This window comes from Echeneis naucrates, chromosome 21, assembly GCF_900963305.1.
Source record: "Echeneis naucrates chromosome 21, fEcheNa1.1, whole genome shotgun sequence".
NCBI classification, from domain to species: Eukaryota; Metazoa; Chordata; class Actinopteri; order Carangiformes; family Echeneidae; genus Echeneis; species Echeneis naucrates.
Genome location: NC_042531.1, coordinates 9,723,958 through 10,012,315, shown reverse-complemented (window position 1 = coordinate 10,012,315; position 288,358 = coordinate 9,723,958). Strand labels below are relative to the sequence as shown.

Genomic DNA, 288,358 nt, shown 5'->3' with positions numbered 1-288,358 from the left:
GTGGTTGACTGGATGTCTGCAGCTCTGGGCTAACGTTGAGGTAGTTGGGGTAGGGCTCAAGGAGGCGCCCCTACAGTGTGATTAATGTGGTTAATGTGTAACGGGCATGATGCCGATTGTACATTAAACCTCAGTAATGCAGTTTCAAGGGTTGGCTTTTGTTACGGCAGTCGCTGAATCGTGATAAAAAATGTCATAGCTGTTTAAGTGGCAATGGAAAAAATACATCCTTAACTTCTCATGCAGCAGCATGAGCCCCAATACATTCCACTATATGCTTTGTTTAATGTACATTAATGTATTTGTTGTGTATTATAAGCCAGTATATGAGAAGTCTCTAAATGATAACAAAATTAAATGCAAACAAATTTTGTGATATTACGCACTTTGACTGTGTTAAAGTGTGCAATATCTAAATGATGTCTCATGTACAGTTGCTATAATTTGATAGCAGATCTCCTGAAAAGCTCATCATCGTGGAAATAATATAGAATATTATGATGAATACTTTACATGCAGACCTTAAATATTTTTTTTCTTTTATTTATACATAAATAGGCTTTAATATCTTAAAGATATCTCCATCTGTGTAGACAACATAGCCTGCACATGTTAACTTTGTATCATGTGTCGCGCTTACATGCAGTTCTGTACATGCAAAGCTGGAAAATCAGCGTCTTCTTGTTTTTTGTTTTTTTTTTTTTTCCTGCTTGACCGAAACTCGTTGAGCCACTTGCTGGTATTGAACGCCTCAGGGGATGCCATGTCAATGCGTATTGCCGTTGGGACCAACCTTGGAGGCGTAACTCCTGAGAGGAGGCTTTGAGCAAGTGCAGAGGAGGAGGCAGGCTCATATTCATCTCAGGAGTCGGAGGGAATCGAGAGCACAAGTTTCCCGCGGAGGGGTCCAAGTTATCCATCAGTGAAACTGAGCCAAATCTCGTCTGGTCTTTGTAGACGAAGCGGACGAATCAGAAGCAGGTAATCCCACCGAATTCGCTCCTGTGGGCATGAAGAAAGTATTTTCTCGGATTTCTTGTTTCACTTTGAACAGAGATGCTTGATTCATGCGAATCCATTTCAACTCTTTGCGGTTTCCAGTTTGTGGACACATTTCAGCTTGAGGTGCAGCAGTGAACAGCTTTAGTACAACTTCTTTTTGCAGCTTCCAAACTGGGATGACGTCTGCAACTCCAGGAGTTGTTATCGACGTGACACAAACAGAAACTGGGAGTATTTCCCAAAACATTACTGTGGTCTCCAGCTTCTCAACGCGCCCCTGCTTTATTTATTTACTTCCCCATTCAAACGCGGCCACTGTATACCAAACTGACATTTGATAAGAGAGGTTTGTTCTCAGCCCGATATGAATCTACAACGACAACAATGACGCTCTATGCGATCGCAGTCGCGGACCTTTCCCTGGATTTGGGACTTCGAGCGTCATGACGCACACGGCGACACCGCTGCTGTTAGTCTGCGCGGAAACATGACGTCCTGTCCTAAAGGGCACGGATTTCATCCAAAACCCTGACAAACACCTGCAGCAGCACTGTCTGCGGCATTAGCACATGAAAATGAGCCCATCCGTTGCTTTTATTTATTTTTTGTGTATTCAGAGACAAAAGACGTTTTCAGCTAATTTGTAACTGGATACCGGCGAGTTGAAAAGGGCAGGAACAGAGGCACGCTGAGAGGGAGAGAGAGTAAGGGAAAGAGTGGGAGAGAGAGAGAGAGAGAGAGGCTTCATGTGCTCTTTCGGTTATCTGATGGTTTGGGTGTTAAAAGGTTAATTAGCTTGAAGCCTGTGGAGCTACCTGGCACCTCCAGGTATTTTCCATATAATATAAGGGAATTAGACAGACACCATTGTGAGGGATTATCACAGCAAAGAAGCCCCCCTTAGATTGGATGGCACTCCACAGCGGGCCAAAATAATGAGAAGTTAAATTAAATGTGAATCATGTGTGTCACACATCTCTTTTAAGAGAGGGTTAGGGTTTAATAGATACAGTCCAGATGAAAAAATACACCGCAGCAGGTTCAGGGGTTTAAATCAAGAAAAAGCGCATAAATATTCAGTCAAATTTACAGTAAAAAGAAAAGTTAAGATACTAATTTTGCCTCTGCGAGAAAAATAATCCTCTATTACAGTATTTTGGGTTTTATACTGTAATGAACAGGCGACCTAGGATGGCTGCTTTTGTTGACTGAGGTGTATTATAGAGCAGGAAAAATTCAAGTACTTCATCACATTTAGACTATTTACATAAAGCAGCCTTCCCTTTATTATAAATATGAACTGTTTGGTAAAATCTTTGGCAAGACCCAAATATATGTCATCACTAAGTATATTCTTGTCCAATTCTGCCCCCTGTTGATTTCATGGACTGTACTATTATATATTATATTGCAATTATATGTCTTTTTCTCACAATGTAATTATATGTGCATTTAAAATCTCAACTTGCCAAGTAACTCCTAAAAGCAGCTGTTTAATAAAACACAATATTTCCTCCCAAAAATGTGTTGGAGCAGAAGTATAAAGGGTTAAGAAATGTGAATAGTCCAGAGAATTGAGTGCAGGTAAGACACCAATGGCAGATATAAGGCACAGGAGAGAACTCCACATCTTAATGTGGTCCAGGTGTCCTTGTATATATTTATTATTACTCTGCCTATTTCTTTCATCATCCGCCGCGACTTTGTGCCAATTATGTTTTTAGCACAAACCGCCCACACAGACAGATGTCTACTGTGGTCACATTTCACTGCTTTCTGGCATGCTGTGTCACCCAGTGGTCAGTGACCCTCGTTTTAATCGTGGTCGGACCAGTTTGCAGGCGTCAAGCCTCCTGCTGATCTCTGCACACAAGTCCGTCTGTAGGCGTACAAACCCGTCAGGGGCAAAGAGCTGGGCTAAGATACTTGTGCTCTGGTTTTGATCTATCACCTTTCACCTTTGAGCTTTCACACTGGCAGGCTGCCATTTAGGGGAGCTGAGAGAGTCATCATGGATTTTTTTTTTTTTTTTTTAACGTCTGACAGACAAGACAGATAACCCAATGCAGGGCTGAACTTACCTGTGGCCCTGGGCTGAAAAGGTGACTGGTATGTTGAACAGCTCTACTCTACTAACCATGTACACTGCATTTCAAATCATGTGCAAGTCTTATTAGTTTCAGATGTTGTAAAATGACGTATTCAAGGTTATGAGCAGCATTTTCTTTGATCATCTGGGCGGTGACAGCTCAACTCTCACCCTCTTGTTTTCTTGCCTAAAGAGAAAAAGGGGAACACATTTTTTTTTTACCATAACAAGCATGTTAAGGGAAAACATTCTTTAAAGTGGCATCAGGTTTCCCACCCTGACCGGCGCTTTATCTGGGAATGCTTGGAACGCTCCGGAAATACACCCTGTTTGGACTTCTCGATCCCACTTCCTTATGTCTAATCTGCAGTACGTCCTGGTGGAGCTAATGTAAACATTTATTGTACTGCTCCCTGACTGCACATCAGTCACTGCCAACTCCTGCATTTAATGCGCTATATTGGACAACCTTTATTAACTTGTAGAAGCAGTTTTTTAACAGTTAACCACATTAAGTTTTTTCAGGTTCTGGTTGCAGACCACAAGTAGTTTTATGTGCTATTAGCTTGAGCAGCCCGAGTCCACACGGGTAAAATAAGCAATGCTTTATGGATGTAATATCAGAAGGTTAAGTGAATAAAAGAGAAAAACATATGGTAGCATTTAGCAGTTTGGCCATTTTTAATGTATATTACATGAAATGATGAGTTATTGTCTTGTTTTTGTAGGGTATATTCCAGTCCAGAGTTGGTGTCCAGTCCAGCGTTCTGCGGTCTCCTCCCTGCATAGAAAAATGAGTCTTAGCACTAGCGAGCTGGAAGACCTGTGGGAGTCCTGGGGGGACCTCAACATCTCCGAAACCTTTAGTAACATAACGAGTGTGGATGCAACGGTGTGTGTCTCTGCATTCAACCGCAGAGCTCTTCTCTACTCCATGTGTGTCCTCTACACGTTCATCTTCATTGTCGGCCTGGCTGCTAATGCCCTCGTGCTTTGGGTTAACATCCGTGCTCAAAGAGACTCCACCCCTCGCCACGAGACACACATGTACATCGCCCACCTGGCAGTTGCAGATCTGTGCGTGTGTGCCACTCTTCCCGTGTGGGTGAGCTCGCTGGCTCAGCACGGCCACTGGCCCTTCGGCGAGGTGGCGTGCAAACTCACACACCTGCTGTTCTCAGTCAACCTCTTCAGCAGCATCTTCTTCCTGGCCTGCATGAGCGTGGACCGCTACCTGAGCGTGACGCAGCACAGAGACAACGAAGGAGGCGTGCAGAGGAAGGTGATCCGCCGTGGAGTGTGTGTAGGGGTGTGGCTTCTGGCTCTGGTGGCCTCCTTGCCAGACACCTACTTCCTGCGTACCGTGAAGTCAACTCATGGAGACTCTATGCTGTGCAGGCCTATGTACCCAGGAGAAAATCCCAGAGAGTGGATGGTTGGAGTGCAGCTAAGCTTCATCCTGCTGGGCTTTGTTCTCCCCTTTCCTGTCATTGCCGTGTTTTACGCCCTGCTAGCCAGCGCTTTCACTCGCTCTTCTCCTTCTTCATCATCCTCCACTGTAGAGCAGGAGCGTCACGTGAGCCGCAGGATGATCTTGGCCTACATTGTTGTGTTCCTGGGCTGCTGGGGACCGTACCACGCTGTCCTCCTGGCTGATGCCCTGGCCCAGCTGGGCCTGGTGCCTCTGACCTGCGGTGTTGAAAATGTGATGTATGTGGCATTACAGATCACCCAGTGCCTGTCCCTGCTCCACTGCTGCTTCAACCCCATTCTTTACAACTTCATCAACCGAAACTACCGCTATGACCTCATGAAAGCCTTCATCTTTAAATACTCCACGAGGACGGGCTTAGCGCGCCTCATTGAGGCTCCCAACATGTCTGAGACTGAGTACTCTCCTGTAGCTGTAGAAAACCCACCGCAGATCTGAAATCTACAGCAGACAATGAACATTTTTTGAACTGACAATAATGCAATATAAAGTATTGTTAGAATGTAGACTATGTATCAGAATCTGAAAACTATTAGGCTTGATATTAGATGACAGTGAGAAAAGAAATAGCCAAATGAGCATTTTTTTTTTTTTTACTCAGAGATTTGCTTGATTTCCTGCAGAGAAGCTCAAAAATGGCTAATATCAACTTTGATGGACTGATTAAGAGCACTTAGAAACAAAGTCAATCATAACAGCAAAAGTGAAATCGTGAATATCGTCACTTTTTGTAAAACAGTGACTGTAAATATGTACAATCATTGCCTTTACTCTGTATATAGGATTATATTGTGTGTGTGTTTGTATGAGTGTTGTGCATAATCTTTTGAGCATTGAATATCGATTGTATCAGCAGGTAATATTGCTAATCTTTTTGTATCAAGTTGTATTTATATATTTCCATTTTGGATCTCTCACATTGGAATGCAAAGTTTCACACTGATGTCTGCTCAGTGCTTCATCTAATACAAAGCTGCCTCATCATTTTAGTTGAGCCACTGAATGGCTCAGTGTGGCAGTCCTGCTGTCTTAATATTAACTGTAACCTCATGTCACACCAGCTCAATCCTTCTGACAAATACATAAATTGATTTTGACTTGATTCATGGTTTTGCCTGATTTCCTGCAGAAAAAATATTTCTGAAATGCAAAAAATAATGCTAGTGGTTTAGTAGGTAATTTGCTGTGTGTTAGCAATGTGCCAAAGCTTTGGGCTGCTAAATTAGCTGGAGTTACAAGGTGTCTGTTTTAAAAGTATTTTTTTTGTAGCTTAAAAAAAAAGTTTGTGGGCTTTAAAGGTGCTTGGTGGTGTCAGAATAGCTGTTTGACCCTCTGGGTCTTTGTGCTAAATTAAGCTTTTTGACTGCTGACTTAAGCTTCAGCATCAGTGGACAGCAATGAGACCGGTTTCAAACCCTCTCATCCAACTTCACTCAAGAAAGCAAACAGCAAGAGGTTTCACTAACACATTTTTAAGAACATCTACGCTTCAGTTCATTGACTTTTTAGTTTTCTTTTGGTCGTAAATATTTCCAAACACTGTCTGAAGGATTCAGGCGGGACTACTGAGCTTAAAGAGCAGATACGTGTAGCTCCCATCTTTTCTGTAATGTACAGTTTTATGGATTATACTGTGTGGTCTGTTTGTTTGACAGTGCTAATAGCACAAAAGATACACATACTGCATGTAATCCTGCTGTGTCAGCACACAGCTGACAATACTTTCGGGACCAAATGACATGAGTGAATGGGGACCAAATAACAAGAAACATCTCTGCAATAATGCGTGTGTGTGTGTGTGTGTGGGTGGATACCCCATTTTGACATCAAGAGACAGTGTTTAGTTGCGTAATAAAAATAAAGTTTATTCATTGCATGTAGGAGAGAACATAATCTTTTAAATATGTTGACATGTGAGCTCATTGTGTCATGTGATCAGTTACACATGGGGACTTTTACACTGAATATATTTCATGTGATTAGAAACAACGAGAGACATGAACATGTGCTCACAAGAACAGAGGCATTCCTTTGGTATTGTAATGTGCAACATGTGTAGTGCTGTCTGTTGAATAAAGACGAGATATTTTGCCTCCGATTTGAACTGAATTCATACACAACAACCAAACACGTCAGTGTTCTGCTTCTTTAACACAGAGCTTGATCTGCTCTCCCATGGGATGGACTACACCCTGCCACTGTTTTCTTCAGGATACGGGACAACCCTCCACCCTGCCTCCTTGCAATCAACTGCCAGATGTGAGTGCATCAGTGTCTTCCACAGCCTATTCCCCCTTTCCCATTAGGTGACGAATTAAAGGGGGAACACCGTTTTAGTGGCTTTGTATGGGTGGAGGAATGCGGTTATCTTCCCTGAAAGTGTCCCTGCCAAGGCCACCCCCCCCCCACCATACTTGAAGGAGGGAGGAATATTGATGACAATGCAGCTTTTCTCAGTGTCCCTTGGAGTACACTCAGGAGCTCAATAACATTTTTCCCTTTCTATTTGTAATTTTCTAATTTCTAATTTGAAATTTTGGACATGGACCGAAAGACTTAGTTATTTTTCTCCCTTTGCATTTCAAATAACACCGTCTGACAGAATGTGTTGGAGGAGGTCATAGGTTATCCTTGTGAGGAAGCAGTGCAGGGCTTTCCAAAGGTCAAATCAAGCGTCAGATCCGTGACATCTGTTAATTACTTCCTCCAAGATCCCTTCTTCACAATGGCACTACCTTGATCTTGCACTGCTCCTGCCAGCGTGTTGCAGTCACCTCTGTCACAACCAGGACATCCTTCTTCTTCCTTGTGAGTGATTTTCACACCCAGTCATTTGACCTGTGCCCTGTCATTATGTTCCTGATGTTATGGCTTTCTGTTGGCTCTCTACAGGCCAGTGAACCTCTATTAACTCACCAACTAAGATGGAGTTGTTTAAATTAGATGGCTATAAGAGAATTAAAATTAAATGTATTCATTTCCCTGTTTTTGACATGGTGACAGCTAAACATTGTACTATGGACGCTGCGTGTCCCTGCGTGCTAACCTCAATATAAGTTAAGAGGAAAAAAGAAGAAGTAAGAATGTGCACCTTGTAAGCAGATTACCATTTCAGGGCTTAAGATAAGGTATAAAGACAGGTATTATATTAATCAATAAAACAAATCACCACAACCTAATTGCCAAAGAGTGTATCTGGGGCACTCACCAATCTCGTGAGGCCGTTTTTTGCTTATAGAAGAACATTTTAATTAGAACTCCAGATGAGGTGCCATAATGTATTTCAGACCAAATCCCACAGCAATATTCCAAAGTGTTCCACTCATACTGTAGAGGTTCAGGTGCTGTGCTCATGTCTGAATACAATCAGTGTGTGAAAATACTTCTGCTGCCTGCTTGGTTGCCGGTGTTTTACTTGGCAGTCATATGCTGTGAAGTGTTTTAGTTCCTTTCACAGTTTGCCAGTTATGTTTTTCTTCCGATACTCTTCTGTTCCTATTATACGTTTCTTATACAGGACATGTCAAACACACTCCCGAGTTGGTCACAAACCCAAACACTCAGCAGTGAGTAAAATATAAAAGCAGTTTAACAGGAGCTCTGTCACTCAAAATACTCCACTTCTAAGAAAGAGTCTCAGCTGCTTGCAGTTTGCTGCTGTCACTCGCTGGAAAGTAGACACTTGGTCTACTATAAATCTGTTTGCTCCAAACCAAAGGAGAAATTTACAACTGAATTTGTGAGACTTAAAGGCAAAACTGGGAAATGAAATCATCTGATGTCAGCTAAGTCTTGCTTATTCTTACAGCTGGTTCCTCTGTGAATTACAATACATTCCTGATGGCTCCATTCATTATATTTTGTATAGTTTGCATAGTTTGATTTGTTTAGGTAATGTACCAGAGAATGACCACATAAAGGGAGTGTTGCATTCCAGCACAAAGTGAATCTATACCTTACGCTGAGGAGAGATAACATTAAAGAATGATGAAACCTGGGAGGAAGTGCAGAGATAAGCAACAATGTAGATAAACTTGATTATTTTCTTAATGTTTTCTACAGGGCGAGAAAACTTTGTTAAACTCCAGAGCCTAGTTACTTTTTAAAGTAGGATATATTCACCCAGGCACTGCAAGGCTTTGTAGCTGCAAAAGTGAGTTAGATTATTTCTGGCCTATTTCCAAGTATTTAGAATAAGTTCAATTCCTAATCAAGTCTGTGCTTGCTTCGCTCGGTCTGTTAGGAATTCCACATGAGGACTTACGGTGGATGAAGGCTCTTAAATTATTAATGAAGTCAAATGGGAACGCAGCAGCTGCTTTTGCTCACAAAAAAGTTTTTGCTGTAAATATATAGAAAAGTTAGAGATTGTTCAGCACCGTGCGACTCCCCTCCTATCAGGAGAGGAGAACAAGTGTGATGCCCAGATGTTGGACAGATGTTCGGTCAAAGGGCAGGAAAAACGCAAAATAGCTGAAAGGCCGTCCAACTTGAATTTCAATCAAACAATCCCAATGGCACACTTCAAGTGAGAAAGTCACAGCTTATTAACCTCCAAGTGTGACGCTGATAACATCAAGTTAAGGGCAGATTCTTTTTGTGCACTGGGATACATCAACAAACGCTGGTGTCCGAGCTGGAATTCTTGCTATGCTATTCTGGATGATGATACTGAACAGGTTTTTGGGAGCAGATGGCCCATGCACCTGAGTTTTTTTTTTTTGTTTGTTTGTTTGTTTCAGATGTAGGGAACCAGAGCCAAAAGTCCCAAAGTTTTGACATCTGAAAGTAAGACTGGTGCAAAACCTTAATTTTTCAGCGAAATTACAAAATGTATATTGTTTCACTTTTGATTTGAGTTGAGTTGTGAGATATTTATTCAGAAATCTGTGCCTCCACTGCAGTTTTAAGCAAGCGCATCAAATTTCTGCATTCTGTGGATAATAATGGATAATGGGGTCAACTGGGCCAACGTCTTTGGGAATCTTTCTCAGTAATTTTTTGCGCAGATGGGGAAAAATTGTTTGAAATCCTGGATGAATAGCACAATACCAAAACTACTCATGTGGGCAAATACCTCTAATGTAAATGGAAAAGAACAAATTCCTGTGTGTTCTGTGCATAACTCTCCATGAGTTTACAGAATTATTTGGTTAATCGTGTTTGTTTTTTCTCTTGGGAGGGTATTTGTGACATTTCCTTGCTCCTGAATGTGGTTTCTTAGCTAAATGTTTCATAATTCCGCTGTGTGTGTGTGCTGGTGTTTGGCCACTGTTGCATGTACAAGACAAGCTGCTGTAATATTCTGCCTGACTTACATCTTCAGGGCAGACTGGAGGCTACGGTGAATCATAGTTAATAAGTTGTAAGATGACATGAGCCTGACTAGTTAGCATGCTGACTGTAGTGGAAAGATGTGATGGAGACAGTTGCCATTGTTGTTTCCTTTCACTGGAAACAGTGACTCACTTAACTGCTAAGTAAACAGCTGTTAATGCTAATGTCGACTATGTGGTAACAGTGAAACTTACAAATAGCTCAGTTAAACTTGTGATTGCAGTTTTTTTTTTGCAAGCTATAATAAACACAACATGATTACATTGTCACTTTTTAAAGTTGATATAACAAACTTGCTGACAGCTTCTAATTTACTCAATTGCCAGTAATTAAGCAACATTAACGTTAATGTGGAGTCGTGCTTCTGTCTTGGGGCAAATGAAAATAGGTTGATAAGAGCAGTGAGAACCAATGAAAGCAGCAAAGTTTTGAGAGAGTCTTATAGGCCAAAGAAGTCAAATTGTTTGGCAGAAATATATCCAAATTGGTCGCCTGTGGACTGGACCTTTTACTCTTTTTCATAGTCCAAACATAAACTAGAAACAGACTGTTCCAAAAATAATGTGGCCTGAATAATAGGTTGTGATGTTTCATGCTGTTGTCTGCCACACAATTTCACATGACGGCCCACTCCTCATAAGCCGTCTCACAAATGTAACTCTATATGCTGGACAAACACGGCTGTGAAGGCTGGATATTTTTGGAAATGTGTAGGGGCGCCTGATTTACGCCACGCTTTGTGCCCAAGCTACAGTTCCACTGTTTAGATGTTACCATTTCATCCAATATCCTGTCAGCTTTAAGAGCTCGAGCCTGACGTGCAGCTTGAAAGCTCATCCGCCATCACTCGATTAGCTCAGCAGCAGACTCTTGTCAGAGCTGAAGATGAAACTTCAAAGCAGAGTGGAGAAGGCAGCTGCTTCACAGCTTACACACACAGCCATACAAACCCTTTTGCTTTGTTATTAGAAACAAATTTGTCATACAAGCACACACCGATATGTTTTGAGTTTGGAGTTGGGTGGAAAATGGATCATAGCTTCAAGAAAAAGTGTCATATTATTAGCCATTATTCTTATTTTTCCTGTTTTACAACATGGCATCATCAGACAAAGAGCAAGGCTACACCCTAAACCCTGCTGCACGAGCTGCTCAGAAATTTGGCTTTACTACACAGTTTGGTTGTGTTTATTACAGTGCTTCACTTCATCAAATCACCCTTTAACTCAGTAGAGAATGAATGACAAACAGCACTTTGAGGCCGACTGTTGGTAATGACAGCTTATTTTGACTCCAAAGATAGGATGACAAAATGAAGATGTTGAAAGATTTTTATATCAGCTGACAGGATGTGTTACGGTGACGGCTAAAATCATAAGTAGGAATTATGCATGCAGAGCTCCGAGGTGACAAAAAAAAAAAAAAAAAAATATTGGCTGCTGGTGATGTTTTGTCTGTGAAGATGTTTGAGCAGACAAATGTGCTCCTTTGGTTCCTGTCTCGGGTCAGGCTCTGGCATTCCACTGGAAAAACAAGCCTGTTTATTCAGACAAAAGCTGGGCGTCTCAGTAAAGTCAACATGACATCCCTGCACAAGAACCTACTTTAACAAGCTTCATAAACTGCAAGTTGCCTCCCTCATTTTGTCTGCTTTGTAAAAAATAAATAAATAAATAAATAAATAAATAAATAAATAAAAGATAAATTCACAAGCTTTTTATCTGGAGAAATAGGCTTTGTGAACACACTCCTCTATACTCTTTACTGCAACAGAGAAGCAGGTATTCCAAAAGTTATGCAAAAACATGGAAATCCCTGAAACTAGACTTTTTTTTTTTGTTCCTTTTGCTTTGACAAATTAATCCAGCTCGCACAATAGCAATTCTTCAATTGTGGATTCTCATTACACCCACTGAACATTTCCAAACAGAAATGTCACGAATATCCGAGCGCCACAGAATACATAACTACATAGACTGCATTGTGTCTTGCCAAGAACGTGCTTCATCCTCTTTGAGTTTTGCATGGGACTTATTAAGTGTCATTAGAAGGCCTGAATTCCTGAATATGCTCCTTGTAAAGCAATATTTCCCAGTGAGTCTTCACATACATCATGGGCAGACAAACAGAGAAAGGAATTAATTGCAACTTGACTGTTCATTTCCTACACCTGCACTTTCCATTACGGACAAAAACGGCTGAGCATGTGTGATTCGTATATAGTGCCTTGTGGGAGCCAGTGAGGTTTTTCATCTCAAGGAAAAAACAAAACAAAACAAAACAACTACTACTCATTTTATATAATTTTGATTTCCTAAGTTAAGGATACGTTCTGTCTGGATCATGTTTTTATGGCATTCATAGGTGTGTTAGTCACAAAAACACAATGCTAATTCAAAGTTTGTGTATGGTCCTTTAAGACACACTTGCAATATTTAGCAAGATCATTTTTTCCCCACATAAAAGAGTGCCAAAAACAAAGCCGTAAAAATGGTGAATCATCATAGTTGTACTTGTTGCAATTACTTTTCACGTGGAAAGACTAAATGTTATTGGAAAAGGAATGAAATGTGTTATTTTTTTTACTGATTAACTCAGGATAACTCTGGGAATTCAAAAAAAGTTTATTATGTTTTAAGTGGTCATCTCATCTTTTCCCGTCAGCTATACACATTATTCATCACACTGTTTACGCAGATGATAATGAGTCAGTGTTTTTGTCTGTTTGTTGCCAAAAAGAAAAGCCCTGCTTCCTTCCCTGTTCTTCTTTTTCTGGATAGCAGTGCAGAAAGGGCAGATGGTATCAGTTTACAGGGAGTTTCACTCTTCATCAATGACACACACACACACACATAATTCACACCCTGCGGTGAAAATCAATGTCTGTGTGTCATTCACCAACCACCTCGGACTGTCTTGGCTCTCATCCTCCTCCTCTGTATCACCCCAGTTATGAGCCTTCATCTGCCTCCCTGGAACTCACTCAAGTTCCCTCCACTATTTTGCTTTGGTTGTATGTCCGCTGTAGCTCAAGCAACCTGCGATGCATGCCATGCATACTACTATGATAAAATGGATTTAAACAATGAGCATGCGTATTGCACAGTCCCTCACAAACAGCACCAAATATATCTGACTGTTTCCAATATCAGGCAATTTTTATTCTGAAACTGAAACGTCTGCATCTTATTGCGGCTTACGATGGCTGCAGTTGGCTTTGATACAACGTGTCATTGTAATCCTCAAATCTCTAAGCTTTCCTAGACTTGCTTTCACAGAGCTCAGTAAACTCTTTTGTGGCTTGACAAATGAGTTTGTAAAACAGCTCTTGAAAAATAAAACAAAATCACAGCGAGATGAATGGGGGAGGAAGTTGGAGTTTCCGGGTGGGGTTGAGGGTGGTTTAGGGTGGGGAAACTGACAGTTGACACACCTAATGTCTGTGCATGTGTGACACCAAATCTCAGCATTCACTTGCACAATTGACCAAATGAAAACATGCGATGGATTGTATTCCCCCTCTAGCCTTTAGTTATGAATAGAAGATTTTTACGAGCTGTATTCAGGGTTTGTCCTCTCCTGTCCCCTTTTCACCTCTGCAGCGGTTTTGAGTCACTCTCTTGTATCCATTACTAGTTTTATTTGCTTCAGGACATCATTGTTGTCACAGCTGCAGCTATTTCATTGTTCCAAAACAAAGATTTTGAAACATGGAGCTGTAAGAGAAACACTAAAATGACTAATGTTGCAATCAACATTACCTAGTATCATTTGGCTATTTATCTTGGATCTGTGATAAATCACTCGTGCTTGAATGGTAAAGAGAAATTATCTTTCATTATGAAAGTTTGTCAGAGCGGTGAATCAAATGACACCAGTTAAAAATCACTGTCATTAGCACAAGAGAGAGATTTATTCAATATGAGGACGTGCAGAAAATACCCTGCTGCTTGAGTTTCTTTTATGGCATGTCAACTCATTGGATCAAAATATACGGTCTGCAGAACTTGCAGCATTGTCCAATCAAATTACCATGGCAACGTGAAACATCAAAGTCCCCTAATTTGGAGCTTAGAGCTCAAAAATTGCCATAGAGATGACAGAAAAGATGGAGGGAATGAGGACCAGAGGGAATTAAGGTCTTTTGTGTTTGATTTTCTCATTTTGGTGGAAACTCCCTTAATGAAAACAAGAAGCCCTTTGATAAAAGGAAGAGAAAAACATGAGAGGACAAGCACCGGGAACGTGATGGCCATTCTGACCGCTTTGAGGTCTTTTGATTTACTGTGACCTGTCATTCTTACACTAGACATTATGTGAAAAGCAAACATCCAAATACAGATTTGATTTCAAACTAAACCTCACACCAAAACCTAATTACAGATGAGGTCGTACAAGTAAGGTTATACCTTACCAATGACTAATTTGTTCGAGCATACAGAAATCTTTCAGCAAAGTCCCCAAAGGATGAATTTTAATGACTTTGGTGATCTCCTGACTTTTCCTATATTGTGGTTGACATCTATAATTTTGAGAGGGATGCCTTAACAAATACTGGATGGGATTTTTATAATTGGACTGAAATTCATGATTCAAGTATAACAAATTATTTAGGATGAAAAATGGACTTTAATGACCAAATAACTTCAAAGCCAATGTCGTTACCATAAACCTGAGCTTTCTCTAGCGGTTGGTGCTTTTCCTGTACGTTTCACCTGTGAAATGTGGTTTAGCTGGCGTGCACATAGTTTTGTTGTACTCTCCTCACTGCACAGTGACAGTAAAGCTTATCCTCTGTATCCTCCATAAACTGAATCATTGTTTATTTATTGCAGACGTGTTCCCAAAAGAGATACAGGGTTTGTCAAGAATCAAATTTCAACAACAATAAAGCTCTCCGGGTTTTTTCATTTCAACTGTAAACTCATACCTGTCTGTGTTGAAGATGGATGATGATTTTCATCGAGGTCGATATGTCACAAGTAAAAGCTGCAACCCAAACTGGGCTTTCCATCTTGCCCTTACACTTGGTATATGGTTTGTAATTCTATAGCAGTAGTGGGGGGCTTGAACAAACATAACTTAAAGGGAGGAGGTGTATGTAGGCGTGTTTCACCACTTTCTCAGTATTAAATTGCTTTCCTTCACATGCCTGTCACCTGGTAATCAATAATGCTTGAATAACACCTCAAACACAACAGCCATCAGCAAGCTCTCATTTCTTCACACTCAAACTTACTCATGCATGCACACACACACACACACACACGCACGAGCGCGCGCGCACACACGCACGCACGCACACAGGCACACATGCTCAAAACCCTCTATTATCCATAACTGTCTCATAGCTGCTCAGACAGCACTCACACACAGCAGATCTGGAACTTCCAAGCATCATCCATCACCTCAGGCCCACCAGAGAGGGTCTCTGGCTGGGACACACACAGGCAGCAAACCTGATCTACACCACACACCACAGACTGGACACACACAGACCACCTCTAAGCCTGGACAAACACAAACATATAAAAATACAGTTCACCTACGGGGACACACAGGTGCCCTTTCCTTTGCTCTAAGCTTTTAAACTATCTCACCTCCCCCTCTGCCATTATGTTGTGTAATTATTTTCAGTCACTAATCCACATTCTTAATTAAATCCTGGTACACGCTCCCATTACTTTCCACCCATTCTCACCAGACTAAACCGCAATGCGGATTATGTTTGAAGTACAGTGTATAAATAGTGGCCTTGTAATGGAAACACAGATATACAGATATCAAAGGCTAAAGCCTTTTCTTTCAGACTTCTCTAACATTAATCATGGGGTGCGCCTCGCAGATCTGCCAGAGCACATGTGCTGTGTTTTCTACATGGGGACCATGTGCAGCCTTGAAGACCCGTCTGAAAACATGCATGCATGTGAGCATGTGGTGGGATAGTTTACACATTTGTGTAAAAAGCCTCAGGTGAGTTTGAAGATGTTTAAAGTAACAGCTCAGTCAACTCATGGACTTCTGCTTCTATACAACAGCATCCGCCTGTTTCATTCACAAGCTGATTCGGACTGTAACTTGGTACAGTCTACAGAAATATTATCAACTTTACTCTTCCATTAGTACAAAATTTTTGTTTTTTTTGCTCTTCTTTAGAGTTTATGTAGATCCCTCTTGCCTGATCTTATTCCCGTGACCTGGTTCTTCTCAAATGGCAGAACAGTACATGGTCTTAGCTTTTTTAGACTCCACAGTGTTATCTTAGAGAGAAGGGTTTGGTGTTAAGGGTTATGTGTGGAACTAGAATGTGGACAAGGTGCTCTCAGAGAGGGGAAGAAGAATAACAGGCCCTGTGATGTGTCCCCGTTCTGCCAATGAATGCCCAATCCACCTTTTTTGTTGCAGCAAATTGGAAATCTACAGATATATAGCTACAGTACTGAAAACTAAACAATACTGACGAAATAAGACGAAATAATCAGAGCACTCACAAAATCAGCACGAAACTACTGTCAGTGGCAAGTAGCTCTCTCTTTCTTTTTCGTTGGTTGACTGTGCTGCCACTGCCATGTTTCCATCTGTCTGTGGATTGCTGTGAGGAAGAGACATTGAATTAATCTGCTCGAAAAACCAGCAGGCCAAAAAATAAGCTCAGTGATGTGTCTGTCTGTGTGTCCATTGATCTCCTAAAAATGCCTCACCTACATGCTAACAGTGCTCCACATGCCCCAGGCATCACTGTCTGACCTGAAAAACAGACATTTCATTCACTCTTTGTTTTTTATATATCCCATATTGATGAACTATTGAGCAGTAACAGTGAGTGATAAGAAATAACAGATCAGATAACCACAATAACGAAATACAAAATGTGTATTCAGATTTAACCTTTGGATGCAGTTTTAAAGCATACTGGGTGTTCAAACCCTTCAGACCAAAACCAGGGCCCATGCTATCAGTCAAGATGTGACATTCAGCACTCACCTCTCCAGAGTCTTGTCTCCGAACACACTGCCAGAGTTGGTGGACGGCTCAGACTCTTTGTTAAAAATGATTGATGGGGGTTACGACCTTGTAGCTGGGTGTGCGCCTGTTATCAGGATGAAGGTGACAATATCGAGCCTGACAGTTTGGGCTCAGGAGTAAAGTACCGCTGTGGAAATAATGGTCTTCTGCATTACCTCATTTCTTTTACTGTCAGAGAGTCAGACTTTACAAAGTCCTTACAGTCCTTCCGAAGCTGCCATGTGCTGCCTGAAATAAAAGCCAGTCCTCCAAGAAGAGAGAGTATCAGAAGCACCGAGAGTCACAAATCTTCAAATGATAAGTAACCACGCATATGGTGGTACGTAAACTTTTGCCCAGTTACATCATATTTTCTCATTTTCTTCATCATTCAATCAAAGTCAATCCACGGAGAAACAGGACCTTTGAATTTCTTAACTAGGATGTTGTGGTATGGTGTTGAAAGTGGTGTCATAGAGTGATGGTGGGCTCTTGCTTTGCTTGGACAAAAATTTTGACCTGTAAAAGAAAGGGGCGAAGTGTGCACACAAATCGGTCTCTCGTGAAAGATTAAGTTAATGTTTTGGAAGTAAAAAGATACTACCAGGGTCCAAGGAGAGTCATTACCTTGCTCACACACACAATCATGCAGACCTCACAGAGGATTTGACACATGAAATGTATATTTGTTGAGTTTTGCCATCAGACAGTACCTGGACAGCTGCCACGGTATCGCAGCAGTTTCTTATTTACAGATACAATATCAGAGATATTTTTGGTTCTTATTAGTAAATGGATCAAATGACAAATTCAGGTTCCGTATTGATTAATTAATCCGCTTTAACTGCCTTTAACTGTCTCCACCAAGTCATTATAAAAATATCTGGCTTTTCATTAACTAAATCATCCACTATATTGTACCGGAAGGGACCCCCTCCCACAAACATTAGTGACCGCTTCACTACACACATTTGATCCACTGTTAGAAAACTGATTATTATAGCTGCTTTAAAGAGTCAAGGGTTTGTAATGTCCTAAAATGATTTGATAAATCTTCCTGAGCACTGTGATAGCTGGAACGCTGCAGCAAACACAGGGAAGCCATTCCATTGTCCACATTGTCCAACCTGCAAAACATCTGGACAAGATATGTACTTTTGCTTCTCAGGAATGACACAGAAGGAAAGCCAAGAGTTCCACCCTTTCAAGCCATGTCTCCATTTCCCTGCTCTTTGCCATTACTGAAAGAACCAAGCGCTTATGGGAGATTTCACACAACCATATGCAATCGAGGTGATATGGATTGTGGCCTATGAGTAACAATAAATCATTCAGAGAGCACAGCTTTGAGACAGCTTTAAAAATGATGAAAGTTAACCCCTGGTGGCAAGAAAGGGTTAGATAATAAAAAAAAAATGAGTCTTTAACGGGGAAAAGTTGCCATGACAATGACATGAATCCCTCCTTGTTTTGAAGATGCGATTCATGCCCCTTTTCTGTGAGTAAAATTATACCCCCAGTGGGTACGAGCATTATCATCATGACTGATTTTTGGTTTCTTTATATAGCCATGGTTCCGTTTAACCCCATATTGCGTTTTGATTACACAAAGGATTCAAACGCATTTCTGTAAAACTATTTTGCAGGCACATATTTCTGCTTTTCCAGCACTGAACTGCTGGACTATGCCAACACAAGTTTGGACCAGTATATATATATAAAAAAAAAAAAAAACACAAAAATCTTATTTCATTATATAACCACAACACTGCTTCTCTAATTTTCTTTTAAAAATTGTCCAGATGGCATTCGCAGCACTGGTTGATGTCTGCCTATTAAAAGAAGGATTGGCTTTGACCAAAAATGGGCAGGTTTGTGCTGCAGCTTCTCTCTGAGCATCTTACTTTGCTTTTCCATTTTGAAACTTTGTTGAGTCCTGTGAGGATCAAAAAATAAAAAGAAAAATAAAAAAGAAAACACCACATGCTCACGACTTCCATGCAGTTAGGAAGCATATCAAGTCTCGTATTGAGAGTACTGCAAACCTAACCCTAACACTGAGCCGCTTGGCGAGACACCTCCAAGATGTATTTGTCAAAACGAATGGGTCTGCTGGGTGTGAGGATCTATTGCAAAACCACACTGATAAATGTAGTCATATTTACTTGAGATTACATTGTTGGAGTCTTCAACTCTTCTTACATTTGGACATTGGACTTAAAACTTTAGTGAGTCTCACAATGTGTTAACCATTGACCTAAAATTATATCAATTCTCACTAGCCGAGAGAATTTTGGCTGTGTTTTTTTTTTTTTTTTTATTTGTCCATTAAAATCAAACAACATAGTTTTGTGACGTACATAATGAATTTAGGATTTAATTTCTCAATTTTTCAAAACCAAAATTTGAGCCATTTGATCAGACTCAGGAGTCTTCATTTTGGGTGTTGGGTGAAAAAATTAATCACGCCTCATAAAGATTTCATTTCAGAAACTCTGAGAATCCTGTAACATTCTCAAATACTTAGTTAAAGAACATTTTACTTTTTTTCTTTTGACTCTTTTCTTTGGGTAGGCTACAGTCCAAAGAAAATATTGGGTCCACCTTCGGCAGATCAAGGTGGTCGGTGGAAATAATTTCTTGTACTTGCACCCAAAGGAAGAAATCAAAAGTTATGATAAACAAAATAAGCCCTAGTGGTTGAGATGGTCCGGGGGGGTATATACATTTCTCAACAGCTTTGGGGTTCTGGAGTGGATTTTTGTACGGAATCTTGAGGTCCAAAGGAAGAAATCAAAATCTTGAAAACAGAGCGCTGGAGTAATTGTTCAAATAGCTGAAGAAGGAAGAGGACTTCTCACAGCACGGATCAGTTCTCTGACCACATGATTCATCGCTTTTGAGGGATGCCTGGAAGGTTAGAAGTTATAAATTCATTCCTTGTAGGTTCCAGTAAATCGTGAATCTAAGTATATAAGGTTATGGCTGAAAGTGCTGTGGATGGGGCATTGCGGCTTGCTGGGTTTGTTCATGAGTATAAGATACCAAGGATGTAGGGGCCTGGTTCGATTTACTGCCAGTAAAACTACTCTCACTGCAATTGATTGCAAATGAGAAGACTCTTGCCCCCTCCTGACCTCCAGAGTAAGAGTAGCAGCGGGTTATGTGGTGCAAAACCACGATCGCATAAAATCACAGGTGAAGAAGTCTTAGCGAAAGAGTGTGTGAATTCATAGTATTAGTTGAATATAATATCACTTCACCACGGCTGCCCATGCCGGCTTGGGCTTTCTTTCTGTGCAATGGCAGAGAGGTCTGCTGTTAGTAGCTATAGAACACAAATACAGCATACACATGGACTCTTTGACATGATGCATTCCTTATCACCTTACTCTAATGCCTCAACCTCATCATAACCAATGTTTTAACTTTAGCACTGCCATTTTAACATCAGGGGACAGAATTTTGGTCCCCACAAAGCTATTGGTCATTTTTGGATGCACACTGAGGCATCCAAAAATGACAAATAAATGTCACTTTCATTATAATGCACTGCATCTACAGTAATGGTGTCCACTTTACACCCGAACAAAAGTGTGCACCGTTTATATGTATGCAAAATAAAGATGCTCTTTCAGATTCCAGAATCGTTGTGGTTGAACTTTCCATCACCTCCGGAGGCACGGCAGGGACACAGCAGCAAAAACAACGAGTGAGCCAGGGGAAATTCCTGCCACGAATGTCTTCATACCACAGGAATGCACAAGTCAAATTTACATGATTGTCATGGCAACTCCAGATATGGAGCAAAATGATCCATAGTTGTCCCTGACACCATGCGATCGTCGCTGTTCGTTCTTGTTCATTGGTAAGAAGTAGCGGACATGTCAGCACACGGGGCTTGTTCTCAACTTGTTACATGAGGACTCAACACTGTAAAAAAAAAAAGTTGTTTGTTTATAAGATTCACATCTTTTGGGAATCTCTGCAGAATGTGTGTGGTCTCATAACATGTCCTGCATTATGTTAATATACACGGAGACATCAAAACAAAATGAAATTGATCTCAATGTTCACATCTAATTTCCTTGTAATGCGGCAAACAAAACAAAGGGGTGTTTGTTTAGATCATAAAATTCAATCAATTGCACTCACAACCTTGGCACATACTGCGGATGCTTCTATCCTCTTTGAAACGAAAGGAATAGTTAGACATTTGAGAAAATATACTTAGTTGTTTTCTTCCTGATCTAACCAGCTGCAGCAGCAGGTTAGTTAAACTTGACATGAAGATTGGGAACATCAGGAAACGGCTTGCCTGGGTGCATCCAAAGGTAGAAAATTTACGCAGCTGATTAAGACGTAGGACAGAAAAACAATTACACAGACAGAAGGTCGTAACAAAATTATACTTTCATCTTAAACCTTCCCAGTTACTCCTGTAATTAACCGTGTTAGCCAGAGGACTGGTTATTTTACTCAAGAGAAATCCACCCTAAAAAACCACTAACAGATCTCACACCCCAAGGCTTGAACTTATATAACACCACGAGGGAAACACCCTGTCAGAGCCTGAAAAACAACAAACTGTTGCGTTGCTCAAATGCATTTCCGGGTGGATCTTCTCCAAAACTACCAGCATTCCTATTAGTCTGTTGGCTAGTTTCTGCATTGGAGAATAAAGATTTGTCAAGGGCTCGCGTGGATTTGTGTTACTCCCTATCTTGCCATCATCCATGTTGATGGAGTAGCTCATGAAATCTGTTGGAAGAGGGCCCACTGATCCTTGCTCTTTAGTTGTGATCCATATTTTTTCAACTTTCCTATTCTTTCTCAGCATCATGGGATGTTTTCTGGCAAAGAAGATAAAGCACAAATACCTTCCTCTATGGGGTTGTTCTTCGCTCAGGCTTGAAGAAACCAGTGGGGACCATGTTATATCCTCTATTACTCTTTGAAACCAGTTGAACTCCTCAAGGGGAGCACTACCCGAAAATCATTTAAAGACAGTTTTGTGTACAAGCACTTACATGAAATAAAGTGGCCATTTTCCAGTTGCACTTCTATCACCCTGTGCAGCCCAGTATAGCATAGTCCATTATAATCAGCTGTACTGTAGACGCTGGATATGTGCCAGGCTCCTCTGGTAAGCCTCTCAAAGAGGCCGGGGCCGGCCATAGCCTGAAGCGTTCCCATGCCAAACAAAAACAGACTAGTAAAGTCAATATTAGCTTTTAAGCTGACAAGCAGCAGTACAACAAATGAATAAAAGAAGAGTAAATACCTAAAAAGACATCTAGAGTCTAAATAAAAGCCCCTGGCTAGTATAAGCGTTGTTGAAGTGCTCTCAAAGACCTGCGTCTCATGGGGGCTCTAACCCATCACGCTCCTGTTCTCACTTCTGTCCATTCTCTGGAGGAGGTTAATTGGATAGTGGGACAACACTTTGTAAGGATATGAAGTCTTTAAAATAATTTGCATTTTTCTTACTTTAATGGAATGACCTGATGATGGTATCTGCGTGTTTTACTGTCAGGGATAAAGGCTTAGAGGGAGAGTAGAGTTAATAGTGTAGCAGAAATGTTTCCTACGGACACATTGAAAACACATTGAAGCCAGAGGAGCTGACATTTAGTGTGGATAGCTGACGTGCATCAAAATTAACCTGTGACAGTGTATCAGAGTCATCTGCTCGTCTCAAGAAAAAAAAAACAAAAAACAAACAGGATCAGAAAGGGTATGCTTCATTATCCTCAAGAGCAATTCTTCTAGGACCTAATAAACCTTTTCTGCTGATTTCCCCACTATCAGTTGAACTGCCAATACATCTGTTCTCACTCACTCACTCACTCACTCACTCACTCACTCACTCACTCTGGCAAATGGATGAGGTCTCTTTTCTGACAATCCTGCTGAGGTTTCATTGTTTGTGTGAGAGGTTAGGGAGAGTCACTTCAGCTGTCAGGTCCTGAGGAAGTGTTTTTTCCTCAGCTAGTTAAACATATCAGGTTTGAATTGATCACCTCTCAAAGTGTAGATGTTGGACTTGTATATAGTTAGGAATTCGGATGCATGCAACTTCATCGGAGTGCATCCCTGTTACTTTTCCTTTCAGCGTGCTGTAGTAAAAATGTCAAATGTGTCCTCACTGAGGACAAGGATTTGGGAGAACATGTTGACTCTTTAGCACTCTCCACGGTGGGTCCAACAGCTGTTGGAAACACCAGATGGGGTACGGATTCATGCTTGGGCTTGGTCTCACTTTTTTTTCCCACAACAAATGTATTTTCTCAAAAAGATATGGACCCTCAGTGCCAAACAGTGCCTGACATTCTTCCACAGCTGAGTAACACTCAGTGGATTTCATGTTATATTCTTAGCATGACAAGCATTTAATACTCTTCCCTGTAGAGGAGAAAATCGTCATGACTCAGTTCAGCCTGCATATGAAAACACATGTTGCCAGGTTTATTTTAGCTTTAAATGACTAAATATAAAGCTGCTTGTGGAGTGTGCTTGTTATCAATGATAAGGATAAGGTTAAACGGGGAAATTATTTTAACATTATGTGGAACTTCACTGATAGTTATACATAGACAGATAGCAAAAGGTGAATTCTCCCTGTGTATTAAAAAAAACTAAGACATCGCTTTGTCTGACCTCAAGCTTTATTAGAAATGGATTACCTGTTCTCATATACCAAATCCCAGCACTCTATCAGAACATGTTGGTGTGTTCTTTTTTTGGCAGTCTTTTGCATCTACAGTCTTCACATATTAAAGATTAAATCAGGTGGATTAGATGTTTTTTTATGAGGTCAGGAGGTAACTTCTACTCCAATAAACCTGCACAGTGGGCTACAGGTCTTAAATCACACAAAAAATTATTCAGAACAATCTGCTTTTTATTCTTTTATAACCCCATACTGTCATTTTAAAATGTCACTAGTACCCCTGTGGCCCAAATTCTGGCCTTTTGAAGTGACACTTGCTGACCATAAAGCACTAAATTATGACTGGTGGAAGGGTCCATTTCTTTCTTGGCGTTGTTTTCACAGGCAATTGCCTTTAAATGCTGGCCACCACCGTCTGTGGTGTGCCCTGGTCAAGGTAAATAAGTCATGTTAAAAAATATGCACCATCACATAAAGTGATTTAGTGCTCTATGAATAACTGACAAAAACTTGGACATGTAGCCACACAAACATATTAATATCAAAGGACTCCTCCACTGATCTGGCTTTTGGTTCAAATGGCGCGACAAAATATCCTAAAAAATATCCTATGTCTCCAACCAACCACAGTTCAAGCAGCACAAACAAAAACCACAACTTAAGTCTGCATTTTATGTGGTGAATAATCACAGAGCTGGTGGTCACAATACACCTACAAAATTCTGTGAACATTAACATCAGCGAGCTGGAACACTTTCAAAATAGACCTTGAAAAGTAAGAATGTTTTATATTCATTAAACTGCAGCTCTGTATCATTTTCTTTTTGCCTGTGCCCTTTAAATTCTTGCATGATTGGATCACTATTTTGTCAGCCTATAAAATTAGTTTACGTGCTTTTTCCTAATCTTCCTTGACAATCTCGGCGGATATCCAGCCATCAAATACTAAACAAAAGAAAGCTTCTCTGTTGAGCATCCATAGTGAAGGCACGCACACAAACACGCTCCATGTAAGACACCCCCTCCCCAGTTCTTTCCTCTCCAGTTAAGGACCCCGACCATGGCAACATAAAGCCCAGGAAGGGAGAGGCTGCAAGGACACATGCTCCAAACTCTCTTTCCGAACCATCACCAACCCTGGTTTATTGCTATCTGTTTGCTCAGGAGGCTGAAGTCAACTGGAAGCAGGAAGCAGGAGGAAGGTCTCAGTCACGATAATACATCAAAAGTTTGGACTTGTACCAAATTGCTAATCAACAACAGAGACTAACAGAAAAAAGAAGAAACCCAGCAGTACTGTCTCCGCTCCCGTTCCTACCTTCCCCTGCAGAGGTTAAAGGTCGCCCGAAGCCAACTTATCCAAGGTTACAGCTGAATTTCAAATGTATACAGCTTCACGAGCACTTAAAGCACACACAGGAAATATTTCTTATATGAAATCAAAACACCATTTCCCTGCAAACACCAACTGTACTATGGGAGGTTGTTTTTCAGGATGTCTTTCATTTCTCTTTTGGAACTGAGCAAGCTGCTGATTTATGAGATAATTAATTCCTACTTGGCAGAAGATGCATTTGAAAACATTATTAAACAAGTTAAACATGTTTAGTAGATGCTGCTGTGCCGCTCTTAATTAGCCACAGGTATATTAAAAAGTCTTTTGAGACAAAATTCAATGCGCTTATGAAGTCATAAACCAACTTAGTAAAAGAGTGCTAAAACCTTGTGGAAAGATGTCAGGGTCATTTTATTTTTTATATATCTATTAAAAGGAATACTCTCACAACAAAATATACAAAACAGATTAATTTAGCAGCCCAACAACTTGAAACTCTGGAAAATAACAACCAATATATATGAAAATTAACACATGCCATTTCTTCAACTAGGAGTGGAATTGATTAAGCTTCAACTTGTATCAGCATCAGCTCTCTATTTGTCCCAAAGTGTGGTTGAAAAGACAATTTTAATTGTCTTCACAGATGACTGAGATGCAGGAATGCATGTAACAAGAAATCCTTTATCCACACGCTCGTTAGGCTCATGAAACATATTTTTCACAAGGCATGAAGAAGCAGAAAACGTGCAATATGTTCATACACTTTTGGATCTTGATCATCCAAATAAATAATGAAAGAAGAATGATGGAAAACATGACATTGGGGGCTATTGTAAGTGTTTTAACACTATATTATGATTGTTATATGACTATAATATATAATTAGAAAATCCTTTATATTCTTTTTACATATTAATGTCATCAGGAAACTATGTGGCAGTAAAGTGGTGGTAAAGTACCAAAGATAGTTAAACTGGGACTCAGTAATTAACAACAGTGTATAGTTTGATAAAACTATAAATAATTCCTCTGCCTTTCCTCCCCCACTAATGCAAAAAAAAATAAATAAAATAATGAATAATAATAATAATAATAATAATATAACTGTCACTGAATGAGGGGCAGTGCATTTTCCTTGGTCCCCTCTCCTGTCAGTCTGCTGTCAGCAGTCAGATACTTTCTATGAGAAGATGTACCATAAAGGAATTTACTAATGACAGAACTAAAATGTACTCTCCTGCCGCGAAGGCATTGGTCCTTGAAATGACCATGAAACCATGGAGCTTTTTTACTACCTTGAGGCCCCAGTCCCCTTTTGTGGCACCACCTTACTCTGCCTCAACCTTGACGAAGAATTGTATCTTCCTGTGCTGCTGGAGTATGCAACAGCATTGGTGTTTTTGTCAGTAATGTTAGATGTGAGCAAAACTCATAAATGTCGGGTTCTGTTTATTCAATCTAGGCATATGAGTGAGGCTCTTTGTGGGCTGAGCCTCAGCAGAGCGCTGCAGAGAGGCTTTTTAAAAGCTCAGCCCTCTGCTCCTTATAAATCACAACAACTTAGACACACATATAAAAAACTCTCAACCCATTTCAGTGGACTGTGGCAGCAATGATGTTAATAAACAAATCAAATAAAGAAGAATAGCTCTGGATGTACAGATATTTCAAGTGTTGTCAATGAACAGCAATAATGACACCAAACTGTAGGTGATAAAATATCATAACGTAAATTATGCAGATGTTATGAGACATCAGGGACTAATTCAAACTCACATATTTCACTGACTAGTAGTTATCCACACAATCAATAATTACACTGTAGTCAAATATTATTAAATGTCATTGAATTATGGGCTAATTTGTGTAGGTGGGTTTTTTTTTTTTTTTTTTTTTTTTTTAATTTTCAAAAAATTTGGCTGTTTCTTTTAAACTGATTTTCTTGTTCAGTCTCTTTTATCATTTCTAAGTTGATGCAAATAACATGCAGGACATGAAAAGCTTTTATAATGTTAAGTATACTACTTGCTTTTTCTCCTATCTCTTTTCTGTAGGAGGTTTACTGTCTTTTGAGGAATAAACTCAAACATCAAGTCTTTGGCAGATGACCCTGTACTCTAACCTGTCCTCCACCCAGCTCTAGCAAGCTACTTGAATCAATAAACCCTGTTTTTCTAAAGCCTGTATAACTTTATATCTTTGAAGTCTGCATCCTCACACACCATCTGTGGAAAAGCCTTTCTTCTGAAGCCATTACATTATCTATCTAATGCATATTTTAAGCAACAATGCCACAGAATGGCAGATGGAAAGAGGTGTCTGTGAAAGTCTGTGAAATTTCATTCAGCCATTAACAGCATAAAAATCAATGGCTAAAACACAAAAGGAAGAACAAAGCGGAGGGCATTCTGGCTTTGGATCGCGAAACAAGTCAAAAGATTTGGCAATTTCATGCCTTTTACACTCCCCTCAACGGCATCCCACATTATTTCTCAATGTTGACCAAAAAAAAAAAACAAAAAACTGTGCCCCTTATCACCCAACAAAGTGGCTGATCACTCATAATTATTGTTCAGAAAATGTCTGTCAATACTGTTTTCAGATTAGAGAAGCTGGACACAAAGATGACTCCCATTATTAAAAGTATTCAGACAGATTTGGCAGTTTGGCCATTCAAAAGAAATTCACCATATCGATCTGACACACACCGTCTGTTTTTGAATACTTATTCGTTACGTACGTATGAAGTATGAACTACGCGCCATCTAGTGTCACAAAGAAACGCCTTCCTGTTTTGAAGATGGAAGTGCGGCCGCAGGACATGGTCAAAATAAGTGTCAAGCTACCCACTGAAAGCGAGAGTAACGCCGGAAGTGTTGTCCCCGATTTCCTTCAAAGCTAATAAATAAAGTAAAATAAAATAGAGGCAAGTGGCGAAACAGTTTTAGATTTTTGAAAGCTCGTGCAGGAATATAATCTATCATGCTCCTCCTCATCTACGTCATCATCCTCATCAACTGTAATGCTTTTTTAATCGCCTTGATTTTTCCAGTGCACTCATCTACACGACGGCATAATTTCTAAAAAAAAAAAAACAACAAAAAAAAAAACAAAAAACAAAACACAAGGTGGCCTTTTCAGTCGCTGGCCTCTTTTCACTTACTTTGAAAGTTATTAGCGGATGTCGTAGTTTAGCTCGCGGCTGACTTGACCCGCAGCTAGCCGATCGGCTCCATGCAGACGAGCCCAGCGGTGACAGCATGGCTTACAGCGCGAAGATCGGCCCCTCCATCCTCAGCAGCGACCTGTCCTGTCTGGGCAGCGAGTGTGTCCGCATGATGGAGTGCGGGGCGGATTATCTGCACCTCGACGTCATGGACGGGTCAGTTTATGGCCGCTTCTTTGGACGAGTTAGCATGCTAACTGCTAGCACTGCCGGCTGGGAAGTTCAGAGCGAGGGGAGCTAAAGTTGGCTAACATCAACAAGCTAAGTTAGCCTGGCAGAAGTTCAGATGGTTCGAGCCGCTGTGTTTACGTAACTGGGGATTTTTCTGGCTTCAGTGTGTCAGTGAGGGGGGCTTCCCAAACATTAGAGTCTGCTCCAAATCTTGAGTCATAGTCCCTCTTCTTGCTCTTATTGACGGATTTTATCTCTTACCCTCTTCCACACTTATGCAAGACGTTACTTTGCAACTGTTTGTGCAAGTTGAGGCGTTTTCACAGCAACTGTTGGTTCATGTTTGGTTTTGTTTCCTTTTAAAGGCATTTTGTCCCCAATATTACTTTTGGCCATCCCATGGTGGAGTGCTTGAGGAAGGCAATAGGCCAAGACCCTTTTTTTGGTGAGAGATAAATCCACTCACATGTTACACACTGTCCAAACACGAGCTTCATTGTTCCATTGAATTGATCAGGGTTGTGAATGCCTCTTCTGTGTGTTGGACTTCAGTGATAAGACAGTGTTGATGTTGCAGACATGCACATGATGGTGTCTCGGCCGGAGCAGTGGGTGAAGCCCATGGCAGCAGCGGGAGCCAACCAGTACACCTTCCACCTGGAGGCCACCACCAACCCTGGAAACCTCATCAAGGAGATTAAAGAGAGCAGCATGAAGGTGAATTCCAGCTCCAGAGCATGTCAAATATCAGTTATTATCAAAGTGTGTAATGTGTTTAAGGGACAAAACATCGAGCAGGCAGGTCTGAGTAGATCATGCCTATTTGACGGTATATGGCAGCAGCTACAAACACGATTGGAGAGGTGAATGGCTTTTGGGAGGACTCATATCAACACTGTGTGAATGTTGTAGGTGGGTTTGGCCATTAAACCTGGTACAACAGTTGAAGAGCTGGCACCGTGGGCAAACCACATCGACATGGCTCTTGTCATGACTGTTGAACCTGGCTTTGGAGGACAGAAGTTCATGGAAGACATGATGCCCAAGGTAATGAGAAACTACAGGTAGAGGAGATCTGTCAGTTTCAGCTTTCACACTCATTTACAGTAGTATCACAAGACATCCTCCAAGAAATGCTGGACCTACAGGGCAGCCTGGGTCCTACAAGTGACTCTACTGGAAATTGACAACATGGGACTACTGTGCTGGATCTAACTTATCAGCATGCTAATTTAAGTAGAAAGAAGGAAGTAATCCAAATAGAAAGCAAAGCAATAGTCAACATTAGCATTGGTTCCCACCTTTGGAGTCATCCCTTGGCAATTGAAGAAAGTAATTTTGTTGCTGAACTTGCAACATTTCTTCCGGCCAGGTGTTTCAACATTCATTATTGCTACCGCTGCCTACGTGGCGGTAATAACACTCAGAAACAGCTCCTTTACAAAAATGTTATCAAGTTAGCAAACATTGGATGTAACAAGCTGCTCAACTGTATTATTGAAATCACCAACGTGGAAAATCCTTTTCTCCATGCATACCTTTCCCTGAAAGATATCGACAAAAAAATATACCGAGTCTGCAGCACATTGGCACAAATATACAGTTTGCACAATTTGTCACACCCTAATTGGAAAGAGAAGAAGTGTGCTATCACACATTGGCAAGAATTACAGACTAAAATATAAATTATCTCTTTCTCAACAATGTGAGACCAATCATACCATGAGAACATATAAAATTGCATTACACAGACACAAAAAAAAAACCCACCCTCTTTTTCCTCTTGCTTTTACTGTGGAGACGTCTGTTAGATGTTGTGTTCATGTCGATAGCATCTCACAGCCCTGATAGAAGCATCAGTTTTGTTTGACTAGTGTTCCAATCTGGCAGAGGACATCTGTTCTTTAATCTGTAGCACTCTGTCTCTCTGCAGTCATGCTAATATCTGAAATGTGTCTAGTAAAAATAGATTATGATCTCTCTGTGTCTCTCTCCCTTTGTGCCCAGGTGAGTTGGCTGAGGAGTCAGTTCCCTTCATTAGACATTGAAGTAGATGGAGGTGTCGGCCCTGATACTATTCACAAGTGTGCAGAGGTAAGCAATACAAAGACTACAGCCTACTAAACGAGTCTGAAAGATTTTGTCACATTATGTGTGTTTTCATCTTTGCCCCAGGCAGGAGCCAACATGATAGTGTCCGGCAGCGCTGTCGTAGGCAGTGATGACCCTCGTTCCGTCATATCTCTTCTGCGCACTGTGGTGGCTGAAGCAATTCAGAAACGCTCGCTGGACCGTTGAGAAGTCCTCTTTTTTTTTTTGGACATCCCCACAGTGACACTTCAACCAGCTCGTCCAAGCAACACACCATAGCAGCAAGTGGAACAGACTCAATATGGACATTTCTGGGGTGGAGTTCAGGGTTCACAGTCAGAGCAGGGGGCTTCTGTGAAGGCTTTGGCTGATGGCAAACTCTTTAATGGGAGGCAGGCTGTGCCATGCCTTTACAGAACAGCTTGCCACACTCTCCTCTCTAAACAGTTAAATCAAAGTGAGTATGGTCATTTCAAGACTGGAATCTGAGGTTATGCTGATTTCTCATCTGTAAACATTCCTGAATATTATTTTTGCCTTGCACTGTGAGTTGTAAGTATGAATTAATTCTGGCAATAACGTGTCTAAAGAATCACTGTGGCTATTTTTTTTTTTTTTAAACACTCGCCTTTCTTTAATTTTCCTGTAATACTGAAAAAAATACTGTAAAAAAGTAATGAATCCAATGAAAGTTTGTTTTGCAGATTAAAAAAAAGCATAAGGGAAATAATATCTGGATTAATTACAGTTCAACCTTGAAATGCTAGACTGATGTTGTGTAAACATGCCTTTGAAAAGACCGTGTATGGTATTTAATTAGAATGACAAACCTTCCTAATTTTAGACATTCTCCAAGTTTACTCAAACTGTAAAATCACAAACTGGATCACAACTACAAGCAGGGATGAATTGGGAAAATGATAAACACAAGTAATGTTGTTTGCATGTACACTTGCACTTTATTAGCAACTCCCTGCTTATACTACAGCCTCCCTTTGCTCTAAAAACATTCTGAGTTGGTTAATTTCACAAGACCATCCTATGAGACTCTTCTATGTGTTGACATTGCTGCATCACATAATTTCCAAAGATTTTCCAGTTGCAGATCCTGTTGCACCACCTCCCAGAGGTCTTCAGCTGGGTTCAGATCTGGTCACTGGGGAAGCTACATTCATAGCTGTTGATTGTGAATCTAGTTTGGTTAAATTCTATTTTATCATGCTTTATCATACTGGAAATGACCATTGGAGATGGCAAATTTTGGCTCTTGGGAAGGGGGGGTGGCATGTAGCAGCAATAATTGTATTGGCTGTTGGCAGCTTGGTTAGTATTAAATGTGTGCCAAGAAAACATAACCCACACTTACACCAGCATTGACATGGATTTATGCTGTTGAATTTAAATTCTGATCGTGGCTTTAAAAAAAAACCCCAAAACAAACACGGATTATCGGAGCAGGCTTTGGTGAGTTTGTCACCTCTGCAGCCTTATATTTCTCTTCTTGGTTGACAGCTTTGAATCCTCAGGTACTGCATCCCCTTGGCTCAACTTAACTCAAAAGGACGAGGTAAATATTGCAAGTTATATTTGATTGTAACGAATATTGTGTATTAGTAATTGAAATTGTGACAATATAGTCAATTGATATTTTGCTTCTCTTAAAATATGATCTACAGCTATTGATTAAACTACTCAGCAGTAGGTTGTGTGCATTCTGAAGCTGGGGTTGCAGACCTTTAATCCTATTTCTCTTTTCATACACTAGATGGCGAATTTGGACAAAAACATAATGGCATTCCTAGTTGTAAGGAATCATGATGAAATGGTGAACATACATTATTAATTTGTGAGCATAAACAAATATTCTACACAGCTCTGGATTTAAGAAACAGTGCTGTAAATTATAATGCATCAGTGTCCCAAAGAGAGCAGCGGAGAATTGACTACACAATGAGGGAAAAGTTTATTATGCTGAACTGTTCTTTCCAGCAACACACATACTTTCGCATGCAGTTTAATAATTTTTATCTTTTTTTTTTTTTTTTTTAAACAAACTATTGCCACCCAATTGAGCAATATTAAAACACTGATTTGATTGTAACGCGAGTGAATCATAGCGTAGTAGTGTTAATGAGCATTCAGTTGGCTCAGGAAGAAATTGTAAGTTTGTGAGTGGGCTGCGTTTTGAGGTTTCAGTTTATAATATTGCATGTACTGAACCAAAGTGAAATGTGGAAGCCTCTTCCTTGGGACACCCAGGAAGACCAAAGACATGTCTACAATAGCACTCATCTCTTTGTCTGCTGAAGGAAACCTTTGTGTCAATGAGAATCACCCATGACATGCATCAAACTGCAAGCAGCTCGTTCTCAATAATGCAACACATGTCTTGGAGGCAGCTCACAGACTGTTAAAATATTGATGCCTTAAATCTGTATTTTCATTTCAATGTGACATTTAATGGCAGTTAAGGTTGGAATGTTTTGCTTATTGCATGATATCACATGTGGGTTCTTATAAGGTCAGCACACATGGCAAATGAGTTTGTCTATGATACATGCATTTAATATCAGAAGGGAAATATCTTGTGACCGATTTCTTTTCTAATAGATGATGACAGGTGTTTTGTCTGTCTGTGTCACTGCTGCCTCACGCAGACAGCGACACAATTCGGTGTGCAGGAGTAGTCAGCTCCTACACATGCCCCACACTCCTTCAGCCATGCTGTAGTCTCATTATCAGTTAATTGACAGTTGCTCCACTTTCTAGATTATGTTGCACTGTTTACACACCATTTGATTAAAAAAAACAAAACACAAAGATGCGAGCAACATTGGACAACGTGAGAATTTGTGTATGATGTACACACTCTCACACAGATACATCGCATGCCTAGCCCTAACTTACACACAAAAGTCCCCCATGAAAGACTTCCGATTCCATGTTTGTCGCTGCTGTCATTTGTGATGAAATGTGCTAATAAGTGGGGCCTGGCAGAAATAGAGGAGAATGGTCAGAGATCCAGCAGCACTCCACCTTTCCTCATTCGTATTTAAGTGATCATGAGCTTTGACATTCTTCCACTAGGTGTACATCTGAGAAAATACAAATACATACATATAAACATCAAAAGTTAGAAAGAGAGCGATACTGAAGGTCCACAAAAGATTTTACACCAAAAAGTGAGCCAGACAGCCATCAAATACGGCTTTAGATCTTCAGAGCGCTGCCCTGAGGGAATGTCTTAGTCCCTGGTAGAGGTGCATGCAGACTTCAACAGAGCACTACGATGTGCTGTGTACAACCACGCAGTAAAAAGCAGTCAGATCACCAAACAGCAGGCCCCTCCTGAGGCCGTCTTGTTAGTCCACGGGGTCTGCTTCTCACCCCGAGCAACACACACAGCTACAAGGAGCAGCTACGCTCAGTTTGACTAGCATAAAACCCACATCTACAAATTTTACACCAAGGTAAGCACTGCAATACCAGTACCCTTAACCATGGCCATGATCAGAGATAAATCACTGGATAAGCAGCCCTTATATCACATTGTCAAATATTCAGCGGGCTCAAAGAGAGACCCTGGGTGGAGCCACTCTCCCAGAGGAACCTGACTTTTACATTTCCTTTATTTTTTCTTCTCTTGCACATTCTGCCGCCACTTATTTTATTCTACCTATTACTTGCTGCATTGTCTTTATCCACCACGATCCCCCCCCCCCCCCCCCCCCCCCCCACCACCTCAAATGATAATATATTAGAATTCTATCTTTCAGTTCCCTTCTTCATCCTCAGCACTAAAAGCACATTAGTGAACTTCGTTTGCCCGCTCGTGCTCATTCATAATTCCTCAGTATCCCACAGGAGAACAACATGCACATTGCTGATTAGCTGATGATTTTACCACCTTTACTTATGCATAGAGGCCGCATCTGATTAAGCGTGTACAGTCCTATTAACAATTAAAAACAGCTTGCTTTAGAATAACATTACAAGAGATCTCTTTGCTGTTGCCTACAGCACTGTGGTTGACTGGACCTTGGAGGCCGTAGATTTCCACATCTTCAATATATATTTTCCAATGAATGAATCCTTAAGACTCAAGTGTACTCCCACTGCAAGGTTCACATTTGTGGCTTTAAGGGGCATTGGCTTGAACTAGCACATTTCATTGCTTATGTATATGTGTGTGTGTGTGTGTGTGTGTTAATCCTACACATCGCTCCTGTAGAATCATTACGAGCATTTGAGTTTGCGATTAATAGCATCATGGCCGGCATCTTCTCTCTGTCAGCTATTGCTCACAGTAGTTACCGCTAATCTATTAGGTGGTTTGGGGCCCAATGTGTTTTGATCAATCTCATGATTACTTCTGGTAGAACAGGTTAAGACCGAAGGGACTCGGCTACATCAATCCACCCATTGGGTATTAAATCTTCATTTAAATTCTCAATAAATCAAATAGAACAACAAATACAAGGAACGGTTAATAAGCTGCTCGTGTGAATCTCCTGGCTTTTGTGGGGCCTCAGAGACGAGAGTGACTAAATGCAGAGGTCCTTGGGGATGGCTGCGGTGGTGCGAACCTTAGCATCAGTTTACTCCATCTTAGATAGAATCATTTGAAGTGCACACACATTTTTTGGGCATATCAATTATGGATGAGATGAGAATAGTCCAGTGAGCGTGTTTGTAAATTTCTGCATGTGTTTAATCCATAATGAATGATGTGGGACCACAGTATTTTTGTTGTTTGGATGTCAGCACATGGTTTGTGTGTTTTTGTGCCGCGTATGAGTCATGTGGTTTGCCTTGAGTTACCACGATAATCATCAACAAGCTCCTGACAATTTTCCCCAACAAATGGCTTTAACTGATAAGCCTTTAATACAACGATTAATTCTCTTTTTTTTCTTTCCCTAGCAGAACTTTGCACAGTTCACGCTGTCCAAGAGATTACAAACTGCTGCTTACACATCAATATATGAGCTCATGGTGCCGTTTTCTTACAGTGCAGCTGGTATACTGAGTCACCTCCTGCTTTTACATACAAGCTTAACTCCGTCATTAAAGCATAGAGGAAAAAAAACCAGTGTACTACTTCAAAATACAAGTGTTATGTGTATAAAGGTGGTTCTTCCTGACTCAGACCTACATCATTGAGTGAGCCATACAGCCCTGATGTGAGCGCAACAACCTATTGCAGCTAACATAGTATTTGCTGAACATTGTGTTCATTCAAAATGGTTTTCTACACAAGCACATTTTTTATTTTGTTATTCACACTTGTATGTTGTTGATCTTTACTGACCTTCATGAACCTCTCTCTCTCTCTCTCTCCCTCTCTCTCAGTTTCTGTTTCTATGCCTCTGAACTCGCCACAATTAAAGCTGCATCTTCCGTCTTTGCATTCTCCTCAGTGCGACCTCTCTCACTGGTAATAAATCATAATCCATTTGCCTGACTGCTGCCCTGCTGCTCTGGATCGTTAAGTACTGTCTGCCCATGTGTGCCCTCTGGTGCCTGCCTTCTCAGTGAGTACTATAGATTTTTGCGAGTGTTGCTTACTCTTATGCAAAACAGATCTTTCCTCATAGGGTGTGCATTTGACAAAATGGAGACAGAACAACAGTCGGGGAGAAAGTGGGACAGGGAGTGCTCAAAGGGGGAAGATTTGGTGTTTTTGCATCCTGTGAAGTTGTGACGGTGCTGGCTGACAATAACATCAGTGCTGTAAGCTCGTCTATCTGCACTCATGGCATCAAGAGATCTTTGATTGTGGGGGTTCTTTTGGTCAGGAAAGATTTTTCTGTCGAGGGCTGACTAAAAGCTGTTGCAAGGGACTCTGCATGCATCACACAAGTCAGAAAATCTTCCAGTAACTCTGAAGCAAGCAAACACAGGACAACGATTGTCTTTACTTTTTCCTTAATGTCATAGTTATTTATGAAATGGGGGACAGCATTTGTCCTTGGCTGTATTCTAAATGACCTTAAACCAATCCATGCCATTCATGAACCTCGATCTGACTCCCCCTCCCACGAATTCATATAAGACTGATTTTAAGTGCTTAAAAGGTAATTGTTTATGTGGGAGGAAGAGGGGGAGGTAGAGTGAGTGTATCTTCTTTGGTTATGAGTGATGAATGCTCAGATGTGATTTGCTGGCTGGCAGTACAGTGCCTGGTTAACTTGGAGGCCCTCTAAGAACCATTTACCCTCTGGCTTGCTGACCCCATCCCTTTCTCTCCGGCATTGAAAAAGGCACACATAAACACAGGGACACAGCTGAACATGCAGCGTAAATAAACCATCACCATGTTAACAGGCTCAGAGGTTAAAATCTCATACAGACTCAACAAGACCCTGCTGCCTACAGGGCATTAACCTTTGTGCTTACAGTTAAAGATGAACTAAGTGTTTTGGAAAGGCTGCTGGTAGCATTTCAGTGCTTCACGGTTGGATCAAAATGTTTTAGTTTTTTTTTTTTTTTTTTAAACAGCTCATTTCCAAATTCTACAAATGGCAAATGTTTGGCAAGAAAACATGAAGATACACTGGATGTATTTTATTGCAATAAACTGACAATGGCAACTATTAGAATAACAAAAGAAAGAAAGAAACCATGGTCATATAAAAATACATCACTAAAAATAAAGCATCACTGGCTGAACTGAAAACATCACCACAAACTATTTTACACCTAACTTGGGAGCCAGCATACAGCCAAAACATGCAGCCCTCAAAACACAGCTACAACTCTGTCAAAACGTTTGGAGGAATCCTAAGAGGCAGCATTGAATGGTATTCATGTTGTTATTACAAAAAATATTAAATTAAGAACGCTTTTTTTTTTTTTTTTTTTTTTTTTTTTTTAAATAAACCATTCAGAGTTTGTGTGCACCTCATGATGGCAACACTGTGACTTCACACACCATGACCACGCCCTGCGCTTCCTGGCTCAAGTCTAGAAGGATGACATTTGTTGAATTTTGGACTAACTAAGTCTCAGATTATGTGATTTTACTCAGTGAAGCCCAAACAGCTGTTTTATCGGCACCTTTGGAATGTTGAAGATTTATTTTCTTCAAAATTAATCAATTTATTTTCAACCAACAAACAAGCTCCTTTCACTTTCTGAAAAACTGAAATCAGTTCTGTGTTTGTATTTACTGCCAAAGCAAATGCACGTCAATACGATATGCAACCATTACTGTCAAATCACATAAGGGCTTCTCAACAGCTTCATCAATATTCCTGGTGATTTTGCAGCCTGTAAAAGCACAGAATGGCTTTCCTATACACACACATCTCTGGCTTGCACTTGCATTGCATCAAACAGCAACATGAGGCTGTTTATGATGTAAAAAGAGAGGTAGTTCACATGCAGAATATTGCAACTCAATGAGGCAACATTTTGACCACCAAGGTCTTTGTTTGGCGCCATATGAGAGGGAAAAACTAGATATATTATAATGTACACAGAATATTAATATTGGTAAATGTATCTTTGCCCGGCACTATCACAATATTGTACATATTTCTATAATGGTGCATTTTTCAGAAATGTGTATTATACAGTATATATGCGCACATGCACACAAACACACGCACACACACATACACACCTTGGATGGTGTACGAGCCAGTTTTATGAATACAGTGGATAATGTTTTTGCAATAGGGCTTTGCATCATGTGTTCTCCTAATTGTACTTGCCATCTTTTCTTCCTCTCATTTGGGCGCAAGTAAGCCTTTAAAGTTGAAATATTGCCTCATAAACTACTTGAGTGCTTGTAATATTCAGCTTATGGACTACTAATCTTTTTCTATTCTCTGCCACTTTTGCCTGGCACCATGGCCTTAACCGAGGTGGAATGTGCACACAAACCAAATTCTTTGCTAAAGGTTAATAATACACATCAATTTTGCTTCTATTGAAATATATTTAAACATGTGGTTAATAATGATTTCACAGGTAGCTAAATGATGGACCTTTTTCTTGAAAGACATTCAACAATTTAGCTGTAGCTGAATTTGCTGCATGTGCATCACATATCTGACTCCCCTGATTAAAAAGCACCAGCTCTTCTCCATCTGTGATAGCGTGGTCTTCTTGAAATGGCGGGATTAACAAGAAACAAGAGTGAAGGAAGTTGAGATCTCAGAAGTTGGTGGCTTGTGTCAGTATCAGCTATGTACTTTTTGGCTTTTTAGGACATAAATTGGCTTAATGAAGTGCTGCTTAAAAGCAAAGCCTTAAAAGGACAAATATGAGCTACTAATATCAAACACAATCTCCACAACACCCATTCTTGAAACAGATTACTTCACAGGTTCAAAGGGCATCATGGGTAGTCAAATACCGTAAATGACGAGGGACTGGGCTTTGCGTTGACTCTTGGCTCAGGAAGTTGGGTAGGGAGAAGGTTTGGGAACTGCTCTGTCACACAAACACAATGCTCAAAGATTTCAAAGTTTACAAAACATCAAAACTTCGCCTTCAGTATTGTCATGCAATATACATGTTGACACGATTGAGACAACAATGTCAAGTTTTTCAAGAGTTATTATTTCCAGTCTGGCAGTGAAAGGGTTAGGCCTAGTTCGGGTGGAGGATTTCTCACCTCTCTTGCTGCCTTTCCAGGGAAGGCGACACAGATTTTCAACCCTTCTGCCTCACGCCAGGGGAGCTGAGGAGATGAGCTTTCAGCTAGAATCCACAATTGGAAGATGTTTTAACAGTTCGGTTTCAGTCGTCTTTGATCAAACATCCTACCTAGGTGTAACATCACATTTCACTAAATAAACGCGACTCAAGCAAAAAAAGCATTAAGTGGATCCATTTTTGTGACTTGTCTGTTCAACTACTGTACATGTAAAGCCACAGCAAATTCTATTATAGATATAGATATACAGTGTATTGACACTGACCAAACTTGACAATCTGGTATGAAATGCCACAGACTGCAATGCGCAGGACAAATCTAGCATTTCTACATCTACCACATTGCCAACACACAGGCTATTGACATAATCTGCTTGGTGCAGTTGCCTGGCAACACAAGCAGCACAGTTTTGAAATAATTTCAAAGCAAAAAAAAGAAAATTTTACAAAGCTATGCAAAGTAGTATAAAACAATAAATAGAAAAATCTTTAAAATAAACACAAAAGTCAAACATTTGCCCCCACCTACCAATTTGTCTTCTAATAATGTGCAGATTACATTTTAGAGGGCTTGACTACACATCTACACATTAGCAATCTTGTGTGTGGAACATAACAATTGAAATATCTTTTCTTTTTTATAATTAATGCATCTTTTGAGCCTCTAGTATCTTTTAAAGACCGGATGAGAGATTGGTCATACTGGGCATCGTAAAGAAATGTGCAAGAATTTAATTTCAGTCAGTGACCCCTACTGTGCAGTTTAAGAAGGACATTTGGGCTGATTTAACATGAGTGTAAAAATGTGACCTTTTGCCCACTAGGCCTATAAAGCCCCAGCAGGGGGTAAGCAGACATACTTATATTCTGCCTCAGAACCAATTAGCTTTCCCCCTGCTCTCTCAGAAACTTCAAATATTGGCTGCAGTCAACAGCATGGATATAAGGAGGTCTTGGCACTGAGAAAAGAAAAATCCCATCTTAAAGGACATATATCCTTAGCAGGAGGGAGAGCTGTTCATTTATTTTCCCGTAATTTCCGACCTCCCTCCCCTCTTTGTCCCGCGCTGTCTCTTTTTTGGGGAAGAGGAGGATCGAAGAAAAGAGCGGAGCAGTCTCTCACTAAGGCCAGAGTGTCTGGCAGTGTTTAAGCGGCACACCAGGACCTGTTTCTGTCTGCCAAGGCAAATTCATTGTGGAGGCAGGTGGGCCAACACACATACACACATCCTCACTTAGGACACAGGCTTGTGTGTCCTTGCCTTTGTCTCTATGCAGGCTGGAAACCAAGTCATCAGCTACAGAGTCAGTGGGCGCAGAGCATCACTATGGCAACCAACATAGTGGGCCAGGCTGTGGCTGCTCTTGGATCAGTGCGGAGACTTTTTTTTTTTTTTTTTTGGCATCCAATCAGTGCCGGAGTTGATTTTAGAGTCCCTTCTCTTAAATGTTTTTCACGGATTGGCCAATGATCTCATGTGAGCTGTTCTTTTTTTTGTTTGTTTGTTTTGCTTTGAAAAATAGACAAGTATTCTGCATAATAAAAATTAAAAAAAAGCAGCTATGAGATTAATTTTCGCAGGAAACACAAAAGAAATAAATGACAGAGGCTCAATGATACTCTCTTGCCCTTCAAATTGCACTCAACACAAATAATTGTGCTAACATGGCACGCTCTTTCTGGTTGACACACACACAGACACACACACACTCCCAGACACACAGTTGTTAAAATAAACCAGTTAGCCACCAGGGTAGGAATTTTTAAACTGATCAACTGATTGACTAATTCAACACAGCAGTGAACGACAGTAAGGTCTGAAGGAGTAGTCCAGATCTGCTCCCTGGCATCTCGTTGGCTAGATCCGCAATGTGTGCGAGATATGAGGGGGGGCGTAAAGCCCACACTTAGTCAACAGAGCCGGGGTGCAGGCTGAGCGCAGGCGGGTCCAAACAGGTGGGAGAATAACTGAGGTGAGGTTCTTTAATCCACAGGAGGGGGGCGCCGTTCTTTCCCTCCTGGCTCTTGCTGTTGTTGCGGCTCTTGTAGCGCACCAGCAGCAGGGCGATGAGGAGGATGCCAAAGATTGGGAAGGGGTAAAAGAAGACAAAGTAGAAGAGGGAGTCGTTGGAGCACACCACTGACTGGAGGGTGGACACTGTTGAGTGAGAGAGCAAACAAGTCAAATGCTTTTCAGAATCACTTTTGAAAAAAGCCATCTTTGGTTTGGTTACTGAAAAATGTATTTTGACTGAATGAAATTAGCCTTTTTGATTGAATGGTACAACCAGGAACATGTACAAGGTTCGTTCATCATCTTCATTTAGTTGTTGACACTTGTGAATGAATCCATTTGAATTCTTTAGAACCCAGTGCTGCTTTTGAAACCATTAATCACTCTGCTTTAATGCTACACAGTGGGTGGCCATGGTTGGCTCTGCTTTTATCTGGGGTTGTTCCAATCTTCAAAATAAATGCTGTGACTGCTGGGGGAGCGGATCATTCAAGGCAGGAATGACTTTCAAAGTATCTGAGAGCTCCTTAATTGGACTATTAATGTGATCTTGTTAGATATTGTGTAACAAAGAGGACATATTAGGATTGGGCAATACGACAGAATATAGCAGAAGAGAAAACATTAAAAGAGGAGCAGGAAAACTGTATTCTATCCTGCTATCTGAAGAGAGCCATTGATCCTAGCATTGCTTTGTGACAGTCTTCATTTTCATCTACATTCAGGGACGCTCAAGGGATTTAGTTAATTAAAGACTAACCTTGCTGCAGCACATTGACGATAGTGAACCCAGAGTTGTTGGTGGCCAGGCGATACCATGCGTTGCGAGGATTGAGCAGCCACTCCTCTACATGACAGTAGTATCGACCGGCGTCTGTTGGCCGGGCTCCTTGGATGGTCAGGCTGTACTGGTCGGAGGCCATCCTCTTGAACTGCAGGCGGGAGTTAGGCCCTTCCTCTTCTCTGGGGCTGCAGTTTCCATTTCCAAATACAGCATCGTGGCCGATGGAGAACACACACTCTCGCTCCGTTTCTTCCTCACCTGGCTGGTCATCACTGCTCTCATCTTCATCGTGCTCCACATACCAGGACACGGAGAAGCGGGAATCTCGGGACGACTGGGAGGGGATGGTACAGCCCAGACGGATTGAACCAGACTCCTCCACTGTCACATTTGACTCCATCTCCTCCACCTGCAGTCGGACCTCTAACAAGGTCCAACAATAAGAGAAGAATTGAAGTGGAAAGTATTGAAACAGTCAATATTTCATTCGGACTCTTGACAGAGTGAAAATAAAACGAACAGCTGATAAATACAAATTTAATCATTTGATAACCAATAAATAACTCACAAGAAAAGAATCAAATGAATTAAAAAAAATCCAAAATATGTGGTTTTCTTTGTCCACTGATCTTCCCATTCACTTGGAACAAGAAAAGCATTTATGGGGTTCACTATCCAATTTACATATCATTCTACTGTTCTAAATTAAAACAAAATTTTTTTTTTCTTTTCCAACAATTCAAATAACTGTGTTGCACCACAAAAACAGCATTTGATTATGCATAAAGAGACACAAAACTTTGTGACTGTGAATAAAAAAACTCCCAAAAAAACATAAAAATAAATGAATCCCACCGTGCTGCAGATAGCTATCAGTAGTCTTTGAGCTTTTCAGCAAAGTTTGATCCTACCCCAAGGCTATTGTGTCTTTCTGTACAAGTATGTGACAGGCCTTCAGGGGGTGGTACCATGACCCAGTTCCACTGCAGTTAAAAAAAAAAAAAAAAAAAGTGGCAATAAAGACCTGGCTAGCCTCTCGCACACACAGTTTGGAACAGTCTTCTTGTTAAAGTAAAATGAGAAGCAGAGAGGACGGCAGGAGACCAGAAAAAACTGCCAGTGCTGGCACATATCTCCTCTCATCTTCCATCCTGACAGACAGTTATCTGGATGACTTCCAAGGAAAATGCATTTTTTAGCTCCTGATGAATATCTATGATGTTTATACTGCATATGCATGTTACACATCGTACACATAGCATACGCACTTTTCCGTATGTTTGAAAATTCAAACGGACATATTATAAGGAATGCACATTACCCACTGTAAGACACACGTACTTATGTTGCAGATATCTGCATTTGTACGTGTTCAGTAGCTTCATTAACTGGAGGGGTAGTGTAAACTTCACTATCTACATAAAACACAGGCAGTTTTCACTGGTTTACTGGCTTATGACCAAACATTTGGATCTTCACACTCCAGTTGGACAGATGCCACATCATGAATTTCACTCTGCATTATAAACAGGACACCTGGCAGAAGAACCTAGCTCTTACAGAGGTCTGATAAAAGTCACCTTCAGCTTCAATTTGTGCAGAATTTTAAAAAGTGGATTATAATATCATGGGTTATTATTTAAGTGCATTTGACTGTCAGAAATTTCATAGTATGTCAATGGAGGGCAATAGAGGTTAGAAAAAGATGAATCAAGCAGAGAAAAAGATTTGAGGCAGCGAGTGCTTGAGATAGCTGTCATAAGGTGGGATGTCAGGGTCTGGCGGTAGGTTCATCATAGCTTAAAGCACTCAGAGTGCTGGACATGAGGATTTGGTGCTCTGACTGAGCTGGGCTTTGCCCACTAGCGTGTCATATGACAGCTGGCATGATTTCAATGCATTTTTTGCCACTTGAGCTCTGCCCAAGGCAGGTGTAAGGTCATCAGAGCAAGACAGCCTCGAAGCCTTAAGTCGAGCATAGTGCGAGAGAGAAGGTGAGGGGGGAGCAATTCGGCAGAGGGATTAGCCGAATTGTTTTCGATGTGATCTAAAATGGGACAAGTGATCTAAAAACTGGACAATATATGAGGATTAAGTTTCTCTGCAGTGGGGATAAACAAACATTCTGTTAATGAGAACAACACTTTTGTCCCCTTCCTCACCTGGCTGTCTGACAAGAACCTCTGTGAACCCCGAGGATTCTCGGGAGAGTCGATACCAGGCTCCATCTGGGTCGTTCAGCCACTCTTCCACCAGGCAGTAGTACGTCCCAGAATCGCTACTCTCTGCTCTGTTCAGTGTCAGCACGTAGGAGCGGGGTGACAGCCTTTCAGCCTGTACACGACGTCGCAGTCTCTCTTCATCTGCATAGGCGCCGTACTCAAAGGCCCCGGAGCGTTCGATTCTCAGGAGCAGCTCATCAGCTTCTGACCCCGTAGCACGCCTGACATACCACAGCACAGCATGCTGGGAGTCCTGGCTGGTCTGAGAGGTGATGGAGCAATTGATCCTGACACGGCTGTCCTCGGGGTACACCTGAGACTGGTTGGTCTTTTGCACTCGCAACTTACTCTCTGCAAAGAATTAAGGGAGAGAGTGGTTCAGGAGGGGAAGAGACAGAAAAGACGATCATTTCTTTGGGTACAGGAAAATGTGAGCACTGGTGACAGGTACACAATGCAGTTTCTGTTTTATGACAGACGACCTGTTGCTGGATTTATTTCTGGCAGCAGCAGGGCAGGAAAAGATAGTGGCACGTAGGTGGGTACAGCAGGTGAAAGAGAAAGGAAGCAACACAAGGGAAAGGAGGTGGAAATGTCAGGCAAATCAAAGCTTGGGGGAATAGGGGGAGGGGAAGGTTGTTACCATCAAGGTAGAAAGATACAGAACAACAGAAGAGACAGGGGTGAAGGTGATGGAATATGTTATTAGGTAAAATACAAGACAAAAGCAGGGCAGGTGGTCTGTCAGTCAGCCAGATAGAAAGGGAGGGGGGCGATGGTTGAAAGAGCACATTTATAAAGTCAAGTAAGGACAAGAAGGGAGCAGAAAGGAAAGGGAGGAGACGATAGAGAGGTGCAACTGAGATGTCAGGTTGGAGCTGAGGCTGCCCTGAGTGCTGTGACAGGGTTGGTTACAGTGACATCAGTTGTGGGATAGGATTAGCTGCAGGTACATCAGGTGTGACCGCAACCAGAGCCCGCTGTCAAATGCTTGGGGGAAGGATTATTACAACACAGAGCATGGAGAAAACACACATACACACACACACACACACTTAAAACAAAGTTTAAAAAGAGAAAAAAGGGAAACTTAACCTTACAATTATCAAGAAAAAAAACTAGACAGGCATAATATCATCTTGTCATGTCAAGATATGGCAGTCCTTTTAAACATTGTGAATCGGGACATCTACTTCTATACTACATGTGCAAAATATGCATATGCAGGGATAAAAAGGCCCTGTAGCTCGAGTAAACAGAAAGTAGTTGTTGAGCATACAGTTTATATTTATAAAAGGAATTTTACAGCGCTTTTATTGCACTCAAAGGAGACCATCTATAACCTAATTAATGACTATCTGAATGGTAGCACTCTCTAGTGCTGGCGCACAGACAGAAATCCAAGAGTCATTTGTTGGCTGAGCATAATTTGGACTAAAAAAAATCCCTTAATGGATCTAAGCAGCAGACATACACGATATGTCATTTTTCCACCTATTCCCTCCAGAATGAGCGAGGAATACCTATTTTTGGATGAGGGGGACTGATGCCTGCCAGAATTTTCTAACTAAAACACATTTATCAGGGGATTTGTTAATACACAAATGACAACCGGTAAATAGACGTCAGACATTTTTTTATGTTAATATGCCCCGAGAAATATTTGAGTTGAACTGTCACATATTCAAATCAATTATTAAGTCAGGTATTATTCATTTTCCCGAAGGAATGTGAATGGGTTTTGAATTTCCATACTTTCTGGTTGAGTGAAATGCATCTGCATCACAGAGTTGAAAAACTGTCTGTTATAGGCAGTATTTTCCTCACTGTGAGAAATAATTTCTATCATAAAATGACAAAATATCTAATGTATCTACATAACACGAGCAAGGTAACTGCACAAATAATAACAACCAAATTAAATTAGGAAAATGCACTATGCAACAAAAAAAAAAAAAAAGGGAACAAAAAATGTTTCGTTGAAGTTTTCGATAATGTAATTTCTTTCTGTTGAGTGACACAAATCTGAGCCTATGTGAAACGTTAACTCAGAATTCTTCTTAAACAGCCCACTGCACCTCCAATGTCACCCTCCTAGATCCGGCTGAGCTGTGCTATGACTGACTGACTGACTGATTGGTTGCCTGGGGTCACAGCCATCTGTCCAGCATGCTCAAATGGTCGTGTTTTGTGATGCTGTGCATTCTCATTTTACATAGATTATATGCACATTTGGGGGCATTCAAAAAGATGCATAGCTACAAGGCATCACCAGACCACCCTGTCTTGCAATGGCATTTCAAGCTAGCATCTCAAATTAGTCATCACCACTGCCTCAGTACCCAACAGAGACTTGGTAGGAAGCCTGACAAACTCCCCTTCTGGAATTACTGCCGAGCCCTCCACAATCCTGGCAATACATTTTTTTTTCTCCAGGAGAATTACCTCCCAACCTCATGAAGTGGAACCTTGCAGGATTGGATTGGCACAGGACAAAGCATTTCACTCCCCTTCCCATTTGTAGTTTGAATCTGCAGCCAGGAGAAAAACTGGAGGCTGAAAGCCTGTTGCAGTACATCAGTGTTTACAGGGATGCTTTTGCAAAGCTAAGTTAGACTAATTATTCAAGCCCTATTAGGTGGCATCAGGAGCTATTACAAGATATTATAACTAAGCACTCACTCATGCAAAGAAATAAAATGGAGATGCAATGAGCAGAGAGGCAGGAGAGAAAGAAGAAAATGATAAATGTTTTTCTTTTACCCCACCCCCCCCAAAAAAAAAAAAAAAAAAAAAAAAAATTAAAGTGTCCACTTCCTCCAGAATTCTTTAGCAGAGAAATGTCTCAGCGAGAGAACAGTGACTTCACAGACCAGCCTGTCACATCCTTAGACATGTGTCCCTTCCCACAGAGAGTGACGTTTCTTCCTTCAGCTGCAGCCATCCAACAGTTGCATGAACGCGTCTGCTGAGGCAAGCATTAGTAAACAGGATAAAAATCCTATATGATGCATTCAAAGTGCACAGCGTGTTTCTCCAGGACAGATTAATAATGCTGTAAGAGGAGACCTAACATAAGGACCCAGATTAATCATACATTGACAACAAGGCCGCTCATCATGTATGTGCCGTCTCTTAGCAGCAAAAGCAGCACTGTGTTCTTGAGCGTCAGCATGACTGTCAATACCTATTTTTAGTTTTCTACTGTGCTTCTTTAATGAGCCTCAAGGGTGCATCTACAGAGTAAGACAAATCCGTAATTGGAAACGCATGTTCTCATTCCTCTGCATCAGTTCATGTCAGTTTGTTGCCTTTACAGGAAAAGGGGGCAAAACACTTTACGTTCAGGTAGAAGACGAAATCAATTTGAAGTTAACTTTGAGTCTCTATATTGACACCCCCTACTTCTTTACCTGCCTCCGTTTCCAAGGTTCCACGGCAACTCTGTCTGCATCACCCAACGGGGGCATGGTGAGGACAACTTCAACAAACTCACCGATCTCATCTTCTAGTAACAGGGAACCGCCTTTTGTGTACACCAGGCAGAATTAAATAACATCTAATGAAAAAGCTGGATTCTTATAATGGGAACACAACTGTCTCAGCTGCATTGAAATTACCTGAGTTTCAGCACTTTGCCGGGCACGTACTGTCATTACAGCAGACACAAATAGCAAATTGGACAGCAGAGTCACTAATTGGCTAATTGAACCCTTGTTTCACCTCTTTCCCGTGTGTGCCCGATATGTCACTTTAATAGCTACAGAAAACTGCAGAGTTGAGACAAAGCTGTCCTCAAACAGCTCACTTTTGATATGGAAGCAAGATAGCAAAGTGCACCCCAAACCCCAAAAGCTGCACTACACTGCTGTTGTTGATGGAGTAAAAGCGGATGAAGTTTGAGTCCACGGAGATGGGAGAGCGTTCAGTTAAGGATCTGCCACTGTGGCACGTCAGCATAGACTAACCACAGCGTGTCACAGAATCTTAGGATAACTTCAAAGGAGCTCAGAAACAGCCTGCATATGAAAGAGAGCAATCCTTTATTCTTTGGGTACAGAGGAAATTCAATCCATTTCTCATCACTGTTTAATACTGCTGCTCCAGGTGTAGTCTTTTATTTGAAGAGAGCATCAAATCTTTAGAGTTAAAATGTCTGCTTTGCCGCTCTTACTTCCCTTCCATCAGAGCCACTGTTTAGGCCACTCATCACCTCTTTCCTCCCTCCTGTATTGCTATGATCTATGTCTCTCCTGATCACATTCTGTCTAATAACCTGACACTAACTATGAATATTCAGCAGCCTCACCTGTATTGATCAATTATTAATGAGGCATAAATGAAGAGCGAACACCGGAGGTGCCAGTGAGGTCTCTGCTTAACATTTTTGCTGTTTTTTAAGATATAGTCTGATATGCATTTAATGACCATTGAGCTGACAACCAATCCCCTGGGTCACATATGTAATGCTCAATTTAAGTAAAGGAATTGTTGAAAGTTGGGGAGAAAGAGATATACAGTGAAAAGGGGATGGTTAAGCCAGTAAGACAAGCAGAGAAGATAGGGATGAGATTTTTTTTAAGAGGACAGGGTGAGAGAAAAAAAAAAAAAGGGAGAGTTAAGGGAGATTTCACCAAAGTGAAAAGATATTCACAAGCATCTGTCAAAAGAGCACAGAGAAGTGAGAGTTGGTGAGCAGAGGGAGGCAGAGAGCCTGGAAGAGATGAGAGAGATGTAAAAGACAGAAAGTGAGAACATGCTCCCGGGGGGATTTGGAAAAACAGCAGGCAGTCTCTCCAGCTGCACACCAGAGGACTTAGCCTTAATGGCTGCCTTCTCTGCCTTTAGCATTAACATTAGCACAGCCCTGAGCTAATCCAGGACCAGGACCCCAAACATGTCAGAACCGAGGGGCTTAGACAGCCCCAGATCCCCCTGTAGAAGAGCTCGCTTGGCCTTGCTGCACGCTCCTGTGCATCTGAACCTCTGCCCTGGGGGTGCCTGGCTGTCTGAATTCATGAGGGATGGGGTTTTCCTGACTGAAAAATGGCCCCTCTGCCAAACTGGAAGCCTAATTTCTATGCTAATGACTACGATGGATCTATGATCCCCATTGTGTCAGAGGGGTATTACCACTCCCGCTCCCTCCCCTTCCCAACTCCCTCTACAATATCATTAAGACCGGACTAATTATGGGGATCTGTGCACATCAACACACCCAGACAGAGCCCCATGCACATGCGGGCAACCCCCATCCACCTCATTTTCCAATCCACACCAAGAGTATGAGCACACTGATACACTCGCTGCACTTTCCCCTCTTCCTTCCTGCCTGTCAAGGAGAGTGATGGCTGGACACAGGCTGGGCTGATGGATAAACAGATCCACAAGAGGGGCTAAGACGAGGTCAGGGAAAGAGAACTCCAGGAGAGGAATAGCCCAAAAAGAAGCTGGTACGGATGTTCAGAGCATAAAAACATATCACATTGACCCGTGTGCCTGTCTGGATGGCTGTGTGTTTGGGGCCTGCCAATAAGAATAAAAACACATTATGTTCATTAGACCGCAGAGAACAGTGGTTATTCAGTTAGTGGAGGATAGAGAATAGCTGCGGTGTACGTGTATGCATTCAGAAGGCAGAACTGCAGAGCCTCTCCAATATTAGCTACTGATTTACATTGGGCGCAGCAGCGCTGTAGCTAGCTTTGAGTTACGACTTCAATTTCATTAGCAGTGAGACACATGAGCATTTGTGCACATATGAACGTCACATGCGCGCACGCATGCACACACATACACACATCGACAAAAAGTGCTTAAGAGAGATGAGGAGACACAACACAGAATCTTATTGTGTTTGCAGATTGGGCTGAACAAGCAAATGAGGCCTAGATTAGATTGGATTTGACAGAAAAATTTCCCTGTATCGGTGCATGAGAGTTTGCTCTTGTGAGGAAGAAGATGAGGAGCCTGACCTTGACTGTTTGAAGCAGATGTGATTAATCAAAAACCTTTTATGAAATTATTTTCTGTTTCAGTACACCCCTCAAAGGCTCTTCATTTATCACCCATTATGACCCAGTGCGTTCATTTGTGTGTGCTTGTGTGTGTACGCGCAACAGGAAGAGAGACTGTCAGTGCACTTGGATTATTTGTGCATGCACTATCCAAACTGCACTGCAGGAGAAGCAGGTGGTGTGTTTCTGACATACAGGCAACTCCATATACAGACTTCTGCCTCAGGTGAGCTTACGGGCAAAATCACACTATATCCACTGTAAATGAAAGGCCACACAATAGATCTACAACCTTGTCACCAACAATAACACTTTGATAAAGCTACTATTGCGCACAAACAAGCACAGTTGCCATATCCTTATTATTCATGAAATACTGACAATGGTGGAAAAGCTATTTGAAGAAAAATGTAAACATAACAGAGAGAATTAGGAGGAGGAGGAGGAGGGAAGCAGGGAATTATAAAATATTGAAAAATCACAAGAGTGAGAAAGAAGCTGGGGGCGCGTGTGGTGGGAAACATGCAGCTAAGTGAGAGTGAAGGGGAAAGAAGACATTAAAAGAGACTTATGGGGAACATCGCAAAGGAAATGTGGGAGGGCAGAGATGAAACAGCAGGGCGATGGCCCGGGCTTTAATGAGGATAGACAGTTCCCATCCATGCCCTGATAAGCAGGAACCTCCAATCACTGCAGTGACACCAGCACTGTCAATAACAGCTGGGTGGCGAGGGCTTCAGAGGCATGAAACGAGAGTGCACGCGGCATCTGCTGGTGCCAGCCCATATTAAAGGTGGAAGATACCCTCAAGTGCAATCTCAGGGACAGCAAGAGCAGATGAAGGAGGACAAGATAAAGTACGAGAAAGTAGGAGGCAGATATCCTCTAACTCAAAGTGCAACCACAAGAGAGCAAAACAAAAAGGATAAGAATCACCAAAACAAAACAAAACAAAAAATTGCATCCTTTCCTCTGTCATGATGATTGATCATGTGAGTGCACGGTAGCCAGGAAAGCGTAGGTGTGTGAGGAGAGATGAGAAGAAACTCTAAGTGGGACATCCCTCCGCTACCCCCCTACCTCCCATCATCACCATCATCATTTTCTAGCTCAGCCAATAACCCAACGGTCTTAATATCCCGCTCCTCATGCCAGACGCACATGCACAAATGTGCACATGCACACACTGAAATTATGAGAAAAATGTATTGAACTCCCAAAACCATCATTAATCTCAACTCTGGTTCCATTAGAGAAGATTCAGCATAATTAGTTTTGGGCATTTTCTGTGTGTGTGTGCATGCATATGTGGGTGCGCATGCATATGTGTGTGTGTGTGTGTGAGTGTGCTGGGGAAATGAAGTGTGTGATTTTGTGTGCGTGCGGTTGGAATTATGAGTCGATGATATTAGATTGTGTCGTAGAGACTGAGGCTTCCCTGGCGATCTGCCATGCTGAACATGTGTTTGCCATTATTGCGTTTCAGAAAGTGAGAAATCCCAAACTCAATAAGGTGAAACATAATAATATTTCCACTGTATGTGCAACTGTATGCTGCGTGTTTATGTTATTTCAGTGTGCATTTGTGGAGATCATCTGCTGTGAGGAACAATACTGAATGGTGTTCTGCCATTAGATAATTACACTTTTACTCCAGTAGGGATCCCCCGTCCCGCAGTGTGTATCCATGTACTGCATGTTTGCTTGTAGACACCGACATGATGTTGTCTGTGCTCCTGTGTGTGCAGTGGGGCCTCTACATGAAGCCTAGGGGAGACATTTCAAGGCCTACTATTGTGCAGGGTTGCCCTTACAGTGACCATAAAAACACTTTATGTCTGAATGTGTGTGTGTGTGAGTGAGAGAGACCAGATATAGCAGTGAACTCCTCTCATAGGACACAGGGGACTTGGACACAGGCTGTGTGCAGCTAATGTAATCTGGAATAGGAACTAGGTCTGGGTTGGGCTACAGGCACCTCACACAGCTGATGAAACATTACGCTGACCGGCTGACTGCTTCTGTGCCATCCGGCTTTTATCTACGTCCAACTTTTCTCTGTTTCTGATCTAAGATTGCTAATGGAAATTGGATGGAGGACGCCATTTCTGACGATGATGATTCTCTGCTTGTGAAGTTCTACAGTAATTTCATGAACAGTATTTGAATGCAAGATGGTGGTGGAACAGGCTCTCTAGAAGAGGAAACTATTTTTGCGTCCCCCGGGGTCAGGGGTGAGGTGCGCTTGTGTGTTTTATGCATCGTAAGCATAATAAAGCTCTCAGATCTGCCTCACAAGAAACACAGCTGCAAGGTCATTCATGCAAAAACCTACAAATGCCCACACATATGTATACGTGTACGCACAAAGCTAGTGAAGCAGCCACTTACATAATGAGCAGGTACCTCTGGAAGCACGATTTAAAGTCTCTCAATTATGTATCTGGTCAGATGCTGTGTTTACTCGTGCCTCATTACACGCACTCCCCTTCATCCCACTTCTCTCTGAGAAGAACTGAAAATGCCAGCCACTCATTTAGCCAGGAGTGGTTAACATTTATGAAAATAGAGAGGCGAAAGCAGATGGGGAGGAGAGGCGTGAGGCAGAGAGAGGCGTCCTACATTCTGAGAAATGAATCATCATTGGTCTAAATGAAGTTCTTACAAAGACAAAATTAAAATTAAAAAAATGGATGTGAGAAAGATGAAAACAGCACAGGCCGGGCTGAACTGGGCCTTGGCAGTCAAGGAGATAAAGGAATAACTCACTCGGCCTCCCTTGTGAGTAAGTGCCCTTACGAACACACTGATTGCGGCGTTACGGTTGGTGATTGACTTTCAGTCGGCAACTGATCCCAGCGTCATGATTACTGATGGCATTACCAAGGTAACAGATCACTTTGTCACAGAGATGCCGCGACGCAAGAGAGCAGGAGGATGGACCCAGTACGTATGCCCTTGTGTGTCTGAATGAGGAAGATTTGTGAGTGTATCTGTTTTTCTTTTTCCAGGTAAGTGGTGGGAATGAGCATTGAAGGTGATAACTAGATTTCCAAATACCTTTTGAAGGACCCGGGGACACTGTATGCTCCGTGTGAATGGTTAAGGTCAGCGTGCGATGAGTTAAAGTCTAAAAAAGCACCGTCTCTGCACTTTGGTGCTTCGGTATGCGTGTGTGTCTGTTTACACTGGTTCACATTTCTGTGTCGTAGTCAATGTATATAATAAAAAACTGGAGTAAACGCTGTGTTAACTGTACATGGAACTACATTCCACTGGTACACTTTAAAGGCATCATTGAGCACCACAGTCTGTCCTTCACCTTATGTTATATATAACAGATCTAAAAAGAATGTCAGCACACACGCACCCAAAAAAAAGAGTCATCTTCCCCAAAAATATATCATTAGATACATTTCCTTTTCAGAGGATGCTATATGATTGCTGATATTACAAGTTTAAAACCTACTTCTCATCGCTGCTACGTACATTGTTCATATTCCTCCTGCAAGATCCGACAAATCTGGAACCCACTAGCACCACAATGCTTTGCTGGACAACTGTGAAAGCCAGACTCCAACAGAGTTTTATTCCCCTTCTATCAGCAGGATGAGTATTTGCCTCAGGCGCATTCACCAGAGTAAGTATCGTTCTGTTGAGGCACGCCATGAAGGGAGAAAATTTGGCCAATGTGCGTTTGCATGGCTGTTTGTTGTTTGCATTCAGAAACTAATTGGGCTGTGTTGGAATGAGGTTTTTCTGTGCGTGTGTGGTACACAGACGGCCAATAAGGGCAGCGCAGGACAGTCTAATGCCTCCGCTGAGGAAAAGGGTTCAAGGACAGATCGCTCACTCTCTTCATCACACTTTCTCATCTGACTTCCACTTTCACTCAGTTTTCGCTTCCTCTGGGATATTTAGCAATCCTTTTACTGCTCTCCATTAAGAGACGCCACCCTGCCCTTCACACACACCCACGCACCCGCGCACACGCGCACACACACACACACACACACACACACACACACACACACACACTCCAATTAGTGGCTAAACCAGAGACTAAGAGCAATTAGAGCAGGCAGAAATCCTATAAGCTCCTCTGAATTCACTCTGGGTGTCTGTGTGAGTGTCTGTGAGGGAATCTGCATTCATCCCTGTTTGCGTGCAGGTCTGAGACTGCTCTAATTACATGTGTGTGTCTGTCTGACATACAGCTGTGCAGCTTTACCTGGCTGTACAACACTGATGCCGAGCAGGTTGGAAGTGCGGTTTGCTACTCTGCTCCAGCTGTTGTCGTAGTTTCTCCTCCAAAGGATGGCAGTGCACTGGTATTTGCCCGCCTCGCGACGCCCTGCCCGGGTCACTGACAGCCGAAAGTTGGTGTTGGAGTGGGAGCGGTCCACCGTGGTGCGGGTGCCCAGGCCCAGCAACTGCTCCCCCCACTGCAGTGTGCCCTCGCGGGTGAACGTTACCAGGTCTTTGAACTCTCCCTCATCCCCTTCGTCACTTTCTGTGCCGGCTGGCATGAAGCGCCAGGTGACGGAGGTTGGGACACGAGGGTTGTGGCGGGGCTTGACCAGGCACAAGAGGTCAAAGGAGTCACCAAAGGTTACAGATGGGGTCCGTGATGAGGCCGACACCATGAAGGAGGACTCTGGATGACAATAGAGGAGAAATGATGTTAGGATGATGCCCACAGCACAGCAGATTGCATTATAATAGCACGCTACAGCTTCAATTTGTGATTGAGGTTGTTCCCTAAAAGCTTGAAATTCAGCAAATTATGTGGGGATTCATTATCGTTAACGGGAAGGAGTTTCCCTTTTAAGCACAGCCACCAAGAGGAACAAAGCCCCCTGCTGGAACAAATACTGATAGTGTTTGCTTAAAGTGCACTGTCTTATTTATCGTTAAAGCAGCGCTCAAACTTCGCAGGCATTTCCTTCCATCAAGGCCATTATGGCCTAAGAGCCTAAAGACAGCCATTTAGCTTATACTATGTGCGTGTGTATGTATGTCGTACCCTCTGCTTGTGTGCAAGTCTGAGGTTATACGCTTGGCTGTGAGAGTGTGCCTCAAAATTAATGGTGATGCAACAAAGAAAACCCAGGGGAGAGATTTCCTCTAAGCACTGATTTTTGGTCTACGCCCAGCTCTTTGCCAAGTCTAAACTATCCTCATTAGGCTAAAAACATTCACCCAACTCCATATGTTATTGCCAAGATACACCTACACTGGAAAGCAAAGGAGACAGGCAATAGAAGAGAGAAATCCTTTTTATCCATGGCCTTTTAATAACCTGGCCCTGCTGCGCCTATTTTGGGGCATTTCAATGAACATGAATGATTGAGTTGAAATATGAGAAAGACAGCCATACACAGATAAAAAAGGAAAGTGCGAGGTGGAATGGAGAGCTGTTGGTGGAGTCTGATATTTTCAAGAGCCGATAATTCATTTTCGTGAGACTTTGCAGATTTCTCCATTATGTTCTTGTCAACAGCCCCGTCACTTTCCCCATGTCCCTCACCCTCTGTCTCTCTCTGACAGCCATCATCCCTGGTGTCCTTCAGGGTATGTAATCAATGGCTTTCTGTCCAGACTTGGCTACTGCAGGGACAGCCGCCTGGGGCCATAATTCTCTAACAGACAATAACTCTTTCTCACTCTATCTCTCATCTCCTTGCGCCCCTCTTATATCCATCCGTTCATTTTCCTCCCCATATGCCTGCCTCTGTGACAGAACAAGCCGATCCATCTCCCAGATACAACTTTGGCTTTTTGCTTGCGGGAATAAACACTAATGTATTTGTTTCTCTCACTGTACAAAGTGTGTGTTGGGGGGAGAGTGAAAGTGTTTGAGTACTTTCTGAATGTGTGTCTTTGTGTGTATGCATGCTTTGTCACCTTACACATCCTGAGAGCTCTTAAAGAATACCCTAATCTAAAGAGGAAAAAAAAAAACAAAAAACAACCACACTAGATTCCCAGAGGACATTCCTCTCTCACACCCTCCATGTCTTGTCAGCAAGTAGAGGGAATCGATAAAAGGAGCCAGGAATGGACCACATTAGGAAACAGTGATCCTGTTTAATATTTTGAGCCTACTGTAGTACAGTGGGCAGTTTCACTAATCTCTTGGATGGTGGTTCAATGCCCTGCATCTCAAGGTGCTCCCAATTCACCGGGCCAGTGTATGGCAGCCCTGTCCCATCTGTAGGGATGTAGGAAGTTATCAATATTGGCCTATGTCTGCTTAAAAATGAATTACTTTTAAAGCATTTAAATAAATGGCTGCAACACCCAACTACGATGATGTGTTCCCGGCATGCAGACTACTTGCACAGCACAACGTAATGACGTGTGTGTTTCCTGCAGCAGGAAAGAGGAGCCAAAAAAGCCAAAAGCCCATGCTCTTCAAATTATTTTAAGTGAAAACAGTAATAGTAAAAATATGCTTCATATTTATTGACAAAGAGCACAATTTGTTTTCATTTTTGTTGAATTGGTGTTGTAGAGTACTATTCACACATTTTAAGTAGGATAGCATATATATATATTGCTTTATTAGTCGTAAAGTATGGGATATCAGCAACAAATTCAATATCATGCCTCCCTCACCATCTGTATTTATTTATGTGGGTGAACAGGTGAATGAAGAGACAAAGGTAGGTGAGCACCTTGGCTTTACTTCACTATGGTAGAAAAGGTTCTGTGTAAGTGCATTTATCTTTAGCTCCACTTATTGTCTGGGTCACGCGGGGAACAGATCAGCTATATCTGAGCTCAGAAGGAAACAGAAGACCAGACCTTTTTTATTTATTAGGTGCAAGGATGAAAGCAGCAAAGAAATGCTTGTAGCTGAGAGGAAATCGCTGCCTGCATGCCAGGTTTAGGTCCAATGGCACTATATTTGGAAGCTTGTGTGAGTGCTAAGTGAGAAAAATGAGAACCTAAATCAAGTTTGAGTTTTACAAAGTAAAACACACACTGACCGTCACACAACAGCGCACATTATGAAAATCCTTTGATCAACAAACATGGAGGAGAGGAGGCGGAGATGTTGAGGAGCCTATCACAAGAGAGACAGGCAGCAGCTTTGGACTTCTTTTCCCCGATTTGCATAATATGTCCCTTGTTCTTCAAACTACTGTTTTTGTTGTTGCTGGAATTTAACAAATGGCCACTTAAAAACTGACGTCTCTTCTCTGAAGCACCGCTGTGTTGCTGCAGGGAGCTAATCCGTTGGTTTTAAGTGTGTATGTGCGTGCGCATTGAGGCCAGTGCTCCCGACCTGCCAGCTCCAAACTGTCCCGCTCCAGTAGTTTCCTCAGCCTGTACCAAGGATGTTAAGCTAAACTCGGCCCTGACAGAGGAGCTCCACCGACTGTGAAACGAATTGCTGCTCCATTTCCATTCTAATAATTCTGGTTAATCCATATGGGCGATTGCGAGTTTGTGTGTCTACCATGGGTGTCATGGATGTACTGTTCTTGACATGTGGCAGGTGGTGTGAGAAAGACTTTGAGTGTGTCTGGGTGTTGAGTGACAATAGCTTGTTCCCCTGGGCGGTGCATGAATAAACCACGGTATATTCTCTGACCTGCATTTTCTGCCTGAGCCATTTATCAGTCTTAAGTCACAAGTCACATGCCTCTCTCTCATATAGTGTGTCTGCAGTGTGTGCAGGTTTACTGTTTTGTCTTGAGTGTTTCATTTTTTGCTGCCTCTGTGGTATCAGATTGTGTGCAGTTTTTGGGTTAAATCCAGCTGTAGTAACTTACCAACAGTCTTGACCGTGACTGTCTTGGTAGCTGACCTCTCTCCTATCTTCTCCCAGTTTAGCTCTGGTTCAGTACCGGTCTGGAGCCACTCGGTGGCTGTGCAGCGGTACTGGCCCTCATCCCCCGGTAAGGCATTGTAGAGGGACAGGGAGAAAGTGTCTGCTCGCACCTTTTCCACTCGTACCTCGCCATAACTCGAGCGCTCTCTGTAGGAGGGGCTTTGCCAAACTGTGCCATCCCGGTCCACAGAGGCCACCTCCTGGGCCAGTCCAGTTGCCTGTTTGTCGGTCCACTGCCAGACAACAGACAGCGGGCCTGTGGTGGACTGGACTGAGCAACTCAACTGAATCACGTTGCCCTCTAAAACCTCAGAGGAGTTACTGGACAATGACACTGTGATGTTGCTCTCTGAGAGAGAAGAGAGAGAGAGAAAAAAAAAAGAGAAACAGTGAGGTGAGTATAAAGACATATAAAGAAAGAAGAAAAGGTGAGGTACTCAATATATCACAGACAACAAAAATAGCATTCTCTGGATCAAAACATTCAGGAGGCCAAGGGCAATAAAACAAATTGTCAAGCATGCTACTGGGACTGTAACACCATCCTCTGCGAGTGCTGCACAAGTGTGCTTGCAAGACCCTGTGTGGGGAGGACGACAATGAAGCTTGTAACTGGCCTCAGGCTCATCAAGATGACTGTGAGAGAAGAGGACCTGGTCGATGTGTGTGTGTGTGTGTGTGTGTGTGTGTGTGTGTGTGTGTGTGTGTGTGTGCGTGCGTGCGTGCGCGTGCATGCAGTTTTCTGACCAAGTCCACAGAATAAGAAGACAGAGATCACAGGGCTCAGTGACACTCCAGAAGAGGATAAAAGTCTTTATGGGCTCTTCAGCTCTGTTTTTCTGCTTTATCTCCACTCTCATCACTCCATCAAATCTTATAGGGCTGTGGTTGGCCCGAACGGTCTCCTAACACTGCTGCCTCTTGGGGAGGTGGCTCAAGGATTCTTTCTCCCCAACCTTTCCCCTCAGGCCAAGCTCTGCTTCTTCCAGCTTCCCTCCTTATAAGCACAAGCTCTCTGTGAATACAGAATGAGCTCACTTCTCACTTCCATCCCAATGAAATCAACAGAAGGGAAAAGCCTTTGTCCTTTTTTGTCTTATATTATAACTACTTCATATTTTTTGTCACACAAAAAGATTGCTAGACAGATATTAATGCAAATGCTTACATTGGTAATCCCCTAAAATCATCTCACTCTTTCTCTTACTTCTTTTTTCCTTCCCTTTCAACTTGCATTGCAGTAAGTCTCCTCTGTCTCCTGCCTTGGTCGTGGCATTACTATCTGTATGACAGGATTTAGTATGGCATGTAGGTTGTCTCTCCCTTTCTCGCTGTGGCGGTAAACTCATCCATCAACATTGATTTGTCAGAAGTGTTTACCTCTGTTTTTCCTTTCCTGTCACCTTTGCCTCTGTCTGAAAGATCAACTTTAACCCCTGTCGCACTCCATTACCAACTCCCACCCAATTCACCACAATTAGAATGATGAGGCACAACTTGAGGCTGTGTGTGTACGTGTGCCCGTGTGGGTAGGTGAGAGAGAACAGACATGGGAGGGCAATTTGTGTATGAAATAAATGCTGCTTGGCCGCCGCTGCTGCGCTTCGTGGAAGTTCTCCTCCAATAACCATGGCTATTATCCTGTATAAACACTATAAACATCTTTTATAGGGCATTACGGCCTTTTGTTGGAAAAACAAAACCCCTCATACAGAGAGGTTCCCAGGAGGCTGATGCAGGTTTGGGGCTATTGTTTTGGGCTGATTTAGTGGGGGGTGCATGGTGGTCAGGATAAGGTAGCATCGTCTGCTTGAGAGGAGATACTACTCTGTGGTTATCACACTCATTATACCGGTACATTATGCTGGTAGCAGCTGGCTCATACTTATTCAAATCCTAAGAGACATGGAGGTGCAAAAGAGAAGAGATGGAGCATATGACCCAGACAGGGACAAAAAAAAAAAAAAACCTCAGTGGTAGATTAGAGTATTGTCAGCCAGGTTTGACTGTAAATTTGGAGCACTCGGTTTCCAAGCCTGACACAGGCAGCAAGGCCCTACTTAACACAGCCAAAGAGAACTGCCTCAGCAGAGCACATTAATTTAGCCGAGGGGAACCACTTAGAGGGCCCTGGAGATCTAGGCCCCTTTCTCTCCTCTTTTTCTTTTTCCATGGTTTCATTTCATGGCTGTTAGCTCAGCCTCCTTCAGTCTGGACTCCTCTGCTCTCCATTTTCCTACTATAGTGTTACCCTCCCCGTCCATCCGCCCCCTCCCAACTCCTAGCTAAGCCAAGGAAATGGGAAGGACCATAATGCTGCATTACCAATCCTTACCAATCCACTCAAACAGAAAATACATCAGGAATAAGAGCGCCATTATCCTTTCCTTGCTTACTCACAGCTAACAATAGTGGCTGTGCAGCTATCTGTTATAGGCCACCTTGTAGAGAGAGTGAGAGGGAGGGAGGGGGAGAGAGAGAAAGGAGAGAGTGGCTGGAGCAAAACACAGGATGACATTCTTCACTGCCTATTTGAAGATAAAACTATTACAAATTGGTCATCATTCTTGGTGTAATGGACAACTAAGTACAAGACAAGTAAACCAGAGGCCTTGTAAAACAGATTCTAACTCACTGAGTGGCTGGACTGTGATTTGGACATTGCGAGATCGCTTGCTGCGGTCGATGAAGTCTCCTGTGGGTGTCTTCTCCCGCTCGGTCACGCGGCAGATGTACTTCCCAGCGTCTTCGGGGCGCAGGTGCTGCAGCTTCAGCAAGTGCACATTGGTGGCCTCCTTGCGCACAGTCATGTGGCCAGCTGCCTCTCGGGCGACGTAATCGGGGCCCAGGACAGGCACGGCACTGGGGCCCACCACGGCCACCGGTGAGCTGCTGAAGACCCACGACACCGAGAAGAATCGCTCGGGGACATTCTGGGCCTCAATGGTGCAGCGAAGCTCCAGCGGCTCACCGGCCGTGAAGGACCGTCGCTCCGTGCTCACCTGGATGCTGAAGTCCCGATCTGAGCAGAAGAGATGATGGAAAACAAAGCAGACATCAAGGTTAAAGGGTTCTTAAGCAGAAAGAAAATGGTTGTTGAGAAGAATCTGAACTGAAAATGCTCAAAATGAAAATCCCTTCTTGACTTTTGCACAAAATTTTGTCTTAGTAAGATATTTATGCAGAAAACCCTTGAACATGGTCTAGAATTTAAATAACACAGCAGAATGGAAGGAGTGTAGGTGTTTTATTCGCAAACATTTGTCTCTGATTCCTAAAATTGCACTGATGTCTAAATGGGGCCGACAAATGAAATGCAGTGTTTTCTTAATTTGCACAAACTGGGATGCTTGAACCAGCATGCTAAGAGCGAACGTGTGAGTGGGTGGGTGGTAAAGGTAGGGGTTAAGTTGGCCAGTGATGCGTTGGGGGGCAATAAAATAGCATCACTTCATGCAGATGAGAGGACGGAAGAGAAGCTAGAGAGGGTTGAGGTCACGTGTTGCATCGCTGTACTAAAACGTTGATCTTTCTGGTTGCTCTCTCTCTCTCTCTCTCTCTCTCTCCATCTCCCTCCCCCTTGGTTTCACCTCTGCAATGAAAAACACATCTAATTAAAATTCTCTTCAGCAGTCTGAAATGGAGTCAGGCGCTGCCTCTTCCTCCTCCTGCATGGTCTAAGAGAGAAGCGAGTAAACAGGGCTGTTGCTTCCACTGTTAAAGCCCTGCCACTTGGCCAAATTACATTCGGTGTCTGCGCATGTGCTGCCATGTTTGAGTGTGCCCATTTGTGTGCGCGTTCGTCAGCGTACATGGCTGTGTGTTCAGCCTTATTTGCAGTATTAATTTCCACATGATGAGCACGGGACGTATCAGAGACGGCTGCTTTGCCTCTCAGTGAGGTGGTAGCCGTGAGGAGTAATTACAAAGACTTTAAACAGACTTCCTGAGAAACACAGTCATGGAAAAGTTCAAAGCCTGCCGTTGGTATTGGGATCATTATGTGGAGGAGATGGAGGGAAGGACGGATGGATCGAGGCGTGTGTGTGTGTGTGTGTGTGTGGTGGGGGTCAAGTGGGGTGATACTGACATACACAAGCACATGAATGCTCACATATACTAAATATTGACATACAAGTGTGTTTACTTGTATCCTCATCTACTAATGTTGATAGTTTCAATAACTAAATCTTAGTTTCAAATTAATTGTTATAAAAAAAAAATAATAATGCAGCTGTGAGCTCTTCAAATCTGAGGATTTACTGCTTTTTCTTTTTTATCTTTAGTTTGAGGCCTGCATGTTTTATTGTTACTGCATTTTTTTCTGCAGTTTATAGATATAAAATTCAAAATTGAAATCCACCGAAAAACTTTATATGGGAATGGATGGTGAAATAACGCTTGCCTACTTGCAGCCTGAGTACAGAGAGCACAGCTCACAGATGCCAGAACAAAGCAGAGCTTTGCTGAAGTAAGGCAACAGGACAGCAACCCACTGTACTATGACATTTGAATTAACTGAAGGAAGCTGAAAATAGCCGCGACCTGCTTTGACAGGCTGGTCTCCACTCAGCATGGAGCTCTATTAGGGCCGTGTTTTACACGACGAGATCAACTGAGATGATGCAGAGACACTGGACAGAAAACAATACGTAGTGTGCATTGTGCAGTGGAGGAAAGAGTGAGATTTTGTGATGAGACACCACTGCAATGGAGAGAAAAAGAGAGAGGGTAAAATCAGAGAGTGAAAGGTACATTAGGATTCTGTCCGTAGCACGACTCTCTGATGCTGGCTGTGGGTGATTAGCTAGTGATAGGGCTGTCTTGAGATCCCCTCCATCTTTTATAATAGGAGTCTAATGGAGGAGCTGCTCCCTTTCTCTATATTCTATTCTATTTCTCTGTCAAATATACACCCAGACAGGTGCAGACATCAAATACAAGTTCAGCCTAAAGCTATGCAAGCTGTGCCTTCATAATGTAATAAGCAAGTACACAAGAAGAAATCAAAATGCATCTGCACACACAAACACACAAGTTTGAGCACTGAAACCCACCGCCGCACACAATTATGTTGTATTCTCTTTGCCACGCAACAACACCTCCATCCATTATAGATTACAGAGAAGACAAAGAATGACGAAGTGTGCCGTGGGGGGAGCTCTTTGTGCGTTTGTCTCCTCCCTCAAGTAGCAGGAACTCATCTGACAAACCTGCTTTGACTCTGAGTCACCATTCTCCCTCTCATCCACCCAGTGATATCTGGGCCACTATCAAGTTGTATTGGTCCGGAGCGGATCTCATGCTTAATGGAGAAAGACAAAACGATTCCACTTTGAAGTGATTTACTGGCATAAGACACTTGCCACTGTGTACTGCCTTCCTAATTGAGCTAATGTCAAAGCAGTTTATCATACCAATCTCTGTGTAACTTTCTTGGAAGTGCACAAAGCAATAGTTGTGCAGTACAGCATAGTGTGTGTAACGGGGGCAAAAAGGGCGAGAGTTTATGTGGACATGCAAGAGTGAGGTCTTTTGTCTCTGGATGGCTGGATGACAGCTTTTTAGATTATTATCATGTGATGAATATTCTGCCATCAGCCACATAAACCAATTCCTTGTTTCTTCCATCATGCTCCCTTTGTCTCCCTCCCATGCCTGCCCTCCCCCTTATGTGCAAGTCCCTTCATTTACAAAATCTCTTCCTTCGAAGCGTGTCCTAACCAGCACATTTTCTCCCACTAATACACTCAAAGACAATATAGACAGGCGTGATTGTTGGCGAAGAGTAATTGAAAAACCTATTTCTGGCTTCTGATCTCTGGGCCACTCGTAGCCTGGAGGGATTGTATAAGGGAAGGCCAGGGGTCTCCCATGTCAAACACCCACGCTGTTTTGAGCTGGTTAAATTACTCTTGGATACGCTTGTAATGTTGCCCATCAAGCAGACACGAATACAAAAGTAGGGAGTCTGTGGAGGTTTCGTTAAGCCCTTTTTTGTACGCTAATGAGCTTAGTGAGAGATACTGATCAGCAATCAGAGAAAGCCAGCCCCCATGCGTGCGTGTGTGCTTGTCAATAGGACAGAGACCCAAGAGCAGAGCAGCCTTTACCCTCCTTCCTTCCTCCTCCACACAATCTATTCCCCCTACTCACCAGTGGGCTGAATACGGAGCTGAGTTTTGTCACTCTGCTTGCGGGTCATGGCGAACCAGCTGCCATCTGGGTCCTGGATCCACTCAGCAGCCTGGCAGTAGAGCAGACCCTGGTCCACCGGCTGCAGCTTGTGGATGGTCAACCTGTAGGCCGTAGCGCTCGTTTTATCCAGCCTTAGGTCCCCCGCTGCCATCCTCTGCCGGTACGGTCCCCCAGAGCGGAGAACAAAGTCCCTTGACAAGGTGACCAGCTCCTGAGGTGGCGCGGCAGCATCCTCTGGAGATCGGAGGTACCAACCAACCGACAAGTGAGTGTGCTGCATTGTCATCCGGGACACCTCGCAGGTTAGCTGCAGCGTGTCGCCTTCCACCTTGGACAGAGTCTGGGCTGGAGCTGTTACTGTCAACGAGTCAGCAATGACTGCAAAAAATCAAGAAGAGTGGAAGTTAGTGCTTAGAGTTGGAAAAGGAGGTTGTTCAGCACAAGAAGTCTTATCAGAACACTCCTACCTCAAGACAAAAATGCTCAAATAAAATGTATTTTTGTTGCTAACAGAGGGGAACTAACCATAACAACAGATTATTTTGGTTAACACTATTATCAGTAGTTAAAGTGGAATTTGGCAGGCGGAGGAACTCTCAAATTTTCTGAATAATGACTCACCATGTTTGGATACGATAGTGTCACGGTCGTTCCAAGCATCACACAACTTATTTTCTTGACATTTAATGGCTTTATTTTGGTCCATGTTGGGATGTCTGACCTTATGCTATTTACATACTTTTGTATAGTTGATAATCATGTGTGTTTTAACCTAATGAATTACATATTGTTTTAATATCTAATTTTAGATCTTTTACGTGTTTTTATATGAAATATCCATATACAGTATATTATAAACGTGAGCTTTTTATTACTAAATAAAAGGAGATGTATTGGGGTTCTGGACTTTGTGGTTTGTGTCTGTTCTCCTTCCTCATCCACAGAAAACAGGGACCATCAACAGCCACTGAGGGCTGATCGCGGGAATGGAGCCAGATAAGACGAAGAGGAAGTGTGCAACCCGGAGAAGACAACACCCACACACCTCATTTCCTTTGTATAATCCTAACATAAACTGAACCAGGGAAAGATAGAGCATCAGACTTCGTGAACCGATGCTGGGGTTGTCTGCTTGTCAGGGAAACATAGTCTGGTCCAGAGCTCTGTGAATGATCTCTTTTTTTTATAATATATTTTACTGTTAGTGTTCAAATAAAATATATGAAATTGATTTGGACGTCTCCTGCATCAAACGAACGCGTGAGTTCACTTTCGGAACTCAACATCCATCTGCACCGATATGGCAATAAGCAAACATTGCTGAACACCACAAGATGGAACACAACCTTGCTTGTCACAATTTCAATTCAAAAATAAAAGTGGAAAACCCAATAATGACTCATATTTTAAAGCACACCATTTTCTAAAAATAAAAATAAATAAAAATCACAACCTCTGTATCATAGAACATAACAATAACAATAACCAGACAATAATGTGGTGATGTCCATACAGTGGCATACAGTACAGTCAAAATAGCTCTCACTTGATTGTCCCAATTTTTTACATATTTCTGTGGATTCCACTATTAACTGGAGGCCCAACCAAAGAAATAAACATTAATGCTGACACCTTTGGAATTTCTAGTTGGGCTTTATCCGCATGCGTGAAGCACCGGCACCCACTCAGACAGGAGATGTGTACCAGCACTGAAAACGTAACGTCAGGAAGTGACTGGTTGAAAATATGCAAATAGCCGCGTAATTGTGAAGGGGGGGCCAGGAGATAATATTAGGCTACGTTTTGATTTGAAGAACAACGCAATGAAGAGAGAGGAGAAGTGCCGAGTTGAAATTTGACTGTGAAAATAAACAAGCATTTCAAGCATATCAGTTGCTGATTAACTCCCCGTTGTATACAAAAAGCGTTAATGCAAACAGGCTTTTGTTTTGAGGTGACTGCACTCCATTTCCTTTTTTTTTTTTTTTTTAAATGTGATTTTCACCTGTTACCATGTGTTGATGGCATTTCCTCTATCTCTCTCACACAGAGGAGCCTCCATAGACCTTCTGGCACTTCCTTCAGACTGATTATATCCCATGAGGTTAGCAAACATAGCTCTACATTGGCATCTTGCCGCCACATTCACTTGAAAAACTTTTCAAACATTTCATATTTTCGATCACACGTACTAAATAAATGAATATCAAGTTAAAGTTGCTGCTATAAATTTCGCTGTTACAACAGAGACAGACCTCAAGCCAGATGGTTTCAAACAGGGGAGATGAGAGAAGGGGGACAGCCAAGTACAAGGGAAGCAAAAGAGACATCAAGATGTGATCATTTCAGAAGGTGGGATGGAAACTGTCCAGACATAGACAGAAATAAACACATGCAGCTTTTTTCCTTTCTTTTTTTTTTTTTTTAAAGGAGTCTGTATGGGCTGAAGAAGTATTTTTGAATCCATACCAATGTGTTTGTGGAAGGGAGGGAGACAGTGACTGATAGATAGCCCTGGACCTAAGATCCCAAAATGTCATGCAGTAATGACAGCCAAAAAGAAAAGAGGGCTTAAGGTCACAAAAAAATGCGAGGCCAGTATGCCGAGGGAGCTCACACAACTGTGTTTGTCCTCAAAAGACCGATATCCTGGTTGTCTCCCTGCTATTTATACAATGCATGTTTTGAAGCTGCACATGGAAGAACACACACACACACACACACACACACACACTTACTCCCATGTACATAATGCCTGAGATGAAAAGAAAATACTGTGTCGAGATGTCAGCGAACAGCAATTGACCATTTAAGCGAGGCTGAGATAAAAATGAATTGAGCGAATAATGCCGAGAGATGCTTTGGTGCATGGCCATTTGGAGACTGGGAGAACTTCTTGGAAGCCAGGAAATGGAATTGCTTTGTGCGAGCATATGCAAGCGGAGTGCCTTTGTTGAGATGTTTGGCTCGTCGGGCTTGTAAAAGGGAGCGTCATTATGAAGACAACAAATCAGAACGATTCAGGTCTGTGCTTCTTCTCATGTCACCTGCTACACAGGAAACGGCTGATATTCCTGCATGATTCCACTTAAAATACATGCTTGTCGCACTCAGAGTAAATATGCAACTGTGTGTATGCTCATGTGTCTCGAGTGTAAAATAGAAAGATAGGAACTGCAAGAGGAGAGAGACAGACACTACTGATGAAACAAACAGGAAAGGAGCAAGGGTCGGCGGGGGCCAACCCAGAGAGATCAGATAAAGAAAAAGAAGAAAAGATGGCGGGGTGGAGTGAAGCGAGTAATCAGCCGGGTCAGAAACAGCGGCAGGCTAATAAGATCCTACCTTCAGGAGATATATATACAGTACACCAAGAAAAGAACAAACTGTTTCCTGGAATATTTTTGAAGCAACTGTGAAAAATCTGACGAGGTCTGACTGAGAAATCCACTTCTAAATTACCGTCAGTACTTGATAAACAGCAGGGAGCAAGGGAGGCTAATGGGAGTCATGGGCAGCAATAAAATCATTCTGTTGATAGATTTGTTTGTTGGTTGCGGGGCAAAATAACAAACATGGGAATCTTACTGGGCCCGTATCAGTGTTTATTCAGATGCTTTACTTATAATAGGCTAAGGTGGAGCAATCTGTCTCTCATAATGGCTGAAACTGCTCTGACTGCTGAAGTACAAATAGGTGTTGGGGAAAAGAGCTACAGCAGATTGATGAGTGAATCAAAGTATATGAAGAATGTTTGGGTCCTGTGTACACACACACACACACGCTGTTTTCATGCTGTAAACAAAAAAAAAAAACAAAACAAAACTGCAACACCTCTCCAACATTGCTCTCAAGTTACTCTTAACCTAATGAATACATTAAATAAGATGATCCAATTACATCCATATTGCTCTTGAAGGACCTGATGCTGCCAAGTCCTCTGACACGGACTCTCCAGTCAACACTGAGTGAAAGGAAGCCTCACACAGACATGCTGTTACCACAACAACACACCTACACTACAACCTCCCATTGCCATAGCAACCCACCCACATGATGATGTGGGCCTTCTGAGATCATCCAAGAATTACAAACAACTGTACTCCGCCCCTCCGACACTAACCCAATCTTGAACCTGACTGTCATCCTCTTTGTGGACACCACCTGGGGAGCAACGTGTGGAAATAGAAAACCAATTCTTCATCCTCTGGGCCAATCAGATCTTTGCGTGCAGATATATCTGGGTGACAGAGTCAATCAGATAGCATCAGCCAATCTGAGCATTTCCAAGGGGCAAGTTAAGGTTGTAAACACACCAAGATGCTGCAGTCAGCCCAATGACCTCAGTCTGGGAAGGATTATGAACAGCATGAGACAGCGTTCTTGGGCAAGCACACAAAAGTGTGTGTGCCTACATACTAATTTGTTATGACATTGTATTTACTTATTTCACCTAAATCCTGGAACTGGTGGATGCCTAATTACAATCTGGGAACATATAGTCAAAATTTTTGAATGTTTTGCTTGCTGCTCTCTAATTCTAAAATAAGAAAAACAAACAATTTATCCAGCTAATAAGTATAGCCAAAGCCTTTGCAGCATGCTCAGGTGTGTACAGCCCGCTGTTATTATCCTTAAACTATTACCATGCCATTGCATATGTCTTCATGACAATGAGCATTGCCAGAGTAGTCTAGGTGAAAATCCCATTCCTATGCAACATTAAATACTCTTCAAACCAAAATGTATACAAATACCCAATCAGCCAAAGGACATGTGCTGAGAGTGATGGAAAGGGGGATGAAAATGAACATTTTCAAATCAGTCATTTCAACGCTGCAAAATAACTGTGCATGTGTTTCACTGTGAGTCAATGAAGCAATCTTTATTACCATAAAATAAACAGCTCAGGGAATTTAGGTTGAGAGCCAGTTTTCCTTATTTGTAGCACAATCTTAGACATACCAGTGATTAAAACATCTTTTACACATGAATCAGGTAATCCTTCCCTATTTGAGATGTAGGTTCTTATGTGAGAATATGAAGTAAATCATTTCTGTGTTATTTTTTTTTTTTCCCCCTCCACTGATACAAAAGCTGTCAGTCCTTTATAAATCTTTAAAGCTACTCTCTTCCGTCTCTACCTCATCTGCAATTTTTGCTTTCATCTCGCTCTCCATTCCTGATCTTCCCCTGCTCTCTCAGCCCTCTGAAGTGAGTGACGGTTGTCATCCCTCAAGCTGCCCTTTTAAGTCCAGACACACAGGGATATAGAATTGTGGGGGACACAAGGACACAAAAAATGGAGGGAAAGGAATTTTGCAAAGGCGACACAAGTAGAGAAAATGATGATCATTTATGAAGCCAGATCTGTATACCTGCAAGTGCCCAAACTTCTCTGCAACGCGCCACATGCCGATTAAACTTGTGGAAAAATATTCTTTGGAGATCAAAGAAGAAGAAACGGCAAATCAAATAGCCGTGTTTGTTTGTTTTCACATATGACTATTGCTGGGAACATTTGTTTTTATTATTTATTTTTTAAAGGTAGGAAAAAAAAAATAAAAATATAGAACACACAGTAAAGATCCAACCACCCAGCACTTTGTGCTCGCTCTTGTGGTCTTGTTGTTGGGGAAGCTGATGACATGAGGAAATCACAGAGAATCACAGTGCTGTCTGAATGTTTTCTTGCACACAAAAACACGTGCTCTCCATTTTCGGCAACACATGTATGCACTCACACACATGCAATTTCACTGCATTTCTTGCATTTATAATGTACACCATGGAGCAGTGGTTACAGCTGTTGCCTCACAGCAAGGAGCTTCTGGGTTTGATTCTCTGGCCTGGGGGCTTTCTGCGTGCGGTTTGTTCTGCCTGCACAGGGAGAACATCGGCCATGGACCTGAGCATCTCTATATGTCAGCCCTGCGATGGACTGGTGACATGTCCAGGGTGAACCCTGCCTTCTCCCATGGCCTTCTGAGACTGGTTCAAACCCCGCCCCTCTCGCCGCAGTGACCCCCCCCCCAGGGACCCCCTGATAAGTGACAGACAAATAAGTCTTATCAGCCAAATGAAGGGATGATTATGTTTTTGAATATGAATGCAGCAAGGTTCTAGGTTTAGCTTTAATCCCAAAAATAGCCCAAATCTAAAAGCACACAGGAGTATCTGGACCAGGGCAGTCCAGCAATGCCCTGTAGTGCAGGACATTCACAACACGACTGCCGAGCACCACAGATGTTCAACCGCAGCTGAAGTGGCGACCGCTTTTTGGTGTATAATGGCCTTAAGTGTCTGCTGATATGTGTGCGTGCGCTGCAAAGCAAATGACCATTTGGCAAAGCCAGTAGGGTAATTATTGTTAATTACTCTGAAACTGAGAGTACTGCTGAGAGGACAACAGGGTGAGCAGGCAATCCTTAGCTCCACTTCATGTGAATCCAACCCCATCACCAAACAGACGTCAATTACTGACCCAGGATGCCTGCAATATACGCAGGCACGTCGGGTCAAGACGTGGTACAGGGGGATGAACAGAGACTGTGCCTACATCTGTCTTTTATCCATTATCCTGTCCATTCACATCCTCCACACCTTTGTTCTTCGCTGTGTGAGCTGTTGATGAGTCAGAATGAGGGATGAAGAGGTTCACTTCAGAAACGGATTGGAGGGTAAAGTAGGAGGAAGCGAGAAGCAAGTGAGGATGAAGACAAAGGAAAGAGAAAGAAATAAATAAGTAACACAGAATGAGTCCTCTTGTGTTTGCTACATCCCACAACCTAATACACATATACACACCAGCTCTTTGTGATTCCTGCGGAGGAAGTGGAAAATATACTTCAGATAGACTATTATTATCCCACTGTTATATATATATATATATATATATATACATACATACACACACACCTCACTACCCTAAACTTGTGCACCCACTGACATTAACAGACAGAAATCCAGCAAGTAACACACCAGGCAATCTCTTTTTCAGAAGACTGGGATATCAGGCAGGTCTTCAAACAAAACACTGTGAGCAACTAGTAAAGCATACTCTGACGATCTGAGGTCTACACACCATTCTCAGGGGCTTTGTCCTGATATTAAGGACAGGATATGGAATAAAACAAGAAAAAAAAGCAGGGCAGATTGAGGATCATGCCTTGGAGCAATAAAGGACATGTGGGAGCCCTTTTCAACATAGAACAAAGGGGTGAAAGGAAAAAAAAAAAATAACAAAAAAAAATAAAATACACAGAAGATGGGAGGATTTAGTTAAACAGCGGGGTATATATACATACAAATATACATAATACATCATGTACGCATAATTAGATGAGTGTGCAACTAATTGAGTCTAAAATACAGAATGAAAGACCTTTATTTCTACATTTATGTTTTCACATTTGTGTCTCATTAGAAACAGGCATAAAAAGATGTGTATTGTACAGACCCAAGGAATCAAATAGCCTATGAATTTATCCTGTAAATTTCATTTATGTGAAATTGTGGGATTTTCTTTCTTCTTTTTTCTTTTTTTTTTTAATTAAATTATGACAAAATATTTTCACAGTGATCCCGTTAATCAACTTACATTTTGTTCTCACACGGTGGAATATTTAGCAATCAGAAGTCTTAATGATTTGAGGGCAAAATAAGATTACATTTTTTTTTTAATTAATGTATTTTATGAATAGACACGCGGCCACTCTGGCTCTTCTCAGAGCCCACATGCACACTGCTTCAGCATGTGGAGAAAGGTCTGACATGCATCACTAAGCTTGGATTGGAATACTAATATTTGAAGAAGGCTTTTAAGGTTCTTCTTTCCACAACCTTTCTACAAGGTAGCACTCTGTTCCTCGCTCTCAAACAAATGCTTTGCTGTTTTTTCAGTTGGGCACTTCAAATCAGGCTGCCCTGGTTCCACCTGATGTGGACCTTGTTGAACCACTTGGTCACCATGTGCGCTGTGTGTCACATAGACCAGCTGTGTGTATTGGAAGGCTGAGAAAAAGAATAATTTTGTGTTGCATGTCAACCCTTAGATGTGTTTCCTTTGGATTTTAAGGGAAGATAAACAGGAGTTTTCCTGGAATTTACTTGCGAAAGCTGATATCTTCAGGACACATGCATACATTTTATCCAGGCCAAGCCTGCACACAAAATTACTACACAAAAACATTCACCACTTGTTTTCGAGATTTTATGAAAAAAAAAAAAAAGGACAAATGAGTTACTATGAAGTGAACGTCTCACATTATCCTGTCTGCTCAAAGAGGCTTCTACACAGTCCTATCATAGCACACCAACTCCAGTCTTTTAAAAATGTGAAGGGGGATGAAAAAGAAATAAAGAGGGGGTACAAAAAATGGGTTAAGAGGATATGAGAGATCTTACAGATGCTGTTATGAGATTTTCATCTTGAAGCTGTGAGGTCCCCTGCTAATGGAAAATCACTCTCAGTGGGTGTGTGAGTCTATGTGTGTGTCCTATGGTGTACTGCAGAGGTCACAATAAGTGACAGGAAGAGGCCTGTTCATTTAATAAAGGGGTCTGTGAAGCAATCTTTCCTGTCTCCTTACATTCTCATTTCTCTTTGGGCTCGGTCCCATTTCTCTCCTCGCCGCCACCATCCACATCGCCCCTTTCCACCACATTATGTGGCGAGTTTCCTTTTCAACTTGACAAGTTGGGTGTCAGCGCCCAATTATCACTTATTCTGTTTTTCTCAGCCTCCTTCGTCTTCACAAGCGTCTTCAAACACAGACAGATATTTTATCGAGCCGATGATCAGACAATGGCCATATTGAAAGCTGCAAGCTTAAACTTTTTATCCTTGGGGGGGTCATGAAACTAGTAAAGTGAGTAACATCTGCCGTTTGTGTTTGTTAGTGTGTGTGACATGGAGACAGACAGAGCTGGGCCCTTGTGGCTAACACAGTTCATTATACCTCAAGGTAGAGCGAGGGAGAGGAACACATAACAATAGGGTTCAGTTTCTCCCTCTTATGCACTCACCCAAACACAAATGCACAGTGGATCCGGAGGGGACAGCTGCTCTCTGACACACACAGTAGTACAACTGACTGTGGTTCTCCCCTCTGCTTACTCAAACCTTTCCTCCAGTGAGCCAGCATGCCTGAGTCACTGAATTATAAATAGTCCTCAGGGGTGTGATGCTTATTATCATTATTTTTTAGGAGAGCATACTTTAAGTGAATAACAGAATGTACTGGCCACTGTATTTTGTTTTTTACACGAGTAAATGCTTAGTTGTGAAATTTTTCCATGTAGAGGGCCATTAATTCTATTTTTCAGTGGACGGATGGTAGAACATTAAAATTTAGGGCCGATCTAGATCCTGTACTATAAAGTGAAATTTGTTTTCTCTCAAGTTTTACTGATACTAATGGTGATGGAGGTCATCTGTGCTCTCTGGGTTGCCTTCTGGTTACTGTGTGTGTTTCGGAAAATAACAAATTTCAGCATTACAGGCTGAACTTCCACTGAGGGCTGAGTAAAATTTAGAGGGAGATCATAGCGCGATCTCTAGCTCACATGCAATTTCAAAAAAGGATTACAATAACTGTCATCTGATGACCAGTTGACTTGTATAACAGAGGGAGAAATTTGATTGACAGAGGTAGAAACACAAATTAAAAAAAAAAAAAAAAAAAAAAAAAAAAAAAAAGGACATTTGACAATTTTGGAATGAAAGTTTTGGCAGAAAAAAAAAAATCACAACTGTATTGCAATTTTGAAGATCAGGGAAATTAGCAGCTTAATTTGCTAAGTAGAAATTATCTATTGCTGAGGAGGAGGATAAAATGCCAACCAAAGAAATAAACAGATAGTTATGTTATCTAAAGCCACAATTTCTCACATTTATCAATAATCATACTTCTTCTGGATAGCTAATTTGAATGAACCCAGCACATATTCATCTTTGTCCAAACAAAAAGTTAGAATCTGTCCCTGAGACTGAAGCACTCCTCCTCCTACCTTGAATGTTTTTTTTTTTTTGCTCTCTGATTCTCACTATTAACAAGAGGCCCGGTATAACCTTGGCCACTGCTGAATGAAGTGGAACAGCTGCACACTCGCTAGTCAACAGTCAAAGAATGGACTATAGTTATTTGTGACCAACCTTGTGTTTAGACATTTTATGAATGACTGACTGAAAAATAAATAAATGCAAAGGCTCTTCACAGCATGAACAGGACGACGAGGTAACATGTTAAGCTTTCTTTGATAAGTAATGTTAAACCAACAATAGATGGAGTTGCTGTAGATTATCTGAAAAGTTGCATTTAATCAACATGTCAGCGCTTTCCAAGGCCTTTTTTTTTTTTTTCTTTTTTTTTTTTAAAGCCTCTTTCAGTCCAGTAGCTACTTGCTTTGTTTCATACTCAAGCTTAAAGCTCTGATAAACCTATGATACTCTACCTGTCCAGACTCAAACAGCAGACAAATTTATCAACAAGCTGGTAAACAGACCTATGCACCTAAATAATAGACTAGAAGGTAGACTCAAAATATCTGATCGATGTGAAACTAGGCAACTGCTAACACTTGGCTCACAGTTTGGAAAGTGTTATTTCAATGTTGTGTTTACAACTCTGTGTGCCCAGGTGGACCAAAATAGATGAAAAAATAATAATAATAATAATAATTTTGGTTTAAAAAAAACTCTAATGAAAGTTAACATTCTGTACAATCTCTACCAACTGAAATCTTTCCCTTGTCCTAAAAAGGAAACCAAATAAGAATTGAGCTAATACTTTCCAGTCACAGTTCAAGTTTGACCAGTTTGTTCCTTTGAAATGATGTACATTTGTCCATGTTTTCTTACTGGACAGCACAAGCAGAGAGGGAGAGGAATAAGAAAAGGGAAGAAAGATGGGTGAAAGAGTGGGCTTTGTTACTGTAGCAGGAGAATGGTGACGTGGAGATAAAAGGCTGAATGCTGCGATAAGAGAGGGATCCATGGTGAGTAGAAGCTTTCAGATATGAGACGCCGTTTACACAAAAGCAGAAGAGGAGGATTCAACACTAACTAAGATACACACAAACAAGAATTTACACAACATGGCACTACCTCTCAATGAGGCCCAGCCAGGAAATGAGCCTGAGTGTGTTTTGAAGATGGGGAGTAAGCGGCAGATTAAAAGGCAAGGCGTGAGAGGAGGGGTAGTCTGAAGAGAGGTGGGAGTATGAAAGACAAATCTTCCTAAGAGCGTTTGGGAAGAGCTGTGTGCAGAGCTATCGTTGACTGAAATCCTATGGCGCATCAAAGATTTACTCATCATGGCTAAACACATGAAATACCACCCCCATTCAGAATTACATTCCTATATTTCTCTTCTCATCTTCACTAGCTTCAGCCTCATTCTGTCCATAGTTTTATCCATTTAGTTTTATCTGCTATACGCTTCCTTTCGTATTTTCAGTCTTATGCCTGCTTGCATATCTAAATAATAAGAAATTACAGCAAATACCGTAGGAGAGTAATGCATACACACACACACGCACACAGATACCCAGCATGTGTTTGTGTGTGTGTGCGTGTTTGTCTTCTCTTTCGCTGCTATCCTGGAGGTTGTTAGCACATGTGCTGGGTTTCGCTCCGTCTGCCAACATCAGCACAAATACACACCCCAGAGTCATAACTGCTTCCACACACACACACACACACACACACACACACACACACACACACACACAGCTATGCAATAACCCGTCTACCTGCGGGCGCACATGAATGCACACAGGCTCACCGACACAGCGTGTGCAATCACTCGCATTCGTGTACCTTCCCACTTGTGCACTCGAAACAGCATTTATCAAGTATATTATGATTCCAATATTACCTTAGGTGCAAGTATTAAAACTAATAAGCTCTGTCCCTGTGCTGCACTTACTATCTCTCAACTTCTTTTTTTCCCCTCCAAACCCCTCACAGGAGCTCCCACCATCTCTCTTCATCCCTCCATCCGTCGCTCAGGCCCCAGATGGTAAAGCACTGTGACCAATTAAAGACTTCCCTGAGGATAGAACCAGTTATAGCCCCAGCCATCTGACCATTCCTCTCAGTGTGTATCATGCGAATGTGTTTGTGCACATCCACCTAACAAAGCCTACTCTGTTTTATGAGTCTACAAAGCTTTGCTAGTTGGCTACTTCAAAATGCCTTCTATGCTACTAAAAAAGTTTATTGGCATAAAATTCAAAAAATACCATTGCATTTAAAGTCTCATCACACAATGACAGGATGTATGTGAAACAGTGTCATTGAGGGACAGAGGGAGAGCAGCAAATGGGTGGGGTGTGTGTGTGTGTGTGGGGGGGGGGGGCTGGGTTGGGCAGCGTGCAGTCACAGGGCACCCATCCAGGAGGGCAGCAAATGAGGGAGCAACTGTCTGTCCGAGCTGCCAGCACTGTGGGGAATCGGGCATATGCCAACCCCGCCCCAGCCCTCTCATACACACATGCACACACAAACCATTCTCTCTACCCACATCCCAGGGCGGCAGCCCTGGCACGGAGGGGGGCACAGGTGGCAGCATATGTCTGCTGTCTACCCCTCATTCAACTGAGAGGAATGCTGTTGTCCATTTGTTACTTTTAATCCAAAGTCTAAAGTCCTGGCTAAAGCTTTTAGGTACTTGTGTGTGCGTAAACATGATTAGATTGTATCCAACAGATTTTAGATAGTGGTGTGTCCCTGAGACGGAACTTGAGGGTCATCAACTTGCTTGCTTTAGTGCTGCTTCACCAAAAATGAGTTAAGCCTCTGAGGCTTCTCCTACTTTTACTTTTCACTTCTACTACAGCCTGCAGCTGGCTCCACAGCCCACATTCAAATCCATTACATAAGACATTTTATCTAATCCTCCATTTCCCATTGCAAATAATAAGGCTATGATTAGAATGCTAATGAGGTGGGAGCAATATTAATCTTTAAACTGGTACCACCAGTCCCTCTGACAGGACCAAGCCAAGAAAAGGTCAAGAAGCTGACTCCAAACTGGGAACCAAACAGGAAATGTATTCCTGCACTGGATAACTAACCTCTGTGAGATAAATGGATGGATACATTGAACCTGACCACACCCATGTAGCACAGCTGGGGGGAGGGGGAAATGTTTGAGACATTTCAAATGTGCAGCAGATAAAATACCACAAATACAACACGAACCAACATTGTCCAGCATGCTGCAGTAAACTCAAAGTGATCATATTTGTGTTCACAGCTAGTTTCTTCTCTTCTGTTAGTTAGCAGTGGAGCGATTTTTCTCATCACACATGCTGATCTGAACATTTGTCTCCTGCTCCCCATTTAGTAGTTTCCTGATCCTTGCTGCTTTTCAACAGATAGCATGTTGGGATAGCCAAAGTGTGCACAGCGTATGTGCTTCTGAAGATTGCCAGCTGTGTTGAACAAACAGCTAAATCGCTGCCACTCACTATTGGTACTGCTGGAAAGATAATTAAGGTGTGACTCTTTAATAACAGTAGCAATCTTGCTTTCTACACACAGAAAACATCACTCATTAATCTCTGTGTCAGCATTTTAATTGTCTATTGGCGACTTAATAATGGCATGAGCCCCAATAGCTGCACATGTTGTTGTACATATGAATACGAGCAAATGAACACTGACGTCTGAGTGTGCCTTTGTGTCTGTGTCAAAGGGAGTTATCACATGTATCGTTAAACCAGGACAAACCTACTGCCCCCTTTGAGCTCAGATAAGGCTTCAAAGCAGCTGCCAACATCAAACAATGCAGCAGCCGCCTTAGTGTCCTGGGCCGCACTGAGAACTGCATGAGTCCTGGAGGCTATGTTGCTGCACGTTAAACTCTTTAACAACACACACTTTAATGAGACGAACACAAACACACATTAGCACATTTATTCGCATCCATATTCATGCAGTATTCATATTCAAACTGTGGCTCTGCTGTTAATCTTCATGGGAAGAGGTAGCGGGCCCTTGAGGGTCTGCGCTTAGCTAAGCTAATCAAATCAACCTGAGGAACACTTGTGCATCTTTAGCCCATTATATAAACATTAATAAATGTATACACTCAACAAACGTGCATTTGTGACCATAGCCATAGTCTAACACAGTGGCGTGGGCCACAAGCTAAATGGGGAGCGTCTCTGCCATCTTTTATGTATTCATAAGAGTACCAGCCAAAAACTTGCGGAACAGTGTGTGTTTGAAAGTGTGTCTGTAGGGTAGGGGAGCATTTAGCATTTCAAGTTTAAGCAAGTTTAAAGGCAACAGCCTTTTAATTGGCCCACCATGCTCCACGGCTGCAAACTTTACAGCAAGAGGCAGAGCTGAAACACTGCATGTGGCCTCATCTGGAGGTCTTTATGGTTCCCCTGAGGTCCTAATATCCAAGACCTGATCTGGGACTCTAGTTAGGCTGGGTACAAATCATATTGAGTCTAACTGAGTGGGCCAGGGTCCCTTTGTGTTAGCATGTGTCTCGAGTGTGTATGTCTAATACCCGAGTAATTGCTACCTAATCCCAACTCTTCTCAAAATGACTTCTTTTTCTTCTTCCTTTTTTGCTGAGCGTGTGACCTATGAAATAAAAGGAAATGAAACCTGTTGCTATTTTTCTTGACCAAAGATGTTCATTAATTAGTGGCGTGTCATGCTGCTGTCAGCATTGGCATCCTCTACTTTTCCTGTTTGTTTGTTTCACTGTTGGCAGAAAAACATTTGGATCAGGTCTAATTTCACAGAATTTTACAGTGTCTCTGTGACTGTGCTTGGATGTCGTTATAAAAAAAAAAAAAAATTCCATGGTTATCAGATTTTCAATGGCTGATTTCAGACTGGTTTTCAAATTTGGACTTGCTGCCTCAATTCCATGGGCTTCTTTGACTCCAGTACAAAACTAATTTGTCAAAAATCTAAAATACCTTCTGCCTGAATGTGTGCTCAGCTGGATTTGAGTTCAACCCTTTTGTGACAAGCTTTCACAACCAGAACAAATTTAAAATGTAGCTGTTCTTCCAAAACTATTTTGATTATATTGCTCTCCCTATTCAATTCACTGCCCAAACTTTGACGGCTTGAGGTTTTAAGTTCATTTTAAAAATGTCAAACTTTTCAGTGGTTATCATCAAGTTACATCCAGTAAACAGGAAATACCTTTGTACAATTAGTGTACTCAGGTGTGACCACCATGTGCCTTTCAGACAGTATTGTGTCTCTGTGGCAGTACTGTGTTGTTGCATAAGAATCTAAAAATTCAAGTTGCCTAGAAACTTAAGCACAGCACTGTTCATGCAGCATAGCACAGCCCTACTGCACAGTGCCAAGGTAACTGGTTCATCCAATTCAGAAAAACTATTTTATTCACAGTGCAACAATGTTGTGTTCAGCAGCGTCTACCGCAGCGATCCACTGGGTCGTTAAAGCCCTCTTCAGTGACGTTCACTCGGAAGCACGGGTACCGATGGGAGCACTACAGCACCGTCCCCTCTCAGACTCAATTATGGGTGCGACATCTGTGCTGACTGACAGCTCGATACACTGTGTGACTGTGACTGTTTGCATCTGGGTGGCTATACTGTATGCATGTGTCTGCACATGGCGGGTCCTAGTGGCAGTAATGTTATCGAGCAGAATGCCCGGTCCTCTAGAGTAGATGAGATGTACAAGAATATGACAAGCAAGACATGGTGATAAAATCTCTTTGCACCAGCTGCCTGGTCTGCAGCTTACAGCCAGGATGTGCATACACAGAAATACACACAGCAAAGGCAGAAAAGGGGGATATAATTTTAAATGAAATTGAGAGGTGCTCTTGAAGCTGTGTGTGTGTGTGTGTGTTTGGGGGGGGGTCAGAAAAAGTTGGAAGTGTCACTGCGAGGAGCGACAAGGGAAATGAAATGATCCAGTCACACTTGGCTTCCAATCAATACCACAAGATACAGAAGTAGAACTTTCCGTGTCTATTTATCTACACTTCCTCTCCTTTTCCCACTGGTACATCTTACGATGTCTCTTTATCCACGTGTTCGACCATTCGTTTTACCTGATAAAGATTCCACTCTTCATCTCTGTTCTTCCTACTCTTCTGTTCTGTCTTTACTCAATCCCTACTTCCCTCCACAGTCTCTTTCTGTGTGGTTCAATCACTCTCCTGTCTGTCTTCTGTGATGAAGTTCAACCAACAGCTGTATTGACAAACCCATATACCTTCATGACCAGCACCAGCTTGAGGCCAAGGCAAAGGCTGGGCTAAATCGAATCTGGAGCTCTGAATTGATGGGGAGGAAGTGCAGAGAAGAGTGGAAATTGAAAGGATGGGTGGGGGTTGGGGGGGGGTTGAAAGAAAAAAGAGAAAGAAAGAAATAAAAAAAATGTCATGATATGGCATCTCCCCATTCAGTCTCTCTCATTAAGTGAAGCTGAGGAGTGCAACTTGACAGTCCTGACACGCTTGTGAGGAGAAAGTCAGAGGAGACACAACTCAAGACACACACAGCCACAATACTGAGCTCAGCAGAAACATCATTTAAGCACAGTTACTTTGTATGTATGTTTCAAAGTACACAGCCCAAGTCAAGCTGGAAAAAGTCCACATCTCTGCTCTTTGCCCTCATCACAAACAATCATTCTTGAAGGTTGCACATGCCCGGAAAGAAAACGCATAAAAGATAAAACTGCATTTTGACCTTGGATAGGCATTGTTTCAGATTACCTGATACTGTGGGACTAAAGTATAGGAGGTTTTTTTTTAACACCACTGAAGATTAAAGAAAAATAAAATGAAAATGAAAAGTGCAACAAGAGAAATGTTCTTAAAATCATTCGCTCAACAGTTTTCTTCTGCTAATTGAAATTCCTCTTTCTCATCTCGGGCCTTTTCTTTCTTATTCTCTCTCTGCTTCCTGAATTCATACCGGCTAATTGCCTTTAGAACTCGGATGGCAGTTGGCAACTGTATTAACCTTAGGAGCCACATCAGGCAGGCACTATTTAAAGTGCACCCCTATGGCGCCAGTTGTATTGTGGGTAATGCCTTGGGAAGTGTAACCAATCAGATGGGAGTCAAGAGGAAGAGCTCATCATTTATTGGTCACACACTCCATTCAGCATCAACCGCACTCCCCATTCCCCAATACAGCCGCTTCTGTCCCCATTCCCCTCTTTTTCAAATTTCCTCATCTCAGCCTCAGCCATTCGTCTTTTCCCCCATGCTACCAAACTTAATTTTTTTCTGGTGACAAATCTGAAGATGGACTTTTTCCTCCTGTGTCTTTTTTCAGTGGCAGTGAATAACATAAAGGAGCAGGAGTGCTTCTTTCTGAAAATGAATCAAAGCGTTGGGTCTCCAGCTCCATTACTACATTACTAGAGGACTCCGAGTTGGTGATGGCTGCCAAATGCGGAGGTTGGAGTCTGTATATCTGCCAGCACAGTGACTCCTACGGTGCTTTCTATGACAGCGAGGCTATATGGCAGCTTCATAAGTAAGAGCAGTGTGATACTTGTCTCAGTGAGGGCTTGTTGTTCTGCTAGCTGTTGGACTCACTTGCACGCAGGCTGGTGCGTAGGATAAGGACAACCGGGATGGCCATGTCAGGCTGTTGGCCTTTTCTTCTGCAATCTGATGTGTAGGAGGAAATCCAAATACACACCCACAAAGATGCACAAACAAGCACACACAAGTAAACATCATTCAAATCCTCAATCAAAGGGGCTGAGCGCCGTACATAGTGATAACAAACGACCTTTGATGCCTAAGAGCTAGACAGCACCCAGGTTTAATGTTTATCTTCAGCCAAAGAAATAATAATTAGGAAAAAGAAAAAAAAAAAAACATCAAAAAAACAAACAAACCAAAGGGAAAAAGAACACACACACACACACACACAAAAAATCCTCATTTAAAACAGAATTTTTTTCAAATTCTACTTTAATTGACTTTTTGGCCATGGTTGCAAAACAAGCAATCAAACACTGAGTCTGTGTCTGTGACTGTGTCTGTGTGCGTCTGTGTGACAGTATAAAATAATTGCCAGTCAAAATATTTCAGTAAAAATTGAATATCTCTAATCAGTACCATCCTGTTCAAAATCTGAGGAAGAAATGGCCAAAGAAATGTCAAATCTAGCCTTTGTCATTATTACCAGAAAAACGATTCCTCTGCATATCTCTGTCACTTATAATTTGGTGGACATAGTCCACAATATTTGTGCCATAAAAGCCAATTATTTGTTACATGTGTAGTTAAACCACACTGCCTGAGGCTATATTGGCACTTAGGGGACTCAGCAGAGCTCTAGTTTAATATCAATCTAAGCTTAGTATCAGACAGAAAAACTAGGGGAAAAAAATAAATGCTTTCTGAACGTTGAATCCCTTCAAAAACTAAAGTGTCTATGACATACAAATAATTTTTTCAGACCGTCAAGCACGCACACACAGCTGAGGTGTCCAATTCAACGTGACACTCAATGCAAGAAGGGAAAACACTGCATCACAGTATCGTATAGAGAAGAACGCACATCCAAGTACACTGCGCAAACAGTTTCCCTCTTTAGGCAGTAGGTATTAAATTCCATATTGAAACTGTCACCTGCTCCCTCTACACAAAGTTGACAGCGGGTGAAATACATCCCTGTGAGTAAGATTTAATGCAGCACTCAGGGCACAGATTACTGTGTATCCTTCTATCCTCTCAATTAAGCAAATCACACCCCTCCCCCCTCTCCTTCTGTCTTCCCTTCTATCTCATATCCTTCCTCCCAATATTTCCTTCAAAAACCCCCACAGCTTGTTGTTGTCTTGTCACATGAAAACACATATCCTTAAGGGCAGCATCTGCAAAGGTTCCTTTTAGATAAATAAAGACAGACTGAATTCAAGAGAAAGGATAGGCCTAATGAATAGGACTGACAGATGACAGAGTGAAACCAAGGAGGAGGAGACTGGGAAGGGGGTCGGTTGGGAGGACGAGGTATTGCTTGTATGATCTGGGGAGGGATGCAGCCGTTGGGGCAACAGAGGGACTGAAAAAGGAACAGCACAGAAGAAGACAGGAGAGGCCCTGCTGCCTACTCTTGACCTCTGAAACTGGGTTAAGAGGTCAGATACTGTATGGGGGTCAGATAACAGTCCCTCCACACTTCTGCTTGCAAAGTCTCCAACTCCTGTGGTACAGAGATCTATAAATACTGCGTGCTATCAGCAGTACGGTTTTACTGTGCTCTGTCCCTCGGCCCTGCCCCACATGCAGATCATACCACGACTCCTAGAAAACGCAACTGCTGAGGCCCATAAGATGTACTCAGTGGGAAAAAAAAAAACCAAAAAACAACCCTATTGATCTGTGAGCCACACAACAGTTTTTGTGTTTCTGGCACGATGCTGAACAGCATGAGCACTGATTGCTCTCAGCTGACAATGTCACACACTTAATAACGTGGATACAGTCACAAACAAATGCAACTTAAAGTCGCCAAGTATTAGGTTTTGTCCCTGGCAGGAAGGTCAGCCACATTGGGGATAAAAGCATTGAGATATGAAAGAAGTGGAATTCAACTGCAGATAAAAGTAGCAGAGGGAAACTTGTGCTTCTGTTTGAAACACCATTTATTAACCAAACACAGGTCTAAGGAGGTATGTCAGTGTGTGTGGGTGTAGAAATGAGACAATGAGCGAGTGGTGAAGAAAAAGAGGGAAAGGGGGTTTGGCTTTTCTGGTGAGAACAGGTGGGGCTCTGTGTGACAACATGTCCCCTCCCACTCTTTCCTAAGGGGACACAGATGATGGCTGCTTTGGGAAGTAATTCATCTGTATATCCAAAAAAAAAAAAAAAAAAAAAAAAAAAAAGCTTTTATGTAACATAATTGACACATGAAGCCTCCCTGTACACACAGGAGGATTTATTGCGCAGTGATAGTGTATTTGTTCGTGGGTGCTTGGAGACTCACCAGTGAGGTTTGTTCGTGCACTGTAGGACCCAAGGTATTGGCCGTCTGTGTTGGGTGTGTAACACTCAAACAGGCCCTGGTCGTTGGCCTGCACTTTGGTGATGTGGAGCACAGCAGAGTCACGGCTCAACCTCTCCACAAAGATTTCTTTGCTGTTCACCCTCTGGGAATACACGGCGTAGGCATAGTTTGGCTGGGCCGTGCTGACAATGCGGATCTCTCGGTCCGGTGCCAATGCCAGGTACATTGACCACTCAAAGTCCTGCTCCAACCCCTCTTTGTAGCCCGTCACGTTGCACCAGATGGTCACGTGGGAGCCCTCGGTCCGTACCAGCGGTCCACTCTGCACCGTTACCACTCTCTGAGCCACGGCAACACCGGCTACAGATGGAGAAAGCAAAAGAGACAAGACAGAAACAGAGACAAGTAAGAGCCAACCACTGCTTTTTAAATATGAGGCATGAGCTGAATTTATGTATCCAGCACGGGTACCATTGCATTGCACACAAATGCAGTTAAGCACCCTGTAGAGAGGTTACTGAAGGTGAGGTGAGCATTTACAAACATTTACACTCAGTGCGCACACTGTTCTTGAACGCCAATCACATTAAACATTCACAGTTGCTCTTTAACAGCCATCATCCAATCACGCTCACTGTTGTAACACACATCATGGTAACCCGTCAGCACAAGGACAGCACTGCAGCTGTACTACACTGAGGTGAAAGGCAGCCATCTGGGATTTAAGTGAGAGGTCAGTGTGCGCTGGTAAAACACAAGTCAGCTGTGCATTTGAGTGTGTAAAGCTGTTTTTGAGATGGATAATAAAAGACTGTTTTGCCTGACAAATCAGCTGGGCAGATTTATATTAGCACTTTGTGCCGTCATGCTAGTGTTAGCAAATATGGCTTCAATGTAATAGGACTTTTTTTTTTTTTTTTTTTTTTTATAAACCAAAGCATTCGTTGAATGGTATGCAACAATGTTAAAAATGCTAAGTGATGTATCAAACACCACCGTGTCCCAGGCCAGACATACAAATGCGTATGTTTGTACCAAAGCTGCCTAAAAGAATCCAATGAGACTGCAGAACACTTTTTTTTTGCAAAATGTGTGCCTGAGAGGAATAAATAAACTTATCCCATCCCGTGTTCTCATTTAAACAAAAAGTGGAGTCAGCTGACTGAGAAATGAACTATGTGCTGGGCATTGTGACAAACAGAGCTGATTGCAGTGATAATCCCATTGAGAAGACTGATTACTGTTCTATATAGTGCTTTGTAGCCTATATTTAGGGTAACCAACATATGTGAAATATGCCTGAAGCCACTGCATGCAGACAGACAGACAGACACACACAATAAACAGACACAGAGCATTCACCATTGAGGGAACAACTACAAACATCCCTCTCACTGGGGCCGGAGACAACAGAGCACTTACACATGCCTCCCCTCCCCAAATCCAGACAGAGTGACAAGTACACTGTTTCCTGTCTGCACAAGCAACTGGGGATTGCAGCTGGGTTTGTGTGTGTGTGCGCATGTGTGCATGTGTGTGCGCAAGAAAGTCTGTAAGAGGCTGTGTCTGTAGGCACAATGCTTGGCATTAATAATTCACCAGAACAGCTTTTTAACTTCAACATCCTTTTTCCTTTCATAGTAACTTTCTCTCACACTTCCACTACACCCCCGCATTTCATTCACCGTTATAATTTGAGCCCATTTACGCCTGTGTATGTGTGTCCATGCGCAAACACGCATGAGTCTGCATGTGTGTATTACAATAAAAGGTTATCTCGCAGAAAAATGAAGTCACCTTGCAGATTGTGCTCAGTGAAATGGCAAAATGGAGCTAAATGGGAGGAAGGTTCCACACTTATTTTGCTGCTTGTACATACATTAATGAATGTGGCTGCACGCATGTGTGCAAACATGCATATGTGTCTGTATTGATCGTGCATCTTTTTCCCCCTCCTGAGATTAGCGTGTCGGGTCTTTGTCTATTGCTTGGTTTTCCAAAAACATGTTCATTTGATGAGCTGATAAAATCTCAGCAAATCTCTGATGTACAATCCCACGCTTCAACTGTACAACAAAGAGAAAACAGATTAAAATAATCATTCCTTATGCCTTGATGTCTCCTAAATGACCCCCATTCGCCTAATCAAGACTTAAATGCTTAAACTTTACAAACAAAAGTTTCCTTTGGAAAAAGACTTTAGTTCACTAATTCTGTTTGTGAAGAATTGAAAAAAAAAATAAAAAAAATTATGTAGCGCTCACTGTAATGGCACTTAATCCTGCTAGATTAAGAATGTTTTGAGACCTGAGATAATTATCTGATCAAATTACTGAACTAAATCTAAATATAACTATATAACACACGTCTTCCCAGCTGCATATCCTGCCACAGTGCTGCATAACTCGAGGCCATCATCCGTGAAAACATTTGACATTTAAAAAGTTAACATAGGATATCACTTCCGCAGAAAGACTTTGGTAAAGGGTGCTGACTAAATCTGCGCTGGGTAAGAGAGGCAACCATCTATTCTGACTCAGACCCTGTTCCTTGCTAATCTGGCGGCAGCCAGTCTACCCACATCCAGCTCTGATCAGCTCAAAGCCGTAGCGCTGCATCACTGCTTCTCATGTTCCAGCAACTCATCCTGAACTGCTAGAAACATATTACTCAGACGCTCCACCCCCCCCAAAAAAAAAAGCCTGACTACTCATATGATGGTGCACTAAGAGCTTTCCTCCACTCGCCTGTCTCCTGTCCTGTCATCCTCCTGAAACGAGCTGCCTCCTTTTTTCTGATTACTCTCATTCCCTTCCACCACGTTTCACCCATCATCAGTTCTTCCCTTCGTCCTGCCCCTCCAGTCTGTCTCTCTCCCTTTCCCTCTGCATATTCCTGTCTGTTCTATGTGCCTCGCGGTTCTCTGCATCTTTTCAGGCAGGATTTAAGCAGCTCTGCGAAACTTCAAAGTGCCCATCGCTCTGCAGGCTGTTTAGAAAGGCTGACAATGACATACCAAACCCTCCAGACCTTTAACTGATCACTGTATTCCACAACCCCTTCCACATTAATCCTGCACCCGAAACCTCCCCTACTTCCTCACCTTTGGTGGTGCTGCATAGATCACCGGGTGCCGGTATTTTGCGCCAAAAGGCCTCAGATTTTCTATCATTAAGACTCATCTCCATCTCTGCAGAGTGTGCATGACTTCCCACTCCTTTCTTTGTTCCCACCCCGACTCTCCTCTGGCTTATCTCTCAACTTCGCTACTTCGGTTAGCTTTTCACACGGCAAGTTGACTGGATGCAGGAAACATGTGTCCCATGTCGGATGACGTCAAATGATCATGGACAAGCTGTCCAACTGACCTTGCTGGTCCATATGAAGCAATGCAAGCACTGACACAAGCGCACACACACGCACACACAAAGAGAGAGAGAGAGAGAGAGAGAGAGAGAAAGCTGCAAAGAGGATTATGCTAAGTGGAGGGGGGTTAAACACTAATCCAATCATTTGCGGCCTGTGTCTTATTCTCAGTGGAAACAGCAGCTAGGCCAATAGCATTCACACTTATACTCTCATCATCACTCTTCTATGACAAATGGTAATTGTATACCTAGAAAGGTGTATGATCAAAGACAGTGCAGTGGGTAACTAATGCAGAGGTTATTCATACGAGGTGAACATGTCCGATCAAGACGAACAGCTCAGTACCTCAAGTATCACTACCAAAACCTTATTGTGTGCATGAATACTGGCATCAGCAGGAGAAATGCAAAAAGAAAAATGGCTGTCTCTCTCCCCCTCTCTCTCTCCGTGTCTCGCTATGTCGTACAACATAAAAGCTGTCTCTGAAAATAATGCTTCTTGTCATCTTCAACATGAGTGACATTATATGATGAACACACTTCTTTGTACAGCCATACTCTTCCTTTGTGCCGCTGTTCTGTGCATGTACAGAGTGATCGTGCCTTTTAGGTCAAATAGGAAAAAAAGAAATATACAGATACAAAACACACTCGCAGGCACACACGCCCTCAAACGCACAGACTAAAATGGAAGCAAAACAATGTCTAGAGTTTGTTGCCATGGGTGTGATGCAAAGTCACTGAAGGAAAATGATAAAAGAAGTGTGGAAGGTTTGGCATTATTTACTTACTAACTTTAAAATTATTCCATTTGAATAATGTCACTTTTAAAGGCTCCCCTATCTTGCTGTGGGCGACACGGTCCCAAACATTGGGGAAAACATTTTCATAAAATTTTTTCACAAGAAATTACGGTTTCTCTGGGCTTTTCTCGTTGGTTTCAAGTGGATATGGCTCAGCTGCGGCAAAAAAAAAAAAAAAAAAAACAAAAAAACAGCTGATGTCAGAAAAGGTGGTTGTCAACACCTCACTCCCTGTAACGACTGGAAAAGCGGCGCCTAGCTCCACTGCGTTACTGGCTGTTCGGGAAAGGTCTCTGCCAGTCACTGTGGGAAGAACCATCAGTGCTTGCTTCCTCTACATAAAACAAGCTCATGAAGCATGATGCACTATCAAGGCCCACCCTAGCTCAAGGCACCTTTCAATCCAGCTGGAGCTACCAGAGTAACTATCTCCTCTGACAAGCTTCTTGGAATAGTCCACGAGCAACAATATGAATGAAAGATTGAACTTTAAAACTAATAAATCTACCTGGACCAATCAGTGCCTAGGGACAGAACAATTTGGGGGGGTTGTTTGCTTATGTTGTAAAGTCAAACTACTAATCCTAATAGTTTCTTAAAATGTATAACTTGTTATTTTATAATTAAAAATAGAGAGAAATATGTTAAAGATCGAGGTTTTCTGGATTTTCGAAAAAGGATTTCTTCTAGATAAATGTAGTTTGAGCCTTTTATTTTGTATTGTTTAGGACTAATGGTGTGAAAGAATAGCAGCAGTAAAACTTAACTACAAACTCTGAGGGAAGGTTGAGGAGTCATGGAACTCAAGTAACCACAACCAGTGAAAGCTGAATTAATTATGAAGACAGTTGGGCCCAGTCAATGTCCCACCTACCCAAGGGAGGTTGAGACTCATCCGACAGATCTGAAATCTTGTGAAGACTGTCAGACTTTGATGGAGCGACGAGGACTGCATGGTAAGAGAAAAGAGGAAAAGGGACGGAGCCAAAGAGAAAATGAAAACTGGCTGCAGGGTGCTAGCACCCAAAAAAAAAAAAAAAACATGCTGACTTATGAGCTGCTGATATACTGTATGTATCACACAGAGAATTAAACTCTGGAGAGAGACGACAAACATGAGTTTCTTTTCCCTGTCACACTCTTCAAGCAATGGTTAACAGTTTTCCAGAATCATTCTGCATCTTTCTCCCTCAAGGCCAAAAAGAAAAAAAAAGTATTTGATCCCGTTAAGATCATCACCAGAGAAAGCAAAAGTGCGAGAGAGGCACAAAGATTTAGAGTTATAGGACGAGCAGAAGGAAAAAGATGAGAGTACTAGAAAGTGGAGACATTTTCTTGTAATGGAAATATTAACATTTAGAGAGGATATGTTCATGGTACAATTTAAATTGGGGCAATTCCAGAAATTGTACAACAAAATAAACCTTTTACACTGATGTGAAGGTGAAGAAGTGAATTTGTGCTTTGGTGGACAGAGGGATGGAATACAACTGTGTTGTGAGAAAAAGAGTAAATTCACATACGCAAAACTTCTTCATCCTACTAAAAACCATCTAATGGACCAAGGAGAATCTACGCTCCTCCTTCCACATCGCACAATCTTGGCTCTTTGATTGATGGGCTCCAGGCAGCACAAAACATTACAATTTCGGCCTTTTTCCTCCTCTCATTCTTTTCCCACTCCCCACTGAGATAATTGTGCCCCTTGTCAGAATGTGAAAATTGGTGTAGCATGGTTGTCATTAATAACCTCTGACCTTTTTGTTAAAGCCTCAAACACATCCCTTATCCACTGCCCCGTTTATTAAGAAGAATATTCCAAAGACGGATTAGTTATATTACATATTTCTGTGGAAGCTAAAGGATCCTCACTGCTGCAAGCAATTCAATCAGACGGTAAATAGGTGTGACATTGTGTGCATGCGCGCGTGTGTGTGTCAGGAAAATTCAGCAAGAATGGCCGAGACTGAGTGTTCTAACTTCCATTAGCGGGCCAGTCAGACATACCAGCAGGCCGTTCTAACAGCTGACAAACACTTACAACAACTACCCATTACACCCACTCAGCTTCAATCTGACGAGAAACAGGAGAGTACGGATGTGATCATACAGTGGGAGGATGAAGTGGATATATTGTATGTCATTGGACGGCTCAAGTAAAGAGAGGCCAGTAATGCTAGTGTTACAGATGCATGGTTTATACAGTATGATGTGTGCTGTTGCAAGGAGGGGCCAATTCTCTAAGTGTGTGTTGTGGAGGAGACTCCCTATCAAACGTTTCAGCTGAAGGGTAGGAAACCAAACATACTATACATGTATAGGGTATGAACACAATTCATATTCATGCTCCCTCCAAGACTCATTCTATCTCCACCTGGAGTTCTTTTTTTACCCCCACAACTGGGACATTTTTAAAGAACTAGTTACACAATTAGGGAAATGTATCTTATTCAATTTCTTGCCAAAATTAGATTGATACACTTTCATGAGAATTTGATACGCATAAGGCTTGAGCCAGCAGTTGATTAAGTTAGTAGGTGAGTTTAGAATAGCTGGAAATGGGGAGAGACAGAGCTTAGCGTGGTTCTGCAAAAGTCCACTTACAAGGTAAATCTATTGAAATAGCACGGTATCTTATAAACTATACATTTCACGAAGAGATACGCGTGTTGTGAACTTCTCCCTGTCATTACTTACAGGGAAAATAAACGTTATAGAACTACCCTGTAATTCCTGTCTCGGTGAGAAACTAAACCGTTTCCATTTTTGTGACTCAGATCCAAACAAGGCTCGAGACACCTTGTTACACCTGGGTCATGTTGTCCTCTGTATTCACTGTTAACTAGTCCTAATTTATGCCCCCCTTGAGCTATAATAGTCAGCAGCCCACCTGCACTGCTGCTCATAACAGCTGGTCAGCCAAGGATTATAACAATAGGGGTTTCAACACTAGTTTAATTCTTCTGTGTCAATTCGATACTCTACACAGTAGGAGGCTGTAGCCACAAGGCTATAAATGTAAAGTAAGTGTGGAGGCTATACATGCTGAGCAGAAATGAGATTGGTCCGCGCAGGCTGATTCATAATTTCTGCTTCCCACTTCCAGAGGCTGTAGTATTTGTCGATTGTGTCAACAACACAGAGCAGATCATAATCTATCCACCCCTGCTGAACGGCTGCCTCTTCATCCTTCCTCCTACACCCTCAGCCACTTTGACTTCCTGCGGTTGGACTGAGATGTAATAGCTTTTGAATGTTACCGTTTCACGACGAACGATCATTTCTAAACACATAATCAGCAGCAAATCCCGCTCATCCTTTTAAACAACATTTTCACCAAACATTTTCAATCAAAATTCTCATTAGCGATGTCAAGCAAATCGTTTTACTCCTCCTCTTCATCTTGCAAAGCTGCTGTTTCAATGCTGTGCTGCTTTATCGAACTGTCCCTCAGCACAGAGGTAAACGTGATTACTTTAAAGGTTTGTAAGAGAAAGATTATGTGGCCCTGCTGCACGTGTCAACAAAGAGAGCTCGTGCAGAGATATAACTCTGTTACAACACCATTTTCACAGCTTCAGCACATGAAGTCTTATAAATATGCTTAAAACCTAATTATTGCAGCTGGGTAATGATATCTCTCTCTCTGGTGCTCTAAAATGCCGCACTAAACAATGTAGGGTGTGGGCTCAAATTATGGGACCAAATGGCCATCATAGGCCAACTAGTGCCTGGCTTAAGCTTTTCATTTACAGACATAAACATCACATTTCACTTTTATGAATATAAAAGGATAGGACATTTTGGGTCAGTATATTGTGGAAGAAAACATTACTTTCACTCAACCCAGTAGTTACAATGCAAGCCCTCAATCAATACTTTGACTTTGATCTTGGGAAAAAGAAACCCAAGTATTGTACGAAGGAAGTAATTAAACCCTCCATCATTTTCCTAAGATGCTAATGCCAACTTGCTTTGAAATCCAACTTCATAAATGAATGGAGGCAATTTTCGAAGCTGCATTGCGCAACTATTTTGCTTCTACTATACTGAGACATGACTTGTCTAAGTATGTCTAATTAATTATATGAGTGCGCAAATAATGTTGCAAAACGCTGCAAATTTCGCCTCGCATAATGAAAAAACGTTAGCGTGTGTGTGACGAGCAGCACTTGGAAGACCGTCTGTAGCCCACAGGAGTCAACCTTTCATTGGAAATATGGCCGTAATCAGCTCTACTGTTCATGGCAGTGGGGGAGACAGAAACCAGGCACAGGGAGAGTCAGACCAGTTGTTGGACACACACGCACGCACACACCATTAAGCGCCTCCATTTACTCCGTTTGCCAGACCCATTTACTCTATATGGACACCTGCTACCCAGCTAACCTCATCTCCCCAACCCCCAAGCCAAAGCCATATGACCCCCCCAACCACGCCTTCCCCCAAACACACACATCCCCCACTCTGTCTGAATGACAAAGGAGCATGGTCTTAAGTCTGCTCCACACAAACCTTTCACACACACAGATAAAGCAAACAAAAAGTCCAGTCCATTACATCCTTTAGTGAGCAACCGTTACAGCACAGTCAACCGAATGGTTGTGTTAACTCTGAAAAAACAAACAAACAAACAAAAAAATCCATCCCACTTATCTTCGGTCATTTTCCATCTTGTGCTTGTGGACAAATTAAGCCTGACAGCTGCATCTATTTTATGCACAGTGGTTGTCTTTTTTTTGTATGACTGGCAGCTTGCTATCACTTCCCACATTTGTGCATTAAGCTACAGTTTGGAAAGGAAACTAATTAACTATTAATTAGCCTACTTCAAACAGACTTTTTCTTCCATTGTCAGTCGTTTTGCCTTTCGGGCAGAAAAAGACATGTTTGTAAATTCATGCATTTATGTATAAGCAGTTAAGACACACAAAACACACACACGCACATATGCATCTCTTTGGTTTTAGGTGTAAAGCGGCAAACAAGCACATTAACAGAACATAATGGCAAAGTGAGTGAAGTGCTCTTCATCATTATGTAAGAGGATTTTTCAAAAGGGGGGTGGGGGGGGGGTATCTGCATGGAAACATTTATTCATGAGTCCACATGCATCTTTAAACATGCACACCACCAATGAATATGGATTGGTGGTGTGCAGGTGGGGACCAGTCGCCATAGTTACAGTGCCTGGTGTGTATCTCACCGGCGTAGGATCTATTCAGGTTGAGGATCAAGCAGGGGAGTGTGGTTACACTGAAGGAAAAACGACTCTGGTGCATCAGTGATTTTATGTGTGTGTGTGTGTGTGTGTGGAGGAGTGAAGTGGTATCCTCTTGTTGGTCAGCCATCATCACTCCCAACAGAGACCAGCAGAGGAGGGAGGAGCACTCAACTGGAAGATGGCTGGGGGGGTTGGAGGTGATCTGGTATACTGGGAACAGAGAGGTGCTCATGAATGGTCTGATGCAAATATGGCTCTGAAACACACGTTCTTCCTTTGACACTGCAAGGAAGATGAAAATATCTGGCTTCAATCAGTTGAGGGCAGTTTTTTTTTTTAATTAGTGTACTTTGAAGAGGCAGGTTGGGCACATATTGTTTAGGAAAGAGTGGGGGAGGAAGGTCAGGGGCTATTCACTGGAGGAGGGAGAAGAGACAGCTGGAGTACCTTTAAAGTGTGTGAGTGAGACGAAGCAGCAATCCACGCAAATCAACCCTAAAGAACACTTGCCAACAGTTGACGAACTAAACAGCGAAAGGGCCATTCCTGGGTAGTTATCACAAAATAAGGAGATAACATTTGAGGCATGAAGAGATATGCAGGCACAGACATGTGATTCTGTCAGAGTTGTGATGTGGGGAAGTCCTGACTGTCATCCAGAGGTGCTGTTGGAGTCTCAAAAACAAAACAGACACTACTTATGCTCCGTTTCCGGCTTCACTCACTTTTCCGATTACAATGGCAGGAAAGAAGTCTCCCCCAAGAACTTTGTTTCACGTCACACAATCAATCATCTCTCCATGTAGACGAGGCAGAGACTAAAACAGATCTGGGTCGCGAAGGGGGGAGGTTTGACGTTCAAAAAAAGTAAAACGGACACTGTCGCTGAGGACTAGCTGTGATTATCCACAGTTAACTTTGGCTTTTGATTCATTGCTTAGTTGGAAACAAAGTTCAGCCAGTTCAATTCCAACTTGTACTTGATCTCATCTGAAAGCACCGCGGGAGGAAAAGCTGTTGTATGGCCTCACGCTAATCTTTTACCTGTGAAAAGCAGGGAACTGGATGGCAGGAGACAGTGGTGCTGCAGTAAAACTGCAGTCATAGCTGGGTGTGAGTTTCTGAAGCCCACTGTGATGTCTGTATTACCGGGCAATTACTTGCTCTGTTTTTCGTACACTCTAGTAACCATTATTTGACTTGTTTGAGCACAAATAACGCACTCATTTAAAGCAGTGACCTATTCTTCATATCCACTTCTATGGCTCATAAGACATCTCCATCCTCACCAACAGTGGAGTGCTGACCTGCAGATGACCCTGTTTACAGTATGCATTCCTGCTTTAATGAATATTTACTGGAACCTCACCACACACTTGGTGATTGATCGCCAAGCTTTGTTTTTGCTTTTCCATTGTCTTTCTCTGTCAGTTATGTGAACAGCCTTATGATACGAAAAAGACAATTACAAAATGGGCGTCATGTTGATGGTATACACAAAGGCGTAGGTCTAATGCTTATCATGCAAACAATGTCTGCGTGGAACTACAGAATACAGCGAGCACAGAAAATAAGGGGAGCAAACAACCCGCAGTCAGGCAGCTGCAGAAGCCCATATTTCCCTCAACAGAGAGAAGTAGGTCCCCTGTTTCTGGTGACAACAACAGACAAACAAAGAGAGACAAAACTTGGGACAATCACATGCAGGCAGACACACACACAAACCAAACTTTTCTCTTGCATACGCATAGAAGAGTTACACAAACAGCATGGCAGCAAGTTGCTGCATTTTGCTTCCCTGTCTAGACAGCATTCTGTCTTGTGGCAGCTGAGCATTACAAACACGTGGAAAGCATTCCCAGAAAGGTAACATCTGAAGCAAAAATTCCCAGCAAGGGGATGCATGGCTGGACCACATGCAACTTGAAAAATCCATGCCATTTCAGGTCGGGGGGGGGGGCTTCCAGCTGTCACTTTAATTTGGGACAGAGGAGAGGCTGGGTGGTTCTCGGGAGCGGCGCTGCAAACTTTGAATTGTGACAAAGTTTGAAATGCCTCTGAGCTGACTACAACATTCCCATAAACATACAAGGTTGAAGAGAAAATATATGAGCCTGTTAACTAACTACATTTGACATATACTCTGTTTCCCCACTTTACAGCTTCCATGTAGTCAAATGTTTTCATTGAAATGACTCGATTTAATCAGGAGAAACCCAACTTTTCTTAATTTCAAAAACTGAATGCCATTCAATAAAGCTCTATGCAGTTACTTATGAGTCAATTCCATACACAATATTTCTAATTTCTTTCACCATTAACTATAATTTTGTTTAATATAACGCAATGCACACTTTTTAATGAGTTTGTCTGAAATGGAAAATTGGATAATTCAAAGCCTAACCTCTCAAGCATTTGTGACAATTGTCACTGCACCACATGGACAATCAAATCTAAGTGGCTATAACTGCCGCCCTTCCAATGTTGCATAAAGGTTTAGGAAAAAAAAGGGCACATCAGTTGTGTCTAAAATGGAAATGAGCTCTTAAGTACCTTTATGTTGTTTGATTGGGGCAATTATGCAGGGTGTGCTTTATACTCTGCCTGCTGATAAGCACCAAGTTTGACAGCGTTGGGACGAACACCGAATAAATTTTCTCTTTTCAATCAATAGCACTGTAATGAGGCAGGATAAGACGATACTGTTTCGCATTCTCTTCTGACTTGAAACAGCTAATCAAAAATAGTATCAAAAAAACTTACCAAAAGATAAAGAAACAAGCAAACATCTACCCACACAGGAGAGTGAAAAGAAACGGAGGTGGATGAAGGGAAAATAAGATGCTGAGGGAACATCAGGCTTTTTCAAGTTTTACTCACACGGCTGAAGTAACGAATACAATACATTCCTGCTAACTGTTCTCTAAAATACAGTGTTTCAACTTTGTGATGGTAGCGTCATTACTTCTCCAGTAACTCAGGGATTTTCGTGCATTACTCAAGGAAGGCTTAATTTGTGTCTCCCCTCATGTTTGCGGTGCATTTTCTCATTTCAATTTAACCGAATATCCATGGTCGTGCAGTAATGCGGTTAGAACTGATTTGAAATGATAATATAAAAATGCAAACATGAGTTTGCCAATAGATTTTATCCAATACACTCTAGAGATAGAAATGAAAATCAGTAAAACAGAAGCAAATATTATGTATACAGAAACTGAAAGGCTTCAGCAGGGTTGGGGTTAGTTAAGAAAATTAGAGGCAGTGCTGTAGAGCGGTATGCTAATTCACTGCCTCAGCACAGTTTTGTTTATATGAAAAGCGTATTATTGCCTTTCTATCCACCAGAATGAACACACACACACACACACACACATATGTATATGTCCTACTGAGCTGCCGGAGTTAATCAAGATATATCAAATATCTATATAAAAGATCCCATTAGGATAGATGCATGAGTAACTGCAGGTAGCAGAAGGTCCATCTTGTCTGACACATAAGATCTTCCTCTGTACAATGTGAAGCTGCTCTGAGACCAGCTGATAAACCGGACCGCTGGCAGCTCATCACAACCCAGCCAAGTGCAGGCTGCTCTGCTGTAAGCCCAGTAAATGGAAAGCGCTCAGGCATTTCACAGTTAGACCAGCCAGCCCCACACATATCACAGTTTCAGTTTACTTATATAAACCCGGGATGTCTTGGATACTTTACGTTGGTGCCCCGTTTCAAACACACTCTTGCATAAACAGAAGCATAACACCGGTGCACCACACTGAATGCGTGGCATCTTTCTCACTCTCTGTGGGAGAGAAGGATGACATCCTGTTTGTAAAGCTAATAAACAGCCTTCAGGCATATCCTTTTATATCCCTTCTATCATATACCCCAACGCTACAAATAACCCCACACACACACACACACACACACACACACACCTGGTTGCAAACTCAGCGGCAAGAATAACACCAATCTAAGATTTGCCTGCCAAAACTGGGTAAGTAGCACCTCAGTATAACACAGCTGTCATATGTAGCTCTTTTTTAAATGATTTTTAACACGTGCCAGTCATCATTAAAACCAGACAGCTCAGCTCATCAGTTCTTAAAAAAAAAAAAAAAAAAGGCACAAATAGACGTTGATCTTGTACAAACATGCCTTTAGGAGAAAAATAAATCAATAGATCATGATATATTGCAATTCATTCTGCTGTTATTCATTTTTAATACACATACACCACAACAGTGCATTACTGAGGCTTAACTGTCCTTCCTGTAGACAGACCAGCCTTTTACTGGGGTGATATGATGGTTTTAGAGAATATTAAGAAGGCAGTTGTGCACAGGTTGGAGTTAGTGTTAAGTACAGCTTAAGATTTGTGCCATATTGCATGGCAGATTAACTCAAGTCCTGTAAAACTTTAAAACTCAACACTTTGGTGAAGAAATATAACGTCACTGATTCCCACCAGTGCTGCCATTTTTAAGGTATGATTTTCTTTTGCTGTTGTGCTAAACAGCTGATGATTGTACGACTGTAACTAATGATTACTATCTATCCAGTAACTCTACCAATTCATTTTTTGATTTCAAAATTTTAACGCTGTCTCAATCATCGAGACATTCACTGTACTGTCAGGGAAGACTCATATGTAGATTATATCAATATTTGAGCCAGACTATTCACCTTAAAAAGTACAATTAACCCCATCTTATATTGAATAAATGTTGGTTATATGCCGTCAACAATACTAATTAAAATGAACAGATTATGATTGATGCCAATGATCCACAGAGACACACATCACACCAAAACCCACTCTTCCTTACACCACCTCATACCATTTCTCATTGACTGCATGATTCATTATTATTGTGCAGTATAAAAAAAACCTCCAGCCTACACTGTGGATAAAAATCTATATTGTGCCTGTGTGCGGCTTCCCCTCACTCTACTGTTTAAATTACACGCCACACTTTCATTGGGAAAACTCAGTCTAATACGGACTCCATCCCAGTGAAAGTGACCTCTGATGCACAGAAAGCGAACGCAGAGCAAGGCGCAGGCTGGTAATCCTCTTGGCCAAGTGGGGGCCTCCAGCAGGCCCACTTCCACCTCACCAACACCACTCACCTCCCCCCTCCTCTGTCCCCCAGCAGTGCTGACAGGCCTCCCAATCCAGGAACAGAAAAGCCATCTGGTGTTTGTTTGGGACAGTTCATAAGCAGGATGCATGTGTGTGTGTCAGCACAGCCGGGCTCGTATGAACGTCTGCATGTTTCACTGAGTGTTAAAGGGTGTGAATGTTTCAACTTTTGTATGTCTGTGAAATCCCATAAATTACAGGTGCGACTGTCTGAGAACTGAACTCAGTGACTTGATCCAGAGGGATGACTTAGTGTACATGAAAGCTGGCTCTGGGTGTCTCACACCCATTGGGTCATACCCTGGGGTGTCATGATGTGTCATCCAAGTGTACATGTGGTCTGTGTGTGTGTGTGTGTGTGTGTGTATATAGCCTAAAACTTGTAAATGTATAAGTGTGGGTTAATTAAAGAGAGTTGACAATAGCAGCCTTTGAACACAGGAGGTCAGACTATACAGGGTTAATCTGTGACTAAAGTCCAAATATCACATTAACCTAGTTCAGTCCACACAAACACAAACACACACACGCATACACACATATCTGTTCATGGGCATCTGCTGTTATTATTGCAGCGATTATCGACACAGCTGACTTCCACCTGACTCATGATGACTAGTAGTTACTCTCCAAACTAACCCATTTAAATTCACAGGTGTGCCGCAACTCCGACCGGGCAGAATTTAATCGACCTCCCTCTCAAAAATGTATATAAAAATAATAAATCATAGTAATAATAATAATAATAATAATAATAATAATGAACAGTGAGTAAAATGTTCACTGCAGAAATGACTTACCGAGCAGCGCACAGGCAAAGAGGAGCGCACCGGCTGCCATTGTGTGTGTGTGTTGCCCCGCAGATTCACTTCCAATATTTCCTTCAGATTTGGGGGGGGGGGGGGGGGGTCTGCGCTGTGGCGTTTAATATGTTACTCTCTGCTTCTGAATAAAGGGGGGGGGGGCAAGTAAAGGAAGAAAAAGCTCAATAAATCCCAGCCGACCCCCCCCCCCCCCTCCAAAAAAAAACACCCCCCCCCCCAAAAAACAAAAATTAATAAATAAATAAAAATATCAGGCAGGTTTTATCCTGAGAGTCAAATCCTCCAGCAGCAGCAGCTCCGGTGGGAGCGGCGGTTTTTCCCGGTGTCCGACTCACCTCTCCGGCGTCCCCCCCTGTTCAATACAGCTCCCCCCGCCCCCTCCTCACACATACACCCCGGTTTACCTCCCCCTTCCCCCCCCACCTCACCTCACCTATCTGCTCTTAAAGCTGGACGTGTGCGGACGCTCAGCCAGACGCCTGGACGACCCAGCCCACCCCCCCGTTAACGCGTCTAACACTGCGGAGGAGAGTCACCCTCCTCGGCCAAAAAACACTGAAGTCCGGCGCGACGTCTCCGGAACACCTGATTGAAGCCGGAGGCTCACAGCGGGGGGGGGGGGGGGGAGGATCAGAAAGTCCCGGCGTTACGGAGTCAGGCTGGAATGAGTCCTTGCTGGTTTATTTTTCCTCCCCTTCCAGTGATGGGTGAGCGGATCTGAGTCCGAGCAGGAAGCAGCTCTCTGCGCCTGTAATGAGTCTCCCAGTATCGCACCGCAGAAAGCCCGGTGGGCGGGCGCTCCGGATGAGGCAGACACGGCTTTGTGTGCCGACACAATGAATCAGATTAATCAATTCTTCTACCAATACACCTGAGCGAGCGCGTCCCAGATCGTGGTCCTAAAATACCCACAAATCCTACAACGAGACGACTTAACATCACACCCCTCCCTGCTTAAAAAAAAAACCAAAAACTAATAATATATACAAAAAAAAAAAAAAGAAAAAACGGCTTCACTAATGAACTCAAACGCTGCTTGTTGGTAAAATCTGTCGGGCAAAGAGGTTTTGATCTGGTCCGAGGAAGAAAGCAGCCAGCGTCCTTTCCCCGGTCACGTCCCAGGCTTCACAAATCACAACTGTTTGCCCAGCAGTTCGAAAACTTGTCGGCGTGCTGTCTGCCCCCACCCCCTCCCAAAGACCACGCCCCGGCAGGAAGGGACACCATCCGGCACGGAGGAGGCCAAATCTGCATGTCCGAGTTTAAAATCCAGGCCAAAGCGTGTTTTTTTTTTTTTTTGTTGTTGTTGTTGTTGTTGTTGTTGTTGTTGTTTGAATGGGTTAAGCGAAGTGGAAGAAAAATCATCCCACCACTTAATTATTGTTTTCTCAGCTTTTCATTTTGAGGGTCAACATTAACGATTCTTTGAGGCTTGCATTGAATCATTATGGCACCAAAATCAAATCAAACCGAGCAAGGAGCTTTACACTGGTGGTGTTTACTTGTCTGGTGCTGATCAGAAAAGTCGCCTTCTCATGCATAATTTACTCAGCAGTCTCTGTGTCATAGGCAGAAATCTTTTTTTTTATCACTCCTACCTCTTATTTTCCCCAACCCCACGCTGCCATACGTGCTCCTGGCAGTCAACATAATGAGGTGCCACTCTGTTGGGAACTGTATCAGAACAAAGAATTTTTATTTATTTATTATTTTTTACATACCACCACAACAGTTTGCCTTTCAAAGAAAGTTGCAAGTTGCAACCCCCCTCCCACCCCCCACTTTGATTCAGATCATATGTGCAGATTTATTGATTTGTGTGCATCTGCTGCATTATTAGAAGGGTCTCAAAATAGACTGGGTGAATGGGAGTTTGCTGGTAGATAGAAAATAGCACGATGAGATGATACTCCTTTGGTGTGAAGCGGTGAAAAGACTGTTGCTTTTGGGAGAGGACAGAATCCAAAGAGCTCCAACTCAGTGAAACTCAAAGCTTTCTTCTGTGTAATACATAAATAAATGAACAGGCCTTTACAGTGCTAACAAAAAAACTAATTGCAAAAGACCCATCTGGCATTCTACTTTATCAACTGGGAATCGCAAGTTCCGAACACGTGCTGAACGCAACATGAATACCTTTTTTTTTTTTTTTTTTTCCCACTTTTTGGGGAAGCAGTAAAAATGATTCTCCCTTTGCTGTGCTTATGGATTTCAGCTCAGATAAAACTTCCTGAACAACCAGTGCAATGATTCTGGGCCCTGAGGCATCAAGAGGGATGTTTAAAGAATACTGCACTTTAATAAGCCGTAACCTCACATCTGAGCAGCAGTTAGCCAAACTGTTAAAAAGGGCTGGAGGGGGGGTTGGTATGTTTGTCCCTCCTCCTGTCTAGAACTGTGTCATGGTATTAACAGAAAAGACAGACAACTTTTTGTATGCTTATGTAGAGAAAACAAAGCTTTGGCAGTCACTGCTGCCAACGGAAAAGCAAGCCAGATTGGGACTAGACACTGGCATGTAAGTATGTGGGCTGCTGCTTCAGCTTCTCTAAAGGCCTCTCCAAATCCAACACTGCTGAATTAATATACAGTCAAATAGAACTGCCTAGGTAGGCCATGTGCGTTACACCTGGTCTACATATCGCTGCACCTAAAATTAGCTCAGTTCTCCACTGACTTCTTATTGCATAGCCGAATGATGGCACAGTTTGAACAGACAGGCAGGCAGCCAGAAGGCAGCTGTAAAGTTGTTTGAGCCTCACACCATGTTAGCGCTGAAGATCAGGTCACTTTTGACCCTCTCACACAAAGTTTGGCAACTATCCACAGGAATTTTTGCTTAGGCATTAAAAGAAAGAGAAAAGAAGCCTTCAGATTAATGTTTGCTAGTACAGTGGATGCTGGGGGATCACTATAGGTCTCCATGGAAACAGAGGAGTCGGCATTATGTGCACTTCATAACAGGGTCCATCACCTAGATCCTCTTTATTGCCACAGCCCTCTTAGGAACGTCCTTTAAAACCAATAATACAGTGCCCAAACAAAATTAAAATCATCTAATGCCGTGGCGTCAGAAAGGTTACATCGGAAAAGGCTCAGTGTGTAGTGTGTTTACTTTTTTTTCGTGATCCACACATCTTCATTATGGTACACCAGACAAGCATATATATTGTATATCTCCATATGTATTTCATCTCCAGTCTCCCATGAATGCTAGTGTAAAGGCATTTCACATGAAAACACATCAGCATACATAAATAGATGTTTGCAATAACCCAAATGAATGCCTGGAGAGCTGAATGTCACTTCAAATTATAGAAACTTGCACATGCACACCACAAAAACATGGATTCACATTCACAGCGCCAATCGCATTGATGAATCCTGAATTTAAATCTAAGTGCACATAGGACGAGGCCAATCATATAAACAACGTCTGAAATAAATGATCTAACTCTAAATTAAGTAAACAAAAGTTCTATGGTTGATGGAGTCAAAAAGTTAAACAAACTTTGGAAATGCCCTCTGGTCAGGTTTATTCTGAGAGGATTCAACACAGTGAGACATAACAGAGACAGAGAGCAAGCCAAAGAAGGATGGGGAAGCATCCAGATGGGTCGAGATGGAGGGAAGATAAACCCAGAACAGAAAAAGTGTACCATTTCGTTGTCAAACAAAGGTTATGCTGGATACTCGGGGAGAAAAAAAAAAAAAAGAGTGCAGCTGAGGTTATGAGGTGAAAGGAATCGGGCGCAGGACAACGGTATACAGTAATTTCACAATCCGCCACCCCTTACATTATGCTCATTATAAAAATTCAACATGCTCTAATCCTCTATAGCTTTTGCTGATGGGCCATAAATGCACAGAAGAAGCGTAGTGACAGGCACCAGCCTGGTATATCGTACTGACTGTGGGCTTTGACAGCTGCCATACTGACAGACAGCAGGCGAAAGACAACACTAGAGACACTAGCTGGCACCGGCCAGATTCACGAGTGCCACTCTGTGAATGTATATTAAATGTGAGCTGAGTCACCACATTGTCAAAGTAACACAGTTCAATTTCTCATGCCATGCTTCACATTGGCTTGGAAGATTACACACTGCATTGTCAGAGAGATAACCTGGGATTATATATATCTGAAGCTGGTGCAGTCAGAGATGTCATTTTGCCTTTGTGTCACAAATCCAAGAACAAAACTGGTTTTTACTGAGCTAAAAATTAAGCTCCGTTTAGAGAATTCACAAGACTGCACATCAAACTAATGCTCCATACATTTATTGCAACATTCAGAAGGCTTTTCTTTACAATGCATTAGCCAGACAGCACCACAAGTCACTGGATTTTCCAGCAAATTAATTATTCATCATAAGGGCTCTTAATGTAGAGTATTAATATGAAATGACTGTCAAGCTAACCATTCTTTTTACCTCCTCTCTGTCTGTGTCTTCATCTTCATCTCTGAGTTCTGATGACCTTTCTCCTCTCACATACTTTATCATGTCAGTGCTCTATGTGCTACTCAGACTCCATATCTTTACTTTTCTTCCCAGACCATGATTACTTGATGGGACATATGTGTTCGAGTGCATACATGTGCTCGGAGATTTTACATTCTTTACTTTCCATTGTAATAGAACGCTTTCCTTCTTTCTTTGCTGGTAGCTATCAGGACTAGAAAATATATGTTTATTTAAATCCCCTGCATTTTCAAATCCCAGCAAGGCTAAAATAGCTCCCATTCAATGCATGTCATTTTCATAATGATTAGCTGACAGGTGTTTGCCAATAATAATCAGTGTTTATTTTATTGCAAATGATTACTCTTGCTGAATATGGCAATTAAAGGCTTTTGAATGAAGTGAACAAATACACGAACATCTGAGAAACGACTGAGCCTTTCACCCAATGTGCCTGGGCTTACCATAGGTATCATTACACTGTGTTGCACCAGGTGTCCATATACAGACATTGTCAGCAGCAGAGCTGCTTGGCCACACAGAACAGAACATGTCAGGTATAATTACGACACTTCCTGGCTGCATTGTGGATAAAAATCCTCCTGTGTTGCAATGAAGGACAGCTGTGCATGTTTGTTCTTTCACTGCATGCAGCAGAACTAATTTTCTGGGAGCGTCATTAAAAATAATTTTCGAGAGTTTAATCTATTTGTGTCTGTGCTTTTTTTTTTTTTTTACTCATCTTGATAATGTGGGTGTTACCCAGCGTGCAAACACTGCTGAAAGTCATACATTATTCATTTGTAGTGTATTGGACACACAAGTCACTGACACACACATACACACACACCAAGGCACTATGGTGAGCTAGGATACCCTGTGAAGATTGTTCAACTTCACGCCCCAAAAAACCAACCCCATTACGCAACACACACACATCCCTCATCATCCCTCACAGGTACAGGCTTGTCCTTTTTGCTGTTGGGTAACAACAACAAAGCAGATACTATCTATCCGCTCCAGGCTCTGGTCACACTTACTGGAGCTTTTGCTTTGTGTACGCAGAACAAGGTAACTCTTGCCCACCGCACACCCATGGAAAACTTACATGACGCATGATTGGAAGAGGAAGTATGTGGGCAACAAAGGCGTTTGGAGGCGGAGTTAGTTCATCACCAGGCTACTGAGTCATGTTATTATTTAAGGTGGTAACCGAGGAGGACATTGTATACAAAATGTTATTAATGTATAAATATGTGACTGTTTATCACGATGGGTAATCTGCAGTTATCTGTACCTATTTTAAATACCTTTTATATTAAGATTGCATGTCTCAATGTGTTATTATTGATTTAAAAAATGAATGTGGGAATAAGGCATTGCTCTGGTTGGTTGTACAGTTTTTTACTGTGGTGGCTGTGAAGTCTGGAGAAATTACAGGATATATTTGTTATGTAATTGTAACAGTTGAAAGGATTTTGTGCAACCAGGGGATCAGTACACAACAACACATTGACACAACATATGTTATCCTACCTGGGAGCCCTCCTGCTGCCCGGTGTTCAACGCAGGTTTTGTATGAGATGCATTGAAGAATAATTACAGGATTCCACCATACTTGTATTTTTGGCTTACCTTAACCCTAAGCATCAATTTTGCTGTTGTTGCTCTCTTAACCATTATTATAGGTCTATGTGTTCGTCAACGATGATCAAAACAAAAATTATACAAGAAAATCTAAAGGAATACGTAAACATAAATGCTGTCACGTTACTCATTTTATTCATGCCACCCATTGCTGTTGAATAGTCGGAGCAAATTGCAAAGAGCGATGCAAATGAACTGTATACAACCCCTCTGCTTTATAAATACAGGCCTGCGATACCTTTGGACTTTAGCAGTGACAAGCAGATATAGAACAACAGTGGCCATTAGACTGACGTCATTAACTCATGACCCACATACGTAATACTCTCCAGTGTTGTGAGGAGGATGAGCATATTCAAGGACAGGAAACATGATGGGAAGGTTCCCCTGCTAAAAACATTACAGACAAATCTCAAGTCTGTCAAAGCAAAAACACACTGACTGACCAAAACTTTTCCTCATGGACAAGACTCTGTAGGTTGCTCATCCTTTCCCATAAAAAAATAAATAAATAAATTGCATCAGCAGCAGCAATGTGAATGTAGAGCCAGCAGATGGTTAGCATAAACACTGCAAGCAGGGAGAAACAGCTTGTCTGATTTTGTCCAAAGGTTAAAAAAAATCATCACCCAAAAAGCTCACTAACGTGATTTAATCCTTACAAAGCTGGGAAAAACATTTTTAGAAGTGAGCTTTGCCTAGCCAGATGTTTCAACCTGTCTCTATGTTAGGACAAATAAATTACCTGCTGTCACAGGCTTAATGTTTAGTGTGATTAAATGATAGTGGAATTGATCCTCTCACAGATCTTTTGACCCAAAAGAATATAAACCTATTTTCCTAAATGTAGAACTACTCTTTTAAGGTGACTGAGCCACTGTTGAAGCCTTCAGTTTGGTCAAACATATCGTTCAAGTAGATAAATACAACCTGAACGGCAGCACATCAAGAAGGTTCCTGGGCTCGGGGCCTTTCTGTGTGGAGTTCTCCCTGTGCATGCGCGGGTTTCCTCGTGGTGTTCTGATTTCCTCCTATAAAACATGTTTAGGTTATTGGTGACTCTAAAGTGCTCGTAGGTCTGAGTGTGAGTGTGTGTGGTTGTTTGTCTCTGTTTGTGTCTGTGTGTTGGCCCTGAGATGGACCGGCGGCCTGTCCATCCTCACCCAGGGTGAGCTGAGACTGGCTCCAGCACCCCTGCGACCCGGAAATGGATAAGCGATAGAAGATGAATGAATGGATAAATGACTCTTACCATTAAGGGTAGATGTTTCTCTATTTGATTATGGCTTCTATCAAAGTCTCCTTGAGAAAATTCATTAACCTTTTAAAAGAAAAAAAAAACTTACAAGGCCATGAATTTGCATTTGTATTTGCAACATCATTGAAAAGCACAATGTGACATCATATCTGACAGTGAAGTCTGAGATAACTTTAAAGTGCCACAGTCACCAGAGCACAAGTATTAAATTCTGTTAAAGGTCACAGTAAAGTATTGATGGCACTGATGCGCAATATGTCACACAGTAAATTTGGTCCATGGTGAGTGACTCAGAGAAGGGATTATTGCTGTTGTTATAAAAGCTAATAATATCCACGGATATGATAAAACCAGTACCATTTCTTTGTACTTCTAATATATCTGTTCTCTTTGTTGTACTTTTTTGGCCTACATTATTTGAATTAAGACGATCTGTACTTGAATGACTGACTGACAAACCATATTTCACTTGTCATCCAAATGCCATGTGACTGAGATGGAGTTCAGCAAAATGTAGAGGTGATAAAATCTTAGCAAAGCAGAGATGCATTTTGTTAATGGTTTGGAAGCTAATATGTTGTTTTATTGGATCAAGTTTTAGTTACTATTTCAAACTTTCATTATCCGATAAGAGGAACAAAAAAGAGAGCAGCTTTCTTGGGAATTCAGCTGTATTAATATGCACTATATATGAGCAAAGAGAGTAGGAGCGAAGCTGACCAATAAAGCGCTGAAATAGGCTGACACCAGGCAGAATGCAAATTGCCTATGTTGCTGTCCAGCTATATACTTGGTTCTGACCGAGTCTTGTTGGAGGAGGTGAAACCCAGGGCTCCTTAAATGATCAGGTTCAACTTATCTCATCTCTGCTGCCTGCCAAGCAGAAGACGCATGAGCTGCCTACCCTGAGCTGAGTCATGCACTTTCACTCTCTCGAACAAGCACACTTACATATTCATTGTGCGTGTGCACACACAAAGAGAAGCACGCGGTGGAGGGAACATACACACAACCTGCTGCTGAAAACGCCGCCTCTGATGCAAACACTATCTCATGCCAGAACTCCCATGCAAAACAGTTTCTAAAACATGCCTTTGAGCCTGCTGTCCTTTTTCATCTCACCTGCATTCATCAGTCACATTCATGTGTGCCTTTCATGTCTCTCTGAATTCACAAGCAGAGATACATGGTAATGTATTTTTCTGCCGGGTAAATTACTGGAAAAACATTGTTTTGTAGAAGGAGAAAAGCTACAAAAATATGTGCGTATGACCAGTGTGTGCTGACCTGCAGGCACTCATGCATACACACATACAGGCACTTGTAAGTATTTGTTGAAAATCCAATCATGCCCGAACAAACTTTGACACACCTCAGTGGAGAAACTTTCCTGGCTTCGTAGCTTCTTAACTTTCCTTCAAATTGTGCAAAACTTGTGCAACAGAGAACCCTAGATCCCATGAATCATAACGGTCAACATGCTGTGACATTCTACAGCACGAAGACAGAATGAATAATGTGTCCACTTAATAAGATCAAACAAATCATGCCATATTAATTCAAGCATATTTAATGTTTCAGGGGGATATTACTTCAATAACTTGTGTGTGAAATGTAGGAAATGAATAAATCCGATTTTTGTTGGCAGATATAACTTGGATTCCATACCTGACTAACCCCAAGATTCAAAACCGGTTTTAAGAGGGTTTTAATGTGTTTTCTCTTTAAGTAAAATAATAATAATCTTTAAGAAAATACTGTGAATAAAGCAAGTTGTACATGCAATCATCCATTGAAATCTCCTCATTGCAAATAGTTCAAAAGTTAATTATATAAATAATTGTGTGTGTGTGTGGGTTGGGGTGAAGGGTAGATGAAATAGGCCCTGCAAGCCAAAGTATTTTGCATACATGTTTTGCTGTAAGCTCGCTATGGGCAGCACACATACAGCAGAGATAACATTGCAGCTGAGCTATCAAAATCCAGGAGTTACTCTCAATCCCTCAGGACTCCACATTTCTGCTCGTCTTGGTCTGAATTCTTCAAATGAGGGGAAGGAGAGCGGGTGAGAAAATTAGTTTTCTCCCCTCACAACCAGGCAGAGCTGTTAGCAAAAAGGTTTTAATTGATTTTAGAGTGGTAGCTGTTGGGAATGCCTCTCCACGTGAAAACATGCTTGACACACAGAAATCATAACAGCCTATTACCACATCAAAGTGGCAACTACCTTTTACCATTTGTGTAAACTGGGCTGCCAATTTTGATGAAACAGGGTATTCAGAAAAACACCCCCTTGGCTCTATTAGGATCGTCTTATAGCATATAGGCTCTTTAAGATAAGGCATTATCATATCCATAGAGCTAGAATTATATTATACATGCATACACTGTAGCTGGAAACAGAGCAAAACCCGAACAGACCAGATCGCTTCCAACAAAATGTCTGACTGAATTTTCTTCTGTAAAGTATCAGAGTTTGTTCATCCTTGGTGTCTATCCAAATACCATGTACAGGTTTGTGTGTTTTGTGCAGCTCTGGTATCAAACAGTGTCCATCACAATGTGAGCTCCTGCCCTGTGATTGCAACACTGCTTACCAAACGAAATACCAATTACTGGACACTGCATCATGACACCTAATGGTCCTGCTGTGACGGTGGGCTCCTGAGGATGAAAGAACGAGTTAGGGTTAGAGTTTTACAGTAAAGTTAAGTAAAGTTTGGGAGAAAAAAAAAACAACAAATGTGGATACTAGGTATTGATAAAGTTTATTATTGAAATAATTCTCTGGCTCAGCTCATAAACACTGCTAAATATACATTATATGGTTCATTGAAAGGACAGCATCTGCTGTTAAACGACCGTAGATCAGCTTCTAAAACTCACATTAGCATTGTCAACTTTAACACGCAACAGCAAGGCCAAGCATGACAAACAATTAGACATGCTTGTCTAATTTTTGAGATTGGCCAGGGGGTACCCTTTCATGTCAGTTTGTCGGCAGCAGATTTGGCTATCTCTGTTGCAAAGAGATTACAACTGTAAATACCAGGGCTATTTATGCCATTGAAGCATTAAAAAAAGATAAACAGCATCTTCGGTGCCCTGTTAATATCTTAATACCTGACAGTTGAATAGGATCATTGTAATTCAGCACTTATTAGTGTGAAAAGAGAGAATTCTAACGATGACATAAATTATTCAAAAGGAAAACACATTTTCTGGGTGATCTCTAAAAGGACAAAACTTCAAAAGTAAATTGGCACCGAATAACTGTTGAAAAACACTGCTGCTAAAATCTTCTGCGGGCGACACTGTCATGCTGCACTCCTGACCACACACCAATCAGCGGCGTTTTCAATCAGCCACCAAAAAAACTGAAGAAAAAGAAAATCACATGCTTTTACATCCCTGATTGTAGTGTTGCTAGAGGTGCTAAGTGACTCAAACTTTCCTTGCAACCTCAATTTTCTGCCCTATTTGAATCAGTGTGGATTTTTCCTTTGAGTGGAAAACAAGATAAAGGGAGGTGAAACTGATTTATAACAGTGTTCACCGTAAAGTATGACAGTTGCCCCTTCAGCGCTGCATTAAATACTATGTACAGCGCCAAATATACTGTGAATATTTTGTTCCTGCCTGCAGGGTTATTTTCTCAGTCAAGGTAGCAAACTATAAATGAAATAACAAGAGCCCAGTTTCTGATGTTGACATCTGTACTGTATGTAATGGGGCAGAGACTTACAGATGATGCATAAAAGAAAATGTCGGACAAAGTTATCATTATGACTTTCATTCTGGGTGTGCTCAGGACTAGACTAGAAAGTTGTGGACATGGATCAGACCATGACCATGACATAAACGGATCTTTTAATCTTGTTCAGTAAAAAGAACAAATCTTTTTTCAAGTCATTTGTTCATCTCATTGATTGGAACCAGTGTGGCGCTTTAGCTGTCATTTGAGTAATGACTGAAAAAGCACAGCTTTCAAACTCTGAAGAGCAACAAGGTCTGCTTCACTTGGCATATGACACACAAGTTTGCTTTTGTTAAAGTATCAACATACATTTCAATATAGTTCCCCACTGCTGAGCCTATTTTGTGTTTGTAAACCTTTCATCATCTAATCTCAATCATCTAAGGTGAGGCAGCATGTCTCTGTATGTCTGTTGTGTGAGTGATGGCCATGAACTGGGATGTAAATGAAAAATACGGATGGAGATTGCTGATATACCAGTTTTGTGCTGTGAATTTTAAGCAGCAAGGTGCCGTAGTGAAGAAGGTCGTGGGTTCGATTCCCAGCGTGGGCGCTAATTGGTTAATTGGTGACTTTCATGTGAAAAGTGGTAGATTATCTGATAACACACTGAGGAAACCGGACCTCTCCACAGACCGGTTCCCCCTTCCAGAGTTTAGAGACTAGACCAGATCCTCCCCAAAAGACCTGACCCCTCCCAGAGACTGGACGAGACCAGAACCCCCAGAGACTGGACCCCCGCCTCCGCGCCGACCATGGAAAAAAAAACTACTCCTGAGTCATACAAAAGATGAGTTCAAAATGAACGAATCATTGTCGAACAACACATCACATCACTACTATGTCACACTGTAAGACCCTGATGATGTGCGACAGACACGCCTGCCTCAGTGTCACATCGACCAGCTGCTCAGAAAGAGAGAAAGTGCACAGGGTGAAGTAAAGGAGAGAGAGAAGCTCTAAGTCTTTTGGCTTGGTATTTCTCCACATGGTTACCTCATGATGATAATCAGATTCATGCTGAGTTCATTATATACAGTATATATGTTGTTGTTGGGTTTTTTTTTTTTGTTTGGTTTTTTTTTGGAAAATATGAAACTTCTTGTATAATTATAGTATTGACTAAACACTTCTACTGAGATGTGGCCATTAATAAATAATATATGGAAATGAATGTAAAAAAAATATACCCATCTATGTAAAAGAAACTATACACTGAGTGAAAATGTTGGTTTTTTATGACAATATGAACTCTTAATGGCCATATGAATGCAACTGCACGCATCCATGAATGGGAAGTTTTGTGTGCACTTGTACGGTTGCAGATGTGGCATTAAAACAGTGTGTAGAGTGTTGTAAATGTGCCAGGTCCTCGTTCGAAGTGTACAGTGTTTGTCAGCTAATTAGCGACATGAATTAGTGCAGCAGCAGTGGGGGGAGCTCCTCACATGCAGAGAAAAGCTGATGGGAGCTGATGGGCGCAGCAGAGCGTTGTTGCTGGTGACTGAAGTGTGTGTGTGTGTGTGGGGGTGGGGGGGTGACATCATATACACCGCTGCTAATGAAGACGTCAGCTCACTAGCAAACAGTAGCTGTCTTTGTCACGGGCGAGGCACCTGTCAAAACTGGCATGATAGCATGAATAAATTGGTCAGGCAGCACAGAAGAATTGTCAGACATACACATGCCAGTGAGTGACGAAGAGAAGAAAAACATTTGTGCCTGAGAACAGACAATTATCTGACTGCTGCAGGGATGGTGGTCCTGGTGGCATTGCACAGCTATTCAAATATGCAGAACTAAACTAAAGAAAACAGCAGATTGCTTCTGTTTGTTTGATGGATATGTCAGATTTGAGCTGCGCCTCTCTTTCGTCTTTCCTGTGTGTTTTGAGTCAGCAGGCAAATACAGTAATCCGCAAATGGCTTCAAGCAGCAAAGGCAACTGAAAAGTTTTATTCATTAACAGTTCAGGTTGCTCTCACGGTGCTAAAGGTGTTACCATGACAATTGGAAGGCTATTCGAATAACGGAGAGCTACATTTAATGTGCATCTCAGAGTTTTAACAAAAATAAGTGGCATTGATAATAAGTAGGTGAAAACAAAATCACCCTGCAATGCTCTATGGTGACAAAGTTTCCTTTTAGCGTTTAAACAACAGAAATACGTTCAGTAGGCTCTTTCTTACCCTTATTCCCCTCAGTGTGTGCCAACAAAATGCTATGTCCTTTAAGTCACATTCATGGTATTTCTCTTTGCTTCTTTTCAGGAAAACATTTTGGAAGTGGCAACCTGATGGGCGCTGGGTGAGAGGAAAGCCTCAAGCCCAAGCGGCTGATTAGCAGCTTGCATGGCCTCTGCTGATAGACGTCCCTGATAGCCACAGAGCTATAGTTACTGTTGCCCTGCTCTGAGATACCAATGAATGAACGTTTTTGGAAAGCAGCCTCTCTCATCCCTCATCTCAAGAGGCCTCTTCTCAGCAGCAGCTCTGTCACTATCAAAATCAGATAACATCAAACTCTATACAGTCTGCATTGAAGCAGCTTAGCTGTTGTTTTACCGTATTCTCACCCAGCAAAAGTTCACAAAGACAGCTTCAGCCAGAAATCGCAGTTGTGCTAAATTAAAAACTTCTGCTCGAGCTGACATCTCAGACTTCATGCTACCTCTGTTTCCTTGGTGATGCTTGATTCAGATTGCCCTTGGCAGTGTATCATGTGCAAGTTAAATACATGCATGGCAACTCCCACCGTATTAGTTAGATATCTCATCAGTTATTCACATTGGACACATGCTGCTGTCACTGATGTGTCTTTGATATAAATGGCCAATAATTTATTCAAGAGAATTTCTGAACGATTCTTCCATGGATGATGACAACTGTGATAACGGCCAGAAGCAGCTGCAAGGCTTGCAACAGTCCCACAGTAAAAGCCCCTGCAGTCCTATAAGGAAGCACCAATGGCGTGTTTATTGTAATTTCATCACTGCTGGAAAGGATTTTGCATTTTATCCCAAACTGAAAACTCCAGTGATATGGAAATGCCTGTAGTGCCTTGTTAAATCCAGCCCTCTGTGGAGAACAGAGGAAAGAATGACATAGGAGACAAGGGTTCAAGAAAGATTCATCATTTTATTATCGACTGGCACAATACAAGATAACAGAAATAGAGAGAAGGCAACAAAACTGCCGGGTTGATATCAGTTTAGCACATGAATCAGTAAATACTCAGTGGTGCTGTTGTAATGACATCTCCACTTGTCATCATTCTCTGTCTTTTTGTGTGCGTGCGTGTCAGGGGAGATGCAGCAAACTGCAATTACGATTAAAGGTAAAATCAGCAGCATATGTCCACAGACAAGAAGACTGACAGGCACACAAACATGAAAGATAAATGCACACTGTACATATTGGTGAGCTGCCTTATCGGAACAGGAGGCACACAGATAAGGCAGATTTGGGTAGCTCATCTATGCAGTTCCACTATGTGAGAGTACAGCTGTAAAAGATAAAGAAAAAAAAAACAACAAACAAACAAAACAACAGCTCTCAGTTTGTTGAGAGCTCCCTTGACAGGGAGCAGAAGAGGCTATTACTTCATATTGCACCATTTAAGCTGTTTTTATTTTGGACTCTTCAGCTGCTTCCACCAGCCGGAACCATCTCCGAGGACAACAGTCAGGCCTCAGTAAGAAAAGGGTTAGCAGCTAGGCACAGTTTAGAGACTATACAGTCCGTGTTACTATAGTTTAAGTGTTGAAGCGTGGTTGGATAAATGAGGTCATTCTCTCTGTGTGTTTGCATGAGGAGGCCCTGGCTTGTCACTAACGCTCACTTCTACGTGACAATGTAGCATTTTCAGGTCTCACCGCCGCCTCAGGCTGACTTTTAGGCTTTCCTCCTTTAAATGTCCTCTCAAATTTTTAGGCTTTTTAAAAATTCCTTTACAGAGAGACACAATCACTTGCTCACCAAGCCACGGGGGGGTCGATTCGTCAAAGCCCAGAGAGAGCTGCCCTGATTGATTAATGTAATGACAACCTTTGAAAGGACTGACTCATCTGTCTGCATGTTAACCTGGTGACTTTTCTACATCTCTTCTTGGTTACAATAGCTCCATCTAGTGCTGATACATGATAAGACTCCATGTAGACAATTAAAAGGGCACAGGACAAAGAGAAAGAAAGAGAAAATGAAAACATGTAGCTTTCGGCTCGGGTGAGGAACAGAAGGCAGTTCTGTCAGACTCTCCTTGTGAGAAAAGGGAATATCAAAGACAAGACAGGGCTATGGGGGAAAAGAGATGAGTTGAGTGTATAGGCAGAGAGATTCAGCGAGCACAGGTGAGAGGAGGCTGCAGAGAAGACTTTCAGATTTCAGGAGAGGTATTACATAAGTCGCACAGATGGTCGCTTGAGTGTCTCTCGTCACTTGTGTCATCTCTAACTCTGCCAGAACACATTATCCTCTTGTTCAGGAGGGTGTTTTAGGTCAAACTCTGATCACTTGTGTTATTGTTTGTGTGTCTATATATGTGCATGAGACATAACAACTCTGCTTCAGATGACTTTAGGAAGCAGACCACCTCTCAATCTTATTGTCATAGAATATGTGCTCAAATCGTCACCAGATGACCGATAAAGCTAAATGACAAAGATGATGCAGGTCATTCAGAATATTAATGTTTCTACCAACATTCGCATGTACAGCTCAACCTCTTGGTGGCGCTTGTGGATTAGACTTCTGGAAACCTTGAATGTCTGTAAATAATGCTGCACCAATTATAAGTACAAGTTTTTCGCCTGCTGGTGCTGTGCAGATGAAAATTTAGGCTATCTGAAAACAGTGGGGCTGGCGACGCTCCATTTAGCTATATCAGTTAACCAGCAAGACCATGATTTCAAGGCCTTGGCCATCAGTAACCTGAATTCAGAGTTCTAAGTTATTAAAATAAAGTCAACAAGAATGAAAAATTAGCAATAGTCTGCTTGCTGCCCATAAACAGGTGAATGTTTCTTTAACCTGAGATGTCACTGATCTATGATTAGTGTGATATCTCCTCCGGGGAGTTGTCTCTAAGTGTGCACTCTCAGTTCAAGATCTTATGGTATAATAGTTAAAAAGTTTTAATAAATCCATTCATGGCATATGAAGGACAGAGCTTGAAGATAATGCCAAATCAGATCTGGAATGAGATCACAGCAATAGCGATAACCAGCCTAAAGCATCCAGCTCCATGCTGGAAATCTGGGAACCAAAGGGTCATCCAACACATCAGCTTTTTGGAAGGGGCAGATAATAGATGTGTCGTATGAATCCACTTTTTTGTATGCACTGTGTATCAAAGAGAAAACTACAGCTGATGATATGATGTTTAATATGTTAACGGCCAGACTTTAAGTCAGAGTACGAGCACGGCTGCCCTTGGACGCTGCATTGTCCCCACTCTACTATTGTCCTCACTATGTCTACTCTTTGCTGTGTTGACACAAGCATTGATTTGCTTCCCAAATTCAATGTTTCTTTGTTTGCCTTGACAAGCATTGCCATGGAAACACAAGGGAGTGGAATTACAATAAAGTTAAGACCTCGGCTGCAAGAGAGAGCTAGTCCACCAGACTGTGAAGGGTTGTTATAATTTAAGACCAAAGGCAGCACTACTTTCTCTCACTGGGGCAAAGAGAACCACAGACTCTGAGAAAGTTTCTCACTGTATTTTTAGTTTCTTACATCTTTCAGAAAATCATGTAAGTTTTACCATACCAGTCATACATAACTGGTACACCCAATGGACAAGAGTCTATCTCAGCATGGGAGTGTACCGGGATCTAGGCCTGATGCCTCAAAGGTAAAAACAAGAAATAGATTATATTCCTGGCTGTTACATGATAGATGGGGAAATGGACAGAAATGGAGGAGAGAAAATGACAGACAGAGAAAGAAAGTGATTTTTTTTTTTAGGGTTTGAATTGTTCTGTCCCCAATATTAAATTTTTGTTGAGTAAGAACACTTTTTAAAAGTGCAGCAGCTGCAATACGAGAGAGTCAACATTTCAGATTTGCATGCAAACATTTACATGTACAGTTCAGTTCACTGAGGGACTTCACAGTGACACTTGTGGTCTGTTGCTTAATGACGCCAGCTGATATTTGATATCTTATCTATTGATGATCAGTCAGGATTGTTTTGGTGGGGTTTAGCTTCGGTCTGGCCTGAAGGAAGAGAGAGACAGGCTCGGCTGGCTCTGAGTTACCGACCTGGCTAGTGAACTTCATAATACATTTTCTGGTTATTTAAGAGCACAGACTTGATGTGTTTGTCCCAGAATAGGGGAAGTGTGTATGATAAAGTCTGGAATACCTAAACTGCACCAACATTATGAATGCAGTCGTCTTTAAAGTCAGACTTTGAAGCTTACATTTATTCTATTGTTTCAAATTCAATGTTAGTACAATAGAAATAAATACACTATATAAGATTATACTGGCAGCAAAACCAAAGCAAACATCCAAATCTGCTGCTCGAATGGGATTTTGAAAACTTTGTGTTTGAAAACTGTGGTAATGTCAGTGATGAGCATCAGCATTTTGGTTGACCACACAGTCTTCCTGCCTTCTCACAGAACCACAGCACACTTCCTGGTTGAGTCATAAGGGTCTCAGAGATTTTTCAAGTCGTGCATAGTTTCATGCTTTGCAGTTCCCCCTGAATCACTAAGCCTTGCCTTCTTCCCATCAAAGACATAGCATCAAGCCACCTGATATGGTGCTACATAAAAACCAATCTGTCACTCAGTGTGTGGTGCTTTGCAGGTGTAAAGCTTCTAAGTTAATATGCTGTCTTGCTCTACTGTCCATTGAAAATAAGCTCTGTTTTAAGCTGTAAAAAGGAAAGTGTCTGTTTAATTGAAATGGTTTCGTGAAATTCATGAATTCATAAAGGCAAAATTATTCCCAGCTGCACAGCGATTAAAACATTAAAACTTTTATTTTTTTATTAATACAACCTTATTAACAGATCCATTTCAACAAGAATGATTTCACAAATATGTACATGGCAACTTTTTAAATGATAAAATGAGGTTCACTCTTCCACCGCAAGGTTGGTTTTCAAAGCATGTTTCTCTGCCCACAGAGAATTGTCTTTCTTTCCTCCTGCACCCTTGCGCCAGCAAATCTTTAGCACCAGTAGGAAAATCACCAATAGTGAACAGACTATGTAAACCACAAGTATCCCGATCCAGGTACCTGACATACATTGCGGCTCAAAGACTCCTGCAAAAAAAAAAAAAAAGAAAAAAAAAGGAGGGGGTCGTAATAAATACTTTTGTCCACATACACATATGAAATGACGGTTGATATTTGGTGAGAGTAAAGTGTGCTTACCATCTGAAGAGACATTCACAGCCAATTTTCCTGACTTTTCCACTGCAAACTTCATCCATTCATGAGACAGAGAGGGGAGCCACTCCTCTACCTCACAGAAATACAGGCCACTATCTTCAGGGCCTGGCTTCAACACTGTAAGGCTGAACTGGTTGGGAAGAGGGTGGCTAAATCTCAGCTCCTCACCCTTCCCCAACCTGTCCTGCAGAGTAGCATTACGGTACGCTATGAATATGGGGTGTTGTGTTGATCCTGTTTCCTTCTGCCAAAACCATGTGACTTGGAACGCAGATTCGCTGCTGGATTGGTTGGCGATATTACAAGGAATGGTGAAGTTTTGGGATGTGCTCACATTTAGCTCCGCCCCCTCGTCATCCGTTACAATGGACAGGTTTATTACTATGAAAAAGCAAACAGGTAAAGAGACATATTTTAGGTCTCGCTCTGTGCTGGGGTGTGCCACCTGGAGTCTGTGGTGGTGGTGGCTGAGAGGAGGATGATGCAAAAAATAGCATCCATCTTTGACAGCCCCTCTAACTGTCTGTATGAGACTGCGGGTGCTCTCAGCAGCTCCTTCAGTCAGAGACTCATACACCTGCGCTGTGGGAAAGACACTTTCGCAGGTCCTTCATCACAACAGCAGTTAGACTGTACAACAATATGTAAACGCTGGTGTCTGTCCTTTTCAAAATATGCTTTTCACCACTGATGCACTATATATATATCCTGCTTATTTTTCTGTCAATAGTATCTCTGCTCTTTGTTTTTCTCTGTTGTATGTATATAGTGTTCATTCTTTGATTTGTAATTATATTTAACTTTATTTTGTTTCTATTCTGTCTTTGCAGAGCCGTGGTAACGAGCAAATTTCCCCAAGTGGGATCAATAAAGTCTCATCTTATGCCATCATTACTTAAATGTTAGTTCAAGGAGTTATTGCTTTTGAAGTACTGCATGCACAGACAAAGTGGAAAAGTCTGGGAAAGGAGACAAACCTAGAGTCTTCTAAAAGGCAGAAACAGAAACATATATATATATATTTATACATGTTAAAGAAACCTAAATCTTTTCTGTCAGCTAATTTAAGATGAACAAAAAACTCACCAGGCTGGATAACTGTTACCTGTGTGCCTTTGGACACAGGGGAGAGCTCGTACCATTCACCACGAGGATCTTGTAGCCACTCTGCCACCTCACATGTGTACAAGCCAGTGTCCGAAATCTGAGCTTGCTGAATAGTCAGCTCAAAACTTGGACCCTTTGTGTACCTCATGCTGAGTCGATCTCTGTTGCTCAGCTCCCCTTTGTCCCCAAATGTTGTAATGGCGTCCCGATCCAAACTTACGATGGTCTTTTTTTCCCCCCTTTGCTGATGTTGCCAGGTGACAGCATAGCGAGAGGATGGTGAGGGTTCTGAGATAACTGCGCACCTTATTTCTACATTGGTGTTGATATTTGCTCTCAAGCTGGGGGAGGAGGTCAGCACAAGCTTGCTCTCTAGGAAAGAAAGTAAAAAGTTAGGTCATAGCTTTAAAAAAAAAAAAAAAACAACAACAGAGATGTCAACTAGACGGAGCAGCTATCACTGCTTCAAAGATGGCACGTCGCCTGTCAAATCTCATCAGTACCTGGGTTCAGCACCATTACAGCAAGAGAGTTGGATGGAGGCAGCTTCTTGTGCCTGTTCTCCAGAAAGACCGACACACGACACTGATAGCTTCCTGCCTCCCTTTGGCTCGCTCCATTGATAAGCAGATGGTGATAAATTTCCTTTTCGCTGGTCTGGACCTTCGTCTGGTAGCCTTGCTGGTCTCCTGACCAACTGATCTTACCATCGTGGTACAGTGTCAGGATGGTGTCAATAGCTGCATCACGCTGGAAGCTCCATGTCACTGTTATTGGCATGCGTGGACCTCTGACACGGCAAATCAACTCCACATCTCCTCCAACAGTCACCCTGTTGTTGCGACTTATTAGATTCACATTCACAAATGAACCTGTGTCAAAAGAGGAGACTTTCGTGATCATACAATCGTCATCGCCATGTATTGTGGAAAAAAAGATGTGAAATTATGACACTTTGTTAGTCTGTTTCTGTCATATGTATGGTTTTTAGAAACCACTTCCCTAAAATCTCTTTTTTTTTTTTTGCTTAAAACAACACTCCCACTCTGCTAGGTCTACAGTTCTTTAGAAAAAATGACCTTTCATCTATTAGATATAAAATTATTCAGTGTCAACATATTTTCCTATCACATAAAAATTGTATCTGAAGCAGTCATAACACTTTCCAGAAAATCAGTTTTCCCTCATTAAGTGTAAATTTATGCAGACTGTACTTTTGTGTCATTTCAACAAAATCTTAATCCCTGGAAGTGAACCCAGCAAAACTCTCTACTCTACATCATAAAGAATTTTGAATAGAACAAACAACATCTAAGATTTTGTTTTGGTAGTGTTGATTTTGCTAATTAAAATCCAAACCAAGTTTCCTCCTGGAAACCCAATTATGCAAATGTCATGGCAACCTGTCTGTTTTGAATTGTTTTATGTGGCGCCTTGTTTATAACCAAGCTGGAACCCCATGTATTGCTAGAAATAGGAAAAGGTACGGCCTCTGTGGAGCATGATCAAGCTCACTTTATTTATCAAGCTATTTCCTGATGCCCCAGGGATGTACAACCATAGAGGTACTGACTGATAGAGGTACTGACAGTCACAAAAATTGGCAGGCTGACATATAACATCCGCATCCTTAGAGCGTCACTTCTTCAACATTACTTCCCCAAAGGCATATCAGATAACATGACAATGGCAATCCTGTGCTTTTGCAAGAAAGACGCAGAGCTCTAAATATGAGGAAGCTGCTATGTCAGCGTGCAGGCGTCATTTTTTTCTTTGTCATGCACTGTACTTCACAGACAAATAGAGATATATCTTACTGGTAGGAACCACCGTTACAGTGGTGGTTTGTGATTGGCTCTTGATCTTGCTGCTTACTTTCCATTCCGACACGGCACACCTGTAGATTCCTGAATCAGTGGGTGTGATCTCATCGAGCTCCAGAGTGAAGGAGTCGATTGCTGGACGTGTCACCCTTACTTTGCGACTCATAAACTCCTCTGCAATCTCCGTAACCCCCTCCTGACTTAGACCGATGACACTGGCAAACGGGGCTGTTGATGGAGTTGTTGGTTTGTATAGCCAGGTGACGGAGAGCTGACCTTTAATTCCAACCACTTTACAGTCGAGCTTCAGCCTGCTGCCTTCGTTAACACCCACATCACTAAGCATTTCAACTGACAAGCTGCTATCTGTGATGAGATAAGGCAACAGAGAGATTGTTTGGAAGGGTAGGATTATTATAAATATCAATGATAATCTTAAAATCTAAGGTAAATCAGACAGAAAAGAAAACTGAATATCATATGAAATGGCCTTATCTGCTGACTGACCAGTGGCTGAGATGCTGACAAACTGGAGGCTTGAATTTTGGGGTGCTCCCGGCGTAAAGGCCCCTTCCTGATCTCTGTTCTGTGGCCATGCCCGACAAAAATAATCTCCCTGGTCTTCAGTTCTGACGGGCTGCAAAATGAGATGATAATCTTTGTCGCCTGTCCGGGCAGCTCTCAGCTCTCCTTGTTGAGCTCGGTCACTGTACTTGGGCCCCACAGACAGAACCCCTGTAGGGCCCATGCGGGCCAGTTCGACGCCTCCCTGGAGCCAAGCCACAGAGAAGAATCTTTTCTCCAGATCAAGGGTGTCTATGCTGCACGATAGCGACAGGGGCTGTCCTTCCTGCAGTGGCGTGTGCTGCGGTGTGATTCTTACAAACAGAGATGATGTGTCTGGTGCCAACTCTACACAAGGCAAAAAAAAATATAAGTCAGCCACATCCTGTCAAAAATCGACAGTGTTGGTGAAGACAAGAGGCAAGACAGAACATGTCTAGCTGTACTAATAGTTTACTGTACCAATGAAATAAAAGGTTTTCTAACCTCTGGCTTTGACTTCTAGCATAGTCTCCTCTGAGTCCTTCTTTGCAATAGAGTACCAGGAGCGGTCAGGATCTTGGATCCACTCTTGAGCCTGGCAGTAGAGCCTACCTTGGTCTGACACCTCCAGCTGAGCCATTTTTAGCCTGTATGTGGCTTCTCCTATCTTATCTAACTTTATAAGTCCAGCTTGGTAACGTCCTTCAAACCCCATCCCTGGGCTCAGTGTAAAATCTCTGTCCAGAGAAATAATCGGCTGAGCGTTTTCTACGCCGTCTCTATGAAGAAACCAGGCAAGAGACAGATGGGTGTGCTGGATGGTGTTGCTGGAGGCTTGACATGCTAAAGTGAGAGCATCACCCTCATTATAGCTCAGTGGTGTGGCCTCGGATGATGAAACACTAAGGGAGTTGTCAATCACTGTGGCACCATCACAGAGAAAGAGAGAAAAACAGGAATATTATACACTTTATCTTCCAATACAGTCATGTTGAGTAATAGATCACAAAGTTCAGAATAATGGAGACTGATTACCTTTGACTATTGTCTTAGCATTGTAGGTTCCATCATAAGAAGATTCTGGGTTTTTTACAAAACACTCATATTCCCCTTCATCACTTTTCTCTAGAGTCTGTATCTCAAAGCGGACTGAGTTTGTAGACAAATGTTTCAGAGTAATTTCCCCGTTCTGCACACGGCGTACATACTTAGCATACCCAAAGTCTGGTTCATCTGTGCTGATGATGTTGATGTCAAATGTTGGCCTTTCAGGCTTTATAACCCGAAATTCAAATTGTTGTTGAGTGAGCACATTGACAAAGCCGCTCACATTGCAGGTGATGGAAAGTGAAGAGCCCAAGACTCGATACAGAGGCCCAGCCTGTGCTTCGGTGAGCACTCTGGCTTCTCCTAATTGACACACAGATAAGGCACAGACATTGAAAACATTTTACCATAACAATTTAAATGTTGCTCATGTTTTATAAGAGTTCAGACAATTACGTTTATCTAAGTATTGCATTGATATGATGGGTGGGTTGCATTGCACATTACAAGAGCTAAAAGTTTTATTATGTGAGGTATATATTCATTATCAGTATCTGTGAGTTGTGCCTACAAATCATTTGTTTTACAGCAGTAGGATTAATTTCCCCCCAAAAGAAAGCAAGCAGCAAATTCATTGCAGCTTTTTTCATGTTTCATGTTTCATGAGAATAATTTGCAAGTAAGTGGTTTATGGCCATCAATAAAATTGTTGTTAAAAAAGGCAAAGAGAACGGTAAATGATGAGGAGGTGCTGACAGAAGTCTTCACTTAATGTGATTTTTTTTTTATGAAACTATGCAAATAAGTTTCCAGAAACACTTGACATTTCCAGATAAATCATATAATTTAACACACATACATTAGTGGATTTTAGTGGGCCTTGAATGCTGACAGATGCACACGTGTTCCATTCAACAACACGGCCAACTTCATTTATATGATTAATATTTGCCTTCAGAGGGATGCAGGAATAAAACACTCACCACAGTGCAGGAGGAGACAGAGGAGCCCAGCTGCTGTCCAGAGGGGGTGCAGGGGACACTTCATCCTGCAGCTGCTTCACTCTTCACACTATGAATCAATATGTCTCCTGTCTGAGATTGTGCCTGTCATAAAAGTTTTCTCCATTTCCTGTAGTACACTCTAAGAGGAAGTCTGAAACAGCTCCTGAAAACTGCATGGTTACATGCAATATTTCATTATCATCATTATTACGTTATTAAATCCAGCGGTTGGACTATTTTTGCTTATATATCTAAAAAAAAAAACAATGAAATACTATCTTTCCAATCAGTTTTGTTGAGTGTAGTAAATCACATCGAGTATCGATTTACTGCATATCTGTGTACCGAAGCAAAAAAAAAAAAAAAAAACCAGACACAGACACCGTAAGAGCTGACGTCCAGCAGACGGTTTGACCTCATCGTCCCGTGTCACGCAAAACCAATTGCACAAAATCACACCAACACACGGAGATAAGTTTTACCTGCGACGGCAGAAAGCGAAGCGAAAGCTGCGTGAGCTGGGCAGGTGAGGATCGGCCCGCCCACCACACGGAGCTCTGAAACCACACCAACCAGTTCTCACCCAAATTTCGTGTATTTTAGAAACAGCCCAGGTGCCACCTCTGTAACCTTTTCCTTCTTTTTTCTTCATTATTAATTTGCTCAATTTTAGAATTTTGGAAGCTAAAGACGCCTCAGTTCAATTAGTTTGACAGGAGACCCGGTCAGAGTTACACCTATTTATGGCCACCAGTGAAACAAGCCTGAATTTACAAATTTACAAGCTTGTGGACAGGGTGTTTGTGGAGAAATCGGACGACAGCGCCCCCTGGTGGAGAGGACAGAAGGCACACCTCAGCTGCAGCTGTGTCTTTCACTTCTCAGCTTCAAGCCTCAGCTGCCCCTGTGACTGAAGAGGTGCTGGGGGATTTGGGGGATAACCAACTGCTCTGTGGTCGAAGACGATGAGACACATTTGCAGCGCCACAGAAAAGTTGGAGATTAGAGAAGATGAGTTTATACTGTATATAATGATCATTTATGCAGTATATGTAGGTTTAAAGATGTAAGTATGCATAGCAAAAAAAAAGCAGGCGATATAGACTACAAAGTAAAAGTGAAATTTAATAAAAAGAAAAAGGAATGCAACAATAAATCATATAGTGACAACAATGTAGTGGTGGTACTGTAATATGAAACAGTGTAACATACATTATTATAAGTCACGATGGTAACTAAGAATTGGCACCTCAGTGGAGATAATGATGGAGCCATGTCTTACCCTTTCACACTCATTAACCTCCCAGCAGCCCTCTAGTCACAAGCTGCTTCTCATGAATGAAGACAGACTAAGAATGACTGGAGCGATGTGTGACACTTAAACAAGAAGTCACCTTGTTGTTGAAAGAAATGCATTAGAAAGCTGGTACAGAGCGTAAAAATGTGCTTTAGATACAATGCTTGGCGGTTGAGACCTCGCACCTGTTGGGTGCTAAAGAAGAAAATTGGATCACACAGGGGAAACTTACTCAACACGCAAAGAGGAAGTGTCTAGAAACAAGCATTGCTACATACACATGTTCCTCACAGACAGAAATAGGAAGTATGAAGGGGACAGGAAAAAACAAATCCACGATTCAGTGCGAAGCAAAGGGTGCAAGTGAAACCCACAAAAGGTTATCTTCTGTCTTTTTACACATGCAGCTGCACCTAAAGAAGCTGCATGCTGTTCCTTGGACGTGAGCGAGCTGCTGAAGAACATCAAATGTCAAAAATGAATAACTCGATAGAGAGGACGACAGATTGTCCCTTGCCGTTTCCTGGAGATGAATCCAGACCAGATGAGGAGAGAGAAAACGTGGGAGGAGTAAGTGAAGTACACTGGGAAGATGGAGGTCTACCGTTGGTGTTGCAGAGAGGGATGGAGACTCTGCGAGTAAACAAAGAACTGACTGATGTGGTGCTGAGCGTTCAAGGACAGGACTTTCCATGTCACAGAGCCATACTTGCTGCTGCCAGTCAGTACTTCAGGTAAAAATACACCATCAGTGTCTCATTTTTTCGGTCAACTCTGTGATAGCGGCTTTTGCTAAATGAAAGTGCCTGTGTAGGGCAATGTTTTGCAGTGGCCTAAAAGAGAGTCACGAAGAATGTGTCCAAATAAAGGGGTTGGACAGCAGGACAATGCACTCTCTCCTGGAGTACACCTACACCAGCCAGGCCCTCCTCACCCACTCCAATGTCCAAAGAATACTAGAGGCTGCCAGTCAGTTCCAGGTAAGACAGCAAATACCCCCGTTAATATTTAAAGAACAAATGGTGTTGGTTTTGTTGGCACATTTTAAAATTTTCACATTAAAATCAAACTGTTACACTATGAATGTTCTACTCAGACCATTACAATTTGATTTCCAGAGAAAGGGCTCCAAACTATTAGGACGTAATTGTTTAAAGATTGTTTTGTTTTGTTTTGTGTTTTTATGCTGTATTAGATGTAAAGCCACTAAATTCATCCAGAACACAAAATAAAAAAATCTTTAACATTTTAACTGGCAAAAATAATATTGCAGAAAGAGGAGCAAAACCAAAAAGGGTTGAGCAGCAAATATTTATAATTCATGTAAATCATGTAAATATGAAACTTAAAACACCAAATATCAAACTTGGAGTCATGTCAACAGAAAATGGCATTTATTAACTTTTAGCCGTATCAATGTGCTGCTGTAACGTCAAACCACTTTTAGCATTTCTCATGAGCTTCTCACTTTAGACGGTAATTTCCCCTTTCAGTGCGACAAACATCTCATTGCATCAACAATGTCTCACTCCATTTTAGAGGGAAGTGAAAGTTATGCACTTGTTTACACTTAGGATACATTTTCCATACGGGCTTACATTAACAACACAGCTGTGGCACACAAAACATCAGGCAAGTGCCTTTCTATGTTTGCAACAAGCAGGTTGAATCTTAGAAGATAAACATTCAAGCAAGCTGATTGGCCATCATTCTTTCACTGGGCTGTTGGAAGTTTGAGTTCGAATCAGTGAAAAACCTATAAAAGTTATTATGTTAAGGGTTTATTTTTCACCTTTTTATGGCCCCGCGGCATTTTTGGTGGGTTTGTAATACTATTTCCATCTATGTCCAATTTATTGGAGTGCTGCATACTAGAAATTCTGGTTCAGCTCATAAATCTTAATCTTAGAAATCTAAGATCTTGATACTGAGAAACACTGTGTGTGCATAAGAGATTGTGCTCACGTTGCAACTGAAAAATAACTATGATTTTCATGCGTGCCTTGTTTCTCTTAGTTCCTCCGTGTTGTGGATGCATGTGCTGTCTTTCTGAGCAAGTCGCTGCACCTGGAGAACTGCATCGGGGTCCTGAATTTGGCTGAAAATCACGCCCTGTCAGCCCTGAAGACAAAGGTTCAGGACTACATCACCTCTCAATTCTCCCAGGTGGTCCAGCAGCAAGACTTCCTGGAGCTGCCGGCAGAGTCTTTGGAAATAGTCCTGCAGAAGGACGACCTGGATGTGAAGTGTGAGGAGCGTGTTTTTGAGGCAGTTGTGCGTTGGGTGGGAGCTAAGGAGGAAGAACGCTCTCCCTTACTGGCCAGGTTGCTCACACATGTGCGTCTGCCACTTCTGGACCCAGCATATTTTGTAGAAAAGGTGGAATCGAATGAACTGATACGCCACTGCACTGACGCTTTTCCTTTGTTACAAGAGGCCCGTGTCTACCATCTCTCTGGCCGGGAGGTTAGTGTACAGGAAAGGGCAAAAATATGTCTTTTGTTTGACTTGTTTGACAGTGAAAACAGCTTGGTCAGTCATTTAAAGGTGTGTCATCTTGCCAAGGGCAACTGACTCCAGTTACTGTTACAAAATGTCCATGTTTCACAGCAGTTTTTTTTAAAGAAAGAAAATCACTTTTAGACCAACACATTTTGTGTTACAATTATCTGCTACATTTTAATGTTTTCTGTGTCATTTCCATTCTGACACATGTTTTGCAGGTGGTCTCTGAACGAACCAAACCGCGCCTGCAGCATTTTTTATCAGAGGTATTCCTGATCATTGGAGGCTGCACTAAAGATGAGCGCTTCATTTCTACTGTTACCTGTCTGGACCCACTTAGACGCAGCAGGCTAGAGGTTGCCAGACTGCCAAACACAGAAATCGAGGATGAGTCCCAAAACAGAAAATGGGTGGAGTTTTCTTGCATCACGTTTCGCAATGAATTGTACATATCTGGTGAGAAAAAATGCTCAATCATGTTCTCATAGAAAAACAATACAGTATGTGTTACCTTTTACAAGTGAAAGTGATATTGTTCACTGTGAGCTAAAAAGGTACTTGCAATGTTAGCATACAGTATATACGTATCCTCTTAAAATGTGTTTGTTTATTTCTTACATCTCTGTCATGAAAAAAAAGGGGGGGGGTGTGCTAGAAATGTTTCCAATACTCCCCTATTTAATCTAACATATTGAGATTTTGACAATTTAATGAGTCCTGTGTGGCATCAGAGCAACATATAGACATGGCAAAATGTGCAGCTGTGGTTTCAAGTGTTTCCCAACTCAGGAAATAACACCTAAACTGTGGCCATAAGTAACAAGTTCAGCAAGTTCATACAGTTCAAAAAGACTCTGTCATAGGGTTTTATATTTTTAATCAAAATAATATTCAGAGCAATAATGCAGCCATAACTCCATTAGACAGTGGTGTTGGCATCGAGGGTTTAGAGACATTTTGCTGTGATGGCTGTTTTATATCAGGAGGTAAAGAGACACAACACGATGTTTGGAAATACAACGGCGCCCTGGACAAGTGGATCCAAATTGAGCACCTGACAACCGGCCGCTGGAGACACAAGATGGCAGTCCATGAGGGGATGGTGTATGTGCTGGGTGGATTCGATGGAGTTCAGAGACTTGGCAGCGTAGAAGCCTATGATCCCTTTCACAACCGCTGGACACAGGTGAAAAAGAAATGTCCTAACAGTGTTGATTAAGTGTGAAATATTCCTTAAAGATGCTAATTAATAGTAGCTAGTAATATGTATGCAGTTCTAACGTGTCGTAGCATGATTCCTAATGGTGGGTTATATCAATTATAACAACCTCTAAGTAGTTGCGTTTACAAGGTTTTGTCAGTAAGGTATTTGCAGCATGGCTGATTAAGGTTAAATTATGGTACCTGGCACACTGTGGCCATCCACAATGAACCAAAAATGATTGTCTTTGTTAAAACTGAGGGTGATGTACTCCTCAGACAGAGGGTTGACTCAGAATTATTATGATGTACGTTGAGTATTAAACACTGCACATATGATCCTCCGTAAAGGATGCTGCTTTCAAGCAACAGACTTCCATTTACCTTCTATGTCCTTTAGGCTATCCTCCATCTCATGTACTTACCCAGACACTCCTTTGCCTGTACTTACTGCAGGTGACACCTCTTGCAGTAGGTGTGAGCTCCTTTGCCTCTGCAAGCTTTGACAGGTGGATCTACGTGATTGGTGGTGGGCCAAATGGAAAGCTGGCAACCGACAGCGTTCAGTGCTGGGAACCTGGGACAGACTGCTGGGAACTGCGGGCACCTATTCCCATTGAAACCAAATGCATAAATGCAGTTACATTCAAGAGCTGCATTTACGTTGTTGGTAAGTTGGAGTAGAATTTAACTACAAGTACAAAATTCAAGTATTTGTTCTTTGGTATAAGTTTTACATGTTGTTGCATGTTGCCTGATAGAAGCTATGAAATATTTCACTGCAGGTCAGGGTGAATTATCAATTGTTTTACTTACTTGGGCTTTTTAAAATACATTTTGTATAGTGAAACTTAAATATTACTTAAGTGACATTTTCAATCCAGGAGTATTTTTGAATTGCAGTTTCACTATTTTTAGTTTGCCCAGATTGGACGTGAAGTGTGATTCTTGCGTGAGAAGTGAACCGGTTTATATTTGTATTTCCTGTATTAACGTTTTCTCTCTGCTCCCAGGTGGTGCCATGCATGCCATGTATTGTTACTCCCCCCTGTCAGACTCGTGGTGCCTAGTAACTCGTCTAGGGGAGAGGGCAAGCTGTGCCATTGCTGCCTGTAACAATAAACTTTTCATCACTGGAGGTCGGGACAACAGAAACCAAGTTATTTCCACAGTGATGTGCTGGGACGTTGCCCGAGGGGTGCTGACAGAGGAGTGTGTTTTACCAATGGGAGTGTCACACCATGGCAGTGTGACACTCATGAAGTCCTACACACACATACACAGAATCACACCTGCTTCAGACTGTCGATGACACTGACCTTGCACACAAGACTTTATTATTAGTGAGAATGGTAGTGAGACGATGGATAAAAAGTGGAATAAAATGTGTTTACAATCGAGACATATGTTTCATTGCTGCTTGCCATCTTTCTGATATCGGAAAGCTTTTGATAAATGATATAATAGATATTTTCATTGGTTTCATTCTGCCTCAGAGAAATTTTGACTGCGGAAAAACAACTGTATCATAAACAAAAGGAATGAAATGATATAACCACAGAAATGCTGCACAAGCACATCCCACATCGTAAATCATGTGGCCTCTGAATGTGTTTTTTCCCTTTCCTTTCTTCAAATTCACTGACAACTGACAACACATTTGCAACTCAGATGTATTACGAAATTTTGCATAGAAAATAGTTTAAACTGGAAGATATACTGCAGCACCAGTTATAGGCCGCGACCTTCTTATTGTGGGGCAGCAGAACAAACCCCTACACCGGTTTAAAAAACATCTCAGAGGCAAACAAATCACCAGAAAAACTGCTGAACCAACCACACCTTGGTCTGAAAATGCAACTGTGGCCGACACCCTAGCCAACTGCCAAAAAGAAAGTATTGAATAAACATGTTTACAGTATATTTTCAAACTAAAACATCCTTTATCAAGGTAGCTCACACACACACATAAACATTTGAATTATCTCTTATACTTATGTGGCTTTCATTGATCACTTCTGGGCAGAAAGCCAGAGAAAACATGGTATTATTATGTGAACAGTTTGCTATCCTTCGGCTTGCATGAAAATCTATTTAAGTATTTCTTATATATTACAAAAACTGAGACTTATATATATATATATATGTGTGTGTGTGTGTGTGTGTGTGTGTGTGTGTGTGTGTGTGTGTGTGTGTGTGTGTGTGTGTATAGGGAAGATTTTTTTTTGCTCATTATTGCCTTCAGTTATGTTGTAAAGACATTGAGAACGTCTTTAGATTTTATTTTGAAGGGGGCAGGAAGGGACCGGACACGGTGTGTGTGCTGCATCTGGCTGCTTCGGGATCCTAATAAATGATCTTCTCGTCCTGACTGAATGTTTGTCCGCCGCCCATTTTCATGGAATTTCGCTATCAGACCTGTTTCACACTCTCCAAAACCTTCGAACCAAACCAACATAACTTTTTTGCAGTTTGTTTTTTGTGACCGACGGTTAGAAAACTTTACATCAAGTGTTAACGAAAGTGAAAGTTGTGTGTGTAAGGCGATTTGTGGTTTGTTTTTTTTTTTTTTGAGGGGGGCGCATTTCTTTTTTTTGGGGCCATTTCTTAAAGAAAAAAATGTCGCGTCATGTTTTTTTGGCCTTTTATATTCTGACCTGCTGCTTCGGTGAGTGGATACAAACTCTAAGGCTGCATTTGGTCTATTGGTGGATTAGCGACATACGTCTGGTTCAAGATCTGTTTCTCTTTTCTGCAACTTTGAAGTGTTTAATCGGGAGACTGTGGTTGTTAACAGTTGTCAGTCATTAATGAAGTGCAGTGATGAGATCCGATGAGAAGATGTGATGCTTACAGCAGTAACAGGTGGACACCTGATGTTTGAAATCAGTGTCCCCATCAGATTGTTTTCTCTTGTCTTAGCCAGTGTCAGCCTCATTCCTCAGCTTTAAACCTTTAACCTCATTTTACTTTCACCACAACCCATACCATTCGTTCATTCATTGACAGAAAAAAAATCAACTTTTATTTATTAGTCTGCTGAGTATTATCCTGATTTATCCTTAAATAAATTCAGTCCTTATAACTTTACAGTATTATGAGACGCTAAGACATTTTCACATTAAATGCCTTGACCTAGCAAATAGTTTGTGTTGTTTTCTTAAAATTTTTTCTTGCAACTGTCATCATTTGAATGAAGTTTCATGGATGGGTCGTGTGCTGACAGCTGAACAATCTACAGTTTCTAAAGTGGTCCCACAGAAGATTTGAATGGATCCTCATGCTGTAATCATATCCTTAAATGTTTAAAGCACACAAATCTTTTTCACATGTTGTCCCACATGTTTTTACTCTTTTCTGTTTTCCGTGTAGTTTCTGTGGAGGCTCAAGAGCCCAAGTATCACTTCGAAGGGCAGATGGTCCGCCTGAATCCAGACACCACCGAGCAGCATGATAATATGCTGTGGTTACATAATGGCAACAAAGTGGTAGAGTTTGACGGCCGTACTGAACAAGTGTATGGTGACTTTCAAGGTCGGGTCACCCTTGACTGGTTATCGGGAGAACTAAATATCACAGACCTCACATTTAATGACAGCGGAGTATATGAATTGGAAGTCTTCACCACGAAACTTCTATCGTTTACCTTTATATTAGAGGTCATTGGTAAGTATGTTTAGTTTTTCTTCTTTTTTTTTTTTTTTTTGATTAGCACATAGGTGAATATGTGAGGTTTGTCCAGTCCACAGGTAAAGCTACCACAATAATTTAGTGAAACTTTCAAGGGAAGTCATCATGAAAGCCATTACAAAGTCATGGCTGTCCAGACATTTTAATTTAATTTTTAATTTGTTCTTAAGATACTTGGATGTCAATTGTAAGAGGATGTGTTCTGTCTGTTTTATATTTGGAACCTGTTTTGCACCTGGCTGTGCAATGTCTGTCTACTGCAGGCAACACATGGCTTTTTACTAGGCTTAAACAACTCATTTGTGATAAGATGGTTCACTCCAACTTAGAACAATTCAGATTCCTCAAAAGCTATGTTAATTTAAAGCTTTAAGACAGGAAAGGGTTACAGTAGTGACACAAGGATTGGAACGGCACTGTAGTCTTTGGAAAGGGTCAGATACATTAACAATCGAATCAAGCCATAGATATCACAGCCACTTATATTTTTGATGCACGCTTTGCCATTACTACTTTTAATTGACTATTTTTATGTTTTGTTAAAAAACGAAGAAGAAGCCTTAGTATCAATTGAGGGATTTTGCTCCTCCCCTTCCTGTGTCTGTGGTTTGTTCAAAGACACAAAGATGATAATCCATTGCATCCAGTGCTCACTTGGCTTTAAAAAGTCAGTGTTTTGACACAAGTGTCTGTTTCCCTTAACCTAAAGCTGAAAGTGCTGTAGTTTCCATGACTGTAAACAAAGGAGTTATACAAACTTATTCATATATTGTTTTAGGCCAGAAACATTGGTTATTGGTATTCACTGCAAGCTCAGGAATTTTATTAATTCAGTTTTAATTTGTCTTGTTTGTGCGCCTCACCCACAACTCATACAACACCACCATGCCACAGCTAATTGTTGATGTTATTTAGTTATTGTTATTGAGACATGAGACAACCTGTTACTGACTCATGTATTTATCTTCTTTCATATATTCATACAGACAAAGTTCCAAAACCGTCTATATCCTGCAGCCTCAATAATGGCAGCTCTAATACAAAAGAAATAGAAGCAACACTAAAATGTGATGCCAAATCTCGTTATGAGCACATTATGAGGTATGAGTGGGATTTGGGTGGAAACGTGCACTATGACCCAGAGTTAACAATACATCTGGGGAATGAAGAGGATGATAAAACATACACATGTACGGTGAGCAACCCTCTGAGTGTTGAAACAGCTACATTCGAAGCAAAGACATGCCTTCCTGGTAAGACGTCACTCATATTCCAACTCTATTACCAAATGTTCTGGTTTTCATTAAGAAAAGAAGCTGTGTGGCATTAATTATAACACTGAATGTGTGTGTTTGTGTATATATATATATAAATATATATAATTTTTTTCCCCTTATATTTTGCTTATATGTTGCTATAACTCTTGTCTTACAACACAGATACGAGTTCATCGTCAGGACTTGCTGTTGGCTTAACCATCTTTTTTCTACTACTACTACTACTACTACTACTACTACTACTTGGGTTCTTGTACAAAAAAAAGAAAGGTACAGTTTGCATCTTAACCAGTGACTATGAGACCTAAATTATTTTTTTAAACAACTGAGGTGCGTTACTATATATATATATATATATAGTGCAATACTACCTTTTACAAATATATTCTCTGTTATTTAGTGCTCAAACATCTACAGGTCTACTGCCAGTATGTATAGATTGCTGTTTATATGCTATAGTACTTAACACTATACCAACTGTGGTCTTCATGACTGATGAAACAAGAATGTGCTTTGTCTTTGTTCTTCTTCCTTTACAGCATGTTTTTCTGAAAGAAACACAAATACAGTGGCTAAAAAAGGTATTGTACTTTGTTTTCAATGGTCATTATTTTTGTAATCTCAGGAAATTAAATTTCAGTCACAATCACTGAAATTGATATGAAACACAGTTCCTTTTCATTTGTCCCACAATAAAGCAATTCTACAATTGTCTTAATTTACAGTGAAATAACAAAAAGTGAAAAAATTGAGTATTTCAAAGAACTGTTGCAATCTGGTTCAAAAGAAAGTATGCTACTTCTTTCTCTGGTCAGACTAATATCTGGCGTAACAATTCAATTGAACTGAAAATTATTCTTACCATTGTTTCATTTGCCAGAAAAACAGAACTTGTAGCAGAAAGTTCTTTCATAAATATCCTCACCAAAATGATGAATTCATAATGAATCTGTGGTCGATTAAATTTCTCATAAGAGGAATAAGAGCAATCAAACAATTTATTCAGTTGAAGCAGACACATGTTCAATTAAATTGGTGCATTTTTAATGACAATGGCATAAAGTCTGGTATCTATTTTATCTTTCTTTCTTATTAGTGAGCAGCATTATATTCTGCATTCTCGTCTGTTTCAGATGCGGAGGCAGCTCCGGGTGACATAAATCAGCCTCTGCTTTACGCAGCCTCTTCTCAGCATTACAGTCATTCAAGCCAAGGTAATGGGAATCTGGAGCCTGAGTCTGTTTTCATTCCCAAAGAAAAAGAATGACAAATGCATTTGTGTTACAACAAGAGTTAAAGTTGGTTTAAAGCAGTTTTTATAGTAATGGTCCAAGAACACTGCATTGTGTTATTTTCTCACTTTTTCTCAATGCAGTACTGACAGTAGTCAACTTGTGAATTTTCTACCAATCAGTTAATTGAATAACCATGTTATTATTTCAGCACTCATTGATACGAGCGTAATTCTTTGGTTTTATTTGGACAATCTGAATGAAGAGCTGCGTCTTTACTAGTGTTTTCTGATTTTTCTTAAAGTTGTGTTTTCTGTGTTTCATCTTTAGAGGAGAACCCAAGAAAGAAAAAGAAACCCGTGCCTCTTCCTCTCCCTCCAAAGCCAGCTTTGCATCAGAGTCCAGAGAATCTTTCTGGCAACAGCAAAGGAGAGACAGACAATGATGCTTCAGACACTAAGAAGGCAAATGAACCAGACCCAGTTTGTGTGTCGAACAATAATGAACACACACAGTCAGATGTGGAATCATCCACTGCTCTGAAGGCCCCAGGTTTGGAAACACTTTTTCAGTGTCATTACTATCACTAGTACTATTACAATGGATGACACAAGAGATTTCCTTTTCTTTTTGTGATGCTTCACTCCTTGCAGAGTGTGCTCCAGGTGAGGGGGGTGATGATACACAGATCTTACCTCCAACTGTGCCAACAGGTGACTTTTGTCTCTCATCCCAGATCATGTGTTTTTGATTAACTATTGTATACTCAATCATTGTGTTGTTGGTATCACGTAAAAGCCAGTATGGATATTTGGTAAGTGTAGAATTGGTTTTTGAGATTTCTTGTTTTACCTTTTATGTATTTTCTTCCTAACCACCAAGAAAAACATAGGCAATCAAGCAATGACGCTGTTTCTTCTCAGCAACATAGTCATCCAAGCCTGTTATCATTCCCAAAGAAAAAGAATTAGAAATGCGTTTGTGTTACAACAGCAGTTAAAGTTGGTTGAAAGCAGTTTTTTTAGTAATGGTCCAAGAACACTGGATTGTGTTATTTTCTCACTTTTTCTCAATGCAGTACTGACAGTAGACAATAGAGGGAAAAAACTAAAATTACTAGAGATGTCATTTTGGCAGTTGTGCAGGATAAGTCTGAATGATGCTAAACAGATAAATAGCTCATGAAAATAGGGGAACCAAAAACTCACAATGGCATCTCCTAGTTTTTGTATTAGTTTTGTTCAGTCAGTAATCAAGAAACTTGTGAATTTTCTACCAATCAGTTAATTGAATAACCATGTTATTATTTCAGCACTCATTGATACGAGCGTAATTCTTTGGCTTTATTTGTACAATCTGAATGAAGAGCTGCGTCTTTACTAGTGTTTTCAGATTTTTCTTAAATTTGTGTTTTCTATGTTTCATCTTTAGAGGAGAACCCAAGAAAGAAAAAGAAACCTGTGCCTCTTCCTCTCCCTCCAAAGCCAGCTTTGCATCAGAGTCCAGAGAATCTTTCTGGCAACAGCAAAGGAGAGACAGACAATGATGCTTCAGACACTAAGAAGGCAAATGAACCAGACCCAGTTTGTGTGTCGAACAATAATGAACACACACAGTCAGATGTGGAATCATCCACTGCTCTGAAGGCCCCAGGTTTGGAAACACTTTTTCAGTGTCATTACTATCACTAGTACTATTACAATGGATGACACAAGAGATTTCCTTTTCTTTTTGTGATGCTTCACTCCTTGCAGAGTGTGCTCCAGGTGAGGGGGGTGATGATACACAGATCTTACCTCCAACTGTGCCAACAGGTGACTTTTGTCTCTCATCCCAGATCATGTGTTTTTGATTAACTATTGTATACTCAATCATTGTGTTGTTGGTATCACGTAAAGGCCAGTATGGATATTAGGTAAGTGTAGAATTGGTTTTTGAGATTTCTTGTTTTACCTTTTATGTATTTTCTTCCTAACCACCAAGAAAAACATAGGCAATCAAGCAATGACGCTGTTTCTTCTCAGCAACATAGTCATCCAAGCCTGTTATCATTCCCAAAGAAAAAGAATTAGAAATTCGTTTGTGTTACAACAGCAGTTAAAGTTGGTTTAAAGCAGTTTTTTTAGTAATGGTCCAAGAACACTGGGTTGTGTTATTTTCTCACTTTTTCTCAATGCAGTACTGACAGTAGACAATAGAGGGAAAAAACTAAAATTACTAGAGATGTCATTTTGGCAGTTGTGCAATCTGAATGAAGAGCTGCGTCTCTACTAGTGTTTTCTGATTTTTCTGAAATTTGTGTTTTCTATGTTTCATCTTTAGAGGAGAACCCAAGAAAGAAAAAGAAACCTGTGCCTCTTCCTCGCCCTCCAAAGCCAGCTTTGCATCAGAATCCAGAGAATCTTTCTGGCAACAGCAAAGGAGAGACAGACAATGATGCTTCAGACACTAAGAAGGCAAATGAACCAGACCCAGTTTGTGTGTCGAACAATAATGAACACACACAGTCAGATGTGGAATCATCCACTGCTCTGAAGGCCCCAGGTTTGGAAACACTTTTTCAGTGTCATTACTATCACTAGTACTATTACAATGGATGACACAAGAGATTTCCTTTTCTTTTTCATGACGCTTCAGTCTTTTGCTCCAAGTGATTTCTTGTTATCTTTTACCTTTTATTTATTTTCTTGCTAACAAGCAGTTAGAAAGGCTAATAAGATGGTGAAATAACAGACTGAAATGATGATAATAACTCATACATTTTAATAAATCAAATTTTAATACAATTAAATAAAAATGTTGCAGATAATAATGATGTTAAACAGGTTGAAAACTGGAGAAGCTATGTTTGAGTCACTTTCATGATTCATTTAACCCTTTGTGAAGACTTACTGTAGCAGACTGGTGCAGTTGTAGTACTTATTCCATCTAACTATTTGTTTCAGAATCCGAGAATGAGGAAAGAAAGTCTCCTCCTGGAAATGGTATCTCTCCTTCTACTCCAAGGCCACATTCATTTTCCTCTCCAGATATGGAAACTAAGGATGCAAATCATGACTGTGAGGATGATGCCAAGTCTGATCAGGTTAATGGAGAAAGTGCTGAAAAATCTGAGTCATCAGAGTCAGTGGAACTGTATCAAGACAGTGAGCACAAACAGTTTTCCACTGTTCCTGATCAGAATAGTTAAAAAACAGCTTCATGTGAGCAAACACTGGAGGAAGTGGCTCACAAGAGAGGGCACCGTGCTTGAAGCTGTATAGTACAGTTTATCTAAATTGTATCTACATTTATCTAAAGGCAGTGACATTGTAATTGGCAGGTTAGAAATAGGCATATGACACTTCTCAGGAACTTCATAGCCTACTCACATAAAACCAGACAAGTATAAAACTAATTCCTTTTAACAAATTGAAACACTACTCATGCAGTTCCAGATCAAGAGTCACACATTAAAACCAGACCATGAAACTCAGGGGCTGTGAGACAGCAGTACAGTAGCTGTAGATGGGAGGAAAATTTGAATAACATAGTGAATGGATAGTGTCAGCTCAATATGTTAGGGTACAGTGAAGGGAATGGCGTATATCCAGGTTAAGACAATCAACATCGGGACTTGGAATAATGATGGAGATTGACATTCAGTAGGGAAGGGGCCATGTGGCTTGTGAAAAAGGCACAGTTTCCAGGTTGAGATTCACAGTAGATTTAGCATATGGGTGATTCATTTATCCTTGTCGCGCTTTTTTTTTTTTTTTTTTTTTTTCCAGTCAAATTCTATAAAGGTTAATTTTATTCAAGCTAATAATACAAGTACTGTATGCTTATTACATAGCTGACTCAAGTACAACAGTGGTATGGCTATGCACAGAGAAATTCAAGAAACTACGGAAGTGGCAGTTTATAGGAAGTAGCTGCTACAGCCAGAATACCAGATGGTAAAGTCAGAGAGTACTTAATATATTGCTCTTTAAGTGAAAAAAAAATATATATAGTGCTTGCATTTTACTACAATTTTCATTATATAGCTGAAATAAAAGGGTGTTGGTGTGTCTTTCAATCAGCAGTTGTGTGTTATATACAGATTTTATTTATTTTATTTCATTCATTTTTAAAGCTACATGCAGAGTTCCCTGTGGTGCTGACAGTTTACGTAAAGATAGTTTGATAGAAGTTTTATAAGTCAGTTCAAAAGCACTACCTTTATGAATAATTTTTTTTCCCCTTACACATGAGAACAGTGCTATAATGTGACAAATGGTTACTTTTAATATCAATCTCATTTTTTGAGTCTTTGCAAAACTTATGACACTATGTTGATGCACTAAGCATGTTATCAGAATCGGAATAATACTGTTCATGTTATAATAATGTTATGAAATACATGTATGTATATTTTCTTCTTTGACTCTAATAATATCTCTTAAGAATATAAAATAGCTCTGCCATCGCATTTGGCATTCCAGAAACAGGCACATCTACATTTGTTATTTTATTGCTGCTTTTTTTATGTATAGCATGTCATATCAAGAGTTTACATTATTATGGCTACTGTTATCATTATGTATTTTACTATGTCTGACATTTTAGTGCAAGCATGAGAACATTTTTTGAAAGTTGCAGGTTGGCTCCCTTAAAAGGTGAATGCTTTCAGACACTTCAGATTTTATTTTTTGGAGAAGCGCATTCTCCAGAGAGTGAGTGATTATTGACACAACATTACATTCACTTGAGAATAAATGAGAGGAAAAGTAAAGTAATACACTGGCATTATGTTTGACAAGTTAGGACTGCAAACCATGGAAAAAAGTAGAAACTGATCATGATTCCTTTTCATTCAACTCAAATAGTCTGCATCAGTAGGGGGCAGTGTTTAACAGTTTTTACTTGAACTTGTACTTTCAGCTGGGATGTTAGAAATTGATAACCTGAGAATGGTTGAGGGACATCCTTCACTATTAAGACATGTTCAGCAACTACAGAGCGGTATAATGGAGAATGTGGCTTTACGGTGTTTTACTGCAGAACATGTGACGCTGCTCTATGCTGATGAGAAATGTTTGTAAAGCAACGTGTTGGACTGAACTGGCTCAAGGATAGAAGTCAATAAAGTTTGGTACAGTTTGTCTAACATCACTTGCATCACATTTTGCACCAGTAAATGAGATCTTTTTAAATTCAATGGGCATCTGGAGTGAATTCAGCAGCTGTCAAGTCAACCCAACTGTTCATTGATGTAAGTGCATACAAAAGCAGGTTCAACCGTTTGCGATTTCTGAAGGCACCGTTTGGGCTGTGTGAGAAAGTTATGCACGATTGGTTTAACCCCTGTGTCAGCAGGGTAGTCTGTGATCTGCCACCACCTGACCTGTGGGTGCAGAGAATGAACACTATCACATTTCTGTGGTCACAACAAATACTTAGAGGATATTAGGAGGATTGAATTATTTGTGGAGCTAGGAGCTCTTCAGACGGGGCTAACAATGAGATTCCACTGAGATATTAGTGAAGTCTAGCAGTCGGCAGGAAAACTCATGTCTTGTCTTGAGTCCTCCAGTCAAACAAGGCTTTGTGTTTCCATGCCAGCGCATTTCATATAAGTATTGTTTGTTGAGGATGATTGTTACAGCTGAAGGGCTTTTTTTTTTTTCTTAAGCTTTTTCCTAGATATTGCAACAATAACAGTGAGTCTGCATTAAAGTGTAATGTTCTCTTGGATACAGGTCAAATTACACTTTACTCCACAGACTGTGTTGGTTCTTATGGCCTTGTTGTAATAGGATTGGGGGGGTGGTATAAAAGGTAGGTATAAAACTACCTTTTATACCTGCGTGATTAGCCTGCTGGGTTGTTTAAATTGCCTCCTAGGCCGCTGACATGAAATCGAAAAACATCCTCTGACTTTAGAGACTAGCCCCATAGCTTCCCATTTATTTTTATGCAGAGGTAGGACAGTACTTTGGCACTGCTCCGCTCTGAGGAAGCAGAAGCGGAGCCTACAGAGACCATGTCTGGGTAGTTCAGGACAAATCAATTAATATCAGCTCAATAAAAGCTCTTGGCCCTTTCTGAGCCATGTTTTACTGTGACAACGCAGCCTTGCCGACCATAATTATGTGGATAAATTGCTGAATACGGTTGAGACATTATAATGAAATAACATCCTTTTCCTATCGCTATAAAATACCTCTATTAAATCTGGATTGTCTTTAGGCCATGCTTTTACCATATGAGGAGTTATAACAGGGCATTGTTTGTCATGATTATTATTATTTAACAATGCTTTCCTTTTGGGTGATGCTGTTTATGACTTCAGATTTGGGTCCAACTTAACCCCCCCACCATTTTCCTGCTAACACCAGGTCATCATGTTAAATTTATGTGTTCCAGCAATGGAGACGTGTAATAATATAATACATGAATACCTATTGGGCTAATAAAATAGATATATTGGGTAGAGGATGGACTGTTGACTGAACGAGGGATTGGGGGGTCGGGGGGGTGGGTTGTGTCTGGTTGTGTCTGTCAGACACACTACTGTTTCCGTGTTGAGATTTGTAACAATATAAACTCTGTTACTGGCTGACTAAAGGTGTGCTTAGTGACAGTCATGTTTGCGTGACTCTCATTGTTGATTCTTTCACATAAGGCCAGTCAAAGTCAATTGCGGTCTCAGATTTCTCTTTGTGACATGGAAAGAGTTTTTGGATTGGTCACATCTGCACATTTTCTCTGTCAACCAATATCTTCCGTCCAAAACACCAATAGCAGAGTCAATAAGTAAATATTTTCTTTTGAATGGCCAGGAAAAATCTCGAGAGTATTTATATGTTTTCATTATGGTTTCTCGTGAGTATTTGCTTTGGAGACTGCTTTTGTCTTTGTTGTGGGAACACAGAACCTGGCCTAATTGGTGCATTTTATTTAAAACGTATGGGCACACAGCTAAACACTAATAGTATAAAAAGCAAACCTTTGAAATAAAGTATTGGAAAACATTAGTATATAGTTTCTATGTTTATATTTCCCAGAGGATGCGCTCTCCCTAGCTGGTGATGGAGTTACCTATACTGGTGTACATGTTACCAATAAACTGTGTTTTTTCCTGTCTCATTGATTTGATTTTATGTTTATACTTCATTTGTGTTAAATTGACTGTTATGGCCACGTGAAAAACAAAATTGTTCTGTTTATGGGAAGTAGAATCAGAATCAGAAAGGCGTTATTAATCCCAGGGATATATTTGGTGAAGAAAAGCTGCAAATCTGGATGTGATGAGGAGGAATGGGTATCAAGAGTGGAGCTGGATGGTGTGGAGCTGAAATGACAGCTAATACAGGAGAGAAGAGATTTTATTTAAAGTTTGACGCAGACACACAACGGGATTATCACATTGTCATCACCGAGGATAATTATATGATGAGATTACAAATAAAATACTAAAAGCAGATCCAACTAATAAAAACATGTTTTGTTGCTTCATTGGCTTTTGATATCTGAGCTGTTACGTTGCTAACTGGTTTGGTAGATTTGTTCACAATGAGCAAAAGGGATGCATGGATAGAATACTAATGAAAGAAATGGGGCCAATTTCTGTTAACGCAAAGCATAGAAGATCCTTTCTGAGTACTTAATAGTTATATTAGAATTTATATCAAACTGCATGATTATGATGATTATGTTACATTCAGTTAAAAGCTGGAGAACTGTCCTTAACTTGAGGCTGCTGTTATCTTGATGCTGATCTACAGGCTGCTGGGTTCGAATGGCTGAAATAATTTTCCCTCAAGAGAACATTTATTCATTCATTCATCTTGTACTGCTTATCTGTTTCCAGGTCACTCTGAGTGAGGGCAGGGTAAAGCCTGGACAGGTCGCCAGTCCATCGCAGGGCCAACACCAGAGATGGACAGAGTACACAACTTCACTACTTGAGTAAAAGTACAGATACTCCTCGTCAAATATTACTCCAATACAAGTATAAAAAAATACCTCAGGAAATCCAGGAAAGGAAAGCAGATTTATTGTCATTTTACAATGCACTGATGCGATTCTGCTACAGACACGTTTATAGCTCAAAAATACCTTCAGTTAAAGAGGCCCTAAAGAACCGGTCTGCGGAGGGGTCCGGTCCAATCTCTAGACGATTTAGAGTCACCAGTTAACCCAAACATGATGTCTTTGGATGGTGGGAGGAAACCCACACAGACACAAGCCGAACATGCAAACTCCACACATTGCCTGGGAATTGAACTCAGGTCAGTGAGGCTGCAGCACTAACCACCATGCTGCCCTGCTGCCCCCAAAGAGAAAGGTTAGCTAAATACCAAACATTTCCAGTAGTAGCAGCTAGTACTGGCCTTAAAATGTACGCTTCATGACAGTGATGCTACACTTAATGCTCACCTTGTGTTACTTAAATTCATATTACAAGGACCGTGGGCTGTACCTTAATGCTGAGCTTTGCCCAACAGTTGGCAACTAATGCTAACTTTGTAACATTCAGAGGCAATAAGAGCTAACGATAGCAGAAAAACAGAAACAGAAAGTTTGAGCTCAAACCTACTAGACAAATGTTTTTCTCATGATGATGAGCAGGAGGACAGGTAGCAGGAAATTTATCCTCAATGACCATTAAAATTAGCAGTTAACAGCTAATGACATTTTCATTTTAATACCATATTTGTGGTCAAACCAAGCAGCTAATGATACTGAAAACATTATGACTACAAATGATGACCAGTTTTGCAGCTAAGATTACTGACGGCATTCACAATCAGAATTGTAATGTTTTTATTTTCAAATTAATTTTGACACTGCAATATCCAGAATTTGCCTCTAATGTTATTCTTGGAGGCCGACTTTTGAGTTTATTGGCCAAACAGTGGCCAAATGGAAAATTTAGTTTTAATGCTTGATTGCCGAAGTTTGCCTTGAATGTGAAGTGAAAAGTTTAAAATTTTAAACAGAGATGACTCTTTCATGGCCAAGCCGGCTGTGTGGCTGAATCTACATTAAGGCCAATGTACCCCAGCTGGTCAGCTGGGTTCTTAACCCCTTACAACCTCTTCAGCCACTCAACCATGTGTACGAGCCACCAAACTCAACCCAACGTTCGAACTGTGGACATTTTATAACCTGAACTTTATGTATGTTGACATTGCTACAGTGAGCTGCTGTGACCATTACGCTTTGATGTCTAGCTTCGAGCTGCTTTTAAGTAGTTGTAGACTCATGGTCCAGTTCCTTCAAATCAAAGCCCAAGTATCTCTTGAGACAAGAAAAAAATTGACAACAAATTTCCACTTTGACTTGCACGCTATCCTTCATTGCAATGAGCACCACTGATGATCTGGTTTCACACGCTCTTGTCTTAAGCAACCAGTACCATATGATGCTATTTGTCAAAGAAGAGATCTGATTATGCATTGTAAATCAGTCACAAGACGTTATGCTCTCTCTTTCATCACATTTTCAAACCACTCTTTAACTATTTGCAATTAACTTTTGAGCGGAAAATGTATGCATTTGCTCAAATCACCGTTTGAAAACGTATCCTTTCAGCACCATGGACAGACAGTTTGTGATATCCAGCGCAGCGACTCGCTTTGTTTTTGTTTTCTGTTGTCATGTGCATGTGTTTCAGTAAATACTTTCATCAGCAGTTGAGTCGCTGAGCTCCGAGCGTTGTCAGCTCTTTATTTGAACAAGCTGCCTGTCAATGTGCCACGCTGACGTATCTGTGCTTGTGCACTTGTAGAACCTGACAATTCTCCTGTGGCAAAATGGAAAATACTTGCAGCATACCGCTTGTGTTGTAATGTCTGATGGGAAGATTAAAGCCAATCCAAACAAAATTCACCCTCTCCAGGCTGGAGTTGGTCGATGGTGAGACCACCAGAGGGGAACAGCTCATTCAACGATGTCATCAGATCACATTATCATTGATCTACCCTGCTCTGGTTAATGCGTCTTTGTCTTCCTGACTCTGCCCTATGCTTTCAGCAACATTTCTCATGGTTCACTGTTGCTTTGCATCTCCTGAGTGTAACATGAAATCATGATGACATGACCAGAATAACATTCTGAATTTGAGTGCACAGAGATGCATTTTTAGCTTCTTCTTCTTCTTTTTTTAACCAAGACTTTCAACATAATCACCTTTTCCTGGCTCAAATTTTCACCAATCTACTAACATTGCATGGTATAATGTGTTCAACTACATCTTTGTTTAATTGTCCATCTGGTTTTATTGTAACGATCATTCGTAAAAAACAAAGTGGCTCATATGGAGTTTTTTAATAGAGATCACTGACTGTTAAATTGTGTCTTGGTTAATTGAGTCCCCACTAACTGAATAAAATCCCAAAGACAGAAATTCCCTTTCAAAATGCCCTTACCAATTACCAGAGTGGTACACACATCTGTACATGACAATAAATTTAATGTATTTCAATCTTCAGTGAATTGATATTAAACTAGTAATCTTCTTTTAGTCATTTTCAGCCAGAATTTTGGGGACAGTTGTGGTTATTTAGGATTTTTTTTTTTTTTTATTAAATGTTACCAAAACAAGATGTACAACAATCCGATTGTCTCTGGTGTGGTAGATGTGGAATCTGATTAACTCCAAATGTTCTCCACATGTCTGGCAAATACACTGACCCTTCTTACTTGTACATGCCAGGTTGGACGCCTTCCACACTTGGATTGGTGTTCTGTGATGTTATTGTTTTTACTTAAAAAAAAAAAAAAAGGCTCTATTGAAACCTAACAAGGAGCAATGGAGCTACTACTGTGCCATGTCTAAATTTGGAGTAGGGTAAGCTTGCCATTCATTCAAACATTATTGCCAGCAGAGAAGTTTTATGTATTTCATAATGATGTGTAGGTGTATGGAATAAAAAAAAAAAAAGTGCTCTTAAAACTCAATCACTGTGAGAAAAAGAGTCACTGTATGTGAAAGTGAGTGTTACATCCAAATGTTATAGTTGTTTATCTGTGTCTGTTCGGTTGATGGTTGCATGTCACTCCTATTTCCCAGATCCATCTGTGAGGGAAAGATTTATGTGGACAGCACCACAGACTGTGCTGATGATTAACCAAAGTAGCTCTGGCATGCAGCGATATCCAAGTTCATGTGTGTGTGCACGCATAAAGGAGTGCATGAATGTCATAGTACGCGCATAAACATTTATTCTGGTATCTATGTGCACATGAAACACGTCCTGTGTGCGTGCACATTCCTGCCTTCATGAGTATGTAGTCTGGGATCTGGTGAGTTTCTCTCCACCCATGGTGGGCCTCTCTCAGCCAGATGGATGGTCTCAGCCGGTGTCAGAGAGGTGACAGCTGGCTGGCCAGCCTCTCCTGGCCATGCGTCTGGATTCTGTCCTCTGACAGCTCCTGACAGCACCTGATGGGTGACGCAGCTACCGCACCCCCCACCCCCCCACCGCCCCCACCCCGCTTCCCACCGGCTCCACCCTTTAGCTTGCATCATGGAAACTCCTGGTTTACTGAGAAATCAATGATGTCTCACAGCACGCTTTAATGAAATGTAAATGATATGAGCCACACCCCGATGAGATGACGCCTGAACTCGTAAGTGCTTTAAAAGAAGTAGCCACCCTACCGATGATTGTATAATTAGACCTTTTCAATGGTTGTAAAACATGTTTTACAGAGGAAAAGAGTAATGGCTGCTCCACACTATCCTGAAATAACACAGCAGTTCTTTCCTGAGATTGAAAAGCTATAAGAACTTGTGTACTATGTCAGAAACCTCATTAGGTAAACTGCACACACTGTAACAAATAGCTCTCATGAAAGTTGTAAATTAGGCTAAGCTAGTGCTACTTCTTTCAACTCACGAGAAGCCCAGCTCTCCCCTCCTGCTCTCAATCTTAAGGGGGCTTCAACATTGCAGTCAACTCGTTAGAGGCTGAAGGTCTTAGTCTGCAGCAACCTGGGGAGCAGTGCTGGAACTGGGGACTGTGTACTGAGACTTGGTAATGTGTGTGTGAGTCATTATGTTCAGCTTCCATGCAGCAGGCTGCAGGCTTCAGCGGGGTGGAGATGGGGCAACGCTCAACCAAGTCTGCTGGATTCTGTGTTAATGAGACAGCTCTGCAGGGATGAGAAGAACACACACGGAGCAACTCAGGAGATGTCTGCTGGCCTCCCAAAGGTAATTCCCTTAAATGAAAAGCAGACTGCATGCTAGTCATTGTTGCATCAAGGGGGTGAGGATGAATAGTGACGGGGTTGTATTTCAACATGCCTCCCCATGCTCTTATTATGGAGCTAAGATGAGTGGAGGTTTGGTACCTTGTTCAGACACTCCCTGCCGATGCTCTTTCTTAACCAATTATCCTTGACTAGAATGACTTGTGTAACACTGGCTGTGTCACGCAGCTTTGGAAATAGATGCTTTATCTTATCAAGGCCTTTTCATTTTTCAGATTAAGATTTTTCACTTGCTTCCAGCCAAGGACACAGAGAGGACTGAAGTACTCTACATCTGGGAGACATTAAGGACACATGGAAGAGGCTCATTTAAGGCTCTTATTAGCTCACCTGGCGCTTTAAGTAGGATCATTAATATTGATCTACCTGAAATATGAGCAACCTCGGTTCACGCGTCTGTTAGATGAGAAAGACTCTATGTCCCTCTGTGCACCAACCATGTCATTTTCAGACTTGCATCAGCCATTGCTATCAAACGGGCCCAAGCTGTGATTCGAAGCTAATAGGCTTTCCAGATGTTCCCCCTTGTATTTCATTGAATCCAACACCTCTGCAGGGCCATTGTCCAGCCATAAATCAGAGTCTTTGTGCAGCATGAGCAGAATGAGGGGATGTGGCTTGATGCATAAGTCACATGCTTGATTCATGAGCTCACCGTGAATAGCTTCAGGACGAAAGCGAAACAATTAGCTGTTACCTTAACCTCAAGGCCACAAAGTCTCTTAAAGGGGTTTAGTATCCCCTTTATAAGCACTGAAGCCCCAGCTTAATGCCACAGGGACAGCAGAGCTTTATAAGAATGACTTGGTTTTATGTGGTATTTTTGGATGACTGTCCACCACGAGTCACTGTGCAGTGTTAGCAACAGTTCACGGCTGTATTCAGTCCTGCAGGCCGGATTCAGTTCCAACTGTCTGAGATTAGTCAGGTTGAACAGATGTCTGGTCATCCATCTAATTCAAATGTTCTGAGTGACCAAGGTTTTTATTCGTCTCTTTACAGCATTAGGCAGGGTTTCACTTCCAATAGCGCCGCCAGACTAAGAGCACAAATTACATGTGTATCAATATTCAACATGTTAGCTGTGCATTTAACTTTATACACACACACACATCCACTCTTTTGCACCCAGCTAAATGTGTGTAATCTGTTGGTCCCTCATTGCCATGCTATCCGATGACCATCTTAAACCTGTGCTGCATTAATGGAGAAATGCTATAAGAACAAATCACACAAACATTTTGTAAACTGCCTCTTAGTTACTGAGGCCTTTTGGGAAATCATGCCACTTTAAATCTGTCTACTTACTGAAAGGATGTCGCCTCTATCCCACTTTTTTTTTTTTTTTTGGCTTTTGTAAATGGCCAGTGACATGTCTGAAGTCTTCTAATGTGAAATCCATCTGCTCTTTGGCTCATGTAGAGGAAATGAGGAGATCCATAATCTATACCGGCACTGGTAAGTGAATCTGGCATGGTGAGAAGAATGATCAATCTGGTGGTAAGTGTTATCTTTTTTGTTTTGTTTTAGCTACCCTGTTGGAAAGAAGATTTTTTTTTAATCTCCTGCTCTCCAATACCATGATTCATCAAACATACAAAAAAAGAGAGGGAGGAAAGAATTCTGCAGCAGACGCCAACGTTTATGATCCGTTACTCGCACATCGTTAGACATTTCCCAAATAGATTCCCACCCTTGACATGTGATGGTATGAGAATTTGAAGTGATGTGAATTTATGTCATGTTTTACTGTTCACGCCCACATTTTAACATCTGAACAAGACCTGGTAAGGAGCATGAAAATATACACATATAACCTAATAGCTTGTGCATTGTAAATTTAGGTATTATCTATTTTAGTTATTTTTTTATATGTATGGTACGGGGCAGCATGGCGGCATAGTGGTAATCACTTTTTCCTCACAACAAAAATATCGTAGGTTTGATTCCCTGGGGTGGGGCCTTTCCCGTGCTTGCGTGGTTTTCCTCTGGGTACTCTGGTTTCCTCTCACCGTCCAAAGACATCATGTTTGGGTTAATTGGTGGCTCTAAATTGTCTGTAGGTCTGAGTGTGAGTGGTTGTTGCTCTCTGTCTGTCTCTGTGTGTTGGCCCTGTGATGGACTGGCGACCTGTCCAGGGTGAGCTGGGATTGGCTCCAGCACCACCTGCGACCTGTACAGACAAATGGTGTATAATGGATGGGCAGGCATGAATACACATGCGTTTGGAGTATTTATGCAAATCAAGATATTTGGAAAATTAAAACATACATTTATTTTAGTGCAAATAATATATTTTGTAACATGAATACTTTTTTTGTTCTAAATAGGCACGCAAGCTGGGGTTTGCTTTTGTCAGTATGAGCCAGTAACAGTAACATATGTCATTTACTGCTCTCACATATTTGGTAACAAATAATTTCTACATAAGAGGTAGTTAGTGTGGTGCAATCTGTTTTCACTTAAAGAGATGCAAATCTCAGAGAAGGCTTATTTTAAACACTTACGTTACTCTGAGGCAAAGTTTGAATGTCAGCTCCAACTCCAGGTCTCCAAAGTGACAGCTTGAAGCCTGGCACTGCTGCCTCCTTCAGAGCTAAGCCAACAACAAAGCAAAACCAGAGCAGCTGTACCGACTGTCATAAGATCATCCTGTTATTTATTCCATACAAATTACTTGCATATGTTCGGCGCTGCCTTGCCTTCAAGGTTAAAGCTCACATCCTGAGCCTGAGGAGGGATGAGGAGTGGACAGTTGGCAGAGCAATATAGCCACACTGTGCTGTAGCCACTGCAATGTTGTCTTATGTTCTCCATCCACACCTTACGGCAAAGCCCAGAGACAGAAAGAAATGAGTTCCAGACCTGTTCATGCGCAGTTCTGCTGATTGTTGGCCTGTTTGGGATCGCACCTTTAGATTCAGATTAAAGTCAAATCAGAAGTAACTCGGTGGAGCACCTTCACAAGGGAAACAATTACAATCAAAGTCATTTTTCTGAAAGGAGTTGCTGATGTGCTCTTTCCATATCACAGGAGCGGTCCTGGTTTCAGGATCACCGTAAACGCAGCGGGATGTTGTGAAGTGTCCAACTGATAAATGAGGGAGCTGATCTGAGGAAGTAAAGTGGAAATGTGGTGCTGTGGGGGCACCTGGAGCTCAAGGTCCGGATGTCCGGACACCATGTCTGCAATATGAACCTGTCAGGACCTTGACATGATGATGTTAAGCCCTACCAGGTACTCTCCATGTGAGATGATGGCCTGTGCAACAGCTATCCACATTCATCACCAGACTTGTAAATGTCAGCTCAGGAAGTTGACGTGACACACAAATGAAGGTATACGTGTAGAAAAATATGTAGTAACCTCGATTCCATCACAGTTCGTATGTGGCCTCCTGCCACAGCTTTTATTCAACGACCGGGCCGTGCTGTAAGTTCACTTAAACAGCTTTGGCTAAAGTTGAAAATCTATTTCAAACAGCCTCCTAATATACTATACTTGGGTCATTTTTAGGAAATAAATCATAATCCTAACTTTGGCTGGGTACCAGTTCAAAGGTAGCGAGGTCAATGACACCATTAACAATAGCACAGACTCAGAACCAGCTATAACAAACACATTTTTATTTCACTTCCGAGTTGCGTTCCAGGAAAATTTTATGACATTTTGGGTCACCGGCAGTTTGTTAGTGAACTTTTAAGATTTAATAAAATACACTGATTGCAAAAGCTATTGAGAAAAAGCACATTTCTCTATTAAAGTCAGGACTGTTCCTTTGGGAATGGTATATCCACGTGTTCCTTTCCTTGACATTCTCCTTTGCTTTTTAACAAGCTTGCAGAGACACATAAAGGCCTTTTTGTCTATCCAGAGAACAAGGTTGATGCAACTCCTCAGAGCAGATCCTCAGAGGAATTCTCCCCCCTCCAAATGCAAATCATCATATCATGCACAGTGGCTTAACAATGATTTTAAAATTCTTACAGCTGTGTGGGCTTCGAAAAAAAACAAAAAAACAAAAACAAAAGAAAAAGCAGCATACTTGTTATTGTATGAGCCAACTATCCACTAAAGAGATGTTATTTCATCTTCCAGTGTATTAAGTATCAGTAAATCCTGAAGTTTCTTTTGTTCTTTCATGTTTCCTCATCGCAGCGCAATCCATAAACGCTGTCCTGACAAGAATATAATGATTAAGATAAACACTTTGATGGTATGCTTTTGTTTTGAAATATGGATCTATTATAAATGGGCTTCTGACAAACAAATACATGCCTGGCTTCACCCAAACATCCTCAGAGGTTCGCGAAGCTTAGAAAGAAACAATGCCATAGCAATCATGAAAGGGAATAGCAAATCCTCTGCATGTCATGTGCTCTCACTATATCCATCAACTTGAAAAGGGTGCTTTAAAATGGGTGGACAAAATATACATATCCCTGGATTTGACATGGAATTATTTGAACCTCTGCTGGGGCATAAACCCACCCATCCTAATCCTGTGGTCACTTGTAAACAGTCTACTGCTCACATGACATACCTCATACCCACCGAAGCATTTTTTTTTTTTCTGCTTGTTTCTTCACTTTCAATACGTCATGCTTCAAAAATGTACTTTCATAATAATTCCAATGTAAAGGCGATAGATTGTGGTTTTTCTTCCTAACATATTGTTGTGCTGTCTCCCACAGGGGTGGTACTAGAGGGGTGGCCTGGGCCCCCCCCCCCAAGAAATCTGGTTGCAATGAGAAATAAAATGACTTGAAAAAGAGAGAAAAAGAGAGAAAAAAACCACCATATATACCTTAAATGGCTGAGAAGATGTAAAGTAAATATAAAGAGGCATAAAAAGGCTTAAAGGAGAGAGTAAACAGCCAAAAAGAGACATAAACAAATGCAAAATTATCAAGATGGTCATTATAGATCATTTATAACCTTGGGTTCATATTTAAGTCTTGAAACACACCCAGCGAATCACAAATTCGTTAACATTGTGCCCAGTTTGGTTTTTCTGTACAAAGGTTTCTAAACCCGCCCCTGGCGCCCTCAGATCTGTGTGTTCAGTGCTGCTTTGAGAGGTGACTACATGCTGCACAGCATCCAGACTCCTTGGCCCTGACCTTGGCTTCACTCATTCGAATCAGAAAGAGCTTTTCACAGGATTGCGCTGTACTTACAATAGTTGGACTCAGTTCTCCCTCTCTCGCTCTCTCTCTTTTTTTACAATAGCTTTCTGTCGAGGGACAAATAATCTTTTTTTTTTTTTTTTTTTTACTGCAAACCTTGTATAAGTTTTTACTGGGATAAATTATTTTCTTGCAAAAGTTTATGTATACCTGATTTTTTATGATCTGATCAGAAGCACATGTGGTGGACACCTACAATTTGAGACCAAAGCTGTAAAAAGCAGGATTTTGTCTGTGAGTGCGTGTGTGTGTGTGTGTGTGTGTGTGTGTAGGGTCAAAGATAGACAAGCTATCCTTTCGGTGGCTCACTGAATTGAACCGATTTTTTCTTTTGTGCTCAATCTCCTGGCAAGATTCTCAACAGAAATTGTGTCTTGTTGTTTTTTAAATGACAAAAACTCAGGGTCACATCAGGGATGTCCTTTTCCAAGTCCAAGGCTCAGATCAGCCGCTTCTTCCTCTGTGTAGTGTACAGGCGTCACTGTACAGGCCCCTCTGTCCTCATAAACACATCCAGAAGGGAGTGATTATTTCTCAAGATGTGGAGATGGAGGACTTGCCAGTTCATGCCTCTTTATGAATGTTTTGGCATGACAGCTTGTTCCGCCTCACAATGCTTTTGTTCCTCTTGTTAGAGTAAAGATGCTTATTCCAACCGCCCTGTGGGCCATGTGTCTCTGTCACCTTGGGCTCAGCGACTGGGCTCAGAGAAAGAGCGCTGCGGGTTCCTGTGTTTGTGTCTCCCTCCAGTAAAAGGCACCGTATCAAGTGTCCCCAAATTAGCAACAGTATTGCAGGTCACAAAACATGGCATCTCCTTTAATCCGCAGTGACACGACCGTGCCCGCATTCTCTCATGTTGCAACATCAGGAATGCATTTCCATCTAATATGGGGCTTTTCAGCCATGTTCATGCATTTTTGAGGGGACCAATTTGTCCCCAGATTGTGAAATTTGAAGATGTAATAAATCAGAACATTTAGCGGGGATATTACGAGTGGTTGAACTGTGGGCTTTGGAAAAAAAAAGTGCTCAGTCACACCAAAGAATTTTATTTTCCGTTACTTGGAAGAGACGACTGAATAAATGCCAGAGAGCAGTTTTGTTTTTTAAAAGGTTCAGATAAGCTTTGATGAGGACAACTTTTAAAGTTCAGCTGCATTTTGTTTTATCTTTTATCTTCAATTATTAATAAAAACCAGATGCCTTAATGTTTCCTACCCAATACGAAGAAAGTTTTTAGGTATTTTTGCTTTGCATTACTTGAGCTTCGTCCACCACACACCTCTGAATCCCATTACAGTCAAATTTAGGTGTTATCTCTCGGTGAAAAAGACTGATGTGATCGAAATCTGTGTAAAAGCTTTCAAACGGACCTTTTGGGGATCTTTGTCCAATTGTGTTGAATTCGTTTTTAACAGGACAGCCTGCTTTTTAAAGCTTTTTCATTCATGAAATTGAAGAAAAACTTGTTGAAGTGGTATAAAAAACATCAAATTAACATGTTTGTTTGAAGTAGCCATGTGTTTATTTCACGCATTGTGTGGCCGCATCGCTGTGTATAGTATAAACTCTGCATTTTCTGTTGTGAGACTCGAGCTCTCTGGAGTCAACAATACTGAATAATGAAATCATCACTTGTCCGCAAAGACCAAATCATTTCTGAATACATATCATTTTAATTATATTGTACAAATACTGCTGGCTCTTTTCCCAGACCTATACGTACAGAATCAGTCACACAAGATTGGGCTTGGCAAATGTTTATTTTCTCAAATACCAAATGGGACCCCGGGGATATTATGCTTCATTCCACTTTGTCTCTCACTTCAAAGGCACTGCTTGGAATCAACTGACATTTTTCAGTGAGCTTACTTGTGCAACAACTGCAAGGTGCAGAGAAGAACATATTATATAACACATATGTGAGTTTGTTACTTTATAATTTAAAATTTTCAGCAGCAACAAAAAAGAAAAGTCATCACATAGCAGTGAAAAGTACAAGTTCACACAAGCCAGAAAAAAAAAAAAAAGTGATTATTGATTCTGCTTTATTTCCCATGGCCAAGCATTATTCATGTGCATCAATAGGAATGTGCTGGCTTCGTACCTGCAGACGTCATAAATTAAAACGCGTAGACAAATTACGCACAATTGCAACAAAAAATAATAATAATGAAAGTGAGATGACAGAAATGTGAGCTGTGTATTTAGCAGCATGCTGTTTGACTGTCTGGCTCTATAACAGAGCTTTTATTATTGTGCTGCTTCACAGTCCTCCTCAAACAAACACTCACCCTCGCTTAATTAAATCCTCGATTGAAAATGTGTTTGTGGAAAGAAAGGAGATATTCCAGGCAGAAAATACTTTTGCAGACAATTCATAGCCCTTTTGTTTTCCCTGCGCTCTCTCCAACCCAGATTGTGTCTGTGTTTGTTGGCTTATAAGTGGCTGGATTTATTCTAAAAGACGTTTTTTTTTTCCCCCTTTTTTTCTTCTTCTTCTTTTCTTAATTTTCTTGGTGGTGGAGTCTTTCACTAACAGTAAGAGGCCCGGGTCATATGAGCAATTATAATACTGAAGGCATCCAGGTTTCTATACCCATCGATGTGCTGGAATTTTAAGACACTAATGAGGCATCCTTCTTATTCCAGTCAGGAGATGTTTCCTTGGAAAAGCTTACGTTGGTTTTTTTTGGCAGTTCTCACCACCTCGAATGATTATGTTTTAGATCACAGTTGTTTTTAGGAGCTGAGTCTGTAATTTTACCTTTTGTAAGTTCTGTTTGCTTCTTCTTTTTTTTACCTGCCAGTCACTATCGTCTACTCTTTTTCTAAACTATTCTTCTCTTTGCTTCTTGCTAGCAGGCTACTTTGTACATTCAGATTTCAAGCCACTCTTAATGTTTTTCATGTCATCGCGTGGGACATGTAGTTCAAACCACTTGACGTGAATTCATGAGGTTCCTCATGTTTGCTCCTTGTGCATTATCATATTGGGGATTTATTCAAAGCCGACATAATGCTACTTTTCTGCAAAGACATGGGATATAGGCTTGGGATATTTTTGGTGCAGCATGCCAGAGAGTCCGCGACAACTTGTGCTCCAGAGGCGACAGGCCTGCTATGATTGACACGTTTCAAGTGGGATTAACAGGGATTGAAAGACCAGGAGTGCGTTAGTAGTGGAGACATGAGGCCAGAGGCAACACCTGTAACATGAGTTGCATGAGTTTCAAAAGCAGAAGCATTGCAGTCGCTTTAAATCTGTGCCTCTAGAACAAAGTTAAGTGTAGCAGCCAGTGGAGTGCAGAGAAATGTAAAAAATCGTACTTTCCCATGTCTTGACGCTCTCTTGTTCATGTCTCTTTGCTTAGCTGCCGAAAGATGATGGAGAATTTTCATTTTTCGCATTTTGAGCCAAGTACCCTCCTTTAGGTGGAAGCCAGTGGAGTGGAGAGCAGGAATGCATGAGGGATGGTAGCTCTGAGAGTGTATTTACTGTAATGAGAAGCAGACAGGAGGAACTCTGGAGTTGCTATTGTCTTGCACAGGTTTGCTTTGGATTCCTGTCTCACCCCTGCAGGCTACAGACCTATGAATATTTAAGTAGGAAAGGGACTTCCTCTAAACATCAATCAAAAGCCTATCTATTCAATTACTGGCCTCAGATCTGAGATGTTCAACCAACAGCAGCTTCTGATGAGAGGAAATTCAGCCCGTGGCAATGCCCGTGAATATTCCAACCATGTGGACAATGAGTCAGTTAAAAGCAGACCCTCAATAGCTGGCAGACCTTCAAGAGACAAAAACCACTTTATATATTTTCTGTGACTCTGCACTTGGAAGAAATTCATGAGAAGTTTTCATCTGTTGAAAGGGGATAAGAATACAGCAATAATCACGATAAAGAAATATTATCCACTTTTCCAGTATGAAAATTTAATTCAATTCAGTATTTTCTCATAAAATATGTTGAATTGGTTCACATTCAAAGGCGCTTTCTCTCTTTGAGCAAATTGCATCTATGATAAATGCCAGAGGTTAACCCCGTTTCTTTTGTACAAAAAGCAAGAGAGAAACAGCGTGGGTGTGTGTGGGTGTGTGAGAGTGGTAGGCCAGGACTGAGACGGGATCAGATACACAAACAGAAATGTTAAAGGGAAAAAAATGGAACAGAAGAGAAAAGAAGTGATGGGAAAGAAAAGCAAGACCTCTGGACACCTGCTCAAAGACTCTCTGCTGGGCGCAGCCATGACAAAAAGATGACTCACACTGGCAGGGGATCAGTCGAATGGAGGTGTGTTGTGTAGCCGCACCAACATCTCTGTCAGGGAGCGAATGCACACAAACAGTCCTGCAATCTTCTTCAACTACAACAACAGCATGGCTGAGCCTGCCGAGAAGCTGTGCTTGACACAAACCTATCCCCCACTAACAAGAGCCAGGCACATCAGCCAGAGTGCTATTCTTGGCAGTCAGGACTGATCGTCTATGAAAGACAGATCACGCAGTGAGGCCAGAGGACTACTAGAGGGACTTTACAGCGACCACTACAGTGGTTAGTTAATGTAATGTTTGCTTTTGATATTATCTTTACATATTGTGGCTTCCTGTTCATGGTTTGGTCAAACTAACTGAGTTAATGAAGTGAGTGTCAAAAGTGTGATAGAGAGTCTACAGAAACGCGACAAGCAAATGAATGGCCAGCGAACCACAGCGTTTATGAAACACTACTCTGATTAAAGGAATATTTTTTTTTATGATTTGGGAAAGGCATGTATTTGATTTCCCGCTGAGAAATACATGAGATCGCTATAAATTTTTTGTGTGCTAATGTAATCAGTATATTTTTTTTCCACAGGTGCACAAAATAAACTGGCCTACAGTTTGGCGTAGCCACGTCATTTGAAAATACACTTATAGCCTTCTATTCCTCAAAGTTTTTCATTGCTTCAATCCAAGCTAGGTATAACCAATTACAAAAATGGCTGCTCCTTTAATTCCTCGTGTTCTTTTTCTGTGTACGTGTGCATAGGCCATTCATCAAACATTAAGTTGACTTTCCTTAAAACAAAGTGTAATGTGTTTGCCTTTACGTAAGATTAATTGTAAGGCAATTCCAGAAACCCACTAAAAAGATGATGGTGAAATATTGTTAGAGCTGAGAGGAATCTGCAACGCATTAAGAGCCTCGCTCGGAGGAGCAGATGAAAGGCTCTGCCCTTATATTGAAAGAACTGCTGGGGAGGTGAAGGATTCTCCTCAGGAGAAATCAAAAACACTCGTTTCCCACTGGCACACTGACAGTAACTCACCGGCTGTCAATCCATTTAAATCAAATTACCATGATGTTTCAAATACTATGTTTTAAAACTGGAATGGCACAAGTCTGAGAGATTCGTAGCTTCACTTTATGAAAGCTGTTTTCAATCACATCTGCACAATATTTCATTGTTTTGGTTTTTCTTTTTTTTTTCTTTTTTTTTTTTTTGAGCCTTGCTTTGAAGGACTGTAAATATGAGAGATGAGCAGAGAGCTCTCTGGCAACATCACATAATGGCAGATGTGAGAAGAAAGAAGGCGGAAAGGCTGTAAATTACTCCTGATTTGAACAGAGGAAAGTGTTTGCTTTAGCAGATATGAATCGTTCGGGAACAATGCGTTGGTAAGAGGTTTTTCATGAATGATTTCTCTTGAGGTGCTTAGCTTCTGCCAAATGACAGCTAATATTTGATGAGACGGTCTCTTGAGCGGAGTAAATAACCCTCAAGCATTTAAAAAGCTCAAAATATGTTGCTGTAGACATCAGATATAAATATAAAAGATTGGAGTTAACTGAGCCCAGAAAATACTCACTAGGTTTCTTTCAGAAGTGATGAAAAGCAGATTGTCCCAAACAATCAATCAGATAATTAGCTGGTAATGTCGTTTATCCCAAAGGTGGGACTCGGTTAACAGGCACTTACCATCAAAGCATGGAAAAAGAGAGATCATCCGTCGTTTAACCGTGCTCAGTAAAAACTTTCCAACATGCAAACCATATGTTTTACTCATAAACGTGTTACAGGCTGAACAGACACAATGGCCTGTCCTGACACTGAATCACGGCATTCCCTCAGCTCACCTAAATCTCAGCTCCACTCAACACCTCCGCACAAACGGAACTGTTTATGTTGCAAACAGGCTGCAAAAAAAAAAAAAAAAAAAAACCACGCCGGCCACAGGATTTATAAGCAGGATGTCACTGCTCTGTTTTATGTGGTTGATCCATCCAGTGTGGGTTTTAACGCGCTTCCAAGATATTTACACCTAATATCTGTTAATATCCACTTCAATATGGTAGCAATATTTCCATTATCCCCTCTGCGATCTGCAATTTTTGGTGAAGCGCGACATGTCGGAGGCTTCACTGGTGTGATGGTGAGAGCTATCACCATGAGTTTTGCACGACTTTGCGCACCCTGAGAGACAAAGCAGCTCAGGCTGTGTCTCCACACACACCGGGGCACCGGTCATGAAGTCATGAAGTGCCAATTTCTGCTGAGACATGGGCTCTTTAAGTTGGAACTATTGTCTTAAATAATGGTTAATCAAACTGTTTTTGTTTTTGTTTTTTTTTGAAGTGGTAGTTTGGATGGTTACAGAACCTTTTATTAAAGACACATCAACAGAGATCAAAACCTCCTATCTGAAAAATGCGGATAGACAGAACACAAGCAGCCTTCCTTGTTCTCATTATCCATAGGAAAATCCACCCATCAGAAAGTTCCTCAGGTAGGAGGTTTTGTGTTTCAGCCTAGATATAGCTTTAAAATTAGGCTTATTAGAAAGTGAAGTCGTGAAAAGTTACAACTGAATTACAGCTGAATAGGGAGTTCAATCAAAGCACTGAGGAGGCTGTAGCAGGAAAATGGATTCTGCATTACCAGAAAATCATGAACTTTACTCTAATGAATGGTTTATTACTGACTGATGATGGGTTAATTAATACAAATCTGTCATTAAACTTTATTTAAGTCATTGGTTATTATTTTTGTAAATATAACTGCATTGGATGGGACCAGTACAGCTTCGGAGACACAAACTTGAAAATTGAATATAACGTTTCTTTTTGAAAGCTTTTGAAAACCAGCAAAGTCTGAGTTAAGCCCTCGACGGCTCCATTCACAGAATCACAATTTAAATCCTGAGTACCACGTCCAGCAGGTGAAGCAGGTCTCGGCGTCGCAGTCTGAGTTCCAGCGCGAGGAGTCCAGGATGGCCTCGAGACACTGACGACCGGAGAGCGAAGAGGGCAGTTAACTTTCACCAGCCAAGGCCCTCTGCTTGACATCGTGTTTTCTTAATGAGAACCAGCTGCTCGAGACATCAGCATTCGACTTCATACAAGCATAAAGTTTACATTTTAAACATGTCCAGATTCCTTTAGAGGCCATAGGCAGAATTAGCCTGCTCTTCAGCATTACAATCAATGGTGCCTGTGATCATCAAGGGTGGAAATGAGCTCTTAGCCCTGGAACACACACAGACAAGCACGCACACACACACACACAGGATGCAATGCTACATATTCTGTATGTAATATTATGATTTGCCAGCCATTTGCTGGTTTTGTTGTTAACATATTTGCATAAAACATTTCATACAAAATTTAAAAATGAATCAATGAAAAGATATTATCCTGGTGCTAATTTAGTTTTAAAGTCAAATGCTGCTTCGGCTTTTGATTCTCTGACAGTGATTCCAGATATAAGCTGTTCTTTTCCAGAGTAATCAATTTCATGCTCTCTTTTCAGCTCATGTCTCATTCTGATTTCCTCATCCTAACAAATGGATTTACCAGAAATTTTTGAAACACATCCGGACACTTGTATTGGGAACTATAACATCCCCTAATGCCATCTGAGCAAATGTAAGCAAACAGGTAATTTTATTTTTTATTTTTTATTTTGGAGAGAAACCAGAAGTTGATCCGCAGCAGCCCTTCCATGGTGGAGGGTGGAACACAGCAGACAAGCAAAAAGATTAGCTGTTCAATAGATGGCCTCTGCCAGTCTGGAACAATCAAGAAGGAGACAGTGTATGTTTTTCGTCAGAGAAATATGTGGATTCAATTATGCAGCTGTGTATGAGCTGATGTAAAAAGCAAACTATGGTGATTTTAATCTCCAAAAAGCCCTCAAAATACATCCTGTGCCCTATTTTTCTCTCACTGCTGTTTGTTTCAAGATGGCAAGGAAGCCGCTGAGGGACAGCGTGTTTAAACATCAAATTATCCCTCAAAACATGTTCTCTTTTACTGTAACAGCTGCCCCGTATGGCAGAAGTATCATCTTATTAACACCTTTGAATTAGTGCTCAGAGTTTGCCCAAGTGCCTTCCTGTCGATGCCTTCAGGACTCCTCGGTGGCATTACCAGAAGGAAAAGTGGTGGAAGCTCCACTCTCCCCCGACAATATCCTTTTCAACATCCTCCATGTGGATTCCCTCTGAACTCGACCCCTGACCTCTTCCCCTTGTCCCCTCGCGCTGCCGTCCGTCCTCCTGGGCACATGCTGACCTGTGAACTTTGCCTCGCCTCTGAGGCCCAGCTACCAACCCTGCACACAGGCCTCACAGGAGAAAGGAACACGAGACTGAAAATTGTCCCTCATGCCTGGGGGATGATTGTGTTGTAAAATGCTGATATCAGACAATGCTTAAGTGTCAGCTGTTGTATTTTTAGCCACTACTTATGAATTCGTATTGTTTGGAACGAATCGTGCCTCTGAAGAAGTTCCTGTAATATTGTAATAAAAATGACTTTGAATAGATGATAACATACCAAAGTGACTAACTTCATTAATTAGGACCAGGTCACTTGGGTCAACATGTGTTTATTCTCAGGAAGAAGCATTAAGGGGATTAACACTAATCAGAGGGGATTATAAACAGCTATTACCCAGCTGGATGGTACTTTCCTGACTGATCTCTTCACTTTGTACGCCTGTGGAGTAGGATGTTTGGTTTGGAAAGAGATCTAGATAATGGCTCCTCTGGTGACATTTTCTCTGTAAACACAAACACAGCGGACCTCTTACTTACCTTTGACCCAAACTCCAACCCAAAGATCCAAGTACATTATAGAACGCATGCTTTATTGCAGTCGAAGTACTGCTACAGGCCAATATTCTGCCTCTGCTTTTACACACGAAGCTGCCTCTTCAATGAGAAACCACATTTGGTAAAAGTCTGTTTGTGTTATTAACGGGGCGTAAATCCAGATTGAAGAAACTGATTTGTTACAACAATGTCTCACATTGTGGACATTATTGTACTCTCTGATTAGAATTTTACCTGCAAAACACAAGAACTAGAGGACAAAGCAATGATTGATTAAAGGACCCAGCATTAAGTGCCACCTTGACCGGCAAGAACCTTAAAATGTGCAATTATAATAATCAATGCCATGATTTGCACTGTTATTTAGGAGGGAAAAAAAAATCTGACTATACTTATGATTGCATTGCATATTGGAATCAGCTCTCTCTATCTATTGGAATTTAATATCTCACTAGTCCACTACAGCTGCCACATAATTACTGTAGATCTGATTTGGACCACTTTGGCATAGTACTGAATAAATGACCATAGCTCCAGTTTAAGATAAGGCAGAGATACTGAATTAACTATAATAATTATGAACTATTGTATAAAATATTTCATTAAGTTCAGTCTTCATTTCATCTAAAATGCACACTGTGAAAAATCAAGGAACTCAAGGCGCCTTGTGGAACCACAGAGGTGATAGATTGGTGTTAAAGTGAGACGCAGAAAAAAAACCCACACATCTATATGGCACATAAATGAGCTTATCAGGCTTTTCACTTTGTCAACCATGATTGAAGAGGAGAAGAATACTCCCTCCTGCCAACAGCAGTGTAGATGCAGCGCTTGTATAACGTGTGGCATGCATGTTCTCAGGTCTGTCCATGTGTTCTGGTCTTCATTAGGCCAAGACTGAACATCTTTGCAGCCTGACAGAGAGATCCTTTCATGTGTCCCCTGCCTGGTCCCACTCACCAGAGCTTAAACAGAAACATGCCACTGCCCAGGGCAAGGTCAGATTTCTCACCATACCACAGCATTAAAGCAACATTACCTTTTCCTAATGGAGGGGGGAAATACTCTGGTTATTTCTCATCAATCTCACAAACTATATATTCCATCTCATCATATTGAAGGAGCACCCACGCCAATAGACGCAGTCCATGTGGTAGTAATCTGAAGCAAATGCCTGGCTGTGCTCACTGATCTCACTGACCTGAAACTCCCATGAAAGTAAAATTTGGAGTTTTCCATTCATTCAGGTTACGAAAACTGTCATCTGAAAAAAAAAAGGGGGGTCATAAAGTCCAGCCATTTTATTTTCTGCTTCATTCTTCAAAACCAAAATTGGGATTGAACTTATCATCAAAACCTGAACTCCACCCATCCTTTAAGAAATAATGTTACACTGGTTCACTCAACTACTGTGAGATGACCCATAAAAGTGGCTTAGGTTTGATAAATAGTGACGCATGGCTCATTGCAGTGTTAATCTGCAGAACGGGTGCAGAGAGGTCAGAGGAAATGTGTGTGAGAAAAAGTCCATCTTTGTTACGCTCTTCTGAAAGGACTGTGTTTTTCTCAATCCTGATCAAATTTGGCATCATGTCAACCAAAAGATATGTAAATATTTAACTGGCTGTGATTATTCTAAGAGCCAAATGAATAATATTGTTTACAGAGAGATGGGTTTAAATTTTAGAAGCAATATCCCCTGCCTGACCTTCACCACAGGGATGTAATGTCATGCAAAGTGGATAAGCCCTCACTGGCCTTGTACCATCGGAGACAAAGCTTTTGTACTGACGACTGGCTTATTATTTAGTTGTTGCATTTTTTCCCTTTTCTTTTATGTCCTCGGAGACTTGGACGTCTTGCTAGATGCCTCAAAGGAGGCTAGAGGCCCTTTTGTTTTGAGGTTTTCACACTTGAAGGCCATGGTATTTGGTGTGTGTGTAGAGCGGGACTGTGACAGTCTGAAAGGGAGAGGGGCTGGGTTGGCTCACACAGAAAGGAGCCTTGGCTAAACACTGGCCCGGCTCCTAGAGAAGAGTGAGGGATTAGTGTGCACAGACCAAAAGGAACTAATCTCCTGTGACATAATAGAACTGTACATAAACAACATCCCTGAGAAGTGAGTGGCGAAGCGGCGACTGAGTGTGTGAAAACAAGGGGCTCAGAATAATTTGTCACTTGCTTTGGAAAAGGGTGACAAGAGTAGACGTCAAATCAAAACGTATGGACACCAATGTCTCTCACCGGCTCTCGACAAACATTCCCATAAATAAGCACACACACACACACACACGCAGAGAGGGAGAAATATGCATATGTCTCACCAATTTCATACAGTGTTTGACACTGATTCACCTCAAACAACTTAACAGGAAAGCTTTTGCTAATGGCACTCTAGAATAATATTATAATAATATGTCAAATTAGGGAGAGTAATTTTACCTAACTGTATTAAAGGTAAGGCAAATTAAATTGCTATCTGAAGGGGGGGTCAGTGTTTTGTGCATTCTGAGATGCTTCTCTGCTCTCTGCAGCTGCAGCTTTCTGTCAGCTCCAACCCGACCTCTCTCAACAAGGTGTTCATCTATCATCAAGAGTTCAGTAGTTTTAGAAATACTCATCATGCCACGTCATGCTCACATCTGATGTTTAATGCAAAGTTGCTGACCTGTATCGGCACGATCATATTGGGGTTTTTTTGTTTGTTTGTTTTTTTTGACATATTAATTCATGTTGATGGGTTTTTATGCAGTTTCTGACAAATTTTGAAGCACTGTGAGTAGGGTTAGTGTTAGTAGTATTTTAATGCTGTTAATATTATCATTTTATGCATTCCCCTGCTGATTGACTGACCGGGTACTTGTATGTGTTCCAAATGAAGTGCTACATGAGTGTATGCAGAAAGAATAAAAATGAAATTACTCATCACTGATGAATTCCCTGCATTTCGTAAAGATGATAAAAATACTTAAGAAAAAAAAAAGAAATCTCTGTGTTATGGAGTTCAGAATGCTTTGGTGTGTCTGTCAAGAATAATCAAGGCAGATGCAGAGATGTGAACACACTGAGTGGTGAAGATAGTGATATTTAGTGGTGCAGTTCAAAGCAGCTTTTACCAAGCAGGCCTTGTTCCTGTGGAGGTTGACTGCACAAGCTGTGAGTCATATCAGGAAAAAAAGCGTCATAATCTGACGGCAAAGGCAACACATCATATGTCTCCGGCTCAAAGAAAAATCCGCCTTACTGCAATAAGAAGAAGGTAGAATGCATGCTAGCTTTCCTTATGATAAAGAATGCACTCTTTAACAGAGTCCAGCATGTGCTGCTTTCAGGATTATTATTTGCTCGCATGAAAACACTTCCATCTGACATCCACACATTCACTGTAGGCGCAGCTCTCACTGTGCCACTCTTAGCTGTTTTCTTGTAAACATTTATCCACTTTTCATTTCATAAAGGGTGAAAGGTTGCTGCGCAGAGGAAGGATTTAATGCTTTTCAACGCACACAAGCACTCTGAGAAGCAGAGCATTATGTTGAGGGGTGCCCGATCTCAGCAATGGTAAACTCACTCGGGGTGTTGGGCTAGATGACCTGTTTATTTGGACTTGCAGAGCGCATGTCTTGGGCTCCTGGACTGATCAGTGAATATGCTGCACACACACAAACACACACACACACACACACACACACAGTCTGTCATGGTGGATTTTAAAGCCAAAATAAGCAAAAGTAACTGCCAAATAGCGGAGGGAGGAGAAGCGTGTCTATTTACTGCCCACAGCAGCTTCAATTAAACAAACAGCAAAGGGAATTGGTTAAGGATTTTTTTTTTTATTACTTAGCAGTTTGTACAGTTTCTACCATGGAAAAATAACATGTAACATAAGACTGTATTTACAATTCCATTTTTACAAAATGTCTTTACAAGATTTTTTGCCGGTTCAAAAGTTTGAGACTAAAACACACAAAACATACACATTCACACACATCCAAACCAAACTTTGTAATACACACATAAATAAATATAGACATTCACTGACTGTGCCACGACAAATATTTCTACAGCCAAGAACATGTACAATTCATCATTTCCACACAAGTTATAATTTCATTGATAAACATTACATATTACTCGCAATATAATTCTTTGTTAATCTGTTAATGAAATATTGCTAACATATTGAAAAGAGGTAACACAGCCATTATTTCATGCCAACAGAATGCTAACGGTTGCCATGCAAAACCATTACAGGCTTTCAATTTGAAGCAAGTAATTCATTTACAGTTAAAAAAACAAAAAACAAAAACAAATGTACTACATGCAACGTACTACGTGAAATATTCTGGGTTAGACAGCAATGACTTAGTTACATTATCCACCAGTACGGACTGTATGCATAAGCGCCTCTTTAAAGGGTTACACAAAATAAATAGATGAATTTCTATTTTTCTTTCTTCATGAGTAAACAACTGTTTTACATGTCTGGGATTTACTACCATCCATGTCCAAACATCTTCGATCGTGTTGCCAAAGTATATGTGTTTCTTTAAACCATGTAATAACGGCTTGCCATTAATCAATTGATCAAATCCAATTGGGGCGGTCAATTATCTTATCACTGCCTACAATAACAGCTGGATCACAATTTTAGGGGTTTCTGCATCTTATCTTTACAGGGGCATTTCAAAACTTTCCTTATGATTTCACTGTACAGACCAACCCGTCCGGTGCCAGTGTGTCAGTCAGGAGAGAGGGGCTGAGAAGGAAAGCGGATTTGTTGTGGAGCCTGGAGAAGAAGATGGAGCCATATTTCATGAACAGGAGGGTCAGTTCATGGTCTGGTGCACTGTGTTTCTGTTTGGTTCCACACATTCCTTCCCTGACAGCCTGGAGCAGAGAGCCACTGGTACGCCTCCCTAATGGGTTTGCCCCGACTTGAAGCTCACTGTCTCTCAACCGACGGCTTCTGGTGATGAGAGTGGTGCTGCCGGAGTCTGGGTCCTGGAAAAAACACATCATCACATACTCATTACCGCTTAGAGAACTAACATGTTATTAAATAAGTAATAAGCAAATGAATAAATCAATACATTTACGGCTTTTGCTGAGCTAAACATTCAGTGCTAAGCGTCTTCTGTGAAAATGATGCTGATAAGACAAAAATGTGCCAGAAGCACAGCAGTTTTCTGTAAAACTGCTCTTCTTTTGATCATGTGAATGCAGCAAAAACAAGCTGTAAATAGCACTGACATATTATCACCTTATAAAGTTGACATGGTGAATGCAATAGGAAAAAACAATTGCCTTTACAGCCATCAGATACATATCAGCTTTGGCTTTTATTAAAATTCTTTGATTCTTTGGTAAAATTCACTCCTTTTACTTTCATTTCACCCTTCGCCAGTTCATGAGGGAAAGGTTAGGCAGCCATTTTGTGCTGGGCACTTATTCCATTTTCAGGGTTCAGGATGTTTGTCCCTGAAAACATCTGCCTGCTATTGATGGGAACTAATGGGAGAAATAAAAGCGAACCACAACATTAAAGTTGTGTGCTGGAAAACCAAAACAGTAAGATGACAGACACCAGAACGACTCACTCTGTGGAGCGTTTTGTCATTCTGCCATCATTTTTATATGGAGTTGTGAGCTTGATTGTTTCTTAGCTCTGAGCAGTTTGTATGCAACTGAAATGGCATCAGTGAGGCAAGAAGGCTAAGAGGTATGTTGCCAAAAATGACACAATTCAGCATCTATGAGCACTGAAATTATAAAAAAAAAAAAAAGATTCTTCCAACTATAATTTAAAATAACTTAATTAGAGTAGAAATTAAATTAATTCTTCAAGTTCTTTGCCAAAGCAAAAAGCAAACAGTGGCTTGATACTCACGGTGTTGGGCGACTGGTAATGTGTTTGGGGTCTGGAAGGTCTTGACAGTGGCGGGACCTTCTCCTCCAGTTGTTATGACCTGCACCTCCAGTCTGTAGTAGGTGGACGGCCGCAGGTTCGTCACCACAAGCAAGTTATGGTCCTGCCAGGAGAGGGAGGAGAGCAGACATGCAATCAGCTGAAATACTACAGAACGCGTCTCTGAATTTGACGGGATACAGATTTGAATTTGGCCGTCAACCAGGAGGGTATCAGATGCATAGCTGTCTTTGCACAAGCCACAGACCAAAACAACGACTTTGTTTTCATAGGGCTTGCTGTCTCTCTTTTTTGCTGCCAGCTTGATAAAGTGTGTGGTGGGTGGTTTTATTTATAGACGAGCTCCAGAGGCTGGGAGGTGCAGATAGGCGGAACGTGTTGTTGATGGAGAAGATTATGTCAAAGAGCGGCTTTTTCAGAGCTCTCACAGAGGATGAAAGAGGAAGACTTGAAGGCAGATGAAAAGGTAGAGGAGGAGAACTTCCAGCAGGACACAACACTTCCTCAGATCCATCCCTGTGTCTGTCTGCACACTGCCGCTTATCACAAGATTCATGCAAAGAGGACACAACAGTGTTATCCCTAAATCACCCTCACCTCTGACAGATGCTGTGAAATGAAATGCTCGAGATAGAACTTACTTTCCAGCTGCAAGAGAGAATTTTCTGGCTATACATGACAAAACGAGGTCCTACGTGGTGTATTGGAAAAGGTTTGAAAACAGTTTTTACTGCCTTCACTGGCTGTCAGGGGAGACGAAACAGAAAACATTATTTATAAAAAAGGACTTACAGGAGGCAGGATCTGAGACTGAGAGATGATGCTGTTGGGTAAGCTGTTTTGCCGGCTCTCAGTGGTGATCTCAGCCCAGGTGACCTGGAAGCCTGTGATACGCTGATGGGGAGCCATCCTGGACACGCGCCACAGGAAGTTGCCGGTAATGTTTCCCTCATTGATCGAGAAGGAAGCTGTGAGGTTCTCTGGCTTTGCCAAGACCTTTGGAAGCCCCGGTGCTGTTCGGAGAAAAAAAAAAAAAAAAAGTGAGCGTTGCAGGTTCTGGTAAGTGGATTTTGTTCTATTTTGGACGTAAGCAGAGTAGCTATTCCCACAGTATGCAATCAAAGTTGACTAGATGCTGGCTGTAGGTTCATATTGCACAAAGCCATGAGAGTGGCATCAATCTCTCTTGACAGGAAAGCAAATTATGGTATTTCCCAAAATGCTGAGCTATTTTGTAACAGCATCATCATTTTATCCACCATTATGATATGCTACAGTGTCCGATGAATGTTGCCACGGACATGGATCAAACTTAGATACTCACTCCCCTCCCCTGGGCAGGGGATGTGTTTGTGTGTCTTGGTCCGGATGGTAGCACAGGATGGGGTGAGAAAGGTGGTGCTCTCATCCTTGGAGCGTCTCTTGGACTTCAGCATGTGAACCGTGACTTTGTACTTGCAGGAGAACAGCAGGCCCGGGAGGTTGATGTAGTTCTCCTGTGCCAAGAAACACATTATTCAGCCCTGATGACTTCGACATGTCACCCAGGTCAGCTCCCATGGAGCTTCAGAGATAATTAAATACACAGCGCTGGGGCAGATCACATTCCCACACAGGAACATGCCCCATACTATAGGACCATGGACCAAGTACTCACATGGTAAGGGTTAGACCACCTTTCTCATTTTTTAATAGTTCCCAAATGCAAAAACAAGGATAAACTTAGTAAAGAGGCAGTAAACAAAGTGGATTCATGTGCAGTTGGAAAGAACTGGCCTGTAAATCCATGTTAATGAATTCGGCACAGCAGTCTTACACTTTACTCTCAATTCAAACTTTAATTATCTATTGATCTTAACAAAAAACCCTTTCTCATCTCTTTTCAACGAAACAAAACCCCACCCCCCCCAAAAAATCATGCTGACTGAGCGGATATACATCTTGCATTGGTAAGAAAGAGGCTCTACGTTAATAGGCAGTCCCTTGAGAAAGAGGGCGTGTATATTCGCTCTGATATGAAACAGCTTTGATTAAAAGTGAATGAGCCGCTGTGCTCACATAAAAGCAAAAGCCTGGAATCCTTCCCAGCGATCTATAGAAAATGGATATATTTCCTAGCAACCAGCGTGCTGCTCCCCAAAGAATGTGTTGATTGCCAGGCCTCTGCCATCCTGTATCAGCCTGAGCCCAAACAGTTAACACCCCCCACCCAGGCAGACCCTATTGCAACCTAAAGGAAACCCCATGCAGGAGCATTGCTGGAGCCATTGGGGGTGACTGATTCCCCATTCCGGGAAACATTTTTAAAGAAAATGCATTTTATTGGCCAGAATACCACATGCCTGACCACACAGCTGACTCATAATATTCAAAACAACAGCAGGCATTTTGCTCAGTGTAAATCCAACACAACAGAACTTGGGGCTCACTCAGAAAATGTGTTTTTTTCTTTCAAGGAGCTGTCCTTTATAAGCATCAGACAAAAGCTGAGGCACGTGCTTTGCATTGCACCAAGCTGCTGATCAAGCCTCAAGTCTGTGCACTCTGTGACTCAGCCTTCGGTTTGAAGGTGTGCTGGAGCAGGTGCAGGTGTGTTGCTGGAGAACTTACCTGTGTGACGGATTTTTCCGGTCCTCGGGTCTCGTTGTGGCTGCAGTACTCGGGCATCCACTGGACATGGTAGCGGCTCACTGCAGGATCTAAAACCAGGAGGATGAAAAGAGTGAAGGCCAAAGAAAAAAATGAAAATTATTGCATTTTGTAATATTTCTTAAATGTAAAAATACTCTTACTTCAACATTTAACTGAAGGGAAGGCATGTGCAAAATTTACTCAAGTACTAAATAGATGTTCTCAGGCAGCAGAATGACCCCAGTCGGATTTTCTATTATTTTAATATTGGATCGAGAACGAGAACAATAAGCATATCAACAGACAAAGCATCAGTACTTTTACATTTGATCAGCTCTGGTATGAAACAAGGTGGCTCCACTGTGTCAGATTTCACATAAATAATCACTGAATAAAAAAAAAAACAAAAACAAAAAACAAAACAATTGTTAGCTCCAACCCAAATTATGATTCCTGAATAATTACTATATATTGAGCACGTCAAAGCAGAGCTGACTTCAGTTAGAGCAGACACTGTTGGGTAGTTAGAATTCATACCCGTGGATCCTGTCTGTCGTGTCAGGTTATGTAAGAGAAAGCAAAATGAATCACAAGCTTCTCCTACACACATCAGCATGTCCTTGGGAAACAAACTCCCATTAGACCTGATAAGTACATTGTTATGCCAAACGATTGCGATGAAACTACATTTATCAAATATATGCACCTCTCCCTCTGAAATGAAGCCTTCAAAGCCTCCACCTAACTACAGTTGTGTTCCTCCACCGGAGCCACCAAATATTAAACTGGTATCAAATGACAATCTGATGGACTGAAATGATTAAGTGATGTGTATCTCACATTATAACACTCTGGTGACTATTATGGACAATCACGTAAACATATGTTGCTGAAAATAAAGAGGAACTTGAAAGTGCTTCCTTCTTTATCTTTACATTAACTTATTAAAACGATTTCCCTGCTTTGTGAACCTTTCTTTGTGTTTCTGGAGGTTTTGGTTTCCGAGCAAAACTTGTCTGCTTCCACTTAAAGGACTTTTATTCTAAACAGTGGATCAGAAGCCCTGGTCATGCTGGGACACACCGCCTCTTTCGCAGAATCTAGCAGCAGCATTTGCTGCACAAATTTTCCTACACAGTAGCTCCATATAAACTCATCAGCAGTGTTTATCTGCCTGTCACTCTGATCTTATATTTATACATTTATTATTGATTCAAGTGTGTCGCTTGAATATGTGAACTACTTCTTGATAAATAATTGAGTTATGCGATGTTCGCCCCTTGGCGGCCTGCGTTGTAGTGGGGAGATAAAAGGGGGCCTTTGAAGGCTTAGACACTGATCTGGCACTTGGAGCCCCTGAGCTTTTTGGAAGCAGAAGAGAAGAATTACAGGGAACCGGGAAATCGGGTAAAAAATAAACAAGATACGCTTAGCTGGGTCCGACTTGGAGGGAAGTGGTATGTAAAACAAGAAACAAGACATGAGATTGAAGCAAAGAACAGAACCTCAACAATGTTCAATAAATCACAGCTGGATGCGAGCCTTGGAAGCGCCGCCCCTGCTGAACCTGTCTGCTGTCTGGGTGCTGGGCAGGCAGCGATATATTATCTAAGCTGGTGAAGAGTAAGCTTTGCCTTCATCAGCCAGAGAGAGCCCAGAGGACGAGCTGCTCTGGATCACAGAAACAATGACCCTTTTTCTGTCACACAAACCAGACATGCAGGCCGTACGTCTGCGTCGGTGTTTACAATAGGAATGCCAAAGCGGTGACCCCTCATGCTAATGAGCGGCAGCGGCAGCGACACGAACACAGATCAAAATAAGAACGCAAAGGACTGTGGACCGGAATTGACTCTGCAGCGCTGTAATTCCCAAGCCATGCTCGTCCCCCCCGTCAGCATCACTCAGCTCTCCGAGTCCACGCCAACCTTACAAACAGCTCCGGGCCAACTCTATCTTCCCCCCTCGTCTCCCTCACTCTGATTCAGCAGTTGGTGTCTCACCAGGCCTCTGCTTCAGCCAGGGTTTGCATTCTTGACTCTAAGATGTGGAGTTTGGCTTGGGTGATGACATATATTAGTAACATAACATAGACCAGTGAATGGGACTTGACAGGTTACCCTGAGAGCATGGCTTTCAAGGTTTCCATATTTCCACTCTGGTATTAACAGAAGGGTTGGGGAATGGACGCCGCTGGGACAGGCATTCCTATAGGCTTTAACCCCTTGCGGTGCTGCAACCCGCTACCATTTCTGCTCCTCATGACATCAGGTCTTGTAAAACAAAATGGGCTGCTGCAACACTAATGCAAGGGCGAGGATCTATTAAATACAGCTGTCAATAAACCCCATTGCACGCCTCTGACTCCGTGTGTTTATTGTTCTTTACTAAACGGTGGCTCAGCTCGACCGGCCCGCGTGCAGCTTTGCACTACTTTGCAGGGCAGCCACATTTCCAACTCTCACAAAGGCACATTGTTTCATGTAAAGATTTGGACCCTTTGATACAGATACATGAAAGGAATCTTTCATTGTTTGAGTAACTAAGGATCAGTCATAACACTTGATCACGGGTTACGTGTGTCATTGTGATTGATGGGCATAACGATGTGCTAATTAGGTTCAAGCAAAGCCATAAATCAATCCAGTTGAGTGAATACCTCCGCGGTTCTTCCAGTAGACACGGACTTGCAGCTGGCCATCCTGGTAGAAGGGCGTGCCTACCTCCAAAGGGCCAGAGGGGCGTTTGGCCAGGGTCGACCCAAGAGGGGATATCTCCTCCTTCTTTGACTTGAGTAGCGATTTGACTGTGAAGAGAAAAGGAAAATGTTTGCCTCTGTAGCTAAGACACAGCAGTGACTGTGTTGTGGCAAACTCTCCAGCATGGTAACAAAAACACACAATTATTTCTTTGTGAAACCACAGCAGTTACAACACGTTCTTTATGCATAGATCTGGTGTAATTTGATGGGTACACACAGCGTGAACACTGCCAAGGTTAGAGGTTCAATTCCCTCTGGAGCGACACATTCTAAAAATGTACACACTCAGAGCACTGAGGCTTGGTCTGTGCTTCCTGAACACGCAGGACCTCCGAATGAATGCAGTTGTGTTGTCAGTGTATTTTGGCCATTCGTGCTTTTTGCAACTCTCATGGTGATTGTTTGCCTGAAGACTCAGTAATTTAACAAAATCCATCTCTCAACAAAAACAAAGAAAATTGGAATTTGCTCAGTTGGTTCAGCCAAACCCGTGTGGATCTGCAATCACAAATGTGTAGCTCCATCCAGGTTTTAGTTTGATTTCAGGAAGGGCATGACCCTGTCTTTGAGTCCTGATTGCAACTATCATGCTTGCTTGGCTGCCACGTAGACTGTCCTGATCTGCATTAGTTTCTGAGCGCAGCTTAAATCAACACAAATGTGTTTTGCTAATTTTATTCACCATGTGACATGTACTTATTTAGTGTAATACGAGTAAGCATCTACAGCCATGACAGCTCTGTGGCTCTTCAGCTTTGCTTTCTGATCTGAATCTGAGTCTTTGAGCTACCTGCTAATTTCAGCATGCAATCACAATGCTATTATGCTTTTCATTTTTTTTTTTGTCTTTTTTGTTTTGTTTAATATTTCCTTTCTTAGCTAAGGGTGTTGATATCCTGGCACTTGGTCAATTGCACTAAACAATAAATAAAGCGAGGCCTGATGGGAGCATTGCAGACATATGTTCATAAACGAAGAAACAGAATTTTTTTTTCTTACATAAAAACGGGAAATCAGGGACAAAGTCCCAAAAATCATAACAATCCATAGATACTGAGCCCTTTTCCTTGAAAACCAGAAATATCGATTTCATGATGACGCTACAGGCAAAGTCAGGGGATCACCACAGTCTTTAGGAAATCATCTTCTGGGACCGCAAATGGCAAGGAAATATATCCAATAGTTTCAGTTTGGAGCAAATAATTGAACAAATCAGCAGACACTGCCGTCCCCAAAGCCGCGCCACTAAGGTGCCTAAATAAGCAAATCTTGACAGCTGAACGTACATAAAATATTAGCCAGTGTTTACCTGATTCATTATTCTGGCTGGTGCTGAAGTGGACAGAAGCCTTGGCGCTCTTCAGTCGCACCTGTCCCCAGTATGTGACAGCCTGCAGCTCCACGGTGTAACTGGTGTTTTGTTGAAGCCCCTCCAGCTCCACCCAGCTCTGAGCCTGCGACAAGAGAAAGCATTACCATGTTGGCATTTGTACGTTACCACACTGTCACTTGAGCCTCCTTTCAAAACCCCCATCGCCGTCCCAGCCATCGTTCCAGCTCAACAAACCCCAGGCCAACTGGGGCTTGTGGGAAAGCCTTGCTTATTGAGAACACATGGCAAGCTGGGGAAGGCACCACGGCGAAGAGATAGCCTTCAGGGCCCGGTGAGGGAGCCATGTTATCAGAGCCTCCCAGGGCTTCCTCACTGTGTTTGACTTGCAGCATTCCACCATCAGCGTGAGCTTCATGAGTTCTTGTTATTGACTGTGTTTTGACATTCCTCTACCAGCAGGCTGCTTTCAAAGCCCCGCAGTGCAAAAGTGGAAACCAGTAGTACATGTGTCAATAGGTGTCTGGTGTCTCCCACCACTATCTCCTCCGTGCCACATCTGCTCTGCATTTCAAAAGCTAATTCAGGAGAACACTATAGAGGTGTGTGCCAACTGTCTAGACAATCTGTCTTTCTGCACTGTGATAATGAAAGGCTAGTCACAGATATTTGCAATCAGGCTCCATGTTACTGATTATACTGTGTAAAAGGCTCACTTTTGACCTGCTAATTCATTTAGCCACGTGTAGTCTTTCATTTAAGTTGAGAGTGAATCATCTCTCATATGATTTCGCTGTAAGGTCCAATTCTGTTTGCATTGTGTAATCATTGTGTAATTTTTACAGAGAAACAAAAAACAATACTATCAAAATGTTTTTCTGCGGGTTTCTGAGCCGTCCAAGTCAGGAAGTTGAACTTTGTAAGCTCTTAGCTTTCCTGTTTTTTTGAACTTTGGTAACCAAATTATATTTATCCTTTCTAGGTGATCACAAGTGGGGGGCTTAGTCTGTGTGACATCCCAGACAAAGGGCCTTAAAGCCTCTTCTTTCCGGCCAGAGAAAATATTTGGGAAATGTTCCAGCATGCAAACTAAACTGATCCAAGAAGTAATGAGGGCTTTAACAATAAGACCCGAGAAGAAGGAAATATTCCTTGGATGTTTTTAGCTGTTTGTCCTGTTTTACTGAGTCTCCCCTTGGTTTAAATATAATGCATCATGTAAAAGATAATAACAGGTTTGGAGTATAGTTACACAACCGCTTCACTTCGAAGCTTCTGCGCTCTGTGTTAAAATAAGAAAGTAAATAAATTCATATCCTACTTCAAATATAGCTGAATTACACAATCAAAGAATCTGTTTTAAAAAAAACAACAACAAAGTAAACAAATTGAGACATTTAAGAAACACAGACCTTGAAATCATGATTTATCACTTTAAATGGGGATATTTATCACACTTAATGTGGTTTCTTTCAAAGCTAAGTAGTGCGTTTAAGGCTTCTTTCATCAGCATGAGGAATCAAAACAATGAAGAACACATTGCACCAATCTACGTGTGATTGATAACTTTGCATATAAATGAAACTCCTATTCCATGTTTCATGCCTTTCCGAACATTTACAGTGATGTGTTGAGACCGGAGAAGAAGATTCTGAGATAATCCTGAAGCAAACTCTGAGAGAGAAGAAAACTAGGAGGCAGAGAGGGAATGCATTGCTAACAGGGTGAGAGGATTACCCCATTGGTGGTCTTTCTCCTTTTTTTCTTGGATGGCACCATGGACTTGGTGGATACGGTCCAGCTCCAGAATACTTTGTAGTGATGTATGGGGATATCTGGTTCTTCTGGCAGGGTCCAGTTGAGACGAGCTGTCACCAGGCCTTCATCGCCCAGCGTCACGTTGGTGATTTGCAAGCTGGTTGGCGTGGGAGGGGCGGACGGATCTGAAGATGTACCAGCAAGAAGAAAACAACACTGTCAGAGTAATTTTTTTGATTGATTTGATCACATCTGTAGATATTTAAGGTTGGAAAAAAGAGACCTTCTTGTTTGTGTATATGACAAATTTTGGACCACAGTAGTTTCCTTTTAAGTATCATTTCAGGCACAGTATAAGATACCTTTCACCATTTGACCGTTTGAATTCCAGCTGAGGAAGGGGGGGGGCACTGTGGCACTGTGTAAAGTAATTAGTCTACCACCACCAAACTGCCATGAGATGTTATGACAGGTGTCATGTCACATCTATGACAGTGTTCAGCAGGACCATGAGCACAGGTCAAGGGTTAACAAACACATGCTGCTCACTTTGGCTCCACACTCAGTATTCCTGTATTTTAACTTTAACTGTCTGTCTGCGTGTGTGTCCAGGGTAAATCTGCTCGTGTGCTGTGACCCAGCCTGCCACCGGGCGCTGATATAAGCCTGGTGCAGGAGGAGACACGGGGCCAGACCAGAGGGAATAGCCCTGTAATGAGAAAATGATTCACGCCACAACTCCGTTGGCTCTCTCCCCCCGCTGTCCTCTCCCACCTGTAACGCATTTAATCCGGTTCAAAAACACAATCGGTCACATCGTTTCTCCATACCAGCCGATGTTGGACGCGCAAGATAAATAAGCAGTCGGCTCTTACAAATTTCCCTTACAAAGTATAGTAGTACAAAATTGCAATCAGATGATGCGGCCGTACTATGTAAACAACAACTCCATGACACGCCAGCCAGCTCATCAAGTCCATGACAGCTCCCATCAATCTAGTAATGTTCTGGCACTGATTGGAGATCCGTTTCAATCCCTGAAGCAATATGCTTTTCCCACCTGCTGTCTAGATCTGTCTGATGACCATCCAGAACGCTGGGGGGCAAATGTATGACGAAGGGCTGACATGAGAGGCCAAAACATCCACACGCTACCACCACAAAAACACTAAACACAGATTTTTAGTATTTCTCAGAGTACTTAGGATGTCTGCCAGCTGCAAACAACTTTATCTATCGTTTAACTCTACCTGAATGTCTTATGGGTGAAAAAAAAAAAAAACTCAATGCAGACAAGGTTTTATATTATAAACCCTGAAATCAAAGCAGTTCCCTGAAACATCTTATTTTGATATATATGAACGGGCGAGCGCACAGTTCTGTCCAACAAGCACAATGTATCTGATCTGAATTAGATGCAATCTCATCACAATATTGTATTCACAAGCCTGTAAGGCCTGGGAACCACACGACAGTTGCCTGCAACTTTAATAAATGCCATCTGCAACACAGCATGTCTATTCAGCATCATTGAGCTCTTAAAATACATGGAAGGAGAGGTAAACTGTGACACAGGCCATCAGAGCGTGTTTACTAATCTGTGGCAAAGATCTGAAGTGCACCGTGGTTACATCATTCCTCCTAAAAAGCAAGACAACACTTGCATTCATTTGAAACCTGCAATATCCTGACTAATTCAGACATATTACGTTTTATGCGACTGCAAAGAGGGGGGGGGCGGAGGAAACCCCTGCTTTGAAACCATAAAAGAAGATCTGGTTGCACCACAAAAAAGAACACCCAGTCACTGCTCATTAGATGGCATCGACAGGAATTACACTTTCTATTTAGCAGGCTGAGTAAACGTGGGGAAACTGCAGAGTGGAAATAATTATGTACAATTCAGATTAACAAGAGAATACAAAAGGTATAAAGTCCAAATACTGTTTTAAATAAACACCTCTAAGTATGAACACCGTCAGTTCAAAGTGATGAATGTATATTTGGCTCCACCACAATTGGTTTGCTGCTGCTTAATGGGGTAATGAACTGATTAAGAGTGGATGATTTAAAAAGGTGTGTTTGAAATGCAATGTGTGGCTGAATAGAAAGCATTTTTTTCAACAAAGTGTTGATTTTTCTTTCAGGACTGGCAAAAAAAAAAAAAAAACTGGGATGACATATTAATCAATTCCAGTTGGTCTGTATGGCCAGATAAGTCAAAAATCAGGCTTGGAAATGCTTCCCAAAGGCTCCACCTGTTCAAAGGCCTTAACCATAACAAATGGGGGGCAGCGGGTGTCAAACAGGAACTTACACACAAAGGCCACACACACCCACACACACTCGTACATACACCCACAGACCTCTGGAGGAGCGGAAGTGTTTGCTGGGTGCAGTGAAGCCGCGGGTTCCGTGGACATTGACTGCAGCAACTCTGAACTGGTACCATCTGCTGGCTCTGATGTCGGCCAGTTGGACGCGCTCCTCTGCAGTCTGAGAGACAGATGGGGGGGCAAAGCAAACCACAGGGGTCAGGGTTCATGCAGGGTCACAGCCCCAAAGCGAGTTTGCTGCCACATCAGTCATCTGTGTGTTTCTCTTTGCCAAACTTTCAAAGACACTGTGACTGTGAGGAATGTGCAACCGTGTGCAACAGCACCTTCGCAGCTGTAGCATGTGGCATGCTGGGACATGTGAAGCTAAAATACAAATCAGATCAAAAAAAATAATAAAAAAAAAAACATTTGCCGGCAGCTATATTTGATGGGCTCCACGAAGGGCGTTTTGGATGGGTGATGTGCAGATGCCTACCTGTGCCACTGTCTGCCACTCTGTGGCGTCGTCCTCGCTGGGGTGGATGCCATAATTCCAGCGGCGCTGCACCACATACAGGACAGGTTCTACGGATATGTTGAACTTGGAGGACCAGCGAATTTCAAGCTGACCTGACAGCTGCTCCAAAAACACCAGCTCTTTCCTCGGCTTCAGAGGGACTCCTAAAAGTACAAGCAAGAAAGACAACGGCGTGACGAGAATTAATACCACTGCTTGGAACACTATAGGTGAACTTCAACATGTAATTTGCTGTTTTCCTCTCTCGAGCAAAAGGGAGCTGGAAAGATAAACAACAGAGCTGCACAGATATAGATTTGAAAATGAGACATGACCTCACCACAATAGATTTAATACATGCTGCGGGTCAACAGCATCCTCTTTGTACTGTGACAGATTGTGATATTTCCTGGCCGGAGTGATTTGTTTTATTAGCTGTGCTTCTTAGTGATGATACACACAGTTTGCAGTTAGGTATGTGAGATGGCACATATAATGTCTCTTTCTCTCTCTCTCTCTCTCAGACACAAAAATATACAAGTGCAAGCATACACACATATAGCCGAAGTTCATCTGCATCATTGCACTTCGCAATCTCAGTCTTTCAGACAGAGTTGATGTGGCCATGTGCAATAAATTAGAGCTCTATTAAGTGCAGGCCTGGGACAAACTCTCAGCCAAGTTAGACCGACTCTCTCAAGTGAATTTATTGCAGCGGGGATGTAGTGAGCTGTTGATTGAGCGTCGGGCACAGTGATAATGAGATGGAGATTGGAAAAGCAAGTTTGGAAGTACAGGAGAAGGCTGAATACATCCCACAGTTCTCAATAAATCACCTAGCACTTCAGACCATTATGTCGGACCTCTGTCGCTGCTGGGCGGCCCACGACTGCTCCGCATTTATAAACAGCACCAACACGCACTCAAGGCTACTGCACAACATGTCGGTAAACAACGTAATCAAGACTGTGCTCTTTATGCAGAGCCCTCGATGCACTTATAGCTCTATTCAGTCTATACACAGCATGTTAAAGTGATTGAATGGCGCATATAAATCGCGAAAGATGGAGCAAGGTCCTTGAGCCACACACACACACACACACACACACACACACACACACACACACAGAGTTGGTAGTTTGTTTTGTCCACCGATAACAGCTTTCTGCATGCTAACAGCTGGGGGTCATTGTCCTGTGGTTTCACAGCTCCACAGCTGATAGTGTGTGTGTGTCTGCGTGTTAGTGCAAGTGTGTGCGTGAGAACAAAACGTGTCACATTTCCTTTGCGATACTGAGCACTGAAGTAACCACAGCATTCTTCTTTTCCTTCTGTCTTAACTCATCTTCCCGCAAAGTCATACAAGTACTTGTGCAAAACACAAATCACACACATTCACAAAAATAAAACCTCACTCTTCCGCAATAAGTTGGAGGGGAACAAACACTTTCTCTGAGCTTGCTCCTTCCAAAGATAGCTTTTGGGTCAGTTTTGGTCCAAGAATCATACAGTGTTCATTTTTCAATGGTCACACACTTACTCCAAAGCCATGATGTAACTGCTGCTTTAGAACGATCAAGAGAGCGATGTCCATTCATGTGTTAATCATGCCAACAATTACATTCCAGGAATATAATTCTTGGTACTCACGCACATACTGTCATAATCACCGCTTTAATTATTGGGGTTGAGGAAAACACGACAAATAGTGCCTGTAGCACGAGGGCTTATTGTAAACTGAGGATGGCTGACAGACTGATTACCTGACAGATTTGTTGTGACAGTGTAAATATGACTGTGGCTGAGATTAATTACATATTGACATCAACATATTTCACATATTTTTTGCTTTAGCTATCTTAAGATGTTCAGTTGTGTCACATATGGGATGCTGTCGTCCAAGGAATGGAGATTGATAATGGAGAACATGAGAATATTTCGAAAGAGCTCTAAAATGAAAAGACATATGAAAGCCTAATGAACCCCCTACTGCACAATGCATTTTATCTTTGGCACACTTTCGCATAGAGCCATGGATGATGTGTAGCTGCTTCAGATCTGTTGATTGAGGGAAAAACAAAAAAACAAAACACACACACAAGCATAAACACAACAACAGTACTCCTGTTTTTCTCTGTCAGAGAATACACACACAGGCTGGGGACCCTAACCTGATCACGCACACAAACACACACACATCTGAGAGTGATCTCAGTCGGGGAAACGCTCCATTTCTCCTCACTTGTGTTTGCTAATGGCTTCCAGGATCATGGCTCATCGTAGTGAAGGCTACATACACACTTGTGCACACATAGAAACAATTACGCTCTTCAAACCATGAGCAACTAATTAGACCTTTAACACCGAGGGCCAACACAGGAATTCCATCCGGACTTTCACCAAAAGCGTAAACGTGGTGCTGATGGCGACCAGTCGTGAGCTCACGGCTTGGATTGAATTGGGCGGGCAGGAAGGCGGGTGCTTTGATGTGAAGGTCTCACAATACAGTGAATACTTTTCATTGACTGGGTCGCTGCACTGAAATTTTCAAGGTTCGGCTCGCTTTCATCTTCTCCCTCGATTAATGTGCTGTTCACCTTCAGAGCATGACATCCACCGTGACGCCCCTCAGGATTTTTCCAAATCAAATATAAATACTCCACAGAATGCCCTTCTGTGTGTGTGTGTGTGTGTGTGTGTGCGCGCAAACTCATACTTACAAATCACATGCTCGTTACATCTCACTAGCAAATACAGTACGCACAGCGAAACGCACTCAGATTGACTGCAGTGTGATTCAAAGCATATGCAAGCTAAAGTTTATCACTGTAGTAGTTCAAAGCTTGATTTAAACTCGCTGCTTTCACTTCAGAATCGCCTCAACTTTGTTATGGCCCCAGGCTGCTGACAATTGTGTGCTGATAGTGTATATAATGTAGTTCCAGCTCCCATCTCCGAGTTCAGGGGAACTTGGTTCTCTCACATAATGACTCGGACGCCTTGGGCAACCCTATTAAGCTGTTTTACTGGAGCAAAGATTCTTGGGTACATCTGTGTGTGCAAAACCCTCAAGTTTATACAGAAAATTCAAGACAGAGGATATATTCCCAACGAAAACACAAATGGCATGAGGAATGTGTGGGTGACGTACAATACAAAGAAATGAAATTCAGATTTATGATTGTGAGCAAGTTGTCAAAAAATTGTGTAAGGTAATCTGCAGCGTACGTCACTGAGAATTAAAATGAATGCTTGACAGAGAGGGATTAATTGGTTCAACACTATTTACGAAAATTATGCAATCAATCATATTTTTAATCGCATTAAAAATATGACGTTGGTGTTGGACCATTACCAGATATAAAATGTCAGTAACTAACAGGAAAAATAAGAGTTGGAGGGAGCATCCAGGATTCAGCCAATGAACTGTGTTAATCCAATCCCCTTCAGAAACAGTATAATTAAATACAGAGATGAGGTTCCCACACATTTACGCAATTTGTGCTTCAGAGTCTGTTGGCATGGGAAGCTCTAAAATATCTCACATTTTGTGTCTTCGGGCTTCCCTCTCTTTTTCTGCGCTTTGCTGCCAGTGGGACAGTCCTGGGGTTGTCAGACTGTACAACCAAATTTAACTCAACTGTAAGAGGGATGTGTATGGCTCATACCGAATTTATTGAAATGGTCCAACAGATGTTCATAAAGCTAGCCACCATTTTCTGTGAGGTATTAATTCAGTGTTTGCCTCCCTGTGTGGCAGGTTATCGAGGAAGTGGACGACTGCCATCTCCACAGTACAGGAACCCATATTTTAATCTTGTCATGTTAATATCAGTTTTTGTGTATTGTTTGCTCTGCATCACTTTACAAGCATTCAGTTCAATTTTACATCTTACAAAGTAGCTGCTCAATGTTTGATTTTGTCATCATTAAGCCAAACTTTTCGGGTATCTGTAACTCAACCAGGACTTGATTCTTTGCTGGGGCAGAATTGTTGTACTGTAATACAATAGAATTTAGATTTTTTAGCTGTTACCTTTGTAGAGGTTTTTGGGCAGTTGACAGGTGTGGCCACAGCCATTGGAGCAGCACTTTTTCACAGCTGAGCACTCTCCATCCTCCTCACAACTCTCCACGCAGGCGGCTGCAAAGCCACTGGCCTTCTCTGGGGCAGGACAGTCGCCCTGCTTCACTCCCTCCACCGATTTCAGGAACTCACAACTCGTCAGACACTCATAGTGCTTCTTGGGAAAGAGGGGCTAAGGATTTTGGAGAGATTGAGAAGAAGGAGGAAGAGGAGAGGAAAAATACATGTCAGATAATTTTTTAAAGACCAACCTGCGTGGCTGTAAACAGGCAGCTCTGTGATCTAACAGGGATTGTCCTGTTTACATTTCAGCTTATGAGTCACTGGAACGGTGAGCACATTAAACAGCCTCATGGGGAGGGTCATTATGGAGGGGCAACAAGGGTTTCTTCACACTCTTTTCAAGCTTTCCTCTTATAGAGGAGTGCCAGTGGCACCGAGTCTGAAAAACTGAAATGCTCGTATAATCTGAGGCAACCATAGTATTTGTGGTAGTGACATACCTCACATAAATCCTGACACTGGTTTTCCTTCAGGTCCCAGGATTCCTTGCATGGCTCCAGGCACTGTGAAAAGGAGAAGGGTGTCAGTTCTTCAAAGAAGCAGCCACATCAAAGAGCCACGGCTATGGAGATGGTGCTCTTTGCGCTCTAATGCTGGCTGCCAGGCATCTCGTTCAACCACTTCCCCTGCATGTTCACATCAAATTGTCCACCTTTTTTTGTTACAGGTGCCCCACTAAACAATTCTGTACAAAAGCAAACATGAGGCATCGAGGTTGTCTTTTATGAGCAGACAGACGTACCTTTGCTGTCTACAACTCTACTGATGCTCAGGGTTTTGTTTGGTGTGGGCCCCGACAGATTTCACTTCTTCTTTCTATCCTTCATTCTCATTCTGCCACTTCTGCTCATGTCTGGTGCTGATACTCTCTGGCACTGGCACTAAACGCCCTTCTCTGTGCTACACTGAACAGAGAGTGCTTAATAAATGATACACTTGGTTTAATGTTCTTGGGATTCCCTTCTTTTTAAACACATGGAACAAATTTGCTGAATGTCTGGCATAGGGATGGGATAAAAGAAAAGCCTCAGCCCGAGCATAGCTCAAACTCATTTTGCCAAACATAATGGGATGATAAAAATTTTAAATGAAAGTTTACTAATCTAGTCAGACTCCCATTGCTGTAAATACAACGATTCACCCTGAATGAATCAAATTCAATAAAAACAAACGCAATATAACACAACGCTCCATGTATGTCCAACAGAATTAGGCAGATGCTGCCGCGGGAAAGGGAATGCATTCAGATGGGACTGAAATGAGCTGGGGTCTTATATGCTCCTGTTACTGGCCTCTGAGAGCTAGTGTGAACGAGAAGAGCATGTTCAGTCAAAACAGACAAACCACTGCCAGGCTGCTTCTGTGCTGCACTGGGAGCAGCCCCAAAACCACACCAACCAGAGACCTGCCAAAGTCACTCATTCAACCCCATTTAATTTGGACTCCTGCACCGGCTACAGCACTGAGACAAGTCGCAGCAGATCACTGTCAACATATTCACCTACATTCATCATCCGGGACGGTCCAATGCTTCGGTCACTGACAAGTGTGGGGAGATATGTTAGAGTAGAGATGTGGAGATCTGCCATCAGCTGAGAGGTCCAATTTTGTCAACAATAAGTGATTCAATCACTTGAAGAAATTTCAAGTTGCGTAAGAGGCAGTGTAGACAAGCGGTTGACTGAGGGCACCTACTGTAGTGTGCATTTAACATAAAGATGATGTAAGAAACATCTCAGTCAAGTCAAGGGGCCTGAGTTGTATTTATGGCTCTTTAATTCACTCATTAGCCCGCTTTGTCATTATTATGCCATTACCAGTGAAAAGTTTATTAGCTTTTTATGGAGTGCGGTGGACGGGCACATGATGAAACATAAATCGTGCCTCTGGAGGAACATGCTGTAATCAGGACCATGCACGCGTCTGCCAGCTCCCAATTACACTCAGGTCTCCGTGTCGCCCAGCCTCGTCTCAGGCAACCGAGATCCCCATGTGGGCAGCGTGCTGAGTGTTAGACAGCTGACTCCTGAGCACAGAGAGGGTGGAGGGGGCTTGGAGGGCTGGATGTTTTCTTAATTACTTCACAGTAATATAGATATCACTCAATCGATACAGAGATCCAAAGTGTCAGAGGAAAAAAAAAACTGGACACCGTGGAGGGAGAACACAGTTATGACAGATGAGAGCTCCAAAAAAAACAGAATGCGGTTTCCACAGAGCTGATCAGGTGAAACCGCCGTAACACCTCCGAGATTTAAGATGACATATGAGCACCACAGTACTGTCCAAGTCTGCCTCACCGTCTAGAGGGTTCGCACAGTTTCATCATCATCTGTTATTCATAATACAGTGACCTTATATCATTAATTCTGTTCTCAATTGTGTCCTGTGAGAGTCATGCCTGCGGTGCTGACGGGGCAGTAGCAGCAACCTCAGCATCCCGGCCTCACTCAAGCACTACGCAGGAACAATGAGGTCTTGAGGCAATAACAGTGTGCTGCACCAGTGCCTAAAGGACATTCTGCCAGTAGACGCACATGTTAAAGCCCCCAAATCCCTCCAACAAATCACTGAACATACACACATAAGCCTGGGGATCAAGCTCATTTTAGTCATTGAAAGATCTTGTGTGTGGACTGAATGCATTCCATTGGCTTTTTCCTGAGGACAAATCTCTCTTTTTTTTCTTTTTTTTTCCCCCTTTTTAAACACAATCGCAACTATATAAGATAAAATGGACTCATCGTTACCTCGAGATGGTCGGACTTGCGTGCCAACCCGCATGAATTAATACAGCACATTGAGTACCGAGGATATTGCAACACCCATCTGAATACTGGCTGTGTGTTTAGTGTTGTCTCACCCTAACTGTCCTTTTGTCCTTTTTTTTTTCCTTCAGGCCAAAATATCCAAACTAACTGCTGAATTGTACCTGGAAGTTTATTTACAAAAATATTATCAGGGGATTTGCTTTTGCTAAATCAGCGAGTATCTCCTGAATGGCACTCTTATAAAACGAAGAAGAAAAAAAAAAAAAAATGAAAGAAGACGAAGAAGAAAAAGATAAGCATTTGTGTGGAGGCAGTGATAGCTCCCTGCAGGTGTGCTAGAAACTGACAGTCTGTCATCATGTTTCCCCAGCCACACCCACAACCTGACATTTAAGCAGGGAAGAGGAGGACCAATGACAGATGTCTTGCCAAAGCAAATAGGACGGCTGGATATAATTACAAAGGTGCTCTCATCAATCAAGGGCCTGATTCCTATTTACACAGTTTGATGCACAATCTAAACCATAGCCCTGATGCTGCCAACAATGTGCTTGGTAAAGTGCCATAACATACTTTCAATAAGCTTTTGCGCAACGTTTTGCAAATGGTGGGAGGCGGGGTGCACCTTCACGCATCCTCATTATTAAGAATTTTTATATGCTGCAGTTTAAGCCTTTGGTAAATGAGAACTATACAAATGAGGAGCAAATTACAGCAAACTAATAAAAGCAAAACCCACAGAGCGTCCTCCCTGCATCAACTACACACAGTTTTGTCAATGGAAACAGGCGAGGAGATATCTGCGCTCTAACTCCATTGCAGTTGAGATCCCAAAAGGCATAAAACCCTCAAACCTTTGCACATCTTGCACCGCCGATAGCTATACTAGTGTTTGAGTTCTGAGATCTAATCTGGGAAAATACGCAAAGGAACAGGAGTGGAGAAAATAATTGAGCTGGACAGTGAATCTGCTCGTTTTGGGTGCCAATGTCTGGGTCTCCCTCAAGCAAGTCTCCCATTGCTGGCAATGCAGCTCCCATCTGTTTGAATAGCAGAAGGAATGTAATTATCCAGTGTGATGTTAACATATTTCTGGGACAAATTTCACTTACAAAGACACAAATGCTATTGCTTGGAGATGTAAACAAGAGCATAGGGTTGTTTCTATGGACTTGAGCTGTTCGTCTTAACAAAAGTGGCTGATTTCCCCCTTTTGTCCTCTTATCTTCCTCCCCAATACTGACACATTCTGCATGGCTAAGTAGGAACATCCATAGCGGTCTTTCACTCCCCATTTCACGCCGTAATAAAACGCAGCAGTTGTTACTCTGGGGGACCCTGAAAGGCATTCTGTGGGGCCGATGAGAGAGTTAGTCTGAATGGCAGCCAATGCCACATCCCATCTTCAGTTTGTCATGGCTGGGACAAGGCTGCTGAGGGTGGAAATGGGGGAGGAGAGGCAAGTGTGAGAGATTTTGGAGGGTTGGGGCAGGGGGGGTTGCTTTGAATAGGACTGCCTCTCTCCATCAGAGGAGCATGGTTATTTCCATCCATCATAAAAAATGTTTACTGGCCTGAGTGAGTGACTGGAATAACAAACTGTAAAAATGTGCGTATATATAAAATGTCACACAATTGTTTTGTTTCAGTTAATAAAGCATGAGCTACTACCAGTCAGCACTGCCCCGGGCTGAATGACACACAGTGTATCCAAAATAAAAGAAGGGCCCTGATTCATAGCGATTCATAGATGCAGATTACATTTTCCCATAATGCCTGAACATATCTGTGGAGACACAGAGAAACATGCGAGGGATCTATGTCTGATCCTGCTATTTTACAGAGAGAGAGACTAAAGTCACACACAAAAACATGTGAGCACCTAAAATAACATTTAACTGCTCTGTTTTTTGAGTGTTATCCCAAAAGCTCAGAGATGATATTGTCAAGTGTTAAGCTTGAATGGTGCCAAAAGGCATTTACAAGGTGCCTTTGCTGCCCCTCAGGATGAAGCCGCAGCTTCCTGCTCCCCTGTGAGACAGATACAGAGGACCGTGTGTTGTTGATAACACTGCACTGTAAATCTCACCCCCCCAGTCTCATTGAGTTATTGCTATTTTCTGCTGCCCTGGCTGTTCTCAGCTCTCCGCTCATATCTATTGACCCATCTAGGAGAAAGCCACTGGGCTCTGCTCTCTGCTCTATTAAAACAGCCACTTTCTGCACGTATTCACTCAGCTCTCACTCTATTTTACTTTTATTTGGCTTTCGTCTCGCCTTCACTTCCCCAGTTCCTTCTCAGTTCTTATCTTCTCTCTGCTCTCATTTCTACCCCCCTTGTTTTTTTTTTTTATTCTCAAACACTCAGACCACATCCACCCTTATCCACATAAAATTTAAAACTCATCTTTTCCCCCAGCTTAGGCTTCCCTTTTGCCCTTAGCCAGTGGGTTCATACAAAAAAATGGATGTTTTCCAAAACTCTTTCCAAAGTAGATAAATTTGAAGACGGCAGGCTCATATTGCAGTGCAAACAAAAAAAAAAAATTATCAGGTGATATATCTTTCGCAAACATAGCCAAGACACTTTCACTTGCCAGCAATGCTATGGGACCATGTTTCTGCGACCCCCAACTTCATCTTGTGTGGAGACTCAGCCCGTAGCCAGGTGATGTCACTGACACATGTTTTGTGTCTGTTAAAAGACAATTGGGCTAACTCTGTACACAATATGTGCCAATCACAGCCTTTAAAAAAAGAACATGATTTCAAGAGATATAGAGTGGATTCAAGTTTGAAATACAAAAAAAAAAAAATGTAAAGAAAATGTAAAAAAATGAGAATAGTCCAAGTTTTGCACATGGAAGAAATGTGAAATGAAATGCACGAGCTACAGTATTACAAAAGGCCACTGCAAAAAAGAAATGACATCCCCACAATCTTTTGAAATTTTACAAACACGGCAGTCAAACTGACGATTCACCTGAGAGTTTCATATGCTTTTGATATGCAGTGCAGTGCCTGTTAGCTCTTCAGCTACATGCTACAGAGATTTTATGGCAAAACACTGAGCATGAGCATTTTTCAATTTATGCGCAACACAGTGGACACAACTCCAAGAGTCCCTGCCGGTCAACTGTTTCTTTTCTCACCACCAGTTCCCAGAGAAAAGCCACAATGAGGACCGTTACTCGTCATGGTTTCCTTGTTTCTCCCCCATTCACAAACTTCTACCCAATTTACTGAATTCAATCCGAAGGTCATATTCGAGTCTATTGTTCTGTGTAGCATGGCTGCCTTTTAGCGGATGCCCATTGTGACTCACATTACGGGCTAGACAGGGTGAAATATACCTCATCAAGTGCTTCAGTGAGAGTAAAATCATATGCTAGCAAGCCTTTCCAGGTCTCCGACAGGCTGTTAAATTTCAAAGCATTGTAAAAATGTAGCGAGTAAATCAGGAAGAAGATATCCGTGTCCCGAACTGTTCTGAAGTCTAGACCGCCTTTTACTCAGCCTAACGTGACCTGATAGTATGTTAAGTACATTAAATATCATGCATTTCTTGTCTGCAGCGCCGTAAATCAGCAGAGGTGTGTGTTGGGCAGACAGTGGGGTGGATCGGGTAGATCAAAAAGAATGACAGCGTGCTTGAGACGAGTTTGCAACTTTATACACAGCGAGCTCACACAAGTGTTGATAAATATGAGCCGTCCCGATGAGAAGACGATTTTTACCATAACTTATAAGAAAGGGAGCTGGTTGAGGATCTAATGTAATAATTGCTTTTGAGATGTTGGAATCAGCACGAGTTTGTGTTTCAAGGGAAACAAAAAAGGCTGTGTCCCTTTCAATATTTTTTGGTTTGGTATTTCACAGGTGAATCTACACCATCTGAGGCTGCTGTGGGGTTTTCCATTCCTCGGCTACCTGACAGGAAATCCATATCTTTGTGTTCTGGTAAGATCTTTTGTTCCAAGTGCTAAAGTCTTGGATGCGATGTAGCGATCTCTACATCTGTTCATCACTTCTGTCACAGCTCAAGAAGCTGCCTGATAAAAATATTCTACAGCACCTCAGTAAAATCTAAATGTGGTTTTGATTGATATGCAGAGGTGCCGGAAAATGAAAAATTTGCAATTTATCTCATTATTTACATAAGTAATAAAAATAATTGTAACTGTCTTCATTCATTTATTCCAAACTGACAGACATCTTCAACTTTCCCTTGTTCTAGCAATGGCATATTTTCCAAATTGAAGTGTTTTACAGCCCAGAGAGCTGGATGTTGCCAGTGTCATAATTCCTTGATATTTACAACCAACCAAAACACTGTACTATTCCAGCTCCAGTGGGGTGGAATGAAATCTATACGGCTCCAGGCTCCCTATTTTGTTCCCCGAACTGGGATCAGAAAACGGTGAGTAACCTAGCAGGTGGTGTCACAGACATTCTTTGAGCATCACTTTAATTATTAATTTAAATGCAGTTGAGGGTGCAGACAACAAAGCGCTGAAAAGGAGTAGCGTGGCAGAAAGTGAGAAGAAGGAAAAAAAAAAAAAGAAAAAAAAAGAGAAGAGGAGCAGGAGGGGCAGCGCATGAATTATACATTTACCCCACAATCAGAGGTGCCTGCCTTATTTATGAGCAAAAAGCCCACACAGCTTAGCTAGGATTGTGCTTTGTCTGCTGTGGAATGCAATAGCAGTTCACTTAATACTTAATGACTCTGAAGTTTCACCCAGACACCCCACCCATCACACACAGACAGACAGACACACACACACACACACTGCGCCGATGCCCGGCACTACTTCTCTTACACACCCTCTGCCATCTCATGTTGTTATGCAGTGACAAGAGTCAAAATAACAGTGGCTGTAACTGGAGCCTTGGTTATCACCTACCTCTGGGCTCAGTTTACATTGCATGACAATTAGACTCAACAGGATGTATCCATCATGTGGGGTCAGATTGGTGATAAAGAGGCCAGCCGTCCTTTCACTGTGATGAAGCATGGGAAAGTCAAGCCCCCTCTGCTGTCGTCTGAATGACAAAATCAGAGCTGCCCGATTGATGATTTACTGTATTTGCTCCCACTCCGTCGCACTGAATCATGTCATGATGACAGATGCACAGGAGCAGAGATCGCGCGATAAAACACTTCCTCGCTGCCAACGATATTTATACAAACTGCCAATAACTATGATTTACAGCAACACTAATGAACTCGTGTTTTCTGATGCAGACAATGAAAAATGCATTTCACGTCACGGCAATGCCACTCATGGCAGATTGAACAGATCGCAAACAAGATAAAGGATGGCAGCCATGTTGGCTCGTTCCTACAATAACCACTCAAGCGGTCCCAATCCCTCCTGATCTCAGATGAAATGAGACCTGGAGAGTTTGCCTCAATGTAGGCCAACAACATCTAAAACACGACATGTCTTCGAAAGGAAGGAAAGCCGTCCTAATCCCGTGCTGCAGTTACATTCCAACACTATCTCAGCTTGTTTATTTGAGTCTCAGAAACACTTCAAATTCACTAATCCTACTTGCCCTCTCCAGCTTCCACTAACAGCCCCTTACACCGGGGCTCCTTTGAGTATCTTTGGATTGAAGAACATCCAGATTGAGAAATTATGTGCAGCCCTGTAACAGTGATATAAAGTATTCTATTTGCTTGAGGTGACACGTCATCACCCTTTTATGTATATTTCAAAAGCTGCAGACAAAGCCTTAAGAAAGACAGGGCAAATCTGGGCAAGTCTAGAGCTTAGAAATTTGTATTGACACTGCGGGGAATCTACAAAGCGCAAAACAAAACAAAAACAAACAAAGAAAGACATTTGATTGAAGTGCAGTCAGGAACGCTTCAATATAAATTACTCTACTGATGCGTTCAAATGCTAAAACAACAGTAAATCACTGCGTATTTGACACACATTCTGGTTTTCTATCATCCTGAAACTGTCACACAATCTACGGGATTTATCTCCAGCAGCTTTGAGAAAGCTGGAATAAACTGATAAACCCACATCTACTAAGTACATCAGCTTTAAGATTCTTATGTTCTAATTTTCCCTTCCTCCATGTGACTGTTTGTCATGATTAATTCAGTAACTACATATTAGTATAGACGACAAATACAGAGACATCATTTCTCGTTTTAGCAACTCTTGAGACGGGAGCCCTGCTAGGAAGGTATGGCGAAGTCACAGTAATCTGTGATATTCAGCCAATACATGCTCAGAATGAGAATAAACACTTGGTTGACAGCAGATTGTCTCAGTGTGACGAGTCATTATGGCTAAGAGAGGATTTCACAACAGCTCTGATTACATTAATCCCTCAGGAAAATGAAATCCCTTCTGACAAGGAAAACATGTTCAGGCTATCTGTGAAAGGTCGATTATCTTGGGAAAGAAATGGCCAATATAAAAAAAAACAAAAACAAAGGTTGGTGTCTGGTGTGTTTGGTCATGGATGGTTTGTTGGAGTGCTCATTACCCAGGTATTGAACTGATAGCATTTCAGGGAGCAGCTTCATATGTCAGGTTTCACTGCCAAAGAGGTCTCAACCACAGTCCCATAGCCTCTTCGCCTCCTCCTGTGGCCACGTCTTTCGTTTTTTTTTTTTTTGGTTTTTTTGCTGTGGGGGGTTTTCCTTCTCTGCCACCCACCATGTGAATAATGAGCTCCACAGATAGCAGCCAATGAAGCGACCCCCACCCCCCCCACCTCTTTAGCCAATGAAACTTAACAACCATGTCCAGATCAGGTCCTTCCTGCTGGGACTGACCAGCCCTGCTTCACACTCCTCCGCCACCCACACACACTCGCAGTCACATTGCCTCAAACTAGATAAAATAAAAGAAACGCTGGGCTCAGAGAAACTGCAGAGATCTCTCTTTACAGCACCAAAGAATGCTCTTGTATATATATATATATATATATATATATATAAAATCAGACAATCAATAGCCACACTGCTCAGGATTGTCTCTCACATCTTTACACTCCACTTAACGGCTCAACTGACAGACAAATCCAGACATTGCCAGCTCGACAGATTGATTTCTAGTCCGGTTTGCTTTGAGGTGTCGGTGCTGGTAATGTGGCAAACACAAGGAGGTGACACAAACGTCTGGCCTCAACATGACCAAAAGGTGCTTTGAAGTCTGTCTAGGCACCTAACAATCCCACCCATGCCCAGCCATAAACTCCCAACCAGCACCCACTTCATCACATCTTTTCAGTTCGGCTTAAAGATATATTACCTACCGCTAAAGAGAAGATGACCACACAAAACCCCTGTAAACTGCACTGACACATCCATAAAGCCTCAAGCAAAAGTGATGTGAAAGTGCTGTGATTTTATGAGCTTTTTTTATTATTATTAAGAATAAAGAAAGAGGCTCCTGAGTTAACTTTATTGGTTCAACTGATCCTAGATGAAAGACCAAGTGATAGAAAAGTTTGACCATATTTATTTCAGCGTGAGAAACCGGGGGTTTTGGTGGGGGGGGGGGAGATGGGTGCTGGTTGGCTGAGAGGGGGTTGACAGTGGGCTTTGAAAGACACTTTTGAATGAGACATTGTAGCATTCCAACGATTGTTATTCAGGCAAACCCCTCCAATGCTTACAACATGTGAAGACGAAGGCGCATATAATCCAAAAGAGCAAACACTTCTCATTCTTGCACTGATATGTGTGGCTCGGGGTGTGAATAGAAGGAAAAAAATGCTCAAAAGAGCCACCTGGGATATGAGAGACGTCTATGAAAGACATGCACAACTCATCGCCATCAAATGTCGACTGGACAATGTCTGTTTTCACAAGATTTTTCCTCTGCAAACTCGTAATAAATATAGTGCCTGCTTGCTGTTAGCTCAGGAAAATGTAAGGTTAAGTCAATATCCCATTGCTAAGAGGTAGCAATGGGTTACTGTGCAGCAACACAGGCCTTAATTTCTAATCACGACACAGCCTAATTAATTGAGACATCAATCTTGGTAGAGGAAAATGTATCCTGAATTTCATAAGCATCCAGGATAACTGTGTTGTTTTAACTTGTATATGTATAAAACACCACCTTCCTTAAGGAATTGACTGATGGGCACTTTCCAAAGACTTACCACAGGTCAACCTATCCAAGCATGATGCACATGTCCTCTCTTCTCTGCCTTCCCTGAGAGAAATGTGAGTAACAAAACACACCCCTTTGTTGCGGATCCACATTCAGCTGCCTTAAGTCAATCCTAGCATTTGATTCGGAGCATAACTCACACCCATAGGGACAGTAAACCCTGTTAATGTCAGCCATGCTCTGAATATGGGAAGCTCTTTGGGCAACAAACTCTCAACAAACTCTCCCATGCATATGCACAAAATCTATATTGTTTTCACCCGCAAGGAGAGAACACCCCAGAGTCTCTCTCTCTCTCTCTTTTTTTTTTTTTTTTTTTTTTTAAGAAAAAGAGAAACTTTTAGGGAACACATCCAAAAATCTCAAGTGGGAAGTTAACTGTAGGGAGACAAAATGACAATAGCTCATGGAAATGCCTGCTGTCTGTTCTCCTGGCGTCTCCCTGCTGAATGGAGTTTGTCTGCGGGTCCAGTGTTATGGCATGATAATGACTCCCCTGCTCTCCAAATGCCACCTCACTCTGCTCTGGAGAGAGAGAGGGCAAGCAGGTTAATTATCATGACAATGGGGACATTGAGAGCGAAGCCGGACTGCGGACACTGCATGCAAAATGACCGGCGTGACTTTCTCATCACAAGTGGGAACAGGGCGCTTTGATTTCCTAAAATGCGGACAGATGGACGGGGTCACAGCGGCTTTGTTTAAATTATTAGGCGGCCCATCACTGCATTTTCTTCACAGGCGGGGAGCTCTCAGTGTCTCTTTAACAGAGTCCTGGGAGGACAAGCCTTCTGCCCTAACGCACTCCCTGGGAGCCACTGCCTTTGTCTCTCTGTTTGACTGTTTGCTGTTCATGAAGTGAAGAGGCTAATCAGCGGCTGTAGAGCTATTCACAGGGAACCACTGTACACCATGGGCCCATTTGGTACAATTGTTAGAGTGGCCACAATGGCTCTGTGTTTGACACACTACTCACAGGCCCTAAGTGTGCACTCGAGTTACTGATGTGGATCTCAAGTGTGGTGTTGTTTGCTTCCAAAATATTGACTTCTGGCTCCAAATTAAACTCCAGCACCATGTCCCAGCTTGCATCCCTGAATGCCTGAACAAAAAAAAATGAGGCTTCAATGAAATTAATTCATTTCAGAGGGCCGTTGAAACTATTTGGTAGTCGTACAGCTGTAAAACAAGCATAACATTAATTTTAACATTAGCTCCAGCCTCATTTATTTACAGCCTACAAGTAGGATTAAGAAGTGATAACTGACATGCTTGTTATAGTTTGGAGAAAAAGGAGTCTATTAAAGGGTTTCTGGACATTTGAGTTTCAGCAGTGGTAGCTGGTTGATTATGAAAACAGTATGCTGTGCTTAGACTCACAGCCAGCAAAAGCTTTATTCAAACATAAAACTCTGCTGAATGGCTGGGGAGCAACTTGTGCCAAGAGTCGATGTTGGCGATCAGAGTGGAAAGGAGGTTTCACAGCATTATATTGAAGACAAAGGAGTTTGCGTTCCTGAGAGACTACACATTAAACTGAAACATGCAAACATTTAAAATATTAAACCAGGGAGATATTTTTTGTTGTTGTTGTTGTTTTGTTCTACCACATAATTTCTTTAAGAGAAAATCAGACAATCATGAGCTGGTTTGTTGTCAAATTCTTCTTTAAATACCACCACTTTAAGAGGTTAGAGTACATGCGAGATGTAATAAAACACTGTGTTGTAAATATTTGCCAAATAGTATAATGATAACATCCTTGATATTTGCACATGTAGTGGCAGGAACAAACAACAATAGTTCTTTTGTATCCAAGGCAAATGCCAATAGCCAAGGAAACAATTTAAAATTCAAAAGGGAGAGTTTAGAAAACAAACACTAGGGGTAACTTTGCAAGGCAGTTGATGCTAGACACTGATTGTGATTAATTTGTACACCAAATGTGAGGCCATGTTAAGTAAGCAACGCACAAAAAAAAAGACAGAAAAAGAAAAGAAAGAAAAATCAGCGACTTTGTATTTTTCCTGAATTTCCAATTAATCTCCATCATTGCGATATTGTGATTTGCCCAAATTCTCAGCGTACATTCCTCTATAATTGCACAAGCATCTGTGGGCTTTAAAGAAAAGCCAATAAATATACACAAGAATAACATCTAATTTGTCGTCACCTCTAGGATAACATACTTCCTGCGTTCTACTTTAGCATGTTTTGCGCAGCATTGAGGAAAACCCAGCAGTGAAGGAAAAACCATCAAACACAGCTTCCATGAAAGGGAATCCCGTCCTGTGAATTGACGTTGTATGTGTCCTATTTTGAATCCTCGTGGGCTAACACCATTGAAGCCTGGTTTCACGGTCTGCTTGTGAGGAGGTAAGAGCCTTTGACAGCTACGGAGAGTATTGTTCAGATTGCCACTTGGACCAAGCTCTGCTGGCGTATCATCCGTCTTATTTCAGCTCCACTGTGTTTTCTGTCTACAGTCTATACAGCACATGTCTGAGGGTCTTGTCAGCAGCTCCATGAGAGTCTGATAGAGTATGTCAGCGCCATCTTTTCAGAGGAGCTGTCAACACAAGCTTTGTATCGGCCTTTTTCAGGACAGGGCTATTCAGGTGTGCTATAAAGCATCCTACAGAAATTTCAAGTCACAACCCTATAAAAGAAACCATCATCCTTTGCTTTCATAAAAATACAATCATTTAGCCTCTTCAGATTTCTTAATAGTATCTAATTGTACCCATTTACAAGAACAAATGAGTCACAATGAAAGCAGGGGCAATCAAAGTTGCAAAGAAACTTATTTCTCAGTGCAGTCAGCACCTCTCAAAGCCATTCCTGCAGGCGAGACAAAACTTGTCGTGTCGTGACTGGTACACTTTATGTTATGTTATCCTCTAATAATGAGGCATGTGTATGTGGCATGTGTCTTATTCATGAAAGAAGTGAAACCACACTACCTTGGAGCACTGCTTGTGATTCTGGCACCACACCAAGGATCCATTATTCTGTAGGGGAAAATGGAAAATGTCATCAATCATCAGAAAATATATTTACAAGATTACAAGAATCGTGAAATCAGCAAGTAGCTTTGACCTTCTCCTCTCTCATCACAATGATCCTTACTGTCACTTTCCTTAAGGCGTGGGCTTTTTGATTAACTATAATGGCAAAAGAGCAGATAAATTTCAAAGACTGACTTTGAATCTGCTTTGAGTGCCGAGTGGATGTAACCTAAGCAGGAAAGTGGGGGGTCAGCGGCATAAGGGCCTGGACAAACCTCTGGTCAGTTTCAGCAGAGCATGGTGACCTCAGCTTTTCTGAAGAAACCGTTTGATCTCTCAACAGACGTCCCTGAGGTCAGTAAGGCTGGAACTGATGTCAGCAATCCTACATGGAGTGCAGATCCTGCCAATTTCCTCTAATTGCCGTGGAAGTGCCACCTTCTGTGCTCCAGTGAGGCAAACATTTGGTCCTAATAGGACTGTATATTTATAAGCCCTCGATGTGTAAATATGGAGAGTTGTTGAGCGAAGGACCAGTGGGGGTAAATGGCTTGTGCAAGTGGCCATTTCCTGAATACCATTCGGAGCGAAGAATTATGTTGTCATTCCTCCAATTGTAATGGGGCTTGAATGGCAAGAGCAGGCCTTGTGCTTCAGAATAAATGGCCAGCTTATCCACATGAAAGAGACAAATGTAAATGTGCTGTGAGTCAGAAAGGGGGCACTAAGGTCAGTGCTTTAAATCGTAATAGGCAATTTTCTTGACCTGCAAGCGGTGGAAACACCAGCGAAGACAACGCTGACATATTATTGGCTTTTAAGCCAATGTGGAAAATGTTTCAACTGAGTTTACTATTTATGCGTTTCAAATCATACATGAGATGAATATATGGCCAATATTTTTTTCATCTGCTTTACATGTCAACTAACAGGACAAAGCTATCAGAGGCCATACAATACAATCAAGTTGAAAATCAAAACAATGAGCTGAAGGCAGCCCAAAAAAACAAAACAGGGCACAGGGCAGCTGGGTCGGATGGGTTCATCATCACTGCAACTATGACAAATAATTTCAGTGGAGGTTCTGAGCTTAGATTGACATTAAAGGAACTCATTCCAGTCAGTGACCCAAATCTGAGTTTCACTTTTGGACATTTTCTTTGCTTCTATACAAAACTAATGACGCCTTAGGATACAGCCAAAGTTTAGGGGTCTGCAGGCAAAAAGTCTGCTTAAGTTCAATGTCAAGTTCAAAGCTTTTTCCCACAATGTAATCCAGAAGAAATTTCCCATGAGACCTTAGGAGAGAACTTATCATTAAAGGGTTTAATTTGACATCCAGTACCAGTAAGTGCTGTGCTTTTAGTGTCAAGGATAATGGTCAAATAGCTTCAAAGGAATCCATGATTGTATGGTCATGTCTTCAGAGAATCTCTTCCACTGAAAACTGCAGATAAGAATGAAAAATATATGAGAACCTACGGAGACCAAGAATAGTTAGTTCGTTTTGTTGCCAACTGAATGAGCATTAATTTTGTTGAGGAGTTCAGCGTGCATCAGCAGGTCTGGAATAACTTCACTCAGTTTGGCTGAACGCTGATTAAAATATGAATTTTTCCTCAGCGGTACATTATACTACACTGTATCACATGATTAAGATCCTTGTAAACTTTCCAAACTCATAAAAAATTATTAGCACAACCAAGCCAAACCCCTTTTTAGTGACGCTCTGTAAATAAAAAAAAGATGAAAAAAAAAAAACCTTGACATTAACACTGGCAAGCAATACTTGATAATTTATACAGATTGTCACAGCTCGAGACTGCGTCCTAAATCATCAGTCCTGTTTTTGACACCTTTCTTCACCCATCCATCAACGGCGACAGGGCCAGATCCTCGGAGGAGCTAATTTTGCTGTGTGACAGCATCCACAGAGCAGAGAAGCTCAGCAGGATGTTGCCCCAGCTGTCCAGGCCTGACCCCACCATGTCAGGGACCAACGGGGGAATAATTATAGGTCAGGACTTCATCCCTTTGACTCACCATGACATTCCTTTGCAGTCTGAACATTATGCAGTGCTGGGGACTGTCAAGGACTTCAGCGAGTGAATGCTTTCCAGATATCCTCCTAGGGTCGAGGAGAGTAGGCCAGATCGTGATGTACCAATGCGCAGCTCACTTGCCTGCTTTGTTAGTGACACTGGTAGAGTCATGTAAACAGGGGATTTATCACAGAGGTACATTATGGCTGTTGTCAGCTGAGAAGTCAGAGCAGGTGGCCAGGGGCGTGCTGTATTGTCTAGACAACTGGGGAGAACATGGACAAAACCCCTTTTATCTTTAAGGATAGAATTCCACCTTTTGAAAAGGTAATCTTTTGTTTCCTGTGAGATTCTCATTAAATGGATCTCGGTTTACATTGGTGAAGTGAATTCTGAATTGGACTTAATCCTGCCTCTGTGTTTCTAACATTGACTGACTGGAAAAAAGCTGCTGCTCTATGAGACCTGGTACATTTCTGGCCAAGTTAACAGGAGACAGGACTTCAAAAGGACATACTAATGTCTCTGGGGGTCCTTTGGGCAGCTCAGGGGTCCATAGGCAATACAAAAATAACTCCTCCTTAAGGGCACATATGCAGCACTAAAATAAAGGGCCTCAGGATTTAGGCTTTGACTTGAGTGGGTGTGAGGGCTGTGGTCATTATACTCATCATTTATTCATTTTATATGAATTATTTGACAGGGGCTCTGAAAGTGACCTAATGTCTTAAGCGCACATCCAAAGTTATCATAAAAGGGTGTTTCAAAGATCTCAAAGAGCATCGATGTAAAATTGTCTCCACTTAGGATTGAAGGCTGTTTGTCAAATGAGCTAGCTCAGGGTGGGGTAGCAGCACCAGGGGCCGAGATTTACCGACAAGACAGTCATGGTTTAAAAGCATTTGCAGAGAGGTAAGCCCAGGCTACATAGGCCTCCATTCATCCGCTGTCTTCCCTAATGAAAAACTCCACACATGAGAAGCACACTGGCTGAGGTTTGATTCCACCACAGGTTATTTAATATCAAAGGCAAAAACAAGGGGACACGGAAAAACTACTTTCCAATGTTTTTTCTTCCCTTTCACTTAAAACACAAATCGCTTACCCTTCATGCTTAGACTTTACAGCGCAGCACATTAGAAATGAATGACTGGATTTAAAATGTTAGATTTTTATTGCTTTGAATGTAATAACAAGACCTCATGGACACACCTTGTTTTTGGCTTCACGGTTCCCCACATAAATAATCCACTACAAGGCTGATGCTTTCAGAATACATAATTGCACAGGGCTCCCAGCTCGCTCTTAATATTTTAGAGTGTCCGAGGCTAATATTTATGGTTGGGTGTTCCCCTCTAGTCTATTATATTAGGGTGACAAGTTCCCCAAAAGTGGAGTAAAATGCCAATAAATCTGTATTTGGAAATACTATTACAACAATAAATCTGGAGTTGCTATAAATCTGACACCAGCAGACTACCCATGTGTTTCCTAACTCTCCAACTCTCATGCTTGTTTCCATTTCTCACTAATTCATAATTGCAACAATTAAAACAAAGTCTCTGATTTGTCTTCTGATTCAAACAAATAAAACGGAAAAACACATGGGTGCCTATAACATCTGCAAGTGTTAAATTCTCCAAGCACCATTTTAGTACTCACAGAATGATCAAATTAAAGCTGATATGAAAAACAGTTTTCATTTCCATCTGCAGAATGTGTTAAGAAGACAAATTGTCTCTTGTACTACAACCAACAAAAGTAGTGGTCCATATAGATTACTAGATTTGGAGTACACAGAGTAAAATATTGAGAAACAGTAGGCAAAAGTCACAGCTCTGACTTACAGCCCAGGCATTTTGTTTCCATTAAAGTGAAAAGTGTTGTATGTCTTGGTTTTCCTATCGAGTATTAAATGACCCCTGAAGGATGTCCAAATTGAATTGAAAGGTCTGTCGTCTCAATCACTGGAATGGAGCTCCAAAGCAGCCTTTCGGCCCCTCGGTGTAACAAGATCTGGCAGAGGAAGCAGATCCACCTGTAGGTCATGCTGACTGAGCATGCTCCGGTGTTGTGGCAACATTACATTAGAGCTTATCACACTGGGAGCCAGCATTTAGCAGGAAGGTGACCTCGAAGGAGCAGCATCAGTAGCTCAGTGTGTATCCTCCGCATGCCTTCGAAGTGTGATGCTGGCATTTATTGGCAGGGCCAGGGGGTAAAGGACAGGGGGTAGGACAGCCATATGAGCCATATGTTTTTGCAGCTGACCAGAACGCCAACCCCCACCCCACCTTTCACCTGAGACTACTGTTGAGAACACAGCAAAGTCGACAGTGCTTGCAGATTATCAACAATTGCCTTCTATTACCAGACCCACAAGCCTGCTCAAGCAACCTTGCTTATCGCTAACCATAAAAACCTTCTCCAACACCGCCCCCCCCCCCCCCTCTCTCTCTCTCTCTGAGTAAGACTGCCTCAGACTCTCAGGCTCTGCAGTCAATTATATCAGCTATTAGCTGTTCATTAGAGGTGAGACTCCCATCAGTTATTTGACTTTGCAGTCAGTTGGTGAGTAATATAATTTCTCAACTTTGCAACCGTGTGCAGTATTACAGTCTTGGATTCTTCTCAAAATAAACTGCCAAGATGTGCTTTTAAAACACTGTTTCCAATTTATACCCTTTCGATGCACAGTATTACTCGTTTTCTGTCATTTTATTACAGTCTGCTGCATTCATCCTCCACCCTAGGTGTACATTCTCCCTCAATAAAAATGCAAGAATTGACCGCAGTCAGTCTGTGTCCCATGGAGGAACTGCATTAAGAGCCACTGCACTAGATCAATAAGGGCTTTCAGAGTAAAGTTAATTGGGGACAAAGACAGAGGTAATGCACTCTGTTGATTCATTAGACATAATTACAAATTTACCTCGCTCCACAATGTTTCCTGACAATTAGGAATTCATTAATCCACCTTAAGGGAGTCTAGCCTTGCAAATGCAAATGAACTGAGTATAAAGGACAGTCAACAGCTAGATAGCTGGTGAAAAGGAAGAGAGAGGCAAAGGATCAGTGACCGGTCCTTCTCTTTTCTAGAGTCCTGGGAGAGAACAGTGTGACCGGTGGAGGGTGAAAAACAACTTCTGACACCACAGACCAAATCTTTCAAGAAACACACAGAACTTGTGGTGGCTCCAAACAAGGTCTGCATCACAGCATGATCTGGGAGAGATTCTTACTTTGGACATAGCCAAAGGCAGGGGCTCCCCTCATTGGAGATGCCCTCCGAATAGGTGGGCAACAGCACAGTAACCCTATGTGGACTCATATTTGCAGCCTACAAACAGAAATTGTGCTCTGATTTTGCAGTAATCTTTAAGGAATGAATGGAAACAGTCCAATCTCTCAGCCTCAGACTCACTGCAGTGTATCAATTAGATAAATTATAAAGCCTCCTCTATACAGACACAGGCAACTAGTCATTCCCTGTGAGGCAACTTTACAAGCAACTCAGACCTTCATATGGATGAATATATCTGCAACTGGTGTGGGGTTTTTGTTTTTGTTTTTTTGTTTGTTTTTTTCTTGGGGGGGGGGGTGATACTTCCTGTTTAGAAACGAAACCAATAAAGTATCCCAGCAGCATTAGGAACCCACTCCTGTCTGCTCACAATGGGCTCCAGAAGAAACAGGTTTGATTCACGTGAGAGGCACCGACTGGTGCATTTCATTTATTTATTTTTCATTTTGTTTATTTTTCCATGTATGAGATGATACAACAGCCGGGTTTTTGTTTCTGTTTTTTGTTTGGTTGGTTGTTTGTTTGCTTTTTTTTTTTTTTTTTACCGCATGCTCGTACCTGAGAGTGCTTGAAGAAGGCAGAGATGCGAGTGATGTGCAGGCTGAGGCATCTCGAGGCGCATCTCGCTCGGTAAATGCTGCCGGTGAAGAAGGAGTCGTCCTGCTTCCTCGCGGACACGCTTCCCGGGCTCGCGAGCGCTATAATCCACAAACAGAGAGTCACGCACGCGTTCGGGCTCCCGCAAAACATGGTCCCCGCTGTTGTGTGTTTAATCCCTCCGCGGATCGGACACTACTGCGTGCGGGCTCCGCCGGAGAAACTAAAGAAACTTCAATTATACACCGGGGAGGAGCCACGGGGCTCGCGGGCTCTCTGATTGGACGATCCCGCGGTGACTGACAACACACGAGGAGCCTAAAAGCAGGTAGAGTTGGTGCAGAGTCCGGCGCGACGGGCCGAGCACGGGCAGGTTGTGCAGGTTTTGCAGTGATCGAGCCTTCAAGGGGAGAAGAAGAAAGTTTATGAATGGAAATGAGGGTGTATAACCAGCAGCTTTTAATATGAGAGGCACTTGTAATGGAATGAGCCGCAGTATAAACAGAAAAACACAGGTGTTCTTCTGCCTGTCGGGTGGTGTTTCATCAGCCCCAACCTTTTCATTTTGTTGCCATCACCCAACCACCGCAAAAACACGTTGCCGCATTTTCATCATAGTGCGACTTCAAAGTATACATCTGCTGGCTAGAAGCCCATGTTTTCTGAGATTCTACATATCCAGTTTGACCCAGAACCTTTCTGATATGAAAGTCTCAAACACAATCTGAGAAAACACAATAGATTCACGATGAGACATATGACATCATCAGGGTTATGTTAAACTTCTCCCAGAGTGACCAGAGACATACACAGCTGTTTTCATTTGGAGAATGACTTTGTGAACATTTGTTTCAGAGCACCTTAAATGCAACTATGTCTTAAGAAATCTATGCTATAGATTAAGTGATCCCATGCTCTCTTACATAGTAGAACTGTAAGATTATTCAAAGGGACATTAAAAAAATGATGTTGTTCTTTTTTGTCTTTTTTGTTTGTGCATTTATTCGCTTCCTTCCTTATTTAGATTTTATGAAAAATGTTCATTCCATTTCGTTTTCTTTTTGGCAGCCTACCAGCTTTTGTGTTGATAAAATGCGCCAGCAAAACAGCCAAGCATCATGCACCAGTTCCCTCCAAATACACATTTATTGTAATGCACGCAGAAGGGTTAGATCCACTGCCATCCTCTGATGGAACAATTCATCAGAAATCTGGAGCGGACAGATTTTCTATATCAGGCCACAACATATGGCAATGGTGAAGCTTGCCAGCATCCCAGGGAAGCCCCTTCCTTTTAGCTCTCACCTTCCAGTTTAACAGTAGCTTGGAAAAACATCTCTACATGGAAAACTATAAAAAAAAAACCATCTCAAGTAAATTCCTCAAGATGGACTCCCAACTTCTGGCATCATTTCATGCCTTCAGGTATGGAGAAAATATGACATGTAGGAAAAGCTTGAAATCTTCGCTATTTATTGGAGTAAAAGAGTGAGTGTTTAATTAGAAAGTTCCCTTAAGGGTTAATAAGACACTTCTGTTTTTGTCAGCTCATGGAGTACTTCCCTGAACCCCATTATAGCAGCAGCAGAATAATGAAGTTTTATAGGTGTTGCTCTTAAACTGTATGCAGTGGGGGAGTGAACACACACTCATACGCCATCATTAGATTTGGCTTAAGTCACCATCTTGCCTTAGGCCAAATTCGCATTGTGCCAAATAGTTTGACCTGTGCCTCACTCACTGCTTAAAATTTAGTATGCCTATATTAGCACTTCCTGAACAGCAGATATTGTTCTCTAGCAGTGATGGGGATAATGAAATCCTCCAAAAAAATTCCCATCAGACTCAAAATCTCATGTCTTTAATAAAAACTCAGCTTCCCATTCACTGGGAGCGAGCAGAAGACAATTATGAGAGCAAATGTTGGGCTGCATATCCTACAAATCAACTCATGGCTCTCCAATGATATGATGGATGTGTGTCCATTTCCCAGGTGGTCTCAGACAGGCAATGTTACTTGGGGTGAAAGATCCCCTGCCACTCTTAAAATATTTAAACACGGATGTCTGTGTACCTTAAAAACAGTATAATGGCTTAATTTGTTGGCTTATTAGAGCCATGGGGGGTGAGAATGGAAAGGCTTGGTTTATATTGTGCAGGGAAGAAAACAAACCATCTGTCTGTGTGCGGTCCTGATGTCTACTGCAGCTTCTGGGACATGGATCCCTCCGAAGCCATGCTTTTATTGAATAGGGAAAAACCTCAGTCAGTATAGTAGGACAGGATGCAGGTCTAGCTGGATTTCATCCACAACTCACATCATCGTAATTTTCACAAATTTCCCACTGACAACCTGTGTTTATCTATATAAATAGACCTTCATGTGGATGAACCGGCTCATGCAGCAATAAAACATGAGCATTACAAAAAAATGCAAGTCCCCCCCTCCACAAGGTGCAACCATTCTTTATAACCTTATATGACTGGGAGACATTGTTAAGTGTTGGAGACAACAACTACTGTTTGACCAAGTTCAGACATCTGTGTTAGCATTAGCCCGTCACCTAACACCGGCTGCACTCCCAAAGCTGCAGAAATGGGAGTTTCTGTCACATGATCTCCCAAAAGGCATCTCCGAAGATAACACACCATTATCATTTTTCAGCCCACATGCTCCTGAAAAACACAGTGCATGCCGATCAAACACTTTAGAATCTTTGATGCTTTAGGGAGCAGGTAGATGTGCCGTGCGTGCCTTTGATGAGGGGCCCCACAGATCAGAGAAGGCAAACAGTTTTTGTTGTGAACGCTCGCAAACAAAAGAGAGGATGAGTTCAGAGAGATGAAAGCAGTTTTCCACCAGCAATGACTTTAGTAATATAGACATAACGCACGGTAATTAAGTCCAGTTTAGCCAAAATTTTGGCCATTTATCTATGAATTAAACAGTGAATCATCCTCCATCAACCTTGAGGTACTTTTCATTTATTTTTATTGTTTTATTTGTATTGTTTTTATGGTGTGTTGAAAATTAGCTTCGAGAATAAAATGTTTCTAAGATTCATTAGATTTATTGTGCTTTTCAGCATTCTAATACCTGCTATTAAACTGGTTAACACCGACTAACACAGGAGACAAAGTCTCAAGACCACACCTTTTTCATGACATCTAAAAATATGTTTATAATTCCACCACATTATCACCCCTCTGTATGGGCTAGTTAATGTAAGATGTAATTGTAATTCAAAAGTGATGCTAATTCTAAGAGAAGAACTTCAGGCCAATGAGCAACAAACAACAAACAAAAAAACATCAAGTCTATGGCTGAGAGCACACAACCACAATGACATCATTGAAATAGATATTGTTGTTAGGCTCATCCTCCAGTGCTGAAATCTTGCCCAACCCAACGGTTGATGACGCGCCTTTCATCATATGCCAAGTAAAAGAGGAACAAAAACAGAACAATTTTAACAATTCATTTTCTTGGTTACTTTGACCAGGTCACTTAGACAAGACACAGTTGAACTGGCGGGTTTGACTGGGCATCGAATTTAGTCAGATTTTGTCACATACCTGTCATTTTAGTTGAGATAACTGGAGCAACATGATTTAAATTTACGTTAATTAGTTAATTATTCTGTTCCGTCAGGAGATTTGTTTTTCCCCTGAGTATTGATTTGTACGCCACAGGGTGAATAATGTAAAAGAAATGCATCACTCACAGATGAGAGCGTAGATGATGTTGATTCATAGCATGGTTTATAATTTGGGGTGGGGATGAGCAATCTATTCCTCCTCTTTGATCTGGTCAATTACTCGATGTTTTGCATTTATTTTGCAGTCTGCTCTTGTTCCTGTGATACTGCAAACTGATATCCTTTCAGGAGAACCAAGTGATGTACTGAAACTAATAAAGTAATAAAGTACTCCCTGATTAAAAACCCTTCAGCTCTACAGTCACTCTTTCTGTCTATTCATAATTTCAAGGCTATTCGGTCCTGGTGTGTTCACACGAATTTCTAACATTCCCTGTGAAAATATTTGTGTTCTATATGTGGTTGGAAAACCCTACTTGGCATGAAGGACTACTAAATAGATGCCTGAGAGAGATGTTTTTCTACTTTCATGACATCTCAAAGCAATGCAGCATTGTGCAAGGGTGGGGGGGACGACAGTCCAATGGAAGCTGCTTTTCACCTATAAGCCATTCGCTCAGTGGAAAGGTTGGACTCTGGTTCCAGTTTAGACAGAGATGGTTGACTGACAGTCGAGTTTCCCTCAGTGGCTGTTAGCAGGCTGGCGGACTGTAACTGCACCTTTTTTAAAAAAGAGGGCTCGTATTTATTTTCACACTGAACACACTAAACAGACAACGGAGAGAGCAGGGCAGACCTCTGAAACAGCAATATTATCTAAACCCATGGAGTGCTAGTATGAAGACAGAAAACCAGATCCAAATGAAGAGTGCCTTGGTGTTTACCAGCAAATATTGTTCTTTTTTGCTGCCACTAGATGGCAATGTGTTCCCAGATAAATTTTAAATCGAGACAAGCTCTTTGACAACCCCCTCCCTGTCTTTCCCTCTCATTGTCTCTCACAATATTTTCCAGGAGATGATCCAGCATTAATAGCCAACAAAGGACAATTCATCAGGGGGGATTTTGTTCTCTTGTTTCAGGCAAACAATTATCACATATGATGGAAAATAAACCACATTTTGAAATTCAATGTAACCTCTTTTTCTATCAATTTGTCACACACACACACACACACACACACACACGCACACTCACACAGGCCAGCACATTCAAATACTTTTACACTAAGAGATACATACACACAACTCATACATTGTGTAGCAGGATTTATCTATGTTTAATAACCTCATTTGGTAGGGAAATGGTAACAGATGGTAATTCTCCCGGAAACGTTTTATTTTAATTATCAGATCATGAGGTGCTTGACATCCCCATGTGAGTGACTTTTATCAGGAAGTGCGATAAAACAGTTTGTTCTTTCCTGTCTTTCTGTTATACAATCCCATTATTCTCAGCTAATTATAAATCTCCTGCTTCTCTTTGTCATCATCGCTGATTTCCATAAGCAAGAACAGGAACATTGACAGCCATGTTAAAAATGCTGCCTTTTGAACCTGTAGTTCATAGAGGGATTGTACAGAGTTACACGTTCCAATAATAATGGTGAGTGTAGTTGACTGGAGGCCCTTTACACTGCATTATGATGCTATGACAAAGCAGAAGACTGAAACAGTGATCCACTGTACAGCAGACATTCCCATCCCCCACCATTTGAGCTAACAATACAGTGTCACCAGGAAATCATAGCTCCTGTGAGATTCTCCTCACAGCAAATCACACAGTAGGAATGTTAAGAAACACTGTCCCCATTCTATATTTTCACCAGTGTCAACAAACCAGCTTTGAACAGATCTATTTTGAGACAACTCAACAACTTAATAGAATTTCATACAAGAAACAAGTTGGTGTGTTATCTGAGGTGAACTAAACAATAAAATTATGATTTAATCACAGACATTTTTGAGTTGAAAGATGGAAAGATTAAGGCATAAAAGCTAAATCACACAACTTCGCAGCTCTGATGTTTCATAAAACCACAGAATTTGGAGAAGGTGATACCCAGCCAGAAGTTTTCCATAAAGTATAACATCACAAGCTCAAGATTGCAGCCGACACCCACTGTACGAGTTGCAATCTTGATGTGTTATACTTTCATATGCTCTGTGAAAATTACATTTTCATTTTAAATCAAAGCTAGGATCACACACACACACACACACACACACACACACACACACACACACACACACACACAAAGTGAATGCCATGATATTATTTGACTGACCAAATGTGATGATAAGTTGTGAGCCAATGATAAGAACATTTGTGTTGTTGGTTGGTTCGACCATTCTGCTCTGCCATGCCCCCACTGAATGTATTACACTTTGTTTGATCTACCTTTGACAAAAATGCCTTTCGTTGTAAAAACTGGGGTAAAACACATAGCTTTACCTGCTTCCAGTTCATTAATGAATCCTTGATTGTTTGTTTACACAAAAAAAAGTTGCCTGAAAAGGCTTTATTTGGTTTTAGAATAATTATATGGGCCATCAACAATCTTTTTAGCTTTTCAAGTGGGCCATGAATTGGAAAATAATGGAAACATGAGTAATACAAAACTAGTCAAAGTAAAATGTTGGGCGTCACATGATTAAATCGATAATCGATTTCATATCAGTACTGCAAATATGTATCTAAGCCCAATAGTTACCCTAGTTTAGGATAAAAACAAAATCAGGGAGAAACAGCTAGCCTATTTAAACAAAATTTTACCTACTATCACATCTAAATATCCATTTAAGCGTGTTTGTTTGAATTCACTATTACACAAAAGACAACAGTGGCATGAGGGTTCATGTTTTATATTCACATTTCCTGGCTTTATTTAAAGCTAAGCCCAACAGGCTGCTGGTTAAGGCAAAAATATTTACTGCTCCATACTCTCAGAAAGAGTATGGAGCATTCTCAGAAAGAAATCAAATACGGACATTTACACAATTCCTAAAATGTTTATTGGGCCCCTTCATTTGCTTAGTTGTATTTTAACATCTAATAACTATAAACCATCCACACAATGAACTCTTAGGAACAAAATAACAGTTACCGACAGCTTAAGGGCTAATTTCAAACCTGTGCGATTTGAGATTGAAATGCCAGTGTGAGAAGAGAGCATTGTAAAGTCATTGACTGCCATTGTGCTGGAGGGGGAGGAAAGGCAAGGCAAGTCTGTTAGATGCCCAGGTCATCAACCCTTGACCTTTGTCCTCAACTCTTGAATCTCTGACATCTGTCTGTCCTTTCCCGCCTTCTCTCCCTCCCCCGATTCTGTCAAAGGAATTTGATTACGATGGAAGGAGGAATGTGGTTTTCTAAAGTAACACAAGTTTTTTTAAGCACTCTGATGCTCTTCAGTGAGGGTATATGATTTATACCATTGCTTGCAGCAGCTTACATATTGTATAGTTCAGTGCAGCTCTGCTCTGTTAATGGTTAAGTCTACTTTTCTTTTTCTCATGTGAAACCAAAGAATTTGGACTCAGAAATTGGTTTCATGTTTTTCTTGTATTCTGTTTTGCTTTGTCTTGAAAATAGGTCTGTGGGCTATGACATAACAGCATACCACAGAAATAATTCTGCATGTCTAGGTGGTGTAAATGGCTGGAGAGGGGGAGGAGGGGAAGATAGTGGGGGATGTGTCGTACAGTGAGTACACAAGGCTTGCCTTTTCTCTCTTATGCCACGTGCTCATATGTACACGTGCGCACACACATTCACACACGGACACACACAAGTCTTTTCTTCCAGACTGGGTCTGATGACCCAGCCCCCATGCTCTTCTTCTCTTTACAGTGTAAATAAAGCAGCAGGGTTTAGGGAACTAAAGCCAATATATCAATGGACACCAGAGCACTAGGAGGAATAGATTCCCCATTGGATATTCCCCTGCCACAGACTGAGCTTTCCCCGCACTTCCCGGCCTAATAAGACACAACAAGAATGGTGTGACTCACAGTACCCTTCCCCCACCCGTACATATTACCATTGCTCCTCAGTGCTGTCTAGAAAGGTCATGTGACCCTCATCAGCTTCCTGGGTTGGGGGAGGGGAGGCAGATTGAACCTGTTCTTTGTTAGGAGGTCAGCCCCAGCTCTATGGCAGGAAGCGCTTCTACCATACACCATGTAATAGAAGCGCAGAAGGTGCAAAAGGCAGTGTGGAGGGATTAGGGGAAATTGACTGAGTGTTTGTGCATTCATGCTGTACAGAGGAAGCGATTAAAGCATAGATCATAGAACAACAGCAGATGTGGTGGTTTTAAAAACTGCAAGAGGGTGATGTACATTTTTTGTTCCTGTAAGCACTGACTGGGTAGAATTACAATACATGTTGCATTAGCACTGTTTATGCGGGGGAGGTTGTGGCAGCTCCAAGGATTTGCAGCAAAGGAGGGTGAAACCATTAACATTTGGTAATCTAAATGATGTAGAAATAAAGATAGGCAGCAATTTGACAATGATGTCCTTATGGATGCAATAAACTATAACCTTTGGCTGGGGTTAAGATCAGTATTTCCATACAGATGTATGGGTCCACACAGATGAAAAAAAGGAATTTGTGGTTTTATTTTTGAATCCCAAAAAGTCAGATGTCGGCAGGTGTAAAGGGCTCAGCTTGGTAAAGCAGATTCAGAAAGTTGCATCATCTTTGGCACGCTGCAGCCTGTTTATCAGACCATACTTGGAAATATAAGATTCAGCTGTACAACTGAGGTCCCACTTCTCTGCTTACTCTTAAATTTTCATTCTTATATTTAGACTCTGTGCTGACTCCAACAACTGCTGAATATACGATTCTGGGAGTAATGGATTTTCCCTTGTTTTTATCTTAAAGTTTTGCCTAATTTCTAATTACATTAAAAATCCCATGTTCGGCCAAATTAAAGGCAACATCATACCAGATAATGTTGCCCTGGATTAAATTCTACATCAGTAAAATAAACATTATTGAACATCCTGCAATAGCATTGTGAAACTACAACTCCTATACTGTACCACATCACTGCACTATGCTGGAAGGCAACAGGTGAAAGATGAATAAAGAAACATCCGGCATGCTTGGAAATGCAAATTGATCACCCCGAACCACATGTATGAACTGTGAAAATTTGACTTGTCACTGCATGTCTGGAAATAATGTGTCTCACTTCCTTATCAAAATCTATACTACCATCTACAGGCTCTGAGGAAGTTACATGGCAGAATAGAGAGCCGAGTTCATACATCTATTGGTTTGCTGGATTGCTTTACAAAACAGCTCAAACAGGTTTTTCTCTGTAGAATGAGAACTTGTTTTATGATGTTTTACAAAAAAACCACGACCAAGCCCATGTTTTCAAACCGGTTTAGAGAATAAACATTCTAGACATTCACAGAATTTGGATTTACAGTAGAAATAATAGAAGTGATGCAGAGGACCACAGATGGAAGAAACTCGAAATAGAGAATATTTATTTATTTATTTTATTATTATTATTATTATTAAGCCCTATATGTTGTACTACACGGCTACACAGCTACTACAGTACTATACAGCTCTCGTGCGACATATTGTGGGATATGCTTTGTTAAAATTGTGGCCTATTTTGTGGCTTTTAAATTTAAAGTCATGGTTTTATCCAAGATTTTAGAAATACTGAAGTATGGCCAAATTCTACATGCGTTGCATTGATTGACATGAAGTAAATAAAATTAGAGTAGACATCAAATAAACAATACAAATTAATTAAAAAACAAACAAATCTGATGTCCAAACCATAGAGAAAACACACACACGGAAACTGGCTGAGAACAGGAAGGGGTTAGTGAAACAATAGAAACAGCATATTGACCAACAATAAGTAGCAGAAAGTGATTATCCTGTAATCAGCGAAGGACAACACATATCGAGTCTAATTGCTGAAGCCAAACTGTCATGAACAATGTATTGACACAGCAAACTCAAATATGTCCGAACAGTCCAACCAAAAGCAAACAGTCACACACTGGAGGAATTGTGTGGCTTTGGCGAGCAACACGCCGTGCGCGCTTATTACGGCGCGTACGGTAACCGAAGGAATGTGTCACACCAGTGTAGAGCCGTAATGATGTCAACTTGTTATTTACTTTCCAAATCTGAATGACTGAGCAAGGCGAAAGGAGAATTAATCAACCGCTGTGTGACCGGGCAGGCGAAAAATAGTGGCGTGTGGGGGAGGGGAGGAGCAGCTCAGGGGCCAGAAAGACAGCATGTAAGGCTGTTCAGCCTGAGAGGACGGTGCAGCGATAAATATGGAAGTAATATCCCACTTTAGGACGTGTTTTCTTTATTATTATTATTATTATTAGCGATAATTCTATTCGTTAAATGTGCAAATCTGCAGTGGGATCAAATGTGAGGCTCCATTTTAGACACAGGCACATCATTGACATACAGTAGCTGCACAGCCTCTGAAACAAGACTTTGGACGACAGCATGCGTTTATCTCTTTATGTAAGAGCCCCCCCCCCCCCCCCCCCCCCCCCCCCCACCCCCCCCCCCCCCCCCCCCCCCCCCCCCCCCCCCCCCCCCCCCCCCCCCCTCAGTGAATTAAAATAAAAAATATGGCTATTTGTTTACAAACAGGCGTTTTGGCAGATCAGCTAGGACGCGTGGTGTGTGCATGGTTGTGGGAGTGTTAATAAACTTAAACCCGCGTTTGTGTTTTCATTGTTTTGAATATTCAGGTTTAAGGTCACCCCCCCCCACACACACACACACACACACACCCACACCCCACCACCCTCTCTCTCTCTCTTTCTCACTCCCTCCCAGTCTCTGTCTACGTCTCTCTACCCTGCTGCCATCAGCTCCCCGCCGCCGTCTCTCTCCGTCCCCGCTTCGTTCTCAGTGAACTCCCGGAGCCGCGGAAACTCGGCTCGCTTCTTCCCTCCCCTCCCTCCCTCTCCCTCTCTCTCTCTCTCTCTCTCTCTCTCTCTCTCTCTCTCTCTGTCTCTTCCTCCTCCACCTCCACCTCCTCCTCCTCCTCCTCCTCCAACTTTACCGCCAGTTGTCAGTGTGTCTGGGGCGAAAACGGGCTTTGCTTAGCGCACCGAATAAAACCGACAGTGAGTCACACACACACACACACACACACACACACAGCGGCGGTCGGTCGGTCGGTCGGTCGGTCGGTCGGTGGGCAAGTTGAAAATATGACGAGAAGCAAAATGGGAGGAAAAGCGTCGCCGGCTCAGTGAAGTTGGAGGTTTCTCCTTGTGGAAGAGGAAGAGGTGGCGGCGGACACCACGAGTTCACTCTCACAACAAAAAGGTAACGAGAGAAGAAGAGAGAAAGAAAGTGGTGTGGGCTGCACTGCGTGTCTGGCTGTCCGTCTGTGTCTGTGTGTGTGAACGGTGTTTTTATTTTTGTTGTTGTTGTTATTTCCTCATAGTTGTTTTTAAGCGCAGACAATAGTGACTTTGAGAAATGTGTGGTAACGTCGCTCATCAGCAGCTTGCCGGCAGAGCTCGGTCACCCTTTCACTCACACGTGTGTTGAAATTCCTGCTCGGCTCTGTTTTAATTTCCACTCTTTTGTTGTTGTTTTTTGTTTGTTTGTTTTGTTTTTACCCCCCCATCTCTCCCAACAACCTACTTTCGCCTACTTTTTTTTTTTTTTTTTTTTGAGAGGGGGGGGGTGTTTCCATTAAACCTTGCTAGCTGAGCTGTGGGCCACTTCTTTAAAAAAAAAAATACAATAAGTTTGAACAGGTTGAAGCATTTGTCCCAGTTTGGTGAATAATTCGGTCTTTTACAGCACAATAGAAACCATCCACAGCAAGTTGCACTGGTGCAGTTTGGGTCTTTTCTTTTTGCCCAAGCTGAAATATGAATGATAAGTATTTATATTCCCTTGCAGACTTAAAGCGCATGAGTGGGGGAGGGGAAGGCCGTTCAGCTGAACTAGACATCGCCACCAGTAGTCAAGAGGACAGTTCATGTTACTGTATAACTACAATGTTAAGCTCAATCCAGACGGTGTCAACTGTGACTCCCTTTAAAGCACAGGAGAGGCTCCAGTGTATCAGAAGTAACATCTGAAATGTGAGGACACTGTGTTTGCACATATCCATGCAGCAAAGAGCAAATTATCCTTTTATGAAGAGATTTGGAAATGTTGTCTGACCTACAAAGTCGTCTCCTTTTTCACACATCAAGTAGCTCTATCTGTTCTCTCTAGGTGAGGGAATAATGGGATGCAGCATGTACAAACACAGTTAAGATGTCTCGCCTGGCCTCTGAGCATCAAAGTGTTCATTATATCTGTTAAAGCAAGGCATGAAGAAGGATTCAGATGAAGATAGCATTGAAGAGAGCCTGCTGTTTGAATGCTTCCTTAATCTGATTCTCTTCGCCGGCCCAGATAATAAACGCTTAACGAATTTGGCCATTTTTAGTTGACATCGTAGCAGTTGTATGTTGCTTGCTCATAATATCAGCCAGTCTTGTTTAACCACTGATGGAGGCATATTAACAAAGAAGCTACACTGGACAGAACACTTTGAGGAGAAGATACCGGCTGGACCATTTTTGATAGTAAGCTAATGGACATAAGCTGGGCACCTAGTCTTCACTAATGCCATCCCCACAGTCAACACAACAGCTGTACTAATTGGATTTACATATGGGGTAAGGTTTTTCCCTGGAAATCAGCTCAGACAATATGAATATGTAATAGGCCATCCATTAAAAGTCTGAGTAGAACAAATACTAATAACATATGTTATCAAACTCACATTGCTGACACTGTCGTTTAACAGATGGCTTTGGGTTTGTTGTCTTGGTTATGTCACTACAGGATAGGATACTAGTTTACAAAGACCACAAGGGCTGTCCCAGATACCATTTTTAGGACTGCAAAGCCTTGGTGAGAATCACAGACACTTGACCTTTTTCGGCATCTTTCTGTCATTGCTGTACTTCGTGAGCCTCTCACATGGTCTTGCGCCACTTTTCCTGTGTTGGTGTTTTTGTCATTAGATGAGAGCTGTGACTCTCTCACAGATGTTACATATCCCTGTCTGACAATAATAATCATTCATTCATGTCGATGTGCCATAAACAATGTTGGATTGTCATTTCAGATTTCCTGGGTTTTCTGCGGTAATAATATTTATAATTTTAATACAAAGGAACACAGCATGGTAATGATGAAAACTTTGAAAGTTTGAGATGCCGAGGTCATCTCAGGGGATCACAAGGTATTCAGAAGAAGAGACTTGGGATACAGCTTATATTTAGCAGATAAGCATTCGGTTAAACGTTTTTACTATTTAGGTAAGTTGGCTCTTGGACTAAGAAAAGTTCAACTTGAATTCAGTGTCTTACTGCATTTGCATAGTTGATATAAATCCAATTTGAAGATGTCCGTATGTGGTCAAATTGGGATTAAAAAAAATGTTTACTTCACAACATTGATTTCAGCTACACTGCCAGATCTAACTAACATGTTTACCCGTTTTGTCACCAGAGGTGAGGTTTGCAGTGACCCTTAATTGCAGTCGTTAAAAAAACAGGTTTAGTGCTGACTGTTAAAGCGCTATGGGGTTTTATTATGTCTTAATTATTTAAGAGAACAGAACAGTTTCCAATTATTGATTTCTAAGTGATTATTTTTAGTATTGTTTGAAATTGGATCTGGAATGTCTCCTATCTATCTATAAAGTGTGTAGACATGTGTTTATTGTAACATTTTAAACATAGTGTTTCCTTAGATGGACATGGATGAATAATGTTTTTGGACCACAGGGAACTTGTCTATGCGTCTTTTGATCTGTGACTAACGTGAGAGGAAGGTGCTGTTCTTTGTATCAGGTTTGGAAAAGAAAAATTGGATGGACAGTAATATGTGAAGAATCATAATTTATTCATTTTGTGACTTGCAATCATGTCTTAATGTGCTCTAAATTTATTCATGATAAGTTATTTGAATGTGTGAATTGACTATGACAGAACTGTGGCGCAGTAGACACAAAGCAAATCCAACTGTGTTAGACTGTGCGTCCAAAACAGAAATATATGCCCTGTTCATAAGTAGGGCAAGGAAGTCCCTGAGAAAGCCCATGTCAGCCTTGTGGTGCTGCAAAGCTTTGTACTGGGCTGTCCAAATATTTCTGTAGCAGTATTTATTTATGATAGGCCATGGGGGAGGCGAACCATTCTCGCCCTCCAAAAGAGACATGCGGTGTTTGTGGGCTATCTGCCAACTGGCAGACAAGTAGTTACTCTGAAATAACGCCCATACATGTACTGGCTAGTATAAGGCTGTAGCTATTTATTTGGATTCATTTTAGATTTAGTAAGGTGGCTTTGTTTATAATGAACTTGGTTCCACTGTGCCTTGAATGTGTTGCATGTATTTAAATTAAAACAAGTGGAACAAAACCACTTTTAAGGTTGTGCTAAGCGTTCAACCATTTCAGTGTTGAGCAGCTGATTGATTCCTTTTCCTACTGTCTGAAGTCATTATCGCTAATGATTCAAGTTCCTTCTTTGCATTTAATAGAATATGCCAATTTCTTTTTAGTGATTATATGTCAGGTTGTGCTCATTAAATAGGCAGAAATATTTTTTTTCCAAGGGTAGTTTTTATGTAGGCAACCTAATTTCTTGGTACTGACAGAAAATTAAGGAGAGACACAAAGACCTTTTGTTTCTATGATCCTAGTGTGCTTCTGAAGTCGATCTGTGATTTTCAACTAGATTTTCAGAAGTAATGTGTTGGGGGACACCATTATGCTGGTGGATGACTGTTCAGGAAGTTGTGCAAGCACACGCATGCCAATGGCAGAAACTTTTTTTTTTTTTTTTTTACAAAAGGGAATATTGTTCTTTCACTGTGTGCTGATTGAGCCACGTAAGCTTATCTTGTCAGTAAACGTGAAAGTATGCGCTTATAAAAACATGAAGGGAACAGCATTTAATAGCAAGAAAAAAAACGCAGACACATCTTGACCTGCAATGGTTTATAAGGCTGGCTCCATCATGCTTTGACAAGACTGCCTCACTGTGTGAAGTGTGGGTGGATGATCAAATTTTTTTTTCTTTTTTTAATATTTATCATTACCTAACAAAACCACTTTATGTCAACATTCCCTTATCAAGATAAGGCAGTACTAATGGCAGTGAAAGTATAATTCAAGGTTGTTTTTTTTTTTTTTTAAGTAAAAAAACATAACTTTCGTGCACACTCACGTAAAACGGCTCATACCTTTTGACTCATAAAAGAAAAAGGTGTTTTTTTTTTTTGTTTTTTTTTTTCCCCCCCACGATCATACATTCCATGGAAATCATTGAACTAGCACCGCCATGTGCTCTTGTGCAATAGTCACCTTATAAGATGTACAATGTAAAGTAATTTAAATTGACAGGAAAAATGTATAAAATTTTCCGTAGTAAATAAACACATTTTCTGCACCCGCTCTACAAGAAAGGTGCGCCATCATTACATTTTTTTAGCCTGACTTTAGGGTTCTGGACATCACAATGTGCTCCTGCGTGTGGGGGGAGGGTGGACGTAATTAATTTATCGAACAAACAAAGCAGGCCTCACTAGTGAACCAGCCCAACCTGAAATTAGGAAGTGTACCCCCTCACTAAAGTTCATAGAAAACTGACTGCTGTGCATATTTGCATGGCGGCCTATAAATATGCATGAAACCCATCTACTGTCACAGACAATGTCACGTACATGAAAGCTTAAGAGAAGAGGGCTGGGCTGGGCTGTGGCCCTAATGTAAGTAATGCTTAGTATGTGTACTTTTAATTCCATGAATTTTGCCATCACACAGATAAATGTGTTTTACCTTTTAGTGTTACCATCATCAGACCTACCAGAGTGTCTGTTTTTCTTCCACCACGTAGATTAAGCAGTGATAATTGTTGGAATAAATCCACAACACAACTGTTCTCACACAAGTTCATTTGTTAGGTTTATTATTTCCATCCTTGGTGTCAGAGTTGAATATGTGAAACCAGAAGTGGAAGGAGGTGTGATGATTATGGTTGTGTATAAGTGTATATCAGTCCAAGGATCACATATTGTATATATTTGGTGAAATGTTCATGATTTTTCACTCTATAATGTACATCTCAGACACGTAATTTTTCCCCCTAATAAAGTACAGCCCTAGCTCCAGCTGTCAGGTGTGTCCAACTTTCTCAAGAAAACAGTCCAACATTCACACCCAAATGTATGCTGTGTTGGATGGAGAGGAAAATAAGCCTTTCACTTTTATGGAACTATTTCAATTACTTGCTGTGTACAATATCAGCCCTTCAGGCATGATTGCATTTTACTAAAGTGACATTTATAGGCAGTCATTCACTTGTTCATAGAAGTCAGTAAGATTTGTGGTGTTCTGTTGTGAATGTGCTCACAAGTTTTCTGACAAAATGTTTGGTCAGACACCATAGCACAAACCAGGGGCATGCTGCCTTCAGGAAAACTATGAATTGTGGCTTTGAGCACACTGCTCCGGAAGTGAAACAACCATCTGTAGAATGCCAGTGAAAGTTTCAAGTGTGTTGCTACATGAACATATAGTGCTATCAATTCATGAAAGAGGAAGGGGATGTGTTTGAATAAAGCATCTGGTTTTGTTGTCACACATGCAGGTTTAAAATGTCTATAGAAATGATAGTTATTAGCACGCTTGAGTTCTGTCTAGTTGCAAGGAGGAATTTGTAATTTTCAAACTTTTCATTCTGAATATGGAGTCAGTTGCTACAGTTTAGAGGACACACGGACACCTTGAAGGGGAATCTATGTTGTGCAGTGTTAATTCTGTACTGTGTGAGTGCAAGATAAAAAATAAGTCAAGGCAATGCTTAGAATAAAGATCAGTTTTTCAGCTCACTGGTCTGCTCTGTTTGTTTGACCCTGATGTCAGATGGAAGGAAAAGCTCAAGGAGAGTGGGGGGTATTCAGGGTGGCATGAGCAGCTGTTGACAGAGAAGCAAGATCTTCTGGTCACCATAGCAACACTTGTATTGCCCACACTGGTTTGTCGCTGTGTTTACAGCTTATTTGTGCAATCCTCATCTTGCTGAAGGAAAAAAAAAAAGAAAAGAATTGCCTGGCTGAGGCCTTTATGTTGACTCTACAGTCTCAAGAATACTTGGTTCTTTCTCTTTGTTGACTGAATGTAGGAATATGTATTTAGTTAATGAAATGACTGAAATTACACAATCCCCCTTTTTTTTTTTCTGAAATGATGATCGTGTGAAAGGTTAAGACATTCCCCTATATGTGTAATAGTTTCAGTTCCTCTCAGTGACGAAGGTAATGGTCCCAGGCACAGTTTGTCAACTGTGCTGTTTATTGATTGAAAATCTACTGATTATTTCTTTCTTACATGATGCAAAAAAACCCCAAAACAAGTACTTTATGTATGTCATGATGAGTTCACGATCAGAGTATTGATGGGGCTATTTGATTTCTAAGTAGAGTGTGACAAATGAAGATTTTTTTTTTCTGGGTCTATTCTTTTAGTCCCACAGTCCCCTCAACCCATAGTATTTACTTGCCACCCACCCCCACAGAGGCACATGTGCATACCCCACAGCAACTGGCTCTTTGTGTGATTACATTGAAATGAAACCAGGTTATTTGGAGAAATAAGATTAAGGCAGGACAACCGCCCAAGTACAGACATGGAATAACGTGGTTATTTTAAAATAGCAGTGTACTATAGTAGCCAGTTAACAACCAGACTTACTTCCTTTATCACAAGATGTAGTGTTGGGATTAGGGCTAGTGGTTACTGGTATATTAAATCCTTCATGATATATGCATCAAGTCTTTCAACTTATCGACTCACTTGAATGTGCTCTTAATTGCAAGAGCTTTAATTTGACTTTAAGCACCATTCTTGACTTTGGGTGTTAATATTTTGGACATAAATATTCAGCAAGAAATGATCCCTTTGTCTTTGACAATGACTATGGTACACTGTTTCCTGTATCCTTCACATATGTACACAATGATTGATTCGGAATAAAGAGGATTCAGATGATAAATACATGAACAATGAAACAAATAGGTATGTAATGTATTGTCAGCATCAACAGGGAAAGGGCCCAAGGGGTTATCTTCTTTGTACAATGTAAGGCTGCTGAGATCCTTTTTTATTTTTTATTTTTTATTTTTTATTTTTTTTTTTGAGAGTACTAAATGACAACAATGGGCGAGTTGTCATTTTTATGTGATTCTAATGGGTTCAGCATGAGGGTGGATCTCAGGTCCTGACGCCTCTGATTAGAAGCCATCATGATGAGTCCTTTGAGTGATCCTCACTGCCTGTCACCATCCCCCATTCGTCCCCTTAGGTGGAAATATAATTGATAGTAGCGCCGGTGAATGTGCAATTGTTTCTTCAAAGCAAAAGACACACCTAATACTGATGTCCCTGCAAATCTAACAAGGCTTCTATCAAAGATTTGGCTCATTGTAGCTAAGTGTGAAGGTTTTCGGGGGTACGTATGCAGTATCAATGGCTGTGAATTCTCTCATGGTTTCCCCTAATGATGGCGCAACACGGTGGCATAGTAGTTAGTACTGTAAACCAACACCAAGAAGGTCATGGGTTTGATTCCCTGGGCTGGGGCCTTTCTGTGTGGAGTTTGCATGTTCTCTCTGTGCTTGCGTGGGTTTCCTCTCACCGTCCAAAGACATCATGTTTGGGTTAACTGGTGACTCTAAATTGTCTGTAGGTCTGAGTGGTCGCTTGTCTCTGTCTGTCTCTGTGTGTTGGCCCTGAGATGGACTGGTGGCCTGTCCAAGGTGTACCCCCCCCCCCCGGAAGCAGATAACCAGTAGAAGATAAATGAACTCCCCTAATAAGTCTTCTAATCGGTAAATGCCAGAAGATGCGTTAGATCAGGCCCAGTGGTTTTAGGGGTTTCCAGCTATGGACCATGGAGAAGCCAGTGGTGTGCATGCTTTAACTTTTGGCTGATCAGCAGATAATATCATATAAGCCATTTTCCCCTTAACTCAAAAGGAGTGTTAGTCCGTGGGTGGAGTCTGTGGTTGAAATGAAAACCTGTAGACTGTTGTATTTTTTGGCACACTGTTGGCCACCCCTGGTAAATATTAAAAGCGTTGCCACCCATAGGAAGCGTGGGAGAAGTGTTTCCCCTAGAGGCTGAGGGCTACCATCCCCCCACCGTGTGTCGACCTACATTGGCCGCCCCTAAGTGACTCATTGAGAGAGGCGAAGAATAATGCTCAAATGGTTGTTGTGATTACCTGTGTGGAGATCATTATTTATCACCCTGCTCCCATTCCACCATCCCCCTCCCTAATTCCCCTCCCCCACTCTCCCTTTCTCTCTCTTATACACACACACAAACACACACACACACACTTACACACTCCCCTCCCCTCCCCCCCTGAAGACTGCAGCCCAACCAGAAGCTTCAAAGGCGGGTTTTACTCAGCAGAGCAGTTCAAGAGAAAATGGCTGCTGTTTCCAGGTCTTGTTTGCACATCTGTCAGGAGGTGACTGTTCAGGAGAAAATGGGGGCCCTGGTATGCTGGGTTTTTTCTTTTACATCATTCTTTTCAAACCTGAATGTGCAAGAGATGGCTGGCTGTGTCACTTGCATTTCTCTTTTACTTATATGTTTAAAATATATGTGCTATTTATTTACACACACACACACACACACACATATATATATATATATATATATATATACACCTTTTTATTTAATTTTATTTCGGTTCAGAATGGATAATTCACATGGAAAGAAATTGGATTGATACCAAATTGTCTGTGTTAATGTATGCAAATACACACGTTATGCTTTTAAAAGCACTTTAAGACAGATAAGACCAAGTTTGATCTGTGTATAGCTTTTTTTTTTTTTTTTTTGTATTTTGGTTTCATAATCTACCACAATGTTTAGGCAGGTCTCTAAACTGGTTCACAGTGAATCATAATTCATGTTCCCACCTCATTAGCTGAAAATCTCCTTAAACAGTCAAAACTTCAAACTATTGTCAATCTTTTAACTACTTTTTTTTTCCAAAGTTGGAGGTCCTGTCATGTAATCCTTTGAACATGTGTATGTCTTTGAAATGCTTTGCCTGGACTCAAGATGGATATTTCATAAATAAATAATCATGTGCTATCCTACTTAATACATTAATACAGCCGTTACATGCACAGTCCAATGCTGTCACCCTCAACTGCAAATAAATCTTTGTTGTATGGTAAAGCATGGACTCTCAAGCTTGTCCAAAGTATACTCAACATTTTTTTTTCCAAGACAATGGTCTTGAAAGGCGTGAACTTAAATCAATAGTTTACAATGTCTGTGTTGTTAAAGTGGTATCTCTGTAAAAGCTACACTGTCAGTTTCTCCACCTGAAGCATTCAGTCACAGTACAGCTGTGCACTCAGTGCTTACACCCCATTAACCGAGCATGTAGGGAGACAAGTACACACTTTGGGTGGCAATTGTGCAAGTGAGGCACGACTTAGTATATTATTTCCTAACTTGTGTAAACAGTATTTGCTTGGTTGACAGGCATTGGATGATAGACTGGAAAATGCAGCCACAACATGTCAGGCCTCATCAGAGAGCTTTGTTATGGAGACTTTTGCTATTCTTAAGGTCTAACCACATCCTTTGGCAATAATACACCAAAGTGACATTGTAAGCTGGCATTGTGAGCTGACAATATTAGCAAAGAGTCTTTCAAGCAATTGTACAGAACTGGTTTCGAAGTCATTCTTTGAAACCAGGAACTAAATAAAATAAAGCATTTAAAGCAATCGGGAAACGATTACTTAGTTAAGTTATAGCTAAATGCATGTCTGATTATTTAACAATAGGACAATTTCCTTCAGGATTAATAGAGCATCTATCTATCTAATACTTGTATCTTTGGGTCTGGACATCAAATCTGTTGTGACAGTATTTTGTCACGCAAAAAAAATTGTGATTGACAGGTAATCTGACTGAGAGAAATTGGCTACTTTTGACAGAATAGGGAGAAACTTGTCAAATGGGACACCTGTGCTTTTGACAGGTTCTTTCAACATGAATGAGAGAAAAGAAACAAGATAGGTGAAATTCTGTCCACTGTGAATTTAGGAAACAACCAGTTATAAAAAAAAAAAAATCAAATTAAGCTGGTAAATTGAAGGTGGTACTGAACATTGCAAAAAGTCTCAGCAATGTGAGTTGCAGATGAGCGTGTAATTACATCAATGCGACTGGTGGTGGAGTGAAGACAGTGTTTGTGTATGAGCAGCTCTATTAGCAAGTGTCTTTTTACTTTGCGATGTCTTCCTCTTTTCAGAGGAACTGTATCTTCAGCTACCGTTTCCTTATCAATTAGATAAACTGCAGTAGGCACAGCAGAGGTTTGCATAAATGTGTGGTTTCTTGGATGGCTCAGATGCCAAGGGAGTTGGTGATGGTGGCATCATGAGCCCATCTGTTAGAGGGATTATTGCTCCTGCCTTACACTGAAGGGACCCGTGTCCCTCTGGGCTGGCTGCTAATTACGTTTCCAGTTGTTTGGTATGTAGCTGTTGTTGCCTTGGGTGCAGTGGCAGCCTTGCTTTGATGTGGCTAGCTCTTCGTAGTCCCATAAGTAAGCTAATTAGTGAAAGAGAAGTATGGTGATAGTGGTCAAAGCTTAGCTTTGTTTTCGACAATAGGGAGCTAAGGGCCCGTGCTCTTTTGAAAGTGACGTTTATTAGTGTAAGTGATAATGACAATATATAAAATATGAGATTGAACATGTTTATTCAGGTTAAATAATATTTCTAAGAGATGCAGGATATTTTTTTTCTCGCTGTAACTTAATACCTTTTGTATAAGTGAGACATTAAATTGTAGCTTCACTAGTTGTAGAGGCTGTTATAATTCTGGCCTTTAATAGGTCTGTTGTGGTACAATAAAGGTTGGCTCTTTGTGAAAGAATATACCAAGGTGAAAGTGAATAATTCATGCTGAGTAACATGTTCAAGCCCTCTGGCTGTATGCCTACTGGTAACTGGGACAACACCATTCTCTATTTTGCTCGGTCGCTCTTGTTGCTATGCTACCGAAGGGAAACTTGAGTGGGCCTGGACAGTGTTTGGAATGAAGTTTGGACAGCCATGCATTCTTCATACCTGACACCACCGCCTTTTTTTTTTTTTTTTTGCCTTCTTTTTTCCCATTTTCACTCAGCAAACGTCTGTCCCCTTATCTCCCAACGGAGAGCAAATAGTTGCGTGCCTTTTTACATCATAAGTCACTGTCGGGTTGCAGGTTTGTTTGCTTTGCTTTAAGGCCATTTTCACGCTTATCACATTTACCTCCAATTTAGTTGTTTGTTTACATTGTGTTTGTTAGTATACATGTAATCGTAGTCCAACTCTATTTAGGCTGCTCTCATAATCTGTAGGCATGAGTCACTGGAAAATTCTAAACTATATCATTCTTGCAGTGTTCATCAGCCTGCAGACAAAAATGTGATGGAATTTAAAACATAATTGCATTTTTCGCTTCTTCCGCTTCTAACAGTTATGAGACAGTCTCAATTGAAATGTTAACATAAGCTCTATTAAACACCCCTATTTGTTGAAAATAACTCATAAGGGGAGGTCAGGCTGCCTGCTATGAATAATTAGCCCCTTGGTCTCTTCTGTAATTCACTAGATGGGCAGTAGACTGGCATTTAATATCCTTACTGCTTTATCAGGGCTCTTTTCATCTAGATGGTTGGCTGGGTCACTAATGGGAAGCATCATTCAGTTCTCAGTGGAAGCCAAATGGATATAGACACTCCCATTAGGCCACTGAGGAGAGGCTGAAAATACTTGGATCCAATACTATTCGTGGATTTACAGGTTAAGTGACCAGCTATTGACATTGTCAAAGGACAGAATCATGCAGCAATGGGCAAGATGAGAGAGCATGTACAAAGAAAGGCTGGAGGTCAGGGCTTCCCTGCTTGTGCTGTGCCTGTCTATCAAAATATGGAAACAAAACCTGGGACAGACGTTTGCAGTGTGCGTTTGTATCTATGTTTTAAAGAATGTGATTGAGGTCAAATTTAAATAACTGATAACTAACTAATGACTGTGCTAGACTGCTGACCTAAACATTCATTCAAACTCTTGATTTTTAATTTCCTTTTCAGGAGTGAGCCCTGCCTTCCAACATACCTCCTCCCTTTCTTTGGGCTAAGATGAGTATTACCAGTGACGAAGTGAACTTCTTGGTCTACAGATACCTCCAAGAATCAGGTTTGTATAGCTAATATCTGATAAATAGCAACGTGCTATGAATCATGATGCATACATTTTTGAAGGGTTTAACTGATTATGCAGTGTTGGATAGAATGCAGCTATCACTGTTAAACAAGCTCTGAAAAGAAAACACACTGTAACCTAGTTTTACTGAAGCTATGGTGAAACACTGCACCCTGCCTTGCATTAAGATACAGAGTGCAGTGGGAGTGGGTGCTCAGCTTCTTAGATGCCATCATGCTGTTCACCCATCGACCACAGATTCAAACTGTAGCTGCTCAGATAGTGTTATTTACTGAGACTGCTTCCAAAGCCATTTGGCAAGATACAGGCTGAGTGACTCAGAGGTCAGCGCTGGTATTGGCATGCTTTATCACGTTCTTAAATGCGAATGGTGTGGTGCTTTCAGGTTTCTCTCACTCAGCGTTCACCTTTGGCATTGAGAGCCACATCAGCCAGTCCAACATCAATGGAACACTAGTGCCCCCTGCAGCCCTCATCTCCATCCTGCAGAAAGGGCTTCAGTATGTGGAGGCTGAAATCAGCATCAATGAGGTGAGGGCAGAGACCTGTTTTTACCAGCTTCTGTGGCTGTTTTTAATTGCTGAATGATTTAAAAAAAAACACAAATATTAAAACAACATATTTTTGTGCCTCTGACAGAACTGGGGTTTATATTTTTGCCTAGATTTATCCTGGAAATACCACTGCAGACTGTTTTCTTAAGGAATTTTCAGTTGAAAACAAGTTTCAAACCTGATGTATTGCTGATGTATTATTAAGAAACAAGTCATTAATGAAAAATTCCATGACTTTGGGATGTGTTTTGTTTCCTCCCCATCCCATCACCTTGACAGGATGGTACAGTCTTCGATGGTCGGCCGATCGAGTCGCTGTCGCTCATCGATGCAGTCATGCCAGATGTGGTGCAGACGCGGCAGCAGGCCTTCCGTGACAAGTTAGCTCAGCAGCAGGCGGCTGGTGCCATGGCAGCGTCAACCTCTGGAAACTCATCTAATGCACCAAAGAATGGCGAAGCAACCATCAATGGAGAGGAGAATGGCACACACAACATGAGTAAGTCATGAATGCGAATGCTAAGTTATCTCACTGTAGAAACTGACATAGTCTGTATGAGGTCATTTTGTGATCAGTGAAATTCAAGATGGATTAAAAAAAAAAAAAAACTCTTCAGTCAGCCGTTGTGAAGACTGATCAGTACCAAAAAAGTCATTTTTTTTATTTGCAACTTAAGTGTATTATTTACAACTTTATTTACAACAAATAAGGAAGGATTCTTTGTCTTCAGTGAAGCATGTCATAAGTTACTTTAAATAATTCTTTAATAATTTAAATCTGTATCAGTAGTTACTGTATAATGTTTCTTTATTCATTATAATCCTGACAATCTCACTTTTAACTAATAGTCAAGCTTGCAAAAACCAAAATAGCTGTGTGGTTTCCAGAGAATGTGTTATTATTAGCAGCTGTTTATCTTCATCTGTGAGCGAATCCAGAGAGGTGTAGATCATATGCAACTCGAGACGAGGGGAAGCAGAGTGGATGTTTGTGTTAGTGTATCCCCCAGGAATTTAATTCTAAGGTGTGGATGGCAACAGGAAGAATTGTGTATGAGTATGGTTTCACTGTCTGAAGATGTGGGGAGAATTTTCCAAGTACAAATGTAATGAAGGCTCACCAAGCTTTACTCTATTTTAAGGCTGTATCCATGACTGAAACTGGGTATTTAATTATACGACAACAATCACGAGCATGCAAAGTCATCAGACTCGGATTCATAAAAATAACACTGGCATGCACCAACAAATACTTTGTTCATCCTTCTCTGTTATTTGGCGGTAGTGCTTAAGCCTCCATGTGGTAGGAGTTAATATTCACTTGATATGAACTCATCACAAATGTGTTTTAAACTACTCCCAGGTTTTCAGTCTTGGCGTTGATATGCGTTTTTCTGAATGTGTGGAAATGTATTTGTTTATCTGTCCATGTGTACTCCAACTCTTATCAGATAACCACAGTGAACCCATGGAGATGGATGTAGATGTTGCAATACCAGCCAGTAAAGCCACAGTGCTCCGAGGACACGAGTCTGAAGTCTTCATCTGTGCCTGGAATCCTGTCAGCGATCTGCTGGCCTCAGGGTGAGTCCCTTTCTCTGAATGACTCATGCTGTATTGCATGCACACTTTGGCTTTTACTTTGAAAGCTAAATGGCTTTCAAAGAACCCTGGCTGACAGTTAAAGATGAAATAAAGTTTTGACCCCCCCAACCATCCCTTGCTGTGTTGGTTTTCTGCGTAGTTCGGGGGACTCCACTGCCAGGATCTGGAACCTAAACGAGAATAACAACTCCAACTCCACCCAGCTGGTGCTGCGCCACTGTATCCGAGAAGGTGGCCAGGATGTCCCCAGCAACAAAGACGTCACCTCACTGGACTGGAATGTAGGTCCCCAGTCATCTCTCCCCATCTCTACTCTTCTACTCTTACCATGTGCAGGCTGTGTAGCTGAGGACAGCAAAGTAAGAGCTGTGATATCTTTCCACCTAACAGAGTGATGGGACTCTCCTGGCAACTGGCTCGTATGATGGATTTGCCAGGATATGGACAAAGGATGGTATGTCCTCTGTCATTCCAGCACAGTGTTAACTCTGTCAATAGGTTTATGCCACTGTTATTGTGAATAATATAACCTCTGTGACAATTTCTTAAAGGCTCTTTTGTAAAACAAATGGATATGGCTCTTATCCAATAGGAAATCTGGCAAGCACCTTGGGGCAGCACAAAGGGCCCATATTTGCACTCAAGTGGAACAAGAAGGGGAACTCTATTCTCAGTGCTGGTGTAGATAAGGTATTTCATAAAGCTTCCCAAGCACAGATTAGCTTTTCTTTTAAATAATATTGTACTGTTTTTTTTGTTTTAGTTTTTTTTTTTTTAAACCCAATAGTCCAGGGTTTGAAATTATCTCATTTCAGGATCACAGCCAGAGCATAAATCTGTATCATATTATTTCTCTGGTATCCATAAAATACAGTGCAAACTGTACATCATAGCATTATTTAGCCCGCAGCCAGATCTAATAAAATACAGATTTATTAATAAGTGAATAAATGGAATAAAAGTACTTTTTATTGGAGGTTTTAAATTAAATGCTACAATGACATGACCTGCATTTGTTTTACGTATGATCCCTGAAAATTAAACTTGCAGGATAAATAAGTGCATTTCACAGATGCACACAGCCTAATTTTTCTTTTACCCTACCTGACTATTTGGTGGGATGGCAGTTAATTTCAAGCCCTGATACTGTTGGAGCACATTTTAATGAACCTTTAATGTGTCATATCATTTTAATGATGCATTTAAAATGGTGCATTTGTGGTTTGAAATGTTCAATTTCATTTTCTAGACGACAATCATTTGGGACGCACACACAGGAGAAGCCAAACAGCAGTTCCCTTTTCACTCAGGTAAACTGAGCTCACATTGCATTAATTTCGTGCTCACTTGTGGTCACATTGCAGCCCCACAAGCCCCCTAACTCTTTAATGAGTGTGGACCTTTGTATTAAAATGTTTCCCAGCTCCAGCTCTGGATGTCGACTGGCAGAACAACACCACCTTTGCCTCCTGTAGCACAGACATGTGCATTCACGTATGTCGCCTTGGCAGCGACCGGCCACTCAAGACGTTTCAAGGCCACACGGTAAACTGCTTTTTCCCTGCTGCTCGTCTGACCTTATCCTCCACCATACCGTGCTTACTCTCATGCCACGCATGCTAACAACATTTGTGTTTTTCAGAATGAAGTTAATGCCATTAAATGGGATCCATCGGGGATGCTGCTCGCCTCCTGCTCAGATGACATGACATTAAAAGTAAGACTTCTCCTCAGCCTCAGAGGTTAAAGAGAAAAATCTGTAGCCGAGATTTGTAATGGCTCATATTTTGCTGTTGCCATATCCTTCTCATGCAGATTTGGAGTATGAAGCAGGAGTCCTGTGTTCACGACCTCCAGGCTCACAGTAAAGAGATCTACACCATCAAGTGGAGTCCCACAGGCCCCAGCACAAACAACCCTAACTCCAATATAATGCTCGCCAGGTGGGAAACCACTCAGGACCATACAGGGCAACCACACACACTGTTCAGTTTTGAGAGTTTGTGCAAAACAAGCCATACATAAGTGAATGTTCTTATGTCTTTATATATTTTGGGAAGGGGAGACTCTACATGCTAAAGGAGAAACCAGGTTCCAGACAAAATCCCAGTGCTAGTAAATGTCAGTGGCCCACAGCCATACGCCCTGACCCAGATGTGCACGCATGTTCAAATGTTCTCGTTCAGATACCACAGGAATTTACAGCCTTCACTGATAATCCAGCATACCTGCTCATAGCTCACACAGGAAAAAAAAAAGTCACTCCCTCCACAGCTTGGATGGAACTTCAGTATGTTGGGTTAACGCGGATGTCCATTATCATTATACGTGCTACATTTTAACTGTTGTTTCGTTACCTGCGGGCTGTCTTTCTCACTTTTCACTTCTCGACACACATCTGAAAAAGCCCATCTATTTATACTTTGGTGTCAATCCATAGCCTCTTTTTTTTTTAAGACGTGTTAATCAACCTCTTCACCTCAGTAATTGTTTTCAACAAAGTCTCAGTTTTGCTGTCACAGGGGGCCTTTCTTCATGAAACACATTTATTACCTGTGATCTTTCTTTTGTCGTTTATTTTGTAGTGATCAACAATCTCAGCTCTTTTAATTTGAGGTTCATGTTAGCATTGTTTCATTGTTCAGGCCCAGAGACTTTTGCTCAATAATCTCATTCCTTTTAATCATGAGCATTTCTTTACGTATTGAAATGTGAGACTTGATTACATGTCCTTGGCTCTAGTCTAATCCTATTTGTGCCTCACACACCCACAGTGCCTCCTTCGACTCAACAGTACGACTCTGGGATGTCGAGCGAGGCGTTTGTATTCACACACTGACCAAACACCAGGAACCCGTCTATAGTGTGGCCTTCAGCCCCGATGGCAAACACCTGGCTAGTGGCTCCTTCGATAAGTGCGTCCACATTTGGAACACAACGGTAAGTGTCAGACTTTTAGAAGCAGCAGAGGGTTGATTTTGACCACAGAAATTGTTGGGTAATGGCGTTTACTAATGAATGTGCTTGTTCTGTTTCAGACTGGAGCCTTGGTGCACAGCTACAGGGGCACTGGTGGTATTTTTGAGGTTTGCTGGAACAGCACTGGGGACAAAGTTGGTGCCAGTGCATCAGATGGCTCGGTAAGCCACAGCTACTGTAATGAATCAAATTTCTTCATGTATGGACAACTTCTGTATTTATGTTTCGTTCTTCCTCCACAGAAGAAGTAGCAAATAAAAGCACACATTGCTTGGAATGTATTATTGATGCTATGTAAATCTTACCTCCTAGGTATGTGTTCTTGATCTTCGAAAATAGCGAACTTGAGACTTTGATGATGAATCCTGAAACGTGCAGCAAGTTGCCTTCTTCTGACATCAGCAGACACACTCTCATTGCTCAAGAAGAGCTGTTAAGGTGGACTGAAAGACAACCCTCACAGGAATAAAACCCGACGACTGCAGCATCTTCTGAGGAGCCAACACCAACTGAACTCCGTTCACCGTACAGTCTGTCAATGTGTGTTTTATGATACACCTGTTTGACAGAATGGAAGCAAGTTAAGAGCTCCTCAAGACTGGACTGAATCCGACGCCCTGGGTGCATTCGTGCTTAAAAAGGTTTCTTAAGAGGAAGTGCTGTGATCCCTCCCTGCCACCGGTCCAGCTGTTATCAGGCTGGACGAGTTGGAAACACAAGGATGAGTTTTACAGAAAGAGAATGGTGTTCATGAGACACATGTTTGGCTATGAAAGGCAGAAAATTATGAAAGAGAGGTTGTGGTTTTAGAATTCCTTTGTGCAAATGTTACTTCATGTCTGAAAGAACAAACTGGTGACATGCTAAAAGTAACATCAAAACTGAAGCACTGGTATTGTCTGTTGACAGGGTGCTTAGCTTCTCCTCAGTGGAGAATAGTTTGTTTCAAGAGTACTTCTTGCTTTTTTTTTTTTTTTTTTTTGGTCTATTTTCCACAGACGGACTTTTGAAAGTCAATATTGAATGTGCCGCTACAAGGTAGTTCTTAGTTCATGTTTAACATCAGGTCAACAAAGGAAAACCTGCCAAGAAATAATCATAATATCCTAAAAATGACCTGCTCAATTCACTCGAGATTAGAAAGTGTCATTTTGTGGACAAGATGTGAAAAGTGTGGTTTACAAAGAGAATTTTCTCCCTTTTTGGATGTAAATTTAAAGAATGTAAAGATATGTAAATTAGATTAATACACAGACTTATATACTGTGTATATATGTTTATATTCAGTACTCTTTATTTCCATCCTGTAGGGGCTCATTAATGGCTAAAGCTGTCAGATCTTTGCTGGTAAATGTGCAATGAGTCCCCTTCTCAAACAAAGTGCATGTCTCATCAGCTTCTTTTAACAGTCTTTCTCAATCATTAATTGTATCAAGTTGTTCCCCCCCTTTCCAATGAGCCACAAATAGCATCACAACAGATTAGTTGAATAACTTCCGATCAGATCACTGAAAGCCAACGTAGGAGTGAACGACCATCGCAGTCTCATGTTTGGTTTGCTGCTTTGTGGTGTGGAACAGGAAGTCAGAGGGTCAACAGCTAGACACTTCTTTGGAGACCTACTGTAGTTTGATTGGCGTCACCACACTTTCTCTTTGGTACTTTTAGATTGAGCTACTGAAAATGCAGAGCATATTTTAACCACAAGGTATTAGGGCAAGCAAAAGTTCCACTGTTGTCTTTTCTGTGGGTTGTTTTTTTTTTTTTTTTTTTTTTTTTTAATAAAATGTGATTGGTCTAGTTCAATCCCACGGTTTGCTGCCTGCTACTCAGATTAGGTCAGTTTAGAAATGCCTGTGTTGTGGGCTAAATTTGGGCAGTCTGCCTCTGGATACTAAAAGAAGACAGTAAATGAACATGCCATCACTGTGATTTGCCTTTTCTTCTGTTTTCAGTCAAATTCAGCTCGAGTAACGTGAAGTGCACTTTTTTGTAACGGCAGGTTCAGCAACTGTTCAGATTTTGCTGGAAGTAAAGGGCCAATTTGTTTTTCTCTTTGTCCCCTCCTCTCTTTTTACTTTGAAGTCACAATTGAATATTAATGGGTGATTCATTGTTTATCGTTTGCTGAGAGCCATTATTGTCTGTGTCAGACTGAGAATTGGGCTGTGGGTTTGTGGCCATTCTTGGCATGCTAAGGAGCCCAGTATGGAATAAGTGCTGTGACAGCTACTGTCTCTCACACCCTGGTCCAGGGTGCATTCACCTGTTTCCAAGACAAAACTTTGAAGTCATTCAGTGTCTCAAATAAATCACTCTATTTTGATATCAGAAACAGTGAAGCCTGTGTCTTGAATGGATTTTTTTTTTTTTTTTGGTTTGGGTCTTAAGTATGACGTTAACAAAATCTTGTTTACAACCCCTCAATAGGTGCCGATAAACCGTGACAATCTTAAGAAATGTTTGGAATATTTAATATTGTATAAAATAAACGTGCAAAAATACAAGATAAACAGTTGGAAAACGTTACATTCTGTAGTTCCTCCTACGTTTAACGGCATCGGAGCGTATCACAAATGAGTGTGTCTAACACAGAGAACTTTTTTTCCTTAAGCATTTGAACCAGCCCGTCATGTGCATCATTAATGAGACAGTTACCATAAATTGTTTCGCTGACTGAATACTACACATGTGAGACTGGCTCTGGGACTATTTAGCTCTCTAAATAAAAAAAAGCTTCAAGAAAAATGAAAGGCTTGGAATCAAAAATTCCACTCATTCTGTTCTACCAGCTAACGAAATCAACGTGACCAGTTAACACTTGGGAGAGCCATGAGAGGACAATGGAGGCTAAGATCAGACAAACTAATACAAAATTAACTGCAAAGGGGAACGTGACATTGCAGAAGTGGCTGTTGACCTCAGCTAGTGCCTCACAGAGTTGTCCAGCGATTCTCCATCAGCGTCTACATCCTCATAGTCTCGGAGCTCGCTGGAAATGTGGATTTCAACTGTACTAGACTCTGAACCTAGCAAGACAAAATAGGAGGGGGGGGGGGGATTACTGGGTGTTAGTGCACATGACACCATGACAGTTTATTAAACTATTCATTCATTCATCCATCCATCTACTGCTTATGTGCGTCTGTGTGCTGCTAGTGGTGCTAACCACCATACCGCCATGCTGCACATGAAACTGTATGTATATATACAAATGATTTAAATATATCCGTAGACAGTACCGGCCAAAAGTTAGTTATCATTTTATTATTCAGGTGGATGAATGAATGTTACTGTATGGATGTGAATGTATTTATTCACAAATGTATTTTGGGAACGCAGCTGTATAAATGAGTGAAAAACTTAATTTTTTTTTTTTTTTTTTTTTTTTTTTCACTTTATTTCTACGGACTTATCATTTCAGAATAGGTTTTTTGACATGATGTACATACTGCTCAAACACAACTTCCAACAAATAGAAAATGGTGTGACATGATCATCCCAAAATACATGCTAATATAATTAACAATGTCTCTTCGTTTAAAATGTTGCAGTGAGCCATGGAAGCATGACGGGGATCCAAGCGTGAATAACAACCAGGAGCCTGAAAATGAAACGGCTTAATGGAAAACCAGCCCTTAATAAGCCACGAGGTACATTTCACTAAAACCAATTAGGTATAGTGATGCAGATCTGCAATAAATCCATCTGAAATATGAATGAACACCTCAGGAAACTACAGCTACATTATTTTTTGTTGTATTAAGCTGCATTAGCTTTAGCATACCACTTTTATCCATACCACTTATCCTTCTTGCCCAGTAAAGAGCAGCGTACTAAGTCCAGTGGTCACATTGGATCGGCAAACACGGTCATTCTGACATCAGTTGGTTTTCAACGCTAATGTGCAACTGCCCTTTGAATTCAATTTCATGTTCCTGTACTATTTAGATGGGCACAAGCAGTTCTGCAGAGCGTGACATGACTCTCTGTCAACAACGCTGACCGAAATTGCAGAGAGCTTCAAATACAAATACAAATCTTCACCTCTGAAGTTAATTTAATCACAATAAAAAACAAACAAACAAAAAAAAAAAAACAACTAAACTGTGGCACTAACATATGACCTCATCATCAGACAGTGCTTCCTCAGTGGATGATGTCACGTCATTACGGCCTGATCTGTTAAGAAGAGGCAGTCCAGCCATAGCGACTACTGTGCGGTAAGCGATGCTGATGAGCGATGAGTCAGTGTCACCAGCCCTCATACACAGGCGACCTGTTACTGTCATGAAAAGCGAAGTTACCTTCTGAGAGGACGCTGATGGCGTCGGAGTGAGGCTGCCCGTTGCCCAGCAGGCTTTTCTTGGTTTCTTGGATGTGACTCTGGTAAAGCAGAGTAGATCCCACTATGGCGTTTTGGCCGCCTGCGTTAGTCACCGACGTAGACATGGAGTCCCAGCCCAGCTCCCTCCTCCGCTGCAAGCTGAGGTCGACGCTGAAGCCAGTCCAGCCGTGAAAGGCCAGGGTGTTGAGGAAAGCCTGCATGGGGTTCAGGATGCCCTGGGGGGGAAAGAAAAAAAAACAAAACACCACATTAAGGTGTTAGATGTTGGTGAGAATATGAGCTTTATTGTGGATGTTGACTTCATTTTTTTTAAACCCACCATGATAAACCAGGTGATGAGGGCTGCGTTCCTGACATTCCTCAGACTGATGTCGTTTATGTCTGCCTGCATCTCCAGGTAGAAGAGGAGGCTCTCGTTGATGATGTTGGGACCCCAGCTAAAGCATCAACAGCAAAAGCAACATCTCATTTACGTCTCTGAAAATTGCTTCATAGTTTCATCTATATTCTCTGGACAGACATCAGCTGTATAGGACAGTGTATGTTTAACTACTTAGACAGAGTTTGTGTTGTGAGCGCTTCATTAGAACTAATCTCTGACAAATCACATTTGTTATTTTAAAACTTGACATTATAATTTGGGAAAAACTATTTTTAAAAGACGGAGGCCAGTGGCTTTGCAGGTTTGATACATCACAGCGGATAAAGTTTATGCCACACAGCTGTGCAGTTGTGTTTTATGGATAGTTTCTCCCCATCTGTCCATCTATTTATTTAAAAATCTGATATTAAAATCTATTACATTGTTTTCACTTCATTTACTTTATCAGAGGAATTAGTGCTAAAATTTCATTAGAAACTGCCACTGACTGCAAAACGAAATATATTTTGTATGAGTGTAAGAGTCCTTCTCCAAAATGTTAGACTGTCCCTTCAAGGATGCCAAACTTACCAAATAAAGAACACCAGCATTATTTTAAAGAAGCGCATTTTTATATCGTTGGCCAGCCGCCTCTCGTTTTCGGTGTAGATGCCCTGTCGTCCTTTCAGTAAAGATGTCACTACAGCGATGGGACAGACGAGAAAAGTGTTTATTTCTGTCCTGTGTAAGAAGTGTCGGGAGAGATTTGAGGACAGAGGACCGACCTGCAGCGATGGTTCTGTGGAAGAAGACGGGGTTGGCCACGAGGACGAGCAGCATTGGTGCATATGTGGTGATGTAGTGAGGGACGGCGTGCTGGAGGCCTTGCTCACAGCTGCACAGGAAGATGAAACAAAATGCAAGTGTCAACTGTTATCCAAAAAGGCTAACTGGCGGAGCGAAAAAGTGGGGTGAAGTTCACTGGGACAAAGAAATGCTTCTTGGAAGATTTTAGCGATGTTGAAACTGATTTGGGTGCAGCCTTTTCTTACAGAGCTCTTGCAGGAAATAAAAATCAACTAAATCACCAGCAGCCTTACTCTGAGATGGACGGGTAGTAGAGCATGGCCACACCTTCAACACACAGCAGCACGGCCAGACCCCATGTAATCATGTGGTAGAGGATAATGGTGCTGGTGGGGGAAAGAAACAAGTCATGAGACTGAGCTCATAACCCAACACATGCTGCAGCTCCGTATCCACCCCCCTCCCCCCGGGTTAAATGAGCAAGTTGACCCAGAAACACTACATCCACAGCGGACAGTGGAACAAATCGAGGTTTGGAATATTAGAATATTAGATCTTAGACTTTATGCTTGAGGTGATCGTCGGTTCCGGTGAACAGAAGGCAGAGTGTTGTACAAGCACCTGATTCCTGCAGACGTCTTCACCACCAGGAAGACGTCAACGGCATAACAAAAGGTCCACCAGAAAGAGGCAGTGAAAAACAGCTGGATCCACATCTGTGACAGAGGAATCAGATAATATTATTTCTGTTGTCTGGGATTCAAAAGACACACACTGACAGATATTTCCGGTTGGCAGTGCAAGCTTGTTTTGACTACGCATTGAAACAAATAGCCATGGACATTGACGCTGACATTATGGCAGTTCTACTGTGGAGTGCAGCTCTGATTTATGATGACCGATGGAACAGAACTCTCTTTAAATGGTTTGGTTCTGCACTTTGGGACCATGATCTTTTGTCCAAGGGGGGAAACAAAATGGAGCAATTCTCTGTTTAATGGATACTGAGTCATCATTTAAAACAAAGCCAGCTATATGTCCAGGGACGCTCAGTTAAACTGACTCATCAATCTGCTCACTGGACACTTGAACTGTTTGACTGAGAGATTTCCTGCTCTTCAAAGACAGATTTTCAAACGGCGATGCGTGGCAAAACACGTTCATTAAGATTTTGTCGATATGGGTATGGGGACAGACAAAGCAAACACTGAGACACACAGCATCAAAATTCAGCTTTTGGTCAATGACTGTCCCGAGGTATTTGTTAGATTGTACACATTCGACTGTCTGACCGTCCTTAACCTGTCGTGCATGAAATCGTACTTTATATATTTATATATTGCATGCTTTGTGGATCTGCTCAGCTCAGATAAAAGCTTAATGGGGTGACACATACTGCACTGCCAACGCAGAAGACCTCGGGCCAAACGTCGGTGTTGTTCGCCACTGAGATCTGGTTGATGATGTTCGGCAGGCCCAGCCAGAGTGACGACCTGACCATGATACCTGGAAAAGTAGGGGGGGGGGGGAGAGAAGCACATTTTCCGCTGAGTAAAAAGGAAAATTCCTGCTTTAGCAGCAAGCACAAACAGAAGAGGAGAGAAATAAATACAAACACAAACAGAACCTCTCAGTCTGGGTTTAATTAACTCAACACACAGCAGACTGCTACCTTTCACCCTCCATTTTTAAGCACGTGAATTAATTACATTCAGTCACGGAGTCCTTTTAATGGCAGATTTACATCATGGAAATATGAATGGCCTCCAGCTGGGTTTTTATAAGGGTGTTTCCATTTCCTACATGAAACTTGTGGCATGGAAAAAAAAAACAGGAGGTCTCCCAGCATGTCTACATGATGCAGACTACTTGCTGAATCTGGCAAACTGCGTTTCAAACTGATAGTTTGCAGTGATGAATGGATCTCACCGGGCACCAAGTATAAAGAAGTATACGACTGAATCCGTCAACTGTGAGTGAACACTGCCTGTAATCTGGTGCATCAAAATGAAATTCATCGAGCTGCTTTAAAAACAATCCTGTACTCAAATCAGTACAGACAAAAAGGAAAATAGATGTGCAGCTGCTATCAGTATATCAGGCTGTTGTGATACTTTCCCATTGATTATGTTGTGTTAATAATAGGCATATGATAAAAAGATGATAGCAGATATGGCTTTATTTTGTACGAGCTCACCTGGTTGTCCTTTGACAACTACACAACACATGCTGTTCAGTGTTTTCCGGAATAGAAGAAGCTACACAGGCAAATGTGGAGTAAGAAAAGGGTTAAAAAGTAAATATTTGCGTGCGTAATTGGAGGCAGCCGCAGCACGCTGACAGCCAAACTGACAGTTTCTGCTCTTCTCAGCCAAGTTAATAAAAAAAACAAACAAACAAACAACACTCTGTCCTTTCTGGGTTTACCTGCACATCCCAGTATGTCACATATACTGATGATGAAGAGGATCCGGGCGGAGGACGCGGGCCTGGGCAGCGGATACTGGCCCAGCCGCCTGTAGCCTTTGCGCTTTGGCAGCATCTGCAGGACGGAGCAGAGCAGACTGACAGCGGCGCTGCCCAGACTCAGAGCCGAGAACAGCACCGGCTGGAAGCTCACCACCAGCTCCGTGGCCGGGTCCCGGTTCGGGCAGCAGAAGGTCTCCAGCCGGGGGGACGCCATCGGGGGAGGAGGAAGGAGAGAAAGAGGAGCTCCGCTGTGTGCGCCACTGGAGGAGGAAGAAAGGCAAGGAGAGGAAATGAGTCCATTACCCAACTCACTGACAAATCACGGGGCTGAATCATCATGTGCTTCCATTTAATCCCCGCAGTTGTGGCTTAACTGTGCCACAATAGCAGAAAACCCGACAAAGGCCTGTTGTGTGATTTGGATCTGAGTTGAGGTGGCTTTCATTGGAATGAGCCCATAAATGAGGGCAACTGGACTGAGCAGCATCTGAGGGCACACAAACACTGAAATAAACCACAGTATATGTAGCTGTGTTATCATATTTTAAGATATTGTAGCAGCACAGACAATAATAAGTAAAAAAAATCAACTCATCAGTCACCCAATCGGTGACATGAGCCCCCCCTCTGTGCTGCTTGATGCTCACCTCAGCCAGATAAAGGGGGGAGGGGGGGGGCAGCTGCTGGATCTGCCTGCTTGGCCAGAGATCTGAGAAGACTGCTGGACATTTGAAGTAGATTTATCTGGGAATTAAAGCATCAAGGGATTTCTTTATTCAGTACTACAGAGAGGGCATTCATTGACTTTGTACAATGGTATTCTAATCCACATGCACCCACCCTGACAAGCACAAAGTCAATCGTATGGCAGCAAGCTCGCAGCCTGATGCCACAGATTATAGCTCTCTGAGGGGAAAGGTAGAGGATTTGAGTTGCTGTGAAGATCGTCCCCTCTCTTTTGCTGCCCTCTGCTGGTCTGCACACAATCAGATCGAGGCTCTCGGGACAGAGTGGATTGTGCTGACCTTTCACATTTGTGGAAAGTTTTGTGTGAAAATGATGGAGCTATATTATTACACATGATTCAATAGCCTGAATCAGTAATCACAGAGGTGTGTTCCTGTGAAGGTTTGCTACAAGTTAAACTGGATTTGTCCTCTTGTGGGAACTCACCTTGATGAAATTCTCTTTCAGAGATGGGGAGAAGTCACAATTATTTTCTGAAAGGCGCAGAGGCAGAGCAAATTTTTGTCAAGAGGAATTTTCAAGTATGCTCGTTCACTTTACGGGCGGTATTTCTGCATGTTAGGCAACCTATTCACGTCCAGGTGAGTCTAAAGGGAGAGAAATGATGAATAATATTAAACTCCAATCCCCAACTTCACATTCCTGATCACTTTTTTAACATTTATTAGTAGCTTGTAACACACTATAATACAAGCATAAAATATAACAACATGTACAGAATCTCTGTGGCTCTAAAGTATCAATGGAAGAGTCTTAAATAAAGTCTCTGTTACTGTACAGCATTTGTTAGCCATTATATTTCCTCCTATTTTAAAACATATTCATATCAAATTGGTTTTACTGTATTCATTATCCATTGATACATCAGACACCAGTTGATAGTTCTAATGTGCAAATTTAGCCAAAGATGCAACATGCTGCTGTGTTCTTTGAACTCAAGAGAAGAAATGGAAGATGATCTTGTAGCATCAGATGCAGGCTGATGTTTTTAAACCAATAAGCCTGGATACATTTACAGTGGGGATCAACTTTGCACACTCAGGCTCATTAATGCGTCTTCATTTTGTTCCACATCACCCACTGTCCTCCCCGGACACCCTCTGTATCTCCCGCCGCAGAGGATGGTGGTTGTGCCGTTTCAAGCTGCACACAAATTCCAAACGTCCTCAGCAGGCCCCTCCGTCTGTGACCCTGCACCTTCACTGGCTGCTGCATTCAACCAGCCTGCTTCCTGCATGACGAGTGCTTTGTCTGGGAGGAAATGACATCACAGCAGTGAAAGCAGATGAGGACCAAAAAACATGTTTCAGATGTGTTTAGGCTCGGAGCTGGACGCCGTTCAGCCCCATAGAGCCGCGCCATATAACGGCTTTGGGAACGACACTATGAAATATATCTGCTGGCCACGAGGAGACACAGCAAGACGCTGCATGTTAAAGTGGAACTGCAGTTTTTTTTTTTTTTCCCCCTCCAACTCTTTGATGAGCGGTGAGCTCGTAATGCAGCTGGACTACTTTGACTGCTTTGCCATGCCATGTGGTTATTTTTGCATTTACACCCAGATGAGGAATCAGACTGGTCTCCCATTCATGATGCAGCATTTAATGGACATGTCCTCGCTCTGCAAAGACTCATTGCTGTGGTGAAGTTACATTGGATTTTGTAGGATATGTTGAAGGGACATTCACTGCATGATTAGCTCATAACATTAAATGTATGCATGTTTAAAATATTTTGTCTTTTTGAAAATCACCACATCATCAACCCAATTGTTTTTCGACTAGAATTTAAAACATTTCAAATATGCTATACTTACCTCTGTGATGATTCTAGGAAGGCTCTCCAGGTCAGAGTGCATTGTACCTCTTGTTCAGTATGGTGCAGATGCTGATCATTGTATCGACCGGTCGGGTTCTCCTCTCCTTGTTGTCCGCTCCAATCAGCTATTGAGGAAACTGGTTTAGTGTGGTAAGAAAACTTGTCACGTAAACCTCCGTCTTTCCATTATCTAGACTGCTCATCCATCAGGGTGCAGTGGAGAAGGATGGGGGATGGGAGCAGGCTGGGTAGGTCACCAGTCTGACATACAGAGACCATTAGTGCTCACACTCCCGCCTAGGAGCAATTTAGAATCTGGCCTAATGTGGAGGGAAATATGGAAACTCCATGCAGCCCAAACGCTTGCTGCTGTGTACCATATGAAGGTTTTGGACCAAATCCTTTTCTTAGGTAATAACACAAAGTAAAAATCCTGTCCTAATCCTGCATCCAAATTTTGCAAAAAATAAGCATACAGAAAATATTCTAAGAAAAAAAGTATTTATATATAAGCACACAACAAATTATACACAAAAAAGCAGTATAGGCAGGGCTTTCACCTGGAAACACTAACTTTCTATCGCAAGATTTAGATTCTAACGGAAATATGAAAGGAGTTCTTCCTACTAGTGCAGAACCTTGGTGGAGAGGCCGCTGAGGCAAACAGGAAGTATTCAGAGCACACAAACCAACCAAGAGGTCTGAATGTGGTCTTCACCCTGAACATTTAGCAGTAGGTAATAATCACAGCATCTCTTTGACATGACTCTTGCTCCTCTTACCCCCCAGGAATGCCCCAGTGATGCAGCCGTACCAGCTGAACATCAGGAAGACCATGGGCAGGCAAAGGCTCGCTGGAATTCATGACCTTCACCTCCCAAATTAACAGAAACTGCATCTTCTCTACCATTCACCCTCCTGCTGAGATCTAATGAACTGGGAAAAAGTCTACTTTTAAACCTCAGCTTCAGAGCATCTCACCGTGAACTCAATAGGGGGCAGACTTGCACAATCTGACAACATCTTGGCTCGTTGTTATTGTAATCAACAGTAATTCAGCTTTGTGACAGGATCAGTCTAGACTTAAAACTCTTAATCTTAAATGTTCATAAACAGCCATATATGCATATTTAAAATGAGAATATGGGCTTGTATGGTCCATTTTTATATTTGGTGGTCGTTTTCAACCACACAGTTCAGATAATAATCCCAATTTATTATCTGTGACAAAAAAGCTGTGAATGTCAACAAGGGTTTTTCCAAACCATGTAATACAATCATGTTAGCAGATGATCTGACAGCGCAGCTAACTTTCATCCATAATTTCCATCTAAGCCATTTCAGACAGCAGGACTACCATGACATGATTACGTGTCTTTCCCCATCATGATGAAGTCCTAGAGCTGAAACCTTCAGGTATTATTGGTGAGGCCCTAAGGCTGGATGGGAGAGATATCTACCGGCGGGGCTTTGTATTTCACACATTATCGGACATGCAGTTGGATGTTGCCGTGTTTCTCAGTAATTTTATCTTTATACTCTTCTAAGAACTCATTCTAGATAAACCAGTAACTGAGTGAGCACAGACAGAACAGAAAACCACCAGAGCTTTGAAACAGCCCAGAAAAGCTGCCTTTTGTTTGCTTGGATACAAACGTTCAATCATCTTCAACCGCTTATCTGTTTCTGGGTCGCGGGGGTGCTGGAGTCAATCCCATCTCACACGGGGTCACTCTGGACAGATCACCAGTCCATCACTGGGCCAACACACAGAGACCGAGACCAACAACCACTCACACTCAGACCTGCAGACAATTTGGAGTTACCAGTTAACCCAAGGATGCAAATGTGTTATATTTTATTAAATGATGCCATAAAATTACTACTAGCCTGTTATACACTCATTGTGAAATGTATCACAATTGCTCCTTGCACACTGCGAGAGCTGCCTTAAAGGTTATGTTTAAAAATAACTGTATATGTAAAAGCTTGTGTACACAGACTGTGAAGAAAAATGCTTATTCTCTACATACTGTGAGAACCAAGTCTGTGATATGCAAATTATTCAGTCAAAAAAAAAAATAAATTCAGCCCTTTCCTCAGTCAAATAATATAAAAAAAAACAAAAAAACAAGCACAGCATAAATATCTAGCTTACCAAATAGTGAAATATAAATATTGAATGTATGGGGAACTACGTATACAAAACACGTATTTTCTGCATGAATTAATAAAAAGCACTAACCCTGAGATGTGCCGTTCTAAGAAAAGGAACTCAAATGTTAAGTGAAAAATCGGATAGTTATCACTTCGAATTTACTATTGGTGTCTTAATTTTTAGTATAATAACCTGAGGGGGAGAGAAACACCACTACTGAGATAGAGCAGTGCGGCTTCCATTAATGCAGATGACAGAAACCGAAGAGTCCAATTTTTTTTTTAGTAATTTTTTTTTAGGCCTTCTTTTCTCCCCAATTCCCAAATCTAGTATTCAAAACACATCTATTATTCTTCTTGATCCTCTCAATAGTTTGATTCACACAAGTCTTGTAAATATTGGATGTGAGTGAGGCATCATTGGTAATGTTTCCAAGGCTCTTGGCAGCCTGTCAGCTATCGCCGAACATTCCCAAAACTCTTTGAAGGGCTCATTGACCTTTGACCTGCGTGTTTTTCCTGTGCATTTGTCCAATCTGTGGGGCTGACCGAACACACATGGAGGGAAACAGACTCAGGCTGGATGGAAAAATGATGAAGACAGTAACATAGACCTTTCTGGGGTATGGACAGTCTAATAACCACTGAAACATATCAATCAATTTTTATGTTGCTGCACAGTTATAGGAATTGAGTAATTTACCACTGCTGTATTATGAGCATTGATTTCAATCAGACACTCATGGAGATGATGAGAAGGGCTGTGTGCTGCCGCAGTTTGCTGCGAATGAACGTCTGACAAAAGCAACAGTTGCTCGACTAACCCACACCCTTTTTGTTAAATGCAGAACTCATTAACTTCCCATCGATCCACCTCGTCCCAATTTGCTACTTGAACTAAATCATCATCCCATCAAACATCACACGAGTGCCAGGGGCCAGCCACAAATTGAACTGGGTGTCGACTTTACTGGTGCGTAATGTTAAATCAATAACGTAGAGCAGCTTCTGACTTCAGGAGCTGTCAGGCGGGACGTACAGTACACAACAGCTAGAATTAGCGGCAGGTAAGACAGGTTTGCCTAGAATAACTCGCTACACAACGGCTCAATTTTTTTTCTACTTCAACAGTCATGGCGTTACTGATGGTGGTGTTCTGCTCTGTGTAGTCAGGTGCTATGTTGCTCTCACGTGCACTTAAAGATCAACCCACCTTTGTGCCACAGCAAAGCTTTTACTTTAATTCTCTGGAGCCCAGCACTCCATTAACCTCCACCTAGTTTTTGAGTACATAAGCACTTACTACCCAAATAGTGCAAAATGCACTTCTTACTGAGTGTTTAAGTGAAACACACACATGAAAGTTTTACATCCAGCGCACACGTTCACTTGAAACTATCCAGTTCCTTCTGCAAACAGCTAATAATGGAGAAAGAGGAAGGACCCATATAAAGGGTGACCACTAATGCAGAATAAGTTCCAGAGCAATGCAATCTTCTGGAAATAAATATTTTGTGGCAGCAAAAACAGCCTAGTGTTAATAATCATTGTAGGATTAGTTTACTCATTATTGCTAGAATCTTTCTAATCATCCTTTGAAGGCAAGCAGCCACCACCTACAATGAACATGCTGCCAGACAACCCTTTTGTGTACACATCTAATATCCAAATAGCAATCATTCTGTGTGCGGCTGGCTCATGTCCTGATTGCTGCGAGTTGGATCTTGTTATAGATATCAGTGCTTCCCACTAAGCTACAAGTGGGTTGTGCTGTGTCCTTGTACTCGCCAGTAATTGCTTTGGTATTTTTAGTTTGCAAGTGTCGGGGTAATTAAAACAAATGGAGGAGATGGTGGAGACAGAGATCTCCGGTGGCTCCTTGGTCTGAGTGTAGAGAGGTTTAGTTAGGTCATACGCTGCAATGTTTTCAATTAGACACTGTCGCACTAATGAGGGATTATTAAAGACTGTGAATACTTATGCAAAACAGGATCACTGAGTGGCCGCAACATCTACATCTCAGTTTACTCAGTCTGACTGAATTATGCAAGGAGAGAAGTATTGTAATGTTTTAAAAATATATGAATACTTGGAAAAAAAAAGTTTATTTTAGATTCTATAGATTTATATAACGTAATAAAATGGGTACACCATGATCACAAAATAAGTCATCTTTACTAAATATTATGACTTTTGCAATAAATACACATTTATTTTTTTCATGATCACTTTTTTAAAAAATTATTTAACAATTTGTTAAAAATGTCTCTGTTATAACTTGCAAGTGCCCGAAAGGAGATTAAGTACAATCTCCTCATATAGTCACATGAGGACACCACAACCACTCACGTCCCTAAAACCAGTCTCCTCTCCATGACGACCACCTGTAGGGAGGGAGAGGGAGGAGAGGGGAATCCATGGCGACCGTCCCACTGGGAGGTCGTCTGTGGGCCCATTGGAACAGTATGTGTGTCTGTTGTTGATGAATGCAGGTGGAAGGAATTGTGGCATGTCAAGATGGCTGCTGGGCCGTGCCCAGCAGGTAGAGACACAGCAGGTTGAGCACCACGAGGACCAGCACCAAGCCCATGAGAACTTTCTGCACCCACAGAGATGAATTCAGCTTCTGCTCAAGCCGAGAGTTGGACGCCATCAGTTTCATGAGCTGGTGAGATAAAAGCCGGATCAGTTGTACACTTTAGTCGTGGAGCAAAAATCAGACAGACAGACATCAGGTTATGACAGATGTACAGAGAAACTCCCCAAAAACTGCATCTGTCTTCAATGTCAATCTGGAGCAGCCTCAGTTCAGTTTAACATAAAAACTGGAAGTGATTATTGTTTTTAATCTTCTCATCGATTTATCTGTGCAACATTTAATGAGCAAATTTCCAAAAATGTTAAACCATTCCTTTGCAATGTAGTAAACCATGTATTTTTACCTAACATTATAGTGGACTTTCATAACAATGATAGAAATCTATGAAAGGTTTTGAAAAGAATGTCCATGGACAAGCTAACCAATGTAGAAGTTCCTGCAGAACTCACCACTGTGTTAAATTCCTGCTGCCCATTGTTCCCTGTATCCACAATGCTGTCCTTGAGAATGCTCGCTGTTGGTTTAATGGTCTCCAGAACATGACAGCGCAATCTGTGGCAAAGTTACAGTCTCATGAGCCATGAAGCCACAGGAGGAATTTTATTTCTAGTCCACTATCACTATCATAACGTAATGAGAACTGTGTGGCAAGAGGTCATTACTAAGACTGCACAAAGTCCTTTAAGTATTTACATGGTCAACAAAGGAGCACAGATATGTACCTGTGTTCCATGACCTTGGTTTTTGGTACTTCTTTCCAGAACTGTGTAAGCTCTTGTGAGCCAACATTGTCCATCTCAGCAGCCATAACCAGAAATCTGTCTTGTGGAGAGGCCTGAAAACCTGCAGAAAACCATCCAAGACCAAAAGAGTGATGTAAGTGAATTTAATTAGGACAAACATGTTCGTGGGAAAATATAGCTTTGAATCCCATTACATAAAAACCAAGGCAGTGGGCTGATTTGTTTCGGACAAAACAAAAAGCACAGAGTTGAAAAGAAAGGCAGCACAAGAGCTACAAACTACAGTATGACGGGTGCCAAGCAGAACTATCAGTTTTTAGTCTCCATCCACACCTGTCCAGATTCAAACTGTATGGAATGAAGGCAGCATTTTTGGAATACATGGGCCTGTCTGTATTTTACAGAGGTCAGCATACACCACTGGAGTTATGGATAATCAGAAACTACTGATGTTATCACTTTATCATTTCATCCTATTAGACAGTTCAACTGTACCGTCATTACTGTATGAATTCTAAAAATTTGTTGACCTGTTTTAAGTGATCTTGTTCTATAACCACCAAATTCTAATCAGTTCACCATTGAGTCAATAGTAAACCTATTTCTCAAATAAATCAAGGTGTCCCTGCAATGTCATTTCCATGACTGGAACCGACAAAGAGAAAGCTGGAAAGACTGTACATAAGACAGCCTTAAAACTTCATTCCTCTGGCTGTTGTCAGCATCGAGGCATAAAATGGAAACCATCAGTGAGCAGGGCTGATTGTTCTGAGGTACGTGCAGATCATCTTTAACCTGCAGCTGACATTTCAGTGCTCCGAGGGCACAAAATGTTTTTCCCGGCAGAGCGCTGTCAGTTGACTGATGGTTTGTTTTGGGTACCTGATTCTTTTATCACTGTTGAAATATGTATGTCAGGCAAAGAAAAGTTCCTGCTGGCACTTTGAGAGAGTAATAGACTGGAACGTTTGATTATTCAAAGGTTCAGAATTTGGAAATTGTGAGTGGAGTAGAGTGCAGAGCTGAAGTGCGGTACCTCCATGTAAGGACACCACTATGTCTACTGAAGCTCCTGGTTCACAGCAGCTGCTGCTGGGCTTAACTCTGTACTTCTCAGGTGCTGTGGTCCGAACCTTTGGAGACATCAGATTATTTTATTCTATCTTTTGATTAATGGGTTAAATTGTAAGTTGGTGAAATGCCAGTGAAAGTGAATGTTTAACAGACTCACCTTAAAGGCCACTTGGTTTTTAGTTACATTGCTCAGTATAATGAGACATTTCTTCTCTGTTTCTCCAGAACCGAAGCTGAGCTCCTCTGAAGGGCTGCAATTGAAAGGAAAACACACCCAAGTGTTACAAAAGCTGCTCTGCAATTTTGCACCGTCAAATGTTGTTTAATCTCCTCCAAAACAGATCCAACTGCTAAATCTACCACGATTGGCTGTTCTGGTTTTACTCAAGGTATTAGTAAAGATTTGGTGAGGAGGATGATACCCATGCCTTGTTGCCTGTGTGGAGTCATTACCCAGAGACCATTTGCTTTCCTGCTACACATCAACTAAACTGTCTACTTCAGCGAGTCTCTCCTAGATGATGATATTGCACCAAAGTTTTGTAGCTGGGAAAAAAAAAAAAAAAAAAAAAAAAGAATAGAAAGACATTCAAATACAGAGGAATTCTAGTCATGGAATACCTTCCATGAGTAGTGCTCTGGATAAACGCTAACTTATAAGCCTTTCGTTAACACCCGTATATGCTAATTTAGTGCTACAACATTTTATTTTATAGAACAGAACACAAAAGTTTTGTGGTTTGAAGGAGAAGTAATTAATACAAGTGGGATCAATTTGTGCTGCATATTTCCATGTTCACATTAGCCATACAATGGGAAATTTACAAAAAAAATAAATAATTTGAGTTGTTTAATCAAAGAGGCGATTGACCTGTTGACCGTGAGATTAACAGTGTGGTTTTTAGATTTCAATATTCTTCCCTCAGTGTCTGATTACAGATCTCTACACCATTTTCACAGCCTGCATTATGCAGCATTTAAATAGAGCCCTCACAGGCTATAAGAGAAATTAAATAACATTATCAGATTTGAAGTCCAGCAGAAATAACATTCTTTCTGAAGGAAAAACAATATGTAATTAATTTATTGTTTGTTTTTTTTTTTTTAAATTGCTCAAAATGACAAGAAAATGTTCTTTGGGGAAATGTCAGAAATTATCCTTTTCTTTCAGCATATTGTTGTCGTTGTTTGATTGACAGAAGCTGAGAGGGGAATGGTAGAAAACGTAAACAATGTTGTGATGTAGACAGTGTTGCTAGCAGTGGTATCGAAGAGGGAGGCCCACATCAGCAACTGCAGGGACCTAAGTGACATTTTCAGACATGTTTAGGTGCTGCTGAGTGTGCTGCTGCTCCTCGGCTAGCTCATTACCTATCTAGCCTGCAAACTGACATTTGCGGTGCAATTATGAAAACATTGAATAGTTGTTTGTTCGTTCATCAAACTAAGACACGGGGCAGGATGTATGTCCATGGGAATTGGATAAGAAGGGGACATTCTACAAGCTAATATTTTCATGTGGTATGTGAGGCTGCTGTCTGGCTTTTACCTAATTTTCCAGTCTGGTAAACATTTAATGCTTTGTTATTGCAGAGTAAAATATGGAGATTACATTAATTTTGAAGACCTAACATAGATAACACTGATTGAAGACCTCTGCTATTCAGACAGTTAAAATTCATAAAAAATGTGAGGAACAATATGAATCAATATAAATTTCTCATGGAATTGAAACAGCATGTGTCTCTGCTGTAGCAGAACTAGATGCACAATCCTTTCTGTTGTCTTTAGGCAGGACAGTCCTCTGATCTGGCATCAAAGGTAAAGCAAATCTGTGGACTATAATTCTCAGAATGTGACCCCTCTTCTCATTGCCAAAACGTATTATTATTATTTTTTTTTTTTTTTTTTTTTATCAATTTGCAACACTTTACATAAACTCCATCAGTGACTTTAATTTTGACCAGAACAAACTACTGAAAGGATTACAACACCTGCCTTGCATCTATATAAGTTCTCACTGATTCACCTGGGCCACGTTTCGTGCACTCAAAGATATATTTTTACTTTTCATGTCCTCATGTGTTCTTTTCTACAGAGAATCGGCTGTTGAGTCTAGCATTTTCTTGAGCTCAGCACAAGACTTCCGGCTCCAGAAACCTTGAGATCAAAGCCCCCTACTCCCTGCTAAAGCCCCCTGCCTTGAATTAAGGCTAACACAGCTTGGAAACATAATTGCATTTAAGGCTCATTTAAATCTGTTTATCACTAAATTCACAGCCCAGAGCTGTCAAAATCCTCACATCAAAGCCGTTACTCTGCAAAAAAAAAAAAAAAAAGAAAAAAGAAAAAAGAAGTCAGCGGACATTATTCATGAAAATGAGAAGTAATATCATACAGTGTGAATACATAGCTGACTGTTTACCCAAAAATGAAACTATATCACTATTTGATTGTTACACTCTTTTGCAACACACTGTTTTGAAGTTGACACTCTTTGTGAAGCAGTGAAAGCCTAATTAAAGCATGTGATGTGTCTGACTGCGAGATGTGACCAGCAGTCCTTACTTAAAGGTTAATTGATCATTGACCAGGCTCTCCCTTTGATTACTGTGGTACCATTAATAATTAACAACAGCAGCTCATTTCTTCTCATTGAAAAAAATTGATTGGAACTGTCCTTAATTCTCACCCCCATGTGACATAATCAATTCAGCTATAGTGGTACAAACGCATCAATAAAGACTTGAAGCCTTAACCCGATCCATGAAGAAAACATTTTAGTCAATAAGTGTGGGGCAATTAAAATGAGTCTCTTTGCATATGTCTGCTCGGTATGCATATATATATTTTACATTATATTTCTATATTACTTTACCATATTACTATATTTCATCAAGGCTTCAAGGCTCAAATCAGCAATACTTTGGGGTCCAGTCGACATCAGCGGCTTCAAATATTTGTCTGTCAGACATAAAATGCAGAAGCTAAATTCTGTTTACATCTATCTGAAGTTCAATGGCGCATCGCGACTGTTTAGGTTATGCATTTGATATAGCATGCTCAGCCAGCATAAACAAGACTGAGTGCCTAAGTCCATGCTGGTAGGGCTGTGCAGGTCTTGCGTTGATGTGTTATCATACTAACAGTCACTATAAGGTGCAGCTGAGGCTGACAGGAATGCCATTAGTTGTGGGCAAATTTGATCGCAAACCAAAATACCAGATTCAAATATAAATTTAATGATGATATTAGATGACAAGATTGTAGCGACAACATCATTCATCCTGAGAGAAAAAGAGAGAGATGGATGGGTATCATATTTTATCGTGCACCATCCAATAACAGTTAAGACATTTTAGTCAAAACCAGAAAGGTCATCCCAAAGGACTGTGCCAATTCATCTGTTGGTCTATACATATCCAAAAAAAAAAAAAAACAAACTCTCTGTAGTCAATATGTCCTATGCTAAATATTCATCAATATAGTTCCTGAGAGCTTGTAAAGTGTGAAGGCCAGTTTTCCTTTCCCATGATATAAGATAGTATACACACATCGATGACAAGAGGGAGGAGGGAGCAGTGACCTACCTAACATCTAGCAGAGGGCCTTTGAAGGTGGTCAGTGGCTTCCTGGCTCCTTTGGTCCTGGCACTCGTGTCTCCTCTATCATTGTCCTCTGCCCTCAAACTATCTTCAAGGAAATTCACCTGAAACACCAAAGACCACTTAATTAGAAAAGAGACTCACAATACCGATAACACAATCATGTGACTGTTATCTGGTTCCACCTCTGAAAATGAAATGCTTGACCCTTGACCTTCACAAAAAGAAAGCTATCAGTTAATAAAGCACCTGACCGTTATCTGCGATGATTAATAAATGATTCTTGGGAATTAATGGTGATTCTTTATTTTAATCACAAGAGAATCTTTCTTACAAATTGTAATTTCTGTTTTACTAAGAAATTTCTCTTGTTATTCATAAATGTTCTAGTTGGTCTCCAGTGGGAGCATTGAATAACAGGTAGCATGTCCATGAGGAAATGCATAATAACCCACACACACCGTAGGACCGTTGTCAAAGAAAACCCCTCAAAAAAAGGCAACACATGAATGAAAGTAGGACAGAAGTCATGATACCACAATTTCACTTTGTCCCAAATCATCTGCAGAGGTCACAAGACCACACAGCAGCTGACAGGATAGAAATTGTGAAAAAATTTGTGCAAACGTTGGAAAACGAAAGATAAAGTGAGGAAATGGACGCTTTCACAGCGCCATTGGTATCACATATTGCGCAAACAGATGGGCGCGTGAGCACATTATAGGAGGACAGAGGGGGGAAGGAAAGACATGGGTAAAGGTGAGCGCACTCCACATGTGATGGCAACATTTATGACTCAGAGGGGAAGTGTGTCATTTGTTGTGATAAGCAACAAAACATGTCATCTTGACTTAACGGCTGACTATCATGCAACTGCCACAATGAAGACATCAAGAGGTAATCAGCTGCTGATGAAATGTCTCTATTTATTTGTCATTTTAAAGAGCAAGCTTAACACAATGAGGTAAATGATGAGAGGAAAAAGAAAAAAGCCCACAATCCCTGATTTGAATTTAAATGAAAATTTGAAATATTAGGCTGTTTCACACAATCATCAAAGTTAAATGTAGTATTTTGATAGGAACAAAAGAAATATAATTTTTTTTTCGAGAAACAAATTAATTAAAAACCCTTAAATATTTTCATAATCAGGCACAATGGAATTAAAATTGATCATTATAAAAGACACCCAAAATTAATTAATGTCATCATGAGCTATACACATTGTTTAAGATATGAAATGTAAAGACCAAAAAAAAAAAAAAATTATAATAATAATAATTGAAAATTTCAGATCAGTGAAATGATCATAATGAAGAGTGTCTAGTTTTACATATTAAATGGCATAGTGTACTTCATAAGCACTTACCAGAGTTACAGACCTGGTAAGGATAGTGTTAGTTGACAAGGCACATACGGCTTTAGTTAAAAGGTTGCCCCAAAGGCAAGAAAAGATTTAGTGCTGTAGGTTAATAACAATCTCTACTGTAATATAACAGTAATAAATTCAGTAGTTTTATAATCCAAGGTTACACGATAAAACAATAATAAGTTGTTACTGCTAACCGTTTTCTCTGACTAACAGTAAAATTAGAGCATAGGTATAGGCTACATTTGTTCCGTAGCCAGATCGTTTTTTTCCTTTTTGGGGTTGGGGGAAAGTGGTAGTGAACAGTACAGTACAATTGAGAGGGTCAAACTGAAATCTTTGGTCCTTAGTGGGTCAATGGATGAACATGTCAAGCGGTCTCTATTGGAGGTGGTGATGACATCGTTTGACTGTCAGGAGGTGCACTCACAAAAATTCAAATCACGCGAGTACACCTGCACTTCCAGTCTGTAGAAATCTTCCAGACACAGAGCTCCTTGTGTAGGTGTGATCCTACACTGCCTTACCAAATCCAGCCCTTGTTTCAAAAAAAGAGAGAAAGGCAATTAGCTTCAAGGTTTCAGCACAATGCTGTCTGGAACCCAGAAGAATTCAGGTTGGGGTGGGTGATGCTGGTAGAAGGGGAGAGACTCTTGTTTATTCACACAAAAGTGGATCAGAAGCAGAGCTCTCAGGACTGAAGAAGAGATGGACTTAATGTGCCAACAGGTGGGTATATTAACTTATTTTATCGTATTGTCATGGGAGTAGTTATTGCACTAGCTCCTAGACATACAATTTGCTAGGTGAACATATAAAGAGATAGTAGATACTCCTAATTCCTGATAGAACGGTTAAAAAAGCCTACAGGATTTAATAGACTCTGATTCTGTATTTCCCTCAACAACAAATTGATAATAGACCTATTGCTGTCACTTATATTACACTACCATTAAATGAACTTATTGCAGCAGTAAAGTGCTGCCAACCTTTTCTGTGGGGTCATGCATGCAGAGCCAGTACACCTGACTCTGACCAGAAATAGGCCAGAATAAGTGTGAAGTTCTTCTGTATTTACATTTTACAGTAAGAGCATTAACAAATCTCGTGCTTATGGAGTACGGTTCAGTCGAATAATTTACTGATTAGCATATCTTTGTTTTGTAATTCCAAATCTGCTGCGCATGACCAATATCTAATTTATTAACAATGGCAGAGTGGTTTGTTTATCGGAGCTTAAGACACTCATGGGAATAGCTTGAGGTGATGCAAAGCTTTACCTACTGTCTTTCCAGTAGATAGATTGAGTGTCCTAGAAAAACGACAGTCCTAATCCTCACCTCAAATCTGATTAAAACAGAGTCTGCTACCTCTGATAAGTGACAGGAAAACTATAAAATATGTGTAAAATAAAATAATAAGAATAAAAACTTCAAGTTGTCAGTTCCTGACACCAGGTGTATCCTGGAGATCACCTATGTAATACACTCCACGTATTTACAAGCAAGCTTTCTTTCCATTATGCTAGCTAGAAAAGATGCCGACTAGATTTTGAAGGGACTGCTGGATCGTTCTGCAGGGAGTGTTTAGTGTATGTGACATGAGATGCAGGTAATATATAATAACACAGAAGGGAGATTGAGGGGATATAGTCAGCTTGAACCCTTTGGGCATCTCTGATGGTGCTACTGGTGTTGCATGCTGCCATTTGAGGGGAAACAAGAATCCAACTACAGCAGGAAACAGCTCAAGCAACAGACTTGACAACCTCCATGGATCATTTGTGGAGCTGAGAGGATGAGAGGAGCAGTGTGCCTGCTGTGATGCGCGGGCTTTGTTGGTAGGATTTAACTGCAGCCGAAGACATTAGGAGTCACCTTCACACAGACAATGAGCAAGAGCTTAATGCCTGCTAAATAAGGGCATTACTTGCTACTAAATTCACAGTGGCCTCCACAGAGGGGTCTGATTACATGCTGTAATCTCAGGCTCAATTTAAAGAAAGTGAGTCAAAGACAAAATATGACTGGGAGCAAAGAGCTGCATCTATAAGAGATGGACAGCACTGCTTGAAATGCCAGGATCAGAATTAATGACTCTTACGCTTTCAGCTCTCATTCTGACCCACTATATGAGTTTCAGCAGCTGCAATATTAAAATTGCATTTATTTATCCATTTTATTGAACTTGGGATAGAATTGTTATAGAACACCCAAATTTCAAAAGGAATGATTACTAGACAGAAACTTAAAGGAGAATGTACCTTTTTGGGCTTTACTGCAACCTCAGAGTTGAGGCTGGACTCAAGGGCATCTTTGCTTTCCATTTCACCGTCTTTGCTTTCCGTCTCTTCCTCACTGACAATGGGTCCATTGTCACAGATGGGCGTTTGAAAGTCATCATCAGGAAGAGGAGGATAACTGTACTTGAATGGGTCCTAAAATGTAGTCAAACCAATGATATCTCTACATGCTGTTTTTTAAGCATAAACATTTTCAATTTAAAGTATCCACCCTGTATTTCTTTATACAGAAAGTCAAATGACTTTCAAATAATTGCCAACAGTTTGCAATTAAAAGAATATTACAGATAAGACTTTTGACTAGTCCCTAATAGCATCTAACTATTTTGGAAATATTAGCCATATAAAAATAAATGTAAACATACCGTTCCACCCATGTGAGGCGGTAGGTACTCAAGACCTATGAAATTCTGAACCTCAGATTTGGAAGCAAACTTCAGTTTGCTGATAGCCTCGGGACCCAGCCACGACTTCACAATCTTCCAGGCCGCTGAAATTAGATATTTTTATACCCAATGTGTCAGAATCTAAATTTTATTTAAATGAATTACTGACACACATTCATATATACAATTTTTTATGGATTGGTAGAAGAGGAAAAGCTCAGTCTTACCATTCATAATCCAAGGCATATCCACGATGATCATTTTGGCTTAAATGGTAAACAAAGACAACATATCAGTCAAAAACAAATTAGTCTAAAGCAATTGTAACATTTTGACATAAAGGATAAATATTAAGTGCATGTTAATAGCAAATTGTGTTACTTACATAAAAACTTTGGATAATATATTTTAAAGCAATTAATGACGTACTTCACAAAGTCCATGTCCTGAAATGCAAAGGGGGGAAGAAAAACGACTTTGAACAGTGAAACAACATCGAAGACTTAAACTATAAAAGATGGTTTATGGATTTTCAACAGGGAGATTGTTTGCTCACTCTTAACTGCCTCTAGATCTGAAGTGACCCACTTACCATAAAATGAAAATTCATTACAAGCTCCACTGAATGATCCCTTTCTTGATACCTCTCAAATATTATGTCTGAGAAAGAACTGAGGATATTATTTTGCTGTTTTTTTTTTTGTTTTTTTTTTTTACTGTCTACCATTTTCATTTTGATATGAACTACTTGCAAAGTAGACTATTTGACTTGCTGATATATGCTGTTTTGGCCTCATTTGCCCATGAGTGTGATTGCGCTATCTATATCTAATGACTTTCATCATATCAAAGTAGGTCAATCAAAGGCAACCCCCCCACAAAACAATAAATAAATGAAAAATAAAAAAACAAACAACAGAACACAATAAAAAAAAAAAAAAGTCAGTTGTCAGTAAATGGCTTTCACTAAAATGCCTTTTCTCCACATAAAAAAAAAACTAGAGGTTTGATTCAAAGAGATAATTTAATCTACTCTTTAGAGATTAAATTTATATTACAATACAAAGTGCAAATCCAGGTGAAACGTCTGTTGTGCTTTAAAATTATATCTAAGGAAAACATGATAAATGTTCATGTTACTGCTTTATCTTCATCAAACTTATCAGACAAACAGCTGATATGTCAATAGATACAGCGCTTAAACCCTGACTGGGCTTCATCATTGGCTCGAAGCCTCATTGCTATGCAGAAGCTTCACTCCCAAGCCTTAATGAGATCATACTGGCTAGCCTTGCTCCATCTCAAACTGTGGTTCAACAAGCCTCAGTAAGGCTTCTTTTTCGAACTGATCTTCTAATCTACTCATTTCATATTTGGGTTGCATAGCTATTCATCCTTCCTGACTTGTTTGTGTTGGTTTAGTTATATGTAATTGAGTCATTTCTCCAGGAGAGAGCCTAGGCAGTGAAATATGCTCACTGACAGAGAGCTCCTTCAAGGAGCTAATGCCTGTGACACTGCGAGTCTACGGATTAGGCAGTCCACTCGAATTGACCAACAGGATTTAAAGGTTACTTTAATCTCCGAAGTGCAAAACCATTGAAGAGTATCAGTCCCTGCAAGACCACAGCCCAGACAGCAAGAAATAGGAGGATACTCGACCATATTTCAATCTCAGTACAGTCAGAGCAGCAAAATTGTCTTTTTTTTTTTTTTTTTTTTAAATAAGACTGAAGCATGTTTAATGGGAAGGAAATTAAAATGTTTGTTTTGAGGACCTGCATATTAAAAATGAGAAAATAAGCTAAATGAAAAGTTTAAAGAAGTAATTTAACTATTACAGTTAGATAATATATATTCTGAAACAAAATCATTGCTGACTTACTATATTACTGAGGCCAGACTCAGCCATATCAAACACAACAGTAAGTGGCATTCCAGGCTCTTTCTTTGCGTATCGCTCCAACCAGAAGGCAACATACTTCTTCTTGTCCAGGATTGTTTTTGCATCCTTGATGTGTTGCTTTACTTTGAACCAGACTAGAAACACGAAAAACAAGGTTATATTAAAATTATATATTTGTATTAATTACACACATCTAACAGACCAGACACTGAATGGATGTACATACAGAGCTTGTTGCCCTCTTTGTCATATCCGTGAAGGTAGACAGATCCAGACTCAAACATCCATTTGGGAATGGTGCTCTCAGAGATATCTGAAACATACAGAGAGAGAGACACATTATACAATTAACAGGTATAACTTCTCATCTGAAGAAAAACTATGCAAAGCATGGAATCAGATGCAATGAGTCCTGAGGTTCTTGCTTGACTATTTGAATTTTCTCTCTATTTGGATGAGAACTATAACTTCCAATATAAAATGTCTCAGTTTTCCTTAAAATAAGCAAAGTGAAGCAATATTAAATGTCTGAAAAATATGTAAACCAATATATCTGACGCTTCAGAAAAAGTCATCCACTAAGCAGAATGACTATATAGCTACTGCCAAGAAACCCAGTTTCCCTAAAATGGGTCTTCCTAAAATGGCTTGAATAGCACACTTGTCATCAACCCTTTTCAATAACTGAAGTAAAGTCACACAGCTCCTGCTGCCCCTGGGCACTAATGACCTGAATAAATCAAATTTTCTAAAAGCAACTCCTTGACAATTGAATTTTCTGGATTAAAGACAAACTAAAGGCAATTCAGAAATATTCCACAGAAAACAGAAACAGCAGGGACTGTTCTAAGAGGTAGCCTATTCATGGAGATATGGGTATTTAACACACAATGACACACTGTCTGGATTCATCCCAGAGTGGCACAGAAACAATCAGTGATGTGTGTTGCAAGCTTGCAAACATCTGAATACGGCAATTTGGACATTTCTTCTTTTCAGTTCAGGAAACTGAACCTTGCTACTGACTGAATTGTGTCTGTGGCATGAAAAAAAAATCCTGCTTTGATATGTCTTCATATAACTTTGGTATTGGAATTGCCAAAACGGGGCCAAAAACGAAATGCAGGTGAAGTGAAACGTGTGCATCATATTTCATATTCAGCATGACCTCTCACCATTCACGCCAAATTCCTTCCTCCACTGAAGACTTTCGTCGATCATTTTCAAGGCATCATCGACAACATAAAGTCTCCATGTCAGGTAGCCCTCCACCACAGCATCGTCTTTCTGAAGCCTCTCCACATCTCTGGAGTCATATTTATCTCCAGAATCTGCAATCATCGAGACATAAACATCGGCAGGAAGCAACATGACGTTAGCAAAGAGGGGCGAGCAAAAGTTTTATTTATTTATTTATGTTTTAACTGTCAAACACACTGACGTACTAAAAAAAAAAAGTGCTTTTGAGGCCGCCAAGTGTTGTACATTCAGACATAAAACAACCTGTGACGGGATTCCCACTGACTGTCTTTAGTAGTAGTAGTTCATTGGACATGCAGAGTGTTAGCTAGTTATTTGTTAAATCTTATCTAGGCTTCCTGGTATGTAGATCATCACGGTAAGTAACCGTTAATGCACAGTATTTGAATCTATTCAAATAACAGTGACTAAGCAAATGGCTGGCCACCAAACAAGTTAGGTTCAGTTTATCCAAAATAACTTGCACTACCTTGGAGCAACTCATCCTTGAATCTCTGTCTCGTCTCATCGACCTTCTTTGCGAGGTCCTGTCAAAGCAGCAGGAGTTTGTTAGTCAGGTCTTTGATTTCAAACGATTTTTTCCCCCCAGAACAGCTTTGAAAGGTGTCTTCTAGCGGTCTTTAAACGTACCTGCTCTGCTGTTCGTTCAAGTTCAGCCATATTCAGCCGTGTCCGGTAGTTCTTAGTCTGGTGCTTCCTTATTAGCTAGCTAGCTCACTGGCGTATACGTGAATCACTGTGAAGTCTGAAACTACAGACCGTCGCCGCCATTTTGGCTCCAGTTGTGGCCACACCTCTCCGTTGTGGGTTTATCTCAAACAACAAACTATGTGGCGCTAAAGTCCATGACTACGGTAAACAAAAACGCTTATCGAATCACCTCCATGCATAATTCGATTAAATTTAGAACAGGGAAGCTGAGTATTTAATTTTAACTGTCATCTCACATTTGTTTACTAACGCTCACCCACAATGCACCTCTCCGGAAGTGTTGAATACCGGTTGGCGCGCTGATCAGAGTTTACAAACAGTCGCAGTAATGAAACGTGGCGTTTCACTACTTTTATCATTTGCAAGTAAGTTTAACAACGAGGGGTCAATTTGTACACAGTGATGAGACTCATGCCATGAAAGTAACAGCGCCAATTCACCACCGTTACCTTTAGTCCTCGTTGATAAGCGGTGTTTCTCGGGTGCTATGACGGAAACATTGCTTTCGGAAGGTCTGTATCGAAATCCCCATCGGCTCTCCCTGTGGGGGAAGATAATCTTATTCGACTGTCGCCGCGCTTTTAGCGCTGATGACGGCGAAAGAGACGAGTTAATATTCGGCCGCTTTGCATTTGAACGCGGGGACAACAGGTTTCTGAAGGCATCACATGGAGCAGCTGTCATCGGCAGGAAAACATCAACTCATGTGAGCATCGTGAAATGTGAATGTGTCAGAGATGCTCGGAAAAGAGTCGTCACGCCGTGCGTTTTGGTGACAAGGAAGAGTGAGAAAAGAGAGATCTTCGTGTATCGTCTCCTCACGCTGAGCTGCTCCAACAGACTGGAGTCGTGCATTGAGTTTAAACTGACTTATCAGATGAGGGGGGATGTGTCAATCCTGCAGGGTCCAACGGTGTTGTGGACTAATGCTGGTAATGTCTTCTACACATCTGCACAGACAGGAGAGGTGAGACAGATTCCCATCCAGCTGTCCCACGTTGTTTTTGGAGAACTTCCCATTGACAAGGAACAGGTATTTATTCTGGGACTGCAAAATGAAGCCAGTCAGTCCAAAGGCCAAACCAGTGGATTTTTTGTTGACAGTGGTCATGCATTTGACAGTGCCATGATTTTACCGCACCCCTACGTTTGCATCGCACGGTGCATCCTTGTCCTCTCAGCTGAAAGAGTGGATGGCATGCTGAAATCTGCTGTGGTTGCTGCGACTTCTAACCAGCAACTTGTTTATTTCAAGGATGGAATCGTAAAAGACACGTGTCAGCTTCCCTTCAGGTGTCCTGAAGATATTGAAATGGCCAACACTGGAAGGAATGGATGCCTGTTTGTCATACTCTTTCAAGAGGGGCATGTTTGTGCTGTGAGGAAGGAGACATTTCAGGTATGTTAAACATTTGTTTCGGTATCCATGATGTGTTTGCCTTTTCTAGAAAGTTTTTCTCCCTCTGGTTGGGGCATTTATCAGCAAACCTACTGTTTTCTCCAGATGGCCTCCCAGTGGTCAGGCGTCAGCTCTGTCCATGTGGACGACTTCCTGGGATCCGGAACAGACCAGCTGCTGTTGCTTTTTAAGAGTGAATGTGTAGCAGGGCAGCCTCTGGAAAATTTCCTCATCACTGACCTCTGTGGCACTTCATATTCTGTAAGTAAATGAGCTGAATATGCAATAATGCACTCTTGCTTACCTTATGTAACAAATTTCAAAATGACTGTTTTCAGTATGGACAGGACACTGGTGCACCAAAGGAGTCTCCCATGCCAGAAAACTATCTTCTCACTCTAAAAGCCTTGGAGTCCAGACTAAAGGTGAACTTTTGTCCACTGGAATAGTACCACTATTCCTGTAAAGGTTAACACAAACTTTGTATATTTGTATCAATGCGGATGATATTTTTTATGAGATAACAACCTTTTACATGCTTTGTCTATAAAACATGTCATTTAGAGTGGACTGGCCGTGGTTCAGGAGCTTCAAAGAGAAGTGAGAGTGAAGGACAGAGTTGTGCGGCAGGCGGTCCAAGCCCTCACTGATGTGGTTTCAGGAAAAGATCCTGTTCTCACACAGCCTGAACAGGTACTGTTGATACAAGTGTTTGATATATTGCATTTCTGTGGTACAGCAGTTTTTTTAAGGGCAGATTGATCTTACTAATGGGAATCAAACAAATACAACATATGATCATTAGATCTTATTTCTGTTAATTGCACTCTCCACTCACCTGGTTGGGTTTTTCTCTGGTGCTCATCACTCAAGTTTAAAAGTTAGATTTAAAATGGCACATCACATGAAGTCTAGGTAACAATGCTGTAGGCATAGAGTAAGCACTGCCAAATGTGGACAATGAAAATGAATACCAAACATGTTTCCCTGCCTTCTTTGTTGCTCATTATATCATTTCATCATTTAAATGCTTACATTTGCGTTGTTCTTTCTGACCTAGTTATCAGCCTTGCTGTGAAATGATGACCTAAGTGCTGACATTACCGATATAACATACCCACAGCAAATGTTGTATACTGCCAAAACAACTCCCATGAAAAGCAAATTCTCAAGATGGTTCTACCATATTTTGACAGAAATTATCACTCAAACCCTGTGTTTTCAAATATCATTTTAAACGTCCGCTGCATTTGTACCTAATACAATGTTGTTTCAAATTGAAGCGTCTGATGGAAACTGCTACTGCTGTCAGTACTGTCACACACTTGTCATTGCTGATTATAGTCTTTGCACTTTCTGTCCAGGAAGGCCTTATTTCTCTGTGGGACTCTGATGAGTCAAAAGAAGAGGCCTTGGATGACAAGACGCAAGACATGCCAGCAGTGTCTTCCAAACCTCAAGTTGACAAGATGTGGCATCGCATTGTTGAGGACCGAATGGTTGTGGGAGTGATACTGACGACTGACAGATCTGTGTAAACATTATTTCCTTTTTTTTTTTTTTTATTGAAGGGAATTGTATGGATTTTTCTTTGTCAAAAATATTCGAGCTTTATGGCTTGCACTATCATCATTTCAAAATCTCCAATTGATCCTAATATTATCCAAACACTTAGTCAATCCTGTAAAATAGTCCACATAATGAGTTCATCCGTGTATGGTAAAGATACAGGTGATATTGATATGTTGGCCCATGCGTGGTATTAGTCAACTGCGAGATACTACTGACCAGCTGTCAGACCAAGTCATTGCTGCTTGATTAGATTTGCCAAAACTAAAAAATTGTGGTGCCAGCTCATGTTTAGTAAATCACATCTGTTCAACCAGCAATGCATAATTTTATAGAAACCCAAATCTCTCTTAAGGAAAAGCATTGTGACTAGCATAAGTATGTTAGTCGGTCATTTTTTTTTTTTTTAACCTTTAGGTTGCCCCTGAACATAGTATGAATTTCACAAGCCAGCTGCAAGATGGCTAGGTGGTCACCATAGCAACAAGTTTTTAATAAATCTCCAGGCTCCCTTAGTAGGAATGAGACACTATCAGATTCCTCATTCCACCTGTTCCTGTTTTTCATTTGAGACCATTTGGAAGAAAAGTACTTCTGGCATAACTGCCTCAAGAGTCTGTCCTGTGCATTCAGAAAGTATTCAGATGCCATCACTTTTTGCCAATTTTGTTATAGTGCAGCCCTATGTGTAAAAGTCTATAAAAAACACACTCAGTATACTGTACTGAAAAAAATTAAAGCAGAATGTTAGACTTTCTTTCAAAACAAGAAAACTGAAATATCACATAGTCACAAGTCTTCAAACACTTTGTTATGACAGTTTAAATTTAGTTCAGTATCCTTGAGATGTTTCTTCACCTTCATTGGAGCCCACCTGTGGTAAATTCAGCTGTCTGGACGTGATTTGGAAAGACACCTATGTCTATATTAAGGTCTCACAACTGACAATACATATAAAAGCAAAATAAAAGACAAGAGGAAGAAACAACTGCCTGCGGGGCCCACAGAAAGTATGGTGTTGAGGCACAGCTCTAAATTCCTGCAGCAACGAAGGTTCCAGAGAACCTTCCTAGAGCTGGCTGGGAGGAGGACACTGCTCGGCAAGATGAGCAACAATCTAATGGGCACTCTGGCTGAGTTTCAGAAATGTGAAACTAATTTTCAAGAGTTAGCTAAATATTTCTTAGGCACTGAGGATCATTCAATTCTGATCAAACGAAACAGAGATTGAACTGTTGAGGAAACCAGGCACTTTTCGTTGCCTGCCCATTGGCTTACCTTTTAACTAGACATTGACCTGAAGCATGCAGCCAAGAGGGACAACAGTATGAACATGCATGAGAGGCCATGCTAGATATCTTCTACATTTACCCAATCACACACATCTGGTAAGTCATGAAAATGTCAGTGCCCATTCAGCCTGACAGAGCCAGAAAGCATCTGTAGAGAAAAGCAGCAGAAAACCCCCAAATCAAGATGTGTGAAGCTATTACGTTAGCGCCAAGAAGAAAGTGGATTGTAATGGCCAAAAGTAATTGGCGAAGTCCAGACTACAGTATTCAAATATTTAATTTTGTCCTGTGAATAAATTCCTAATTGCATGACTATAAAAATAGGATGGGGTCTGGATACCTTCTGAATTCTGTATGTTGCTTTTTTGATAGGTACACTGGTGGTGTCATTTCACCACCAGGAGATATCAGTGTTGGTAATCACTTTTAAAATTATATTTATAAACATTGTATTGATTGAAACACATTGTCTGTAGTTGTGTGTCTTGCCTACTGTCAATGTGATAGCTGATAGTGTAGTATTTTTTTTTATTGCAGACCAATGGCCAACGTGAGCTTATCTATCGTGACAGAGATGAGCCAGAGCTCAACGCCTGAAGTCATCCAGACCCAGAGCCAAGTGCAGTGGCTCCCCACACCCTGCCCTTCGTCGCTGCCCTCCTCTCCCTCTAACTCCTTGTTCCCAGAGCCTGCAGCCAAAAGAAGCAAGCACCACAATGCCGGCAGACCCAATGATCTCAACACATGCAAACTAGCTGTGACTGCTGTGATGAAGCTGACTCCTCTGTTGAACTCTGGCTGTGTCAAGTGCCATGTCATGCTCCATTACGCCCCGAGACAAGATGCTTTTCCCCTCATGAGCAATTCAACAGTGCTTGTCCTGCAGTGTGGTCAAGTTGCTTTCGACCTCAGCAATGATTTCCAAATCCAATTACTGAAAAACCCTGAACTCAGAACAGGTAAAATCACAAAGGCCTATGACTTGCATTTTTAAATTTAACACAAGTCTGCTTATCATTGCCTTCTCTCTGTGCTCAGATGAGGCTAAAGAGGACTTCCTGAGCTTGTTGGCACTGATGGATTGTTGGGCCTTTCGCATAGACTCTACTGACCACAGCTTAGGTGACATTGATGGCTGGATTCAAAAAAGAGTGGGCTGCAAGAGGTTGGAAGCGAGCCCTCAGTATCTGGTCTTAAAATCTTCAGGACCATCTGTCCTTATGCTGCTGCGCTGGCATCAGATAACCCCTTTTCAGGGGGAGCTGTCTGTTCACTGCAGGTAAATCATTTTTTATTAACGGATGCCAGTGGGATGGCTGTATTACTGTCCTCAGAGGTGTAGCTGTTGTTGCTTATGCTGGTCGCAGAGTAAAGGGATTGACTTCATTTTTATCTGCAGATTAAAGTGAGAAGCAAACTAAAGATGGTTTCTCTTAAAATCTAGTGCCAACTGCCAAAATCCACCGTGTCTATCAGTGCTTAAAAATTCCAGAGTATATGTATGAGTAATTAAGTAAGTCTTAATTTAATTTAATAAATATCAAAATTATTGATCGAAGCTAGCACTTTCCAATAATTATAAATCCTGGAAAGAAACTCTCAGAAAAAGGAGTGTACATTCAATCAGATTATAACTTGCAGAAATTATGAAACATTTTTGATCTTATTCAATACAAGATGTATTATGTACTTACATGTACACTCTGTCTCTATTAATTATTTTGCAGCCACTTGCAGATGCTCCAATTCCTGGACTCTCTCTTGGACTACCTCCCTGTATCTTGCTCAGTCCAGCCTGTCAAAAGTACAGGAAGACAGGGTGCCGCTCAACATTTCTCTTTTGCATTAGAAAAAGAGGTGGAATCACTCAGAGAGTGTCAGTCATTACTGCTCTGTGAAAAAGAGGAGGATCAGATGACGAGCAGCCCCGGACATGCTGAGACACCTGAACCAGGTAACGTGGAGTGGCTACAGAGGTGTAGAGAGGCGTGGCAGTGGGATGCAGAGAGGAGTAAAATGAGATTGAGCCCCCTGGTGGATGTGGGGAGCTATCGTGAAATGACCCAAAGCATATCCAAAGTCCAGCTTGAGGGAGATTTGGCAGCTCTCTTAGAAATACAGAGAACTTTGCTCCACTAGTCAGTGTTGAACCCCTCCCCCCAACATCCCTGATGGGGAGCATGTGTCCTCATCAGGCAGTTTTTATGGGGAAAAAGGTCTTGCATCAGTGCAGCTTGTCGTGCAACCCCAGCTGTTGGCTTGGTTATGTTCTGAGCTGGACTGCGTTTGCCTCTTGGGGTTTATAGCTTTCAAGTGTCTGTTGCTGCGTAGCCTCAGCATGTTTCCATCAGCTCACCTCTCGGGTATCACAGCCTTAATCAGAAACTGATGTGGAACTGCATCAAATTCTTCTTCTGTTCATGTCCCTTTAGGCTGTTCAAAAAACACACTTTCTCGTGTGAGGAAAAAATTTGAGTTATAAATAACGACAACTGATGACAGTAGTGCAAAAGTTTTTAGCTGTAGTTGACTGGAAGCTTTTAGTGGTGTTTCCTCTCATGGTTCAGTTATTTCTCTGTGAATCGATGTAAATAAGAAAACCCCATGGATGCTGTTTCACTTATGCTGCACAGGCTCTTAGTGCTCTGAGTTAAAATATCAATCTTCCAAGAAAACATTAAATCTTCTGTCAAAGGACGCCGTGTTTGTTGGATCCATACAGGCTGTAGCATCTTGACCTGTTTTACTTGGTTAAATGGCATAATTTATCCCGGAGGGACCAGAAAATGAAGATGTGCTTTTTTTTGTTCCAGGAATTACTCTGTGTGTTTCTAGTATTCACTCACAGAGATCCACTCTAAATCTTTCACAACCTTTATCTCTGATGTGTTGCACTTAAGTGGTTCCACGAGACTCACTGAAATAGGACTTAGGTTTCACATAATTACTTCAAAGTTCAATATTTCCACAAGCGATTCCCAAAATGTTCTTTTATTATAGCATTACTTTTGTGAGACAAGAAAGTGCCATAAAAGTAAGAAATGTGTTTTGTTGTCCTGAAATAAAAATAAATCTCTTTATAGCTCAGTTATTGTTTGCAGTTATAATGTCACACACACTCACACAACACTGCTTTTTTTTTTTTTTTTTTTTGTTTTGCTTTTGACCTGACGCTAAAACCTCTCCCTGTGATAGCTATAAAGAAGAATTGAGTCTTGTGCAGTAAATAACACCAGCAAATGGCCAGGGGGAGACAGATCACATGTGAAAAGGAAAATTCATCTGTATTGGTGTTCCCCTAGAGCCCCAGCTGCCACACATAGTAAAATATATATTTTGTCATCCCGTTATTGCCTGTAAAGTTCTATTAACTGTGAACTGTGGAAGTTGGCTGCAGGTTTTCTACCCTCTGCCAAAGCGTCCTCACCTTAATGGGAAATGAAAACATGGTAAACAAATAATGTTTAAACAGTTTTGAAAAATTTTTGGGGCATGTAAAAATAAGGTCTACACAGCAATCTGTTAATATGACTTACATGAAGCACTTACACTGCATCTTTTGGTTTGGGGCTGTCAGCTGTCAACAGTCACTCTATAAATACTATAGTATGGAGCTATTATTATTTCAAAATTGTTTATTCTGCTTAGTAAATAAAACAAATATGTGACAAGTAGATTTTGTCCTTAAAATGTTGGAAATTAAATCAAAATAATTTGTAAGTTTTTATCATGATGTCTGGTTAGTGGTTTCATAATTTGGCTAAATCAAAACTTAAATCAAATCCCTAAAAAAATCTTATTTTTAATTATTTTTTATGTTTAATTATTTTTTCTCTTCCTGGCAGAAATCATAATAAAGGAAGTAAAAGAAAATGTATTCACATGATTGGACATTTAAATTTACAACCACGCTAAATATTTTAACAGCAGCCATCGAAATATTGATCATATAAAACAGCTACATACCGTACATCACGGAAATGTTTCAGACAAAATTCCACATTTTATGTTCCTCGCTGAACTGATACTATAATGCTGCATTGCTGTTTTATAGTAAACTCAAATTTAGTGTTAGAGTTTGTTTGACCCCTTTGTTTCCATTTGAATCACAGCTTTAGTATTTAGTAGTACCAATTTGAGTGATCCATGATAATGAATGGCGTTGCTAAGCAATGTTTATATTGATGCTGTATGATGAGGGCACTGGTCAAGTCTTTGCCTGCCGTTGACTGTAATTGATTGGGGTCAGGATGTTTCCACTGTTTCAGACTCTGGAACTCAGTGGGTCAACTAAACAGAGTGGGAATGCATTGATTATATCTAGAACATAATGCACAATGCACAGCCTACATACAGTAAAACAATAAACACAATGCTTTGTGCAGGTGACGCACAATCATTCAGAGACAGAAAATCCTCATGAGTGAGCGACGTTGAAATTGAATTTTACCATATCTAGATGATTTAATCCAGAAACTCTTTTTATAGGATATTTCACCCAATGTTATATAATTATAATCATAAATACAACTGTTTGCTGAGGTTACTTATCACAAAGCAACAATTTTTTTAAACAGTGCACAAGCAAAATTGTACTTTTTACAATTTCAGCAGTGAATTAAAATCCTGAAATCTATTCAACAGCAAGATCTCAGTGCACTAACAGTTTTATGTGAGACATCTAAATGCACATGAGTAGGTAGTTGCTTGGTTTTCATGGAGAAGGTTCAGAGGTTTAGCTGTTCACAAGTTGCCACTCTCAGAGGCAGTTGTATTTTATAAAATTGCCTATGAAGTTTCTTAACTCACGGAGCATGAAATAGTTCTCAGTATGAATTCAGTGGCACTTGTTCACAAGGTTACCATGAACTGAAAAGAAAGGAGTGGTGATCATCAAAACTAGTCTGCAGGCGATCACACATCAACAAACATCGTGTCCGTGGCTGGAATTCTATGTCTCACACACACACCGTGCCACCGAAGAATCTGAACACACCCTGCAGAAAACACCACTCTGGTTATGGTAGAAAAGATTTTTAAAGTGTATATGATAATGTATATTCAGGCTTAGGAGACGCTTTCAGCAAATCATGCACCAATGTTCTTAACTTCGTTAATGTCCTGCTTTTCTCTCACACTAGTCCTATATATTGCTGTGCAGTTGCTATGGCAACCCACATTTCTTTCTTGCCTCCCTCTCTCAGACCTCTCAAAGCAGCCTCCCTAAACCTTAATGAATGAGGGAAAGTTGTTTCCCTCTTAAACACCATTATAAGCTGCAAATAATGTTCCCCTCATGGGCCGCCATTCTAAATTTGATTTTATAAACGCATCCTTGCATATTCAAACAGCAATAATAATGGATTGAGGTGTAAGGCAGTGTTGGTGAAATGGATGGTATTTCCATGGGAGGATTAGTATTATTGATTAGTTTATAATCCCTGTGTTTTGAGTATTAGAAGAGCAGCTGGATTATTCATGCAGCCTTGTCGGTAAGCCTGCCACAGGCCATGTATTTCTCTTCAAAACAAATAAATATTGATGGTGCATGGCATTGCCCACACTGTGGTAAAGAATAGCATCATTGGGTGAATAATGGCAGATCAAGACACCCCTCTGAGAACTGATGTGGTCACTACCTCTGTTTAAGGGTGATTCATGTCAGTTTTTGTGAATTCACATACAGTAACAACGGGGGACAATGTAAAAAGAGTCGTTGTTGTTGTTGTATACATTTATAATATTTTTCTATTCCCGTATGTGAGCACCAAGCCAATATTTTGCATTCAACCGGTGGGCAAGCACTAGCTGATGGAATCTCTGCGCTACAGTGTGAAGTCCATTATCATGCATTAATGGAAACCCACAGTCACATCATATCTGTGTCACCCCAGGCCACCCACTGATCCACAGCATGTGTCATCACCCTGACTTCTGGGCTTGGTATAGAGAGGAAAGCAGCGGTCGTCGTTTTCCTTGATCTGATCTGCAACCAAACACAAAAAGCATTCTCATGTGTTGGTGCCCCGAGAATTTATAGAGATTTTTTTTGTTGTTTGAAATGCGTCCATCTCTTTTGTTTTGTGTACAAGACGGAAGCAATATATGTTCTAATCTTATCAGTTTATTCACGGAAACATTACACAAAGCCGAGCCTTTTCCATACATATGACAGGAGACGTGGAAGAAAAGCAAATATGGTGCACAGTCAATTTTATTGATGTACAGGCCAGTAAATCTTCACCACAGTATACCAGGAGTGCAAGGACCATTAGCTGCTCTGTACTATGGATGTAATGCAGATTTGTCCTTCACTGCTGAATCCTTCTACAAACATTCGTCACCACCCAGCAACAAACAAAGCCAAGTGAAGGGAAATAGTCCACAGAGTTTGGAGAAGAATACAGATTTTTTTTTTTTCTTTTTCTTTTTTAGAAACACAACCTCCTCTCCAATATAATAAATATTTCATCAGACTAAATCTACAAAAACATAGTCTCAAACTCTAAAAGCATACCTAAGATACCTTGAGGAGTTACCTGGAATATAAATGAATTCATGTGGAGATGGGCGTATGACAACATTGAGTAATGCAGTGCATGTTCACAGTTTGTAGGCTTACATATACACTTGCTGTGAAATATATGACATTGTACTGAATACATTTCTTTAGAATGAGAAGGAAATTAAAGACTTTCAAAGCATCTCAATTAACTTACATTGGTTTTCGGTGGCATCAGTTGTCTATGTATATGATTTTATAATACACTTACGAGAAAAAAGGAAACATGAAATACTTTTGGAGGTCTGGCCACAAGTAGAAAAGCTCAAACGGTCAAACGGTGCATTCGGCTCTGAGAGACCACTGAACAAGAGGAGACGCTTGAAAAAATAGAGAAGCATTGTATCTCAACTCACCAAATCTTTTGATATCTAAGGCCTCAGGTATTTCATAAAAATGCAGTATCCGATTCCCAATTCCAGATTTTCATCTGTTTAGTTCACGCTCCTATCTGAGACACGTGCCACTGCCGTTAACATTAGAAGGATGCATCCTGAATTTTTTTTAGTTGTTTGCTGCTGTATTTTGTATAAACACACAAATTACCTTGACAATAACACACTATAAAACAGTCTTAATACCCTTTTTTGTAATCACAAAAGGTGTTTGAGGGTCCGACTAAACCTACCTCACAGTTACAAATCCATGGAATGTTTTTGTTCCTTGTTTGTTCAGATCTCACACAGAACTGATTAAAAAAAAATTTGGTCCGTCTTCTCCAGCATGTTACTAAGCCTTGAGCTGATACCATTATTCCAGATTCTTAAGGAATCATTATGCAGCAGTATAACAAAAAAAAAAAGGATCTGTGCCTCCAAAGTTCTTCATGTTATCAGAACATGAGCATTACTGTGTGATGCAAGAACATTATACATTATCCCTGAAAGAACGTCGCCATTATCACTATGGTGCCTGTCAATGTGCAGTCTCCCATCCTATCTCACTGTGCTTTCTGAGCATTTCTCAATCTGAGAAATGAAAAATAAATGTTATTTGTCAAGGCTCAAGTCTTTACTTTTTATGTATGTCCTCATGCCTGATGATCTTGTAGGTGATCCAGTAGAAGACGTTGAAGATGAGGAAGGCCAGAGGAAAGGCGGCCCTGGAGATCGTGTCTATCCTCTTGGCTCTGTCCACAAACTTCTTCCTCATGGTGTCCATGTCTTTTGGGACTGATGGTGGGGGGTTTGGAGCCGGAGCAGCGTTTTTAGCAGCTGAGCCGTCCTTCGTTGGCAAACACTGGCTCACATTGTAGCCAGCAAAATTAAAGCGGCCATCACGCATATCCTCATCCTATAAAAAAACAAAACAAAACAAAACAAACAAACAGAAAAACACAGGCATGTGGACCATAGTCTTTGAAAAACTGCAGCTCAGCCTTTAAACTTTACTTATTAATATTCCTGGAGTTTGTCCAGCCTTGCAAATAAACCCCACAGTATTTGCTTCTTATTCACCCTGACCCAGTGTCACTACAGCTCAGTGACAGCTCAACATATACAGGAGGAAGGGATCAAACAGCCAACCCTTTAGTTAATGGACAACCACTTACACCCCACCCAGTGGCCACAGGCTGGCTCTTGTGGCAACACTAAAATAAAACAGAATTTAAAAAAAAAACAACCCTAAAAACCCGACACACTTCCAACAGTTTAAGGGATTTATCTTTTTTCAGGCCAGTTAATAACCACGTTGTACTAGTTATACAGTTATACAGCCGTGTTAGCAGATCAGAGGATGAAGTTAGCCACAGAGGTGCTTTGAGCTGCAGGATAACATCAGGATGCTGCCAGGCTCATAGTAACAAAGCTAATGTGATGATGATTAGCTATCACAATGTTAATCATCTCTGATTACTCATTAGAATGAAAGGCTGATGTGAGTTTTTGTTTTGGCAGGCATTTGGCTCAAATACAATGATCAAAGAGTCACCAGCGTGTCGATTTCCACAACAGTTTTATTTACACGCATCCATCCTGGGGGAGGAATCCTTCCTCTGATCTATATTGTCTGCTCTGCACTTCCAGAGCATACAGTGACACTGTATAGTTGTAAAGATCTTTCAAGCAAATTGGTGATATTGGTCTGAATGACATTGACAGGTACACGGATGTTTTTACCAATTTTCATAGCAATCTGTCCAGTAGCAATCGATCTGAACACAAAGCTCATGATGGAAGTCATCTGCCATTTGGGAAGTTTGGGACTATTCATTCATTCATTCATTCATCTTCTAGTGATTATCTGTTTCTGGGTTGCAGGGGGATGCGAGAATATCTCTTCTAAAATTTGCATCAGATTGGATGTTTATATAGTTTGTGACATAAGCAAAAATTTTTCCTGTTGGCATTGCTGAAGAACAAGTCAGAAGAAAGTCGTAATATTAATAGCAATGCAATGAATACATGACAAGATATTCAACTCTGGACTGGTTGGTGCTGCCGAGCAATCAACATTGCCACCGTGGCTTAAAAGTTGGACAACCTAACGAGAGCTGCTGAATGATTTTTAAAATTTTACCTTGTGATTCCTCCTTTGTCTTCGCCTCAGGCGAAGGAACTCTTTCTGTTGCCTGGAGACAAAATTAACCCCAGCATATTCTAGCAATGCAGCAAATACAAACAGCAGACAAACAGCCATCCAGATATCAATGGCTTTCACGTAAGAGACCTAGGGAAGAAGATAAATTTCCTTTGTTAGATAGCAGCCTCAGTTTACAGCTTAAATGCATTATGAATTCGTGCTTTAACTTGAAATATTTGTTGACCTCTTTTAAACTTTGTGTGTTCATTTAGATTCCTGTTAGATCGACTGGACAATCTGCACTTTTCTCCCTTTAGGCTCCTCATCACACCAGGTAAGTTTGACTTCTCACTGACTGTAACTAGAAGGTGTGTTTACTGTTGGTACAGCCAGTCACTGTAAGGCCACAAACCCTGGCTCCTATCTCCATCGAATGAGATCCGCCGTATGGGCTGATACCTTTTGCATTTGTTTTGATCTGGAGGAGGGTGAATTTTAAAGTCTGTACTGCTCATCATTGTGGCCTCTTATCTACCTCTCCTAGAGCTGATTAGTATGTGGAGAAAACAACTCAGCTTTATGAGGGCACTTAAGGCGTATTGAGTTATTGTTTTCCTGAATCAAAGCTCTCAAAGGCTGCTTTTAATATTTATCAGTTTACAAGTCTTTTTTGTGAGAATCTCTGCTGTGGCTTAGACTTTCATTTGCTCTTCTGCAGACTGATGTGTAGAGTCAGACTGGTCATCAAGGTCTCACATTGCATGTCTGTAGTACCCTTCATGAAATGTGTGCATAGAAAATTATTCTGATTGAAGATAAGCTGGAATCATCTTCTGCTGCTGTTAGTTATACACATGCTTTATGAAAAAAACATGAGATAATCATTAAAGGTTCTGCAAACAAGATCTTAAACAATAACAGAAGTAAAAATCCATTTTCTATCTGAAAAACAGTGTAGTAACAGTGTCCAAAGCAGTAACCCATGTGTGGAGCTGCCATCCTTACTTCTCTGTTCTCTGTTTTGGTGTTGGGAAGGTGGTGGGTACATGTGGTTTCTGCATTAACCCTCCTTGGCTAACTTTCAACATTTTTCTTCACCACTGAAATCACTTCTTCTAGAAAGGCTTCTGACAGAGGAAGCGATAAGACCTGAGTGCAGGGGGGACTGGCTGTGGGGACTACTGGCTGAAATCCCAGTCCAGACTGTCAAAACATCCATAAACTTTAAAGATTTCACCGGCTCAGTCAGTGTCATTTGTGTGGCCGGTCTCCGTAGATAAGTCCAAGGCTGCACCTTCACTTTCTCCTCCTTGGTGTGTAAATAATACTTGAAGGGAATTAGCGTTATATTCCTGTAACAGAAGGCAATCATAATGTTGGCTAACCTGCTATTATCCAAATGAGGATTTTGTTTTGCAAATGCTCCAAGTGGTAGCTGGCTTACTGCAGAATTTACTGTGGAGCTTAGGATGGAAATGCAAGCGTGGGTTAATGGTTGCTGCTAGATTATGCTGTTTGCTTTTGTGCCCACAGGGCCGATCACTTCCTCTGGTCTTAACAAAGCTTGCTGAGATGCTTGTGGCCAAGATAGATTGTCCAGAATCTCTTGAGTTAGAATTGCTGCGGATACATATCCTTTAATCTATTTGATCATTCTTATATTATTTGTGTTGGATGTATTTTCTACACTGGGTGGATCTGTAGAGGACCTTATGTGCTTGTAATGAATCGGACCTGCAGCATGAGTTTACCAGTCGTGCTGTAAATTCAAATAACTGAGGCTTACCTTTGGAAGAGAGGCTCTAGAGCCAGAGCTCTGGGTGGTCATGGTAAGCACAGTGGTGATGCCCAGCGCCACTCTGGCAGGAGCAGCATCCATATTGATCCAAAAAGACACCCAGGAGAGGATGACAATCAGGAGGGAAGGAATGTACATCTGGATCAGATAGTAGCCCATCTGACGCTCCAGGTGGAATTTAACTTCAATACAGGTGAATTTACCTGGTCAACAGCAAAGCATGCAAAGAGACTTTAGCCACCACGCTAGGAAGAATGTTAGAAAGATAATAAGTGTGTGTGTTCTCTGACCAGTGTTATAGTGTTTGGTACAGTATCCCAGCTCCTTCTCCTCCCTCATAATGAACTGTGGCAGGGTGAGCCCCTCGGAAACCTGCACTGCGCCGTTCTCCAGCCACTCAAAGATCAGGTCGTTCATGGTATAGCCGACTTGAGGCAGAGAGAGCGTACAGATCAAAACTGAGATGTAAATGCAGATGCTAATGTTTGAAAGTGCAGCCAGAAAAATAAGAGAAAATGAACCCTTACAACTCTCCAGCTGCATGGTGCAAGTTTGCACATCCATTGGGAAGTTCTTCAGGTCCATCGGGCAGGACAAAATGAGCGTCAGCCTGTGATGGGAGACAAAGTCCCACTGTAAGACACAGGGAATGGACTGCACTAGGATTCTGATAGAAATATGCTCATTAAACCACCGCGCGTGTTGAAAATACCGTTGCTTGAAAATTTAATTGATATACTTTTCTCTAATCTCAGTATTGTGTTCCTCTTTCTCATGTGTGATAGCCTCTGACACATGTGGGATTCCCTTCAGCAAGTTCCCATCACACTTTCATTACTGCAACTTATTGTCTCTGTGATGCAGTGGCGGCCACACTCTGCTCACTGTGTGATTTCTTTCATGAATGGTGAGAGTGGCGAAACACCCCAACATCTCTCCCGTTGACCCGCTCTGCCTCCACACCTGAGCTCCCCTGAGCCTCGAGCTGCTCTGTAAATGGACTCAGAATTGATCTGCTCTATATTGTATCACTGCAGAGAAAATTGAATGCTATGTGTGATTGAAGGTATATTGAAATGCAATGAAACATATTGCCATGTCTTACACTGAGGATTTTACTCAGAGTTTGAGGTGCTGGGGATGTAAAATGTTATCCAACCCACGCTGGTTGCATGTTGCAGAGTTTTCTGCAGTGTTTTAAGGAAACTGGGTTTTGAGTATTCTGTTTTAAAAGTCCTTCATGTAGAAGGATTCACATTTTCTTTTTTGCTTTATTAGACTCTGTCCTTACTTGGGATTCTCAACAATGCCCCTGAGATTCACTTGCCCTCTCGCAATCAGTGTTCCTTTATTAAAAATCTACATTGCACATGGGGAAGTACTATAGTGCAGTCAATTATACCATTTCAAAGGAGTGATGATAATGCGATAAAATTCATTTACTGTATGCTTTAGATTGACAGACTTTGATGTTTGAGTGGAGATGTAAGAGAAGCAATAAATGAACATGTCCTGAGGTGATCTATGCATCACATCTTTTGCTTCTGTGTAGTCTCATCTCTCACTCAGCACAGACTCCTACGTCTGCTACAGAACTGCGGGGTCAGACGCTGTAAACTAGGGTGGCAGAGAAAAATTATTTGCATTATTTTGATTCACTCGTTAATTAACTTTTTTGGTTAATCATGTAGACGGGAGAAAATTAGCACCAATCTCAATTTATTAGTCCACGGAGAAGACTGAAATAAATATTTTCAGCTTACTGTAAGAAAGCAAAAAAGAAAAAAAAATCTGGAAGCAGCACATTTTTGCTGTTTTTGCACTCTTCTTTTTTACTCTTATAAAAATGTTGCATTTTTTTAGATGATTAATCAACCCATTATTTCAGTTCAGATCTTAATTCTCATGTAGTTTGAGACACTCTTCCTTATATCAGCTCAATATATCACCTGATACTGTAGAGGACAGTCCCATCTTTAAAAATCCTCAGCAGCTTGTTGTCTGTGGTGACATCATGGAAGTTGGCTCCTTTCTCATTGGCAAAGAAGAGGTCAGGCTTCCATATGGAGTCCAGCATGGACGGGTCCAGGTCGAGGGAGGAATCTGGGTATTTGCTGTACGCCAGCCGGGGGTCATTCCACTTCTGCCTCAGGAAGATGTTCACTCTGTAATCCTGCAGAAACGACAAACATCTATGTATATTTTGTTGTGCAGTGATTGGGGTTATGAGGAAGCATGCCGGGGATGGTACATCAGCTTCGGTGATCAGTATCGGTGTGTAATATTAGGCAGCCCTCATTTTGATGAGCTGAATAGGAAAATTGCCTTTCTGAACCCACATCCTAATTATTACTCGACACAAAAATACATTTTGCATTCATAAAATATGAATAATAAATGAATATAATAAGAAAACATCTATACAAATTCAAAGTACAAAATCGATTTATTCAAGCACTAAAATATATTTGAACTTGAGTATTTCCATTTCACGCTATGTGATATTTCTACTTCACTTCATTACGGAAGGAAATATTCCTTATTATGTCTTTCCATCACCTTAATTTCTTTGATAGTTATTACTTTCTTAATTTGTAGATTAAGGCTTGATTTAAAACACACAATTATCTTAAAAGAAACAAAAAGCACGGTGTATATTTAGAGATTCACCAGTATGTAATTTGCTTAAATGTATTCCCACGTTTACATATTAATGCAAAGGTAATATTAAATCATTAAAATATCATACACAATAAAATATCTCAATATTACATTTTATTTTGGTAATTGAACTATATTTGGGCTGATACTTTAAAACTTTGACTTGATTCAATTATTTAAATGCTTCCTTAACTACTTATTTTGCTGTTACATCCATGGCGTCCCATTTACTTCCTTACACATGTTGAATAGTGAGAAATTATTAATAATAATAGATGAAATCAAATAGATAATGAACAAAAACTTCAATTCATGGCGCATCAGGGAAAACATGTATCATACATACAGCAACACTGTCATGTAGATATATAATTTAAAATGTCATAATTTCATTCATTTGATAATTGGGATTTTTTTGCAAGCTGACCTTACTATCACGGTTCTATCGTTATCATCGCTGTTTGAGCATCTATAAAACGTAGGCGCTGATGAGGAAAATTCATCTCAGAGTAAATTGACATGTCATGATGATGAGAAGCCCTTATGTTGTTTTGACATCTCATTAGCATATTGGCGGTTCCAAATATTTGCACGCGTGTCTAAAGCTGTGTAATTCCCTGGCAATCTCATGAGCTCCAGCTCCTGTGCAAATTAACATCCTCCATTCATGATCTAAATTGTTATTATCGCTCTTTATGAATCCTTCGATCAGGATGATTTCCTGTACAGCCTTACAGGTTTTATATATATATATATATATATATATATATATAGTTGTCATTATATATAAGCCATCACATATCATGATATACGGCCATTATTCTGTTGTTTGTAGATGTAGATGAGCTCATTTTAAAAGCCCAGCCCCCCACCCACAGCTACTATGACGATGGATTATTAAAACTGGATTAACACGTGTAAAAAACATACATTAACATTTATTAGGGGTTGCCAGATTTGCCTCATGGACCCGCCAATAAACTCCTTTATGGCAAAAAACAAAGTTTTTTTTATGAATAGGAATAAAAAAGCTAGATGACCAAAAACAAACAAGAAACTTTACTCTAAATTGGGCTAAAAAAAAAACAAAGCAAACAAAAGCTGAAGAAACAATGTGATTCAGTGTGAACTCCGGTTTAGGAATAAGGGCTTTAGAAGATGTCCAAGCACAACGCTCAACTCACCATTGTAGTTTCAGCTATAGAACCAAAGCTGTTGATAAATATGTTGCAGGTAACATTAACTGGTGGACCTGCAGGTTGAGGGATAGATAACACATTGACACATTGTACAGGGCAGAAAACAGCCAAAATGCCAGAGGAACTCACCATGGTTGTCTCTGTGACAGAGCCGAAACTGTTGATAAAAATATTGCATGTAACGTTTACAGGGGGACCTGTGAAATGGAATGACAATGACATGACAGGAAAAAGCCTTAAACCACATCCTCAGGAACTGGACTGGGTTTGGAGCAGTGAAGATGTCTAAGCAAGAAAGTCGAGGTCTGTCAGTTTACAAGCTGTTGTTACACGCTCTATGTGAATGTGCATTAAGAGCAACAAGCAGTTCTTCATCATTATTATCATTATGAATGTTTTGCAGGAGCTTAGGGGGTGGACGGTAACACACATGCACAGGCATTGCATGCTTTTTAAAACCAGAATCAAAAGATCACATAAAAGGAGAAGGTCTGTGTGTCTTTGGAGTCCGGAATAATGTTTTCCTTTTGCTGCCTGTTAGTTCAATGCAGCGATATTCAAACTGAATACATAAGAATCAGTGGGGATATAATGCATCAGTTTGTTGGAGCTTTCAATTCAAGCGATGACCTCTTTTATGGTGATCTTTTTTTGTGCTTAACAGCACAAAAGAGCACATCTTTTCTCCATCTTGTTTTTACAAAATCAACAGAGAACTTATGCACACAGACAAATTCACACATACACACACACAGTAGTGTAGAGCTGCAATGATTACCCAAATAATCAATTACTGACAATACTTTTTATGCCAAAAATCATGTCAATAAAAAAAAGCAGCAAACTTCTAGTGCTAAAAGTGAATATTTTACTGCATTGCTGAAGTCAATGATATTGAACTAGATATGATGTGATGTGCTAATGAGCAGTTGTCACTTTTACTCCCGAGAGGCCTGAACTTAACTCTTGCTTACGAGGCTTGCCAGGTTATACCACCTAGAGTCACGGCAGATATTCGTTCTCCAGCTGATCAGTGAAGTTGTACGCCCTTCCCATTGCCCTTCCCCTGTGCGTTCTTCATCAATTTTGCATGGCACTTGGTATTAATATTACCCTCAGTTTGTCGTCAGGTGGCTACATTTAACAGCAGAAACAGAAAAATAAAGCAGCGCCTCCTCACAACAAACTCAGCAATGAAATCTAGGTCAGCCCTCAGAAATACAGTTCAACGGTCCCCTCAAAGTATGACTAGCAGGTTTGCAACAGAAATCATCTGTTTACATCGCAGTGGGTTCATGGAAAAGTGTTTGTAGCTCTAAGGTGGTAGACTGTGTAAGAGACAAGGAGCTTTATTTTTCCCTAACCAGTGAAGGACTATGAATTTAAGCAGCAACATCAGGTCTTATGTCTTTTAATCCATGTGTGCCTATCCTCTCTTTATTAGCTGGAAACACTCACTTACATTTTACCCACCCCCTGAAATTGCCAGCCAGAGCTAAATAGTGCTCATCTCATCTCAAGTGCATTTCAGCAATCTTGCCACCATTTTCCTTTCACTCCCAGATGGGAAGGATAGATCTGGGCCATGTATTTCTGAATCCTTCAAATCAATCAGTGTGCTGTGTACCGTCCAGCCGCCTGAACCATGCTGGAATCACCAAACTGTCCGGTGAGTCCCAGCCGGCATGACCCAGTCTGAACTGAGTCTGAGCCCCAGCCGTCCAGCCTCTGCCTCCTCTCGGTTAACTCTATTCCAGGGACGGATGCTGTGTCTGTATCCAGCATCACGGCAACAACAGCAGAAGAAGTCAGTACCCTGCAGCCCTGCCAAAGGGGCACCATCTATCATTCGGACTGTCATAATGACATCCCCGTCTGCTCCCAGTACCAGTCAGAAACTGTGACTGTGTTTTCCCTCTTTTCACATTATTATTTAGAAGATTAAGGAGCCATTGATTCCATTTCACATAATTTCACCAAATGAAAACAAGTGTGCATTGGCATGATGAGAGATGGCACGACAGCTTAATTCCATGCAGGAGAATCGTGTCTCTGTCAGTTCAGGTGATTGATTGTTCCTATCAGAGGAATGGCAGCACAGTGTCTTCTCAGCAGATAACAGTCAGTGGATCTGCAGATCAGTAATGCACTTGGAGTTCACTGTGTTTACAGTTAACACTGGAGTGAGATGGACCAACTCCACCAAAACAATCCACGTGCATCAGCAGATGGTGACACAAAGTGGAATTTTTTTTAATTTAATTTAATTTAATTTTATTTTTTGCGGGGGGAGGATGGGGGAGACAAGTTTGTGGGGTGAAGTGTGTGAACATTTCCAAAAGACAAAAAATTAAATAAATAATAATAATAAAAATAAAAAGAGGATAAAACACACCTTTAAAATTCGGTCGTATTCGCGCGTCGTAGCCAGACGTGCGACCCATGAGTGAGTCCAGAAAGTCTGATGGAGACATGCTGGAGGATGATCTGGAGTCGTGCTCCTTGGCATCCACAACTCTGGAACACACACACACACACACACACAGAGCGTGAGGAAAATCACTTGTTCAGACTGAAGTCAGGTCTCAAAAACCAGGCGTTAAACCTTATCTGTCGCCTTGCAGCTGCCGGGGAGTTATGGACACACACTGACACACACACACACACACACACACACACACACACGAATCAAAAAATGCGTTAAAACGCACGCACACGTATCAGATGAATGCAATGCAGTTTCGACGTCGTGGGCATCTTTTTTAAAATCAAGACGACTGGAGAGACCCCACAGCCTACTGTCATTTATGAGAACAGGAGAACAGAAAATGATTAAATTCATTATGTGCGCAAATGTCAATGTGATCTGCTCCAAGCAAGAAACGCTGTTAGGAACATTTTTGGAGCCAGTGGTTCTTAAAACAATTTCTTAAATTGTCGAAAATGGAGAAAAAAACTTCCGTCAAACCGAAGCAACTTATCCTGTAAAGGAAAAAGTCAGCAATTGTGTCTTAGTTAAAGACATAGAAACGAATTATCTACATTAGAATTATTTTAAAACCATTCCTTATAAGTCAGTGTATTTCGTAAATTCGTTTCCTCACCTGAAGTTGCTCGTCCCCGTGAAACATGTGAGTAAAGCTACCAGAACCTTAACGAAGGAGCGATTCATTCCCGGTAGTTTCCCCATGTGCTCACTTTTCTATTTCTTCCATATGTTTACGTTGGTTAAACACATAATCCAAATAGGGATGGCGCGTTCCTCCTGAGCAAGTCGTGTTCTGGTGTCACACCAAAATACCGGAGACATTCCTCAACGCAGCCACAGATCATAGTTTAGTTTCATTCAAACTCCGACTCCCAGAAACAGATTTGTCGAAGCGGAGGTGTAAAAGGAGCATCAGTCCTGTTGTCAGACGTCAAGAAGGTGCAACTCCAAAACGCATACCCTGCAACCTTTGACGTTGACTCAGGTCTAAAGCGGTTCCCTTGGTGGAGACAGACCAGCCCCCCGCTCCTCGTTGGCCTGTGTTGTTACTCAATTCGCAGGTGGAGGAGCCGTCTTCTGTTGAGGAATGGGAGAGGAACGCCTTTTCTCATTTCAGCACTTGGACAGCTCCGGGCTCCGTTACGCGCAAGCGCAAGGCTTAAAAGTGTCGGACGTGAGCGGGTTCCCAATAAATCCAATAAAAGCAGACAGGTCATTTGCAGAAACACGTTCAAACATCCCCGTTACACGTCGAAAGATGTCTGTTTTGAATATTAAAGCCGATTGTCTCCCGATATCGCCTTGATCGCGGAACTCCCAGTGCGCGCAGCGAGGCATCAGGATTAACTGGCTTTAGGAAATGTTCATGCTTTCCACTGGTGTAATTAAGAACATTAACTGATTCTGATCATGAGGGGAGGGTGTAATATTAATCTATACCCTGGAGTAAAAAAAAAATCCCTCACAATTTTCACTAACATTAGCCAAAAACACGGATGCTGATTGACCGGGATTTTCTGACATCATTCCCGGCTGTAATTTTAGGCAATAGGATTTCTCTCGGCTTGTTCCCCATTCTTGTCTCTTTAGAGAAACCTACATCCTCTCATAGATATGAAAAGTGTAAACAAAGGACGCACCAGCGACAAGCCTCTGGGAGAGTATTTGGTACTCCGGTTGCCCTGGAAACAGATTTCCGTGGCACATCATTGGAAATGCTGAAAGGTTGGCCTCCCAGAGCGAGAAGGGAGCTGACAGACAGGCAGATGCAGACGGAGACGGCAGGAAATAATGGCATAAACCGCGGAAAGGGGGAGGTTTAGTAGGCCACGACACATACATTGGAATCATTACTCAATATAAATGCATATAAGCTCCTGGTATTGATACAGAGGCTGCATGGGAACGTGGCAGTGTGAGGATGTGAGTGGGTTGTGTCCACAGGCATGAATGACTCATTCCACATGAATACATGGGCATGTGCTGTGGAGGAACCAGCTAAACTTAGTGAGAGAAGCAGGAAAAGAAGAATAAGATTTCATTCACATGAAGTGGACCACAGGCGTTGTGTTGTGAGATTACTCTCAGTGCTGTGGCATGCTCGGGGCCATATTACACTTAGGTCTGACTCTTCCGGTCTCCAGATGATCTTGGCCAGTCTCAGCCTGAGGACGAGTCATAGTGTCCCCCCCCCCCCCCCCCCCCCCCCCCCCACACCACCCCACCCCCCTTAAAGCTGAGACCCAAATTATAAGTGTCACATTGAATCTCATGCTTGGGAAATGTATGGCTTTCTCTGGTCAAGGGATTTAACGTTACACTGTCATCAAAGCACTTGTGCGTGGCACGTTCAGCAGCAAGTTTCCCACCATGAATGCTAAATGTCCTGTTATGAATTATTTACCAACAGGCACATGAACTGTGTATCCACGTTTCCTTTTTAATTACCAGAAAGAAACAAACGGACTTATCTTACAATTGCTTGATGAGCAGCACGTTGCTCAAATTTACGCAGAGCTTTAATGTCACTGTGTCTGATCCGAGTCAAAAATGACACCTATAAAACCCAAAGACTCTTTAATGAATGCATTTCTTGCTAGTAAGGGCCAAAGTTCTGTTTGCACTCAGAACATTTATTACCCATCTCTGAGACAGCTCCGGTTGCCTTTCTGTGTAATGACGACCAACCACAGAGTCGATTGGCCATTAGTTTCCATAAGGAAAGTCTTTGGGCCAGGTGGGTCACATTATTAAAAGAGGACAAGTCAAATCTGTGTGCCATTAAGGGGGAGAGAGAGATGTAGTCTAGCTCTCTCTGTGAAAGGAGAGAATGAGACAGAACAATTCTTAATACAAGGATGTTATTTCAGCCTATCTGTGTTTCATTTATCCAGCAGCTTCCACACAGTCATTAAAATTACAGGCTCAAGACAGGCAAAGGCGCTATTTTAGAGCTGCCCACACACAACAAAGATTGGTGGCTGCTGCCTGGTATTCTGTGGGGAATTAAGGGTTTTACATCATCTGGTTTATTGCGATGTCTAAAGGGATTTTCAACACAATTTATAACTTCAAAATGAAGCCAGAAGGCTTCCTTTTGTGTGAACTCCTTATTCTAATGCCACCTCCCAAAATAATGTACATATCAATTTTAGCTCGTTGTACAGAAATGTTTGGGTTTTTTATTTATTTATTTATTTTTGGTTTGTTTGTTTTTTTAAATAAGAATGAAGTTAAATCAGTAGCCAGATGGACGCTTGGTGTAGTCCGGGTAGGCTGTTATAATTGATCCCCCACAATAACTGAAGGGTTGTAGACCGACTGGAGAGCTCACCTGGAAACAACACGAAGGCTTTACCACCCTGAAGCTCATGTGCACTGGACTGGAGACAATTGAGAGCTGAGGAGTATTGCTCCATTGCTCCATCGATTCCTTGTATCTTTATCCCACTTAATGACTTTTTCGCTCTATAATTCAACTCATTGAGCCGATCCCGGGCCTAGATAAGGGATACAGAGGAGCAACTTGTGGTGGAAGCTAGTTTGATGAGGAGGAGGAGGAGGATGAGGAGGATGAGGATGCCGGAGGTAAAACGCAAAGGATTTAATGAGTGGATTCTTGAAGTGGAGGAAGCTTTTGAGAATTCGCTTGTGCCACAACACCCAACACAATTACCATAAGCTCTCTTGTCATAGCAAAATGAAGCTATTTTAGGGCTCCAAATGTTGCTCACAGGGGAATAATAAACATGCGTCTTATGCGCACATTCTGGCTACAACAGGAACACATGGACACGTGGTTAAAATGCTCTCAAGATGGGATGCAGACGCTATAGAGTCATGTGAACCATAAGGTTGAACCAGCCTAAATGCTCCACTCTTTAGGTCATTTTATCCCTCCAGCCGTGTGAAGAGAGCAACTGTGGTCTCCGCTAAGACTCATCTGTCAATCATAGCTTTCCTTCATCAGTGGGAGCGCCCTGACAGCCACGGAGCCTTTCTCCATCACTGAGCACTGAAAACCCGCTGATCCCCAGTCTAGACCCCCACACACGCTCCACAGTCACCCTGTCTCTGCACATTCAATCAGCTGAATAAAATGCCACAGCACATTTACAGGATGTGTACAACCTATTGAACATTAATGACTGCATTCAGTTTGTTAAGCAATTACGGTCTCCAAGTGAATCCGTCACGTTTTTCATCCAGATCTGCATGTCAGGACGCATCCCCCTGAGCTCCGGCTTCTGTGCAGTCACCCAGACCCTGAACAGCGCACATACACATGCTGTTCCCTGGCCAGTGTCTGCTCCATGTTGACACTGGCTCACAATTTATCTATTTCTAGCTCGCAGGCTCGTCTCGCTGAGCGTTGTCACTTGAGTTGCGCTGCTGTCAGAGTAATGCAAGAATAGATTGAAGATTGAATGCAATTTCAATTGCTTAACTGCTTTACACAGGGTTCTCCTTTCAGTGGAGCTTAGATGTATGTTGTGGAACCAATTATGCAGGAGAAGGGCTCTGATAGAGCATCACTGCTTATTCTGTAGTTTTTAGATATTCACGGGGCAACCAAGCTTGTGTCGAATGTTAATGTCGGTTGTTAGTCCACATTTATGCGGTGGAGAACGATCCTGTGGCAGGAACGCAGTCGGTAGCAGTATCTTGACAGTTCTGTCTGGAAAAGCAGAGTGGGGGGGGGGCTGAGATTTGATTGTTGCCCCATAGCGAAGTATGTGCAGATATACAGTTAAAAGGCAGGCTCACCGTTGGAACACAAGACATGATGTGCCTGCACAAACATGGCTTCTTAAAAGTGATTAGCATGCAACCTGTCAAACAGAAGACTGCATTAAAGATGACTAACTGTCACACTCCAAATCAGTCCAGTCCTATAGAAGTGAGCAGCGGACTGTACCAGGGAGGGTTGTTTTCTGTCCCTGCGGCCTATCCCTGTCCCCGCGGCCTATCCCTGTCCCCGCTGTGTCTTTCCTGAGGTAAAGAAGTAAAGGTTTTCTGGCAGCTGGCAGAAACGCTGCTCTCTATTATCAAGCATCAGTATCTTCTCTGACTGCGCACTTGCCATGCATCGTCTCCTACACATCACATGTGTCTTGAGCTCTAATTGCCAGCAAGTATTGCAGGTTTGCTTTCACCACAGCTGTACCACAACCATATCTACTTAGAAGTTTTCTTTCCGAACTGAAATCATTATTCTTCTCTTTCTTTTTGTTTTTGTCTTGGGTTAATCATGAAACTCCTCTCAAACTTTTATTGATTTTTGTCTCAGAACTCAGCTGACCTACCTACCTTAAATCAAATGCTCTCTCAGATGCTGAACTGAATTCTTGGATGTAGCATTAAGAATTCTCAGATAAAACAACATTTCCAAGGTACCACAATAAAGTCCTTAAACAGATGGCGTTATTTGTATAATGCGCAGTGATGTTAAATTTGTTTTGAAACATGCAGAGCCACACTGACTGATGTACCACGTTCAAATGTGCCTTCATTGATCTTCATGATGAGTTAATTGCACCTTCCACAAGTATATCTTCATTCTCCTCCCTTACAGATGCCGCTGTAAATAAAGAGATGTTACTCAGAGAGAGAGACTATATATAGAGTCTCTCTCTATGTAGTATATGTATATACATACATATATAAAGCTTAATTTAATGAGGTAATTAGTACACTAATGAATCTCATCATCACATCAGTGTCCCTCATGATCACATCCTGTGGAACAGTCAGAATCAGATGGTTAGAAATGAAAGAAGCTGGTTCACACTGATCACATGGAAACAAGATTTCCGACCTGTATTCTCGTGGTGATGGTAAAACTTGATGAATGTAAAGTTATTTCCTCTTAGCAGATTGCCATGGGAACGGTGCTGTAACTGTCTGCTCCATCTGAGCCGGTTGATAATTGTCTTCTTCTGAAGGCGTCTACCTTTGAGGAAACTTTGGCTGTAATATAGACTCAGACTCAGACATGGACCCATTCAACAGATAATGGGTGAGATTGTGGATGAATGTGGCTTGTTTAGTTGTATTTGATTACATTTTTTTTTTTTTTTTTGCAAAAGAATATTTCAATCACGTCCTCTACCTGTGGGTAAAAGCACAAATGAGGAATAATTGGTTGAAGAGGGCAATGTCAAAAAACTGAGCTCGCAAAAGCTCTTTTCACAACGTAAATGGAAATATCTCGGGGTGTCCACATTTGTGCTGACAAAAACCCTTATAACTAGAAGAGAAAGCATAATAGAGAGCCTTTTTAATTCCCCTATTTAGACTTAGCAATGTGTGTAGATTTTCACAAGGTCAACCTCAATTTCTAATTCGCTTAAATCTAAATTGTACTCATCAGCTAACATATTCAGCACCTCTCCAGGGCAGCCAGTGTGACTTGTGAGGACTGGCTGATAGAAAAAATGACATGCAGAGGCAAGAGGAGGAAAGAAAAACAGGGGAAAAGGTATTTTCAATGCAACATTTTAAAATAAGAAACAATGGGAATAAAATGGGTAAATAGCATAATGCCAATGTCAGAAACAAAAGAAAGATAATTACGGAGAGTGAATTTTTTTTTTTTCTTTTTTACATTGTGTAAAGGACATAATGCGCTGCTTTGTACGTCTGAATTTGTGTTCCACTTATTACAATATCAATCACTGTCATTGTCCCCCTCATCTTTGCACGGCTTTCACTAGTCTGGCACTGTTATCACTTTGGACCCATTTTTAGAACACTGTGGGGCAGTAAACACAGTTTCCATGGAAACATCAGTGAGACACACATTGATAAGCGGATTGGAGCAGCTGTATTTCTCTGATGACGAATGGAACCTCAAAAGCTGAGAGGGCTTCAGCTGGCGAACACAATTAAACACTGCCAATATATTCGGGGAAGCAGGATCCACATAAGCAGAGGAATCTGTTTGATTTCTCATTATGAGGAAGATAACAAATGACTCTTATCTGGTTTTGCCAAAAGCTGACTCTCTGCCTGCGAGCCTGCCAGCCTGGCTGTGGGGTCTGCCACTGTGTCTGAGCGCGGTTGCAAACGGGCAACAATTTGCAATTAGATTTTTACTTGATTTCTAAATGGATGTATTGATCTGGTGCAGCTGCTCTCATCAAGCCAGGGGAAACAATCGGGCATAGTTGCATTTGGCATTAGTCAATAGCCTTAAAATGATGAAGAAGAGGGCATAGGAAGGTCATATATGTCTGAAAAACAAAAAAAGTCACATAATGAATGATGTCAAAAAACACTGAATAAAATTCCCAGCACAAATATATTGCCCGCTGCTCATTACGTTCAAAGTGCCTGTTGTTGCTTCACTTGGATCTTTGGCCTTCTGTTTTATGCACACAGTTTTGCATATTGTTTTGGCATCAAATATATTTGCATATTTGTATTGTTATACCTTTTAGAAAGGAGGAACCCAGATCAGACACGAGATGATCATTTTCAGCAGAGTATTTT

At 41.4% G+C, this 288,358-nt stretch overlaps 12 protein-coding genes across 19 annotated transcripts; 6 read left to right on the top strand and 6 right to left on the bottom strand.

The window, feature by feature from the left end:
• Window positions 1-848: 848 nt before the first annotated feature.
• ackr3a (atypical chemokine receptor 3a) lies at window positions 849-6,681 on the top strand. Its single transcript, XM_029530291.1, has 2 exons — window positions 849-981; window positions 3,820-6,681. The coding sequence occupies exon 2, from the start codon at window positions 3,885-3,887 to the stop codon at window positions 5,019-5,021; it is 1,137 nt and encodes a 378-aa protein (XP_029386151.1). The 5' UTR covers window positions 849-981; window positions 3,820-3,884; the 3' UTR covers window positions 5,022-6,681.
• A 21,458-nt stretch (window positions 6,682-28,139) lies between these two features.
• rpe (ribulose-5-phosphate-3-epimerase) lies at window positions 28,140-32,223 on the top strand. Of its 4 annotated transcripts, none has more exons than XM_029530570.1 (6): window positions 28,140-28,319; window positions 28,700-28,779; window positions 28,912-29,084; window positions 29,247-29,276; window positions 30,342-30,428; window positions 30,510-32,223. In XM_029530570.1, the coding sequence occupies exons 1-6, from the start codon at window positions 28,198-28,200 to the stop codon at window positions 30,630-30,632; spliced, it is 615 nt and encodes a 204-aa protein (XP_029386430.1). In that variant the 5' UTR covers window positions 28,140-28,197; the 3' UTR covers window positions 30,633-32,223. The 4 variants fall into 4 exon arrangements, with proteins under 4 accessions (XP_029386430.1, XP_029386427.1, XP_029386428.1 ...); XM_029530567.1 differs by having other exon boundaries at window positions 28,198-28,319; window positions 29,247-29,381; window positions 30,510-32,222; XM_029530568.1 differs by having other exon boundaries at window positions 28,198-28,319; window positions 28,912-29,051; window positions 29,247-29,381; window positions 30,510-30,632.
• A 5,047-nt stretch (window positions 32,224-37,270) lies between these two features.
• Window positions 37,271-99,634, bottom strand: igsf3 (immunoglobulin superfamily, member 3). Its single transcript, XM_029529885.1, has 9 exons — window positions 99,514-99,634; window positions 84,152-84,532; window positions 64,130-64,549; window positions 60,609-60,995; window positions 57,915-58,322; window positions 54,362-54,787; window positions 44,054-44,464; window positions 41,868-42,314; window positions 37,271-41,251 (listed from the first exon to the last, which is right to left on the bottom strand). The coding sequence occupies exons 1-9, from the start codon at window positions 99,551-99,553 to the stop codon at window positions 41,001-41,003; spliced, it is 3,171 nt and encodes a 1,056-aa protein (XP_029385745.1). The 5' UTR covers window positions 99,554-99,634; the 3' UTR covers window positions 37,271-41,000.
• An 18,004-nt stretch (window positions 99,635-117,638) lies between these two features.
• Window positions 117,639-124,287, bottom strand: LOC115061517 (immunoglobulin superfamily member 2-like). Its single transcript, XM_029529886.1, has 9 exons — window positions 123,577-124,287; window positions 122,582-122,956; window positions 122,051-122,467; window positions 121,508-121,912; window positions 120,995-121,366; window positions 119,681-120,049; window positions 119,157-119,549; window positions 118,053-118,451; window positions 117,639-117,941 (listed from the first exon to the last, which is right to left on the bottom strand). The coding sequence occupies exons 1-9, from the start codon at window positions 123,638-123,640 to the stop codon at window positions 117,751-117,753; spliced, it is 2,985 nt and encodes a 994-aa protein (XP_029385746.1). The 5' UTR covers window positions 123,641-124,287; the 3' UTR covers window positions 117,639-117,750.
• A 934-nt stretch (window positions 124,288-125,221) lies between these two features.
• On the top strand, window positions 125,222-129,999 carry klhl6 (kelch-like family member 6). Its single transcript, XM_029529887.1, has 7 exons — window positions 125,222-125,628; window positions 125,709-125,874; window positions 126,911-127,360; window positions 127,618-127,855; window positions 128,383-128,585; window positions 129,056-129,269; window positions 129,613-129,999. The coding sequence occupies exons 1-7, from the start codon at window positions 125,321-125,323 to the stop codon at window positions 129,909-129,911; spliced, it is 1,878 nt and encodes a 625-aa protein (XP_029385747.1). The 5' UTR covers window positions 125,222-125,320; the 3' UTR covers window positions 129,912-129,999.
• Window positions 130,000-130,892: 893 nt separating this feature from the next.
• LOC115035269 (titin-like) lies at window positions 130,893-140,319 on the top strand. Of its 4 annotated transcripts, none has more exons than XM_029493025.1 (12): window positions 130,895-131,267; window positions 131,972-132,265; window positions 133,276-133,542; window positions 133,729-133,836; window positions 134,106-134,147; window positions 134,700-134,780; window positions 135,129-135,350; window positions 135,452-135,511; window positions 136,230-136,451; window positions 136,553-136,612; window positions 137,121-137,342; window positions 137,744-140,047. In XM_029493025.1, exons 1-12 carry the CDS (start codon window positions 131,219-131,221, stop codon window positions 137,986-137,988), a joined length of 1,872 nt encoding a protein of 623 aa, XP_029348885.1. In that variant the 5' UTR covers window positions 130,895-131,218; the 3' UTR covers window positions 137,989-140,047. The 4 variants fall into 4 exon arrangements, with proteins under 4 accessions (XP_029348888.1, XP_029348885.1, XP_029348886.1 ...); XM_029493026.1 differs by having other exon boundaries at window positions 131,799-132,265; XM_029493027.1 differs by having other exon boundaries at window positions 131,180-131,884.
• Window positions 140,320-165,162: 24,843 nt separating this feature from the next.
• On the bottom strand, window positions 165,163-202,815 carry anos1 (anosmin 1). Its single transcript, XM_029530385.1, has 14 exons — window positions 202,573-202,815; window positions 196,624-196,671; window positions 183,177-183,239; window positions 182,623-182,845; window positions 178,566-178,750; window positions 178,118-178,247; window positions 175,731-175,936; window positions 173,973-174,117; window positions 172,562-172,708; window positions 169,882-169,970; window positions 168,596-168,767; window positions 168,064-168,284; window positions 167,233-167,374; window positions 165,163-166,346 (listed from the first exon to the last, which is right to left on the bottom strand). Exons 1-14 carry the CDS (start codon window positions 202,762-202,764, stop codon window positions 166,288-166,290), a joined length of 2,022 nt encoding a protein of 673 aa, XP_029386245.1. The 5' UTR covers window positions 202,765-202,815; the 3' UTR covers window positions 165,163-166,287.
• A 10,352-nt stretch (window positions 202,816-213,167) lies between these two features.
• On the top strand, window positions 213,168-233,040 carry tbl1x (transducin beta like 1 X-linked). The gene is made up of 15 exons (XM_029529992.1): window positions 213,168-213,560; window positions 225,441-225,546; window positions 225,959-226,104; window positions 226,407-226,626; window positions 227,579-227,711; window positions 227,872-228,013; window positions 228,123-228,186; window positions 228,325-228,422; window positions 228,982-229,042; window positions 229,156-229,277; window positions 229,375-229,449; window positions 229,548-229,675; window positions 230,507-230,672; window positions 230,771-230,872; window positions 231,024-233,040. Exons 2-15 carry the CDS (start codon window positions 225,489-225,491, stop codon window positions 231,048-231,050), a joined length of 1,542 nt encoding a protein of 513 aa, XP_029385852.1. The 5' UTR covers window positions 213,168-213,560; window positions 225,441-225,488; the 3' UTR covers window positions 231,051-233,040.
• Window positions 233,041-233,249: 209 nt separating this feature from the next.
• gpr143 (G protein-coupled receptor 143) lies at window positions 233,250-238,910 on the bottom strand. Its single transcript, XM_029530949.1, has 9 exons — window positions 238,655-238,910; window positions 237,624-237,733; window positions 236,849-236,943; window positions 236,521-236,613; window positions 236,206-236,315; window positions 236,012-236,120; window positions 235,379-235,496; window positions 235,019-235,274; window positions 233,250-233,740 (listed from the first exon to the last, which is right to left on the bottom strand). Exons 1-9 carry the CDS (start codon window positions 238,908-238,910, stop codon window positions 233,637-233,639), a joined length of 1,251 nt encoding a protein of 416 aa, XP_029386809.1. The 3' UTR covers window positions 233,250-233,636.
• A 6,594-nt stretch (window positions 238,911-245,504) lies between these two features.
• Window positions 245,505-259,426, bottom strand: mospd2 (motile sperm domain containing 2). The gene is made up of 15 exons (XM_029492879.1): window positions 259,293-259,426; window positions 259,132-259,189; window positions 258,578-258,733; window positions 257,629-257,715; window positions 257,382-257,536; window positions 255,882-255,942; window positions 255,724-255,762; window positions 255,476-255,600; window positions 255,072-255,245; window positions 251,425-251,543; window positions 247,992-248,085; window positions 247,797-247,893; window positions 246,740-246,860; window positions 246,467-246,569; window positions 245,505-246,083 (listed from the first exon to the last, which is right to left on the bottom strand). Exons 1-15 carry the CDS (start codon window positions 259,320-259,322, stop codon window positions 245,931-245,933), a joined length of 1,572 nt encoding a protein of 523 aa, XP_029348739.1. The 5' UTR covers window positions 259,323-259,426; the 3' UTR covers window positions 245,505-245,930.
• A 248-nt stretch (window positions 259,427-259,674) lies between these two features.
• On the top strand, window positions 259,675-273,038 carry fancb (FA complementation group B). Of its 2 annotated transcripts, XM_029529965.1 has the most exons (9): window positions 259,675-260,772; window positions 260,878-261,033; window positions 261,111-261,197; window positions 261,337-261,465; window positions 262,137-262,306; window positions 264,171-264,592; window positions 264,672-264,912; window positions 265,361-265,587; window positions 272,991-273,038. In XM_029529965.1, exons 1-9 carry the CDS (start codon window positions 259,861-259,863, stop codon window positions 272,999-273,001), a joined length of 2,355 nt encoding a protein of 784 aa, XP_029385825.1. In that variant the 5' UTR covers window positions 259,675-259,860; the 3' UTR covers window positions 273,002-273,038. The 2 variants fall into 2 exon arrangements, with proteins under 2 accessions (XP_029385825.1, XP_029385824.1); XM_029529964.1 differs by lacking the exon at window positions 272,991-273,038 and having other exon boundaries at window positions 265,361-266,700.
• glra2 (glycine receptor, alpha 2) lies at window positions 271,207-281,566 on the bottom strand. The gene is made up of 9 exons (XM_029530728.1): window positions 281,481-281,566; window positions 280,772-280,893; window positions 278,362-278,429; window positions 276,466-276,689; window positions 275,044-275,126; window positions 274,807-274,944; window positions 274,505-274,719; window positions 272,716-272,865; window positions 271,207-271,488 (listed from the first exon to the last, which is right to left on the bottom strand). Exons 1-9 carry the CDS (start codon window positions 281,564-281,566, stop codon window positions 271,207-271,209), a joined length of 1,368 nt encoding a protein of 455 aa, XP_029386588.1.
• Window positions 281,567-288,358: the final 6,792 nt, after the last annotated feature.

Coding starts and splice junctions, on each gene's coding strand:
- ackr3a (XM_029530291.1), top strand. CDS start 3,885: ATGAGTCTTAGCACTAGCGAGCTGGAAGACCTGTGGGAGTCCTGGGGG.
- rpe (XM_029530567.1), top strand. CDS start 28,198: ATGGCTTACAGCGCGAAGATCGGCCCCTCCATCCTCAGCAGCGACCTG. Junction 28,320..28,699: donor CACCTCGACGTCATGGACGG/GTCAGTTTATGG, acceptor TTCCTTTTAAAG/GCATTTTGTCCCCAATATTA. Junction 28,780..28,911: donor AGGCCAAGACCCTTTTTTTG/GTGAGAGATAAA, acceptor TTGATGTTGCAG/ACATGCACATGATGGTGTCT.
- igsf3 (XM_029529885.1), bottom strand. CDS start 99,553: ATGGCAGCCGGTGCGCTCCTCTTTGCCTGTGCGCTGCTCG. Junction 64,550..84,151: donor TGCACGAACAAACCTCACTG/GTGAGTCTCCAA, acceptor GATTTTTTGCAG/TCATTGCTGACTCGTTGACA. Junction 42,315..44,053: donor GGTTCTTGTCAGACAGCCAG/GTGAGGAAGGGG, acceptor GGACCTTGTTAG/AGGTCCGACTGCAGGTGGAG.
- LOC115061517 (XM_029529886.1), bottom strand. CDS start 123,640: ATGAAGTGTCCCCTGCACCCCCTCTGGACAGCAGCTGGGCTCCTCTGT. Junction 121,367..121,507: donor TGTCAGCATCTCAGCCACTG/GTCAGTCAGCAG, acceptor ATCTCATCACAG/ATAGCAGCTTGTCAGTTGAA. Junction 119,550..119,680: donor TGTAATGGTGCTGAACCCAG/GTACTGATGAGA, acceptor TTTCTTTCCTAG/AGAGCAAGCTTGTGCTGACC.
- klhl6 (XM_029529887.1), top strand. CDS start 125,321: ATGCTGTTCCTTGGACGTGAGCGAGCTGCTGAAGAACATCAAATGTCA. Junction 125,629..125,708: donor GCTGCCAGTCAGTACTTCAG/GTAAAAATACAC, acceptor GTGCCTGTGTAG/GGCAATGTTTTGCAGTGGCC. Junction 128,586..129,055: donor TTCACAACCGCTGGACACAG/GTGAAAAAGAAA, acceptor TACTTACTGCAG/GTGACACCTCTTGCAGTAGG.
- LOC115035269 (XM_029493025.1), top strand. CDS start 131,219: ATGTCGCGTCATGTTTTTTTGGCCTTTTATATTCTGACCTGCTGCTTC. Junction 134,148..134,699: donor AAATACAGTGGCTAAAAAAG/GTATTGTACTTT, acceptor CGTCTGTTTCAG/ATGCGGAGGCAGCTCCGGGT. Junction 137,343..137,743: donor CACTGCTCTGAAGGCCCCAG/GTTTGGAAACAC, acceptor TATTTGTTTCAG/AATCCGAGAATGAGGAAAGA.
- anos1 (XM_029530385.1), bottom strand. CDS start 202,764: ATGTTTTGCGGGAGCCCGAACGCGTGCGTGACTCTCTGTTTGTGGATT. Junction 175,937..178,117: donor ACACTTCCGCTCCTCCAGAG/GTCTGTGGGTGT, acceptor GTACATCTTCAG/ATCCGTCCGCCCCTCCCACG. Junction 174,118..175,730: donor GGAGAAAGACCACCAATGGG/GTAATCCTCTCA, acceptor CTCTTGTCGCAG/GCTCAGAGCTGGGTGGAGCT.
- tbl1x (XM_029529992.1), top strand. CDS start 225,489: ATGAGTATTACCAGTGACGAAGTGAACTTCTTGGTCTACAGATACCTC. Junction 228,423..228,981: donor TCAGTGCTGGTGTAGATAAG/GTATTTCATAAA, acceptor TTCATTTTCTAG/ACGACAATCATTTGGGACGC. Junction 229,278..229,374: donor AGACGTTTCAAGGCCACACG/GTAAACTGCTTT, acceptor TGTGTTTTTCAG/AATGAAGTTAATGCCATTAA.
- gpr143 (XM_029530949.1), bottom strand. CDS start 238,910: ATGGCGTCCCCCCGGCTGGAGACCTTCTGCTGCCCGAACCGGGACCCG. Junction 236,316..236,520: donor TACTACCCGTCCATCTCAGA/GTAAGGCTGCTG, acceptor CTTCCTGTGCAG/CTGTGAGCAAGGCCTCCAGC. Junction 233,741..235,018: donor CATCAGCGTCCTCTCAGAAG/GTAACTTCGCTT, acceptor TTGTCTTGCTAG/GTTCAGAGTCTAGTACAGTT.
- mospd2 (XM_029492879.1), bottom strand. CDS start 259,322: ATGGCTGAACTTGAACGAACAGCAGAGCAG. Junction 255,763..255,881: donor ATATTATCCAAAGTTTTTAT/GTAAGTAACACA, acceptor TTACCATTTAAG/CCAAAATGATCATCGTGGAT. Junction 246,084..246,466: donor AGCAGGAATTTAACACAGTG/GTGAGTTCTGCA, acceptor TTATCTCACCAG/CTCATGAAACTGATGGCGTC.
- fancb (XM_029529964.1), top strand. CDS start 259,861: ATGACGGAAACATTGCTTTCGGAAGGTCTGTATCGAAATCCCCATCGG. Junction 261,198..261,336: donor CCTTGGAGTCCAGACTAAAG/GTGAACTTTTGT, acceptor CATGTCATTTAG/AGTGGACTGGCCGTGGTTCA. Junction 264,913..265,360: donor GAGCTGTCTGTTCACTGCAG/GTAAATCATTTT, acceptor ATTATTTTGCAG/CCACTTGCAGATGCTCCAAT.
- glra2 (XM_029530728.1), bottom strand. CDS start 281,566: ATGGGGAAACTACCGGGAATGAATCGCTCCTTCGTTAAGGTTCTGGTA. Junction 275,127..276,465: donor ACTGTCCTCTACAGTATCAG/GTGATATATTGA, acceptor CTCCCATCACAG/GCTGACGCTCATTTTGTCCT. Junction 274,720..274,806: donor TACCAAACACTATAACACTG/GTCAGAGAACAC, acceptor GCTGTTGACCAG/GTAAATTCACCTGTATTGAA.